Below are 288,358 nucleotides of genomic sequence, written 5' to 3'. Positions count from 1 at the left end.
ATATAAGCTAAGCCTGAAAATTTGTCGACAACGTCGTTTTTCTCGGCTAAAACTCGCGGGTTTACTTTGCTTCACAGTAGGATATGATTGTGATGTAAATTGTATTTGGTTTCGTAGTCTCCGAATGTATTAAATACAGTCGTCGAAAGCATACGGAGAAACGACGATCGAGCATTACAATGGACGAACTTGAGTGTAAAATTTTTCAAAAATCTCCAAGAGTCCTCTCGTTTCATCCAGGTAATAAGTAGATTTTACACCACTTATGTATTTACACACGTTACAACAAGCTGCATGTGTCAGAAACCACAGATTCGTGGTACCGTTCAACGTACTATCGTAAGCGCCGATTGAAGAGAGCAAAGAGAAGTCGAGACGAACGATGCGAGGTATATTACAGCCAGCGATGACGGTGTAAAAAGTGTAAGAATAACCGCGCAGGCGAGAGCAAAAAAATTGAAGACAAAAAATCAAGAATATCAATGAGAAATAACCCGTAGAAATAGAGAAGAAGAAGATGAGGAAGAAAGTTCGTGAGAAAGGGCTACCAATCACCTGTGAATTACCTGGGAATAATAATCCCCAGAATCTCGAAGAAGTCAGGGTGTGTCTTTGACGATGAGCGTTGATAATAATGCATACGCATTGACTATTATACAAGCAAGCTGGCAGTCGGTTTCGTGTCATGCTTAGATATCCAGATATTAATTGGTCATTTGTAGTAACTAATGGACAATTTCTACGGATAAAGGTCTATAAACCAAATAGACCCGACGAGGCCCTCACTATACAGTCCTAACTTTGACACCGATTTAATGCCCTCCACTATCCTTACCTCACAGCACCCGGCGCTAAAATATTCCTCAAATTATCTAACAGCCGTCATTCAATCGCCGCAAGGTGTCACGATCACGAATACAATTTTGTTAGTTGCGACTGTAAATTAGGTCCAAGATTCAGCTTTTCGCGGTCTGCTACTGATAGTTTCATTTCCACATATCCTTTGGTGAAATTCTTCCTGCATGGAACCAATGAAATACCTACGTTCCCACACTCTCACATCAAACACCGAGTTCCCGGTGTCTCGATAAATTGGACAGTTTTGATTCATTTCCATACTTCATAACAATGAGAACTCTGGTCTATATTTTGAAACTATCAGGACATGATGTGTAAGATGTCGACGATTGAGGATGTAAAACGAAGATCGCACAGTGAAGACTGGAAAATTGAAAATGGAAAAAAATGGATAGATGACAAGACAGACACTTCATGCCCTTGGGGTTAGAAAATAGTACAATCACCATGTTGGACCCGATGGTATAGGTGGCATGTCACCTGTCCTGCACCGGACTTTCCACTTCGGTCACAACCTTGACTAGAAAGCAAGGTGCCGCCGAGTGGCGTTAGAGTGGCCGGGCATCGAGGGAGACATTCACGCTAGTTAATATACGGTCTATTCGGGCGCGTGGCGGACTAGGAGCTTGATCGAAGAGCGAGTATCCATCACCGCGTGGTTATCATTCAGTGGAAGATGAAACCAAGGACAGAAGGGGTTATAATACGTATGTCAGGATTTGTGAAAATCGAAAACCTTTTTTAAAGGCACTCCCGGAGATCGACTGCAGCAGCTTTAAAATTCATTACGTTTGCAAATAAAAAAAAAACAGAATGAAGTTTAATGCTACTCCAATATGTACATGAATTTTTATATTAATAAATTGAAGTATGTCGTCGTGAAAAATCCTTAGAAAATTCCTTTTTGCGGCCTCCTGGCTAGGCATAACCCCACGGATTAATTAAGGGAGAAGGATAAATGAATAACGGCTGTCTCATACGTAGGCACATCCGTTCGTTTCCGGTTCGCCTTCGTCATAAATTTGACGTGAGACATCACGGAGTGTACCTTCATACACACGATGCAGCTCTGCCACGTATTATACGCAGAAGGTATAATCGTTTTACAATTGTAAATATTTCGTCGACCATATTATGTATATATACGAGTTGCAGGTTGTTGGTTTACCTCCGTCGAAACTCATCGACTGGATCCCGCTGAGTTCTGGACGGGATCGATACAAAAATGAAAATAAAGAAATATCAAGAGCTGTGTATGTATATATGTGTAACCCGTAATTAAACTTGCGGGGAAAAAGCTCGGGGCGCCATCAGGCGATTAAAAAATATTCTCCGCATCGCCTTGAATACTGTGAAGAACTGGCACCGTTTTCGTTACTCGTTCTCTGACATTACCCGCACAATTATCGAAACAACGACCACTTTGTCCCAGTAACTTGGACAATTCCGCCTCTACAATGTCAGTTGTTTCAGCAATAACAAACAAGATCGTACCAACTACGATTATGAAAATATTTCTTCAAGTGTATGATCACCGACATTAGTCACGGTCACTCAATATTCGACTGAATTTAGCCGACGGAACTTGACCCTAGTGATTACGTCAGTTCAGAATTCGCGACCCAACAGAATGATTGGAGGAGTAGTTTCGTCGGAAAAGGTCATTGGACCATTCAATGACCTTCTCCGACGAAACTCCTCCTGAAAACTTAGTGATTATGCTGACCATTGACCATGAATGTATATTAACGTCTGAATGTGTATACCAACGATGGTAAGTTAAACGCCATATCATACTCCGTGTCGACGAAACGATAGAACATTGGTACATGCTTCGACGAGGAAAGAGTCAAATGAAACTAACGGATCTCTCTTGAATCTATCATCAACGCGAGCATTATTCTCTAACCAGTAATAAACAGAGAGGTGGGAAGAATCAACCATCGTAATAGACGAGACCCAGTAACCTTGCGAAAGGTCCTTCAGGGTTGGGCATGTAATCTTGGATGGCCTCTGTGAGCGCGTCATAAGGCAAGGAGTAGAAGAAGAAGAAGAAGAAGAAGAAGAAGAAGAATAAGATGAGTAGCAGGAGAAGGAGAGGAAACTGGCTCGGCAGTGGCCGGTGGCCGGTTCGCTCTGCTCGCGTGTTGCCTGCAGCTACCTCAGAGGCAGCTGCAGCCTCCTCTTCGCTCCTTGCCTCGTGGGCTCCTCCGACTCCTTTCGATTCCTCACGGCCTGGGTGCCCCAGGCGCTGCGCTATCCGTGGCCCCAGCCACCCTTCTACCTGACACGGTGCTTCGCCAGTAAGGAAAACTATTGACCCGCACGCCACTGTTTGATTTGTGATCACAGCTCCGAGCCAGCCAGGTTCCTCTCCCAGCACCGCTACTCAATGGCTAAAATACCGGATGAATGAAAAGAATTGTTCGTGAAAATTATATACGTGTTTCCTGTGATATTCGAAATAGTTTTCTTTCATTCGGTTCATCTGAAACGGTTCGGTTGAATTTCATAACTTGGTCGTCTTGATATTCTTCTTCCTCTACAGATTCCAGTTATTCTCGGTTTAATTAACCAGGGCGATGTAATGGAGAGGGTATCGCGTTCACTCGTTGCAGCTGCACGGGCTTCCTGGATGAGAGATCCTGGGGTCACGGAGTCGGAGCAGCGTATATAATAACCTTTCGAAAGAAGCAAGTATGAGCTTATAATCGACGAGATGGTTAGAGGGCGAGCTATAATAAATCCCGTATGGCACGCTGAAAGAAGAACAGGAAGAAGAAGAAGAAGAAGAAGAGCGGTAGCGGTCAAAATCATCGCGACTGACTCGATCGTCCGGTGTATACCGGGATACCGGTTGCCCGAGGTGCACGACTTTTTAAAATTAAATTCCCCAAGTCAAAGGTCGCCGGCCCGCGCGCACTTCACCGCGCGATCGTGGCCCAAGGCTTATACGCCGCGGCGTATCCTTCAAACGTGCAGCATCTCAGCTAGTATCACATGCATCCGATCCATAGACCAGGTACGGCCGCATCCACACGCTCCGGCTGTCTAGGCGCGATGTGCCGCGGCAGGCATTCCGCCAATTCTCAAGTCCGTAAAAAGTAAACGAATTTCTATACGTTTTTCGAAAATTTATAAGTACGGTTGGATACGTTTACTTGAAGAGGCTACACGCCTGGTATCTCTGAAGCGAAACCTTGAGGTCTTCCGGTCATGCGTTTCATCAAGATTCACATTCCAAAACGTCTGCAAGACTTATATTTCTTTCTAGTTCCTCAAGGAGAGGGGAGAGGGGGGTTACAGCTTGGCCGTTCTAGAATCGTACCTATATTTGGGAGTTTGTTTTTACAGAAAATGAAAACACTCAGAGAAATTTGAGTTTGAGGGCTCTATTTTTTATAGTTTTAAGAACAATTTCGAATTTTTTCATTGAAATAAATAACAAAATGGCGATATGGCGCGTACAAGTAGCGAACGACCACGTTTTCAATCCTGTGACGCAGATTCCTCGGTCAATTTTTATCCGATCGACTTGACATTTTGACACAATCTTTAAGACTTGTTCATCGATTCGTGATGATGGATAGATTTTTGAATTTCTACTTATATGCACCATGCCACCTTTTTGTTATTAATTTCAAAGAAGCAATTCCAAAATATTCTTGAAACTATTAATAATAAAGCCCTTAACCTCAAATTGTTCCAAGTGTTTTTATTTTCTTCAGAAAAAAACTCTCAAAAACAGGTATGATTTTAGACCGTCCAATCTGTACCCCCCCCCCTTAATGCCGAATATACTACATCCTATAACCTGTAAAAGCACAACATTAAAATCGAATACTCGACGTACCTACGGATATGGACTAGAGAGCATAGGACTATAGGCCGTTTCAATACGGCTATCTGTATCTACTGTTGGGCACGCGGCATTTCTTGGCGTTAAACGTGCAGTGCCACATCTGTGTACAGTATGTAGATTCGAATAATAAGTTGAGGTAGGTAGGTAGCTATCCCTATCCGTATACCTTGGTTATTTCGCTCTCTTGTACTTTATAAGTGCTGCGCACCTCTCCTCGCGTGCACGTTGACCAGCTGGCGGCTGCATCGCTCTCGGTTATAGGCATGATAATATATACTCGTACACGTACACGCGCGTTATTCCCTTACGAACCTGCACATTTTTCCCATTCGCTAAACGTTTCTAATTCATTCCTTCACTTTTCACGATTTGGTCTCTGTGTGTGTTTTTTATTTTTGTTAAGTTTTTGTTCTTCTGTATACATGTCTTAATTCGACATTCGTTATCATCGAATCGTATTCCCTTTCATAATTATCATAATAATTCATTTCGCGGGTGATTGAAAATTAGAAAAAATCGAACGTTGGCATTTGAAAATCAGTCAAGAGATCGACTGCGTAACGCATAATATCACGTGTCAGTCACATGCGACTCTATTTTATAATGTTCGTAGAAGGATGTCGGTGGTGCCCACAAGTTTGTACGTCTACCTACCTCATGAATTATACCTTAGCGTCATTCCACTGGAGAACCGCAGCGTTAAACATCTGGCAATCCTCGCATGCGGCGCGGCGGCAGCAGCACCAGAGGCAACTTGTAACGACCCGGCGGGTCGCGAAAGGTCCCTGATTATTATTTACACACATATACCTGCATTGATTCAAGATCTCATATACGTACAAGTAGACGCGCCGCTAGTACCGTGTAATCCCTGAAAGAAGCGGAGAAGCATCGACGCTCTTTCGTTTTCGAATTCACCGCGATATTTATAGAAATATTTATTTATCTTCAGGGTAGTAGAATGATTCATAGTCATGTGCAATGTATCCTCCAAATGTTTCGTGGTTGTAAGATGATTTTTTTGCGACACTGTTCCAACAACAGACGTTCAAAGTTCCGATTTTCACTCCGGGTGAAATTCGAATGTCGAAACTCTTGAGGTTTGGTGATCCAGCGCAAACAGATCCCCAGACACGCGACGCCGGCGTATAAGAGAAGAAGCGAAACAAGAAGTCTGAAGTAAGGACCAAGAAGATGTTGGGATATATCTAGGGCGTGCGGACGAGAGAGCGGCGTCAAGAGGAGATCCAGTGTTCCACTCGGACGGGTTCAAGTACGCAGAACAGGATAGGTGAAGGTTTCTAGGCGCGCGTCGTTCGGCCGAGGAGTAAGAGGTGGTTAGGAGCAAAGAAATTGACAGGGAGGGCGAGGGGAGGAGAGGCGGAAGAACCGAGAGGAAGGAGCGGGAAAAGGAGAAAAAACGACGTCTCGCGTCGCCTTTGGGTTCTCTTCAATAACCTGTACAGGTACATGAGAAGAGAAGAGAGGAGAGGAGAGGAGAAGGTGATCGTTCCGATTCCTCTCTCTCTCTCTCTCTTTCTCTCTCTCTCACTCTCTCTCTCTCTCTCTCGATGCGTCGGGTGGTTCGAAGGAAGGATCGTGACGCGAGTACCCTGGCACCTATATCTCCGATCAGTAATTATTGCTGATTAATGATCCAGCCCGGTTCATATCTGGGGTTGCGAGTTATCGCGTACGATGCATAACGCGGCGAAACGACGCTACGCGACGCGACGTCGTTGACCACTCGGTGATTGGGGTACCAGATTAAGTTTTAAGCGCCACCGTTGTACGAGAGACATAGCTTGATATCTCTACCCGGACCATTGACGTCGGAACAGAAACCAGCCGACGTCAGGAATAGGAATTCTTCCTCACTTCGAGAAGCAGTTTTATTGTTAGTTTAGGGTGGCAGAGATCTGAAACGAACCTTTTAGCGCACTGTCGTTTAACCATCGTCAAGGCTGCGGCGACTGATAAGATCGTCCTGCAAACTGGAATACCTACCTACCCACCAGTTCTAAGGAATTAATTAATTGGATATTAAACGCCAGGCGATGGGCAGAAGGACTACTCGGTAGCCTCGGTAGCCCGGTCGAGATGAAGAAACTGCATGCAGCATAAGGAGGCCCAGGGCGTCGTCTCCTGGGGTCAGTGTATCGGAACCCCACCACTCGCTGATCACCGTAAGCTCTCACCATGCACACCCAGGGATTCGTCCGTCGTAAATAAACCCGTTCCTACAACATTGTGTGTCCCTACATCGACGGTAAATGTTCGCATTTATCGCCATTTCGACGGAGGTTGAAGAAATTCTCAGGTGAAAAAATCTTCTCCGAGTATGTACGACGAATACCATGAATTCGAAATGGTAATATTGATCATCCTTTCACAGGTATATTCGTTCCAAATCAAATTAGAAATCTTAAAAGTTCCGTATTTGGCTCATCGAACATACGGAACCCAAGAGTCGAGAGACTTGGGCGAGGGCAAGGCGCGGCCCTTCACCGAGGCAAAACCGAACCAGCCTGAAGACAAATAGACAAGTCGACAGCGGTGGTGGTAGCCCGGGAAAAGTGCCTCTTACATTGCCCATAGTCGTAGCATGGCTGATTGTGATTCGACACAGCTCTGCTTGATCTCAGAGGATCCATGATAGTGTTGTAGAAAATCTAGAACCTACTTAGATCGATTGAACTGATGAATGGGGATGAAATTTTGGTCACCGAATCGCCCTCGAGATCTGTTCAATGTTGTAAAAGTTGACTGTCGAGCAATTGACGCAAAACGTTTCCTCGTTTACCAACTTTCTATCCAATATGGTTGTGAGTGTAATTCATCATTCTCGTAGTCTTCACAAAAATTTCAGCTTCTGTATATTCTTCTCGTTGTTTATTTTTCTTGTAAACATAACCTGACCGCCGAACAAGACGTGAGGTATCAAGCCCATATATACGTGTATATGAACAGGCAGAGTTGTACGACTGAAATTTCACGTCATCTTCACGTTGATGGCGCGGCGTGTTTGATAGTGATTATATTGAGGACAAAAAGCAAATGAATACGCTCATTTGGTGGCTATCATAAGGTGGGCATGTACCGTAACACAAGGAACGGTATATAATAAGACTAACGCGTCAGTATCTAGTGTCTTCTAACAGTTCAGTTCTTGCTGTACGAATGTTACATAGTTTTTGAGGATCTCACATTGACCCGTACATATAATACGTACCCATTTTATACGCACGTCGTAAATTTTTTGAATTCTAACCCAACCGTGTTACCGACTCGGGTATACAACGTATGTCTGCGTATATGACAAGTCAAACAAAAATCGAGGATCATAGAAACAGGTACGATCTAACGAACACCGGGAGAAAGGTATACCAATTAAAAAAGTTGTAAAAAATTGTACCGCGATATACCGAAAGAAGATATAGAAATAATGAAATATAGAGTTTTATTCTTTTATGGAATATTATACCCAAAGAAATTTATTACTCCGAGAATTAGGCTGGAGCAACTCGCAGGTATAATATACTAGTAGGTATATCACGTGCTTGTAAAGCGGTTAGAATCTGATAATTGACTCGGTGTTAAAACACCTAAATTACCCAGCTTATAAAACTAGTGATATGAACAGTTACACACAATGCACCCACTCATTCGGTTAGGTGGTAATAAGAAAATCGGGCGAAATACTGTGAGAAAATTAATTCAGACTAAAGAGGTCATCGACAAATTCTAATGTGATATGGAATTGTTACAAGCTACAGTTATAAATAAAAGCATGTCGATTGTGTTACACGTAATGCTCGAAGTGTTTAACAGGAAGGATTGAAAGACTCTCGAGGGGTTTAAGGAGTAGGTAATTGTTGATGGAGGATAACCGTAGAAGCGTGTCAATAATTAATCGGTATAAGATGTAAGATTAATCAATTTAGTCAACACCGCAAGCCCGGCAAGTGTTGTTTCGTATTTGAACGAAGGTGTGCGCAGGTAGAAGAAAGTCGGGGTGGATGGCGTGGGCCTGCCAAGCAGTCTGCATGTTGGCGAGGTGGGTATACGAGATTCCAGTATATCTAACCGAGGTAATTAACCCTATTGAGATCGCAGTTAAGATATCATTGTTCGCGGAGCAATAATTACACATATATATACGAAGCGTCTCCCTCTCTCTCTCTCTCTCCGGCTCTCGAAATAAATAAACAAGTCTCTTTACTCCAACGTCCCCTAATTCCCTTGGCCAATAACCGTTCCACGAAGGGTATACAAACATATGATAACAAAGAAGCGAAGGTATCCTGGTAGGATATATAATATACATAAATTTTCCGATTCCAAGATCACCAAAGCAACAACGAGTCTTACCTTCCTCCACCCACACTCGTAGGTTATACCTTCAAGCACAACGCGCACCTTCGGTCAGCTCCTACACCGCCTCTCGAATTACCATTAGAAACTAGAATTCGCATTAGCATTAGCATTAACAAGATTAACCCAACCAAGGCCGGAGGTCGAGCGAATGCTATTCGGATCTGCATTTACGTTACTGTGCTCACACTGCGAGTATTAATTGCCGCTGTGTACGTAGGTGCCTTAGAATTTATATATTCTTATACACAAGCGGCACGGTTTTGCATGTTACAAAAACACTTGCGAACAAGTGGAACTTCTTCACGCCGAAAGATTCGATGTAGAAAATTTCCAAACACACGAATGTCCTGGAAACGAGTACGTAATATGCGCCCCAAAATTACAGGGTATTCGAAATTGATCTAACCACAATTTGCCGGGCTCGTGATCATGATCCGGCTGCACCAGATTCTCCAGATCAGGTTTTACACCATCGGTATAAACGAGACGGGGGCCGGCAATGGCTATTTGTCAATTACGAGGAGTAGGCATACGGACTCTGCCTACAGCAAGAGCAGAAAATACAACCGAAGAAATTAATTGTGACGGGCTAATAGCGAGATCACAGCTGTGTAAAGCGATATAAATCTTCAAGTAAACAACGAGGATGTCTCCGCGTCGTAAGATTCTTTGGAATTGGATATAAAACTGCGAGCTTTCGGAAGTTCGTGTGAGTCGGCAAACCGAAATGCATGGTAAACGTGAACATTAGTAAATTATTAATTGATAACAAAGGGGCCATTCGAGTATTAACGCTAAAATAGAAGTAGGCCATTCGGAGAAACGTTATCAATCGTTACCCGATAGCGGTAGAAATTCCAGGCAAGCGTTGGCTATCAGGAAATTCGAATGCTTGAATATGTAATGTATCTAATGCTCAATGAATAATGAATTCACGTATTAGTGAACATGCTAATGCATATCAATAATTAATGATAATTAATATGTAACAGAGTAGGTAGAAATTGATCGGGATATGATTAAAATAGTCATTTTCAGGTAATGAATCGATTTACCAATAAACTTTTTGAGAAAGCGTTAGCTAACGTTAAAAAATAATAGTCGGCAAAACAAGCAAACGTAATCAATCGTTGTCACTAGGGGGTCGGATGCAAAAGTTATCAAAAAATACATTAGCCAATATTTGAATGGCCACAAAACAGCAAACATCACGCTTGTAGCCAAAATGATCAAACCAACGCAACGGGAGGATTAGGTTATACATTACACGATCCTTGTTACGCGGCTAGAGATTCGGAACCTCGTTGACCCGGTGCAGCAGGTGATCGCAATGATTGATTTGATAAATTAAAAAAGAAGAATACAACGCTGGAGTCTAACGATGCTCAGCGAGTGTTAACCGACTGACGGTTACAAGACGTGTAAGAAACACACAATTACGCAACTTTCCAACGGGTGTTAAAAACCCGGTTCGGATCTGAAGTAGAAAAATTTTCAACAACAATACTTCACCTGCAGCCACGTTAGGTATGATGGTTACAGCGAAAAAGTCACGACTCAACTTGGATACTCTTTCAACGATGTTTCGAAACCGCTTCATTCAACTCTTGGCGGTATTGCCGAGGCGAGGCGAGGCGAGGTCACTGCCGGGTAACCAACTGATTCGTTTCTCGATATCACGGTGCTCCAGGCTCCGACTAACTCAGCATCCTCTCTCCTGACCCCAACGACCCGAACGGTGTTGTCTGCAAACCCACCTGCCGCCCACCTCAGTGCCCCGTGACCCAGGGTTTGGAGAATCGAAGACACAAGGAAATGCTCTATCCACTGATCTCTGGACTAACTGGATGGCTGATTAGCGTTCTCTACCTGAGTCGATTAGAAGCAGACAAAATCGACACCAGCGCTTCGATGGCCTCAGTGGAACTAACGAATCACCTGGTTCACTCTGCATGTCATGGCGTTGAAGTGACAGAACCATGTAATTAAAATATGTTTCTCACAGGCTATGTCAGCCACGTGACCCGTTAGTTTATAACTTTGGCTACCGCAGCGCTAGTGTCGGTTTTTGGGACTTGTAGTCATAGGAGTCAGGTATCCAGTTAGTACAGAGATCAGTCGGTTTATCCCTCGTCGTTTCCTTCAACCATCTGTTCTGATAGTGTCATTTCTTTTCTACTCTATACATACCACGAAGTGAGCTGCTAGGCTTGCATATTATGCTTGTCGTTATTCTTGAATGAGACTAACGTTATCGCGTTAGAATAAAGAAAAAATAAATAATACGAGCGTAGCGTAGGATAAGAATTATTAATAATCCCATTCACCTGGTCTTGATATCTCAATTTTACTCCTATCCGAGCCGGGCGACTTGGGTTACAACGTCTTCCTTTGTCCGTGTAAGGTTAAAGTGGACGTGTAAGAACGACGGTGAGATACTCGCCGGTCCGTGTAGGTATAGGTATGCGTTCTCCGGGGTAGAGATACCGAACGGGAACACCTGACAACAACTAATGGTAGCTACCCATCTCACCTGTGCCAGATACAGAATTCGGATACCTATAATACTCCAGCCCCAACCTTCTCTCCAACTGTCCAAGCACACCATCAGGGGATCGATTCCAGTTATAACGAGTCACAAAACAATCGCAAAACGAAGGGTGAGGGTCAAAACTTGGAAGGATCGATATTTGGAGAATGAATTCTGATCAGTGACCCTTTCAAAAGTCAAGATTTCGAACAATTCATCTTTCGTTATTTCATTTTCGCATGTTTGAAATTTCGATATATCAGCCATTCCAAATATCGATCCTTCCAAGTTTTCGACACCCCATCCAAAACGAATCCTGGGCAGAAAATTTCCGAACGACACGTCTGTGCGAAGATTCGTTTCTTAGTTTGATTCATTAATTTTCTACAATCCCATGACACAGCTTATAGGAAAACGTGCCAACTACAATAAGGTAGAAGTCACTAAGCGGATATGAGAAAAATTGTGCAGTTCTACCAGATATGGAATAGGGGGCCAAGTACAGTCACGTAGAGTAAACGACTGCGCACAGTTAGAAACGTGTGGATATTATATGAAACGTGCCCATATCTCGGACTCCGAGAAATAATATAATATGTTGTTCTCACTCATCTGGCCGTTGGTGAAAAAAAAAAGCAAAAAGAAACGCGTTCGCAGTGATTTCCGCGCTCCAAGAGTAGCGGCTTAGTATAGTATAGTATATACATTACCCGCGGCCATGTGCCCTGAGTCTCGTTAACATGTATGTGTCTGTCTGTACATACACAAGAAGCAGTAAGATCTTAGCTGCAAAGGTCTTTCCTTCAGCGGAAGGGTACTTATATTACCTACCGAGAGAGTTACAACGTCGCCTGGCTATCGACTCGCCTCGAAGAGTTCATAACTTAACTCCTGGTCTAGACTATCCGTTCCCTCTTCAACACTTCTCGGCACTGCTGCGGTAACTATTCGTTTTTGTCAAAATCGATGACTCGTTTCTTTTCTAGTTATATATTTTTGAAAAAAAACTCAAGGTCTGATTCGGTCCGAGCTCGTATCAGAAACGCGGTTTTACACAAGCCTGCGAACCCCAGCGTCTTTCCTGCCATGCACTCGAGCACGTTATAAATCAAACATCGAACGATTTACCACAATATATGTATACGGTATGTATAAAGCGTCTGCGATAGTAGACGATATGTAAGGTACTCTTTCTTACAGAGTACGTACCTACCTATCTAGATCGTAACGCAACGACAAATTGATTGTTAAACGATCTAATGCTGAAATTATGCGGTTGAACTCAATCGCCGCATTACACGCGATGCCAGGCGATCGGCATATTCATTCGATTTAATGATTATGTTCAATGATCTCCGATTATACCGATTATACCCAAGTTATATACCTGAATAGCCATCGATCCTGGCGAGCAGACGTATCGCGCGAAATGAGAAGCAGATTTGTAAAAATGACAGTAATCCGGTTCGATAAATTCCGCCGTTCGTCAGATATGAAATCTGAATCGAACACGGACTATTTGTTCGCAAGAATTATTTCACGACACTGAATTGAAAGAGGTAAAAACTTGAAGAACCAAGTTTCAAACAAGCAGCGATATAATTGTTTAAAATAGAGAATGGAATAATATTAGCGATACTTTTTTCGTCAACAGTACCTATACATGTATGTACAGTGAGCAGTGAAGTGAAAATTTTCGCAGACTTGGTTTGTAAATCAATCCGATAATCGAGCTGAGAAAAAGATAAGAAATCAGTTGCCCGTAGCGCCTGACAACGGATTATAACTATCTAGATTGATTTTATCTATTTTCATTTAGTTGCGAAAGGTATCTCTGTGCACACGAATGTTGTGCTTACATGTTGCATTATGGGTATAATAACCGTATGACGAGAAGTTACCGCGTCTACCGGCAGAGACAGTTCTCAATGATAATTAATCACAGGTTTAATAACAACGAGGGTTCTCTCACCCGTGTGTGAGTGTCCTTTCATAAAAGTCTCACTCCTATCCATGCGCACGCGATAAAACACACGTGGCATATGCATACATGTATGCGTACGATATCGCACGAACGACACCGATTGGACTCGTGTAACAGTAACGCACGTTCAAGCTTGCCGTGTCTTATGCTACTTATGTATATTCAAATTGATCCCTGCAGGCTGAACGCGTTACAACGACCGATGATGACAAGTTTCGAACGACAATATTGTCCAAATTGCCGCGCGCATTAATGATTACCACCTAAAGTCAGCTTGGACGGTCTAAAATCATACCTATTTTTACGAGTTTTTATTCATTTATTTATTTTTTTTTACACGACAATGAAAACATTTGGAGCAATTTCAGTTTGAGAGCTTTATTATTCATAGTTTCAAGAACGTTTAAGAACTATTTTCATTAAAATTAATGACAAAAAAAAAAAAAAACATCGCCCGCATCTCAGGTTTTTCTGCAAAAACTTTTGTTTCGTTTCGTCAGAAAAATAACATAGCCACCGAAGGATTTAAGGATATGTCAACATTGAAACTCTCGAAAATAGGCCTTTTTCGAAATTTTAACGTTGCCGAGGGAGTATTAAAAAAAAAAATTCCATCCCAGCCCTTTCGTGCGAGCTGATTTTTTTAGTGAAAAGGTACAATAATCGCGAAAAAGAGGGAAATAAAAAAAAAACAATAGCCTTTTTCTGACCCGCCCTAACGTATGTAAAGAAAATGTATTTTTTGAAAATTTCAATTTTGCCACGCTCCATGAGAGTAGAGTGGGAACCGCCTTGTGCGGTAGAAGAACCAAGTATAAATCATTTAACAATATCGAGGGTGACTAGATTTTGAAATGAAATAAAAACTTAACCGTCGTTTCTTTGTTTTCAAGTAAGAGTTTCAGTACACAATGTAAACAAAACTTGTAATCAATGAAATAAAACTTTGTTTTCAGAGCAACGAAATACAGTTGGACGTAATTTGTCTATCCTAATGAATTGAAAAAAGGGGAAGAAATCTAATCTGTACTCGTATAGTTGTCAAATGAACAGTCGGGTAGGTATCATACAAATTACGGTCAGTTAGCAGCTCATGTACGTATCTTTACAGTCCGCTAACTTCTTTGGTAGCAACGCAACGCGTGCAGTTTATAAGTAGGTACAAACACATCCTCTACACAGAGAATTGAGGTATCCGAGACATCGACGTATGCGTTTTCTAACCTTACTCAATCACTGCTCTTCACGCGTTATGTATATATGTATATAATGTACATTGTATATATACACAGTCTATGTAGGTACAAACACAGTAACGATGATCGTTTTGTAGGCCTCTAAAACCGAGGATCAACAGGTCAGATCCCTTTCTACATGGGATTTCTATTCCATACATTATACGTACACACGAGTATACTGACGTATATAAGTCACGTAGCGATGCTTCAGCTAGCCAGTGACCTGCGCACAAATCCACCTCGTGGTGCATATTTTATTTTCAATTTGTACAAATCCAGGCCAGTTGTTTTCTATTGGATTAGCTACGTGTAAGATATTATTCAAGATGCAATATTCGGGTGCGGAAATTTTTCGAGAAAAAAAAAAAAAAACAATTTTCATCTCTAGCCAAGTATTTGAAAATCAGGACGAACCAATTCATGTCTCGTCACGAGCCATTCTCTCTGAACTTGGTATCTTTTCGCTCTCTCGTACACGCACACAGGAAGATAAAAACGCACTCTCTCTCTATCTCTCTCTCTTTTCCCCTCACATAGTATCTTTTCCATCAGCAATACGTGCATCTCCGTTTATTTACATCTACCTGTCTTCTCGTTTCATCTCTACAACTACTCGTTAACCGGAGCACGCGAATGACGTCAAGGTAGTCAGTCACCTTCGCGAGCCACTTGAAATAGTCACCGTTTTCTTTCATTATTCTTCTTCTTCTTTTTGTTTTGTCTTTTTTTTCTTTCTCTTGTAGCCTTTCATCCGAAGTATAATATATATATGTGAGAATTTCATACGAGTGATTCGCCTTAATGAATGATTATTACCCTGTCCAACTATTTGGATTAAGCAACAATTATAATAAAGTATAGCAGGTACGAGGATTATCTACGCCGTTGATCGATTTGAATTTTAATTGCCGGATATTCTCATAGAGTGTGAGCATTATACGATCACTAAATAGTCGTGTTTGACCAAACGTTTGATTAAGAATGTTCCTTCTTTTTTTTTCCCCCCGATTTATCATTCCTTTTTTTTCTTCTGCATCTTCTACATGGGATCATCGTACACGCTCGCAGTTTTATTTTCTCGCTTTTTCATGTCAACAATTTTTTTCCCCACTCATATAACGTATACCTATAATACACACAGAAGAAACCCAGGTGAATTTTCTGTACGCTGATACATGTATACATGTATGTATATTTGTATATGTATAATGTATGTACAGATCTATAATAAATCTATCCGCGATTAGAGTTCGTACAAACTGACTCGTTGCTTTAGCTAGTCTCGAAAGCCTGCAGCCTGCTAGAAAAGAGCAATTTAACCGCGCGATTATTACCGAGTATAACATCTGACGTTAATCGGTTTGCGCTGAAGCGCGGATGTGTAATAGTTCGTGTGGGCTTGAATATAAAAATATACATCATCTAATTGGCCGTTACACTACTATGTATCTACGAGTGAATATCGATATTAATAAATATAAGCTTAAGAAATATTATCTATGGTGCGTAACATCATTGTATATTTATAACAACGGACATGGACAAATTACGTTACTACAATAGAATAAATTTCATGTACGTATGATATAGTGATTCGCTAAAGAAAAAAATTCCCCTGCAAATTCAGCGCAATCCGATAAGATTTAGAGATCCCGCTTTTGAGTTTTCCTTTTTACAGTGCAATAAAATGTTGTTAAAACTATAAACAATAAAGCCCTCATAGTGAGATTGCTTCAAGTGTTTTTTTTCTTTAAAAAAAAAACTTCCAAAAATAGATATGATATTAGGCCATCCAAGCATTGATAGAGTTGGAACGGAACGCCCCACGCATAATCCGCCCAAATGAATCAAGTAGCAGTCCAGCTGTAGCCTTTCAAAGAATGTGCCGAGCCTCAACCCGGATAATAATGCCTGCATAGCGACGCACGAATCTCAGCTTGATAGGCACTCGGTATTTGGTTCATCGAGCATCGCTAATGTGCAGAGCGTATTCGTGGGTGTATGAAATACGTAGCTACGAATGTATGGAGGTAGGAGATGAAGCGTAAGTATGTATATATATATGCATATATACGTATATATATATATATATATACACATTATATAGAAATAATCAAACGTTGGTAATAAATAATGGTTTCGCCGAGGCAGCTACCGCCGGTGTCTTATAACTCATCCGAGAGGCCCTCGACCCACGTCTCGTCCTACTGCTCCCGAAGATAGTAATAAATCCGCAAGCGCTGCTATCCGAGGCATTAATTGCATTATAAATTGTCCGTGCCCCCGTATTGAAGAAAAGGCCCCTGCAGAGCACACAATGCCCCCCAAAAAAAGACGCCCCTGATTATGCCCGTATCCACACCGTGCAGACACCAATCGACAACGCGACGGACGAATCAAACTTATTATCTACCGTGCAACGTGTCGTTTTAATTCTCGATCTTACTATTACAATTGGTTAATAATGTCCTCTTATGGCAGTGAACTGCAGGTGAAACCGCTTCTACCGTAACGTTCTCAAGCCCGTAATTATATCATAAAATCAAGTGCCGAAAGAAAATAAACTTATGCACCACGTTTCTCAATTATTAATTATATACGTGTGTGTGTAGGTAGCTTTAACGAATCTATCGCCGGGATAAACTAATCTCACAAAAAATATACGATTTCAATTATTCCAACCTAAACACCCTCAAGTAAATGTTATACATAAATCATTTCCAATCGCGTTGACTTAAAAGTTGAAAAAAAAAAAAAATCTCTTTCCAGTGAGTATCCGATGCACGCATTACCATAATTGTTTAGAAAAAATATTGTAAAATATTTATACAACGTTTCAAAAAACCCGGGTGACATTCATGATAAATATTATGAATCTATTAGGAACCGGATTTTAAATCCGAGCGTACAGTTAGAAAGTATTTTTTCGTTCAATTATATATTGATAAAATACATAAAGATATATCATTTACTAAACAAGTTGTGAAAATTTTTTCTCTCAACATTTTCTATATCTATAGGATAAATTCTGAATACAGGTATATTAAAATCAGGTTTTGAAATCCAAGCCAAATATCACTGTTAAAAATGAAACATGAATTTGTCAAAATTTTATATATTCTATTAACGTTTCTGCATTCGCTTTGTTAAATTATGGTTATAATATACAATCATACCCAAGCAAGTTACATCACGCTGAATATATATTTGCTGATTTATAGAAAGATAGTAATTGATTAAAACGGTGCTGTCAAACGAGATTTTGTAGAACGTCTGCAGAATTGCAAATAGAGGAAGTAGGATAAAAAAAAGAAAAGTTGAAACAAGCCAACCGTCAAGAATAAGATTAAAGATTCAAACCTATAAAAATCTGATTACGAATTCGCTGTTGCAGGTTTACGAAGTCTTCCTGCACTCTGATGTATGCGAGGATCATCAACGACAATATATGTATGCAGGGATACAAGTTGCATAAAATATTGTGTATAATATATGCCGTATAGACGGAGAACACAGGGTATAAAGGATAATCCGTTGCGGAGAGTCGGCGCGGCGAGAAGAGGATGAAGAAAATCAAGGAGCGGCTTGTGGGTTCGAGTTGTAACAATTTGCCGGTAGGTAAATATCCCTCGATCCGAATACATAAAATATCTAATAATATATAATAAGATAATATATAATATAAATAAGATGTATCGAGCATTGAGTAATGCAACGCGTTGGTGGCGGTCTTAAAGAGCGGAGCGGCATGCACGCGGTGCACACGTGGTGCGGGTGCGTGAGTATAAGGAGGAATAAGGCTGACGTAAGGATACATTGGCACAGGCGTAATGTGTGGAACGTACGGTTAGGTATCTATGTATAAAAGACATTACAGCAAGCTATCGAGAGTTCGCGAGGCACACGAGCTAAGCAGAATGACATCATAATGCCCGTGTAACCTCGGGGCATGAATTCAGCGAGAAGTTCGCTCGCGAACGTGTGTTCAAGAGTTCATTCGATTAGAAGTTATAGCGCGTGAAGCATACAATAAAAAAATATACGTCCTTTTGGTTTTAAATAGCTCTCTAAAGCTAAAAGGGCGGATGAGATTATATAAAAGCTCTTTTGACATTGGCGCCGCGACATATCGACGCGCAAGACATTTCTACTGATCTATGTTTGCGAGCTCAATTGAGAAGATAGATGAATCGAAAATCGATGTATCCCGAGCGGGAATTTTCACCAGACTCAGGGGGTCGATTATGTAATTTCACTTTTGACATTTCCCACCATCCAAGTAATCTGATTGGTTGACGAAGTTTTACAAACTAAGCACAATGCTTGAATGGCCGTAAATGTGAAAAGTAAAATTGTATAATCTAGACCCGTACGAGGTCATGCCTGATATTAACCTGACCAGGGCCTGATGACAACCTGACGAGGGCCTCAAAATTCACGTCTTGGTAATTGTAAGGAATGCCTGAGGCCGACCTGACCAGGACCACGTCAGGTGCGCCTTAATGAGGCACGCCTGATTCCAACTTGATCAGGACCTGATCAAATTTCTACCGGGGATACTTTTTGTTAATGTGATTACGATACGATATAAGCACATTGACTAGGTATTCACCAAATTTCGACACTCGCTCATCAGCTGTAACGGTTTTCCATATCGGAACGTTCGAAAATGTTCAAAAACCTAGGAGAAAGAACATTCGCGAGAGTAACTCAAACATACCGAGGATCAGTGATTCTCACCACATCATCATCATCATCCATCGCAAAGTATATTTTTCATGAACTGACCCACCAACCTTATCCTTAATCGATGAGGTTCTGCTCTACATGCTCAACTGACGGGAATGAGGAAGTAGAATACGAATATAAGAATAATATGGGAAGAAAAGTATCCTGTAGGTACCCAATGCTACGTGCGGAAGAGAATCGTGCGATGCGGTAGTGAGAATAAAACGTCACAGGAATATCACCGTTGGCGTTCATGCATGCGGCAGACTCTAGATTCTGCACTTACGAGATACGCTTCTGGTGCTGCACGCGTTGACCATCCAGCATATAAAGGATACGGAGGACCATCCCTCCTCCTCGTCCTCCCCGTCCTCGCCTGCTTCCAAGTCTCTTTTTCTCCATTACTCTCTTTACTTCGGGCAATATCGTCGAAGAGAAGCTTCTGAGCGACCAGTCGTCCCTCCTCCCTTCGGCTGCAGCATCGCAGACAGCGGGAACTCTGATAAGTTGCGCCATGGCACGGACAAGGATACACGACCGACAGCTCCAACTATCTGGATAAAATGATGAAGTGCTACCGGTACAAACTGCCGACGCTGCCGCATCGCAGGGGCGGCATTATCCTTCTCCACCTCGCTCTTCTTCTTCTTATTCTTCTTCGAGCCTTATTGCCGCGCCCGAAAAACGGCTGAGGAATTTCAACCTCGAGTTACAACGCTCAACGAAAAGAGAAAAACTATTCCCCGCAGATCAAGCTACGCAATAATTTCAACGGTGACGGTTAAAAAACACCTCATACAATAACAATTCCTCTACTCTTCAACACTCGCGACGACCTTCAAGTCGTTCTCTACAATATAATTTTACCTATAATTGAAGAGAAGGGTCGGAGCTCCGCGTGGAACGTAGATGAAGAACAAATGGGGCATGGTCGGATTACTACGGATTTTGACACTCACCATTTTGAAGTTTACTTTTGGATACGCGCAGGTGTTCGATTATAGATGTTAGAGGTCGACGACCGCTGCTACTTGTTCCACCCCCGCTGCTCCCAGGGGAGTCTCGCTCCGAACCGTCCGCCAGGTTGTCACGGTTCTGGAAAAGTAAAATGGAATTTCTCGTTTCATCAATGGACCATACTTCACGGACACGACTAACAACGAGGATGAAGTTAGTAACGTTATCGTAACGACGCGTACTGAGAAAAAATCGTTTCGCACTTCGCAACTTTCGGAATATCTGAAATTTAGTAAACGATGATAAACGAAATATACTCTTATTTTGAAAAACGGACTCCTTGAAAGTCATTCTAAAATTGCGCAACAATGATTTGTCCCAGATCTTTCGTTACGTTAACGTTACTAATTTCAGCCTCGTGATTCGCAAGCGTTCAATTTTCTCTGATCGCCCTGCATATGCCGAAATAATTATAATTACGAAATGAATTAATCGATCTCGAAAAGTTGTGAGTATATTTTTCAAGCTCGATATCGACCTGAAATCTTTATTGTTATTTGTATTGTTATTAACGGGTTATATATAATTAGTCAAGAGGCCGAAGAAATCGATTTTTCAAATATTTCTCATCCAGAAATTTCAATTTATTAATACAAAAATTTATGCACATATTGGGGTAACATTGAACTTCATTCTGATATTTTTTATTTGTAAGACTCATGATTTTTAAAGCGGCTATAGCCGATTTCCGCAAGCACCTCTAAAACAAGGCGTCTTATGGTGAGATATCTCTAGACTAGATCATCCGAAATGAAAAAACAAACAATATTTAGCTAATATAAGGTATTACCTAGTCTTCGATCGAAGGAATGAGCAAAATATTAATTTTTAACAAGAAACAGAGTCTTCTCAAAAAAAAAAATTCGTTTTTTCATAAAAATTTTCGCCTTAATTTGTCATCAAATGCACAATATTTACCAACGAGAAAAAACCTTCGATCAAGGACTGAAAAATATATTCATAAAGCTGGTGTGAAAGTTTGAGACCGATCGGTTCAGCCGTTTTCAAGAAATCTTGTTCACCGACTGTGAAAACATGGTTTTGAGAAAAACGCGCGCAAAGTTTCAAAAGCACTTTCAAACACTCCGAGGCGTTTTTCCAAACGTGCGCTTAACTTGGAGAATATTTTCTCGGATCGACATGAAATTTTCTGTGCATATACTCGAATCCATAATACATCCGTTACAAAAATGAAATTAAAAAAAAGTCTGTTTCAAAAAAATCCCGACTAATCGTAAGTATAATAATACCCCTAATGATCCATCGATCCTCGATATAACGTATTCGAATATACGGTCGATCCTGACGCGAAGATGAAATTGAATTTCCTGCCTAGAAGCCGATATGTACCCGTGTCACGTATACCGTAACGTTTATCCGAACACGCGGTTACACGGTCTGTCTCTAACCTAGTAGAGCATCGCTTGGCCGAGGAACCCGAAGGCCGCTGCAGCTACCCAACGCACCGCCAGCGCGTCCGCAGCTCGTATAATGCGTGCGTGGCGATAGATAATTTTCCAAGACACCTCCACGGGTAATTACAGCAAATTATACCAACCGATTATGTGCATATTTCACCCGAATAGCTGTAATAAACTTTAGGATTACGCGATTCACGGTTCAGAGGCTCAAGTGACCCGAGATATGAATACGAAATTATATGCGAATCGGCGATACGTCTACCGGGCTTTAACTACTTACCCCGCGGTACATCAATTACATAATACAAATATGTATATATATATATTTAAAATATTCTACAATTATTCAGAACTTAATTGATCGCCGATAAAACTTCTCCCTACAATAGCTAATTTTCAACTCGTTCTTTACCACGGTACAAGTCAACGGAAGCACACAAGTTACATCATCGTCAAGAAAATCGAAAGTATACGATCCCAATATTTCTTCTTCCAATTTTTTTCACCTCGTCTCCTCGACGCGAAGAATTCAATTTCACACAATACCGAAGACGGATGGCCGTGCACGTACCGCGAGATAGGTTATACGTACATGTATAACGTTAAGGTGAGTCGGACGAACGAACGGCAGATATATAATTAGAGAGTATAAATCTATACGCTGCGAGCTAGCGGTATATGTATAGTATGTACGCGAGAAGATGCACACAGAAATTGTTATTTATAAGTTTCTATTCACTGCGGGCTAAAAAACAAAACAAATTTATCAGCATACGAGATTGACAAACGGATCGTATACCTCGCCACAACCACGGCTGTCACGATAACACCGAGAACGAACTACCGACCGCAACCCCTACTGTACGTAATAATCGTCAAATGCAAGATTATTGAACGAGAGACGAATTCGTCGTGGTTACTAAACGAATTCTGCGAAGAGGAAACAACACTAGGTTTTCAATATATCGTCGAGCAAGAAAAGGTGAAAATAGAAAATAAGGTTCTTATCCAAGGGATTTGATGTACACCTGATTTCAGGATTACAAAGGTTTCAGGAATTTCAATAGATTTATAGAGATTTTAATGATTTCAGACAATTTCAAAAGATCACAAAAGACCTCGTGGGGTTTCGAAAGATTTCAAAAAATTTCAAAAGATTTCAAGAAATTTCACACGTGATTAATCCCTCGTTCTTATCTAATTAGATAATTGGATACAAGCCGATTCTGAAATTGAAGCTTATAACTTCGACAACTGTATTTTTCAGGAATTTATCAAGGTACGCTTGTCTTGACTTGAGGAATTTGTCCTGGAATTGTAACAGAATCAACGGTACGACATCGAAGACTCTCCGTATTCGCCGTGGTATAGGAGTAGGTACAACTTAACCTAACCAAACCTAAACTGACGTAAGCCAAACCGAACGAACGAACGACTCTACGAAAAAGAAAGGTGCGAATTATGGGGGGATCGGATCGATTTCCTGTAACACGTAGCGATGTCGTCCAAGGAAGCTTATCGTCTCCTTGCGAGGTCCACCAGCATTGCACTGATTACAGACTGTTATACAGCGTGATGTTAACGTTTAGAATCGTCGGGATTACAAGCACAGCACGAGTATAACGCTACATCTAATACTCGACGAGGCGGTGATCGTGGACTGCAGGATGCTGCAGACCCATACGAACGTGGGCCGCACACTGCAAGACCCCGTTAATAGAATACTTCAATCCATTTCCGAGAGGTCGTTAAGCGGCGTCATTAACGTCGATTACACGCCGCTATACGTATAGGTGACAGATTTTCAATCGAACCGCAACAAGAGTTGGTCATGTCATTGGACGGACATCCCTGCAGCACGCGGATGTCGGAACCAAGGGTTTATCGACTCTGCCGAGGTCATAGAGCTGTAATTACAAACACCATCCAAGAGCCCGTCGAGATAGGGTTCAACTCTACGAGGAACGGAGAACAAGCCAAGCGGCAAAACTGCATCTAGAAGGTATGCTGAAAAAATAACGAGAAATTTCACGTCTTTGGAAATCATTTTAATCACTCGTCTACAACAATGTCGTATCCCCTTCAAAACATTCCCGATTATGGTTATACCGGTAAGATTTCCGTCGAAATGTCGTCGAATAAGAATCTAAAAAAAACACACACAGAAATATTCTCGACAAGTGGCAGAAAGTTTGCACAAAGTTTAAACTAATTCTGAGAGCGTCAGGCTTTTGGTCAGATCAATCCGACGTGGAATACCTCATATTCCAACTTTACAGCAGCATTAGGATGTGACCAGTTGACTTGTTCAAAGTTGGTCCGTTGGGACAAATCAGTACCTAGTATGAAAAGCATGCCGAACATTTAAAAAAAATTCCAAATTCCAAAGAGTCCTGAATTGCACGCAGCAACGGTTAATGATTTCAACTTTCAACCACTTCTCCGTCTCGAATGACCATAACTAGATATCCGCGGAGTGATCTTTGACCGGTGACCGTTCACCACTGTAAGTTGCACCGCCGGGTCACGTGGAGAGTTAGCTGGGTCGAGGACATCCGGTGCTGGAGGTATAAATAAATACACACATATAATACCTACCGCAGAGCGACGCGCGAATAGAGTATAGGTTTGAAGAAACTCCATAGGCATAATAACGTGTATGTATATGTATAGCGTGATATGGTGTATATATCCTTTCATGGCGGCTGCGTATAATATACCTATGTTACACTGCGAACTAGTAGCAATTAAAATATCTGCTAATTATGACATGTGCTTACTCGGCACGGGGCAAGGTAGTTACTAATTATTTATGCGCAATTACACATGTGCATCGCGCATTTTCATTTGCGTGCGTGCATGTGTGTGTATGCGCAAAACTATTGTAACTACATTAGCATACTATAAAATGCGTACAATAAAAGCAATTTCAACCAATTTATGCAAGTGTGAATATACACGTAGTGGATTGAAATTAAACGACGCTTCACGCGTAATTATTACGTGTATACGGTAGAATTATGTACATACATATATATATATATATATATATATATATATATATATATATATATATATATATATATATATATATGTACATAATATATATATATATATATATATATATATATATATATATATATATATATATATATATATATATATATATATATATGAATATATATGAATACATGAGACAATTTTACGATGAGTAATAAATTGCGCTTTCGACACACAACGTGGCGAGCTGGTACCAATTTATTAATTAGCCGGTTGAACGATTTTTTATGTATACATTTGTGTATTGATTAATTGAACTAAACAATCTGTCGTCTGGTCGTACGAGAACAAAATAAAGAGGGAGGAAGAGATGGAACGCAATCGTTCAACGATTCTCTTTATCAAACTTTCACTCTCTTTACGTTCAGTTAATATTCACGACTGGAAAATCCAAGCATCGAGTTCCTTCGATTCGATCAAGCCGAGTACAGGAATGTGTAACGTAATATAATATAATGTAATATAATGTAATGGCGATCAGAGAGAAGAGTAGAGAAAAGCAAAGGAAGTCAGGGCTGAATGTACCATAAAAAAGAAAACAAGTCGATGGGTGAGGAAAAACGATGCCAATATCGGCGATCCGCGGTTGCTCGCGGTAATGAGACGATTGGTCACACCTGCGCAGGCACAGAGCTATGCAGGTTACTTCCCCGGTTCGTTCGCGAGTTAGCGCAAATAGGCATAAGTATTATAGATGCACGTGTGTACAACAATATCGTAAGGTGGCTACTACATGCCTAGTTTATACCGCCGCGCCTCTCACCCGACACGATCGACCCGATTCACCTGGAACTATACTATACTATGATATACTCGACGTACTTGCCTACATACAACAATATTTGTACATGCAAGTATACCGATATTCGCGATTACCGCGGCTGCACCATATAAGGGGTTATGCCTGGTCAGGAGACCGAAAATAAGCGATTTTTCAAGGAATTTTCATCAAGAGACACTCCAGTTTATTAATGTAAAAACGTATATGCGTATTGGAGTAGCATTAAACTTCATTATGATACTTTTCATTTGTAAAGATAATGATTTTTAGAGCTGCTATGGCACCTGTACAAAAAGGCGTCTTGCGGTGAGCAAGATCATCCACCACTGGATCAGTGAGAAAACAAAAAGAGTTTAGTTAATATAAGGTATTATCTGGTCTTTGATCGAAGGAATAAGTGAAATATTAATTTTCAACAAAACGACGGCGTCTCAAAAAAAAACACAATCGATTTCCCATAAAAATTTTCGCCATAGTTTAGTGATAAAATGGAAAACATTTATCAGCGAGAAACAACCTTCAATCAAGCACTGAAAAATATGTTCACAAAGCTCGTGTAAAAATTTGAGCCGATCCTTAAAAAATACCTCAATAATTTTTTTTAGATTTTTAGAACTCATTGTTTAAGCAGGATATCGCTTTTTTTGGAGCTGGGGTGAATTTCACCCCGTGTGGCCGTTACGCGATTCAACCAAAGTGTGACCAATCAGGCTTAATGATTTAACACGCGGATGCACCAAAGTTCAATCTGTCATACACCAACTGGAAGAATCGTTAAGCGATCAGTGATCGTGCCGCAACGTAAGGTGAATTTTAATTAGCAAAAATAATAATTGCGAATGATGATGCACTCGAGAAAAGCCATCCGCAATATCGACGTAAAATACAGAATTTGACGGGTATTGGCTGCACCATGTCGTCACGTATTGTTGGCACATTTCTTCTTCTTCCTCTTCTTCTTCTCCTTCCGACAAAAACACGTACCGACATACATACACGTGGCGTGGCGCATGTATGTACGTTTCAAAGAACCAGATGTCGGTAATTAACGAGAGGTACCCATTGACGGGTAAGCCTGGACGACGTCTCTGCGTGTCTGATTCTGAGTAGAAAAAGCAAGGCTCAATTACAGCTACTGTTTCTAATAAGTCTCTATTGATGCGGTTCGAGTAGGCACCGCAATATCGACGCTGCAACAACAGTTCCAGGAGCAGTGGCTACACGGTCCACGTGTTCGTTACAGTAACGGTTACGATGTTACGAGGTGAGCTCCGTGGTGTTACTGCCATGGTTACTGGCCGCCAGCGTATAATACCGGCAATTAGATCCTATTCAAAAGCGGCAAAGTCAAGGCTCTTGGCGCTTGCACAATGAAAATTTCTCCGATAAATACATCTTGGCTAGTGCGTGGCTGTATAATGGTGGTCACAAGTATGACCGACCATAATGCTTTTGATTATTACGGGCTCCTAAGTCCTGCCGCCGCAAGAGTCAGCGATATTATATTTTCTTCCGCAACGTTTTATTCACCGCTAATCGTAAGTCTCCAAACATCATCTCATTCACCGGGCCTCCTGGTTTGTTCGGCGATGATCGTGATATGATAAATTAGCTCGCGTACGGTCGTAAATTAAAACGATCTTCGGGCTTCGACAGTTTCATTTCGTTCGTGTTGATTATACCTCTGATTATGCAATATTCAACTTTCAGGTAAAAAATTCAAGATATGCTGCAGACGCTGCCACGTTAATCTCAAAATAACTCGACTACGTTCCAGACGCATCGATGACTTTCTCCTCCCAATTACGCATTCGATCATCCAGAGATATTTAAATTTTTAATTTCTGATATACATACAACGACATATGTACACAGTTATGTACAAAGTGTTTTTCGGATCAAACGTTATCTCAGCGTCATTTTCTTAAAAAAAAAAAAAAAAAACTCCTAAAAATAGGTATAATTTCAGACCCTCCAAGCTGTAACTCCTCATTAAATGAAAGGGCACAATGCACAATTAAATGGCTAGCTAAACGATACGAGGAGGCAAAGATATAAGAAAGAGAATATGGAACACGGGCCGAACGATCATATGGGAGGATAGGTTACATCTCTTAGAAATATGATGTTCCAATCAAGTTCCAGCGATGCTGAGCACTAATCACTACCACGCCAGATGCTGGTTGAAACAGTAAAGATTTGTTGATTATTATGAAATCATTAGCCGGTAGGTGGTCCAGCGATTAGTCCGAAACGTGTACGCGGCAGCGCTCTTGTGCCTCGTGTATATAATTAAGGACAGATTACTCTAATACCAAATCGACGAACACACATCCTGCACCTTGAACTTTGCATGCCGAAGAATGCCCGTTAAGTACCATTTAAAATCAGAGAGGATTTTTCTTTCCGACTCATCGAGTCTGCTGAAGCTGGTCAAGGATGCGAATAGAAAGAGGAATAAGATATCGGTGCAAAAGTTAAGAATTGTTTCTCTTACTCCTGCACAAGAACAACAGCTTGAGATAAGGCGAGGATATAACGCAACGGTTTTAGGCACGTAGAATCAACCGCGTGACTTTGCTCTACGTATAAGCATGGATAACACGTTTCATTGAATACTTTACATGAATGTCAAAATGTCAGAGCTGCACACGCTTGGCTAGTTCGCGGAAATATGCAAGTTTATCAGCGCCATACGGAGGGATAGACTCGCGGACATTCTCTCATAAATAATAACACTTTAGCTGTTTTAACCACGCATAGTATACTCATTGCCTCGAGCCTCATTCGTGCTTGAAACCATTCGGATACAGAATGCAACATGCAAGGTAAACGGATTGTTCGCGAGTAATTGACAGTTCCAAGATGGCAAAGAAATATTTCAAGAACGTTTCAAGTCCTTTAGTTCAATTCCCTTTAGCTTGCTAGTTCAATTTCTCTTCAGGAATGAAGGACAGTTTCTATTATTCCCCGATTGACCAACAATACTGAAGAATTAACTTTGCGTAAAGTGAGCTAATTTCTTGAGCTTGGTACATTTATGGTGTCCGGTAAAAAATCCGTAACTAATTCAAGGACATTTCCAGGACCTCAGGGACTTTCAGGAGCACTGGACGCCATGTAGGTACATGGTTGCCACTGAATCGGTTCAAACACCATTCTTTAAACACGATAAGTTACGTACGACCTGGTGTTACGATATAGTATACCTGCCTATCTGCCTATGTATCGTTTAATTTTTCCTCTCTCGTTTTACTCAATGGTTTCTGTTAAACAGCTGCTCCTGGATACACTCGCGCGGTTGGGTGGAAGTCATACGACTATCCGTATAGGTATGCAACGCCGGTATAAGGGTGGCGAGACCATTAACTCTCTACGGATTCTATTCACAGCCCAGCACATTAATCAAACCACTCTCCACGATCTGTACGACTTATTTGTACCTACTATTGGTGCTGCTGCTGCCGCTGACTTCCACGGCTACCGTGGTTGAGATTCACTCGTGGATACAGTGCGAAGAAAATGAACGCTTGTTTTCGAAATCCGAATATATGTACAACGTTGAAGTCATGGAGACTACACAAGGAGACCAAACTCAAGTGGGACTTCTCACAGTAATTATACACGTTAGGTTTATTTTTTATACCACCAACGTAGTTAATTTTCCTTTTGTGCCGAAGTGTCATTGGTTGCAGGGATCATCTTCCAATGAGATATTATTGGTACTCAAATTCCTAGCTCCACTGTCTTCGGTGTGTACGGAACGCTAGTGCCATCTTGTTTTAGGCAGATATTTGTTTCCATGGAGTTTGGTCTCCTAGCATGGTTAAAATGTCATAAAGTGATTGTAACTTTTGCCGGGCTTCTGTGTATGTGAATTCAGACAAGCTGTCTGCACGTTCGTGATTGGAAAATGACGCTATCCAACATTGACGAAGATAATACAATCGTCGCTAAATCGCACTGATCCAGGAAGCCAGGAAGTCGTCGATCTGCGGTGTATTTACGTAAGATCTGAGAGAAATTGATAGAAATAAAGAGAGATGATGCCGCCTAATGTCTGTTCAGCTCAAGTCCACGTGGAGAGAAGGTATATGAAAGCGGCTAAGCTTTGGTCCACATTAATTAACCCGCTCCTCCTAATTGTGCGTCTTATTTATAACATGCTGCGGCCATTTGTCGGTCAGTCCGATCTCTACCCCGAGCTACCATTTCGTATTACCTTTAATGCTGCTGCGGTTGTTTATGTTTAGCGGCTATTATCTGGTCCCGATGCCATGGACGGCGTTTTTATTTATTCCGTTGAACCGAGACGAGCGTATATCAGAAGAAGAGAGAGACTCCAGCAGGGATTCAGCTAGCTCCAGAAGTCCGGAGCATGCAACCTCCCGCCGAGTTGGCCAATCTCGGAATTCAAACCGATCCATCATATCGTCTATATACCTCTACCTGCAGCTTCATTTTCTCTTAACGCTGATCAAGCCGCGTTCGTTACCGTGCTACCGTGCACGCCTAAACTTTTTCTTTTTCAAAGCTTCGACGTGCACCTGATCGGAAAGTGCTATTAAGGGCTTATACCCAGTCGGGATTTTTATATTAATCAATTGAAATGTCTCTTCACGAAAAATCCTTGAATATCGCTTTTTTCCGGCCGCCTGACTGGGTATAACCCCTTAAAGTCTTGTACAAACCGAAACCGAAAAATCTGAATTGAATTGAATGACCAGATTTCAGCAATCGTTATACACAGTTCAACGAGACACCGCATCCTACGAATTCGTATAAATATTTCTAGAACCTGATCCGCAGATTTCTCTGTTACCACATCTCACCGTCCACCAAATCTCTATCTTCAAATGAATAGACGCTGAAACTACAGTGTCATGCAGGCGCTAAGAAAGAGGTTAAATTTTCTCACTAGTTAGCTAGAATCTCGATCCCTCAAGCATCTTGAGCGTCAAGTAACTCACAGGTACGTACCTGTAAGTTAATCCTGAATATTCCAGTGCTCGGTTGAAGAAATAAAAAAAAAAAGAAATGAGAAAAAAAAGTGACGAGCCGTATGGGAGCGAAGAGCGAGCGAAGAGGATAGATAGGATGCAGTGGGCAGGCATCAGGGTCAGCCCTGATGAACCGGCCACGTGAATTACTAATTAGACTCGGTGGCAATTAGTAATTACGGTAGCCCTCCGCTCCTTGGCCTCCCGGCCTCCCGGCACCAATCAGGTGCGCCACGGGAGGGAGGGCGGGAGGGTGGGGGGGGGAAGGCGCCTCGAGTCGAGCACGGTGTTATCATAAGTCGGGTTTTTCATTGATGGCGAGGTTTGCCCCGTCGCCGCTGAAAGAGGGGAACCGGTCTTATAACACGGGGGCTGAACATTTCTCCGTGCGGCAAGGGCAACGACGGTATAGCTGGAGGTATAAGGTGGGTACAAGTCAGGGAACGAGCCGCTACCGGTCTGCCTCGTACACGCTGCCGCGCAAGCCAATTAAAATGCTAAATATTTAATGCAAACGAGCCATTTTTTGCAATTTTATATTTTAATAAACGGCGTGTTTACAAGCGATCGAGACTGTATTGTAATACGTATATGTATATTCGGTATCTCAGGCTCCGATTTTATTATCATCGTTTTCAACGTCAACATTTTTCATTATCTTTTTCTTTCTTTTTTGTTACGCGGTGTCTAGCGTCAGTGACACGTCAGATTCCATATATATATATATACACACACATATGTGCATGTATCAATGAACACTCCAATTTTATGAAACTAACGGAAGATTAGGATCAGCCATTCTTTCGAAACATGAAGGTAAGAACATCAGTCTGAGGGTATTGACTGTTTTTAAAAAAAAAAAGTTCGAAATTTTGTCTTAGTTGTTCCGAAAATTCGAGTATAATTCCCAAGCGTGGATGATACATTTTACACGTACGTAATAATATAAAAATATATCTGCACGGTAATAACGCGGGATGCAAAACTGAATAAAAGTGATAAATAAAAATCGGGCGAAAGGACGGCAGCAAAAAAAAGGTACTAAAAAAAAATTGAAAATGAATGAAAAAAAAAAAATGAATAAATAAAAACAAACTAAAAAATGGCGGTTATTTCAGGGTGCAACAAATGGAGCGGAGGAGAAAGATAGCTCGAGGTGATGCATTGCGGTAAAAGGCGTAAATCAAGCAGCGGCGACTGATTCCAGTGGTTCCAGCCCACGCCTCGCGTTATATCAGGCGAACCGGCATATTTATTACGACCCATACTGGCTAGATTGGAACAGCTACGGAGTACAATTCCCTCTTCTGATCCGCTCTGCGGGCTCGGTTCTCTCTTCCTATACGCCGCATAACGCCGCGGTTTAATCGTAAGCCGAGGCTGCCTAGTGGACCAAGAAGTAAAGATTCCGCATCGGGCAGCATGCAGATATCACATACGATCCGTGATCCATGGCCGGATTCACGGTATACGTATGACTATAACGCATATCCCTTGCATTGATAACAGTTATTCGCCTACTACACGGCCTCTCGATACGCAGGAAGAAGAAGAAAAAGAAAAAGCAGGAGGATGATCAATCGCATCGGGAGACCCGTTTGTCGCGAAAAAAGAAAAGACATTCGCGTTTCCATCCATGGATAATTTATTAGATAAATCATCAGAAAAATCCGAACACAGAGGTAACTAAGCACAATAATTATTAGATGCTCTTTGAAAGGTGCTTAATCTAAGTGGAACGAATTTTATCTTTGTTTTATTACAGACAAGTGTGTGAATTGAATTTTAATATTAGCGATTGAAGTAAAGAAGGAAGAAAAAAGAAAATAATAATGCAAAGCATCGTTTTATTTTGCTGTCTAACTTTTTTCCATACGATGCAAAATGTCAGATGTAACGATAACATATTGTATAATATAGTATGTACACGTAATTCGTTTATTTTATACATACCAGTCTGCCTAATCGCTGAACCGTATAGACTGACACGATTCAAATTTTAAAATCGTGTATCAGCCGATATGTTATATACGTAAGGTGCGATATGCGCACGCAAACCTTGACACTTGGTTTACGTTCGTGAGTTATAATATACATATACGTAAGATTTTGATATCAATAACAATTATAGACAGAGGAAGAAGAAAAACACACACACGCACATCTGACACACAAAGCCAAATTCCAAACGATGAGGATGACTAATATCGGATTATTTCCTTACACAGTCTGTAAGAGTTTAAAATGTCGCGCAAGCTTCGAACTCGTTTCAGGGCAATTATAATCCCCGTTTGTATTATACCTACACTCGACATGTTTTACAGGTAAAAGTTTAGAACGCTTCGGGTCACTCGCACCACTCGACTCGACTTATCGGCTTTTTTGATAACTTATCAAGTATCCTCAATACACATACGTACACCAATACACGCGTCTACGGGTTAGAAATGGTGTCAAACACTCCGCAAACAAACGGGGATAAAAATTCCCGCTACCTACTCTTGCATTCTTCGATCAGTCCAAACTCGAAGTTTGTATACTTCGTATACCTGCACAATATTATACATGATATAATAACCCGATCGATCAGATCGAGAGAACTCGCAGTGAACGGCAATTATTTATTATTTATTATTATTACTTCAAGTGCACTATATCGGCAGCATTGTTTTCTTTTTCTTTCTTTCTGTCGCTTCTGGCTTTTGAGAAAGAAAAATGGGGAAGGGGGGAGATTTTCATGTTTTCGTAGCCGCGTACCGAGTGAGCTCGAACTTGTAACGCGTACACATAGACGCAGGGATCAAGGAAAAGGAAGATCTGAGGGTTTATAAGAGCGGCGCAAATGCGTATGAAGAAAAATGAGACGGATGAAACGAGAGGGCGCAGAGGGAAGGGCGAGTGAGTTGCGCAATTCGAGCCGGTGACGAGCACTGTTCGAGATAACGAATTGATTGGATGGATTTAATCGTAAAATAGAGGACATGCGAGACACGTGCGTGCAGGTATTCCGGCCTCGACGAGAAAGAAAGACAGAGAGAGAAAGAGAGAGAGAGAGGGGGGGGGGGGGGCGAGAGCCTTATAGCTCCATTGCCCGAGTAATGAGATACTCCTGGAAATAAACCCGTGCATAGATACACGTGCATAAAAAATAGTCAAAGTAGAAGAAAGACAAAAACAAAATAACAAAAAAAAAACGGATCGCTATATCGTATCTTTATAAATTGTTCGATATAAAATTTTTGGTGGATAAGATTGAATAAATGAAACTTGAGGAATACAATTCATGTACAAAAATAAGAAAGAATTTTCCCGCAAATCATTCTGGCTAAAAGTATGATTTGCAATTTTTCGAACCAATCGAATTTTCAACCTACCACTTTTTCGTGTTGTGATTAAGATTGATAGATCTAACTGTGATGATACTGATTACCGAATGATTTGTAAAACAATGTCGATTCGTAAGATAGGCTGTATGAAAATACGAATGAGAAATTCACCTATTCGATGGATCGAATTGAGTTTCTTTTTGAGTTTATTTGTAGGTTTTGACCCACAATCTTTGCTTATAACCCCAGAAGTGCTAAACCGATTTTGATTCTTGTTTTTTTATGGATAACTCCGACGCTTCACCAGGTCTTGGACTATATTTGTTTACATGAAGATCAACAGTTTTGAAAATACAACGGTATTCGTGAGCCAAGTGAGAAGGGAGTTACAAACTTTTGCTAACGCTCATAAAACTCTCGAATATAGAGATTGGGTGAAATTAGGTTAGGTTACTTTAGGTCAGGTCACATATCACGATATTCTGTATTCATCTACAACAATATTTTCGGTGAAATGATAATTATTGCAAGTACAAGTTTCAGGTTAACGCGTACTTGTAATAATTAAATACAATATCAGCTGCGCATAATATTCGTAGAGCATAGTGATTAGGAATTAAAATTTGACACCTAGAGAACCCAGACTGAGAATTCGCGTTAACTGGTGTTACATGATGATTTTTAAGATTAGGTACGCTACTCTCGAAGGGCCTGGAATTACTACGGTACGAGGGGGGGATGAAAATAGAAATCGTTAAGTGTATGAAGTGCGGGGCATGCAGACAGACAGAGAGAGAGAGAGAGAGAGAGGCGCAGCCCGCGCCGAGTCGGTAGTCCGGCGTTATTTCGGGAGAGGTCATAGGCTGGGGTCACTCAGCTATCGGCCTGGTCAGCCTCCTACGAATTCTGGCCTCCTGCCAGGGGCTCCGGCCACCACCCACGCCTCGCCGAGCCGCGACCGAATGATCCCTGATATATGCAGCCGGTCAACTATTCAGAACGGTGTGTGAGGAAAGAAATGGCGAGAATCTATCTTTCGCGAATTTGGCAATCGCCGGAAGAGAAGACATGTTTTATAACTGCGATGAACAGGAATTGAATTTCATAAGATCAACGGCTACACGCAGGTTTGCGATAAAAAAATATTTAGTCTCGGATGCATGGGATGTTTTTGGCGAATGTTATGTTTTCGAGTATGCTGAATCCAAAAATCACTTCCCAGTTTCGGTGAGTAAAAATCTATAAGAAACGGTATGAAAAAAACGTGTGCAGTTTTTTGGTTCCAGACCTGCGTTAGTGATCTGTAGAATATAAGTTTAAAAATGGGTCCAGGAGTAAGGAAAGAAGAGAGGAAAAGAAGAGATTGTGTCCTGTTCTCCAAAAGAAACGCCACCACTGATGGGTTGTAGGTATAATAATATAAGCACAGGCAGGGCGTACCTACAGAACGTGCCTTTGATCTTTGACAAGTGAGATGAATACCTACGATTCCTGTACCGCACCTACATGTATAACCTGTCTACCTTACGTACACGTGTTAGTTATTTTCGCACACTATGGGCGTTACGGTATAAGTACAGAGCGTAGTGATTAATTATTCGGTATACGTCGACTACGGTGTGGAATAAATAATGTAGAGAGAAGCCTCGGAAATGTAGGTCTGATCAAAAGTAAAAATCAATTTTTCGTCAACGTTTCGACCCTTGGTGCGAGCCCGCCTGAGAACATGTAATTATTCAAACATTTACAGCATAAGCAAAAGAAAATTTCAACGAACATTCTCAAATGGTATTATTAAACCATCAAAAATGCCGTCTCCTTTTTTATTTACTATCGTTTGCGTATTCGTTGAGATTTTCTTTTTACAAATAAATTTTGAAAGATTTCTTTCTGCACATAAGCTTCGAGGTCACGATGATTTTTACATAGGAACAAATGATGTTAGAGGTTTCAATTTTCACGAGGATGGTACAAAGTTTGTAAGATTAATGCAGCGAATAATAATAATATATATAATAATAATTATATAATATATATAATATATACAAATTTATATATATATATAATTTTTTTACAATATTACATACAATACAATACTAATATCTGTATAAATTTTGGTGTGCGAAGCGCAAAAAACTTGCTCGAGAAAATGATGATAAATTCTTCAATCTTAATTGTTCCCGTTATGAAAAATCAATATAATGTTAAACGCGGACTTGTGACCGATAATAAAAATTCACTGTGTTGAAGTTAGCGATGTTATGAGAAATCACTAGTTTCCATTTTCAAAACGACCTCGAAAGAGTCTAGTTAGTTGTATAAAGATTCTTCACAAACAAGGAAAAGAAAATGCTATACATACACACACACACACACACACAAACAATGCATCATGTATGTAACAACGTTTGGTCGAAGTTTGCGCAAAGCAAAGTCAAAGGTAGGTATCGGTGTCGCTTTGGCAAATAGCCATGCAGTGGTGGAAAAGGAGGAGGGTGCTGAGGATGAAGGCGGGAGAGGGAGAGACTAAAATGAGCTGAAGATGAAAGAGAGAGAGAGAGAGAGAGAGAGAGGGAGAGAGAGAGAGAAGCGTGGGTGACTACGAGCTGACCCGACCTCTCCTCTCTTCTCCCTTTCCGCTCAAAATAGCCCAAACGCCGCCGGAGAAGACGGTTTTCCTTTGACGTCACGATCGTATATGCTAACTATCCGCAAAAACTCCGGCATGCGGGTTAAATTGGGCATTATCATCAACGTTTTGGTAAGGTTGTCAATGCAAACAAACAAAAAAACAGATATACATATACATATAATATATATATATATGTATATTCCCTGCGTGGCAAACGAAGGGACAATTTCTCACATCCGTTACTCGATTATCTTTGATATAATTCTGCATTTGCATAATTGCGTTATAAACAAGAGGCTGAATTTAGTAATGTTATCGTAACGGAACATCGAGAAGAAAAATATCATTACTGTGGAATTTTATAACGAAGTTCTAGGAGTTGGATTTTCAAAATATGAGTACGTTTTGTTCGTTATGGCTTGACTAAATTTCGAACGATCGTAAAGATGGGAAGTGACGATTTCTTCCCTAAGCATGCATCGTGATAGTAACGTTACTAATTTCAACCTCATTCATAGATTTCAGTTTCTAATTCTTATCTTGCTAGATGAATATAAATCGATGAAAGAAAGCAACGGTTGCATCATTTCCATCAGTTGTTTCTATACACACGTTATGCATGTAGGGCATTTTGTAATTTTTTTTAAATTTTGTTTATACGAAGAATAAAAGACAGGATGTGAATTTCGATAAACCGAAACGAAAATAACCGGATATAACGTAGAATCTTCAACTTCGTCGATGTGTATTATAGGTGGAAATATACGATGGTATATGTACAAGAAAATATCGTTGACAGTGCAGGCAGCACGAGAATATCGAAAGTCCCGAGGTGCGTTGCACTTGCACTGAATAGGCGAGCATTGCAAATATAAATGGCAAACTTGGTACATGTAGGTGCATGTGTATGTGTATATATATATATATATATATATGTATTCCCATACCTAGGAAAAATGTTGAAAAGTGGAAATCTTGTCGCGTGCGGCTCTTGGGTATTTAACAACCATCGGATAGGTAATATAGGTATATAGGTATGCGGGTCCGTAAGAAGCTGACGTATTAGGAATTGACTAATTGACTCGGTCTCCTGTCGCAATACCCGCGCGTCTGTAACCTTATACAACGTAAGACATGCGTGCGCATGTACATATATGCGGTAATCCGCACTGTAACCCCGCAATACGCGTTTTAATACGGTGGGTGGAAAACTCTTTCCATTGCACAATCCGCGCGGTGTGTATAATAATTAATGTGTAATTAAAACAACACTATATTTGAAATCACCTGCGTTCGCTTTTTTTCTTCTATTTCTCTCAAGTTTTATCAAGCGTATTAAATCAGTTGGCGCAAATTGCAATAGCTGCGTGAAACTTATGAACGATTTGTTGTTAGTTTAGAACGAAATCAAGAAACAGAAGAAGAAGAAGAAGGAAAGGAAAAAGAAGAATCAACTGTCCATCGTCTTGGCAAAAATTCTAGCAGTGTCGCAAAGCTTGATAAAAAGAAAACTCGAGGCAATCGTACAGAGAGAAAGAAATAGTTTGTTTCATCGTTAGAGTAAAAATTCCAGTCTTATTTTCAAAATTCCCCAAGTCTTTTCCGCTGTAGTAAATTCCCTGAATTTTCCCGGTTTTCCAGGTTTCTCCCCGTGCGTACGAGCCTTACCGTGTAACGGATAAATTCCTGGCTCACCGGGATCCATTAGAAACGCGTCGCCTCGCTGCACGCGAAGAAGTTGAGAAGATCGAGGAGCATGAGCGGATGAAGGAAAAGGAAAAGAATAAGAAGAGGATGAGGAAAAGGAGGAAAGAGGAGAGGTCGTCGAGTCCGAGTCCCTCAAAGGCCTCGCCTCACCTATCTATCCATCCATCCATCCATCCATCCATCCATCCATCCATTCATCCATCTATCTATCCATCCGGGCAAGCTTCCTCCCGACGTCCACCAGAGGTATACCAGTAGTGCACCTTTGCACTAGGACGCTAGGCAAGTGAGCATCATTCGAACCAGTTGCGGAGTGTGCATCAGGAGTAAGGCGAGGTCGGGGTGAACGGCCAACGATTTAAAGAGAGGCGATGCGATGCGAGAGCCTCGCCCTTCTCCGCGGAGTCAGGAGTCAGGAGTCCGGACTCCTGATTGCGAGAGTAGCCACCGTCCTCCTCTCGCCCATCTTCCTCGGACTCCGCGCGTCTCGACGCATCGCGTCCACGCGCGTGCAGCACGCACGCATGTTGAACGTCGTCGCGACGTCGTCCCGGATAGATTCATGCGCGAAACTCTAGCCAAGGATGGTGCTGCGTGGAGCGTCGAGTCTTGGAGATCGAACGTTTTTCAGACGACTTGGTGCGTGCTTGAAAAGACTTGCGCGAAGAGTGAGTTGACCCTTTGAGTCAGACGTTATTGTGCTGAGGCAAATTTTGGAACGAGATGGTGGTCTGCGGTTCTTGGAATCTGAAATCGGATTTTTTTTAATTCAAGACGGCGGATTCAATACGGTGGACGAAAATTTGCAATTTTATCGAATACGGTCACAGAATGGATTCGCCGTAATGAATTTTCAACATTTGATTTCAGCTTTGTAATCAGCGACCCCGAAAACTTCTGGGCAAAGTTTTTTCTCCGGATTCGATCGAGTTGGAAATTTTTGTCCGCCGTATTGGATCCGCCATCTTGAATTTTTGAAATCCGATTTCAGATTCGTAATCAAGGACACTGTGACTCGAAGGGTTAACGATCGGCAAGTGTAATACTATTCCTTTGTGGATCTTATTACCAAACTAGCAGCTTAAGGTGATAAAATGAAAATTCTATTCGGATGAAAAAATCTCGCTTACAGTTAAGGATATTTGAATGAAGATTGACAATATCTGACCGGACCTGACCTGCCTTAATCTAATCTCTATTTGCAAGAGTTTAGTCAGCTTCCGCACAATTCTGTGATCCCGTTCCGGCTTGGCTTACAAATATCGTTATATCTCCAAAACTGACAAACGTTGTGGCTGCCCATTGGAGCAAAAGAATCAAATTCGGTTGAAAGTAATAGAGACCCATAGTTTTATACGTATGCGTAGAAAAGAAGAAATATAAGGTCGCACATTTGTCACTTGTCAAATTAATGTTAATACTCGTAAGCTGAGATTGATGAAGAATTTCACTTTGCAATTACTCATTTTATTAAAATGAATTTAAAAAGCAACACTCTTCTTCACCACGTTGATGTCATTGAATATTTAATTTTTCACTATTCCACTGATATTGATTTTTTTTGTTATCTTCCAATGAAAATGTCAATTTGACTATTGCAAGAAAAAGAACATGTTTTGGTTAAATATGTGTAAAAAAAGAAGTTTTTCCGGTAAAACAAACCATCGTGTAATAAATCAAACGCATCTGCTCCAATAATTTAGTATTTTAAAGCGATTTAGATTGAAGAATTCATACGTAAGCTCTTGACTGAGATTGCAGTATTAGTTCTTCCATATTTTTAAGAACATAATAGGAGCTTACCTAGTACGTTAATTTAATAATTAGCTCAACGTTTTACTGTCTCATAATAATTAAATCAACAAAAAGTAATCATTTTTAACTCACCAACTGCTTAAAGTAACGAGTTCTTGAAATTAAGGGTTGTTTGTTTTGATTCGCGTGCGAGAAATTTCATGAATAAATTTGATCTCGTTGAAGTGATTTTGTATAAAAATTTCGAACGATATTACAAGCTTCTCTTATTGAATATTTCAAACACTGGTTTCGAATGATTTCGTATAATGACTTGAAGTGTTATTACGATTATCTGTAACGGTGGATATTAAGATTAAATCGCGATATTACGACTGATTTCACTGAAATATTCCCATTAAAATTTTCATAACAAGGAGACTAATTTCCAAATCGATTACAGTAATTATATCACGCATACCGAAGCTGATCAACAATAAGGATCGATTGAAAAAGCTCCGCGTCAGATTTTTGTCTATGCGACGGAGTTCCTCCACTGAACTTACATTAGTCAAATCTATAACGGGAGGTATATTACATTTTACATCGGTACCTACGAACCTACCGATCGGAAATGCGATCTTTGCGCAAAGAGACAAGCGTACATCTTACGAGAAGCATGAGAAGGTGGAGAGGGAAGGTGAGACGAGGTGGAGAGAGAAGCAAGGCAAGGTTGAGAAGAGGACGAAGGAAGAAGGTGAAGAGCCTATGTTTTTTTAAAACACGTTTTAAATTCCGCAGCGAATATAATTGAGCAGGTGAACGGTGGGCGGGGAAGAAGCTGGAATTATGCAAATCACGTCAGATCAAAATCATTTCCTCGGGGCGCGCGCGTCTCCTTCTCCTTCTCCTTATCCTCCTTCCACGTCGCAAGAAGGCCGCAAAGCGAGTCGAAAATAAGAAGAAGAAGAAGAAGAAGAAGAAGAAGAAGAAGAAGAAGAAGAAGAAGAAGAAGAAGAAGAAGCCAACCGACTGCAGCCAGCAGCACATACCGATAATACACATGGGCGGATAAGTCTACCGCATACACGGAGACGCAGAAAGACGCAACAAAAAATTGCGTCAAATTTTTTTCGATACTCAGGCAAGACCCGCGATAAGTAGATGTAATAATTAAATAGGTTACGTTATACAACGAAACTGAAACTGCAGGGTGGCCAAAAATGTTTGGGGAAAAACTTTACCTAGTTTTCCCGGATATTTTACCAATTCCAGTAAATTACTGAAACCTAAATCGTTCAGCTTATTGACTCTGTATTCGTTTCAAATTCAATTCGAATTCGAAAAATAATATAATATACAAAGAAGAAACGTCAGTTTAAGCAAATTTGTTTACTCGACGAAAAAAATTTAACTTTTGCTACCTTAAAAAATCATTTCTAATTCCCCTGATAAGAAAACTGATATTTTCAGTCCTTTCCGCGACCGAATTAAAAATTCCCAGACAATTCCATTGAATGATGAATTTCCTGACATTTTCAGGTTTCCCAGGACCACCCTGCGAAGAAGAAGAGGAAAGAGGGAGGAGGGTTAACTTGTACTCTTCCTTTTCCTCCTACGCAATTGGAAGAAACGTGCGTTGATTTATACAGTGAAAATATAAGATATTCAATTTTGGGGAAAAAATGAAAGAGGTAAGTTGAATTTTGATTTTTTATATCTTAGGTTACATCGTGTGAAAGTTAATTGAATTCCTCGCTAATATGCGAAAGCGTTTGTAACGTTTTTACCTACCGACAAAAAAGAAGTAATGTCAAAAATAAAAATAAACTGAACGATCAACAGCTGTTTTGGAAAATAAGTGACGATACGTGTACTCGGTACACACAGAAATAATACAAGAACGTGAAAAATGCGAATGTCTGCAGTGTTTGAGGTGTGCGAGAGACTTGTTCGATAATGTTTTTTTAACAATTTTTTTTTTTTTTTTCTTCAAATTTCATCTTTATTTTTCCTCAAGTCGAACGACACGTCGATTATGCGTATGAGAGATAAGTTAATACGACGATACTGCGGCGACGAACGAAGAGAGAAAGAAGATATAACACATAGAATGAGTAAGGGAGCATCGGGTTATAATAACTTATGTCAGCCTAGCCGAGTTTTATCCTGTCTTGAAATATCTGTGACGAGGGCTCTTTGCGAGGATCAGGAAGTCAGAGGAGCGTGTGCCACGCGATTAATAAGACTTGCGAGAAAAGGGAATAAAAAAAAAAAAAAAAACGAGATAAAAATAAATGACCGAACTTCGAGAAAGATTCTAGTAAAAAGAAAACGAAAACGAAAAATAGTAACTGTGAAAGATAAAATGGTGAAAGAGAGGAGGAAGAACGAAAGAAAAAAAAAAAAAAAATCTCTTCGCTTGAATAATCCGCGCGCATTTTTTCAATCGCGCTTCCCTTTTCGTTACTCTTACATGACACATATATATATATACACTTCGCCGACGAGAAATTTAACCAGTGATCGTGTTGGGTTGGCTAACCTGTAATTTTTTTTTTTTTTTTTTTTCTTCACTCAAATTAAACGAAACTGTTAAATTCCACGCCGTTGTCTCATTTTCAAACGATGCTGAGATGCCGCTGCACGCAGTACTTTGCGTGCCTGCGTGCGTTCGTGCGTGCGTGCCGGAATATTTGAAACAAGATATATAGATAATCTGTGCAAAATTAGGTAAAAAAAAACTTTTGGCACGAGCCCTAGCGTGCACTTTCGACCCCTATTAGCCCAAAACGTTTTGCAGATTTTTCATTACAGGTATACGATGCAAGCTGTACACGCAAATTCGTTACGATATATGCATCGACTCTTAATACATACATATGCATATGGGGCATTCCCCACCAACGTCCGACCCTCGCCATTTTTAATGTTGTTTAAAAAATTTTCTGCATTGTCCCAGCTCTGAAATAGTATCCTGAACTTTTTCAGATTTGTTATACGACTACTCAGTTATTTATAAATGTTTAAACTGATTTTGAAAAGGACCTTTTTTAAAATTCTCAAAAAATTATCGGCAACTGTATTTTCTATTCCAAACACTTAAAGATTCAACCCATGATGAGCCAACTTTATCTCATTTTTTTTTTTTTTTTCATCACTTTCAATTTTCTTGGTCAATTGAAACATTGTTCGAACGGTATAAAAATTCCCGAAGTATTCTGAAAACTTCTAATTTTCAGTCAAAATATTTCTAGACCGGTTCCATTACGGTACGATTTTTTAGGAACTTTTTTTAAAATTTTCATACGGTTTGAGCAATGTTTTAGCTAACCAACAAAATTTAAAGTGCTAAATAACAAAAAAAAAATAACAAAAATAATTGAAAAAATAGAAAAAAACTAGGTAACGCTCTGAATTTTTCGTGAAAATGTTTCATTTCGGCAACCGGTTGTTTTCTTCTCTCGTTTATTAAAAATGAATTTGGGTGTTTTTAAGATGGGTTTAAAAAATGATAGGGTAACGACGAGTGATTGAGAAAATCTGAAAATCTTTTTGAAATCTTTTCAGGTGTTGCACTGACGTGGGATAAATCCTTCATGAAATTAAAAAATGTCACGGTCAACCGTTTACCGAATTGGCGTGGAATGCCCCATGCATACATATGTGTGTATGTATATAGGACCGAGGTACGGTCGACGGTACAGAGGTTAGAGATAAAAGGCCGCGATAAGAAGACGTAGGTGCAGACCCGTATGCCTGTGTGTATAACTCTTAGGTGGGCAGGTGAACCGAGGAGTGTGGAATCGAGTTGTTACCCGTGTTGTACTTATTATCTAATCTTTCGACAGCGCGGAGGAGGAAGGAAGGCAGCGTAGCAGTCGAGTTTGTGGTCGATATGAGCGGAGGCAACGCTGACATAAAAGCCGGATTCTCGGTACTCGATTGCCAGAGTCGTAAAATTAATGATAGTCATTAGGTACCGAATGGATTGATGGCTTATTTATTATGGTAAAAATCAATTCATTTCACCTAACCCGGGGGACGGGTGAAACGGCGCTCCACTCTTGCCAGCGAATCGTCTTTTACTTTCTTCCTGACCACCCTGACCAAAAGTTATACAGCGTTCAAATTACACACTTCCGCAGGAAACGATAATCCGTAATATTCCCTTAGCCTCCTGCGTTTAATTGTTAACAAAGTGCACGTTTTCACTTCGCCTGCGGATCAGTAATTATTACTGAGCTGTGTGACTTCATTTTGCCGTACAAATGCGTGTTCGAAATTATTTCAGCAAGTTGAACGGTAGGGTTGGATTTTATTCGGAAAATATCTAATAACCGGGTGAAAAAAAAAAAACCGCGAGACAAGCATGTAGAAAATTATTAAATATTGATCAATTGGTCAATTTACTAGATTGATTTATCGATTGATAGCTCGAAATTCTTCAATTTTCAAACGATCGATTCGTTCTCTGTATTTTATTATTATACGATGATTCGCCGCACGTGACAACATAAAACAACAGTACACGCATTGAAAATCTAATAGATCATTCTTCCTGATTAATGATATTTTTGTTTTTTTATATTCCCCGCACTAGACGAAATATCGGCAAATGAGAAGATTACACTCAAGTACATTAAATAAACACACTTGGTGGTATAATACCTAGAGGGAATAAGATTAATGATAGGAAATAAAGAGAGATTGCTATTCTTCAGTCGTCAATTTTTACCTCTCGTTCGTAGTAACGAAAAGTTTTATCGTGTTCCTGGTTTGCAATTCCGAGTGGCAGCAACAAAAAAAAATATGCGAAACTAGATTACGCGCACGTGTAACAATAATTCGACACCGTGTACCTACTTTACCGCACAAGGTGATAAGACGAAGATATCTCAAACACACGTTACACGTACATATACGGGGTAAATTGCACGATTACACATCGTCGTAAATTCATTGCTAAAGAGCGAGTGAGAACACAATACGTGGACAAGTCGTTAAAATGAAGAAGTGCGAGTTTATTTATAAGGATGAAGTTAGCGTAGGTTACCTTAACGATGCATGTTTAGGATACACCGCTAATTCGCATCTTTACAACACTCCAACTATTGGTAAACCATTCTAAACAAATTATACACTAATTCTGGAAAGCCAGTTGATCCTTGAACGTAATCCTTAAAAGTGTGCGTACTGAAGTAATAACTTTTTTCACCTGACGTACGCGTTACGTTCACGTTACTAACTTCATCCTCACGATCGTTTCGATCGAGCTTATACCTACTGAAAATATAAAAATAGTGTGAAAACTTACTTATATATGCATTCAGCGTCGAGTTCCGCTATCAGCGCCTGGCACTTCCGCTCTGAGTCGTGTGTTATCTTCCTGACCTCACCGCGACACACATCACTGAACGCGAACGAGCAACGACCAAACGAACCCGACGACTCGCTTTATTGAAAAGCACGTATATTGAAACAAAAAAAAAAAAAAACAAAAAAAAAGAAGAAGAAGCACAACACCAAAAAAGGGCACACAAAACCCTCGATAATATGATTTAATTGTTATCCCGTCGTCGCACTGATTCCTCATCCAAATCGTCGCCTGACGAGCACGGAAACAAAAAAAAACCAAAAAAAAAAGGATAAAAATAATAAATGTGAAAAAAAAAAAAAAAAACAACCACTCGCGGTTTAACCCGTCGTCGAGCTTATTCACTGCACTTTCACTGTTAGACGCATACACGCGGCGTGTGAAAAACGCGTGGGGATCGTCGCGTGGAACGAGAGAGACGGACGGATGCCTCGGAGAGAGGGAGAGAGGGTGAGACGAGACAGGTGTGAAACGGTGTGCGTTGCGTGGCTGGTGCGTGAAGATAGGCAGAGGCGAGCGACACTGCTGACCCGACGACGCGGAACGGAGCGACGCGACGCGAGTGATACGCGCTCACCCACCCACCTCTCTGCCTCACCTATGTTTACGCCCGACGACGATGCGATGCCGCTCCTGATCGCGGTGACGATCGTCTATATCCGTCCGACCGCGCACGGGGTGGTTGGAGTCCACGTGTTTCCCTCCCAGCGTCGACATGGAATTCGGCTGGAGTTGACTGAAAAAAAATTATTGCAAATTTAGTGACGCAAGAGTAAGAGTTGTCGAATTACGAAATCAGGTTGCTATTTTGCAAATTTCATCTAGCGACGCAAATTACTATGCATTTGCCTTGTGTTTCGAGTAAAATTTATAAGAAGCATATACGATACCGTTATTTGAATTTAATAAATTTTTTTTGTAAATTTGTTGTATTTGTAAATTGAATAAACAGTGAACACGCGGTGAACCGAATAAAACTTTTAATACAGCGTAGGAAGTTCCGTACAGAAATTTTTAACAATGTTGATAAAACGTTTGGTCACCACGCGTTTTCACAGAACACTTTTGATACTGCAATGTATGTACATACGCCAAAGGTTTTTAGTATCAGCGCTCGGAGGCGATTTGTTTAAACTGTATAGTTGGTAGGTAGGGTTATTAATCGGTTTATAAATAAACGCACACCAGTGTATAATATCGTACACGTTGTCCACGGGCTGAGAGATTTGAGTCGCGTTATACGTATACAATTTTGCAAACGTATATTGTATTTAATTATAGCACTCCAAGTTACAGCCACACGGTATATCCGTTCAACTGATATGCGTTGCATCCAAGGATCGTAAACATTGTTTCCTTTCCTGTTACACATTCCTATTAACGTCCCAGAGAATGAGGATATTTCTTAAATGAAATCCAGCTATATCTATATACCTACTCTGGTATCACTCGAGAATCCAAACGCACAATGTATACATATCATAAAATTCTCTACCTCAAGACTCGATTCCTAGCCGTCGAATTTTCGATCAGGTCTCAGGGTTAATGCGAACGATTAACGGACGACAACTTGTCGCGCATTTTGTATTCGGAGTGAGTAAAAAAAAATCACTGCGAATTAAGCGTTCCCGGTTCGACGCGGCGCGGCGCTGCTTAACGGCCCGAGGTTGAACTGTCACTGTTTGGGATCGCGGCGTCGATTATAACCTCACATACATATTAGGTATTTTTAGCACAGAGGCGTCGTGCGTGCCGCTCGGTGTCCGCGAAGAGAGCGAACGGCGATAGAAGCGGCAACGGAAAGAGTGAGGGAGGCGGGGGAGGCGAGAAGGGGGCTGATCCCGACGACAAATAAATTCTTCCATCGTTTTATGAGCCTTCGGAATCTAGCTCGCCGACGGAACACGTGTTGTTCCGACGTGAATTCCGGCGATGTTACACGCGCCGCGCCTGGCGAGCGGCAACCCGCGACGCGAAATTATATGGATACGAAAAAGAACATCTACTTATGGTGAAAATTATTTCTGCGATTTTGTACGAATTTTTACGAAAATCGGATCATTTCGTACAATTTTTTACAAAATTCTGAATACGCATAGTTTCTCATTAAAATTTGTAGCTTTTCAGTAAAAAATCTAGAAGATCTACCATTTTAGGATGAAAATGAACAATTCTTTACCAAAAAACTATGCATGTTTACAATTTTCTTGGAAATAGAACGAAATGTGTCAATTTCGGTAAAAATTCGGAGTGGTAGAAATTTTCGCTAGGAAATTTGCACCTGGAATTGCAATTTTTACATACCACAATTGTCGTAAGCTAAATTTAAAATGGTTAGGCCAGGCTCCGATGCACATGTCAGACACACGAGTATGAAACGTTCTATCTAATAGCCAACCTTCTACTGCCGACGGGTACCGGCGTCAATTCGAAATGGAAAAGCCTCTTATTTATTAATAAATACTATTCGTTGCAATATCAACTCCTGTGGGATTTTATTTGGGCCACACAATTTTGTTCTTCTAATCGTTGAGGAAGGGGGGGGAGTCTCTGTATCGCGGCCTAAGCTACCGCGGATTTCGATCGAAATTTTAGATTTAAACTACCAATAATCCCCCTCAACGATTATACAAACAAAATTGCGGCAACGAAGATTGTCAACTTCAAATCTTTTACACACATACCTGCAATCTGAACGGACTGTATTGTCGAACGGGTCTTACTCGAGGTGAAAACGCGGAAATCTTGACACGATCAAGATGGCGGAGAAAAAACAATTGAATCGGAGGTGCCACGTGATCGCGCAGCCATTTTGGATTGCAATTGTTTCTTCGTCCGTTGACCTAATTGTATGACACAGAGTCGAAAAGCGTATTTCAAATTCGACCCCGTACCGGAAATCCAATGCCTTTCGTAACCTCCGGTTTCAGTGATTCTGCACTACACGTTTACTCTGCGGAAATCAAATAGAGACAATCGAAGAAGAACAACGATCACGTTAAGAGAAATTTTGACTAATATGCCTTAGCCGGAGCATAATTTCTTGCACTGCTAAAATTTACATGTAAATATACGTAAAACAAATACATATATACACAGGAAAGGATGATTTAGCAAACAGGTATAAACATGCATGCGACACGCGTACGTATATGTATTGTAAGCATGATATGACACGAGTTTACGGTCGAGTTGTATATATAATAAAAATCACCGCCTACAACCAAGACTTAATTACAAATTAATTCCACCTGATAGATACGCTCCATTAGAGTTAATTCGACGGTACGGGAACTGTCACCATTCGTTAGCGGACACGCGGCAGCCGGCACACCCCGATCTCTGCTTGCTGCCGGGTTCTTTATCTCTCTTTCTCCTACTCAATCTCGTTTTCTTTTCTCAGAGTACTCTTTTATTTCTTTTTTCACCCCAGGAGGAAAAATAAGGAATATAAATCTGTGCGGCAGGTTGTCGAAAAAAAGAAGGTTGAAAATCCTCAAGAAGCGATCCAAAAACTAAGAAAAGAAACACGGCGCGGTGGGGAGGAAGGGGATTGCAAAAAATAACTAGACATCCTTGCTCGACGACTAGCAAACTAGGGAATTGTTTTTTGCAGCGTTTTAAATGTCGTTACGATTTCCCCCCTTCAAGTCCCGGCCCCTCTGGCAAGTAGTAATGGCATAGCCACGGCCAGCCAAGCGTAATGCGCAAAGCGACGAAGACTTGCAGCTTTTTGAAGCTAATTCGCTGCACAATGTCGGAATTGTAATAGTTGTAAATCGCCCCCTGTCTCCCCATTTTTTGTACTCCCAGGCTCGCTCTCTCGGATATTATCGAACACGGACACCGGGTATTTATGCCCATACAGGTCGATGCCGATACGTGGTTTGTACCGCATACGTGCAATCGCCCCTGGCTTTCTGTAGGCCAAGTGCCGAGATAACGATGATAGCGCAATCCGACCGCGGCGAAGATTGTACTCGATGTTCCATGCGTACATGTGCAACAGGGTGTTCCAAAAAACGAAAAAAAAACCTTGTTTTTCTTACAAACGCGCGTCAAATATGAGCTCTTAATATTGATATTAAAAGATACCTATTTTATTTTTTTCCAATTTCCATTTAAACAACATGTAACACAATATGGGAAAATTTTGGACTCTTTTTCTCTCGGTAACGGCTTGACTATCAACTAGCAACGTGTATGACAAAACATTCTCAAATTTTCAGTTTTTTTTTTTTTTGTTTTTTTACGTGTTATTTATATGAATAGTGGAAATAAATAATACAAGCTCCCCTAAATACGGGTGCAGGGTGAATTTGCTCGAAATAAATTCAATGGCTGTTTCATTCGTGTTTTGAAAATCAGAGGATCGCCTGAAGCCATGCGGTATTAAATTAGAGCACCCGAAGAAGCAAATGCAAAGACAAGAATAAGGATTCGAAAACAAAAGTAAAAATTAGCTCCTTGGCCAAATTTATGTTTGTCTATATTCTGACAGTTGAGATTCTTCGGATAAATTAATTTCAATTTCTCTAATTTCCACACACGTGTGTGACCGGTATAGTGTTCGTTTCATTGAAAATACTTCATCCGCACGTTTATGGTACGTATAACCTCGCAAGCTGAACGGGTACGAGGAGTCGTAGCTGCACAGGGTCGAGTTCTTAATCAAAATGACATGGGAAAGTGTTTGCCTACGGTCACAAGATCACCGTGGGACGTGAGCGATCGATTCATTAACGTCCTGTGGATTGGTTCATATATGATAATTTGTTTAACCGTATACAGACCGGGCCCCATGCCTGTACCTACGTACCCGCAGGTACCTTTAATATGGGTACGTATAACGATAATATGCGGGGTCCTCGAAACGCTGCAACCAACGAGCCGAGCTGCGCTTCGGAAATCACGAAATATCCGTAATCAAGCAAAAGCGTGTATCGAGTTTTCTTTCCAAATCAAAGTAAAAAATAATTTTCCAAATAACGACAAAAAAAAAAAATGCTTTCAAAGTTTGAGCTCTTAATATTAACGTTAAGAGGTAAATTATCGCGATTTTCTATTTTCCATTTAAATAACATGGTAAAGTTTTTTTTTTCCATCTTTGGAAAAATACATAAAAAATACGCAATATTTTTTACTTGAATATTGAAAAAAAAGTATACAAATTTTTTTAATACGGTCCAGTGCGTAGGCCGGAAAGTTTAATAAATATGCAAACTATGCAGCAAGTATGAAAAGCAGAGCGTACGAGAGACCTTTTCCAAATACAAATATCAATGAACGTAAGCCTTCCGAGGTTCATAATTTATTTACCCGCACGTTGCATTATATTTTTATAATATGCAGCAAGAGCAATTATTTATGCAATGAATACTTATAAACGGTGCGAGGATTAATACGTCTGCATAATGCGAGCATTTCTTAAAACCCGTATTAGGCAATTGGAATAATATTAGTTTTCGAAAATTGATCTTACGTATCCGAGCTATATGCCTGTAACAAATTAAGAGAAATAATATTCCTATAATTCATTGATTTTTCATTTGTATGCACATACCTAATTGGGATGGGATTACGAGAAAACCTCATTCCGTTGGACTTGAACGATTATTTTCAGGCTTAATTGTCGTTTTTATTAACGTTGTCGGTTTAACGAAGATTTTGAAACTCGTACAACGATTGCTCAAAAAGCTGCGAGCTGATCGGATGATTCCGTATTTTTTCACCGAATAACTCTGTGAAATAATAAACTTTCGAAAACTTGTTCCCCGATATTTATAATCCCTTCTCTTTAGTTTACCTTTCAATTATATCAAAAATAACGGATATTTCTCGTCGGTTCTTTTCACCGGCTAATTGCGGCACGTTGACACACGAATGTAGAATTATTTACCACGGAGTTATTAAGATACCCAATTATCAATTGATTCACGAAGCAGATATAAACACACTGTGTATATATATCATACGTCACTGGACGTATACATTATCTGATCGTAACACCTTATATGCGTTGCCGAATCCGCGTTGTGCGAGATTGTAAATTCACCGGGAGGCTGTGCCCACATGGCTACAAATACAACTTGTCAACCGTGTCATATTTAATTTCTTCAAATTAATCGGTTCATCGAGCCGATATAAAAAAATGGACTTCATCACGAGTGCGTGTGATTTGTATAGGTATAAAATTACTGCGGTGCATCGGAAAATTCAAGCCATAATTCCTGACAGAGCCGAAATTTTCTGATAGATTTTAAAGCATCGAATTCTCGCATTTGCGGACTAATTTTGATGACAAGAAAATCGCAAAATATATTCACAATAGTGTAAGATATAAACGATGAAAATTTAGGGTAATTCCTGCGTATCATATTTACAATTGGAAAATAAAATCGTCTCAAATGTTTTCGTTTCTTGCATTGAATACAGAAATAATTAGCACGTGTTTTTTTATTTCGCCATGCAAAATAAGAAAAAAAAAAAAAAACAACGTGTCAATTATATCTGTATTCAATGTAAGAAACAAAAATATTTAAGTCGATTTTTCTGCGATGTAAGTATATTTACTCGTACAATCAAAACGTTCACTCTCATTAATTCCGTTTCCCGTAATAAAAGCCTCGAACTTGGAGAAAATGATCCGAAATGCATGCGTTCGTTACGTCATATATTTACGCTTGCTCGCTGACCGAAAGGTCGCTTGTACGATTGATGTCGAAATAGCAGCAGGTGGATAAAAGGTGCTCATGGCTTTTCTCGGAAACCGAGGCATCCTGTGGAATGGATACGTGAGTGAGTATTTTTCGTACGAGCATCAAGCGGAGGGACGGACGAGCCGAGAGGAGGTCCTGTGTTGTCAAACAGGTTATTCGAAGTGCTTTGGCTGCATATATAAATAAATAATAACCAACGCAGTTGGCCCGATGGAGATGTGAAGATATCGGCTTATCTCAATGTCAATGCTCCTAAGCCTGCTCTGGTTACAGTCATTAGGGTCATTAACATCTGATAGGCGTGGGAGCGGATTCCGGGCCCCTTCGTGGTCCTCCTGCTCTCCTCTCCGCCCCTCTCGGGATCCTACTTCACACAGATTTATCTCTAGGGAGGCGTTCGCCCCCGTGGCTAAGCGGCCGGTATAACTGATCGGGTTCCAAACGTGCGGGAAGTAGTAAAAAAAAAACAAAAAGTAAAAATACAACCCCGGACAACATATTCAAGGATAATTTCCGTACTCGGCGTTCAGGAGGAATGATGCAGTTACGTGGAAAAATTTTCATACCGTTTGAATCGGAACCAAATTGAAACTCGACGGATCTGCAGGTTTGGTACATCATTTTAAGGGGTTTTAAGTTTATACCTTGTCAGAAGGCCGAGAGAATCGATTTTTCAAGGATTTTTCATCAAGAAACAATTCAATTTATGAATATAAAAATTTGTTATACGTATAACTCAACGTTGAACTTTATTCTGGTATTTTTTATTTCTATATAATAATGATTTTTAAAACCGCAATAACCGATCTCCGGGAGCACCCCGAAAAAAAGGCGTCTTGCAGTGAGCGAGATATCTCTAGACTGGATGATACGAAAAAAGTTTGAAAAGCACTTTCAAAATCTCCGGGGCGTCTTTGCAAATGTGCGCGTAACTTCGAGAATATTTGTCGGATCGACGTGAAATTTTCTGTGTATATACTTGAATGTAATGTGTACAGTACAAAAATGTAATCAAAACAAAATTGATCCTTGAAAAATCCTGACAAGTATAACCCAGTAAGAAATCAACCAATCTCAACGATTTACGAAATTCACTGTTTACATCGCACAACAGATAAAGAATTTACATACACACGGAATGAAACGAATTGAGATGAAAAGTTCTGACCACAGCGCCGGGTTTTCGAACAACTTGAACGTAATGGTGAGAGGCTAAATAAGATAATTAACAGATATAAGTATATACTCAACACCTGAGGTATAAAGTGTAATATTTTAATGCAATAACACCGCAATGAATATCGGTCAGCGATGATTTTTATTAACATACAGATACGATTATTACAGACGTTTATCTATGAACTCACGTTCCGTGTTCTCAGCCATATCGTATTTCACCTCATCGAAAATAATTCGTATATATATATATATATATATATATATATATACATATTCAGCGTAACAACGTAAGATATTTTTGATATCTATATGCATATTCAGTGAGATATCGACAGCTTTATAAACCCAATCGCGTCGCGTTAATTAGAAGAAATGAACGCGGCATGAGACGATTTCACGCATCTCTTATACCCAGATATAATACAAGGCAATACTTTTCGGTTCGATGACCGTGAGTTGAATTTTTCTAACTCTTTCAGATCCTTGGTATTACCGATTAATTATGAGCGAAAGATTACGCGATCAATAACGACTGTTGGACGATCCTAGTTCCGAAAAGAACTTCAATAATTGGCTTCAACTGCTCCGGCACAGGTTTTCAGACGCGTTCGAATCTACGCTGCGATTGCGGAGAGTGTCGAGCTGATCGCGCCAGCTGCTATCGGGTGCGTATAAAAGCGCGAACGCAATTATCAGGATCGTAAATTTCGACGCACCGGAACAGGTTCGGATCACCTTCCAGAGCCGGTGGACTCCTCGATCATCGGCGGGTCCAGCGACCCCTGGAAGAGCGCTCACCGGCTATCGGTGAGATGTGCAAAAACGGGGTTTTCATCGCAAAACCCATTGACGCGTTAATAATATTCGTTTCACGCCGTTAACTTTTACCAATAAAACCGCGCTCATAAATTTCCATTTTATCTTCACGTATATCCGGTACTTGTTACAGTAGTATGTATGTATTCCGTTTACAACACATGAATCCTCTGCACCGTTCTCCGTTTTATACTTGCGATGCAAGAAACTGTTCCGCGTCGTTAGGCTATTGGTCGGTTTTTCAAAAGTCTGCCGATAAATTTATGATTGTGTGTCAAAAAAATATCGACGAAGAAAGATTCGTTGCATAAACATAATTTATGCTTGATTAGGTACACCGGTAAACGTGAATTTTCAGTCTTGGTTCTAGAGGTCAAATTTTGATATCTTCCACGTAACTAATAAGTGAAAAAATAGTTGTATTAGATAAAGTTTGTTTTCGTAGAAACTAGAACGGTATTTCAGATTTTAAGAACAGTTACCTATTTTCTCAAACATTTATTGTAAATAACAATTGAACAAACTTCAGTTTTGCATTTAAATCAATGTTATTCAAAAATAATAATTGATAATAGACGACGAATGTAAAGGAATTGATGGACAAAGTTGAAAAATTAATGTTTTTCGTACTTATTCTATATTCGTACGGAATTTCTCGTATCAAACTCGAAACCTAATCTTCCATCACGCTCTCATTAAACCGCCCCTGGAAACGTTAATAGCGACAAAGTCCATCACATCTTGGTGAAAACGTTTTCCTTTTTCTTCCGAATAAGCACCCATACTAGCTATCAACCAAAAACTTCAAGACTTGTTTATCAACGTAAAAAAGACAAAAACAAACTTTATAAGTAACAAATAAAAGTTTTGCTCATTATTCGATGTGTAGAATCAAAATACAAGAAAAATTTTGTTTTTTTGACCCGTGTTACATATCAAATTGTACAATATTTCCCAGCTGAGGAATCGGATTCCATTATCTTTTAATCCGCAAGCTATCGGATCAATTTTTCAACGCAGTTCAGAAAACTTCCCATCTCGCAATAATAATTGGGATCGTGTCAAGATTGATTTATCACGATCGAGCGAATAGATCGGCAGCGAGTGCGAATTTGACGCGTGCGAATCGGTAAGTCGCGTTACAACGGCAGCTGTTGAGGTCGTGAAGAGTTTAGCGTTTTGCGATACGCATTTCGCATCTCTCGGTTATAGGTGTAACGACTACCAGGCGGTAGCAGGTGCAGCAGTGATTCTTTGCTGCGAGGGAATCCAGCACAGCGGCTGTCAGAATTACGCAAATTGCCGTACAAGAATTCCCGCAGCATTGCAGCGTTGCGGCATTGCAGTGCGTTACAACGGGGGCCGGAGCTTGCAAGCTGCAGCGCCTAAGTGCACCTCGCGCAATTTCAACCTGCCAATATAAGCTGTGCGCAGAGACTGTGGGAGGGGGAGGGGGACGGGCGAGAGGCGGTTGAGCTTCTTGAATCGCTACCGTTTGACGACGCGGTTACGTGATCGCGAAGGCAGGAAGCTGTTGCGGCGCTGCGCCGGCGAACCTGACTGCGGAAAGCATGGAGGCACGGCACGAAGGCCTTCCGCCTACGTTTTCTTACCACTCCGTGACCGGCGGGGGTCTCGGACTAGTAAACACGGGGAAAGAAAAATATTGTAGATTTTACATAGGTCGCGGTCGATGTATGGACAGCACTTTTTTAGAGATAAATCTTGTATCCACAGCAATTTTGGCAAGATTTACAAATACAATAATAAGACTTACGAAATCAATAGTAAGTGTCAGAGTGTATGCAACAGGGTGGTTCATTTTGTAACCTTTTATTTTTTTTTAAGGTGCCACTCGAATAATTTGTGACAAATACTGGGAAAAAAAATTGTCATAAAACCTGGAGGGAGTAGGAAAATATTTAGAGGTCGCTACCCTATTATTGGAATATTTTTTATTTATTTTCACGCGTACACCTTATGGACTTACATTATATACATTAGTTTATTTATATTTTTTATTATCGTATCTTGGTGCAAGGTGTCCACATAAAAATACATGAAAAATATTTCAGTAATCGGGAGCGTACTCTAAATATTTTCCTACCTCCTTCAGGTTTTACGACAATTTATTTTTCAGTATTTGTCACAAACTTTTCGAGTAGCAGCTTAACAAAAAAAAAAAATTAAAAAATGAGTCACCCTAATGTTTGGTTGAATCTACCACAATTGATGTAGATTTTACTCAGAAAAATTGCTGTACATATATTCACCACAACCGAAGTAGAATCTACATTACATTTTTTTCCGTGCACTTCCGGTTTGCACCTATGTCCACGTCGCTCGTAGGCAGGTACCTCGTATCTACCATGATCGTCACCTCGATTTTCAGTTCACAAAGCCTGAAACCGCATGCGTTTTACTACGTGATGATGATTACGGTAGAGTCGAGGTAATTCGAATCTTGGGGAAAGGTCAACTCACCTAGAACAGGCGCGGCGGAACGTATATTTTCGAGGTATGGAGCTGAATGTGTGTCTGTGTGTGAATGGGGGTTAATTTGGACTAGCATAAATAACACCGTTAAACTTTCTGTCTTGTCCATACAAATTACACTTTCACTTCACTTTGATATGCCGAAAGTTGCATTTTCGCAGCTGTTAAGGTTGATGAATTCGTTCATCAGAAGGTCAAGATCTAATTCAACTACATATTGGTGAATAATATGGATTATAGATACATCGTCCAAGTGATCTTGCAGCATCGCGTTAATAATCAAGTAATTGAAGCAAACTTTAATTTTTCGAAACTGAAAATATGCATGAGATGTGGAATTTTGCACCTACTAAATTTCGAGCACTCCACACCTACCATAGTGATTTTTCCGCGTCCGACGTCGTTGAACAGAAAACGGCCATCTGATAGAGTTATTTAAAGAAAAAAGTCATTCATCTACCAACGCGTCAAAGTATCAGATAAAACTTGTTACAGGAGACGCGGATGAAGTGCTTTCAGGTCATAAATTGTTATGGTTGTCAATAATTCTGTGCTGTACACACACACGTGCGAAGTGTGGGGATTGTTAACGGTAACCTTATACGTCCATTATACGTGGTCACAAGTTATTGTCGGTTTGTAATACGTTCGTTAGGTACAGAGGTCCACGTGAAGAATGAAGCGGCTCCCTGGCGTGGTTTACTAATTCACGAACCGATGCCTTAATAGAGTTCGTGCCGTGAAAAATTTAGATCGTTATGCGTTAGTGTTATACCGAACCGAGAAACAGGCGTATCATCCTTTTCAGAATAGAATTACCTACCCTCATTTGCGAATATCGTCACTTGAACGGATCTGGATCACACCAAGTTCGGGAGAAACAGGGAGTAACAACTACTGACAATCGGTCCAACGTGGTTGAGATTACAACTGATTCTGGAGGAAGTACAATTGCCCTGTGGTGTACGACTGACGGTGTCCAGTGGTCCTGAAAATATCCTTGAATTTTGCTTGTCCTTCAAGAGTCCTGAAAACTATCCTGGATTTTTTTTTGTCTCCTGGGAACATTCTCTTTTTAACGTCCTTGAATAACCTGAAAATGTTTTGAAAATGTCTTTGAGTTTTTTACTGTAAGCTGGGAAGATTAGAATTGTTAAGTCCGAAGAGAGTGCCTTCAAGGTTTCGAGCAAACCAAAGGTGGTGAACAGACTTACAAATTGGTCAAGAAACTTGATAAATTGGTGAAATTCACGCTCGTCGATGACGAAGGAACGAAGGAGCGATCGAGTGGAGGATGGAAGTGGCTGCGGGTAGGTGTTGAAGAGCGGCGTATGTCACTCGCGGAGTAACTCATGCACCGGCGGACCCCGAGCGTGAGTGCGAGTGTGAGCGAATATCGGGTTATGGGTAGAGTCGGTCGGTGTGTTGGTGGCTCTTCGAATGCGAGATCAGCAAATCTAAGATCGTGCAACCGGTGTCCAGTGGCGCGTCCAGGTTCAGGTTGGCGGGGGTACGAGCCACGCCACGCCACGACGACCAAGTGCTGGACCGCGCCGGGTCCAGCGAGTGAAGGATGCTGGGAGGCAGGGGGAAGCGAAAGGTGGAATGCGCGGGTCTCGAAGGAGGAGCTGTCGGCGGTGAAAAATCACACACCGGGGCCACCACTGCCAGCATCTGCTCTACATACGCGGGTTCTCATCCCAAGAAACCCCGAAGACGTGATCTCGAGCACTAGACGCTCCAGAATTCGCATCTCGAACCATTTTCCGTATCTCCTTGATCTCCCCGTTACACGGTTGTGTGTACTGTAAAAAATGACGGTGTTAAAATTGACCAAAAGTGGCTGGTGTGGACCACTATATGTAGAATAATTTGTAGTCAATTCAAAATTTCAATGTCAGGTAGTGTCGGGTTGATATCAAATAGTCTTGGATCGACACAAAAAAATTTTCTATACAAGTCCACACCGCATTTTTTTCTACCGTGTGAATGAAGAGCAGACCAATCGAGGCCAAACAAAAGCTCTTTAAGGGGATGCTCCAACTCGGACCGGACTCGAAAGGTCAGATGAAAAGCTTCTGCCCTCACGTGGACGAATTAAAGACGGCGAAGAGCCAGCTGAAGTACAAGATTGTACATGCAGAGGTGCAGGAGGATTGAGAACCTCGAAGAATCGGAGTATGGAGAAGCAGAGCAAGATATATACGTATTCCGGCGGGGCTACCGGTCGGCCTGCAGGTCGGGTCGGTGTTCCCCTGTGTTTCATCTCTACTTTTTATTCGTTTTTGCTGTACCACCGTTTCCTTCCTCCTTTAGCCACTGGCTATTCTCGCGTCCGGCCGATTCGCCTCTCGCTCCCTCGGCTTCGGAGTTGTTGTTCGATTGTTTTATTACTTTTATAAACGACGCCGCCTCGCTCCTCCGACCCGACGCCGCCTCTGCTGAGCAGGCGCTTCCTTTGTTGGCCTGGCCATTGTTGCTCTCGTGGAAAGATGCGAATTTTAATTTGATATTGTCTAATATTATTTATGTATGCACACTAAGGACGGCAGCTTCAAAAGACCCCCTCCTTAAACAGACACACACACACATATCTTTTCGTACACCAAAGGTCCTTCCAAATACTTCTTTACCACCCTTACGGCTGCCCCCGTAATGTCTCAACACTCCCAACGGGTTGCTGGGTACTCAAGACCCATACAGCAACCAAATCTCCCTCTGGCCGAAATAGCTAAGTTTTTTTAATTCATCTGGCATTTATCAATTATCCATCAAATCGTCAAACTGTGAATTCCAATTATATGCAAAAACGGTTATCCATTTTCAACGTTCATTATTGAACCTGATCTTATGGTATATTGTGCTCATTCGCTACTCGGATTCAACTCAATCGCACCGTTTTCAATCAGTGGATCGAGTTACTGTTCGTATACCAAGTCAATATCGATCGGTGACAAAACGACGACCATGCATTATCGCCATCGGTGAGGTCACTTTATCGAATTTGAATACTCGACTATCAACGCGTCGAAAGAAATATAATACATGTTCGGAAGATTGGGCGTGCGCAGTAGTGGTCTTCGGGGAATCAATATCAGCCCACATTGCCGAGGAGACCCGCCTCGGCCAGCTGCAGAGTTTGAGGAATAGACGCAACAGTTGTGTTTGAACAACGATGGAAAAGGTGATCGGTGTATTTCGAACAAACGTATCGCGGGCATAAAACGAGCTCGTCTCGCGAAATTGCCGTTCCAGTTTAGTAACAGCGGCTATAACGAGAGCACAACCGTTCGCAGTAACGGCTCGTCCATCTCAACAGTGCGATAAAGTCAAGTAAAATTATCCGAAGTGCGCGACTGATGAGGATATTTCGCGAGTGTGTACCTGCGTGATATGTAAAATGGAGGGCTGATTAATCACCGGTACCTATTTCGCGATCATTCGGCTAAAGATGATCAGCCGTGTGTCGCTTGGCATAAACGTCGGCATACTCTTAACGCTCTTGATACTTGGCGCGCTGTTTTCACTGCCGCTGAAGCTGCTGCTTGATACGAATCGCGAAACGGATGGATTTGACGAGCAGGAACGAGGGAGATCCGCTGATGAACTACCGCAAGCGGATTACCGAAGGATGAAGCTCTGCGGGAACCCCGACTACAAATCCCTAGCGAAGTTGGTACACCTCAGCAACTACGATGGAAACTGCACCAAACCAAAGCGTCCTGATGGCGAGAAATCGAGGGGACGATTCGCCGCTGAAAGATACGCCAAAAGATTCGCAGAAGACACGAGCGATCAGCAAAACGTGAGCACTCATCAGAAGAATTCCATCTCCATAGCGGGTCATATCCTCGCTGTCTTGCTGGTCGGTTCGGCGGTTGCTGCGCTGGTCGAAGTTCTGCGAGTTCGTCTTTTTGCGGCAGTCAAGGTGCGCCGGCTGATTTGTCATTATAATTACGATGCAGATCAAAGCAGAGTAAAGAGTAGCAGCAAGTCACGCGACATGTGGCATCCATCCTCACCGTTTTCTTAAATTCCATAACCAGCGTTCCGACGGCGGCGTCGCGACTGTAGCGAGGAGATCATCCCTCGTCGATTTAGCCCAGAGACGAGCCGTTCGCAAGGAGACGGTTCAGGCCCAGAAGTCCTTCGAAATCCAGGGTATGATGCACCGATCCCCGCTTCGTTTGCTCGGTAAATCGCAAGTATAATATAACGACTATTGCATTAGATATAGTCAACATCCAGTTTCAACCCACTTGTTGCAGAGCGCAGGATAAGCTCCGGACGTGCTGAAATATAACTCTCCGAGAAATGAGATTCTGAAACATATTCCGTATCTTCTTATAAACAGTTTGCATAATTGATCAGCAAAAGCTACAGTGGAAAAATAAGAGACATTGACAATCATGTGTTCACTGTTTTTCTAAAACGTGATCCTTCCCGTTTGACCCCAACAAGAGTAAAAAATCTACCGACGTGTATATAATTACGGCAATGTATTCAACGAATCTTTGACCTCCTTTTGCAATGTGCGGAATATAATATCGTATAGGTGTCATAAATCAGCCACAGTGTATCATTTCGATAGTAATTAAACAAAAAACCAATCGCTTTAACTCCTCGTTCAAGCAGCTCGCCGTTGTATAAATACTTGCGGTGGCATTGAGCAAAGACTGGAATAATACTTCCAGGATTAAAGATATCTTACAGAAAATCGCACCACGTCGTTTTCGTTGGACCAGCGTGACAAAATATCGAACCGATTTACCTGTGCAAACAGCGAAACTCTAGGAACCATAATGTCCCTTTTTCAGCTGCCCGGCCACCCCCACTGCTTCGTCGGTCGTCATTTCCAGCTCAGTGCCTGGGTAAGAAGGATCAGGTCCCGATTTCGACAACCGTGAACACGGGCCGGCTGTCTAGAAGACCGTCGATCGTCATCGACTCGGAAGAGGACGTAACCGTTTTGACGGACACTTCGCGACGTCGTTGTCGTCTGATTAGGCGTCATTGAATTTTTCCGACGTGACGCAGGAAGTCTTCTGTGTGCGTGAGGCCATTGCTGGAGACTATACGCCTTATCGATTGTAATTAATCAGTTCACTTTGCTTACTCGAGAGGTTTTGCTATGTAAACAATGTCCGGTTTGATTCTAAAAGTATGTATACAACGGGGTTTCTGCATACAGATTTCGAAACCTGCATTTTACAAACATTTTAACCGTTTTATAGCTCAGACACCATTTTCAAACTCCCGTTTCTCTGTTTTCAGAGAGAAAAGAAAATTATGGTAATCACCGCGAAAATGAAAAATTTAGAAGGGCTTGTGTCTGAGCTATAAAGCGGCTGAAATGTCGGCAATATTCCGGTGTTGGAATTTTTACGCAGAATCCCCCTTGTATACCTACTCAGGAAGAAAAAATTGTTCCGTTCAGGATTCCAGCAGACCTTGTTTAGAAGCCTGTATGTACCTACACATCGAGCAAACTACGAGAATTTCAACGCCTGCTTTCTCATCTTGCGCTGGTAAGTGAGCAAGGATTTAAACGCCTTTTAAACGGTTCACCGTCATTTACGCTTGTACTAACCTCGTCGAGTTTCAGGTGACTAACCACGATTCCCTACATCAAAGACACGCATCATTTACGGACGAAAAACGTTGCTCACGCACAATCAGCCAAGCGGTTGACTCGGAACGATTTCAGGTGAATTATCATGAACGACGAAACAGCTACGGAATCGATTTGTAATTGTCGCTCGTTGGACACGATTTTATCAGTGCTTGTGGTTTAAGTGCTTTTTTTCTTTTCAGAGGATTTACATTATTTTTAAATTGTAACAAACTATCATTTCTGGCATAATGTAAACTGGATTATGCTATAATCTATTATTTTCAACTAGATGAGAATAGGGAATTAGTGATCTGTTTTTTATACATTGTTGACTCATAGCAACGAATTATCCGTTATCTCTGAATTTGGACGAAGATATGAGCATTGAGGAATCTCGCCAAATTTCGATCCCCGTGTCATAATTTTCACCATAATTATTCTCGATGTATAAGTGTCTAATATTTGTGTGATACTGCATTGATAGGCAATTACCAAAGTCCACACAAGTCTAGCAAGAATTAAAACAACAGAGGATACTAAAAGAAAAATAGCTGAAAGTACACATTCTGATCGCATTGCGGTTCAATAAACGAGTGCCAATATCCATTAAAAATATGCATACGAATTTTGCGAGATCAATCTAGAAATATTCGTGATATATATGTATGCATAAGTTCTTTTGTGACGCATTTGAATCAACGACTGTACAAACACCGAATAATCTGAAAATTCGTGGTGCTGTTAAAATATACCTTACACAAGTTATACCCATACTTGAACGCGAATGTAGATATAATCAAGGTATTTTCTGACGTAAAATGTTTGTAGCAATTAATGCATCGAACGGAAAGTTCGCTTGCCTTTAAAGCGAACTATCCACAAATAAGTTTATTACTCACTCGACTGTAGGAGTTGGCAGCTGATACGGGAATGGTATACTCGTATTATAGCGAAGATGGTCAGTCCCAAGAGATTTTGAATACGAACAGGCCTGTGTTCGAAATCCGGATGAAAAGAGGATCTCGCAAAGAGTGATACTGATGAGGTCCAGATACAGATGGAGAGAGTGACCAAATCTCGAATCTGTAATGAGTAATGTAGTATACATTATATCGATGTGAAAATGTATTTTATGAGTACTCTAAGTTTCCAACACTCGATATTTACTGTATAATATAAAAATATCTGTAGACATATTATATTTCTACATAGAAGTATACTCTAACTCGACGTATGTACGAAGCTATTTCACGATTATAACGATGATGAATTTCACCAATGCAGGTACTAGTAACGATTCTTCTGCACATGCAAATGTCCAAAACGCTTTTTACGCAACCTGCGACACTATGCTCTAACCATTGTGCGTACGTATATTGTTGTAATCACAACGAAAAGTCAATGTGATACAGTCCGAATGCCCTGGTGACTACAGCCAGCAAATATTACGAGGTTGAAGTTAGTAATGTTATCGTAACAAAACATTAGGGAAGCATCACAATTTTCCTTATTTTAGAGTTATTTTGAAGGAACTAAGATGTCGAAATTTGAGAATGATTTGTTTTATTACGGTTCTATGAATTGCAGACAACTTCAATATCGCTAAATAACCGTTTTTTCTCATCATGAACCCATACGATAACGTTACCAACTTCAATATGATCAAATGTTTCCAACTGTAATTTTCTTAAATGTATACATGCTCGTAAACGAATAATATATTACATGAATGCATTTTATCAAGCACGGAATTAAAGAAGACTCTAATTATCCAATAATCGTGAAATGCAAGATAACAATTGTTTGTATTGAGCTGTATAGATACATGTTTTTTTTTCATTCCCGAAAGCAACTGGTGGTACCCGTTCTAAAAGACAAGATTTTCCTTAAATACAAACAATCACCTTACGATTTATTCTACTCACATCGAAACGAGATTTTTCGGTTTCCATTGTTGATCTAACGGCGACTAGTCAAGACCATTTATGAGTGTGTGTTTTGACGAAATAACGACAGCGATTTCATGCATCAGCTTGAAACAAAACAAGGCCTCCTTCTGTACAACCTGACGTTAGGCGCTACACGTTTTTGCTCGCGTTGCAGATGTTTAGGAGCAAAGAAACGCTTAAGAAGCAAAGCTACGTGAAATAAGTACGTGGGCCTGCTTATAACAGACGATGAGAATCGTACGAGGAAGTACGCGTAATATATTTTCGCGTAAGATCTACTTTCTGTTATTTACCTATCGTCCCGTGGCTACATATGAAAGTAAATATTGTCCCTCGACGCGTGCTGAACAAACATCGACAACTTGAAGCACCGAAGTAAATAAGAAATCCAACCGACGCAGGCGCAGTTCGATCGCGCGTGAGTCGAGAAGTCGAAGCTAGGTGACGCCACGTACAAGGCTGAACTGCCTGAAGTCGGTTGGCGTTGCCGTTGGTGTTTCTGTAGGTGAAATGAAGGCGCAGAAAAGGTGTTTGTAGCGATGAAGCTGAACGAGAAGAACCAACGGTGAAGAGGGAAACAAACGTCGCGCGTAAAGTGGTCCGAAGTAGGAGAAAAGAGATTGTTAAATAAATGAGAGTGACGTGCGCTAACGAGGTCAAAAACAAACGAAAGATGTGCAATGTCGTGGATAAACTGTAAGCAAGACCATGATCAGTACCGTATTTTAACTATTCTCGTTTAGAAATTATTACCGGAAGTAGGTCGCTCGTTTGTTGCACAGTTGCCAAGGCGACTGACCACCGATGGTGGTCTATTGAATAAATTTAAGTGCGTGCACCGTCAACACCGAAATGTGCTACTGATTCGTTAGCCATTGCGACGAACACGCTTGCCAAACGGGGAGATATCCCCATGATAGAACCTAGAACGCGGCCGAACCGAGGATCGCTATAATGGACTATTCGGTTCTTGGCCACTACGATCCTTCCGTTGAGGTCGTGGCGGGCGACCAGGAGCTGATCTGTGAGTTACGCGCCAATGACGCGGTGTTTTGACAGACGTAGATCCGCACGCACGATTCCAACGACAACATCCACTCTCCGCTTCCCCGATTTCTATCACCCAATTAGCCTCAGCATGCCGCTCTCCGTTACATCCACTCCACTCCACAAATTAGAGACAAGATACCAAATTTTTCTACATTTATACCGAGGTTGAAATTTTCCTCACTCGACGAAGCGATGACAGCGGTCACCTGATCAGCTATTCATTTGTTTTATTCGCTAACTTCACTCAGCTTTGACTGTGTCACGTACGCGCTCCGGCTTTCTTTTCTAACCGTTTTCTTTTTTCTACCCCCGGATGTTCGACCATCTGACCATCTCAGTATCTCACAATAACCTCAAAATGCAGTCTAGCTGGAGCAATTATGTCAATGAATAAACTGTACCTTTAATTCTTAGAGTAAATTGCGTTTTCTCTTGCTCCCATCTTATTGGTGCAATCATATTTCGAAAATTTGGTTTTGGACCGTTTGATTTCGAAATTTGAATCTGTAACGTATCTTTTCATCAGACTGAAGTTTGTAACGGTATTGTAATTATGCATCTTCAGAAAACCTTGTTATTTTTCAACTTTAGAGGATTAGAAATTCAGGTAACTGTTAATAAAGCATGAACAAACTCAGATTTCGTAAATTCAACTTCTACAGTCATTCTAAAGGTACAAAACAGTTATTTTTTGTTTCAACTTTCCGATACAGTAACGTTACTAACTTCAGCCTTGGAACTTTTCACTGTTATTCATTATTTTATTCGATGTTAAGATCTAGCGCTTAATTGACCAGCTTGTACAACTTACATTTGAGAGACATTTCTCGGTTTAGATACTGTATTGTAATAGGCCCTGGTATTGACTGTTATAAATTTCAATTAATTGCATGCATATAATATACACGTATTACAAGGATAACAATTCCCTTATTGTAACAAGTATCGTAGACGTAAAAGCGTACTGCACGATATCTCTTCCGTTCAATTTCTGTATTTTTTATTCTTTGTTCTTTTGTGAGAGTGATTTATGTAAATTACTGCATGCCGTTTTACAGTGTGTTTTTTTCCATTAAAGAGAAAGGATTTTTTGATCGTTAGTAAGTTAAAAATGACAATACCATTCGCTTTGAAGTTCACTTATCTTTACAGGATAATTCTTACCACAACATTAAACCACAGATAAAGAATTTCACTGATGGCTAGAATTATTGTTAACAAACAATGATGAATCAGATTCATTACTTTCATTTAGAATCATCTTGTTACTTAATAAAATTTAGAAGAATTTCCTCTATTTTGATCTTTGCCAATAACTGTAAACTGAAATTGCAGGGGAAGAATCAAACTATGACTTATCAAGCGAGGGGTTTGTGCCTGCGGCGGAACAGTTTGGCGAGGAATTTGCAGGTGCGGAATTCCAAGAGACTAGAACCTTATTGGCCGATGGAGGTGATAGATTCGGTGTTTCCACCCTCACCTTTGACAATGCCGAAGAACTCATGTGGATGGGAAATCAAGGGGTACAAATCAGTCTGAACCAATCTATTCTGCCGCAATAAAACGCAGATCTTACACCAATATCCGATTGAATTTCCATGAAGAGAAAAATAATATTAACATGTATTTTCAATTACTTATCAAGGGTCACGTGACGTCTTACTATGGGCCTGGCCTCCAGAAATACACGTCGTTTCAAGTGCATGCCTCACAAGAAGTCCGACATATCCATCCGATTGACGAAGGAATCCTTGTGCTCACGCAAAGTATGCTTCGTTGTCAGCTACGGCGTGGCATACCGATATTTACTCACACGTACGTTTACTTTACTACAATCCTTTGAGCAGCATTTCGGCATTCTTCAGTCTGATCACATTTTTCATTCGAAATGTAATCGTATAACAGGTCCTCAAACATGATAGACATGCAATGCATGCTTCAAACATCACCTGCGAGACTACTTATGGGAGGTCATCAAAAAAAAATTATTGATTTCAATCTCACCAGAGGGAAAGAAACTGGCCTGGTAAGGAAATTTTTGTCAGACGTTTAATAGGCATAGTGGCTTTATACTCGACAAGTATGCATTTACGTAGCGTGTGAAGCTTTAAAACTATCCGATATTGACTATGTCTCTTACTTCGGTAGAAAAATTGAATAACGCGAAACTACACTTTGGTTTTTAGGTACACGTCGGCGATCACGGTTGTGCAATATTGAGACAGCACAGCCGTCTTATATGCGCAGGCAATCCTGCTGGGAGAATAGACCTTCGGGATCCAAATACTCTGTCGATAGAACACACTTTAGACACCCACAGTGGCTCCCTGAGCGACTTTGATGTACAAGGAAATTATCTAGTTACTTGTGGATTTAGCAATAGGTGAGCCTTTTATTTTCGGAGTAAAGAATCAGTGAAATGTAATTGCATTTCTGTAAGAAGTTAGCTACATAAAAAAAAATACGCATTTTACTTCAAGACTAAATACCCCCTTGCATTTCACCAAAGTTGATTCAGAATTTTCACCCACAAATTAATTTTACATTCAATATTTAGCCGCCAGGGTCTCTCGGTAGATAGATTTCTGATGGCTTACGACTTGAGACAAATGCGAGCACTTACTCCCTGCACAACTCTTGTCTATCCTCTCTTACTCAAGTTTCTTCCGAGCTACTCGAGTCGGATTGCTGTTGTGTCGCCCTTGGGACAGATGCAGCTTCTGGATACAATCTACGCCAATGTTCAACCATCCATGACTTGTTTGTACCAAGTAAGTGGGCTAATCGATAGCAACGAATTGTAAAGAAAGAGGCTTAAGGTATTGCAGTTTTATGTGCAAAATATTGCCATGACTGCTAAAAAATGCTTTTTTTTTTAGTAGAGAAAAACCCTAAAATTCTATTTCGTGTTTTCAGGTGGCCACTGCCGGTGCTATGGCACTGTCCTTTGACGTGTCATCTACGTCACAATGTCTTTGCTTCGGTGATTCAGCTGGATCGATTCATTTCCTAGCCACCAACACACCTGAACCACAATTCAACACTTTCTCCAGGTGCGTTTGTCACAAATTTATGTGAGATTGAACAATCTGTTGTTCATAACTGTGGTACATCCTGCTTAGTTGCTGCATTTTCATCTCTGCCCATACAGACCCACCGAGTTTGCTGACCCAGTCGAAACGCTGCAGCCTATTGCATTTGACGATAATGTTACGCCTCTCAGTACGATACCTATGGTGTACTCTGGACAACCTTTGCTAAGCGATTGGTCCGAAGAATATCTCAAAAAAGTTTACAGGTCAGCGTTTAATTATTCTTATAAAAAAAATTGTTTCAGTATCAATTGCCAATTTTTTTATCTTTGCCCTAATAAGGCAACAAATTTGCAAAAATTGTTAACGAGCCTCGTTTTATTTTTTATTTTTCAGAAAAACACCGCCTGTCGACCCAGAAATTTTACGCACAATGAAAATGCAAGGGACTATAGGATACGCGCCGAATCCTCAGGCCTTCCGCAGAAACCAAGTGAGGAAACAATATTCTCCCACACTTCTAAAATATTCTCCTCCATCCGTTATGAAATTTTCATAAACAAATTCTGACTCCGTAGTTTATATTCTAGACGTCTGTCAATTAAGTTAAAGTTCGCAACTTTCATTAAAGTGATCTCTAATTCCAAAAAATCACTCCAGCACAAATGCGAATGGAAAAAAATACAAGATCGATGAATCACCCTACTGTTCCGAATATAAGCCGAGGTTTTTTGATTGTTGACAGCAGGCGCCAGAATCGTCCTCGTCTTATACGCGGACTCGTCTTATGTGCGAGTAACTAATAAAGACACCCTGAAATACCGTCTCCGAAATGGGGGTCGTCTTATACGTTGAACAATGCAGTATATTGTCGATATTGTGAGGCTGTCGACGTTTTGCTTAGAAAACAAGATTAGTCGGTTTGCTAATGGTCTGGATAGATATTTCCACATTAAAGGAAACTGCAGCCTAAACATTCGGTTTGGTAAACTTGAAAGTAGTTAGCCGCTTTTTGCTGAGACAAATGATGAGTATAGGCGATATGAGTGATTTAAACTTTAAGGCTTTATGTATCAGAATCAATGGTTAGTAGAAATGCTCAAAATCAATACTACTATAAAAATTGAGTAAGACTGATAAGAGTTCGTGATAATTATTATAATAGTTGAGAGCGTGTATTAAAATAGAAACGTGATATTATATTTTCATAAGCTAGTCGATTGCGTTCCACTGACATCAATTCAGTATAAAATTTAATAATAAAATGTAACGATTTATACGCAAAGAGTGAATTTCAAATCACTTTCGATCTCTTGGCAAATCTTGTATTTTTTGTACAATTGCCTTCGATATAATGTAATTATTAACTGACTTTCTCCTTCACACGTCAATACTTATTTACTAATTGTGTGTGACGATTGTGATATTTTTTGTTTCTTTATTGCCTCAGTTGAATTAACATTTTTTTCCCCTTTCTGCACCATGACGTGTACCATGTGTCCAAAGACCATCAATTATTGTTGGTACTCTGCATATAATGCATGATAATTTTCGAATAAATGGGAAAGTTACTTTCCTTGCCAAACGAGAAAAAATGTGAATTACGACAATCATTTATCTTCTCGCATAAGAAACATGAAAAAAAAAAATTGGCATTTAACATGAATGTTCCATACGTATCTCGTTCCCAGTAATAAATATCTAATTACAAATTACAATACGATCATCCTATAAATTTATAATATATATTCCATATGTATATATAATGTATATTCAAAGTTGTATTTAATTGAAATAAAGGTTGTATGAGAAACTCATAAAGCCTGATATTAGTAATCTGTCATTGTTAAATTGTTCCCACGTTGTTTTAAAATAAGCGTTATTTATTCTGCATGTAAGGAAAAAATATTGGAAAGAATACATTTCAAAAAGAGATGACAAATTTTGCAACTTTTAGTATACAAAATAACCACGGAGTAATTTCCGTAGACATGAAAGATATATTTTGTTATTGTTAACAAAAGCGAATGGCACTTTGAAAGTAGATAATACCTTTTATTCCAGATCCCCTACAATTTGGAAAAACGACGTGGCGTAGCTAGTAAACTATTCGCAGGGGATTCTCGCGCCAAGGCGGAAGCAGATGGCACGTTTATTGCCATACCTAAACGTTATCGTAAAATTGAAGTGAAATACTCTAGGCTTGGATACGACGAGTTTGATTTTGACCAGTACAATCGCACCAGCTTTTGCGGCTTGGAAGCAACCCTACCAAATAGTTATTGCAATGCTATGCTCCAGGTAAGAGGCTGAAGAATACAAAACAAATTCTTCTGTTTTCTGCTCGTAAATGTTGAAAATATGTAAGATTTATTGAACAATAGATTTGAAGAATATTATTTGTCTCGATTGCAGCTCCTTTACTTCAGCGAACCGGTGAGAATAGCTCTTCTATCGCACTCTTGTCAAAGAGAGTTCTGCCTCTCGTGCGAACTGGGCTTTCTCTTTCACATGTTGGATACGTCTCAGGGCTTTCCTTGTCAGGCTGCAAATTTTCTTAGAGCTTTTAGAACGGTTCCCGAGGCTTCGGCGCTTGGATTGATACTCAGCGATCTGCATCCGGAAGCTAAGAGAAAAACAAGTCTGATACGGCTTATTCAGGTGAGCAGAAAGAACTAAGCACAAATGGCTTGGAAACGGTATACAATTGCCAAAGTCTTCGTGTTTTATAATTTCTTCAATTTTCATCTAGAGCTGGAACAGGTTCATTCTACATCAAATGCACTACGAAATTCTGGAGACACGGAAACGCGTTCAGGAAGAAGAGGAGGCTGCCCGTCTCAAAGCTGGACCTAAAAATCCACCATTTGTTTATAATGAACAGGATTTTCCCAGCATTCTTCAAGATCTGGGTTCTCGATACAGGAGTCATGACGAGGATAGGAAAAAGAGAAGGAAGCAAGAGGAGGATGGTAAATATATGTGGATTACATCGAAAGGTAAACACACAGCTTATGTGTAAACTTTGTCTTTGCACTGGGTAATTTTTGTGTTTATTTTTCTATTATTTCTTCATTTATTGATTTGAATTTTAATTTATTTTTCTCGAGAATCAAGAATGAGGGAATGTGAGCAATTTAGTTGTATGTAAAAAATACTCTTTTCTAGTCGTGTGTCCATTTATACTAAATTCAGTGCTACCTTCGAATTATACATTGTTATAATTCGAAAATGGAATTGATACTTCTATTATTTGCTACTAATTGGTTTCGTCAATCTCATATTTCCTGCATTAATTGTTCATCACATGTAGCATATTTCAAAGATGAATCAAAATTGAACAGAGAATAAAAACGGCGTATTCATTTTTTTTTATTTTCAAGGTAATTGGACGTGATTATTGCGGTGCTTTAGCAATGTGAGAATCCTCTCATAACTGCGTAATTACACATATGTTTACTTCTGTTTTCATAATTTTTTCCCTTTGAATGTTAAACTGCTTGTAGTAAACTGATTTCAATTATTTGTACGACAAAATTCACACTCGAGTCAGCTTTTAGATCGTTGTAAAATAATTGCTGAAAGAAATCCCAACTATCCAAGTAAACTTGAATCAGATTTAATTTTCAAATGAGTAAAAACCAATCGATTGTTACTTGGAGGTAAGTAAGTTTGCATGCTGTAAAATATATCTGTATGAATACCTGAAACCAAAGTGAGCATATCCTATCTTCAATGCGCTAAAATCAGAACGGTACGAGGTGCAGTGACTAAAATAATTTGTACTCAAACTGTCTATCTCTTATATCCAGTTTTCGATATCTTCTTGAACACGACTATTTTTCAGCTGCACTTTTCTTCTCATTTTCAAGTACCACATCTGCGAAATCTGTATTTTGTAGCATATTTTATTCTAAATGGTTTCAGAACCTACCTGAGTCACTCTCGATCTACAGTTTCCGAATCAATTTCATTGCGTACGGCTAAATTAGTTAAAACCTTTGCGCACAGATACAACGAATTGCAGAAAACCAACAGAAGAAACGGAAATTCGAAACGAAGAAACTGAAATCAGCCAACTATTTGGTTCCGAGCAAATTCATATTCATCGATGCCTAAAGTGTGGACGGGAGGCATCGAAGCGCTCGATCATGCTGTTGTGCAACTTGACTTATCCAGAAATCATAAATCCTCGTAGGTATCTATACTTTACTGGAAAACCCACGTACTGTTCGTTCAGTTATAATATTGCGGTCTTTTCATATCATTGTCATCAATTTTATTGCAGCAGAGGAGATTCCATTCACATCAGTTTTAGGAAGTAGCTTGAGACCGGAGAAAATTACTCCAGCTTGGTGTGACAACTGTCAAAAGTTTACGCCGACGCTGCAAACTAGACAATTGACAAAACTGCCCCAAATTCTGGCTCTTAATTGCGGTTTGGACAGTCAACAGGTGCCTAAATGTTAACATTATAATTTCCCTTTGTACATTGAATTCTGAATTGGAATTACTCGTAGGTGATTTGAAAAATCTAAACTCTGTTGATCTAAAAATTTGAATCAACTCTTTTAATACTATCAAATACTAAATATATACTATAAATAAAATACCAAATAATTTCAGGATAAAGCCTTTTGGCAGAACCAAATGGATCTTGTTGTACAGAGAGTCATTAATGGGAAAGATGCTAGCCCAGCTCGCAGTCCGATATCTGTAACCATAAAGCCGTGTCGTTACGGTGCAAACTGTACGAGAATTGGTTGTCGATTCAAACACGCAGGAAAAGATTCAGGTATGTAAAGCAAGATTGAGCAGCATTGACGACTCTCTTATTTATGTCAAAACTTCTATTTGTAAATTACTCTTTCCACGGCAAAAAACTAATAACGCTTTCCATGTTCTGACTGTGCAGATGCTGTACCACCGCCAGCGACACCACCAACAGCGACAACGCCTGTACCAACGCCACCGAGCCACCTATATTATTCTCACTCATGGGTTCCTCACCACATTGAAATAGCGCTAACTTCAAACGGAGAACTGTCAATAAATAAGCTCGACAAAATAACTACCACTGAACCCAGCCTGACCACCATTAATACTCCTGTACAAAAGTTAGCTGAAAACGGCCAGGGTGACAATGAAGTTGAGACGAGTATACCTGTTTTTGAGAAAACAGTGGAGAGCATGGCAAGCGAGAACCACAAAGCCGAGCTTGAAGGCACCCCGGCTCTCAGCAATAAGTTGGAACCTTCAGCTGTCAGCGGTGTTAAAAAAATACAGTACAGTCTCAGTGCTGTAGTCTGTCACATAGATGACAAAAACGACGAAGACCGAAGAAACATCGTTGCTCTAATACGCGTTGCTCCAAGCTACCACAAACGATCGACTGGCAGTGCAGTGTCTCAGTGGTACATCTTTAATGATTTCTGGTAAGTTGGAGTTATGAATGTTGTATTGTTCGATGAAAGCTTTTTTTCCACAACTCGCGATCTTGATATGAAATGAACCGCTACTTTCCACGCACCTCGTGGCTAATGAATTTGAAGATATTGCATTCACAGCCGCAGCAACTTTCCTACTACTTTTCAGCATATCTGCAGTGACGCCTCAGGAAGCTGTCTGGTTCAATCTCGATTGGAAAGTACCTTGCGTTCTCCATTACACCACAGAGCCGTTCCCAGAAGTAGCGCCCTTTATCAGTCCGCTTACGTCAGACGTGTTTGGTGAGGACAAGTGCATTGCTCGTAGCGGAGGAACGAGGGGTATTACTTTCACACCGTTAACGTCAGATGAGATGCCAAAGAAAGGTATGAAGCAGTTGATCCAACAACTACTACCTTTAGTTATAACGGACCGAAAATTCTACCCTACTTACGATTTTAATATGTCATGGTTTCGTTCAGGAGAATTGGTGGCGATAGACGCTGAATTCGTAACTCTAAATCAGGAAGAATCTGAGCTGAGAAGCGACGGGAAAATGTCGACAATCAAACCGAGTCATATGTCCGTTGCACGAATAACTTGTATACGCGGGTACGAACTTATTTTATCTCGATTTTTTCGACTGTTTATGATACTGTTTGGTGCTCCATGATTTTGTAGTTAAACTTTATTAATCGTTGTTTTTTTTTTTTTTCTAGTCAAGGACCATTGGAGGGGACCCCGTTCATAGATGACTACATTAGCACTCAAGAACAAGTAGTTGATTATTTGACAAAGTTCAGTGGAATACAACCGGGAGATTTGGACGCTAATTTCAGCAGTAAGCACTTGACCACGCTGAAATCAACCTATCAAAAATTGCGATTTTTAGTAGACAATGGAATAATATTCGTCGGTCATGGGTTGAAGAACGATTTCAGGTGAGCTGTTGATTTCTAAAATACTTCGAGTTTTATTACAGGTATTGAACGTTCCTGACGAATTAAATAAATACTTTCTACAGGGTAATAAACCTGGTCGTGCCACCGGAACAAGTAATCGACACCGTATTGCTCTTTCATTTACCTCACCATCGTATGGTGTCCCTGCGGTTTCTTACCTGGCATTTCCTTGGTAAGAAAATACAATCGGAAACGCACGATTCAACGGAGGATGCACGCGCTGCCCTAGAGTTGCATCGAAAATATAAAGAGCTTGAGGCACAGGGAAACCTGACGGAAACTCTGAAAGAATTATACAGCGTTGGCACCAAGCTACAATGGAAGGTGAGTTGATCAAATGTATTGATTATTTGCCTCATCTCTCCGATCGGATAATGAACTTGATCGCTGCACAGGTTCCAGATAGCTGATACAGGGATGACGCGATAGACGGGACATGTGAAATCAGACCAAGCAGTGCTCATATCTTTTAACAGTGCGAGACTTTAGGAAAGTCATAAGAAAAAGGGGGAAAAAATATTGTAATTTGGCAAATGCCGAGGTCGTGAATTTTACGTCATTCATTTGTATCCGTTTACTTTTTTTTTTAAAAAAGAGAGTATTTTATTCATAGCCTTGTGCAATTCGGCAATTATTTGTACCAACAATTTTTTTTTTACGGAGATATAAGGTGAGTTTTGAACGAAGTTAAACTTTGTTATTGGTTTTTTTTTAGGCATATTGATAATTGACAAATTTTTGAATAGTTTCAATTATACGGGTATTTGATGGTAGTTGCGAACGAGATTGGTTTGCAAAAATGTTCAAACGTAAGTGAATATCCAGGTGTCCATTATTTTTATAACGTATGTGTAGGTATGTAAACAATTTGAACGGAATGAGATTAAAAATTCACGGGAAAACTGCCGTTATTAACAAATTACATAGTCGATACTTCAACTCATCGCTCCTACAGTAAAAAGAGAAAAGAAATACATACGATTGTTGTTTAATAATTGGAAGTGAAATAAGTAGTCAAGAAATTCTTGTCAATCATGGTTGCAAAACATTTCTATTTCTATAACTGTTAGTTTACTTACCAAATAATACGTGTAATATATTGTCCAATAGCGCCCCAATTTTATTTTGATTTTTTTCAAGAGAAACGCAGTAACATCGTAAAACTGCATTTTAGTACATATATTAAATATTTATTTTTGCTTTTGTAATAATGATAATAACTGTTTCGGTTTCAAAACAGTAACGATTAGTAAAATTCCGAAATAGGATTGCAGTAATTGTAAATATATACTTATTACACTGTTTACCAGTTTATTAAAAATACCTAGATCATTTTTTTAATCATAAATTATGTTCCCTAATAGTAAAAATGTTATCGTGAAAACTTCTCTTTTGTTTATCTTTTTCTTTTTTTCAGTTAATTTCGCTCCCTTTAAATTAACCGAATTTTACGTAAACTGTTGTTTATACGCATCTTTATTTCTGGAGTTCAATAATTCGCTCGCTATCCTGTTGAATGTAAAATTACAAGAGCCTGTTTTCTTCGATTGAACAAAGATAAAAACAAGACCAATCAACCGTATCTACAAAAAATAAAAAATGCACATGGTAACGGAATAACATGTATATTTTACAAACTAATGGTATACAAATTGTAGATTACTTTTATATGAATTTTGACAATGAAAAAGAAAAAACAAAAAATTGGTCAAAGCGTACCTACCATAAAAAACAAAAATACTATACAGTATATTTTCGGATATTTGGATAAATTTACTTATTATTCTTATTCTTATTGTTATTACTATTACGATTTTTACTACCATCATTATTATCATTATTTACCGCTGTGGAACTTACCAATTGTGACAAGTGTGTCACACGTACACTGTGAAGCGACATTTAGAAAGAAAAAAAAAAACCTGTTAATACGTAATGTTAGCGGTAATCGTGCATTTATTTGTTATCGGTATGTCATTATGATTTTCAATAAACAAAAAATCACATTACATAGTGTAATAGATATATATGTATATACCTATATCTTAAAATTATCCGCGTTCTTCCATTTTTTTCGTCAATTGTGGACGAAAACATTGAACGTACAGTATTAAAAGTAAAAATATATAAATAGAGCGAGTTCTGTTGTTCGAACCAACATTTTTGCAACAATTTTCTTCCCATTCGAATAATCGGTTTGTCAATTCATCAAATATTCATCAAAAAATTGGTGGGTGAAAGGTAATGAAACGTGTATTTTTTTTTTTTTGTATTATTAATTATTGTTTTAATAATAACGCTTATTCTGTATTTACATGTATATCTACGGTTCTTTATCGCCAAGAACAAAAACATTTATATTCACTATTATGTGTATATATATATATGTATAAGCTATTATTATTGCGTGTAAGTCTAATCATTCCTAATTTTAGTAATGAATTAATAATTTACATACATACACGAGGCGTGTGCCTCTACAGGGTGTCACGTAACTCGCGTATAGAAAGCCCGTAGCAGCGTTTTCCATGAACAATAAGGATAGTAAACTATCAGCGTTCTCAAATAGAGTTTAGCTTAAGCCAAGTAATTTCTTTTCCATTTTTGAACGTCATGTTGGAGTCGTCTTTTTGATTTCCCCAATTGCATAATCAGCAACGTTAAAAACTACCAACTTTCACATTTTGATTTAATCGGAGGTGAGGAAAAAACGAGTTTTGTTGTATCGTAGAAATTTCAATCAAACTTTACTGTTTTCATTTTTCGTTTAAAACACCGCGACGGGATTACAATACGCGAGTTATACGAGGCACCCTGTACATCTCACAGTAAGTATATCATCATTCGATCATTCGCTATACAAATACGTAATTTTAATAAATTATTATATTATGTTTTATACTCCCCCCAGCTTCTGAGCAAAGGGACTGTGATGCTTTATCAGCAAGACACAATATGTGTGTTCTTATATTTTTAATTTTATTGTTAAGACTTACGAGTATGAGATGCAAAAATAGTGAAATGTTCTTGCCGGTAAATGATACTTAAATTAATACGCGTGCAGAGCGAAATGTCTACAAAATAACAATAATAATAGTAAGTATATACATGTATATTCGATTTCTAAACGTATTTTGATGTTATCTTTTTTCTTTTTAAAGATTTTTAGTTCAATATCCGAGACTACAGCCTGTTTAATAATTACCGAATAATAAAAAAAACGTTTCTGACTAGAAACTCATATAATATTACATGTAATGAAAAGAGAGCTACAGGAGCTGGAGGGAGTTTCATTGGCAGTACAATAAGTGATTATAAATTGCTAGTGAAATTCTCTTTCTCTCATTCTCATCATAGAATTCAAAATTATTTTCGTTCGAATATCAAGGCACTCGTTTCGATTATTGTAAATATCAAAATATATTATTGTAATGTATAAAACAGTCGTTCGTTCGATTAGAGTTGATTGTTTAAAAAAAATAAAATAAGTAAAAAGAACACGATTCACGATAATTAAATAATAATTTGCAGTGATCAATAGCGGGTGAAATATTCCCTGTGACATTTCATCGTAGTAAAGTGAAACAGTGCGGTATTCAGATCTAGTTCAAAGGCTCGTCGTACGCGTCGACATTAAGTAAAATGACTTCTGAATTGTGTATCCCAGTATTCTAAATTTCGACTCAAGACGGTTCCGAACTCTGCTAAAATTTGAAAATCGACGAATGCGCCATCTCGGAGCTTTGGGTTGGCGATCAAATCCGTCAGTGACCAGTGTTGCTCCGACCGGCACGAAGTGACGAACCGTGTTTTTACGTATAATGCGTATTTGCGAAAGCTACGGAATTAAAACTACGGGTAAAGGCAAGTGGTGACTGTGGTATAGTGTGTCAAGTGTCGCGGTGCCAATGGAAGAATGCTTCTCAAAACACGAGTGTAAGATGGGTTGTGTACTCTGAATACCAAGAAGATGCGAGCGTTTGTTTATCCGTAAGAATCGGATTGTTCGCGATTTCTGTTTTGGCCGATCGATCGCGTATTAGTTCACATATTTTACGTGAACTTGAACGGGAACATTCTCCACTTCGCAAGGATGCAAGTGTCGGCGTCACGCGCCGTGTTCCTTGGAAGGCCAAGGACACATATCATCGCAGTTTGGAAAACCATCTTTGGAGGAGTGCTTCGATTAGCGGCGGAGTAAACAATCATTGCTGCGCAGTTTATTGGTCGTAGTTACCGTTTCGCAACGGCTGCCTCTCGGCTGCGTCGGTCGGCCGGTTTCTCTTGAAGAAGCCACACTGGAAATACACAAATCATAGGTAAGCTCTCATTGCAATAATTATCACGACGATTCTATGTATTTACATAACTGAACTCGGTGTTTCTGCATGCAACTGCAATTTTACTGTACCTAGTTTCGTTATTTATAAACCTTTCAAGATTTCGGGTAGCGAGAAAAACTATAAAATATTTCTTACAGTTCACACTACACCCAATTTGAATAGTTTTTAATAGCAATTGTTAAGTTGACGTAGAAAACAAAAAAAAAAAAAAAACGTTTTCACGATTCTTTACTCTGATTACACGATCGAATTAGCTGTTCGAAACGTGACGAGAACGGATTTCGTTGTCATATTCTCACCTTGTAGAGTAGGAAGATGAGTAGCAAGAGAATAATTGCGCCGGCACAAGCCGACAGGACGACAATCCATAATGGTATAACGTCAGGTGCGCTGGGAGAAGCGCTCGGATATACGGTGGTGAATATTTCGTAGCTTTTGTCGATCGGTTTAGCAAGGTCGCCGATGAAGGGTTGACGCGTGACGCGGGCAACGAGCTGAGTGGAGAGTTCGACTTTGTCGTTGAACGCAATTTCCTTGAGCGTTTTAGCCTTGATCCTCGACCGCATGGCGATCCAAACTTCCTCGTTCTTGAGCAACGGCCCAATCGTGCATCGAAGGTTAACGCACTTTGCGGTTTTGCACATCTGAACCCGCCCCTCCTCGATATTCTCAGCTTTGAGCTCAGGCTCGTCGGCCCTGCGATTTCTGCCGGTCCTACGGTGTTCGAATTTCCTGAACTCGGCGATATTCAGGTCGTCAGTCTCCCTCGGGTATCGGCTCCTGATACGTTCGTCGGTTCTGGTGGCGGGGACGTTGTCACCGCTGAATTCACCCTGGTCCTCAAAACCAACTCTCCGCGTTCCGCTAACCACCTTCCGTCCCGAGTCGTAAGTTGACTCGTACGATGACTCCTGTCGCCAGGCGTTACCCTCGGCACCGAAACCTCCACCGTTCCCTGCGGATTCTCCAGTGTGGGTAATCTGCCTCCCGTATGCCCAGTTTCCGGAAACTGATTCCTGCGGGACTCCGCCGCCGATGGTGATGGTCTCCTTTCGCTGGTACGTGTAAGTTCCTGGAATACGGAACTTGCGGCCGTCCGCAAGCACGACGTAGACGAGACCGTCCGTGCCACCTTCCAAGCGACCTTCGCGACTTTGCCACCGGCTATCTTGTTCCTGACTCGAGGTATAACTCGGGCTTCCACGGCTGTCTAGGAGCTCGAAAAATTCGCCGTTTTTGAACTGGATGTAAGCCTTGCCGTTGGCCACCCTGAACCGACTCTCAAGCTGGACATAATCCATCCCGTTTCTTGTGTTTGTCGCTATAGCCGTGGACTCACGGTTTATGTCCGAGAAAAACTTTTCCAGTTCCTGGGAAGCCGCGACGTTTGGGATCCTGGAACTTCCCCACTGGCGCTGTTCGCCGTTTTCCGTAATCACTCGTTCCGATGCTCCGGAGAAGTTTTCACGTTCCGAGTTTTCACCGCCCCTTGAATGCTCGCTTCGGTCTTTGTAGGTCGGTGAATATTCCTGTCTGTTGTTCAGATTGATTGTCTCCTCCGTCTCAATCTGTCCTCTGTTTCCACTGTCGTAAATTCCCGTTCTGAAATATCCGTCGCGATTCACGTTTGTCCCGCTAACTTTCTCCTCCGTACCTCGCATGTCGTTCCATCCGTGCTGAAATCCTCCGGAATGGTTGCGCCTAGTGCTGTGATGAGTCTCTGCGTAGGTGATGTCGCCGAATTGATTCCTGTTTTCCATCCCTGGTTCAACAGGGTCCTTGAATCTAGTGTCCTGAATTTGAGTAGCCCCTCCGTTCGACCCCGTGAAAATTTCCATCGACTGACTTCCGCCGCCGGTGACAGAATCGCCTCCAATTGCGAAATTCTTATTGTTACCACTTCCACGAGTTTCCGAGTAAGTAGTTTCGCTCTTGTACTTCTGACCTCTTTCCATTCCCGGTTCCATCGGTTCCTCGAATCTAGTGCCGTGGATCTGAGTCGAACCCTCATTCGACCCCGTGAACACTCCCGTCGACTGACTTCCGCCGCCGTTGAAAGAACGATCTTCAACCGCGAAATTGTTCTGGCCACCGCTTTCGACTTTGTAGTTTTCGGATGCCGTATGGCTCTTCGAGTATCCACCGCTGGTCTGCGTCTTCGAATTCTTCACGACCAGAAGATCGTCGTTAGTCTGACCTTCGTTCTGTTGCCAGCGTCTTTCATCCACCGTAACCTGATTGGTTCTGTCGAAGCTTCCACCGCTCGAGTATCCTCCGACCATACCTGCATACGACTGTCTTCTGCGCTTGTCGTCGAGCTGTGAAGATCGAATTAAAAGCATTACAATCACCTTCGATTTAGGGACGTATAAAAACGTAAAAAGCTTATCCTGTTAACCCTTTCATGCATACATTTTTCCTTGATTGCGATTCACTTGAAAGTTTTCATACATGGGCTTTTGGGGTCGTTGATTACGAATCCGAACTCGAAATTTGAAAATTCAAAATAGCGCATCTAATATGGCGGACAAAGAAAAACAACAAGAAGAACAATTTTTTGGTGTGTATTAAGTTTGCGTAAAAATTAGCATTCGGATTTTAATGGTGGATTAGCAGAAAATGCATTTTCTTTTTTTTTTTTTTTTTGTTTACATGTGCTATTTCTTCAGTAAATAAATGAACAAATTTTATATTTTTTGGTGGACTTGGAAATATTTCAGGTACCATGTGGAACGAAAAAAGTAGTCTAATAAATAAAAAGCTGCAAAGAAAAATGTGGCACGTTGAGCGTAATTTAAAGCGTGATTCGAAGGGTTAACCAAACTCCGCAACCCGGCTTACTTCGGTATAATAAGCGAAAGGACACTTACCGTCAGACTGAGGTAATTAGCGTTTGCAGTCGCGCACTCGATCCTTCCAGATGTCTCGGGCTGCTCGAGCAAGTATATGAGTTCTTCACCGGCGAGGGTCTGCGCTGGCCATATCAGGAAGGCCTCCCCCTCGAGAATTTGGGACGGACCGTCGTTTCGTATGGTATAATTGTGCGTAAGAAGCGGTCCGAATTCCAATTCGGTAGTGATGTTTTCCGACGTGTAATTCTCGAAGTTGAAGTACAGGTCCTTGGGCTTGCTCTTACCTTCGATGAAGAGCTCGGTCTGTACCCAAATCGGCATTGTCAAACGGACGGTGTTGTCCGCCCGAGTCCCATCTTCTTCGGGGTTCGTCGTGTTGACGGTCATGTCAAGGTCGTAGCTCAGTTTCATATCCTGAGTGGTTATCGGCTGAAGTATAACTTTGAAGTGGACCAGCTTTTCACTCGGCATTGGGTTACCGATCTCACATTTCAGCGTGTTGTTGTTCTTCAAGTTCGGGGCCGAGCATAGTACCAGTATCTCGTTCTTGTCGATCTGCTCAACTTTTATGTAGTCGATAGCTTTGGGCAACTGCAGATAGTAGGTAGCCTCGAACGCGTCCTCTCCCGTGTTCTGTACCACGATATCGAGTTCGAACCTGTTTCCGGAACCCAGGAGATACTTCTCGACGCTCTTTGTCGCGTACAACTCGAGATTCGGTATGCAGACGTTGTCCTGGCCGCAGCTCTTCATTATCGAGATTGAGTCGGGCTGCGAAGTCGACGCACCGAGCACCGGTCTCAGCTCGGCCAATGGGTTTCGCCTTTCCTCGGCGAAGGTTTGCTGCTCGACTAGGCTGATCCGCATCTCGGCGTCTATCGACGTCAGCTTGTCCCTGATATTCGGAGATACGTAGACGCTGAAATTCTTGCATAACAAATTGTTGCTGCTCAGTTCAAACGACTGATTGATCGAACTCCTCGATTCGTGCTCGATGAAGAAGAGCCGAGGGTTATTCGGCTTCTTCGTGTCTAGGACGTACTCGACGTTGAAACGGAATATCGGTGCCACCCCCCGGCCAGTGTACTTTAGGCAAGCACTTAGCATAAGACAAGACACGGTAGTTCTGTCACTCAGGGTGCATTCTCGATTCTCGAGCGACACGGACTTGGACTGAGAAATGAACTCCACGTAGGCTTCTATCTTAATTACCGGTCGCGAACGGAAAAAGGCTGCGCTGCTGGATTCGTAAGCACCGATGACGATGTCCGGGTAATAGTTGTCGTCCAGGTCCTTACCGCCGGCGATAGAAAACCCGAAGGTCGAGACCGGTCGCTCCATTACCGAGGCGTATATCGCCTGGGAGTACTTCTCCAAAACACCGGTCTTCGAACCGTGATAGATGTAGACCGCACCCCGGCCGTCCGGACCACCGTAAGGAGCGCCAACCGCGAAGTCTTGATAACCGTCGAGATCAATGTCCTTCAGCGAAGCCAGGGATAGTCCGAATCTGCCTCTGTTCTCCACGCCGTCTCTGCGAATTGAGTGAAAATGTTACCGTGCGGTGACAACTGTAGCTGAGGCTGCGCCGTGACTCAAACTTAGACTCGAATAACTTTCAATTCGCGAGGGATTATCTTCTTCTTACCTGGTTTCCGACTCGCTGAACTTCTGAACAGGATCCTCTACCATCCCTTGGTAAAATATGTGAACCCTCCCGGTTTCATAGGTCATCTTCGGGTCGTCTTCTATCGTAAACATAGGCGCTCCGACAACCAGATCGTCCAGGCCGTCTCCGTTTACGTCGCAGGCAATAACCGAGTATCCAAAGTAAGCGCCCATCTGGTCGCCGGTCAAGTTAGCGTGCCAGGTCGTCATGTCCGATCTTAGTAGTACAACCTGTGCGCGAAAATCGATTTTAGTCGAAAGATTATTTGAAAGTTTCAATCGGCACGGATCAAGCTGCGGTACCGAGTGTAAAGAAGAACGTCTGAAAATCAACCGTGTATTATACCTTTCCATGTAGATTGTAGCTTCTGGGCATACCAACGGCTGCTCCTTGTTCTCCGTTGCCTTCGAAATCACCCGAAGCGACCGAGTAGCCGAGGTAAGAGTCGTCATCTTCGGGTCCGCTTTCCTTCGTGAATGACACCGGCGGTTCACCTCCCGATCCACTTGAAAATACTTGACCTGGGCAACGATTGTTTCACAGTTATTTTTACATCGGATCACCGTGCTTTTACAGAGTTATTCGCTTTCGTTCGTTGCATAGCCAAGGCAAGCTGACACGAGGCTGAAACTAGCAGTCATAATTATCAGCCAAACGTTCTAACGTTCATTCAAATAAGGTAGTGAAGTCCAACAATCAAAATTTTGTCAAATACCTTGAACCTCCGATACTTTAATAGAATTATCAAGGATAAAAGTGAAGCGAATTTTTCTGTTTCCGAACAGCTTAACCCGTTTGGCTGCTAGCTTCAGCTTCGTCGAGCTGACTGCATCTTCGATCGTTTCGCACGTGTTATGTGGCGATTATACCGATCGACGTTGCAGCCTCCAAATTACTGGATAATGTACAAGTGCTCATTCTCATCTAGCATTCCAGCACACTGCACTGCGATTGTATTATAAGCTATATTATGCTCTATAGCTTTTTTAGCCTTCCACGTTTCGCAGCCTCCGAATTCCATTCCACCGCAATCCTTCGTTCCATTTTACTCGAATAGTATATATAGGTCTAAATGTTGTTGTAGTCGTAATACTACATCGCTCTATGTATATCGGTCAATTTTTAATCGACGGGTGTATTTAATTTCGGAGACTGCGATTTGTCGTCACAACGAGGCAGCCTCTCGTTGCTGTTACAGCCGTACTGATCAGATCACGCTGGAAGCTGTAAAAGCAGCCCGCACCTGTGGGATTGTTATATTTGAACACCCTCGACTCACCTGGCAGTTGTTAAAGAAACAGCGTTTAATAATCTGGTTGAATCGTTAATGAAGTATTAAAAGAACAAAAACTCATTGGGTGGTTAAGAATTAATTTTTTTCAAGTATCCCCCCATCAGCAGGCTTTTCGTTGTTAATATTATATAATAGGCGTGAGTGCGTTATCAATCAATCCCAAATGAAATTTTCGTTATTTCGGTTTTAATAATTATACAATATCTATCGACTTGAGTACTTTGTATTAATTAATCCAAATCACTGCCAAGCAAGTGTCACGGGGATACGTGTTTCGATTGTATCAACATCGTCATAGTTGAGACCGCACTCGGAATAGTTTCGTGTTACTTTCATTTGTTTATACTATTCAAAATTCATCGAGTGTTCATAAGTATGCACAGCTCGTGCAGCGGTCTCCGTTTTGAAGATTTACTGATGCATCGATTCAAGCTGTATAACACGGGTTAATTCGGTTTCAGTATAATTAATATGGCAACTGATTAGGGGCATTGGTGGTAATGCGATTGGGTGGCAGGGCGGCTGGAAGTTCATGGTACCTGCAGATCCGAAGAATCCGCGTCCGGGGGGTAAATATTCAAATTCAGCTTCGCTGGCGATTGAGTACACCTGACCTGAAAATTTTACGTGAAAACATTCTTCAACAATACAATCTGCGCCAGACAATTGCACAAGAATGACACAACATGACAATCAATAGGCAATAATCCCTTCATCTCGATCACAAAAGCCACCGTTATAATGACGATCACCCTTGATACGATTTAAAACGAAATCAAAAAAAAAAAAAACATATTCAGTATGTATCGAGGTGTATGTGTAACATGACCCAACATTCGTGAACACAATTGTTGACAAATCGTATTTACCTTGCCAGTAGTAGCTACCAGGGGCACCAATGAACGCTCTTTTACCATCCTGAAACAGAAGTGAAAAGGACCTCATAAGCTCTGGAATATTACACGCCGATAAACAACTTCCAATTTTTATAGTTTACTAGAATTTTTTTACTGGCCATAATGTTTTGCCCCCCCTTTTCCTTCAACCGTTTCCAAGCTTCTTATCGTAGAAAGATTTATACTGATTGGATGAGATTTTCAGCTCTGAGGGTCCCCGGTTCACGAGAGATTACGAGAAGACGTGAGGTTACAACGAGGGTGGAGGGGGCCAATCGGGTCGAGGGAAGGAAAGATATTGAAAACCGTTCACCCGTAACAATTTCATTACCAAAGGTTAGTTACTCGAATCCTATGACCAAACTATTTTACATCGTTTCGCATTCGGCGTGAAAGAAACACAGTAGACGAGAGTATAGGTATAATTACAAGGCTGTGGGGCGATAAGCAGTTTATTTTCTTGAGCATTCGCCTATCATTTGTTAAATTTTATTTTCGTTTTTTCTTTTTTCCTTTGTTTTTTCTTCATTTCTATCGTTGTCTTATTAAATCACGAACGAATCGCTGCGTTCGTTGATGGCCGCCGGTAATGGATCAGTAACGACGCAGTTTCGTCGTTTAGGAAAAATTATCCATTTGTAATGGGCAACAGCTGCCCAAAATTAACCGATAAGTAAACCATTTACTACGCCCTCTTAGTCTTATCGGTAGGCGGCTGAACGATTTAGAAGAAACGAGCCTAGAGTTTCATTTTAAAGGAACATTTCACTTCAAATGATCAAGGGTGCGTCATGAACGTACTTTTTTTTTCCAACCGATCAGTCAAAGACTTCTAAATGGTCGATTTAATTGACAAAAAATAAATAAAAAAACAAATAATAAACTGCAGTACGCATCTGATACGTACACTCTCGTTTTACATTTTACACACGAATCGTGACAATCATGAGACCCGTTCAGCGTAATAAAATAATATACGTGAAGAATTTATTGGTCACGCGTCTGGACACAATCGGGCGAATAGTTCTCAGGCTTATTCGGAGCGTAATTCGTATGTGTGTCTAAATACTTAACACAGCCGTGTCTTCGTATACTAGGACGTAAGTCAAGGCGCCGGGCGACGTATGAGGGCTTAAATTTATCAGTGTGAGAAAGCGTTCCAAGTGGTGCTAGAAACGGCTGACACGCAGGACAGACCGCAACCCTTTTGCGTTTTTGTCCTCATCGTCGGCGCGGCGGTTTACTAACGTAATTAAACACTGGAATAAGTGTTGCATATACGCGTCGCATGTTGTGCACTGTGTCTATCTCGTCATTGCACGACGTGTGTGCACGTATAGAACGGAGAACACGCAGGTCTGCTACCAAAAAATTGCACAGGTTTTTTTTTACACCGTTTCTTATAGATTTTTACTCACTGAAACCGGGAAATATACTCAAAAAATTCCATCGCGTTAGGTTTTTTCCTTGAACTCGTGTTTTTAGTTTCGTTTAGCGTGAAACTCCCGTTTAACTCGAAATCTGGTATCCTATTCTCGATTCTAAAAATTCTACGCAAAACCGATTTCTTACTTTCATTTAATACATGTATCAGAGTGAGACTCGAGAATAAATACAAACAGGGAAACGGAAAATGGAAAGAACGGAGAAGTATCAAAGAAAAGCAGAAAACGTTTCGTAGGCAAAGAGAACGAACACGAAATGTTGAGTTCACTTCACGAAGAAATTGTTTGTCTAATTTTGTAAGAACTATTGTTTAGTTCATGGTATTGAAACGGTTGTTTATTAATTATTGTTATGCTTTTATACAGTACGCGATGGAGGGAAATGGAAATGATTTTTGGACTCAGCACACTCGAATACATAATTTTTTATCCAAAAGATCCCACGCAGCTAAAATAGAATATTTATTTGCAGACCCGTGAAATTAATCGGACCACGTGTACTTCCAGCATAAGATTGATCGCGATTTTCGCTATACAGATGAGAAAGGAAAAAAAACATTATTGCACTCTAGTCGCGGTAGCTCTCGTGGTCTCATGCCCTCGCATCGCTCCTGTCAAACCCTATTCACCGCAAATGTTTCGCGTAGTTTTGTACACGGAAAGGTAGAAGACGCCGTCGTCGCCGTAGGTTGTTGATACCCCACTTGAAGCGAAACAATGAAACGTGGACGCAGGCATAAATTTAGCATGCGCAGCGGCAACAGCCACCAGCAGTCTCTCGAGTATACATATTTGGCTCTGTTATATTTCAATCTGAGTCCCCTTTTTCTCAGATCGGCGCCAGAGTACAACTCACGTGCATGGGTTCGTGCATCTTGTGTATCGCGTACCTTCCACTACTTCTTGCCCACGTATCGTGTATCGTGTATATCGTGTTCCGCGTCTCCTGTTGCTCCGAAGCGCTCACCGAAGACTGGAGCAGACCCGGTGACCGCTATTGTTCCAGTTGCAAATTTTTCTCGTGTAAGCAAGAGGCCCGCAACTCGCCTCCGCGGGGGGTGCAGGTCTTCCCACTCTCGTCCCTCTTCTCCGAGAGTCTACCGTGGCCGCAACGCGTCCCTCTTCAAGTCCGTCGTCCTGATCTCGCCGTTATTCGGACGTCGAAAATATTTTATCTGCGAACGCATTCGAGTCTGCTTCATGATTTCAGGAAACCATCGTCAGCTCTGGGATCCTGCTCCAGTTCCCCTGGATTCCTCCGCTTCGTCCTCTTCTTCTTCTTCTACTTCTCGGTAAGGCCTGGGGTGGATGCATATGCTAAGCGGCGATACCCGAGAAAGAAGAGAATCGGCGCAGCATGAGACGGTTTCATGGCGCCATTTAAGGAGAGGACATTTCGTTCTGTCACCGTTTCGTGTTCCGCTGTGGAGAGACCACCTACGCGCCTCCCGTTTCAGCGTTACGTTCGCCATCTCCAACGGAGGAGACCTTTGTCTCGGTAAGACTGTCCCTCTTTTATCCCTCCTTGTTTCCCTCGGAAACAAAGCGACAATCCAAGCGTCCCGAGGAACCCTTCCTTCCTTCCTTCCCTTACCAGGATGCAACGGAACCAGCTCCTCGGGGTGCACATCGCTGCGATTCGTCACCGGGGTTCGAGGCGAACCTGACGGCGGTCCTCGGCGCGACGTGGCGCAGCAGACACTTTCCAAACGTGCGGCACAAGCTTTGGCGCATATGGCGATGCACCGTGAAAGAACACTTCCGTTATGCCGTGCGGAGAGACGGGTGGCTGGCTGCCTTCCTTATACCCATTACTACGTGGGACTTGGCAAGGGCTTCGGGCTCGTAAATTCCAGTAAATACGACGAGGAGTCTCCGCCTGTATCCCGCAATTTCTCCCCGCGGTAGGTATAATGCTTTTCCCTTGCCGTTTCAACTCTCCAATGCGATGTGCATCCGATTGTCTGTATACGTAGGTACACCGACTGCAGTCTCCGACCGTGGTATCACCCATTTGTCGCGAGGCCACGGCGCTGCCATGGATTTCTCGTAAATTCAACCGCCCCCCCGTAACTTTTAAAACCTTGTCGCCGTCCGTACTAGCTGCGCCGGTGCATCTTTATTACCCTGCTTACCGTCACTGAAATTCTACCACGACAATGGTCTCGGCTGATCTCTCCTCGCGGACGTGCCAATCGACTAGTTTCACGTCGGTAGAGGGATTCGCACATCGTGATAAATTATGACTCGATTGCTCGATGCTCTCTCGACGTGACAACCGCGGTAGGTGGGTGTTGGAAAAATTTTCGGGAAATTCATTTGCAGAGGAACTGTTACTCGTGTCTCATGTTTGACATACTGCCCTGCCAGAAGAAACGATCGAATGGAGTTGGACGTAGTAAGAGAGTCGAATGCTCCTATTAACATTGAATAAGTGTATAGGCCACTGTGTGACTCAGGTGGACGACTTGCCGGACATGCATTAAACATCCCCACTACAACGGACTACTGCAATTCTGAATTATACATCCTCTGTGAGAGATCGCCGGTCCAGGACTCCATTCCTCCCTACGGATTGCTCCACAACGCAGCTACCGATGGCTTCTTTGGCGGCGGAGATTCTTCGGCAAACGGTCATGGTTACCTCGCCAGGTGCTTGAGCATCCACCACCATCAAATTCGAATTTTAAGGTACTTGGCGACATTTTTTTAGTCAAGGTACTATAACTCTGTACGTGGTGAGAATGACAAGGAAGGTATACCGGTTCGATTTCTCCGATTTGATTTCTTAAAAGCACTTTGAGAGGGTGAAACCACCCTTCAGAGTAAGGCGTGTCAAGGGTTTTGATTTGGCAGCCTCACCCACAAGAACATGATATGTTTTCAACCAACGCAACGGGACAAGTTTTCTCATAACGAGAAATGAAAAATCGACCCGGGATAACTTCCTTGTGAGTTCAGAAATAAGGAAATTTACGTTGCGAGGAATGAAATTTTGCCGGTTTAATGCCCACGATTTTCTCCACTGCATCTTTGCGCAACACTTCCCAGTGCATGCATCCAACGGATATGAGAATGAAATCGCCGTATCGATCGCGCGGATCGAATCGATCCCGCCGTATAGATCTGTACGGAGATAACCATCCTATCTCTAGCTGCATCGGTAAGCTGCGCACCCTCCAGCTGTAACGCGCTTATGTAAGAGAAGCGAATGAAAAAGTTGATTCCTAGCATATACACTGCAGTACCTACCATGTCTGATCGTTTCACTCGTTTCTCATTTTTTACTCCGTATCATGCGGTTGCAGCAATCCTCGATTAACCATCGAGTCCTTCTAGATCGTTTTCAAAGCCGAACAGATTTAGCGCTGAATTTCACGGACCTGCATCCTACACGCGCAAAGGAACTGGAATTCCGTTTGCCACTTTTTTTTTTTCCCCCAAAAATGGAAGAAAAACAAAACCGTTTCGTCAATGTTCGCGATCGAGAAAGAGTGCAGGAAAGTCCCTCGGTCAAAGCCGAGGAGAGTGATAAATTGATGCGTTTAACCGACCAATTAATTGTCCCCTGTCAAACTTGACGTTCTAAACTCGTAGCGACCGTCTTATCGGTTAACAAGGCATTCCCTGATTGATCAAGCGGCGTGTCTAGCCGCTCTAACCCCGCTTCGTCGCGTATTTAACTCGATCGATTTTACCGATCCCCGATCTATGAGGCGATCGTCGAGCGTGTCGCTTCACGTCGTATCCTTACCTTTGAGAGGGCGGCGCCCAATCCAGCTTGACAAGATCCCTGCCTGTGGTAGCCCGTGAGTCCTGTAACGGAAACGGATAATTATTGCATATTATTCCATTAACCGAATTAAGACACGCGCGCACTGAATGCCAGAGTCGGTATTTCACTCCCACGCAATACTGCCTGTGCAGGCGATGTCCTTATCTGACAATGAGAAAAATTTCCCATTTATGAATGATTTTTATTACGTTATAATATTACACCGTTGCCAGTTCGTCGAAATTCACATTCATTAAATTAATTAATCGCTTTCTCTTATTATTCTTGAAAAAAAATTACACAACGTGTAAGTTTTTTCCTGCTGAATGTTTCTTCCTTGATTATAGAACGTAAAGTCGAAGGGATTCGAGACGATGGTCTAACTGGTTTTTCTACCGACGTTGCAAACAGGAAGTGGTTTTCCATCCCGAGAAACCTCAAATTTTGCAATTACTCATTGTCAGTACGGACTTAGCTGCTCGAACGGAAGTCGTGAATTTATTTCCTTTTTCAGTCGACGCACAAGTTATATTTATATTGTAGATATTTATAACAGTACGTTAATGAGGATCGCGATTCCTTTAGATTTCACTTCACGATTCGCGATTAATTGCCGTTAATTATTAATTACCATTAATACTGCAAGGGTCGAACGTGCCCGAGAATATTACACCTGTAGGGTGTCGTAACTAATATCCCGACATGCAACGTGAGTTATTTAAGCGTTTCAGCGGATTAATACAGAACATACGATAAGGTGAAAAAATAATTACCCAAATGATTAATTACCGTAATTAGGTAGGTGTATATTTACTTGTGGTATACGGGGTATATTATTACATATACGTATCATACCTCACATACTAAATCCAATGTACGAAACGTGCCCTAACATCTACCTCCAGTTCTTTACATATATGTTTATATATATACCTACTTTTATCTAGGATCTATATTATAAATAGTTCTCGTCTTCCGAAGTGCGCGCTACGGTTTGAAAACAAAATTAATAACCCCTCGAAGCGTGGTCCGAAATACTCGAATTACACAACATTAGGCCAGACAAATTTGATCCTCGATTTTTATCCTCCCCGAAAATTCAAATCATTCAGGCGTTACACCCAGTCAGAAAGCCGAAAAACTGAATTATATAAGAATTTTTCACGAAGAGACGTTATAATTTATTAACATAAAAATTTATATACATATTGGGATAACATTATATGTACCTGGACATATATGTACATTATGAAAACGCAATTAAAGAGACAAGAATCGAAGTTTGAAAAATCCGGCAATGGTACGCGTTGTAAATAAATCAAAGTAAAAATTGTAACGTACAAGCGCGTATAACAGAAGCTCCGATCGTGTCACGGACGCCTGAGCAGCTTACAGTGTGCAAGCGTACACGTACGTAAATGCATCCGCGTATTAGGAACCCTCATATGTGTTATAAACGCGATAGCGTATCCGGTAAGACTGGCCTTTCCGAGCGTGCATAATATGCATTATACACGAGATAAAATATATTTTACACAGCCGCTAACGGATGACCGTGCAGACAGACGTAAAGACGAACGAGCACTCGCAACTCAATACCGACTCTCTCTGCCTACGGTGCAGTAATATCAATCAGAGTGCAGCGCGGAGCTCGCTTAATTATTACAAATGTATTAAAAGTCGTGTTTATACTCTAATGCTTCGCCATTGACGCGTCGTGTCTATTATACGGTATAAGAAACGATTGACGTTTATTTTTAGCAATTAGTATGCGTTCCAACGCGTGCATTGATCTTTCTTCGCTTCGATCAATCCCGTTTTCCCTGAGTGAATAATTGATCAGTGTATGTCTGTATATGTATAGCTGGTTTACGGATCGTCCAATGTTTAAAATCTATACTATACAACGATAGAAACGATCTTGGATGGCATATTTGTATGCGTTGAAACGTTTGGTCGGCTGATGATTTTGTCGTATTTAAAACAGATATTGAAAACCTCTCGTCGATTCAATTTCCTTGCTTTTATTTCTGTGTTTAAGTCTTTGAGTCTCCGAAACGGATACACACTTTGATTCCGAGGGAGAAGTTTGAACGCGCAATTTATATAAATCGTTTTATCCCCTTTATATCCGTGGAGCAGCGATTAAACGGTACAGTGTTATTTATAAAAATGTATCTCGTTGCGCCGGGGATAGAATTTCTCGGTGAGAGAAAGAGCTATTCTTGAATTAACGGGACGACAGTAAGGCGATTCCGATTCTGGAACCGGGACGATTCCGTTCCCTCGGGATAAATTTGTTAAACCCCGCGTCTGCAGCAGCCTCGCTCGTAAAACGCGGTCGAAGTCAGATCAAAGAGTGAGATGGAACTTGCCGTGCAACTCGGAAGTTGCAACTTGACGTTGACCAGAGATTAGCAGGGGGTGAATTACTGCCGCGGCATGCACCTTGCATTACGGCTCGTTTGAGAGATATATCAATCGCGGAAGAAGCGCGTGATCCCGAGGGAATGCGAATTATTCACTCAACGCGCGTTTGCTTCGCGATTCGCTATATTCGCGTACAGAGAATAAGAAAGCGGAATGAATGAACTCTCTGATAATTATACGCAGAGGTTCGCGGAGACGACGCGTTAAGTAAAGTTGACTGCGTGAAACGCGAATAAAATTTTCAGGATCGAGATGCTCGCGTGTTATTGTATAATATATAAGTATATGCGTCAATAATATTAATCACTCGAGACGTAGAGTTGCGAAAACGTTGCGTAAGCGGTACAAGTTAACGGGAGTGCGGGACGAGCTGTGAATTGGTAACCAACACTGATGAATTGTAATTAAAGTACAGGAGCTTGCGCGGTTTTACACTCGCGCGAAAGCTCTGGGTTGAGCCGTTTCAATCGTAATTTTTAAGCGAGATCAAGTGTCTCTGAATGCGACTCCGTAATTAACGCTGTCAACTGTAAAGCGAGAGCTGTCGATCCGACCGCAAGCTCTCGTATTAATTACACGGGCCTGCGAAATGTAACTTTCAATTTCTCCCTTAAATTAATAACGATATTTCTTCAGGTATTTAGGTTTTCTTTTTTTCTTTACACGGTACACGGAGATTTATTTTTACGCAAGATATGCATATTTACAGATTTTTTTTTTACAACAATTTTTATGAAGAAATAAAATACGATGAATATAAAACTGAATGTTTAGGTCAGGAAGTGAACAGCATTAGTTTTAAACAAGACTTAAGAGACTAGATAAATCAAAAAGAGTTTACGATATCTTTTTTTACTTTCTTCGAAACTCCTGTTCAATCTTTTTTTCTTGTATTTTCTATACAAATTAGAAATACAATATTATATTTGAAATATCCTCAACGCGATATGAATTTTTCTTCCGCTTTCACCGTTTTCACACTCATTCGGTTTATTCGTAGAAATTTAGTAATCGTAACGACGAATAACTCTCTAAAAATGGCTCTCGTCAGATCACTCGGCGGATATTTTTCTCTAGCGATATGTTCGAAGCAAAGCCGTGATTTTGACTCGTGCCTCGAGATCAACGCGATATTAATTTTTCGCGACGAAGTAGCGGAAACCGATACCTACGGTGCCTGTATGTAAATAACTCGGAAACTTGTACGGGCTATGAAAGGACAGAAGTGGCGTTACTTTTTTAAATTCATATATAACACGGGCGTAAATCACTGCACACGTGGCATAACGTTGAATTCTACGACCGCGCAAGTCTAGCTTTACCGGATACCGAAGGGATAAAACCAAAGACCGGAAACACGGTTTGCGAACCGTAGTCAAAGGGTGAAAAAAAAATTGCACGACTCTGCAGCTTGATCGAAGAAAAAATTGAAAAAATCCTTCTTCCGGACCTCGATGGTTGGAACTTGCGCGAAAAATCTCCGCATCGACGGTGTGCCGATACAGAGACTCGATGCGATGGGTATTCTCCGATTTCCGATTCTCTCTATCGATAGCGATCGAGCCGGATACGCTCGAAGAAAGACGCCAATGCCTATCAATAAGACACACGCATTGAACCGGCGCGTATAATCGTCCGTTCGACCGCACGCAGCGACGCTGAAGGGATCGAGATATTCTTAGTTCTGCAGCATCTTCATCTCCCCATTGTTCCTCGATCCTGGCATCGTTGCGTTATACGTAAACTCTCGGGGGCCGAGTTTAAGTTTCGAAATTGGAAAGTTCCGAAAGCGTCTAATTCCGAATTATTTGATATAGGGAAATATGAAGTGAAGGAATCAAATTTTTACGGAGCAACGAAGTTTCGATTGGTCGGAAAGCCGACGGATCAAAGTTCCGGAATGCAAGATTTCGAAAATTCAAGTTTCAATAGAGAAATATTGCGAAAAATAAAGTTTCGATAGAATAAAATTCCGATTATTAAAGTATACCCAGACAGCGTAGTTTACTCAAAGAGTGGGCGTAAAAAATCAGGATCGCCAGGATTCCGAACGTAAACGTATCGAAAATCCGAACCAAAGAAAAATCAAAGTGGTGAATATTTCACCAAGCCAGAAATTCACCGAACTGAACATCTTTGATCATTCGGAATTTCGATGTTTCAGATTTTCAAACTTTCTCATTCTCGCACTTTCGGCTAATTCGAAACTTTGATATTTGGTCGCTTCCACGTTTCGCGACAAAAAAAAATTCGGAATTTGCCAATTTCGAAATTTCAACCCCGTACCTAAAACCGCGATCAAAAGCTCCGTATATCGTACGAGGTATCTGGACCATTTCGAGAAGTGACAACGTACCGTGCGTCGTCCGACCCTTCCCAACAAAGAAAACATCCTCCTTCCGCAGCTAGTCCCGAGACTGTTAGAAACAGTCGGCGGTATTAACTCCGGTGTTTTCTGAAGCAGGGTGAAAATTGTGAGGGGGCGGGACGAGGTCGAGTTTCCCGTGACGGTCCCGCGACCTGGGGGGTCCGCGTGGGCCCTGCGTGCAGGGTGAAAGGGCCCGAACGGCTTCCGCGGGGCTGCCGACAGCTGCGGGGCCGCGATCAAAGCCGGAACGGAGTGCCGGGTCCCGATAAGCCGGCGGTCCAGCCTCGTCATCGAAGTGTTTTGACTTCTCTATCGGCGAGCGTGCAGATAGGAAACTATACGGCTCAAATTGTCTGGGGGATCGGAGGGCGGAAAAAGCGTCGTCGCTCAGGCGGTTGGGGAGCCCGATTTTAAGTGGCCCGTACCCTCGAACATGCGGGAAAAAATATCCTCCATCTCTGTTACTCCTTACGCAGCGAGGCTCGGGGCTCTCGAGTACCTTGAAAAGTGCGACGCCGTTCCGTCGCATGGCAGGAAATATTTCGTTACGGTTAACGTTTACGGCATCTTGCTGCGGGGTGCGTCAAACGAGGGTGCCGAATATGCCACATGTCTCGTTTATCCGGAAATTTGAAATTTGGGAAACAGAGTCGAGACCCGTGAACCGTTTGCCTCTTATGAGAAGTATCGTTGGACGGATGTTACCGACCGAAAGTGAGTCTCGGTGAGAATATTGAACGCTTCGCGATGAGATGAAAATTTGAAAGAAATCTATCGCTAACGTCTTGATAAGATAATTCGTTTTCAATAAAAATAATGCCGAAAAGTTGTTAACAAATTGTTTAAACAAAAATTTGTGCAACACATCTCTCGTTCACCGAAATTCCCCCTCCAAATTTCATCGACTTGAAACCCACGGTACCGTGTACAGCGTATTTCAATTTTCCTCCTTCCCTTCCACATTTTAAATACACGCCTTGCGTTAGAAAAAACCTCATATAAAGCTTCTGCCCTGCGTTTTCTCAGGGACGATAAACGGAGTGGTAAGAAAAAGAAATGAAGAAGTAAATAGAGAAAGAGAGAAAGAAAAAAAGATTGTTTAGGCGCACCGTGCATCATGTTGGGCTGCTGCACCGGTAGCTAACAGACATATTTACCCGGCAAGGTCAGGGTGAGTATATCCAGACAGAAAATGTTTCTAGTTTGTCTGTCAGCGACGATATAGTTGCTCCTGGTACCTTGTATATAATAAGCTTTATTTTACCTCGGCTAAAACAGGCACGGAATATTTCGTCCTGCGGTTCTCGACGCGCCGGAACCATAATAATCTAACCGTCGGTTTAGCGACTGCACCGGACGTTTCCTTATCTTGAAACGTGGAAACCCTCAAACTGGTTGCAAATTCGTACCCCCAACTTGAAGATTAATTCCTAAAAACTAAATTCCCATGAAAAAACAAAAAAAAAAAATGGGAGTTTTTTTTCGTTAGGTTTGGTTTTGCGTAAAAGACTTTGTAACACCTCTTCTATTACGATTGTGACCTATTTTTTCACCCTCCGTACGCTAACCCGGTTTGTGATCCGCGGTAAATCGATGTTTGACAAAACGAAGAAAAACAAACAAATAAAAATCGTGCTTGCCGAATGTAAATTATGTCCTAAATACCGAAACGTCGTTATTAAAGCGTCCAAGATTTCACATGTAATTATATCAGAAGCAATATTCTCATTCTGTTCTTTTCTTCTTTTGTTTCTTCCTATTTACCTTTCTCGTGCGAAAAGAAGCTGCTGTGAATACTGTAATTCACCTGAAATTATTGGCAATTTAACTTGATACTCACTCGTTCTGCAGGGTGAGAATTCTTTCGAACCGCTAAAACTGTGGCTGGTAATGTAGCAAGTGCCGACCGGTTCTCGTGCCGCGAAGGAACTGGTGAACCATAAGTACCTCGGTGCACAGGCCTAAAAAATAAATCAAACAAATCTATTATTAACTATTAAGAAACAGTAATAAATTTATCAGCGTTTCGGTATACTAATAACATTTCATACCGTTTCTGATACATTTTTACTCACTGAAACCGGGGAAAATACTCAAAAATTAACACGAAATGTTGAATACATTTCGTAAAGAAATTGTTTGTCTAATTTTATAAGAAATACCGTTTAGTTCATCGTAATGAGATGGTGGTTTTTTCTTTACCGTTATGCTTTTTCTTTATGCAAACGCCTTGTATTTTGCAAAAATATTGTACACGTGACGGAGGTAAATGGAAGTGATTTTTGAATTCAACACACTCGAAAACATAATATTATAAAATATTTTGTTGCAGACCTGTGTGATTCACAGTGATTCGATCGGCAGAAAAAAATATCAACCGCAGGCTTATACCGATTTTCACCGTGCGGTAAAAAAAAAAATATGAAAAAGAAGAGCAACAAAATCGTGTTCAAAGTCGAGCCTCCGGTTTGACCGTGACTCCGAAAAGATGAGAGAGCCAGGCTTTTCGGGTTCAATTACATTACATTGAAACGAGTTTATACGAGGACCGGCAAGGCTGCTGCGACACTGTGCGATAACTTTTACAACATACACAGTCGAAGCCTAGCGTCGATCCGAGCCAAACACATCACAGGATATATCACTGCCGCATTTAGAACATGCGTTATTAACGTTGACGTAGTCGACCGTGTGTAAATGTATATATATATATTTGAATGTGCGCGGGTACGCGATGCCCACACGTATTGTAATAACGCTTGGTTTCTTCAAACGATCGGCTGGACGGGACCCCGAAACCGGGGTTATCGCATTATCCGAATCAGTGTAGCCTGACCGGATCTGAAACCTCCTCGAAGCTCCGTATTAAAGAAGAATTCTCATGCATAGGTGACTATTACCGAGCAGTCCCAACCGCGTCGTTACGATCTGTAATACGACGGCTCAAGAGTTTCGATTTTCGGACCTCTTCTTCCTTCTCCTCCGGGTCAGACGATATTAAATTTGAAGAGCCGAAATTACGACCTACGCAAGCCGAGCTGGTAGTTTATTTTTTTTTCTTTTTTTTTTTTTATCTCCACCGAGGCTTACGACACACTCGAAGTTGAACGAAAGCTCAGCATGTGCCGCTACTTGTTGTTGCCAGTTATAAATACGAACGACACCGTATGTTTGCCCGAAAATCTTGAGACTTGAACAACTCGAGGACGATTCTAATCTTTTTTTTTTTTCCTACTTAACCGGGTCCTGTTTTCAAGCCTCTTCGTCATACGGATGGCAACGTGAAACCCGAAAGGATCTTCGAACCCTCACAATCAGTGCTACCGCAGAATTTTCGAAAAGTTTGCAAGTCCTGAAAAACTCTGTCGCTGGAAATTGATCACGGCTTATAAGAGTCTCTATAAACGATGACGATGGCGATGATGATGATGATGATGATAATGGAATGGTCGAGCTGTAAAATGTTTTATTTTCATGCGATAAAACGTTCGGCCGGGAGTGAGAACTTTGCTCCGTAGATAAAAATAGCTTAAAAAGTCGAGATGACGCGAGTTAAACTTCGTGCAACGTACAGCGTGCAAGGAGCCAAATATCGTAGAACGTTACCCGATTGTCCTCCGACTTTATCGCACTCCGAAATCACGTCGTCGTCGTTGCGTCGAAGCCACTTTCACTCCACGCGTGCAATTAGTCTTTGTGCACCATTACACAGAGACCCGCATCCCGGGCAGAAGTCTCTTATCTATCGATAACGCGTCCGTCTTGTCCGTCCGGCTGCTCCTGCCACGAAATCATGTAGCTCAGCTTTTCAACCCACACAGTGAGATACGATTACTCGATGCTGGACACTGGACGTCGCAGTCGGACTGACAATGAAAGAGTTCTGGAAATGCAACGGCGTTTTACGCTTCCGACGCCGTTCCGAACGGCGATAATGTTTTCGGAAGCTCTCGGAACTTTTCAAATTTGGAACCTCGACCCGGCCCCGATATTTGAATAACGAGAGTCGTACGCAGCTGCGGCTTCATAGACAGGGACTCCCAAGTCCCCGTTCCGTGAGGTCGCGCGTCTAATTCTGCAGACAATCAGATAAATTGGCTCAAACGACGACGGACCCGGAGAGCCTCGTTACAATTTATTCCGGCGACGCGGTCCAACCCCGAAGCGAGAGGGAGAGCAAAAACGAGACGAAGAAAGCTGAGAGAGAAAAGTCTGACGAGGATTTAAAGAAGGACAAAGAAGAACCGCAATTTATCCATCGCGCTCGTCTAAGCTCCCAAGAACCAGAAACGGGTGCGGCTCTGCCAGTCGAACTCCTACCGCAATGAATCATCTCTGTTATACCGTGCCGTATGCCGTTAAATGAGTTTTCGATGCTCTTATTATTATTACTATCATCCTCGTTGTATTAACGTCGTTATTATCTCCGTTGTTCTATGCGAGTCGTTGTGGTCCGTTTGTCGTTCTAGTCGCGTGGTGCTTCTCTTCTCGGTCGGCACTGATTAATTAATAAACCAAGAAACTCCGAGTGCCTGGTATCACGTTACACGCAAAGTCCTCGTACTTGCGTCAAATACTTATCTGCTGCGCTACGCGTAGAACCTGCTCGCTCAACTTTAGTCTGGATGAAGCAGCTGGATTTTCTTCAAAAAAAAAAAAAAAAAAGCGAGTAGAAATAAGAGAGGATTGTGCGAAAGAAAAAACGGAAAATCAAACTCACACGGTGCGATCCGGTTTCAATTACGGCGATGATGATTGTAATAATATGATCATCCAAATATATCTGATCGATGTAATATGAAATAACTTCAAGAACTTTCGTGCTTTGATAGTTTCACAACTCTGAACGCCTTGAGGAAAGATTGTTTCTTGAAGCTGGGCATTATTTTGCGGGCTAAAATAAGCCGAATAGAGAGAAGGGATGCGGTAAGACAAAAAGGAGAATTTCAGTCCGTCCAAACCAGAGCCAGAACCAACAAATAAGCCTCGTTATTTATTGACGGCTATGCGAAGAAGAATTTCGGATAATCTGTCGAAGGAAGAAGAAGAAGAAAAAAAAAGATCTCGTACCAATTTTAGTATCGGTTATTATCAGGTTTGTTTGATATTTTGTTTTCCGATTTTTATGATTTCTTTCCGTCTCTCCTTCTTCTTATTCTTCTTCTTATTTCGGATTTTACGCCACTCGGTTCGAGAGAATAAAATGAATAAACAACGGTGACCCGACGAGAGGAACCACTGAGATGAAGCGCGATGTACCAAAAGGAAGCGAAAGTTATTTCGGTCCGTGAATGAGGTCATCGGTGTCGACTGCACCCATGAGCTTAGGCGTCTTGACTACTAGGTAGCAGGGTTCGATGTTTGAAAATCAACAGAGTTGGCCGTGGGTGTGGGTGGAGCGTACCTTTATTACACCGACGGGGCTATTTCGACCCGTTTCGTTATAAAACACATACGAAGGTTGGCCGTAGCCGCGGCTGCAGGACGATCGATTCGAGAGGTCCTGACACCTCTTCCACGGGGAAAGAAACTAACTTCGACGCGAAAAATGTTCGTCTCTCGGGACTCCGGAGTCCCTTGACGCGTTTTTAACCCCGTCTCTCTTTTTCTCCCTCTCTCTTTTCCTCTCTCACCTGAAAATGGGCTGGTAATGACCGATCGTAAAACGAGTCTCATGCGGCTCAGTTATACCGACTTTACTGACTTACCAGGTGCCCTTTTACGGAAGAGAAGTTCGCGTTATTGTTCCATTTCGCAAATAATCGTTGCGTAACAATAGCCGAGATAATTTAACGCCCCGCGCACGGCTCGGAAATTAACCTCGCCTTGTAATTACCGTTATTACACTGGCGAATGATCTTCTCCCAGTTTAGCAATATCTCACGTGTAGGTAGGCGTCGGTTTCTTTTCCTTTTTTATTTCCTCTTGCTTCTCCGCGGCATGAAATTAATAATACATTCGTCACGTGCTCGAGCAGCTCGACGTCGCTGCGAGTGTAAAAAACGAATGATCCTTGTGCCTGACTTCCGGTCGATGGGAATTCCTGACTCACCTGTCACACGGGAATTCCGCTTTTAGCTTCACGAAATCAGGGGCAGCGCGACCCTCGGCCGATAACACAAATCAGGAGGAGTAAAAAGGAAAGAAATTCCGAGTTTCTATTGAAATAAATAAACTTCGATTCTATACATCGAGTGATAACCGAAATCTTTATTTATTACTTATAATTTGTATTATCGATTCTTTTACTTTTATAGTTTGTTGTTAATTATTAGTTTTGAATAAAGCTAATTTGACTGCAGAACTGAAGTTTGTTTAGTTGTTATTTACAATAAATGTTTGAGAAAATAGGTAATTTTTCTTGAAATCCGAAATATCGTTTTGGTTTCTAAAAAAGCAAATTTTACCTGATAAAACTATTCTTCGACTTATCAGTTACGTGGAAGAAATCAAAATTTGACATCTAGAAACCCAAACTGAAAACTCGTGTTCATCGGTGTAACCGATCTAACCTCTCGAAGGTTCTTTTTATCTAATTTCCAAAATTTTCCGCCTCACCATCGGCGATATTGTGTTACACCTGTCGCCGTGCCAATTGCCGAAAGTCGAAAGTAAAACGCATCCGTGGTAATTTTCGTATTAGTCCAAGTTTCAAAGTTGAGTCGTTCGCGGTTGAGTCACTCGGCTTCGTCGCGCCGAGAACGGCGGACTCTGAGTCAGGCATTATTTATACCGTAGTTATTCTTCGCGATGTCGGGGTATCAAAAACTCTTTCGCAAAACGGCGCCCTCTATTTCCTCTTTTTCCGATTTTTGCCGCAATTACGACGTTTCGCAAGTAGGTACATTGCTCGTGAACCACTGCAACCAGCAACCACCTCTTACCGAACCGCAAATTGTTCCTCGTCACGACGATTCCGCAGTCTCCGGTACCGCAATGAAGGAGCACCGACGCCGATCGGGGGAGAAAAACCGACCGTTTAGCGGGCGTCGCAATTTGTCCAGCGAGGACAAAACACGCGGAGGGAATGCCCATTGTCTCGGGACGCCAAATTAGCTGCCCGCTGAAATATACAAACATACACGAGCGGCCGATTCGCCGATTCGACAACGTTTTTCGCCAAACCGCAGACTCGCATTGTATGTTTCAAGCAATACGCGTAGACGCTCAGCGGTGCGAATTATTGGGCGTAATCTTTGGCGGGAAGATACAAGGAGAGGGAAGATAAAAGGGGAAGGGAAGGGTTCCGGGTTACAAGACTCTGCTCTCAGAGAGGGTCGCCGGGGTCGCAACGCCGGCGCCGATTGTATCCTTCTATTTTTCACCGCGTTCTTTAATCGATGCGTTTTTGCCGCGCGATAATCCCGGCATACGTCCCTCTTCACCCTCACGGATGTTGGTATCTCCCTGGTCCCGAGGCAGGTATAAGCTTTGCCGCGAACAATTTTATCGCCTGCAAACTTCAGGCTGCCCGCTCCGCGATCCTTGGTTATACATGTATCCTCCCGACGATTGTTCGCCCTTTGAACGCTTCTTCTTATTCGAGCGAAGAGGAGGAGAGGACGACCGTTTTTGTACCGGGGGCCGGTATTCAAGATCGTCCAGAGAGCTCTGCCTGCGACCATGCAGCGATTGTCTCCGCGCTTTCGACCATCCTTGGAATCGATTCCCGATTTCCTCTTTCGTACTTTATCCCCTTGTAACAAACTCCGCCGAACAAAGATTCATCCGATAGCGCGTCAAGGTAGATTCTCTCTCAATTTTTTTTACACCGCACCGATAATTCAGTCTTGGTGCTCAAGAAGATCCGTGGATCGGGTATAACAAATTAAAAAAAAAATAAGAAAAAAAAAAGAAAAAATGCTCCCGTCTTCTCGAAAGTCCAAAATTCTTCTCTGCTCTCCGCGTTGTCCTGTTCCTCTTACATGCGTTACCGCAAAAGAAATAGAGTGATTGTGAATTAACCCTCGCCAGTGGTGACAGTCGGGTTAGCGTACGGCGAGCAAGAACTCGTACGTAGAAAGACTGTAAGCAGCACGCTGCAGCTGCGCTGCTCGAGGGTTTCGAAGGCGCGAGAAGAGTGGCCGGCTTATCAAAGGCGATGAAAAAGCACTCCGAGCAGAGCTTGGATTGATAAATTGATAAATTACGAGTGCGATATTATTACACCGTGGCACTGCGGCGGAGGATTAAATGGAAATGAGCGGATAATGGAAGTAGTAATAAAAAAGTAGCAAGTAAAATAATAAACCAGACTGAAAATTTGTGTTGACCGGTGTAATTGAAATGAAAAGAAAAAAAAAAAAAAAAAACGTAAAAATAATAAAAAGTCTCAGAACTCGGCGTGCCTGATATGAAATAAATTTTTGAGACAACCTTGCAGAAGCAACGAGTATACATCTACGTATACTTAATATTTAGAAGGCCTAACGCATCCTGACGGCAATGACTCTTCGACACGTGATGCGAATAGCTTCTTTCACGTTCGTTTCACATCGCGCGTCCGCCACGACGATTCGTTGAAAAACTTACCGATCGATCAGTTGGTTTTTTTTTTTTTTTTCTTCAATTTATTTTTTTCCTTTCTTGTTTCTACAATTTCGTGGAGCTCGAAACGTGAAGCGAAATTAATCACTCAATTATATTATATTATACGCGCATATTTTTCATCGTTAATAAAACACGGCTACAGTGCGATTGCAATTGATACGGTAGCAGGCTGTAATATATCCGCGGTGCGAGTGTGAGTTTTGCATTTTTTAATTGCACACATCGCACACGCGGGACACGGAGATCTGAATTGCTTGGGAAGATTGCGCCTTATACACACGGAGAAGAATGCCTCGGCACATTCTGATCTAAGTAGATAATTCTAACATTAACCGGGGAATGTTATACTGGTAAACCTGTCAACGGGTCTTACACGGAAAATCAACCGCGAGTCGAGAGAGACTGGAAATAGTGCGAACAAGGTGGTGTGCGCATCGCGCGAATGTCAACGGTGTGGTTAACCCATTCGTTTTTTTTTTTTTTTTTTTACACCATAGCGTACAATCTTGATTTTCGTTTTTTATACGATTTTAATTATGGTAAAAAATAATTGTCAAGTACGCGAAACAGGGCTAAGTTTTTCTGACGAATCGATTGCCGCTATTTATTTATTTATTATACATTATTGTCATATTGCGAGAAAAGCGGAAATTTTGGAGAAGACAACAAAATCCATTTCTGAAACACCTTCAGAACATCTCAACATCGTCGAAAAAGTGTTTCTTTACCTAAATAAAGGCATTCCGAGTCAATATTTCCGTTTCAAAGTAAACGGGTTAATATCTCATGCGTGTAAAAGTTTGTGAGGCTATAATTCCTACGTCGTAGTTTCCGTCACATAATTATCTGTGAATTACACAAAGTTATACGAAAACATTTGTTGAATCAAAAACCGCTTAAAAAACGACTCTCGACTGATCCCGAACCAATGTTATTACACCCGAAAACTTCAAACATACATTTCGAGGATCACAGACGTTGACGACGCTCGTTCCAAACCATCAAAATTGAAACCACTTAACGTCGCTTGGAAAGAAGATACAAATCGACACTCAACCATATAACGTCATGCGTATGTCCATGGCTTTTTTTTTTTTTTTGTGGTAATTTATCGAGTGCTGACGATTTATTTTCATCGTCTAGCCGCGCAACCAGTCTCTCATCCGCGTTGTAACACGTCCTCCGCGATATCAAGAAGGTTATTTCCACCACGTGTGACGAAATTTTTACCCTGCGTTGAGCAGGTTGCAGCTTCTTCCCGATGCATTAATCTTTATCGAATCTTGATACTGAAACGGCGTGAAACGGTTCCAATATTTAACGAAGTGAAAGGCGCTTTCTTACGCGAGGAATTGATCCAGGAAACGTCTCGTGATTGATGCAAGTTCGCCGCTTGCGGACTGTGGTGCTGTGGAACTGTTTTTTTACGCGCGTGACGGGAGTTGTAGGTATAATGTAAATGTTGAACCGCGAAGGGATCATCACGTTGTTGCACATGTGCACGTGCCGACGAACGGATAAGGGCGGTGCTGTTCACATCAGAGGGACCGCTAAGTCTGTCGGTGGAACACGAGCCGAAGGCTAAAAGATCTTCGCGGTGGATTGGTACCGAGGCAGGACGCTAATGAGAAGTATTAGGCGGCTCATCACGGTTACGCGTGTCCATCCTTGCGTGGATTCCGCATTGCGATATTGCGGGAATACCCAGAACAAGATACGGTTCAGATTTGCCGCTGGTCCAGCCAGCCGTGCGAAAGACCAGCGCAGAGTTAGAGGACTCTTTCACGTTTTGCGTAGTCAGGTCCGTAACGATAAGATCTGCGAAAAATGAGGTAATGCAGAAATTGAACCTCAATTTTGAACGCAGGTTCTGGTACAATATTTTTCCGAAAACAAAAGCCTCGGGATTCCGGTAGTTGTGCGAAACGTGAAATCGCAAGCAGTGCATGAACGCCCTGAGCCAAGCCACCGTTTCGACCGTGACGGAAAGCGAAGCACCGGTTGTTTTCGAATCTAGAAATAGAAACCCGCCAAGAAGCGAGAGAGCTCATACTGACCAGGGTTCAGCGGGCTTTAGAATTTCATCATACGGTCATAAAACACACACTCGATCGCGTAAATCCCGTTCAAGCTTTCAGAAAATTGGATAACAGACAGCTGCAGGACTCTCAAAGAAATCGCGTAGATTTCGATGATCAAAATTCTCTATGATAAAAGCACAATTGGGTGAAGAATATTTGAGAGAAATAGATTCGTAAACCGTGAAATAGAAACGTCTCGCAAGCCAGCGGACCGTTAAAGAACCGGTGAACTAAACCTGGACAGGGAGTGAAATAGCGGTTGGAGCCGAGACAAATTATAGTCGGTACCTACCGGCAGACACGGCATCGTCTGTAACCGAGGCCTGATGGTTATTTAGATTACTGATCATTTATTTTTCTTCCTAGTTGGTGCATGAACAGAAGCTCCAGACCACGTAGCGCGGGGGTATCATCGTTATATCCTACACTCTGCCGTGGCTCACGCATGCAACATTTTTGTTTTCACACGCGGATGCTTCTCCCTCCGTTACTGTCGTCCGCACTCGCGTAGTACGATTGCGCGGAGAAGAGTAAAAAGTAATCTCTTTAACGAAACGGTAGCGCGACGGGTCGCCTCAGCTTTGACGTTGCCTGCGCATCCATCTACTCGAGGACCGAAATACCTCTGAAGTTTGTCAGTTTCCTAAACGATTTTTTATAATTGACACTGATGCACTTACCAGTATGGGTCCGTCCACCTCGTCCGTCGTTGAAACTGTCGCTCCGAACCATTGGGCCGTTTTGTTGTCCACTTGGTAGGCCGCCCCTATTTTCGCGTTCCACATGTTCCCTGCAATTATATTAGAATCATCGCATCAGTTGCGCGTACTATCCGATACGACGGGGATAAGTGGATTAAAAACGGTCGAAACAATCGCGATTTCGAAGTAGGTACGAGACTGCCAGGTGCAATATCTGGTTCGGAATTGAGTCTTACTGCACACTCGCTGGTTTCCGCAGGGGAGGCGGTATATCCAGTTGGCAGGGTCGACTCCGCTTCTTCGCGGAGAGTAACCTAATACGTCAATGAACAGGACGAGGCTCTGCTGGTGTAATACCGTATAACCGAGAAAGACGCTATATAAGTATGTATAACGAGACAGGCAACTCTGCGAGAACATTGCCGGCGAGTTCCCTTAACAGACGCTTATTGCGTATACCAGTACCAGGTGCAGCACCGAGTTACGTATCCTTCAAGTTTCAATCCAATTCCGAACCCGAGCCAGTTGCCGCCGCTTCATTCAAGAGAATCCAATGCTGTTTCTGTCTCCCGTTACGCAGAGTACTTGACTCTGCCTACTTTCCTTTTTTGATTCGACAAAGATGTGACTTTAGGTTATACGCCTCCGATGGCCATTCTACACATCCCGCATGACAAACTTTTGCCTTTTTGAACCTTTGTTTACCGAAAATCTACGGTTTAAGCGAAGCGCGATGTGCTTCCAGTAACGTGCAACAAACCGCGATCAAAAACGGATATCCGGAACACCTGTCCGGAACGAATGGAAACGTCAGATTTTTTCCAAATATAGTTCTTCCAAGAGACTCGGACTCGGACTCGGGTTAAAAGTACGCAGCCGGCGATTTCTTCGGCCTTCGTGTACCTCTGCGGTGAACCCGTTACCCGTATGGGTCATTCGATTTCCGTATAAAGAGAAACGGTGGCTGCGCAGTCGAGCTGGGAACACCAGCTGCGGAGACGGTCAACCACGTCCAGAGCCAACACGTTCTCGGCTGTATTAGGCGGTGCTGGTTCTTGCGCCGCGTTTCATGCTTCTCCGTATCTCATCCACTTCATCGTCAGGGTGCAGCATCGCGACGACGAACACCGACGCGGTGGTATCATCGTCACCGAGTGACGCGGCGTAGCCGTATGGGAAGTTAGTGACCTCCGAGGTCATTCTTCGTCGACTCCCATTCGTGGACATCCACGTTGCGCTGCGGGATTTTTTCACCATGGTTTGCCTCGTAGCGAACGAAAGGAAATCAGTGGATCCGGATCAGGGTTACACGGACTGATGTCAGGGTTTATTTTCGAAGATGACTCGGCAAGCCGAGGCTGGTGGGTACTATTTTGAATCTAGACCAGTTTCAACCGGCGCCTCGTAATTAGCCATCGCGGGAATAATCATCGGTCGTTATTACGGGGTTAACTGACTTGACAAAAAGGGTTTTAAGTGGCACGTTAACGTTCTGTAATCCAACAATTTCACGCGCAATTTGTTTGACGGATTCACTTTGACACATTGAAAATACCCCCAAGGTCCAGACACGCGCGATGTTCTTTAATGATTTTGGTATTCGGATGGTATTTAATTGGACAAGAATCGTTGTTTGTCGAACAACAGGAGGTGGCTAATTATCCTCGGATATATCGACCCACCGTACACAGTCTCTGCTACATACCCATATATACACGTGTCGCGCGTGCAGGACTAAGTTTGCGAGAGGCAGAAACACACGGCGTATTCTGTACCTACTACCGAATGAGAAAGTTGTAGAAGCCAAGTCGATATACTAATTGGCTCTACACGGATAACAACATAGCCGAACCCGGCGGTGATCGAATCGTTGATCGGTAGCCGCTGCTACTGGTTTCTGCAACGACGATATGCCGCTGCTGGCCATGCATTACAGGTATACCCATCCCGCAGTCTCAATCCCTGGGATACCCGGATCAATCTTCACTTACGATCAGAAAATTAAAGATTTTTTAATGGCTACATTTCGCTGCTTGGTTTCGTGTCAATTTCCGGTACGATTCAATTACCAGAAACGGTCGAAGATCGAGTTAAATGTTTGGGTTAACAACTTGGTATCCATCGAGCACAACGCTGTTCTCCGCAAACGTGTCCACATCTGTTATAATATGGTCTCATGTGAACGCCCACGCAGGGTTCACCAGAGCTTTCTTTCTAGGGTCAGGGAGAATGTAGGTCATGCGTTAGATGAAAAGAACACTCCCGAGTCGTGGCATTCTAGTTAGCGGTGCTAAAAGTTTCTCGATTGCATACACTCGAGTCGCGTGTATCGTAGCCAGTGTGGAGGGCTAAAATACCAACATGTGACATGTGTATTCGAATTTGCAACAGACTTTCACAGTCTCAACACACTCTTTAATCTCATCGCTCGATTGTTAATGAATTTGTTTCTATGATTTTACGAGCCTCTTTGAACCCTGTGATATTATATACCGGGTGTGGCTAAAGAAGCTGGACGGTAAGCGTTTTAAATAAATTAAACGAAATTCTTTGTACTAAAAATTTCTTGCAACATAACGCGGCTCGCAATTCGTTACAGTCAATGTTGATACAGACTTAAAAATACTGCGATGACGGAGTTTTGTTATTAAATTATACGTCTAGGTACGAGTATTCTGAAATTGTACAGTATGTTTCCTGCCACCAGATGGCGTTTCTTTTGTCAGCTCACGAGTTAAGCCCACTTCCTTTACATTGTACAGTGATACATAACGCATATTTTCTCTCCCTCTCTCTCTCTCTCTTTTTGTTTTGTTTTTATATAGAAGTCGCGTCGACACGTAATAAGCCCGTATACTCATGCCCATACAACCTTGCAGAGAGTCGGAGGTAGTTATTTTCGGTCCATGACGGAGCTGTATAGTCGGAAAAAATATGCTGTATGCACTCGGATTTACACGTAGGTACAAGCGTGGAAAACATACATCGAGACAGTTATTTATCGCAAGGTGACGATCAAACGACGTTAAATACTCGAGCGTGTTCCATGGAATGTATGATTTCACCTCGAGCTTCGTTGATGACCGTTAAACTTGGACAGTCATTTTTTCGGTTATCTAGATACAGCGTTAAATACCTCGCCGGACCTTCAGACCTCGTTAAATATTTTCCGTCATTCCTGCCTTATCAATAACTTGCATTCTGTTGGATGCGTGTTGAGTCCTTGTCGCACTTCAACTTAAACTGTCACAGTAACTTGCGCGGTTATCAGGTAAACGTTTTCTGTAGTCAGTTGCTTGCGTCGGTATGTTTTTTTTCTTGCTTTATGAAAATTTCACTTCATCTCAATTTCACGCTCAGAGTCCATGCGTCCATCCGCAGGTGGGAAACGGAATTCAAGGCGAATTAGCCGGGAATCGACGACCTTGTCCGGACATCTTCGTAATCAATACGAGAAGTTGTTTGCTGTATAAAGACGCGTGTCCAGAACCGGTTGATCCCAGGAATCGATTCTGCTGTATTTTTACTACCTACTTGCCTTCCGATCATGATTCTTACGAGATAGCTGTGCAGCTCTTATACCGTTCAAATTATTATACCGCAACTGAACTCTGACGAGGATTTTGCTTTTTCTCGGCAGTCCTTTGATCCTTATCTTCGAGGAACGATGCTAAGTACTCAATTTTCCGTCACTTTTACGTATAATCTTTTTGGGTGGGGGTGAAAACATAGACGAGTCAAAAAATTCAAAGGGCACAATATCGAATTTTTAACGAGGCGAAAACTTGGTTTATAGAATTTAAAAATATTGAAAGTAGGAGGATGGAGGAGTAAAAAAATAGAATCCTCAGAACTCCTTTCGATAATATAGAATCGTGTACAAATTCCCGATTTTACCGTTCTATGTTTTGACCTTTCTACATTTTATCGATCCGTATTGCGACTTTCTATATTTGCACTTGCCACGTTATTATATTGATATTCTGGTCCTTCTATCAATCGACAATTCTAGTTCTTAATCCCCACCCATCTTTTTCCTTCGTCGCTTGGCTCCGAAATCCTTCGAAATCTACTAGGACTACTGTTGTCTGAAATTAGCACAAGTCAGAACAACTTACCCTCTGGGTCGAAGTTGATCTGCGAACAGTTGTTGTCAGTAGCGAAATGACAGGTGTATACTGCACCTCCTTTTTCCACGCCCTCTTGCCTAGTTTGGGCAGCTGGCGCACCGACTATAACCCTGAAGCACAAAACAGACATACATTAATTAAATATTACTTTATACCAGCTGGATGGTTTAATATCGGCAATTTTATATCTGCTTACGTATTGCATACGTTTCATAAATGTGCGGTATTCAAGACCGTGTACCTGCGATGGTTGCCCAATCAGATCATTCAACTTTGACATTTAAGCCCCTCCAGAGGCACTCTGGCATTACCTTACCATAAAAGAGCGAACTACTTCCTGAGCTGTGCGAAAAATGTGAATTTCGAAACCTTTCACCGTTGGAAATAAGTCATTTTCGTTAATATAACGATGCATGTTTTGCACACGCTTCGAAAGTCGAGTCGGAACGTTTCGTATGTTGATTATTGCAATTTTCTGACAAACAGCCCTGAAGAATTTCATCTCTCTTTCGTGATAAATGGCACATGAATAGGTTGTTGGTGAAAAAAACAAATGTTGGAATTAACGTATAACTTATATCTCACGCCGCAGCGGAAAACAATTCTGAACGAGACATGATTGTGTTATATCCATAAATTCCCAGTCAACAGAAGACCCTCCATCAATAGTTCACGTCATCCGTTTGACTCACCGATTACACGGAACTTTGTTCATCGTATGTCCTGTACTAGTGAAATCGCGCAACAGCTATATATACTCATCATTGCGGTATGTAATTAATGTTGATTTAGTTGTTAAGCCCGATAAAAAATCAGGCAACACTCAAAACCGCGCTCGGTTACAAACATCCTGACGAAAATAATTACATCGCAGTCTCCAACGCCTCGGATTAAGTGTACTTTGAACCATATTTCCTCCCCGACTTTCGCAGTGATCGACGAAATTATCAACCGCTGTGGATTACGCAAATACAGGTCAGCAGCGGTCATCGGCGTGCCGAAGATTCGCGTTAATTCAGCGTGTGACGTGATCGCGAATTAGTAGACTAATTCGTCATTTCGATACCAGGAACATAAAACACGCGCTGCTCGAGAATAATAATTTGTTTGGACTAGGGCTGAATACGAAGTCAGACCGCGGTGTATAAAATGTGCTGTATTGAGAATTTCTCAATTATAGTACGTATAAAGTTACTTGCGACAAGAGCTGCTTATGCATTGCGTGGATGACTGATTACGGTTGGCAAGAAAACCGCGGGAGTCTCGTCGTCATTTGCAGTTCTGATATCTTGCATCTAAAACACACCGGTGCATCATACCTTTACATGGGCACGCATAAACGAGCCTGGGTAAAAGATCGCGTACCATTATGATCAGATTCTTTAAGGGAAGGTGTACATCTTGGACGGTCTAAAATCATACCTCTTGTTAGGAGTATTTTGATTTTTTTTTTAAAGAAAATGATAACACTTGGAGCAATTTCAGTTTGAGGGCTTTATTATTTATAATTTCAAGAACATTTTAGATTTTTTTCATTCAAATTAATAACGAAATAGCGACATGGCGCTTACAAGTAACGAGCGACCACGTTTTCCTTTACTTTAAAAAAAGTGGTTTCATTTAATTAAAAAAAAAAAACTCCTAACAATAGGTATGATTTTAGACCATCCAGGCTGTACCCCACCCCCTAAAAACTCAGCGTCCAATTTACCACAAAAAAAATTGCCCATTATCTTCATCGGTTCGATAGCCAAGGTTCGCCTCGCGCTCGGCTTTTCATGCAACTCACAACGCCTCGACGCAGATGCTTATGGATCTGGTCTATTACCGAGATTGGATTGATGGACGAGGTGCATCGGCCTGTGTAGTCAGCTGATTTATTACGCGCAGGCTGCACGTGAAAGAATAACATACACGTCCAGCCCACTCTGGTGCACTACGTGAACGCCGCGTTGTTTGTGGACGCAAAATTGGGCTAACACATGCACACCTCTCAGTCCATTATCGGCGGTGCAATTATTACCAGGGAGCGCCCGCCGCGTACCTTATTCCGGAAGTGAGAAAATTGTAGGTGACTACAGCTCCGAGTGAAGCATGGGGTATCATGGTTTTGACAACTAATTGCAAGTGTATTTTTATCGTTACGGTCGGCTTTGCCAGGTTGTAGCGCTTTTTATTTACCGCCACAATTATACCCCGTGCTACGAAACCATCCGTACGTGATTCAACGTTCAATAATACATTTTTACCATTCACCGAACGACAATGTTCAACGATGAAACAACCGTCCTGATGCGATTATCGAGAATCGCGCTGCGAGATCATTTCTTAATTTGGAAGCATATGTACGGTACCGAGTACGGCATTGAACATTCATAAACGCAATTTAAAAGGAAGTGCAGGTCTTGGTCGGCACCAGTCGAAGAAACGCGATTAGTCATACTCGGCCTTTTTGTATTCCTGCCAAGGTTTACCGGGAAGAGTTTGAACGATTCGCGGGGACATCCGCCCCTCTCGAATCCAACGACTCTTCGTGTAATCCCCTCACGAAAATGTCAGCTCGCCTGGCATCTTAAGGACACATTTTAATTGCCTGCCCGTCACTTGCACAGCGGCAGGATCTCGGGGCTTCGCGTTTATTTATTATTATCTACCCCGGGCAGTAGAATTCATGAGGATTAATCCTGCGGAGGCACCGAATTATCGCCCGTCTTCGAAAACCGTCTGAATAAATTTAACCGATATGCGTTACAATTTTAAGAGGGCGTAACAATTCGTTCCCTGGCTTAATTCCGGAGCAACGAAATAAGTCATTATCTCGTCACGGGAATGAGCCGTCGAAACGTTGATTCTTCGGTGGCCCTCGGGTGGAAAAAGAATAACTGCCACGCGTTTCGGTAAAACAAACTTAAGGAAGGTTTTAACGGCGTTACGCAGCTAGTCAAAATTCGGTTGCGTTGCGTGTCTGACTAGCCTAACAGGTTTTTGAGAATTTGGCTTTCTCGTCCGTTTCTCCATAAGAACACGTGTGGAATAAGAGAAGACATATTTGCTTACATCTCATAAACAATCCCGTGAATCGGTACAAAATTTTTATCTGGCGATTGAATCACATAAATCTATTGAATTGCCAAATTTTATCGAAAACCGAATGTTAATTCTGGTATGGTTAGAAATCCCTTAAGTGCAAAGCCCATCGAAATTGGGCCCGCGTAGCTGAAAGCGTAGCTGAAACCCCCTGCCGTTTTATCGGTCATCCTTAATCGTTTTCGGATATTGCTTTCGCTCCGCATGTGTGTTGTTACGATATAAAGAAAATTTCTGACTGACATTGACAAATGAAGTTTCTCGTTCGTAGGATAATTTCCGCCATGTAAGTTATAATTTTTCTTGGAGCCGCTCCTGGATAAATTGTCGATAAGAGTCGCCTTTTTACCATCACGGTGAGGATATCGACGTCGTCGAAACGAGAGACGATTCCCCGAGACCCGTGAACGTGAACTCGTGAGATTTGCCTAGTAAAGACTCTCCGCAAGGCCTTGACACACTGCCGTTACGTATACGACTTGATAGACGTCGTGGTGGTCTGTGCACGTTACTATAGAACACCGCATAATCGCCCTGAACGAACACCGGGTATAACTCTAAGGTAAAATGCAAAGTATCAGTCTTACTCCGATTGAGTGTGTTAATATGCAAGTACGTGCGCGCGTGTGTATTTATGAGCACGAGTAAAACGCCATAAGCGACTTACGCAATCAGGGCAATTCATTCGGCTTAACGCGTGCTTACATCAGCGGAGAATGATCGCAGACCCTGACACACACGCATGGTCTTTTATACTTATCAAGTGCCCGTTGTCGTTTCATCTGATGTTGCGAACGTCGACTGGCTGATTCTTTTTTCGCCTCGATATCTTTTTCTTCCTTGCAAATGTTTGGCTTTCACATTTTTTACACAAACACTGCGCTTCAACTGGATGCGAAATTTCATTACCGATGAGAATTTTCATCTTCCAGATGAACGTTCGATTTTGAAAGCTCGTGTAGCGAAATTCTAGACGAGTCATCGCTTAAAATGTCTATTTGCTGTTGGATGATCCTCGAACATAGTGCAAAGTCTACTCTAACACCTCGTGAGTAAATTACAGTGTACAGGCGTGTTGTTGCTTCAAAAGTGTCAATCGTCAACTCACATGCCATGCATATACTTATACTGTACCACGTATACTATTCCATATGCACGAATACATGCGCAATAATGCATCGTTTAAAAATGGAATTGAATCGTCGTCGGTACCATAATAGGCTGGTTTATTTTTTGCCTGTTTTTTTCAAGGCGCCACTCGAAAAATGAAAAAAAAAAAGTTAAAAAATGAACCTCTCTAATGCGATAATCACCTCTGTAAGCACGCTGATTACTGCGAATCTCGTCTTTAGAATACGTATTGTTTTTCACTTTTATCTGGCAAGCGAATGGCGTTATCTTATTCCCAAGAACATTGCGATTACCGTTATCATCTCGCGAGTTCAGTCGCATGTCGAGTTATCATTCGTTGCGTGGGACGGGATGGTTTCGCATCCGCAGGCCGCTCCTCAATCTTTGCTCTACTCGTTTCTGCCCGTCTTTCATTCTCTTCGCATCGAAGTGGATGTCGTAGAATTTTACTCTGGCCACCGTTATTTGCCGGTGAATCAAACAAACCAACGACTATCGCGTAGCTGCAATTCTTTTACGCGCCGATCAGATACAGCGGTTCAAATATAGGCATACGATGCCACATAATTCAATTTAGCAATGGTTCCTTTGCACCGTCGAAACTTACGCCAACGCAATCGCGTTTCAGAATCTACCCACGTGCAATCGTTTCATTCATATACTCGGCCATTGGATAGCATGAATATCTTTCTAATTGCAGCGGATTCAATTCTGCACCATATGTCTACCGTTGTTTCGGAAAATTGCGGCTTCGTAGCCGGCCAATTTAATTTATTTCGCACTTATTGAACGGTAGCTCAAGTCTCGGAGCGCGACTTATAATCATCTGTCACAACAGCTATGTATGAAAAGAAGAAAACAGGACGACGATGCGTGTAGCAATAAAATAGGTCTGCAACCAAAAAACTGCACAGATTATTTCATAAACTTTTACTCACCGAAACTGGGAAATATACTCAAAAATTTTCATAGCGCCAGGTTTTTTCCTCGAACTCGTGTTTGTAGTTTCGTTTAGAGTGAAACTCTCGTTTAACTCGAAATCTGCTATCCTATTCTTGATTCTAAAGATCCAATGCAAAAGTGATTTCTTACTTTCATTTAACATGTATCTGACAACGACTGAGACTCGAGAATAAACGGAAAATGGAAAGCGGATGTGTATCAAAGAGAAGAAGATATTTCATAGGGAAGAAGAACGAACACGAAATGTTAAGTACATTTCATGAAGAAATTGGTTGTCTAATTTTATAAGAAATATCGTTAAGTTCATTGTAACGAAGGCGGTGGTTTATTCATTATTTTTATGCCTGTATTCTGCAAAAATATTGTATACAGCACACTCGAAAGCATAATATTTACCAACAACATCCCACGCATGGGAGTTGAAATAAAATATTTTTGTTGCAGTCCCGTGCAATTTGACTGATCTGCCTCACTTTCAGAGGCCATTGTAGTTCCTTACGACCTTAAGTGGCAATTGAAACGTCTCGCATCATTAATTGCGCAATAACACCGCGAGTTCCTGACCTCGTTCTTTTTCGGTATGCGTCGCCTTCTTATCTCTTCGGTTATAATGCAAATTTGCAAGAATCTATCGTTATCATATATATATATATATATATATATCTGAGTTAATAAGTGGGTTACATCAAAGGATGTATAAGAATAGCCACTCAAGTCGAACAACAATTACGAAATCGAGGAGAACGCCTGTCTGAACCATCCAACGAACATCGTGTACGGATTGTTTTCTGCATTATCATGCGGTTCTTGCAAACATACATCGCTGTATATTCGCTGAAGCGAACGCATCGCGGTACCAGAATATATTCGAGAAACCGCCGCCGCATTGACTTATTACACAATGACACAATGCCGGATAGCTAAACTCGTTTATATTCCCATATTTGGGAAAATCGGACGCCTCGATCTGTCGACGCCGTGGAGGGATAACCCGAGCCAGAGTCACCTCGGCGGCGGATTGCTCAATGCCGGTGCTGCTGATCTATGAGAAATCCCGCGTTCCGCGGCTTCGTCGAGCTTCGGTGTCCAATCTCTCGTTCTAATCTCCAATTCTCAACCCATTTGCCTGGCTTCTCCGAACACGCGGCAGCTCTCTAAGGACACGAGGTACGAACGGTTCTACCGCCTCCGTGACAAATTCCTTCGCCGTCAGCCATCCTCGTTTCTCTCCATCTTCGCGCGCATACATCGGATTCAAACTCGCGCCAAAACGACGACCCACGTCACTGATCTCTGATTTCGATCCTTGATCTTCTCACGACTTTACGATCTTTTCTTTACCTCCTCGTCGTCCTTTCGGCTTCACCATTTTCACAAACAAGACGATGCGTGTGAAATTTCACATCGACAGTCGTAACGCCTTTAAGTAGTAACAGTGCTGTAAGGTTTTGGAAAATTCGATTTTTTTTTTATATACTTTTCTCGTCATTAAATAATATTTTAGGGTCATAGAAACAATATCCAGTTGGTCCTATGGTGAGAAAAATTTTGCTCGTAAAACTTTAAACGCATTTTTCTCGCAACCACTTTTTTCGAAGCGAGAGGACAGATTGCTCGAACACCGTTGCATGAATCGATTTGAAATCTTGACTGTAGCTTGGCAATTTCATTCTCTATGGAAGTCCGTATATACGCCGTTTTTTTATTTAGCGTAAACTTTCCTTTTTTTTTTATCTTCAACAACTTACTGTTTTTTTTTTTTTTTTCTTGGCCAAAAGTCGAATAATTTTTTCAAAAGTGCACCATTTCTACAAAATGTGATTTAAAAAACAACCTCTACGTACTTCCATAGGCAATAGTATATTGATTATGAAATTTTTTCGTTTTTTGTTCCAGGTACTACCTATACTTTACGAAGAATCCGTCCTCCCGTGTAGGAATTTGAAAAAAAACACGTCGGTTCCAAAGATTAGCTTCATCTTCGCCAGTTTGCATCAAAATGATGATACCTATACGACTTGTACGATATTCTTCGAGGTATGTAGATCGTCTTTTTAGATCGCCCGAAATCATGCCTGCTAATCGGATCGGCACACGCCTAGTGTGTGACATTGTTCAACGTACGTGTATGCGTGCAAAGAACCGCGTGCTGACGTAAGACGCAACGGCGGAGCGCCACGACGCTACTTATAAGGAGCACCGTGCGAACGTCACCTTGACGCCTTCGCGTCTTTCCGCCCATATCGATTCGCCCCCCCCCCCTTACCTTTAATACTTTTACACTTACGCCGTTATAGGTAATTTTTCTCGTTTCCGTAACCGCGGGTCGCACCAACTCCACAACTTTCAAGAACTCTTGCGAGTTCTGGAATTTCACGAGAGGCCAAAATACCGCTGCGCAAATTCCGAAAACAACATTTCTTCGGATCGTCCGGTACATTCTCAATTTTCGAAGAGGCGCGTGATCGGTCCAACGATTCATTGTCGTTTCTTTGGTCCCCCAAGATTCAGGTAATTATTTCAGGTATGGATTTCATTGCAGAAGTGGAAACGGAACGGGGTTGTTCATTTACTCTATCGCAGTTACGTGGTATTATTTATTGACGTTATATCTTTGCACTTTCGAAATATACTCATCGTTTATACATAATTTTACAATGAAACCGCAAGTAGCTTCCAATCAAACATTTCACTTATTCATGACGAAGCCTCCGTTGATTTATGTTACCATTTTTACCCGAATGTACACGATCGCTCTGAGAATCAGTCTAGATACGATTATTAATCTGAGATATGAGTTTTCGACCTCTGTAAAGTGAAAAAATCTCCATACGCTGCAGCGCAAGACAACTCTAGGATGAATGGAATAATCCTCAAAAAAAAAAAAGATAATAATTTTGGACGCAATACAAATGCGTAAAGTATTTTATAGATATAGAGACGCGGAAAATTCGAGGCGATGCAGCTACTCACTAAATACCCAATGATCTTTGAAATTTTTTCATCTCATTCCATTCTAGTCTTCGCCTGCCAATAACGTCCAATCCGTAGATGCGTTTCGCTACTTTTCTCAGGTATGGAAACTCCATTAACGATTAACGACCTGCGGATAGTTTCAGCCAGGGACGTTTCATGTTTGCCAAGCAATTTGAGGGTACTCGCGGTTATCAGAGGCTGGTGTGGGCATGAGCAGCAGCTGGTCCGTCGGCAGAGCGAGCTCGGCTCTCTCCAAAATAAAAGGTGGGGCCTGCATTCGTGAGTGACGGGTAAGTTTCTTACCGAATCGGAGAAACGGTTTTTGTCCAGGTTCACGTACGTGCCTGACTACCTAAGCGTCCGCACCACATGTAAGTACTCAAGCTTGATTCTCCCGGCTTTCGCAAGGTCTGGTGCCCACGTTGTGCAACGCCTTCGTTGCACCCCGAGTTGAAAAGACACGAAGTGCAGGCTCAAATCTCGACGTGCAACGGTTATGGGAAAGATGGAAACCATCCGTTCGCTGAAACTCTGCCATAGAACGATTCCATGGACGAGAAACCGCGGTGAAGAAGCTGTCGAGGATCGTCAGAAAAACGAGAGTGGATCGATTGTAACATCTTTTGTAAGCTGTAGTTACAAAATCTCGATCGAGAATCCCGGAAACACGAATCCGGTAAACGGTGAAGAAATTTATACGAACAACTCTCGATTTTGCTGAGAAAACGGGTGGAAAAATATCGCGGTTAAAGTTCAATCCGACATTGATCGTCGGTTAATTCGCTTCGAGCGGTAATCGAGGTTGAGTTCATCCGAAATCTCTGCCAGTCTAAGCATCAGAATAGATCGTTGTGAATACTCGATGAACACATCTGCGGTGATCAATTGAAAACGTATCGAGCGCCTTATCAACTAACAAGCTCGATAAATCTCAATCGAATTATATATATCGTACGTGCATACGTACGCACGTTGTCCCAGTTTTTATCACGCATTGTACGACGCGATGCTACATATAGCGTTTTATCGAACTGTAATCAGTTGTGCGCAGCGCTGCGATATTCTCTTGCGGCTAATAAACTTAGCCTGTCATATCTCTGCAACGCTACAGCAGTCCGTGTACCGTAACTACGTACGATATGAATTATTTATCGAATTGTTTCCAGATTCTAATCAGATATCGTTGATCCGTGAATCGGTGTGGGACGAAAGAATTCTATTCTCAATGTATCGAACGGTCGTGGAGGGAATGCGAGGATCGTATTGAATCGAAAATACAATTGAGCCTTCGACTTTATAATCTAATGAGACGTACCTAACCATCTGCAACTCATTCGATATATCAAAACGTGATTCCCAAACGGGTTTGTGTACACATACCTAATTGACTTGGAAACAATCCGACTTGTATCTATAGGTAAGCGCATAAGCCGACTGGCAAACAAATATCTATTAAGTAATATGTGCGGGTTCCTTTCTACCCACGCCTCATCTCGGCTCGGCGAGGTGGGTTGCCACACATTTTTTCATCACGTTTACGGGGCACCAAGACGAAGCGGCGAACCTCTCGTCCTATGCGTGCCCACATCGACCAGCCAATAAACTTTGCGCCGATACACGAAGGTTTAAACGCCTGCGGCCAAGACAGCGGCAGCAGACTTTGACGGTGGTAAATAAGGAAAACACGTGCTCGACGAGGCGGGGCCCCGGATACTACCTACGTCACCGTCCACCGTCCATCTCGTATTCTCGGCTTTGTTACCGATGGGCATGCACCCACCAAATGACACGGAAATTAGCCAGTCACTCCGCTCGAGACGATCTGCTAACCAGATGTTCGCCTCGTTGTCCTTCTACTTCCTGCATCCTTCGGTATTGGTAGAAGAATTATCACCGCAGCTTGGAAGATTTTTCAGTCATTCCAAGATACGGTCTAGCGCTATTGTTCTTTCAACTATTCAGCAGTCTTCGGTACCGAGCAGACTCCTGGAATTGGTAATTTATTCCGTAATTGAGCCTCTCGCTCGGCGACCAATGTTTTGAGTTAACCCTCCGAACGTTTAATCGGTCAGAATTAAGATTTAACGCCGCGATAACGAATGCTGAGAATTGTACGACAACGATCTGTAATTCCATTACACGTGTATGGTTTTGAGAAAAGAAAAGAAAAAAAAAAAAAAACTGTTGCATTCTTTCGCCGCAAATTTTATAATTGCTCTTATCGCACATACTGAAATTCGAAACGTTTAACCGCACGGACTTGACGGTGAGTTCGTTTCGAGTCAGCTTGTCTCTGTGAAATCGAACACCGTCAATGAATTCCACGGAGTCGAATGACCGAGGAAATTGCCTATGCGACTTATGGTGTGGAACGCAACGCGAAAACGGCGTTTCTTCTTCCCCATATTCGAAAGAACGCAACCACCGGGGTAGTGAACGACCACTTTAGACCTCACGTCGCTGGGAGTGAAGAGAGGACCGGGTAGCACTTGGAGATAACGAGGAAAGAGTTTCTGGCCGTAGGCCCCGCAGCCTCGTAACTTGTTTTCTGTCATTGCCAGTGGGCATCTTGGCTTATGGGACCACGTTCTAGCGTTTCGTCGTCAGGACTTGGGCCGCTCCACCGCGTCTAATTATAATGCTCGTTACAATCCGCGCCGGTCAAAACTATACCGAGTGTAAACCTCCAGCTTACGCCGAAACCACCGCGGGTGAGTTGTAATTGGTGTGAAAATATTGTCGGATGGAAATATTTTACTCGCATATTCATTTAAACGGACGTTTAAGTCCATGGTTTCCTTGTTTTGCCATCGCGGTAAGAATGGCGATAAACTTTCACCCATGCATACATACATATTCAAGATAGTATGTCCTTTACAGGAGTACCAGAAAAGCCGCTTAACGTTTCTTAGAATTATATTATTGTCGTTTGCCTATATCTCGGAAAGAAAACCCAACGACGGACGCTTGAAGAAACCTGCGATAGATTTTGCGAAATAATTACGTACAATAATTGTTTGTGGAAAACTTATCGAAGGAGGATAGGATGATTGGAAGCGATCGTAAAACTCGAATCGCTGAAGAGTAATTAATTCGTAAGCAGCTGAAATCAACACGCTCAGCATTCTTAGGCACGCCGTGAATTCGAAATGACAGCGATATTTCTTTATCATTGCACAGCGGGCCGGAAATGTGTGAACAAATTCAGGTCGCATCGGCATACAAACAGTCTGCAAAAATTCATATTCGTATCTGGGTAAGAAAATTTGGATGAAAATAATTCGGCCGGAATGAATGGGGTAAAGCTAATGTGTTAGCCGGCAGAAAACAAGATTCTTGATATTTCCCACGCAAGATTAGAACTAGACCAGGCACCGCAAGGCTGGTGCAACTGACATTTCCGACAATTTATGCATCTCCGATGCAACGACGATTCCTTGTAAGGAGTTTGTGTGAAAAGCCTGATTGTAACGACCATTTTTGTCGTGCGGTTTACCATACATATTGTTGCGCAGTCGCCTTAAAAGGCAAGTTGAAGAAAAAAATACGGCATCGCGGTGAGAATCACTTCTCAGAAATTGCTTGATAAATGATTGTACACAGTGAAGCAGTGAAACAGCAAAACAACTTGTATGTTACTCGTTGTCAAAAATATCGGTAAACTGATCCAGTTTCGAAGAACACATGAAGAAAAAGCAGTTTTGAAACTAACCGTGACGACTGAAAACGTTGTGAGTAAATTGCCAGAAGCGATAGGAATGCGTGAAGGCACTTCAAAAGAATTTCAACACTCATACTTACACCGATAGTCGTTAATTGCGGGAATAACGATATGGAAACTCCGTCTATTACACATTTTCCTTGATTCGATACATATTCTCAGAGACGTGACGAATCGATCTTTATCCTCTGCAGATATTCCACGCTATCATAAATATAGATTGTCATTCATAATTCATTGCAGCCAAGGAACTTGTCACCGTGCGCATAGCGTTTCACACTTTATACACATACTTACTTTTACTTTGGGTGGGAAAACCTGGTTAGAACGTTTTACGATAGCGGTTAACGGTGACGCCTACGTCGCTGACGCTGGGAGTTTGCAGGAAATGATCGGAATTAGTCGTCTTAATCATCACGAGGATTAGAGAATTTCTATTTTCATCTACGATCGTGGTGGTGGTCAGAAAAATTGACTCATATAATTATCATGAACTCTACGCAATAACAGCGTTCGGGATAATCGAAAAAATTTTGAGCCACTGATAAGATTCGGGGTGTCGTTCAACGAGTCATAAATTCCAGGACAATTCCTTTAAGACCTTTCTCCAAAATCGCTACGGACCATACCTACTCCATAAAATTTTATCTCTCTGCATCTTACTTCGTCTCACACTTGCGAAGAGTGGCAAATCGACCGCACTTGGGCGGCGGATGATGGGATAAAAAAAAAGGAAGGAAGGAACGAACGAAGTGCTGCCTTTCATTCATGAAGCTTGGACGCGACATAGCGTGCGTAAGGATTTTAAGAAGTAATGACTCGATCTTACAAAGTGGAGGATCGCCTAGGCAGCCCACGTCACACGCTGCTGGTCCCGGCGATGACCTAATCTCTTGAATCAAGAAAGAGCCGCTTCCATCACGCGCGCAAATATACACGAAAGGCTGCGTCAGTTGAAAAACGGCGATGTCTCACCAATGCAGGTGATACGAGAAAAAAATGTACATGAATCGAAGGAGTGGAAGGATATTTGTACTATCGCGTTACATTCGTCGGTGATTTGACTTTTGATAGGACAACCGCGTATTCATCACGCGTATGTATTTTTGCACGTACTCTCTTCATATCCAAGTTTCGTGATGGTTCACGACGACGACGACGGGACTAATCGTGAAAAGTCTTTCATCGAGGCGCAGCTCATTTGTATATACCCGGTATTATGCGGAGCGAGGGCAGACCTTAGCTAACTGCTGGAAATGAAAGTTTATTTGTGGAAACGCGGACGTACCAAATGACGTGAGTCACGTAGAAAGAAGAGACGCTTTTGGTTTCTCTAGACTCCCTCTGAGTCCGTACCTAAAAACGATCGGTGATGTGATGACTTTTATACACTCCTACCAAAAGATTTACACGTTCAATCGTTGTGTATATACTCTAACAACACTGCACGGTGTTCCCGTTTGTTCTTACTACATGTCTACAGAAGCGATAAGAATTCACTCCTGGTACGGTACGGTCATTTAATTACCGCTCTTCGAATTCACCGGCATCGGCACAAGCTTGGACAGTCATTGATTTTTACAGCTGAACGTGATGTTCCGTGTGAAAAAGTTTATGATCTCGCTATGAAACCCAATTCTTGGAAGATACCGTTTCATCCATATTAACCTTCGACGACCGTTTTGCATAAAACATCAATTTCAGGCTCGATGACGAACTCCGTCATCTACTACCTCTGGATTACTCAAGTATAAATCAGCTGACTACGTCATCGTTCCAAGTCACGTTACTCTTTGCGCTGAAACCATTTAGACCCCCATATGTGCTGGTGTAACCAGACACTCTGCGGAAAATGTGCAAGGAAGATATAGTCGCGTGTAATTTTAGACAAAGTTACGGCGGATTATGATACTTATGGTACGAAGACGGTATGTGCATCGAGTGATGCATTTTACTGTTAAAAATTCAGTATAAAGTATGATTTTCAAACCCTCACCATCCACGATTATATCTATCCACTTGTTCGGAAACTGCAAATCCGAACATGGAATTTTCGGCCCAATTGTAAATTGTGCAGTGTTTAGTCTCAACGTTGAACCCATTAGTCCACGGTATTGTGATGCTTGTAAAAGCGCAAAAAAGCATCACTACGTGGATCTGCATTTTGAACCGTATCACCGCACACTTATTTATATAAATCACTGATCATCGGTTTTTGTAATTCCACTCAAACTAAGAAAACGAAAGCCGGATAGAAGATTAACCGAGTTAGGTATAAAAATACACTAGAAACAAAAATAGCCAAATATATTGAAATATTGCGACACTATATTTCCATGGTACTGAACTTCGAGAACGGAAAGAAGAAGACTTGTAATTTTAGTAAAGCATCAAACGAAATTAGAATTGTCCTTTACTCTCGGTGCTACCGGCTGCACGTGGTAGCTAACTTTGGCAGTTACTGTCTACGTTGACGAACTCCGCTTGACGGACGATCGCGGACGCACTGAACTCGCAGGCGGTATTCTTTATACTCTCCCTCAACTGCGGACACACTCAACTCTGCGCGCCATGAGCTCTGGCGGCTCCGAAGCTTTGCAGCCCCACCACATCCTGTAAGATCAGTGCATGTATCTCGTGGCTCCGCCTGAGTACAGGCAACCCACGATACACAAATGAAATCATAGTGCCGAGGCTGCGGCGTCGTTGTAGCGATCGTTGGCTGAAGAATTCATACGCACATGCAGTCAACGGCACAGGCCCGTTTTATATTACTGTGTGATAGGTGAAAAGCAGTAAACATAACCAAACATTAGGTGGAGATTGGGAATAATACTATTTCCTAAAATTCATTGCTTAAAAAAGACGAACAGTTATTGAGAGTTGCGTTATGGCTGTTACGACGAGTTTATTTGAGGGTTTGGAGGCGGAATCAGGAGCGTTGTTGCCCGAGAATGACGAAAGTGAGGTTAAGATGACCGGCACAACGTCGCCGTCAGGACAAGGTGAAGGCATGGATTACTCTGAAGGTATATCGGAGGCGAAATCTCCGGTGGAAGGAGACAATCTAGTACTGTCATCGATGACGATCGAATCTGAAATTGTCTCCGAAATAAATTTTAGGCTAAACGAATGCGACCTTGCCGATGATCGGAGCAAAATGTCACCCGATACATCGTCTTTGGAAGTAATGACAGAATCACATGACATTGATCAAAGCTTCGACGTTTCACCTTCTGCAATGGTGAGGAGATTTTGTAAACGAACCAACTGTTATAGATTTGATGGAAATTATTTTTCAACGCCAAACTCTTATTATGCAAATAATTTTTTATCAAGCAGTACTTTGCCTCTTTCGTTGACTACTTGCGTGTATTTAATACCGATTCATTTTTAGTTCGCAGAATCGGCAGTCAAGGAGCTATCGGTAGCTGACGAAAATACCGAACAAGTTCCCAACTGTAATTCGGACCTAAGCTATAAGTGGACAGAAGCTGTTCCTATGCTTCTCTGTAGTGCTACAGAAGAGTACAAGCCTACACCAATATGCGAAAATTTCACAAAAGGGTGCCATTGGTCCCCTGATGGAACTTGTCTCCTTGTACCTGGGGAGGACTTTAGACTTAGGATCTATGAACTCCCTCGAGAATTGTATTCTGGGAAGGTTTCATCCCGTTTGATTTCACACCCACTCAAGGCTGCGCTGACCGTTAAGGAGGGAGGGGTCGTTTACGATAGCTGCTGGTTCCCTATGATGAACTCCTGGGATCCCTCGAGCTGCTGTTTTGCAAGCACAACCAAAGAGAGCCCCGTCCATTTATGGGATGCTTTCACCGGCGAACTTAGAGCAACTTATAGAGCCTACAATCAGTAAATACATGACATTTGTTACCGTTAATTGATTATACTTATTGCAAATCATTCGATTCTCTGTCTAATAATTTTTTCCAATCTTTGTAGAGTCGACGAGGTTGAGGCAGCCATCAGTGTGCAGTTTGTAAATTCAGGTACAGAAGTATGGTGTGGTTTTAAAGGTGCCTTGCACACGTTTGATACTAGCCGCCCTGGACGGCAGGTAAACACAATCTACCTGAAAAAAGACATTCCTAACATAACCGGGATTGTTTCCTGCATTCGGGAAAATCCAACTATGCCTGGCCTAGTGGCATTTGGTACCTACTCCAAGACCATAGGTATTCTTCCTTTCATACAAGTCCTTCTGTTTCCAAATTTCTTGAATCAATAACACACGTTGAACAGATTACTCGATAAGGTATCTGAAATGTTATACTCAACCTTCATATTTGATTGAAAAAGTTGACCCTGTTGCGTATTGTTGAATCAAGTAGGTAACTATGACAATTTTTTCATGAAGGCAGGTTTATACAAAGATGGTCCGCTGTGTGCGCTTAAGACTGCAAGCGGAGTGACACAAATTGAGTTCAGCCCCTGCGGGATGAAACTTTACTCAGCCGTAAGACGTAGCAATGAAATGCTGTGCTGGGATCTTAGAAATCCAGGCGTAGTTCTGTATTCCATTCAAGGACGACAAGCGGACACAAATCAAAGAATACAATTCTCCATATCTCCCGATGGAAATGTGCTTGTTTCAGGTAGGTCAATCAGTTTCAGCTGATTTGCCGTTTACTTTTCTATTACTACTAAGAGCTCTTGATACAGGTGGTACAGATGGGGCTGTAAATATATGGGAACAGGATCCAAACATGGTCAATGGGGAACAATTGGACATAAAACAGACGATAAAGTTATCGAACGATTGTGTCAACGGTGTTAGCTTGCACAGATATTTGCCAATAATGGCCACAAGTACTGGTCAACGAATTTGCGATGAAGAATTAGAGCGATGCAGAGATAACAGTGTCCGATTTTGGTGGTGCGGATCCACAGATTGAAACTATCTGTCGATGAGCGATATAATTTGTAATGTTAAATATAACCAGTTGTTTGAAAATATCTATTGAATGGCGTTTTTCTTGTAGAATCTGCTCCAGATCTTTCTTAGTTGCTGGAATTAGAGATGTCTGGTACCGAAAATTCAAATTAGTTCCGCTCTTACAATTAAATATATCTATGTGGGACTTTTCATGGATAGTGAACGGTAGAGATATCAATCCAAAACTCCCTGTGTTTTTATTTATTGTACTTAATAATTACTTTCTTGTTCCAACGATTCGACAAAAAAAATCTTACGAATGACTTGATTCATGATAAATTGCTTGCAAATCAAGCCTCAAATTATAATTAATAAATTTTCATGTTCCTTAACTGGTCCAATTTTTCCGCAACTTCATTTATTCACAAGATTAACTTAGTCCTTTTCAAATAAAGAACCCAATTTCAAGATTACATTCGTATTTTTCTTCCGTTCAACAAAATGCTTGCAGTCTTCAAATTCTGCGCCAGCTATTCTCGAGTCTCACAAAAAGCCAGTTTGAAGAGAGTATGTTTGAACGTTTTGGATTGGTATCCCTACCATTGACTACTATGGGCAGTTTTCGTCTTTCGACCGCGTGTCTTGTAAGCCTTAACCTTCAATTTTGTGAAGACAGTGTTACGGAGTAGTGCACCATTTATCTGCAGCGTAAGCGTTATAATAATAAAAAAGCACAAAATGAAGGAAGCATTAAATAAGAAGCGCAAGGTGTCTAAAAAGACAAAAAAATCATGGAGGAAACACGTCGACACGAAAGACGTGGATAACTTCTTGGACGAAAAGAGGTTAGAGGAACGCCTTGGTGCACCGTTTTCGGAAAGATCAGACGGTGAATTGTTCGCCGTTGATAAATCGCCGGAAAAAAAGTCTGAGCTTACTTCTAAACAGCAGCGTAGACTCGCGCTGAAATCTAAGGAACCGGTATGTTTTGCCATACTGAAACCCCATACAGCTATTCCAGATCCAATAGCGAAAAGGAACAGAGTAAAGACTCCGGAGGAACGTAAAAATCCTATAACAAGACGAATTCAGGCGATGAAAAGATTAAACGGGCAGTTGAAGCTCAAGGAGATTGATGCAAACAAGAATAAAGCACTCGCTGAAAAGAAGCGAGTGAACAAACCAAAGCTCGGTGAATTTGACAAAGATATATGGATGGAGAAAAAAAAGGTTCACATGGATGTACAGAGCGAGTGGCTCACCTCCGACACAGTTCGTCATACTCTAGCCAACACTGGGCAAAAACAGAAGAGAGTTCCTTTATCCCTTAGCAATAAACCCTCCGTAGTTCCAGCTGTACAAGCACCTCATCCCGGTACCTCTTACAATCCGTCTTACACCGACCATCAGGAGCTGCTGGCAGTAGTTGCGAAAAAGGAAATGGAGCTTATGAAGCAAGAGGCACACCTGGACAGGGTTACTACAAAGATGTTTAAAAAAGTAAATCAGTTGTATATTTTACATAAATTTGGGGTAAAGACCTGATCTGCTTTGGAAAGATACTGAGTTTAAAAATTGCTGTAATTAGCATAGTGTTTTATTATTTTTTTTATCTGCTATACGAGATGTCGTTTATTCAGTTTTTGTAATTTGTTTCTCCAAGGTGTCTGCAGACAAGAAAAACGATAGCTGGATGCAAGAAATGTCCGAAGGATTGCCAACAAAATCTAAAACGCCGGATGAAACTTCTGACACCGAGGACCATGATCCAAATGTAAAGTCAGTAAATCCACCATCAAAGAATGAAAAGAAACCACTTGTTAAAAGGCGAAAGCAAAAGGAACAAAGGCAACTTGAGTTGGAGAGGAAACAGGCTAAAGTTGAAAAGAAAAAAGTGGCAGATATTTATAAGATTAAAAAAATCGCCACACAAATTTCTGCTAAAGAAAAGAAGGAGGAATTTTTGAGAAGAATACGAGCCCAAACCAAGGAAAGAAAAATTGCTGAACCCAAGACTCTTAGCAAAGTCAAATTTGAAGCTCCAGAGCCTGATTTTGAACTCGCTGAAGAACTCGTTGGCAACCTCAGAAACTCTAAGACCGTAGGAAACTTGCTTAGGGATCGATACAAGTCTCTTCAACAGAGGAACATTCTTGCACCAGGCACCCGAATGCTGTATGTTCATTTTTGTATTGTTATTAGATCATACTTTGCTCTTTTGTTAAACTAGTCCAGTATAAAGCAGAATAAAATGATCATATAATTTAATTTAGTTGTAATAATAAAATACGATTCTTTATTTTACAGAAAACTCAACAAGGCTAAAGTTAAGAAATTTGAAAAAGCAAGTCACAAAATGGGCTGGGAAGACACCTTTAAATAGTTGAGCGACCGAGTTTACTTTCACCACTAAAACCCGTAAGTTGCAGCAATTAAGCGAAATTTGGTAAATTAGGTATACATAATATGAATAAAAGATCATTTTCGAATTAATAATAACGTTTGTATATTTTGATTTAGGAGTTTCCGATACCTTATAATACTTTTTCTTGATTTGGTACAGAATCAGATTAGCACATGTGTTTGACCTATGATGTTTGAAGTTTACAAGTTTTGCAAGGAAAGAAGAGCTCAAATGCGTGATAAGAATTTGATTTGAAACGTTACATGGTACATGCAAATAAACAGATCATCGTCACTCCGGCACATCTATTTGATCCGAGGATGCCTCACCAGTTACCGCAATAGCAATTGTTGATTCACTTTTTTCGGTCTTCACTACTACTTCTTGATTTTTAGCAAGTTCATCTTGTTTCACATTATCATTCTCGAGTAACTGCTCTTCTGGTTCTAATTTTATTTCTTCTTCTAACTCTGGTTCATCTTCTCGTTCAACTTCCGTTTCTTCATCATCAACAGCCTCCAATGCAATAAGTTTTTGCTCTAAATCTTCTTCTTGGCTGCCGAGAGATATGCTCGATTGTTTGCTGCTTTTATCTACCTTTTCATTGGTCGAATTTTCTGACTCTTCAACCTGATCCGAATTTTCTAAATCCTCCTACGTGATAAATAAAATATTTCTCGTCACCAATAAATAATATTGACTCAATATCATCACTCAAAACACACAATTCAGAGGATTTGAGTCAGGAAAAATTGATATTATATGACTTTAAACATACATGTATTATTTTGCTCTTTGTAGAGCTAGTCCTAGACAATTTGACTCCAAGGGATGCCAGTATTTTAAATGTACTGAGCCTTGAAGATTTTCTTTGCCTTGACATTCTAGCTTTACGCAGTTCGATGTGCGACACTTGAATGCCCAGATCACCAATTTTATAAGCTTCTTGAGGGAAATGCACAGTAGCAGATCTGAAATAATAATTGCTTGAGGCTGTTAGGAAACTTGAACAAATTTTGATTATGGTACCACAGAAAATATAAAGCATAAAATGTAATGTGACTCATGCGTTACGGAGGTGTTTATATGACAATACGAATTGGCACGTACGAAGGTGTCCTATTTTTCCATCGTTCGGTGACAGCTTTGTTGAGTATATCAAACAAATAAAGCATCAACTGACGGTCCCCCATCTCTAAAATGTCCTTTCCAGTATCATTCATCTATTACGGGACGCAGGGTAGTTTGTTAGTGTCGTCCAATTAATCGTTTAACCATAAGAACAAGCTAAGATTAAACAGGAGTTTATTTGAAATCATATAAACATTATATCAGAAAGATAATCACTTTACATACTCTCAGCGCGCAAGCTACGACATATTTGGTGTCGTAGAAAATATTGGTACACCTTTGTAGTTCAATTTCAGATTTATCTCTGAGATGCCTGAAAATTTTCAGTTGGGTCTCTTGTCGATGAAGACCGGCTTCTAATGCACTAATTCTATACAACATTTCATCTGTTTGGGCTTTTGTTATCCCATAAGTATCATCTACCATTTTCACGTCACTCGCTGTCTGTCTGAATTTCTCGACAAAATCTTTGACTCTTCTGTGTTCCTTTTTTACTGTATTCAAGAGATGCCCTTGAATCTTTGATTTGATGAGGTATTCTACTGTACTCTTCCTCGATACTGCACAATCTCGCGTCTTTGTTTCATCCGTCTGACTGCACAATGTAAAAATAGTCAGCCGATACCACAACTAGAGCTTTGTATATCTATCAGCTAATATTGATGACAAAGACGATAGTTGTGATTGAAAAATTTTAGTAATCCTAATAGTACTGAGATCGTCGTATGTACTTATTTTCCTTCATCTTTTCTTTTTTCAGTACAGATTCTCTGACAACGTCTAACAGTTCGTTTTTAAGGAAAACGTTTTCACGCATCAATCGATGAATTGGTTCAGCTATAGATGTAGCAACTTCTATTTGAAACGTTCCAGCTAATCCTCGGAGGCGCGCGTACATTTCATTCTTCAGTCTATAAAATTATCAAATTACAAAAGTAAGATGTGCCGCTTCAATCAGTAAGGTATATATCAAACGTGATAAGTGAACTAATAAAATATTATTATATTCACTTTTCTCTGCCAATTTTAAATTTTCGGTCTATCTGCTCACAGCGTTGTTCAACATCCTTCTCTCTCTGAGCAATGAGATTATTGCCGGCAATCAATTTGTTACGCAAATCGGTTTTCGCCTCTTTGTACTCCTCCAGGGTATTGATTTTAGAGTCTTAAATAATTTGGTTTTGTGATGAAATTTGCAACAGAATTCACAATATAAATATATTACTCAAGACATTGATTTTTGTTGTAATTTCCAGTCGTGTCCTCTCATATTTTTCATTTGCATATTCCACATTTTTAAGATGTGCCTCCTTTTCTTCGACTATCCAATCCTGAATCATTCGGATCCGTTTTTTCTGTTCTGTTAATTTTTCCACTTCACTATAGATTTGTCGGTTCAGTTCAGCTATCTGATTTGCTGTATTAATATCAACTTGTGACCGATAAAGTTTCTCTGCGATGCAGGAATCCTCAATCTCTGTATTTCGGTTTTGAAGCCTAAATAGAATTAACTTTGTGTAACTTACCTTACATGTAATCGTCTTTATAAAGAAATATAGTCGAATTGCTATATACCTTTGAATTCGTTTTAAAATATCTGCAATACGTATTTGGTAAAATGCTGTTTGCATATTTAAGATCATGACTTCTTTTGAGTCATCGGTTTCTTCATCATGGACTTCGGGTGATTGAAGTCTCGGAGGTAATGAAATATTGCCTTTATCTGCACCGTAAAGATCCACCATTGTGATTGATACTTGTATATTACCTACTCAAAAGACAATATTAAAGAGCGATAACATATTTTCTAAATCACATACAACTTTTTTTCTATGATTTTAAACATCAGAAATAATTATCATTTATTATCAAAACAGTTGAATTTGGCCAGCTATGATTACTCTCAAATAAATGATCAGATTGATCCGAGCAACAGTCTATATTTGATTGATACATGAACGTGTATGCTTTTACATTCGACAAAATTAAAACTTTGCGTCGTTCACACAATATTACAGAATTTGAAAAATTACACATCGATATCAGGTTCATGCGATGAAAGTTCCGACGGAGTTTCTTGTGGGCTTGAAACGTTTGAAATTTGAGAATCTGACGTGAGCAGACAAGACGGTATCTTCCTAGGCTCTTCAGTATCGCTCTCTGCCACCGCTTCCTCCTCTACTTCAACTTTATCCTCCAGCCCAGTCGCGATGTTCTCTTCGTCTGCTTTCTCTGACTCATTATCCCCTTCACCGATTTTCTCTTCCTCCGACGATACTTGCTCATTTACAATTTGTCTACTTGGAACAAGGCCCAAGTCGCCAAGTGTATATTGACTATTTTTGATGTGAGTACTCTGTAAAAGTGTAATATACAATGAGTAACTCGTTCAAAAATCAACGGCACAATATTTCCATCACTTATCTCCAATTGTCCCAATGTCAAATGACTGAAATGACTTTACATACTCGCATAGGAGACTGTGACCCTTCCTCGGATGCAGCCAATTCATTGCTCAGAATTTCAAGAAGACTACATAATAGTCTCTCCTTTATATCCGGGTAGCAAGCCGTGCAAATATTCTCATCAGAAGTTGCTGCTTGAATCTAGACATTTGCAAATTTGTCAGTAAAATATAGAATACATATCATTGAAATATACGCCTGAAAAAAGATGCGTAAAAAGTTTCGATTTGATTATGCGAGGAAAGTACCTTCAACGCCTCAGTAACGCATTTTCTTGCATCGTACAAAATCTTGTTGAGCCTATTAATTTCATCGCAGTTGGCAGATAATTCCTTCATAACTTGAGCCTCGTTGTTCTTCGCTTGTTGCGTATGCTGTTCAAGGATTTTAACTTTGTCTTCTACATATTGGCACTTGTCTTTGTACTCTTGAGTGAGCTGCTCAATGCGATGTACCTTAGCCTCGGTTCTCTGTAACTTTCCGCATTCAAGCGTCATCTTGTAGTGTTCTTTAGCAAGCTTCTCAATGGTTCGATTTTGTTTTAGAGTTTTGTTTAGGGCCATCTTTGCCTCATTTTCATAGAGCGAAGCTTGCAGCTTCAGCGTTCGATTCTTCTCTTTGCATTCTTTCGTTTTCCAATCCAAATCCTTGCAAACTTGAAGCATCGCGTCTAACTCCTTATTTAATGCAATATTTTCCCTGATCGCACGATGCGTTGCATCAGCTATTCGAATATTTGTCGCATCACGAAAGTTTTGAGCCAGCTCCATCAGTCTTTCTTCCATTTCCGTTTTCATTCTAACACGAAACAACTATTTAATTATCCTTTGTTGTGCTACTATCTTACCAATAATTTATTTAAAAAATTCATAATACTCTATTTACATGTAGATTCAGTTGTCTGTGTTACACGAGTGCAAAGCTTACTACCTGGCTTTGTTAATTATCAGCTCTTTCTCAGCTTCGTAGAGAAGTCGCTTGTGACGTTCTTCCTGTTCGGTCATCTGCTCCTCCTGTATCTCAAACTTTCGCAAGAGATCAATTCTTGCAGTGCGCCAGTCCTCCAAAGCATTCAATTTTCCAGCTAATGAGAATGTGAATTTATCACAAAGAATCGTTATGTGAAATTTAATTCAAATCCATTTACCTATTTGATGGTTTGATTATTACCAGCTAACTTCACCTCTGCAGATAAAGTATTCTCCATGTTACGATATTCCAGTTCTAAAGCAGCTTCTCGTTTCTTAAATGCTGCCTGTTCCTCTTTACGCAATTCCTCAAGTGCCGCTAGTCGTTCGCTAAGCTCATTTGCCTCCTCTACTTTCTGGCGCAATACTAGTTCCAGATGTGCGACGACATCTGCTCGATCTTCTTCGAGCTGGCGTACCTCTTGCTTTAATACTTCAATCTCGCTTTCCAATTCTTCATTTCGTGTGCGCACCCTGCAATCATTCTTCGTCCACTATTAATGCATATTGCATGTGTGAATTATTATGTTATTGTCTTGAGTCAAATGGTCTTAATTTGAAAAAATAATTCTACATTCATACTATTAAAACGTCAAAAACTTTCGACTAAATTTGACATTCCATATACCGTGATAACTGCCTGTTGTTGTCAAGAATTTGTTGTTCATAGAAAACCGTATCTTTTTCATTGAGCACATTTTTTTTCTTTTCCTTTTTCTCCTTCTTGTCTTTCTTATCCTTTTTATCTTTCTTTGGCATTCCGAGATGCCACCATCAAATTTTCAAATTAAATTTCTTCACTATAAAATTTTTGGATGTATTTCGTCTCTTGTTATGGCAATTTATTTAAAGTAATATGATTCTTTTATGTGAATTGTTTTATTCGAATTGAACTATTCCACTCTTTTGTACTCTTTTGTATGACACTCGCCATAAATTCTACTATCCTGTTCAAGCTGTTGTTAATCAATAATCAGTGTTGTCATGGTTATTTGGTGAGAAATTACGCTAGATCAAATTTTATAATCACACAGGTAGAATCATTATAATTTACATGTCATAATTTATAATTATCGTTACAATATATTAATTTGTAATTTATTTTTATTCAAGTTCACGTATTCACAGACTATTTCTATATATAAGACAACGTCTTCAAAAGTTTTCAATGTTTTTCAAACACACTGTTTTACATGGTTTAAAGCGTCTTAGTTTGTCCGACTTTCCACTGTGACTCTTAAAGAAAGATTGAATTCGAGTCGCTTGCCGAATTGAACACTTCGCTTTCATTATAATTTTTAATTACATTCCATTAATTTTCTGTTAAATGTAATAACGACGCATTGCATCCAACCAAGCACACAGTCATACTAAATATGAAATTCGTATGAATACGACAAGTAGTACACAGATATAATAAAATATACATCTTAGAGTCCCTCTCCAGTTATTGTAACAATTAATCACAATAAAAGATTCATTCATTTCCAATCAATTCAATTTTTATAATTTAGAGAAAATACGTTCTGAATATATCGACTTCACCTACGGGAATTCTAGGGAATTATTATCGCAGCAGATTTTTCAAATGACGCACTTTTAAACTGCGCCCCACGGCTCTCAATGGTTGAACCATACATTTGTAAATAGTTGATAAAATTTTTATATCCGTTATTTCATATTTAAAATAATACAAAACATCTCGATCGTGTTACTTCACAACTCAATGAACGACCCTGCGCTTGGTGATGATAATTTGTGGTGTTCCAGTGTTCGTATGAGTAAAATAAGACTAGTTAACAGGGGGTGCGGGTCGCGGTGGCGGCGGTTGAGGTCGACGAAAGTAAATGACCAAGCTGAGCATCCCGGTGAGCAATCCGATGAGATATAAGTCCCAATTTTGCCCAAGGAACTGATCCCATTGGTCCCAATACTCCATAACGCTCAATTCTTCAATGTAGTCAAGTCCGAATAAAAAAGACAGCTTGAGGAGAGCTAGGGCTACCGGTATACGGGCGTCTGCGTTGGCCTCAGCCGCTAAATCGTAACAGCGTTTCGCCAAGTGTCGGTCTTTCGCGAGGCCAAGACCGCGCTCGTGCATGTAGCCCAGGTTGAACATTGCTTGAGCATTCTGTTGCTGATCTGAGGCAGACCGATAGTGACTTGCTGCAACTTCATAGTCGACCCGTGTACCTTTGCCATAGTAATGAGCGTCGCCCAGTTTCACCTGTAAGTATTTCGACGAATTATGATCTCTGTGGCAAAGAAAAATATGACTATCTCGAAATGGTGATCACTGTTGAGATAATTAGGCTTAGTTTGTATTTTCCAAACTTTACCTGAGCGGGAGAATACCCTTGAGCAGCGGCACGTGCCCAAAGAGACAAAGCTCTGACAAGCCCCTCTTCTTCCGACAAAATGGTTGTCTCTGCTCTGTCCAGAATGAAGCCTGCGTTGCTCTGAGCAACCTCGTAACCCATCTCCGCCAGAACTGCATAGGTGACGAATGCTTCGTCTACTCTTCCCTCCCGATACTCGTTGTGAGCCATCATGAGCTGATCGCTCCACTTTCCTCTCTCGGCAACATTTTTTAAGAGCTCTACAGCCGTTGGACAACTTCGCATCATTCCAGTTCCTGTCGCATGCATCTGTGCCAAATTGTACAGTGCCAGTACATGGCCAGATTGACTTGCAAGGTTGAAGTATTTGTTAGCCAGCTTGTAGTCGCGTCTTACACCTGTTCCGCCTGAAAAAATATTGTGACTTTAAATATGGTAGATCGAGGGATAAACACGAGTGTCTGATCGTGAAATTTGAATGTAGGTGATGTTTCTCCTCACTCAGATCAGCAGTAATGTCTGATAATACTTACTGAAGTACATATTTCCTAACTGTAGCTGTCCATCAACCCAGCCTTGATCCGCTGCTTGACTAAAATACTTCAAGGCTTTGGTCGTGTCTCGCTCAACGCCTCTGCCGTACAAGTACATAAGTCCCAAGCCACTCTGGCCAACGGGATTGCCAAGCTCTGCAGCCTTTTTAAAATATTTATAGGCTGTATCATTGTCCTGTTTAACTATGTCACTGCCCTCGAGATAAATCTGCAATATATTTATATTTACACATAAGCTTTTACAAAGTTTTAGGATAGGAAAACGAATAATTACAGGACTAGGGTAAAGGTAGAAGAATATTAAACACCTAATATGTAAATTCATACATACAATAATATTAGTTCTTTGTCTACTTTGCGTGGGTTCTTGGATTGTCGATTATCACAATGATACTGCAGATGCATATTTTATAGATACATGTAAAAGACAAGTAAGTGAAAAATTCAATTCAATATGTTACCCGATAAAACCTATGACGTTACATTTTAAACGAAGTGGCATCATTTTATTTTTTGTTATGTTACCAATGTCAGAAACAGTATTTAAACAAAACTTCCAACTGCTTGAATGAAAAAAATCTGATTAGGGTCACAACTCATTCTAATGGCTTAGTTAAAATTACTACAGATCTACAAGCGTTCAAGTCATAGGGTACAGAAACTTTATATACCTGAATTAAGCAAAGTCTTTAGTACCTCAGCCTCCATGATGAATTTTCAACATCCCATCCGCCAAGCTAGAACCCTAAGTACCAGTCGGTATATTTTTTAAGATCCATATTTTCAATTCGAATGATTCATCTTTTTTCATGGTTCATTTGCATAATCTGGTATTTCAAATCATGACTCACAGATTACATTAGGCTAATTTATACCTTTATGACAAAAGATGAAGGACCTGAGTGTTCGAAATGCTGTATTAACAGAAACTTTCTAATGACCGACAATCCGAAGAACTCGCTGCAAGTAATTTGAACGATATTGATCTGATATGTTGCTCTACTAGCAGGTGATTGTCATTACCTTTCCCAGAAAGGCCATAGCCAATGAATTGCCAGCATCAGCCGCATGCTGGAAGTAGTGGAGTGCCTTTTGGTGATCCAAAGGGACGCCTCTCCCGCCTTGATAATGAAGTTGTCCAAGTCCAACCTGGGCCTGAATGTCTCCTTTCTCTGCTAGCAATTGATAATACTCGATCAAATCCTGGTCCAGTATACTGGAAGTATACCCTGGATTTTCGTACTCGTCCAAGAGTCTGACTCGTTGAATGACTGGACCCCCACTCAAGGATACTTCTTCGGCAACCTTGTTGGCTACCTTGCGATAAAAGTCCAACGCCTTCTCGCAAGACGCCGCCGTTGTAACACCAGCCCAGTAGCGATATCCCAGAGACATTTGTGCCCGCGTATCTCCGCCTAGAGCCGCTACCGTGTAATGTAACAATGCCTTTCCTTGTGACGCATTCAATCCCCCCAAGCCCGTGGCGTAAAGGAAACCTAGACCCTAAATGAATAGGAATTTTGAAAATGTTAGCAAAAAGCTTGAAAAAAATAATATTACTCACTATATATTTAATTGTAAGTGAAATGTATATTGTCAGATAAATTTGATGAGTACCATGTGAGCAGAAGGTAATCCAGTCTCAGCAAGTTCCTTGAAAGTCTGTAATGCGGAGGAAATATCCTGCAAGGAAGAACCGGATGATGACGAACTTAGGTGTGTTCCTAGAAGCTGAGCCCAAGCAAGCATCGAACGAGCCTCTCTGTGTCCCAAAGTAGCGGCTGCTGTCAGGAGCTTTTGTGCCTCGGCCTTATTGGAGTGAGTAGCATTCAGAATGGCTTGAGCCTTTTTGAATAATTCCTCGGCTGATAAATTTCAAAATAAATACTGGATGACTGGAGGTGGAACAATTTATACAGCTATCTGCTAAATAAAACTATTTATGCATTTAAGATTATGCAGCGTTTAGTCGAAACTGGTTATGTTACATAAGCATCATAACGGTGAACCAAAGGATGTGAATTTACTCGAGGAAGCCTAAGCAAAAGGATCGCTACAATATACGTCTGCTGCATTTTTCTACACAGTTGCTGCTTTGAGGTGATTGATAAAGGAGTTCTGAAATTACCGAACCTTCTTGTTGTTCAGGAGTCAATGGTACGATAATTTCTTCGTCTGGAACATCGGCGATAGATACATCGTTTTCTTCCAAAGAATCAATGCCGATATCATCGTCCAAGTTCCTGTCACGACTTTCTTGTTCTCTTCTTTTTCTTTCTCTTTTCTTTTCAAGTTTCCACTGTTTGGCGTAAGCTATCATTTCTTCCATCCGAATTATTTCCGGATCTTTTGAACCGGATCTAACGACTGTGTAAGACGCTACGTCATCATCGTCATCTTCGTCCTGATCTTGGGAGTCACCCTTGCGTTGTTTATCAACAACATCCCTTAAAAAGGGATTGGATGCTGGTACCAGCTTCAAAATAGTGTCACGCAAAGCTTTGATTTCGCGAAGCTGTTCGAAAGCGTTCTCCATCTCTTCCTCGACGATTTCCTCATCGTGATCATCGCTAGTGCCAGATTTCTTACTACCCCCGATATCTTCACGTTTTTTCAACCCCTCGTCGAGCTCTGCCTCGGAAAACATAACCAAGAGAAGCAACAAAACTAAAAGTCCTTTTCCGAGCTCCATAGTCACAGTGAATTTTCATTCGCCCGAGTTATATGAAAATTATTCAATTAATTAACGCATCGAATTCAGTCGATGAAGATCGAGAAAAATGCTCGGTTATTTATTTTTATATATCAATCGTAAATAAAGATCGGGACATACGCGTACATTGCGGCAAGTAGTGGCCACGACTGCTACCCTCTCCGCCTCCCTCCCAGCAGACGACACTCTCTACGTCATTAGGACACGTCAATGTTCACACAGCGCGGTATTCGACGATTTTTTTCGTGATAAACAGTTAAATGACACGACACGAGAGCGTTACCTGCTTGAAAGATAATTATTAATCATAGACGGATTAATAACAATTGTCGTAATTAGAATACTGCCTTATACGAGATCAGCTGACGCATATACAATTCATGAAAGTAATACACAACGGAACGCAGAGATCGTCTAGGGACGTTTTAACTCCCTAGAAATTTTCGGTGCACCTGGTTGTCAAAAAGTTGTCAATCCTGGCACCAACACACGCTTCGAGACACACGGATGACGGAGTGTCGTTGGAGCCCAGAAGTTGTTCATCGTGCATACAAAAAAAATTGATCAGGATATTCGAAGTAGAGGGTAGTTGTTGTGTTTACCAAATACCCGTGGAAATGAGTGACGATGACCGTGATATCGATATCGAGAGCGATGTGAGTGTGATACGTAAATTAAGTTCCAAGTTCGTGTAGCGTAGATACGCAATAAGGTTGGTTAAAGCATTGTTTATATCCCTCCCCAGGAAGGTGATGACTCTGACTCCAGGCAAAGGCACTCTAACAATACCCAGTACTACTCGCAGGTATCGATAAACGCGTTTAAAAATGCCTCGATTTTCGCTCTCAGATAGATTCTATGAACCAGCACAGCACAATGTCGCGCACACAGACACCCATTAGCTAACTTTCAATTCCATATATGCTAATCATTTTATTGTATATACCTTGATCGCTGCACACTTCCAAACAGTTTATTTAATTCAGTGATTATCAAGGTTCGTTTGTGTTTCTCATTTAGGCCGAGAAACGAGCCCATCACAATGCACTGGAGAGAAAACGACGGGATCACATAAAGGATAGCTTCTCGAGTCTTCGAGACTCGGTGCCAGCTTTACAAGGAGAGAAAGTTGCCAGTAGAGCCCAGATACTGAAGAAAGCCGCAGAGTACATACAGTTTATGAGGCGTAAAAACACATCGCATCAACAGGACATCGACGACTTGAAACGCCAGAACACTCTGCTGGAATCTCAGAGTTTGTGTCTTCGCAATTGTAACTAATAATTAATTTTATAGTGAAAATTTCTGAAAGCATATTGAATAACTTTCAAAATTACGTTTCGTTTACAGTTCGAACATTGGAAAAGGCTAAAATAACTGGAAATTATGCCGCCGAGTCTTGCGATGTCTCGAAATCTGATTCTGTTGGAATTGGATCTTACAATGATTCGGAATCCGAATCCTCCGACAGTGAAACTGGTAGGACTATCCGTAATCATAAGAAGCTAAAAGTGGGGGGGATGCATCACTGACGGAAGTCTTAAGATATACAATAAGAAACAAAAAAGGGAAAAAAACTTGAAGAATTAAAATTTTTCCTCCATTATTACCGATTATCAATATTATTTAATACTTTTATTTTGATAAAAACGAACTTTCTGTAAAGTATACGTGTATATACATATATATAGATATATATCTATATACATATATACATAAACATATAGATATATGTAAATGTATTATGTAAACAATTGTAAGGTAGGTACTTATTTAAATAAATCTTAGTCCTGTTTAGCTGTTTTGTATTTATCTGCGATTATTTGCAGAATTATGCAACCTGCAGACACAAGTGGTGCATGTATGACACAAGTGGTCCCGTGATGTTTTGACAGCTTCTCTGAATAGAAATTTTTGCTCGACTTCTAGTTGCATTTCTGCGTGTCCTGGGTCATTTCAGGATCTAAACAAGACCATACGGCGAAAATATTTATGGGAAATCATGTGGTCCAAGGTGTAGTCATATCAATAAAGAAAAGGAGATTATGATCACGGTCTTCTACACAGATCTGGGCACTCCGTCTCTAAAACCGTGACCTAGCAGGGGGAGGCTTTTATTTATTCCTCTTTGTCGCACACCTCGGCCTCCGAGATTGCAACGCGCTATGGTTAGGCTGCGTACCATCGGTGCGTTCCGAAATATACATGCAGTACTGCCGAACGTGACGTCACGCAGCCGACTGCTTTACTTCAGTGTTTACACCACGACATTACTTATGATGTGAAGGGTAATATATTACTTATGATGTATTGAAGGATATGGTAACCCTCCAAATTGACCACAAGTACGATAAAACACTTTTACAGAGTGGTCGAACGATACGACACGTGTATTTGCCATTGAATTGCATAGCATTTAATTCAAAAGTATAGCCATAGCGCTCGTCGCGCACTCCAGTGATGGCCCGCAAAACTATATAGCCTGGCCGCAGATTTGCGAAACAAATTACTGTATTGGGGAAGCTGTCCCTCCATACCTATATATATTATACCACTAGTGCCGCTAGTAGTTGTCTGGCAAGCTTGCGCGTGGTCAGCAAGGGCAGCGAGCGTTTCAGAAGTCTACTAGCCCCACGTAGAGGAACTAAAAACGGGGACAAAACGCGTACAATTTTTTACACCCGCATTCATAGTCCTTCCTTGAGGAACAAGGATTCCTTGTTCATGAAACGTGAAATGAGAACAAGGAATCCTTGTTCCTCAAGGAAGGACTATGAATACGGGTGTTAGTATACGAGCAGCGGTGAGTGTCAGGGGGCTGACGTTGGCACATGAGCGTTCATTGGCAATAGACCGGAAGGTGCTCTCACGCGCCGATAGGCTTACGGTTGAACTCACTGAAATGTGTACCAGACGTCGAGCAGGGAAAAAAACGGCGAATTCGATTTGAAAAAGCGCGGACTGCGCGCAATCAGGGGGAATTACCGGAATACCGTGCGGCTCGCCCTCTTCATTACAATACAGTCGATGTATCATCGCGGGCGCGTGGTTTGCGCCGCCGTGATAGAATAGCGTGGGAGAGGAGGACGATTTCCGTGGTGATTTTGCTCAGGTTCGCGGAACGTTGCCACTTGCCAGTAGTAGCTGCCAGTAGCGTAGAGAAGGTTCGTCACTCGAACCGCGGAACGTGCGTGGTTCGTCGGGTAGTTTTAGTCGCGTGTCGCGTGATAGCTGGGCGGAGATGTCTGCGTGTCAAAGGCAGCCCCAGGACACCGTCGTCCCGCCTCAGAACGGGGAGGGCAACGGGAACGTGGTGTCCCCGAGGAAAAAACAGAGAACATCGATACCCGGAGCCACGTCGAAGGTTACCGTCGTCTTGGGAGCGCAATGGGGCGACGAGGGCAAGGGAAAAGTCGTCGACATGCTGGCGACCGACGCCGACGTTGTCTGCAGGTGTCAGGTGCATATTCATAATAATTCATGAGTTAGAGCGCGCTGCCGGAGTCCGGAATTTTCAAACTCTGCTTCTCCTCGGATTGTTTTGAACATTAAAATGGTCCGAAACCCAGCCTTTAGGTACTGTTGGAATAGCGTTGCCTCGGATTTCATTTCTCTCCCTCCCCCGAAGGTCAGGGCTACTAATTTTGGTGACCCGGTATGAGATCACATTGTAATCGACACGGTCCCATTATTTTTATGAATAAAAATAACCTTGCCACGAGGACAAAGCCGCGGTTGAGTTCTCCGCTATTTCTTCGTTTCCCCACGTTTTCACGCCATTACTCGCTTTACTGTATCTATGTGCACTCAACTATATTATAACCGCTTGCCAGTCGGTCTTATGATGCCGTGATGTAATAGGCATAAACCTCATCGGAGTATATTTATTTATCAACACCGGCAGTGCTGGATTGAGGATCTTAGAGGCCCCCGGCCGTAAAATAGACTTTTTAGAAAACCTTCCCGCCAATGAAAATGCGCGTAACTTTTAATTTGTCAAGGTCAAGTGGAAGGTGATTGAGGAGATTCGATTGAAAATTAAGCTATCCAAATTAAATGTGAGAGTCATCTGCTGTTCAAATTCGTACTGGAGTATTATAAATTACAACAAGTGTTGAAAATTGTAGAAATATTTTTTTGCTCAATTTTTGTATTATGAATTTCAATTATTTTTACGAAATTTTGATTCCTGGGGGTAATTTTTGTGGCCTATCAGCATTTTCACGTTTTGCAATTTGAAAATCAATTGAGGAAGAAATTTTCAAAATTTCAGCCTTTGAAGAATAAATGCTTTGTGCGGCATAATTGCTTACTAAGTTTAGAGCATCTCCTATGGCTGCAGAGCCGATACTTTATTTGATCAGAGTTCTGGGGCCTAAGAAATAAGCTTTCTGCACCTGTGCTTGATTTGTCCTTGAACACCAGCCACCCACTATTTTTGGCAGGAAGCTTATGCTGTGGTTATGCCAAACAGAATCAAGTCAATCTTGCCCTTGGAATAAAGATTCTGAAATTTCTCTGCTACATTATTTTAGGGAGGTGGGCAATACAGTTAATTACTATTACTTTGAACTAAAATCAAGCACATAAATACAATTGAATAAATAGTGACTATCGTAGTTATCTAATCGACTATCTGGTAATGATTAATTAATTATTAATAAATTAACAAACTTTGTTGATTTTTCAGGGAGGAAACAACGCTGGTCACACTGTGGTCATAGAAGGTGCAGAATATGATTTTCATTTGCTGCCAAGTGGAATCATCAATCCAAAATGCAAATCCGTTATCGGTACTAAAATTATACTTATAATAATAATTTCCTCAAGATGTTGATCTTATACATCCGATAATTTCTTGCTGCAAAACAGTGCAGAGACTTTTTCCTGCTTTCAACTTGCCCTATCGGCTCAAAATTTCTGGTATTTGTAGTTGATAGTTAAGCTAGATAGCTCGAGTCAGCATTACGAGCCACTTTTATATGCTATCTTGGCATATTTATTACGATCGAGTTTTAGAGCTGGTAATATGACCCTGGACATAAACCACAATTTGCATAAAGTTTTCACATCATCACATTTAAATGTAGTTATTGATTTAATAAATATCTAACTGGTACGGCTTGTCACCGGATTTCCAGCTGACACTAAATTACGTAGAATGAACCTAGTATCTAATTATGTTGGCTACACATTTTTTGATCGTCGATGTGCAGGAGTAACAGTCATGCAATTTACAAATTCCCTCTACATTAGGTATTATTAGAATTCATTGATTTTACTACATTGGACTCTTGTATCTTATCTTATCTTTACCACAGGAAATGGAGTGGTCATTCATCTTCCGGGATTGTTTGAGGAATTGGAAAAGAACGAAGCTAAAGGTTTGACCGACTGGAAAGAAAGACTCGTAATATCGGATCGAGCGCATATAGTATTTGACTTTCATCAGCAAGTCGATGGATTGCAAGAATTAGAAAAAGGAAAGCAGTCATTGGGGACAACAAAGAAAGGAATCGGCCCAACTTATTCCAGTAAAGCGACAAGAAATGGGCTTCGCGTCGGTGATCTGCTCGGAGACTTTGAAAAGTTCTCCGACAAATTTCACACGCTTGTTCATTGCTATCAGAGAATGTTTCCTTCCCTTGAAGTGGACATTAAGGCAGAACTGGAACGCTATAAAGGGTACAAAATATCAATCAAATCTATTTTACTATTACTATTTTCGCTATTATTTATTTTCAAGTGAATTCGTTTATTCAGGTTCGCCGAGCACATTCGGCCACTTGTAAAAGAGACTGTATATTTCTTGCACAAAGCCTTGGAGAACGGTGATAAGGTGCTCGTCGAAGGGGCAAATGCCGCGATGCTGGACATTGATTTTGGTACTTATCCCTACGTTACGAGTTCCAACTGCAGTATAGGAGGAGTGTGCACCGGTTTGGGGCTGCCGCCGAGCACTATTGGAGAAGTGATAGGAGTCGTCAAGGCCTATACTACCAGAGTTGGCGATGGACCCTTTCCTACCGAGTTGCTGAATGAAACCGGTGAATTATTGCAGAGCAGAGGCCATGAAATTGGAGTTACAACTAAGCGCAAAAGACGTTGCGGCTGGCTTGACTTGGCGCTGCTGAAGTTCACGGGAATGGTCAATGGGTTAGTTGATATTTGTCAGTAGTTATTAGAGACCGAATATAGCTAGTCAATGATACAATAATGCTCCGTAAATTTCTATTGCCAGCCTGTGTAAATTATTTTCGCAGCTTTAAATCAAATACTCAAAATCCAAACTTATTTACTCCGGGGAAAAAAAAATTCGTTCGACTCATTTTATCTAACGAACGATCCTTGACAGATATACGTCCATATGCTTGACCAAACTGGACATATTGGATACTCTGGAGGAGATCAAGGTCTGTGTTGGGTATCGCTTAAACGGAAAGGACATAGATTACTTCCCAAGTAGCGCGTCTGAGCTGGGCCGTGTTGAAGTAGTCTACGAAACAGTGAAGGGATGGGAGACGATAACTGAAGGTGTACGTTCCTTGGAAAACTTACCGCCTAACGCTCGTAAATATGTGCGGCTAATAGAAGAACGTTTGAACGTGCCAGGTAAGTTTTCGCCATTGTAAAAAGTTTTTTACGCATAATTCAGTGAAAAAATAAGATTCAGAAGTAGCGCATTCAGTGCATGGTACGGTGGTTTATATATTCGTAATGGAATAAAGATTGACGCAAAGTGCCGTTGTTGCCAAGAAAAATTGTGAAAACAAATAAAGAACCCGCTTATTTTTTTTTTTTCTCGCTATTTTAACATTGTCGTTTTGGCATTTCAGTCAAGTGGATTGGCGTGGGAGCGGGCAGGGAGAGTATAATTGCTCTTTGACCAGCTGGTGCTAACCAAGGTTCGTTAGGAGGCAAGTCTTTTCGTGCGTTTGTTCAAGTAATTTTAACGCAGATTTCAAGTGTACTGTTTATAATTGCCAGCTGACACGCACAATAGATGGTGATATAATAATCGGGAAAAATATGCATTCGACGTTAGGCTTGGTTAACAAAACAGCGTAGTAAAGATATCTGCCTATTTATTAAAACTATGTAATAAGCGAGTTAATGAAATTTCCAGTTAAATTAATAATAAATTGTTCAAATAATACGTGCACTCAATTCAATGACAAGTATCGCAGACTATGGATGTATTACAAATCGTCTATCTTTGAATAGTGAGTGTGTAATTCACTATTATATATAGAATAGTTGATATTGAAAAACTGCGGTAGGAACGAATTGTTATAGTCAAATAGCTGCAACGTCGCAAACGCAAGGTCATATTTACAGTTGAACGCAACGGGAACAGTATTTAATTTACGTTACTGGCGGGTTTTTCGTCCTCCATTATTTCTGTATAAGTACTTTTCGTATCAAAATCCGTTACTCGGCTCGTTCTCCTTCAAATTTCAATGAGATCCTTTAAGCACAGAAAAGACGAAAATAATTTGCTGAATATGTATCTATAAATAAAAATTGAATTCAAGGGGCAGAAGGCACAAGCTTTGCTTATCCGAAATTGAGAACCAATGAACAATCATGTTGTTGGTTCATGCTACGTTTTATTCGCTATCTCTTCGTAATTCAATTAGTATTGAAGCATCATTTTATTATAAACAATATTAATTGAATTGTAACTATACAAATATTTAATAATTATTAAGATTAATATTACCAATGTAATATAATTGCGTCGAGTTTATTTATTTTTTCTCTCATATCCACTCCAATCCGCTATTTCCTAAAGATACAGTAATTGAATGATATAAGCTATCTTCAAGCTAATAATAAATATTAATGATACTACAATAAAGTTTACGGGTTCAGCGTATTATTTTCTTTTTTTTTTCCGATCGAGTTAGTGTTACCTCAAAATTTGCGTTCGGTTTTGCTTTCCTTATTTTTAAAAAATTTGATTCTTTAGATTTGAACGTTACTCGGACTCTTAGCGGACTTCGGAACGTCGTTCCTCGATTGCAATGATTCTCGTCGTTCTCGTGCACGTCGATTTTGAAACCAAATTTTTACCTGCAAGTAACACAGAATTTAATGCATATTCTACTGGGACGTTGTACGCTACTTTTTAAGAGGTGACGTGCTCTTTTTCTACCTGTAACTAGTTACGCAACGACCAGAAATTCATACTGATAGCAACTCCAATCCCGGTAAAAATTTTCGCTCATTGTGAGCTAGTTGGAACTTACGTAATGCATGAAGTGCCGTCGCGTCGAGTAGTTGAGGTTGTTATTTTAACGAATATCGTCGAGCATTTCAATTTGCATTAATTTTACGCGAAGGAAAAAAAGTGAGGATCCATTGATTGTTTACAAATTAACCCGATCACACTAATATATTCGCTTTTCACGCACGATTAGGTCCCCGGATCCAATTTTTTCTACCCACTTCAACTTCAGAGCCTTCAGGCTGTACTTACTCTACTCTGAGGAAGCCTGAGTACCGTGGAAAGTTGTAGAACGTCTCTTCTGGCGAGGTACGCGCCCTTGCTGTACTTGTCTTCGAGAATTTGTAGTTGGAAGGCGGTGAAAGGTATCCTTGGATGTTTCCCGGGTCGTCTCTTGGACGTTTTCCCGGCCGTCGACCTCTTCGGTAGCCTGGGTGGTCGGTATCTGGTGCAGTGGAGCCAGGGCAGGTCGTTCCTCTCCGAATTATCCTGAGCAACGGCGCCGGCGTTCGTTCCGGAATCTGATGGCCGAGGCGGCGACGGGCATTCCGCACCGGTTTCCCTCTGCTCGGGAACGGCGACGACGAAGGGTGCGGAAAGCGGGGTTGGACAGCAGGGGCAACTACTCGGCAACTGTGGGACGCGGCTACCCCCGGAAGAAGACGACGTCGAGGAGGTGGAGCAGGGTTCGTCGGCGGCGAGGATCCGGGCAATGCTGAAGTCCGTCGACAGCCTCTGGGAACGGCGGGCTTCACTCATCTTCGAAACGCAAGAAACTAAATCGCCTCACGAGTCCATCCCTCGTTTTATAGACCCCGGCGCTTCCGCCCCGTCGTTCCTGGTTGGTCCTGGGTTCCAGGGTCCTCCAGGATCGGTCTGAATGCGGTATCCATTACCAGAGCGGGCGAATTAGACGCCTAGACGCACACTTGATGGCTATCGCATGAACCGCGAGGGGTCCGACAAAACCAGCGCGTCTTTGGCAAGCGCCGTGTAAATAAAATACCTGCGACCGCGTACCGAGCTCTCATTGTGCATGCTCTTATACCAGTGCATTATCTACGGGCAAATCTCTCCTAGGCCAATAACAACAATGTAATTGATACCACTGCGGGCCCCACAGAGCGGCGGACCGTTTCTATGGGGTGACGGGCAGATGGGGCAGGGCCCAGTGGGCCGTGCTTAATCAAAAAGCCACGGGGGTTGCCACGGGGGTAAATCGGGGCTAGTTTTGGTAATGCCGGCTAATCCGGTAATATACCCATGATGGCTCGATCCTCGATCCTTCCCCCAGAGCTCACTGGCTACAGTGTGGTGATCGCAGGTTTTCTTTTTTGTCTAACTATGTGTATGTACATACATTCTATATACATAATAACATGTTATACAGTATAAGCACAGACTGACTTGCGTGTGCGTTGATCTCCGTCAGAGATATCGGGTGCACGGGGATGACGTGCGGTTGTCATCGGTGTATAATACTCGAGCCGAAGAAAAAAAGATTGACAATAAAATGCTCCGAAAGTAGCGGAGTGTTTCAAACGGCCAAACCGTTGGCCAGCCGACGGGAGTATTAGACTTTGCTAGCTGACGTTCTAATACCGAAACTTATGAAACTTAACAATATAATGTATTATCGAGAAGCCTTAACGCTGCTTGATATAACAATTCATCTTATCGTCGAACTTTGACTCACTCTTTGTATACCTATAATATTTCTTAACAGCGATCGGCCTTAATTGCAATATATATGAAAGTATTGCGATGCTGCAAGTCACGATGCCGCAAATGTAATTGAAATCTGCATGTGACACAGGAAACAGAGAGTTCTTGTTTCAAATGCTTCGGCAAAATGCTCCGCCGCGTTTCGCATAAATATAATCCACGCACATCGTACGCATATGAACTTATAGTTATACTTTCCAATAATGCGTGGGCCAACGATTCACCCTAGAAATTTATACACGCACCGAGATTACCTATAAATAATGTACTTGACGAAATAATTTTCTTACGACATGATTTCACCGTTTTGTAAATACGTGCGTGCCTGTGACAAAAAGATGGGAGTCAAGCTTAATTTTTTATTAGTCAATCAAACAAAGGCGACAGTCACCATCTCACGGGACGACGAACTGACCGACGTGATCGTCGGCATCGAGGAATGGAAATCTCCAGAGAACGACGATGGAGAGGAGCGACTTGGAGAGGGGAGACAGCGAGTGATAGGATGGCTTGAAAGCACCCTTAAGTCAGTCGGTGGTTACGGCCGTTGGGTGTCGTCGCGGTTCCGGAAAAGAGTAATTACTGAGAATATCGAGAGGAATCGGAAAACAATTATAAACGCCAATCGCGACTTATGTTTTCGGAGTAGGGTCACGGATACAAAGAATTAAAGGAGTGAACTACTTTTAAACGGGTTATCATTAATCTTGCTCAGCTTGCACGTAAAGTTACAGTGTATTATCACGAATATTCCCGCTTTTTCATTCGGCAGGAATTTACTGATATTCGTTCAATTTCCAACGGTAAGTAATTGTTAATCTTGCATTCTTGGAACAAAAGCGCGTTCTCGCTCTTTTCATCGCTACAGCAAGTCCCTCATTCAATGAATCAACTGAATTCATTGTTAATTTGAATTCGGTTATTGACGGCGATTGGAAAATTTTTAGTAAACTTCATCAAAAACTTTGGAAGAACCTCGAATAGTTTTTTAGACAAATTTTTTAGTTTTTTTTTTTTTTTTTACTAACAAGATGTTTTTGCTAGCAGGGATTGTTTTTTTTCTTTCTTTTTTTTATCAATGATGTTGAAAACAATTCAAAGATCGAAATGAATATTCAATTTCAATGAGATTAGACAGTAGTATACGTTATTGGATTATTTAGGACGCGAATACTTAATTGTTTTATACCGTAGCATAATATCAGCCACAAGATCTACGGAGTATGTTTGTTTTATTCAAATGGTGTTACGCAAGCGACTTCTTTACGTAAGGTGATGGCGGTCGTAAATGCACGCGTTATGTAGGGTGTTCTAAAAATATGTTGATAAAACTCGTGAGTTTTCGAGTCGGTATAAAACATGTTAAATAATTATTACGGAAGGATCACAAGGTTAGTCAATAAATTGACCTGTAACCATCCACGAATTAGTCGCACATTGAACCGAGAGTATTATTATAAAATAAAAATCTGTCTCATCGGTCATCCCCATACTTGTAAAGTATCCAGACCACAATGTGTCAGCGTTTGTCTCGAGCGACCGGGAATATTTGTACAGCGATAATGAAAAAACAGTGTATACTCGGAAAATAATGTAAACATTACAAACAATGAGAACGAAATTGACTAACTCGGGTTCTAATCTTTTTTTCCAGAGGCATCACGCGCAGTTCACCATGATTAAAATCTGGATACTCGTGTTTCGCGAACATTAACGATAAGTCGCATCCTGAGTCTATGTTGTTTACAGTCCGTACGTGACTCAGTTTGACGAGTTACGGTGTACAAATTTTTTTCTCCGTTAGTCAATAACATGGCAGTCGATGCCATTTTTCGAGCTGACGAGGCTGGCACATCGAGACAATGATACTTTGCACGATTAGTATCGAAGAATTTCAGTACTTGGCAGTCACAGCGGGTCCTCAAGCCGACTCCGCCCTTAAATTTTTCCGAAATTAACTCGAAAGTGAGAAAAATCGATTAAACCAAGATCAGGAAATTGGGCTTGAACTCTTCGCACCGTTGTCTGAAGGACAATTAAGAGAGGAGAAGCATCCAGAATGACCGCCACCGAGGAATCGGAACCGCTCATTCCCTCGGCTAATCCACCGGTGGCTACAACCAGCACAGGGAAATACAGGGTCTCCTACCAGTCTTTGAACAATGTAAGTATTGCTCTGTAAAGTTTATGTAAGACGTGAATTGATGCGATTCCGCCGAATTTGGGATAGTTGGAAAATGAGAGTGAAATTTCAAATTGAATATTGCTGATAGTCATAAATGGTAGTTCAAGGGCTAGTCCGGTCTACTTATTTCCCCAGGAGATGAAAGAATGACAGGGTCGCTGCCTGTTCTAGTCATGGAAGCCCCAACATCGAGCTGGGTCCGCGTTTATATCAGCACGGCTTCCTTCCGGAGCATATGCAGCGTGTATTAATTACGGCTGAATAATTCCACTTTAGTCCAAGCTGTTCAGTACGTGTGTAATTTTATTTCAACAGCGATTGTACGAATGCGGTTCAAGCTCGCATTGGCTTGGTACCATGAATTATTTCGGTAAAATGTAGTCAGCTTAAGAGATCTTCTTGCAAAACCAGTAGAACCGATCCTAACGTGTCGATCTTGATTGATAAAGTATTAACGTGTCCTAGGACGTACATTCCCAACCAAAAGTGAGTCTCGGTGAGAATATTCAACACTTCGCGATGAGATGAATATTTGAAAAAAATCAATTTAGTTGATAATATCCGTCCAATACGACCTTAAACAAATATCAATAGATGCGTCGAATCAATTGCGCAGCTACTTTGCCCTTATAAAAAAACTTTGTGACGGGGCAGATTTGATATTCAGCAACTGGGCCACTAGACCATATCGAAACTCGACGCTTGTTCGCATTCCGTTGACACCAACGAAACGTATAAGCCGTAGCATAGCGCCAAGCTAAAATTGCGAACATGTTTACAGCAGAAAAATGGCTCATCCGGAACCGAGCGAAATGGATCCGAGAGTCCTGTGGCTGCGGTGCGCTTCGAAAAAATGGGCTCAGGGCCGAGCGCCAACCGTTCATTGGAGAGAATTACCTTCACATGGAGCGACGTGAACGTCTATGTCACCGCAAAGAAGCAGCGACTGTGGGAGCGAATATCTAAGGGGAGAAGGCCCGTCGAGCTGAAGCACATCCTGAAGGACGGTAATACCGGATCCGTAATTTTTGGATGATGAATTTTTTTCGACACCATTTCTAACGATTAATGATTCGATGTTTCAGTCTCCGGCGTCGCTTATCCCGGTGAACTCTTAGTCATCATGGGCTCTTCGGGAGCGGGGAAGACCACGCTTTTGAACACCTTGACCTTCCGCACCGGCCACGGAATAACCGTATCCGGAATAAGGGCGGCCAATGGTCGTCGCTTAACTCCGACCGTTCTCACCTCCAGGTCGGCATACGTCCAGCAGAGCGACCTCTTCATCGGCGTATTGACCGTCAAGGAGCATCTCATATTTCAGGCCCTGGTCCGCATGGATAGACACATTCCGTATTCGCAGCGGATGCAAAGGGTCGAAGAGGTCATAGCCGAGGTAAATTATAAGAATCTGTAAAACGACGAAGTCGTTGGGTTCACTCTCAGGTTTAACGATATTCTTTCCAAATATATAAATAACATATATATATATATATCACAGGTCTTTGTTGCAACTTTGCAAGCGTTTCATTATCCGAGAAAAAAATTGAACTCGACGTGTTTTTTCGCTTTTCCGTTCCAGCTGGCGCTTACAAAGTGTAAAAACACGGTGATTGGGGTACCCGGAAGAGTGAACGGGATTTCAGGTGGCGAGATGAAGAGACTGTCATTTGCCTCAGAGTATCTTACGAATCCTCCGCTGATGTTTTGCGACGAGCCAACTTCCGGGCTGGATTCTTTCATGGCGCATCAGGTCGTCACAGTTCTGAAGAACTTGACAGGTTTGTGGAATGGTACCGTGACTCGGTAAGTCTCTGCGAGCCTAATTCTGAGGAATGAGCATGCTTTCAGCGAAGGGCAAGACCATCGTTGCTACCCTGCATCAGCCGTCCTCGGAATTGTTCGCAATGTTCGACAGAATTCTCCTGATGGCCGAGGGAAGAGTCGCCTTCATGGGAAGCCCGGATCAAGCTTGCGCTTTCTTTAAAAGGTGTCGTTGTCCTTCGCTTACCGATATAACTTTACGAGCAGGCTCGGATATCGAACTGCAAACGACGTAGAAAATATTAAAACGGGACTTTCCTCACCGTCGTAGCGTCGGCGCCGCCTGTCCAAGCAACTACAACCCAGCCGACCACTTCATCCAAGTCTTGGCGGTGGTTCCGGGTCGGGAGGCGGAATGTCGTCAGGCCATAAACAACGTTTGCGAAAATTTCCAGAAGAGCGAAATTGGAATGAAAATGGCCCTGGAATCTGTCACCGTGGACGGTGAATTCGGGGACTCGGTGGTGGACGCGAACACGGTCGCCAGACGATCTCCCTACAAGGCATCGTCGTGCGAGCAGTTCAGAGCCGTGCTATGGCGGTCGTGGATATCAGTGATCAAGGAACCGATGCTGATAAAAGTCCGCTTGCTACAAACGATCGTACGTTATCAATTTGTGGATGAATTACGTGGTCCTTTCATGGGTCTACATCCCCACTCTCTTAACGTCTCGCAGTGAATATTTCGCTCGAAGCGTTTCGAGTGGAAAAGTTCACTCTTGAATAGTGAATATTCACTCCATCGCATCGTTCTAGTTGCGCATTTTTTGATCTAACGAAATTTAGAGAGTATGTGACCAACTAACGACGATGCCTCATTTTTTTGCGAATTGTAGATGGTGGCGGTGCTGATCGGGGTCATTTATTACGGACAGAAGCTGGATCAGAACGGTGTGATGAACATAAACGGAGCTCTCTTCATTTTCATCACAAACATGACGTTCCAGAACGTGTTCGCGGTGATTTATGTCAGTATGCGATGAGGGACGGTGGCAAATTTTTGGTCGTGTAACATCGTTAACTTACGTTGCAGGTATTTTCTATGGAATTGCCGATATTCCTGCGAGAGCATCGTAACGGAATGTACAGAACCGACGTCTACTTCATCTGCAAGACATTGGCGGAGGCGCCAGTCTTCATCGCAATTCCGTTCATCTACACCGCGATCGTCTATCCGATGATCGGAATGTACCCTGGACCGGAGCACTTTTTTATAACGGCTGGAATAGTCACGCTAGTTGCCAACGTGGCGACCTCATTCGGTAGGCAGAAGTCAGAAATCTACGTCACGATGATATATATGGGGAGAGAAAATTCGGCGAGTCAAACATATGAAAAAAGTATGCGTTCCATCTCCATGATGGTCGATCGGAGTGCACTTCTATGGTCATAAATCACCGTCTAATTTTCGGGCATAGGTATTGATTATCCGGTCGCGATGTCGATGTGACACGTAATAAACGTCACGTGCCGTTAATTCGTTCTTAGTTTGTCCAGATCAAGTGTCTCTGTGTAACCGAATCCGCACCGCGACAAAGCGCTGACTTCGAAATTCGAAGTTAGAGTCTAGTTGAGTGACGTGAACGGGAATCGTAGCCTGAACTCTGTAAGATTTCGGTCAATGTCCTGCGTACACTGTATAAAAAAATATCGACTATTTTTTTTTTTTTTCACAAAACTCAAGTCGAAAATATTGTGCGAAATTGTGAAAAAAGAATGCTGTCCAAGCTTGAGCTTTTAATATTAATATTTAGAGGTACGTTATCGCGATTTTCTATTTCCGATTTAAATAACATGGAAAATTATCACCTGGTGACAAATCTACTCTTTCAAAAGTTATTTAAGGTCGTTTGTTGACCTTCGACCTTCTAGTTTCGACTTTGAATTTCGAAAAAGAAACAGTCGTTTTTTTTATACAGACCGGGTCCTACCCACGAAAAATCAAGTCGTGAGCCTATTCTTAAGTTATGTAAAGAACGACTCGAATCAAGTTTAAAGTGCGAACGGAAAATTTATATGAATTGTTATCAGTGAACTGTTTCGCTGCAGTACAGATGTAGGCGTATTTCTTGTGCTAGGAAGTATATATACGTATATACTTATAGAAGCCAAATACGTTATGCAAGCTGAATAATCCTCGACTAAGAAGGTATCGATATTTTTCTCACATAATTATTTACTCGCACGTGATAGAATTACCAAGCACCGATCGTGTGACACTTCTTAGGCCAGACTACATCACAGAAATTATACCCAATCCATCCGACATGTAATACATGATACGAATGTTCATATGCAACTCATATGTACATCGAGAGTTTGGATGTTGTAGAAGATTATTTTATTTCTCGCACGTGTCTTGACCGGGTTCGATACTGTTTGAAAAAAAAAAAATCGAAAAAAAAAATAACTTGTATTATATCGCGTCGACAGGATTTCTATCGTACCGAAATTCTCATCCATATACTGAAGCGTGTTTTTGAGGGACGGAGTTTAATTCCTCCCCGTTTTTGAAATTCCAGTTCAGAATATAATGTATTCCAAAACCATTGTCATTCCACCGTAAAATTTTTCTCCATCTTTTCCCAATTTCGTCTCCTCAACTTTCCGCAACGAGTCGTGGTGTCCATGAGCTACAACTAAATTCTAATTCACAGGGTATCTCATCTCCTGCGTGAGCTCAAGCGTATCGATGGCTTCAGCGATAGCGCCGCCGTTGATAATTCCTTTCCTGTTATTCGGAGGATTCTTTCTAAACAAAGCGTCAGTCTCACGTTTTTTCCAAATTGAGTTTAATTCCTCCCCGTTTTTGAAATTCCAGTTCAGAATATAATGTATTCCAAAACCATTGTCATTCCACCGTAAAATTTTTCTCCATCTTTTCCCAATTTCGTCTCCTCAACTTTCCGCAACGAGTCGTGGTGTCCATGAGCTACAACTAAATTCTAATTCACAGGGTATCTCATCTCCTGCGTGAGCTCAAGCGTATCGATGGCTTCAGCGATAGCGCCGCCGTTGATAATTCCTTTCCTGTTATTCGGAGGATTCTTTCTAAACAAAGCGTCAGTCTCACGTTTTTTCCAAATCTTTACACACGTCAGACGTCTGATTAAATTTCCTCCTATAATTATCGTGAAAATTTTCTATACTATACAGATCCGTCCCGTTTTACTTCGTCTGGTTCTCGTATCTGTCCTGGTTCCGTTACGGAAACGAAGCCTTGCTCGTGAACCAGTGGAGCGAAGTCGACTACATCAGCTGCACCCGGAGCAACGAAACCTGCCCGAAAAACGGCCGCGTCGTTCTCCAGACCCTGAACTTCAGTGAGGTAGGCTTAATAAGTGATAAGTTCAAATTCCAAGTTACCATATCAACCGAGCATTTGTACTAATGGACGCTTTTATCGAACGCAGGACAACTTTTTGATGGACATCGTTTGTCTGTTTGCCCTGATCGTTGTCTTCAGGTTGTCCGCCTTCTTTGCCATCCTCTTCAGGGCTTATCGGACGAAATAATGGTCGTACCACCCCGGTTTCTTGACCTGCACATTTTACGAACTCGCACCGAAGACGAGGTCAGAGGTACGATCAACCGACGTTGTAGATTTGCACTGGAAGCGTGCAGAAATGCGGTATTGCGAGCATATTTATGTAAAAATCAACAACAGTACTACTCCGTCCGGTCCGAAGAAGCAATTAAACAAATAAACGAGCAAAAGTCATGCTCGTAATATATTTTAACGAATAAATATAATTTCCTTCAAATACCTGTAAATATACCGGATATATCTGTAATTTTACATACGCATGCAACATAATCAATATATAATACGAGATGTTAAGTTATAAGATATCTATTGAATACAAATGACGGACAATTTTGTTGATAAGGCCGGTACATGGAATAATTATTCAAGTCTGATCTTGACCCACGACTCTCGCACGCAAAATTACACCGAATTATTCCTGCGAAATTCCTGTTCTAAGGTCAACTAATTACACAGGCCTGCAAAATACAACCTTCAATTTCCCCCTTAAGTAACAATGCTTTTTTTCGGTATTTGGGCATGTTGAATTAAAATGTAGCTCTAGTTTTTTTTACAGCTCACCGAGATTCACTTTTATGCAAGACACGCAGATTTACAGATTTCTGGACAAATCTTGTGACAAAAACGAATATACTGAATATAAAACTGTTTGCTTAGGTTTAAAATGAACGGCTTTAGTTTTAAACAAGACTTAAGAGACTAGATAAATAAAAAAGACTTGCGATACCATTTTCTACTTTCTTCAAGACTCCTGTTCAATCTTTTTCTCTTGTATTTACTTACGTAGCTCTAAATACCTTAAGATCACCATAATCTAAGCTGAGAAGACAGACAAGAAAAAAATTCTCAGGAAATTTACATAACAGAATTTTTTAAATATCTTTTTCATATATTCATACCATACCTACCGAAATTACTGCTCAATTTTGTCAGGGGTAAAAGCATCGCAGGCCAATGTTATTACTAAAATTCATTCCATGATCCGTGACGAGTATTTTGCTCCTACAGATCCAGGGACCGGGGGGTGGTTTTTATTGCATGAAACCAGTTGCCCGAGCTGTGTTGCGTTGCAACTCGTGGGAAAAATAAGAAAAGCAAAAAGTATGACACTGCCCCGAGAAGCCGCAACCGATCAAATGATTCTCTCGAGTATAATCTTGCAGCGACATCGCGTGCGATGTATCGAGATCCACTGCAACAAATTATGCACAAATATAAAGGTGTAAAAAGATTGGCGTAAGCTGGAAAGAATGAAAAAGAAAGCAAAAGCAAACACGAGGTAAATGAAATTTCTTAAAAAAATGTTTCCCCTTTTAAATTTGACTTCTTTTTATCACCAGATGACGTTCTACGACATTTTTTACATGCAGTTTTTTCCACGCCTTCTCGCCAGCCAGGCAGGTACGTGTAAGTTACAGAATTTACACATGGCTTGGAGCTATGGTACCGTAAGAGTACCGTGCATGAGGAACGCGGGGCCCGCAAATCTAGGGTTTCAGTCTTCGATTACAATAATCCGATACCCAGAGACACGAACCTAACTGCCAGAAGGAAAACACGTTTGTGTTAACATCGTACGTGTTTTACACGCTTCTCGGTTCGCACAGTGAATGCCGTCATCGATGATTAACATTAACGCGAGTTTCCGCCGAGGAAGACGTAACAGTCAAGAATTTGGATATATTTTCCTTGGAATTATTCATCGCGACCTTCGACTCCATTTGAGCACGTGATAAGGTAAGTGTGCCAGTTACGAACCCTTTTGTTTTTCATAATTATAAATTTATGTCGCAAATTGTGAATATTTCTCGACGATTAAGACCAATCGCTGGATTACAGTTAGACACGGGAAATTTATTTTTTCGTTATTTCAGTAACCAACGATCAAACAAATATAACAAAAAAAAAAAAAAAAGGTCAATAACCGGTACACTTTGTTATACATTATCAGAAAATTCAAAAGTCTACGTAAATTCGGGAAATGTCAGGGAAACAAAACTGTCAAAAGCTAATTTCCGATCTTCCGAATGTCTTTTGATGATAAAAAAAAAAAAAAAAAGTCGCCTGAGAAACACTTCCATCCTCGTCAAATCGACGACTGACACGTCGGTCGATCGATTTGACGACCCTAATCCCACCGCTGTATGGTTTCTTTCTCTTTATCATTTTTTTTTTTTTTTTTTCTAGTCACACGAGGAGCCTTCGGCGGTATCGGAGGGTCCGAAATATGGAGGGCATATCGGGGTCCGTCGATTCGGATCACGTAGTTTGAAGAGGCTGAAGACTTTTCCTAGAACCGATCGTAAGGCTAAAGTGTGTAACACGAGTCCGGAGGATTGATTTTGTCATGCGGAGGACATTCGAGAGCTCCTCGACCATTCGCTAACCGCGACTCGTTCAAACCTTTCGAGTCATGTCCCACCAAGAGTGAGGAAGAGAATTTTATTCTTCCCAGTCGAGTGAAGCGCACGTGGCCTGCAGTCGATCGGTGGATCTGCAGAGATAAACGTCACCGATTTCAGTCTCCGGTAAAATGTAAGAACTGTGAAGAACCGCCTCCTATATGGTACTTTGTTTTCGAATTCGTGAAGTGGAATTTGTCTATCACACGGTCTGCATTGACCAATTACACCGGTGAACGCGAATTTTGGGTCTGGGTTCCGGATGTCAAATTTTGATTTCTTTTACGTAACTTGTAAATGAAAAAACAGTTTTTTTAGATAAAGTTTGTTTTTTGTAGAAACCGGAACGATGTTTCGGATTTTAAGAAATATTACTTATTTTCTCAATCATTTATTGTAAATAATGATTAAACAAACTTCAGTTTTGCATTCAAATCACTATTATTGAAAAATAATAATTGGTAATAGACTACAAATGCAAAAGAATTGATGAACAAAATTTAAAAATTAATATTCTTTGTACTTCTTTTATTTTCGGACGGACTTTCTCGTATCGAAGCACAAACGTAGTCTTCCATCGTGGTTTCATTGTACTACCCCTGATAACGTTGTTAACGATAAAGTCCATCGCATCTTGGTGAAAACGTTTTGCTTGTTCTTCCGAACAGGCAACCATATTAGCTATCAACGTCAAAAATACAAAAACAAACTTTATAAGTAACAAATAAAGGTTTTTCTTATTATCCGATGCATAGAATCGAAATTTATTTATCTGAATAGAAACTCGAAATAAAAATAATTCTTTTTTTTCTTAACCTGTGTTATTTTTCACCTCTCGAATCATCGACAGATGGTCCTCACCTCGAGGGGCTTTTTAGCCCCCAGAAACGAGGATGCAACCCAGTGTGAAAAAGGCGTTACCGTATCCTGGCGCGATTTATCAGTCTACGCAACCACCAAGGACAACAGGATTTGCAAACAGCTGATAAACAACGGTAACTGTATCGAGTTCTTACATATAAGTATACCTATATCCATTGGTGTAAATATATAAAAACTTTTCAACGTCTTTCTTCTTACTAATTAGTGCGTGGCGCCGTAAAGTCGGGAACACTCGTTGCGATAATGGGAGGAAGGTGAGTAGATTACGCGAGGCTCTAAATCCTCGACATTATCTAAGTCGCTTTATTTACCAGCTGATGAAAAGCAACAAAGCAAATGATTAAGCGTAATAATTCCTCTCTAGCGGTGCTGGAAAGAGTTCACTGATGACAGCCCTCGCATATCGCTCCCCGCGTGAGTTAATGTTATTTGAATACCGAATACGTCGGCTCCAGTCAGACAAGATCATTCCAAAAATTACACATACGAATTGACCCTTTCAGTCACAGAAGTCACTTAAAGTGGAACTCTTTTTTTTTCTTTATTTTTGTCAATTAAAAAAATACCTAAACCTTGAAGTGATGGAGATTTTTCATGAGATGATACTTGTTTACAATTGTCACAAGTAAATATGTGTAAAGAAAAAAAAAAAAGCAACGTATTTTCGTGAACGTAATTAGTCAGCGGAGACATTTGATAACAAACGCGCGCTTAAAACGTTTGGAATTCATTGGTTGACAAAAATCCATTTTAGGGATTGTTTTTAGTATTACTAAATTTTTGACACTAGATTCGCATTCAGCGTCGAAATGTACTTAGGTAACGTATAATTGCACTTGCGTGCAAAAAAAAGAAAAAAAAACAAAAAAATAATACACGAATTGCTTGACTAAAAGGGTTAAAAGAGTTGATTGTACAAAGTACAAAGTACGTTTATGGAATTTCCTCATTTATCCAGCCGGCGTCATCGTCCATGGCGACATATTGGTGCAGGGACATCCTGTCAGTCCGTCCTACATGCGGCTTCATACCGGATTCATGCATCAGGAAGATCTTTTCGTTGGTTCGATGACGGTGATGGAGCATCTGATGTTCATGGTACGGCGTTTTGATCCGCAAACTTTTTATACCTGCATGTTATACCTTGCACGTTCTCTAGAACCATTCTATCCATTTGATTAAATTATTGAATGATTTTTACTACGAATCTACGACGCAGGCCAGGATGAAGCTGGACCGGAGAACGGAACTTCGGCAGATCAGGATTAGGATAAATCGTCTTCTTCAGGAAATCGGACTGGCCCATAGGTCTGGGACCCAGATTGGGACCAGCGGTGAGAAGGTTCTCTCTGGCGGTGAGAAAAAGCGACTCGCATTTGCCACCGAAGTAAGTACAGGTTTTTATAACTTTTTTTTTTCTCCTTATTTTCGATTTTTATTTCTTGTGCTTTATCTTTGGGGACAGTAATTCTTCTATACTTCCGACTAGTTAAATTTATTTTCCCTGCCAGCTGATATCCGATCCGAAGATCCTTTTTCTTGACGAACCGACGACAGGACTCGACGCCCATTCGGCCGGAGTTTTGATCGCTCATCTGAAAGCCGTCGCTTCTCAAGGTCGCACCGTACTCTGTACGATCCATCAACCGAGCTCGTCGATATTCAACGCCTTTCAGCAGATCATCCTGATCGCCGAGGGTAGAATCGCGTTTATCGGCACCGGCGTGCAGGCGGTCCAGTTTTTCGCCAGGTAATAAGAACAACTCAATTCCCTGGTGAAAATTCCTACTACTCTACGAATTTTGACGGAAATTGAAACGTTTCGTATTAATTCTTACAAAATTTTAAACACGCGTATAGTTTTTTCGTAAAGAATTGTTAATTTGATTTAAAAATTTTCGTATCTCGTAGATCTTTTGCCGATAAGACGGAATATTTCATAAAAATCTACGTATATTTTGTAAAAAAACAATTTCTTGCACTAAAATCATTTTCATGAGGGAAACTACGATTCTGCAACAGGGTTTGTAATTCTTGCGTTTCAGCGAAGGTCACCACTGTCCTCCCGCCTACAACCCGGCCGATTTCCTTATAGCAACCCTTGCTACAGCACCGCGGGACGAAGACGCCAGCAGGCGAAACGCTCAGAGAATATGCGACGCCTTTCTCGTCAGCGACGCCAGTAAGGAGAACGACCTGATCACACAGCTGGAGCTTCACATTTCAAATTCTTACAACGTGAGGAAATTCCTTAACGTCTTAACGAAACTAAGCTTTACGTTGAGGTACGTTAGGGTGGTCCTTGTTCAGTGTATTGATGACTTTTTTCCGCCCCGCCCCCCAAATCAATTTCAAATATTTCGAAACCATTTGGCGAATTTTTTCAATTTTTTACGTCAACTCTAAGACAGTCCAAGATAAAGATCTGAAAAATTAAGAAATTGTCAATACCGTAAATAAGGATCACCCTGAGGTACATGTTTCATCAGGTTGTCATCCAACTTTATTTTTCTTTATTCGTTTCAGTGGACGGGAGAAACTGAAGAGACTTACAAATTGTAAGTCATGCACCCATCTATATGTATATTAAGTAATCGAACATCCAGATTTATAATCGAAAGCAATTACATTAGGAATTATCGGTTTTACTGCGAAATTATTCAGCAATATAAATAAATGCACAACATCTCTGCAATCACAGCAAGGAGCCTTGGTGGTGGACGAAACTTTACTTGTTGATCAATCGCGGTACGATTCAAGTGATCAGGGATCCAAATGTCCAACTTCTACGCATCCTCTTGAAACTGGTAGACGGAAATTAATTGCATCGGATCCTACGAAGCTTATTTAAAAAGTGTATTAATCGATGATTTCTTCCAGTGTCTCGCCATCCTGGTGTCCCTTTGCTTCTTCGGAGCGATAAAGTTGGATCAGCTCGGTATCCAGGCGGTTCAAGGAGTTCTATTCATCTTGGTAACCGAGAATACATTTTTACCAATGTACGCCACCCTGGCGACTCTTCCGCAGGAGATGCCGCTGTTCCTGAGAGAGCATCGGGCTGGACTTTACACGCCCCATTTGTACTACTTGGCGAGGGTTATTTCATTGGTGAGGATAACGAATGGATAGAAAAAATTTTCCTGTCACGGTAGAATAATTCACCGTCTCTCTTTATTTATCACGAGGTAAGAGAAAAGGAGTATATCAGGAGTAATGGGTTATTAGGAAAAACGCGAAATGATTAGGTGTCCGAAACCAAACCAGAAATAGCGCCCAGTCTTACGGGAAACGATTTATACCAGACATCTTGCAGATTCCCGGTCTGATCATCGAGCCAATTATATTCGTGATGATCGTCTACTGGGTCGTTGGACTCAGAAATAGCATCGAGGCCTTCACTCTGAGCGTGATCGTCGTCATCTTCACCATGAACGTTTCCACCGCGTGCGGTAGGTTTAATGAAAGTTAGGGAAATGAAAAGGATTTCCAATTTTACTCCTTCTTATTTCTTAACTCGGTAACATTCCTGACAGATAAAAAGTAATGAAAGTCTGCGAGGGATTCGGAACGCGAAAGAATACATAATTCCATCACATATCTTCCCAAAGCAACAAAACAGCACTTTATCGACGTGTACGTGTTTCATTAATTTCACAGGCTGCTTCTTCGCCGCTGCTTTTGACTCCGTGCCCCTCGCAATGGCGTATTTGGTCCCCTTCGACTACATACTGATGGTAACCATGGGCCCCTTCATCAAGCTCGGGTATACCAAGCACGGAGATTTACTTTGGCGCATGCCTAGATGTACTTACCAGCCTAGAGTGAACGAATGGGTGGCATCTTACTGTTTATACGAAACACATTCCTTAACTAGATCTAATCTTTTCAGTACCCTGCCGGCTTACGTGCAGTGGGTAAAATACATCTCGTGGCTTCTTCATTCCACCGAGGCGTTAACCATCGTTCAGTGGGACGGAGTGCACAACATTTGTAAGCACGGTTATATTTCTTTTACGATAGTCTGGTAGAATGTAATGTAATCATTGATGAAAAACCATATAAATCGTGACGAAGGGAAAAATGACCTGCGCAATGTTGGCGGACCAAAACGTTATCTGTGAAAGGCGATGAAAGGAAATTGTCGAAATAAGTAAATCGAGCAGATGTCATATTTGTAGTCAAATGAAAATATAACATATTCTTAATGCGTGACTGCATATGTTTTCGAAGATAAGGCTGACCAAGGAAGTGACGATTCTCCGTCAGTTGAATATTGTAAGTCTTCTATTATCGGCTGCAGTAATTCTTCTTCGTAATTCCTTTCAGCTTGTGAAGTTGAAGATCCGGAACTACCCTGCATGACGGATGGGTCGGAGGTTTTGGACAGGTACGATTTTGACGCTGATAATTACTGGACAGACATTTCTTTCATGGCTGTATCGTACGTGGTGTTTCATTGCATGGGATACGCTTGTCTCTGGAATCGAGCTAGATACAAATAAAGATTTAGTCTTATCGATCTTTGGATTCAGCAGCTTCGAACAATCGACGACATAATTCGCTAACCGTGTACAAGACAACAACAACAATAATAATAATAATACGAAGAAAAACACGTATTTTTTCACTCGTTGTCAGCAGTTAAATTGTTGTATCGAGTATTATCGGAATAAAATGTAGTGTTTTTACTTTTGTATTTCGCGTAATTGAGACCCTATTCCTTTTGTTCTCAAGGCAATCTGAATTATATTTTCATCAGATTCTACCGTGTATTTGAATAAGATTTCTAAACTAGGTTTTCAATTTTTCATGCGAAAAAGTATTCAACAAACTTGCAATTTATTATAGTTTAGTAATGAATCCCAATCGCAAATGAATTTTACCTACTGAATATTTAGAAATGAGAAAGTATTTTTCAAATATTTTGTGAAAAAATCATCCTTCTAGGACAGCTAAGAACATTCCACCTGAAATAAGCCGTTTGAAAATTGTCGAATTCGCGGGAATTGAAAAAAAACAATTGAGGCCTCGAAACAATTGACAGACGGATTCGATTGCTGACGTACAATCAAAATGGCCGCGGTTGAACGCGCTTGTGAGTTGTAATTTCGTTTCGGCTCTGCGGTAATTTGCTGCGTTTATCAATAACCATCAATGTTCAACGTTAATCAGAAATAGTCCCGAGGAGTCGAACAAAGATTTTGCTTTGAAAGCTGAGATTAATGCAGTCGGCAAAACGACATTGTAAGCATGTGAATGCAATCACGTCGCAAGGTAAATTAAAATTTGCAGTTTTCCCCGATGCTACTATTTTCCTTCTGATCATTGGTCACAGTGCAATGTAAATCTAGAATTTTGATGCAAATTCCAATTTCAGTGTGAATTTCTTCAAGTCAAATAGCTCGCCCATTTTCAACTTTTGCAAGCATTTCATTCCTTTTGCTTCTTACAAAAATGCTTCTTGTGGACCATAAATTGAAAGAATGCCATAATCACCGTTGAGTAAAATACTTCAATAGATTCATTTAAAATGCAAATTGTCATTTACATTTTAAATGCCCATTTTAAGTGAAAACATTTTAAATATTACCCAGCAGTGCCCGTAATTACATAAGGCCGTTACAGCGAAATACCGTATGTAAAGAGAGGCCGTATAGAGAGATACAGGTGTAAGAGAATGAGAGTTGGAAATAACGCCTGACGCCTCTCTACTCGACATGCGTCGTCGCGTCGCGAGGTGAGAGACACAGACGAGTGCGTATTTCGACCGCAAGATGGCACCGGCGCTGAAACCACCGTGAACCGTGTTTCTCGAGGATTATCGGTAGATGGCGAGTCGATCGTCGATTATTTTTTGCCCGCCGTCAGTCGGGCAGCCGCCATGTTACCGCGCAGCGAGTAGGACGTGTCGTCGCGCGATGATCGCTGTTGGCCGTGCGTCGAGTAAGTTTTCAGCCGAGTTCGGTTCGCGGCATTATGTGTAGTAACGAGCCGGTGCGCAACGATAACTGTGGCCGGAAATTATGCTACGAGTGTCGCTACTGCGAAGCAGTGATAAGGTGAAGTGCGTCGATATCGCGGAGAGACAGCGATAGCCGAGAAGCCCCGCGGACCAGCTGAGAGACGAGAAAGGGAGAGAGAGGGAGACAAAGATATACACACGCAGAGAGAGAGAGGAAGCGAAAGAGAAAAGCCCGCCGAGGTGAGTCACGTTGTTGTAGAAATTCTGTGTCTCGTTCCTTGGCGCTCTCCTCGTGCGCTCGAGGAATGCGTTTCGTCTCCTGCGGCTCGACTCCTCGTCTCCTCCCCCCAGGAAGCATCGGAAGCTGGATGGAGCAGCGACGGCGTCTCGGGCACGATTCGAATTTCGAGATCGTCGATTGTTCTCTTCGGCCTCGGATGGCTTCAGTTGCGATGCTCGGTTGTTCGGCACGCGACGCGTCTTTGTTTGTAAATAATGAACGTCGCCGAGTCCGGCGATACGTAACATAAATACGTATCACGTATGTATGCAACGTATACGGTATGTACTTGGGCTCTCGTGTTTCATCATTACGATCGAAAGAACAACGATGTTTGTCGCGTTGATTAAACCGCGTGAGCGCGACGCGATGCGACGCTGCACGCGACACGCTCTTCTCGAATCAAAATGATCAGGCTGAAGTTAGTAACGTTGAAACTAAAATTACTATTTTTGTGTCGAAGAAGTCGAATTTTCAATATATTTATTTGCATTAACGGTTTACTAGATTTCAACTGATCCTAAAGTTGCTAAGTAACTATTTTTTTCCAAAAATGCATCCTATACAATACCGTTGCAAACTTCAGCCTGATAGATCACGACGTCGAAGTTAGTAACGATTCGTGCCGAGGAAAAACCGTTAGGAACAGTTTGAAATTCAGTACTAAACCGTGATGAAACAAAACATACTCATTATTAAGCAATCTTACAATTAGTTCCTTAAAAATCATTTGTTTGTTGATATTAAAAAAATAGTGATTTTCTTCCCAGCGTGTCGTTGCGAAAACGTTACTAACTTCAATCCCGTCTTCTCAGACTCCTCGTCGCGTGCTTCGTTTCAAATCGTAACGGCTGCATGCCTCCTGTGTCAATCAGGATCCCCGAGGACGTTCATCGGACCACCTCTCGTCTCTCGTGAAGCGCGTACTCACCGCGTATAATATGTGTAAGATGCATCTACGTATGTACGAGGCATTCTGGTTCGTTAGCCTTGCCAAGGACGTTCGGTCTCACGTTTTCTCTCCCCCTTCTTATCCCCCTCTTCCACCTCTCTTCCCTTTTCTTTTTCTTCTTCTTCTTCTCCTCCTTCTTCTTCCTCCACCTTCGGTCGTTACGAATCGTAGATGCGATCTCGCTTCTCTTCCGCCTCCTTGCCTTCTTTTTCCTCTTCTTCTTCTTCTTCTTCTTCTTCTTGATATACGGGTTCCATTTCCTCTCGCAAACGACAATCTTCCTCTTTCCTCTCGGTCAGATAAGAAGACCTTTGTTGGAGATTATCGAGGAATCGTTCCTTTTTCGAATATACCTACGCATACAGGTACGTGTAACATCAAACGTTCGTTATTTCGTTACGTTGTTATTTATCGAAGATTTGTTCCTTGTGCCGAGGAAGAAAGGGTCTTAAACGACGCGATGACAACATCGTTTCGGTGGGAAAAATATTTTTACCTACACGCCGTCGAAGTTGGGAGTGAAAAACAAGTAATGAAAACCTTCACGGTGAAAAAAATAAACCTGTTACTTCACACGCCTCACTAATTTCAATCATTATCATCCCGTGTCTGATGGAACAAATTAATCTTCCGGTAAATGGTTGCTTGCAGTCGTCGATTTTATGTATGAATCTTCGTCAGCGTCTCGTTACACTTTCTTAACCCACTCGCGAGCTTAACGAAGAAAAACGACAAACATTTTCGTGCCGATTTCTCTTCTTTGAGTTCTTCTACCCTTAATCGTACAAGTCTGGATAAATTTTATCTCATGCGTAAACGATGTTACGTTACCGTATCTCGGAATCAAATATACGTTAAAAAAATCTCTCGTTTCTTACTTTACGTTTCTTCTCTTATTCCGGTATCACACGACGATGTGATACATTTGTAAAGAGATTGGAAAAACTCGACGCCGTGCTTCTCGAGTTAAATTTTCACTCTTGTTCACCCATCATGCGTGCACTTAAATTCCTGTGCATGGGGCTGACCAACAGGGTTAATAAAACAATTTATTCTCCACTCCGCTCTGCACTCGTTTTATTCAACGCCGCAATTTCCAACCCACATAGACGTATGCATACATGTATAAAATATGTTGCTATAAAGCTGTTACACAATTTTACAACGCTTTATACTTACGTTTTCATTCTGCCGTTTCAAAGCGTCATCGTCGTTGTTGCGTCACGCGCCGTTGTGTGCGGTATTACATACGTATTGTTACACATATCTACATCTATATGCGATAAGGTGTGCATTGTACGATAGACGTACTCGTTGAACGCGAAGCAGCGTAAATCTAACGGCTGATCAGCGATCGGTGAAAACCGTTGTTCTTTTTCTCTGCCTGCGTTGTCGTTTTTCGCACGTAATCTTTTTATCCTCTTTCATTTTCTACTTTTTCGCTTGTAACTTCTTCTTCTTCGTCGTCAGTCAATATATATAAAAACACGAAATGCGTTGGGTGGCGTGATGCAGCAATCTCTCTATTCGGACCTGCTTCGCACACTGCAGCAGGTAAAAAAGGGCCCCAACAGCCGTTGGAGGTTCTTCGTTTCGTTTAGTTTCACTTTGGGTCGGGTCGAGTTACCCGGCTACTTTTCACCCGATCCGCGACGTTCAAAGTAGTCCCAAAAAGTACTTAAAAAAAAAAAAAAAATAATAAATAAATAAACGAACAACGAATCCGATGATAAATACGTGCGGCGTAGCGAATAGGTGAAGACCAATTCAACGGGAGGAAGCAGAAAATTAAGAGAATATTTGATTGTATTCAAAAACTGATGACTGTTTCAAATTTGAAACGTTTTTGAAAATTTATACCTTCTTCGTCAATCCCCCCCCCCCCCCCCCACACGACTATAATTGAGTTAGGTTTACTCAAAGAGGTACAAAAATTGCATCGTGCGCATGATTTTTTTTTTTTCTTCGCTACACGTTTTGTTTCAACGTTTGCGATACGCATATTTCGAGAGAATATTTGTTTTCAAATTCAACAAATACATGGAAATTTCCTCGATAAGAATCGGGTTCTATTATATCTTGGGTAGCATAGTTTTAACCGAGAAAACTACTCTGCTCACAAGCTGCTGCACTGCGGGGTTAAATACGGCAATTAACGCTTCTCTGCTGCTGCTGCTTCTTCTTCTCTCACACGCGTTCTATATGCAGACGTATACAATGTTGGTATATGTACAACGCTGCAAGAGTAACGCAATTGCTGCCTCGAACAGAAGTCAGTTCTCAACGTCATTGCTGCCTGACCGGCAGCAGCACGGCGTGCTTCTGAACCTTTAAGACGAGTGTTTGGAACTGGTTTGTAACCCAGAGGTTCAGACGAGGATGATGATCGCGAACCGCAAATACCGTTCACAGGATCCGCGCGATTCCGTTCCGTTCGTTGATTTTCGTAGGGATCGATCGTATCGATTCATTTACTCCCGATCTATTGCAGATTGATGCATACGTAATCTCGTTATTATGTTGTTACGTAAATTTTTGTTTAAACAATTCGTCAACAACTTTCCGGCATTATTATTATTCAAAACGAACCATGAAACTTTAATTTCAAACATTTTTCTCTCAAACGCGTCGTTCACAAGATATTTTGCTGTGTCAACTCAAGTAATACACCCCGTATTACATTATACACGCAACAAGATTCGCGCGCGAGTGTGAATTCGGCCTTTTGCATCTTGGTTCAGTTCGTGTTCACCGGTTCTTCTTTTCTTCTTCTCGACATCTCGCGGGAATAAGAATAAGAAGAAGAATAAGAATAAGAATAAGAAACAGAACGGTTGCAGCCAGTCAGGTAGAATGGAATATTTACTGTTATTCGCGCGGTTGAACGTGACTTCTTCTTCTTCCTCTTCTTATTCTTTTCAGTCGTCGCTTATGCTGTCGGATCGGCCAGCGGTCGAAACGCGATTTAAGGTCTCGTCGAGTGTAACGCGTAAGATACAACAACAATAATAACAGTTTGAACAAAGAAAATCCACACAAATTTAAGACCCAAGTTGCATGTTGTGCCCTGATTTACAATCACGTGATATCGAAGTGTAGAAACTTGTCTGGATTTCAACATATGTCAGAAATTTTTACTTCCGAACAGAAAAAAGAAAACATCAGCGTATTATTCAAAATTCATTTCAAACAATTTTAGAGGAGAGACGGAAAAACTCTGTTGATTGAATAGAATTTTAACCTCTGATCGATGTTTATTAAAATGGATATTCTATACGATTTCTGGTGTTGAAAGAAAAAAAAATACGGAACGATAACGGATATGGATACTTTTCAACACTATCAAAAACTGGACCTCTTTGTTCGTCATTTGACTGATTTTTTTATTGGATCGTAATTTAAGTACGGAATCAATTTTTGCTTCTATAAAATTGAATTCAAATTTTCGGTTGTTATACATAATACACTTTTTAAACCGTAATTACATCGTTTTCTTTTTATTTAATTACTGTTTTTTTTCCGGACAAACATCTCTCAATATTTGAATAAACTCGGTGCAGCTTTCGAAAAACCTTGTCAGTCGGAAAATTTTCTTCTTGCAATTCAATTGCAACTGGTGCGTGCAGAAAACTTTTCCCAATGGTTGCGTGCACATTTTATTTAAATATAAATATATATATATATGGATATATATATATATATGGATATATATATATATATGGATATATATATATATATTAAAAAAAAAAGAAAAGAATGAATCAATTATTGTTTATTAATTCAACAATAAATATCGTATTTTACGTACCTCGGATGTACCATTTTCTTTCGATGCTGCGGATCGACTGTCGACAGTCACAGAGTGCAAGACAGCGATAATGGCGATGCCCGCTGTTGCGTATAAGCTGCTTCTTATCGTCGATGTATAAATGGAATATTTGGTCTGCAGATACAGCTTACGCGTCATGTATACGAATTGCTAAAGAAACGAAATATACACGTTCATTCGTACTACTCGGCAGAAAAAAACTTGGAGCTTTTCTTTTTTTTCTTTTTTCTTTGCCAATTCGATTAACTCCTCAAAGAACTTTAAAAAAAAATTATATCCGTGTTTCTTTTTTACGTCAATGCAACTTGGGTCACAAATTATATGTTTATAATTAATTGTGCAGAATTTTTCAACCGTAATTTTTAGAAAAAGTTCTCCTTTCTTCAAATATTCTGCTTTCAGTAATAATAATTCTGATTATCCGTCTTTTCAATTTCGGAACGTTAAAACAAATGTCTCAGTATTTTCGACATTGTGAAAAGGGAAAGGACGAGTTGATTTCTCAGGTTTGGAAAAACATTTAATAATAAATTTCGATTTAAAATCGAGGCGTCGCGTCGAGACAAATGAATTTTATGCATCCCTCGTATTATAAATGTTAACCGATTCGGTACGGAATGCCTTATTCGTCCTATAGCGATATTGATAAGATTTTGATTATTTAGTATTTTCCAATAATATTTTGTAATTATATTCTTATAACCGAGCGCGATTAGCCTTTATTATCGCGTCTCATTTTCTTATGTATAATATTTACGTGCACGTGGCCACTGCAATTGTGCAAGAGTAATTAAAAGAAAAAAAAAATTATATAATTCGATGATCTCGTCTTCGTTTTTTTTTTTTTTGTTTCATCCCCAATTTTGTACGATTATATCAAAATTCATGGCCAAATCGCTCTATTCCCATGCTCTAAAAATAATTCTTAAATATGCTTCTCGCGTGAATTCATCGTTCTTTATTTTCATCAGGTCTTATCTTTACGATTTAACATTTTACACGATTAATCTACCCCAATTATTATTTATCTTGCGTGTGCAGCTTGCATCTTGCAACGCGATGATGAAAAAATTGTAATTATTGCGTTACACAATTTCTTATTTATTTAATCTTATAATTATAAGCATTCCGATCGCTTAGTCATGCTCAAACGAACTCACAGAACGTTGTACAAACAATTGTGTCGAAGGAAAATTTTATGCTCCCTTCATGCATATGTAATATGTATCAATGTAATCGTTCCAATGAACTCTTTCCACAGTGAGTTTCACAATTAATATCGCCTTGACCCGCCTCCACGTCGTCTCAGATAGGCGTCTGGTGTTTATTGTAAAAAAGCATTATGTAGTTACAGTGTGGAAATTTTTATATGCGACGATAAACGAGCCTGAAGATCCGAACTTAATTCGATCGAACTAATTAACTAATTTTCTGATCAACACCGCTCAGCAAAAATTTCTTTTTATTTCCGTGCCTGGGTTGAGTTGATTATTTTTTTATTTCTCACGCATCAAAACAATGAAAAAATATGTACGTACACCACCGTTAAAGTTTGCTTTTGTAGCCTCGGGAGAAATAACAACTATTTATTAATTTCGCTAAGCACAAGTCTGCAGAGATTTTGTGCCTGGGATTTGTGTACGTGATTGTTACATGCTGAATGATATTAGAGACGTAAAAAATACTGTTTTGCGAAAAAAGTTTGATTTTTCAGTCAGGAAAGTGTTGTTTTAAAATGGAAGAAAATCTATGATTTCAATTATTCAGCTGATAAAAAAAACCGAAACAATATTATTTTTTAACAAAAGCGATTTAAATGCAATACTGCAGTTTGTTTAATTGTTAACTGCAGTAAATGTTTGAAAAATAGGTAATTTTACTTAAAATCCGAAACATTGTTCCGGTTTCTAAAACAGCAAACTTTATCCAATGAAACTATTTTTATTTATTTTTTTTTCTTGTAACAATTACGCGGAAGAAAGAAAAATTTCACACCTAGAGAACCCGGACTGAAAATTCGCGTTGACCTGTGAAAATTTACCAACGAATACCGACTATCAAAAATTTATTAACGCCAATACAAATTTCTAAAAAAAAGAAAGTTATCTCTGAATTCGACGTAGTTTATCATATATTTTTGCTGAAATTAACGTACATACGCAGGTTGGACAAACAAAATAATTGGGGCGACGCGACGATGCCTGATAGATTTCTCGATTCGTCTGTCGTTTCTTTTTTCAAATATTATCATATCCATGAAACGAATGAAATTTAACGAAGTGAGACGATAACCCCTTGGGATCAACTCTGGGCGATACGACGGTGGCTAACAAACAACACGCGAGTGCTTGCATAATGATAATCTCGGTATAAATGCCGGCCATCCGAGCCTCTGTCGGTATAACTAAACTTGCTCGCATCTCTGAAGCAGCAGCAGCAGCAGCGCGTTATTTTGTTAAACCAGGTAATAAGAGAGGAGTTATATACGTATATATTATCATTCAACATGAAGATTATCGCCTACGTCTTATTCGCCGTGTTGGTCATCTGCCAACTCTACACTTTCGTCCAGGCTCAGCAGCACCGTAAGTGTTTTTACCCATATATGGTGTAATGTATACATATAGTTATAATTATGGAAAATTTGTTTCTTCTTCGTTGGATGTTATAATTTTTTCACCGCATTTACTCCGTTTTTATTTTTTATTCATTTATTTATTTATTTTCTTTTTTTTTTCAAATTATTTTCATCGATATTAGATTCATTTGAAACTCACTTCCGTTCGCTTGTCGCTTAGAATAATTTGACATCTCAACGATTATTTTATAATTTTTCCATGAAACTGACGAGTTTTGGTAATTTGGTAATATATCGTATTTTAACGTAACGTTTTGTTCAACCGTTTCGGGTTGACGATATTTACATTTATTCATTGCTTTATTTAAACTAGACTTTGATAAAAAAAAAAAGTGTTGAATTTCATTCAAACCATTTTCTCATACGTCGCGAGCGCGCGTGTTTTTTTTTTTTTCTTGTTTTTATTTTCATTCAAACTAACGCGTCATTTTTTCCGTAACTCGAATTAATTTCATCGCGATTCTATTTTCGTAAAATTTCACACCCACAATTTTATAGAGAATTATTTTCCCTCGACTAAAATGCGATGTGAATTAATTATTCGACCGTTGAAATCTCCTGTTTTTTTTTTTTTTTTTTTTTCCTTCTCTTTGTTTTTAAATTTTCTACCCTCGTACCAATTTATTCAACCTTTCGACCAATTTTCCAGCCAACGAAGATCACCACCACGGGCACGATGACCACTCCCACGATCACGCGGGTCACGCGGGTCACGCGGGTCACGCGGGTCACCAAAATCACGCGGGTCACCATCACTAATCTTTTATTTCGACAATCTGCGATGTGAAAAGTAATAAAGTTAGAGGCTTTGCCTTTTTATAGTTTTGTCTCTGTCGTGTTTTTTCTTCCCTTTTCTATTCCGAACTTTCAACTTCCTTCGATACAATTTACAACTTTGTTACCTGTACTCGCAACGTATAATTTACTTGATAAACTTTACTGCAATTTACGATATTACGTCACGTCCACTTCGGTATCTCCATCAGGTACAATATACATATAATATTATATATACAAATTTTTTTAACTTTGGAATTCTGAAGCGTGTTGCAGTCCGCATAATAATAAACAACGGACAATTAACCGTAGCTGCAGCATATTAATTGTAATTTTATATAACAATGCACGTGCGTAACGCGCAACGATTATAACAATTCAAGGACTACTTGGCGGCCATGGTGTTCACGTTTCTAATGCATTATCACGCCTTTCGTAGCCAACTTCACTTTCGTTACATTTACGCAAACAATCACTTATAATATTGTTATCGCAATGCAAATAGTTGAGAGGGAATTTATTGATAATCTTTCGGAAATCATCGCGTTAAAATAAAACTTGATCTCTTTTTCCATTCTCCGTTCCTTTTTCTTTCCTCCGTCTATACCTATATTATTCTCTTTCCTCCAAGTTTCCACGCTATAATATTATATCCAAAGGAATTTTAAACATACATATCTTGGGGTGGTTTTTCGTTTTTTACCCATCCGACCACCGGATTGATTATAAATAAATGGCAAAAATATAAAATTTGTACAAAATTTGACCCTCCCAGATTAAATCGGAGGGGTCCCCGTAAATACGAAACCTTTTTTCCACGTGTTTGAGTAACGTGAGGTTTTGTCATACGTTCAGTCATTATTTTTCTGCAAGTGTAATTAACGCCTAAACAATCGATGATTCTCTTGATCTGATCCATATTGTTCCTGCCATTTGTGACAAAATTCACAGACATTCAACGACATTTTGCTTATACTTCTGTGGATCGATGAAGTTGGAGCAAAGTTTGTTGTTTTTTTTTCTTCTCTTCTTTGAATATATTGCATTTTATTAACCAATTTGGGTTGAAACTTACTCGCGGTTGTGAGCGATTATTTTTTTTCCCCTTATTTTTCATGCGCTTCGTAAGAATGAAAAAAAAAAAAACGAGTCGGATTTATGTATGCATGTATGTGCATGCATGGTCAGATACGTTTTAAATTCATCATTAGGGATGAAGGACGTCTCCTTGTCTCCCGTATTTTCTGCAATCTCCGCCAATCTTTCCGAGGGTCGAATTGGCGCGGTATAAAATTTGCATCAAGGTCACAACTACCGTTTTTTCTTTTATTTATTTATTTTTCTTTTTACCCCCCCCCCCCCCCCCCCCCCTTCCTTTATTTCTCTTTTCTCTCCGCTCTGCAGCTCCGAGGATAATTAGAGATACGCTTAACGCGACTTTCTGCATCGAATTCTGGAATTCCTGCTATTTCGACGTTATTATTTATCACCGGCACGACGTTTCGTCGATAATTTATTATTATTATGCTACATAGCATTGGTAAGAGAGAAAGGAGAAGAGAAATTTGAGAAGTTGAACCCATTACGTTGGATTATGGTACTCGACGCTCGGGAATAAATCAATCGCTGAGGCTTGATCAAGATTTATCGATCTTTATTACATCTGTAATCTGTTGAACGCGGCAGCCTGCCGTCGTGGTGGCTTGATATTTATTAGAGACGCTTCCGTAATCGCACGACTAATGGGATTAATTGACGTCTAAATCTCGGAGCGAAAAAAAAAAAAAACCAAATTACCGTCGTTTGTCTCGCGTCTCGAACCAACGATCGACGTGAATTATAAACAATAATTTACACGGATAATTAATCAACCACCGTCTTAGAGATGAAGAAAAGGAACAAGTTTCGTTGTTCATTAATTTTCGGTCGGTTCTACGACCTTTTAAACAATTTCTGTATTTCGTGCAACCGGCTCACATCTGTATTTATTGAATATATATGTGTATTGGTACACCGGGTTGATACTGTTTCCGGTTTTGTTTGTTATACCTTTTATATTCGTTACACAGCCGGTGCGGTATTGAAAAGTTTGAACGTGAATTAATATTTGGTCAAAGAAGTTACGCAAGTATATTTGTAATCGTTTATCAATGTTTAACGAGTTTCGTTGAATGAGAAACGGCGTGTCTATAATGTATTTATTTTACACAATATTTTGCACGTTTGTTTAATAATCGTTGAATTATAGTTTGTATTACTTTTTTCATTCGTCATTCGAGCTTGATTTCATTCATATCTTTAGTTTTATTTTTTTGTTTATTTATTTTTGCGTGGTTCTCAGTTACTGATTATTGTATTTCGTAACAATCGTGATGTTCCTCCGTTTTACATTAATACAAATCCATTTTCTCTTCTCAACTTTAACGCGACTCTGAGCTCATCATTCACGAGTTGTCTTGAATCTGAAATGTTTTTTTTTTTTTTTTTTTTTTTTTTTACTCAAATAAATTCCCGCGGTGATGAAGAAGAATTGGATAGTTTTTCGATTCTTGAAAAAACGCGCTCGTGCGACGGTAGCAGCGATAAAAATGATTTATTAGCGTTATGTATAATATCACGCGCAATGAATGAAGAAGATGAAATTTGGCCATAAAATAAAACCTGATAATGGGAAAATATTATTTATCCAATATAATATATAATATATATATATATATTTGTAATATTAGATGGTGATAAATGCACGAGATTAAATATAGATAATTTTAAACTTTTTCTCTTTCGTTCCTTTGAGTTAGTTATTGAAGTTGGATTTTTTAATCGTTAGCATACCAATCCTACGCACAGGTTGTTGTACCTTCCTGCAGGTTTTTTAGATTCGTAATTTTTTTGCTGGCAAACTGTTAAATAAATAAACAAATTATTATTATTATTATAAATGATTTTTCGTATCTCGAAATCTCGGTAAAATTCTTATTATATTACAGAGTGTATAATCTGTAGAATGTTCGATATCATCAGAACAGATCTTTGCTCGTTCGCGAATCGAACCTTGAAATTGATGTCTGACCTAATTCGGTCATTCGCGAGTCAATTGCAGTTTATGGAATATCGATTGACACCGATTTAACACGTGCGACGATAATCATATAGTACGTCAGGATACGTTGTAGAAAAGTGGAAAATTTTTTGCAAAAGAAAAAAAAAAAAAAAATGATCCACGATTCAATAATATTATATATTTATTACTCCTCTTATTTGTTACATATATATATATATATATATATATATATATATATATATATATTCAAATTGTTGTGTGCGAGTAAAATTAATTAATAACTTACGCGGTATCATTATTACCGACGTAGGTACGTATTTCGTTGCGTTGCAGCCAACGAGTTTCGTGGTTGAAAGAATTTTCATGGTTATTAGGAAATTTGCCAGGAGATTTACATTTAGTAGCGATAATGATAACGATAATGATAATTAAACTGCATTACGTGCATTGTCATCTTATGCCAAGAATTGCCTGAATGTCTGCGAATTTGCTTCCTCTTCTACATCCTCTTCTTCTTGTTCTTATTATTGTTATTGTTATTACACGCGCACAATTGATTATTTTACTACAAATTGTTATGTTATTATAATCATTTTGTGATCCGGACACGAATTGGTCTTCGGTAAAAAAATAATTGAATCGTTTTTTACCCATTGAACGTTGAAGAAAATATTACACGTTTTTTTTTTTTTATTCTTCCAAATATTGCATTGAATGCAAAATTCTGCGCGTTTAGGGGAATAAAGGGAGGATATTTTTTTCCAGTTATTGCACGATGTTCTTGGTATGATGATATAAAATTCAAAAACCGCGTAAATGTTTGTAAAAGGCTGGAAAAAAAAATAAAAAATATTTAGAAAACGGAGAAATTGCGTTGGCCTTTTTCCAAAATCGTTGGCACCGATCACCCGCTTCACGTCGCGACGAATTCTCAACTCGTAATCGTTCAATCATGTGCAGAACGCTTCAAGCTGACGGAGAAAAATTGATTTTCGTTTAGGCAATATAACCGAGAAGTGGTTGCCTCGCTTTTATTTATTTTTTTACTCTCGATCAACGAAATTATTAATGATTATATATCGTCGATCGGTTTCACGTGACCATTTCAATTTGTCGGATCGATGAATAGCTATTATTTATATACGTGTGTGATTCAAGTGATTTAGTACTAAGGCTAGATAACGATAAAATATAGATTTATATTGTATTGTTATAATGTGTATATAATTTATGGGGCAGGGTTGAAGTTCCGAATTTAACAAATTCCGAAAGCGCCTAATTCCGAATTATTTGATGGCGAAAGATGAAGTTATGAAATTAATCCTTGAAGAAACAACAAATTTTTTTCAAATTAAAAATTTTCCTATTTTCACACTTTCGGAATTTTGAGCAACGGGTTTCGGCCAATTCGAAGTTTTCATTTCTTCAAGTTTCGTAACTTTTGAAATTCGAAATTCCAACCCCGCCCCTGACGTGTGATGAAAGTAAGTCATTTATTTAAAAATTCCGCGCCCGAATTCCGGCGTCAATCGCTTTTCCCGGCCGTTCTTACATTTGTATATTTATTTTTTCTCCATCCTCAAATACTCTAATTATCTTTCTCCACCTCCGCGTGCTTTGCGGTTTATAAATAATCGAATGACTAACAGCTCGTCTCTGTCAGTTGACCCGGAGCAGCTCAAGGAGCGTTAATTTTAACTGTTTTTCTTCTGTGAAAATATTTCATTTCGGTTTTTTCCATTTTCTTTTCATCTATCTCAAAGTCTTTAACATTGTATCTATTATTATTTTTCTTCTTCCTTTTTCAAAACATTTTTTCGACACTTTCACGAAGAAATTTGTACATTTCGTAGCGTGATTAATCATTTGGCTTGCGATCATTCGGCTGAGAAAATAAACTCCATAAATTCTTGTCGCACGATTCGAATTTCAATATCATCGCGGTTTTAATTGCAAATTGCTAATCTGCTTAATCTTACTTATAAAGTCGAATCAAATTATTTTTCAGGTCTTTCTTCGTTAATGCATGTATACAATTGTTGTCCTAGCCGTTTTCTTTGCAATGTTAATTTGTGCTCTTTCGTGCCAAATTTCACGAACAAGTTGTCAATTTGGTTCGGCGCCAGGTTCGATTTATCCTCGCAGAAAAAAAAAGAAAAAAATTTACGCTCTGCGATTCCTCAAAAAATTATCCAAAATTTTACTTCTATTTTTTTTTTTTTTTTTTTTCCTATTTCTTATTTTCTATCTATATATATGAAACTATAATAAATACGTAATGATTTTAAATCGTTATTTAAATTTCAATTACGTTATTATATATTCTAAGCATAAAATTAAGAAAAAAAAATAAACTCTTCGTTCGCTGCTGCTGTTCAAATTTTCTGACGGCGGAAGCTAACAGATTGAAATGTGATAACGAGACGCTAAGAAGAAGAAGAAGAAGAAAAAGAAGAAGACGAGGATGAGGATGTGGGAGAAAAAGTTGATAGATGATCTCGACTGTGTAGGATAGTCGTTAACTTCAGGAAACTGCAAGGAAACCCGTTTGCGATTCTAATACGATAATTATAATTAGACCTCGTCGTCGTCTCTTATACGAACAATATTCCTTACCACTAATTCCTAGATTTTGGTAACGATTCGCAGCTCGTCCACGCATTCAAAGTCCCGCATATCTGTATGCATAGAAAACTTTTCCTCCTAGACGCTGGTCTATTTTAGGTTTCATTCAAGTATTTCGAAGAGACGCTTCATTTTCATTTTCTTTCTTTTTCTTTTTTCGTCTGTTTTTTTCCCCCTTTCGTATCTCGTATTATAGGTATCTGTAACACTTTCGTGCTTGTTCTCTTCTGTTTTTCATTCTTTTACAAATTCCTTGGATCCCTAGCACGCTTCTACATTTTTTCTTTCTTCTAATCTTGGTTCTTTTTTTTTACTCACTCCGAAGGGTTATATACGTGTCCGCGTTGTATAATTTATAGCTGGGTATCGATGCGTTTTTCTGTACAATTATACCGAAATTGTTGAATCGGAAATAAATATGGACAGTAGTAAATGGCTTGAGGGGGATAGAATTTTACCAAAATATATTCCACCGCGTGTAAAGTGAGGAAAACATTTTTTTTCTTCGTCGGGTTGAAGTTCGTAACGATTATGATCTCACGATGCAGACTTTTCCAAATGTCTGGGTTCTCCTTCAGAAATCTTCGTCCGTACGATGTTTCTCTTACTTTGTGTTGGGGGGAAAGAAAAAGAGATTGAAATTAATAAATCGTTATTTTATAATTTCAGGATTGTCCGTGATAACGTTTTGCAAATTCGCAACCTTGAAAATTATTCCAAAGTTGTATAATGGTAATTTTTTTCAACAGTGTTCGTTTTCCTCACACAACTACCTTCGCTTCTTCTTCTTTTTGTCTATAACGAAACATCCCCTATACCTATTAACAGATCTTCTCTTTCACCGGTTTCCGACGAACGTTCAGCGCCTGGTGTAATTTTCACCACCCAGATTCTCTCCCATTCGGTATCACGTCGGATCGATGATTTTGCCTGAAAATTACATTTTCTAATCTTTTCAAGTAAAAGCCTGTTCCTTTCAACATATGTATTATGTATACATATACATAAAACTTCGACGCACGCACCACGTGGCGATTCGCTTTTTCTTACAATCTTCTTACCCGCTCTCATTTTTTTTTTCTCGAGGCGACGAAGATTAATGTAATATTTAGAAGGGTGAGAAAAATCTGTGTAGTAAGGGTTGTGAAAGAAAAAAAAATAGCAAAAAAAAAAATTCACGGACCGACGACCAAATCTGGAACAGCAAACGAACCGCCGCTTTGCCTTATACATAAATATATTACGGATCCAACAAAATATTGATACAGCATGGTATATTATACATGTAAAATATATTTCACGCGAGAAAAACTTATACGATGTAAATCTGGTACGAAACGTAGGCCGAATGATGATGTTGAAAAACAACGCGCCGTGCAAATATTTCTTGATTACACTCGTGTGGCTTTTCACCTCTCATCGTCTCTGCCCGAGCCAGCTATCCACTCTACACTTTTATTTTCCATCATACGTGTATTCGTATAATGTATGTACATGTGCATTTATATAATTTAAGGTGTGAAATAATCTCACACGGTGCGTTTAAATATTTATTATATTCAGCCTTCCGTGCGTTTGAAACATTTTATAATTGATTGTCGAAATTTTCGTCGACGTTTCTCTCGCGCTCAGCAGCTGGTACACGTCGTTGTACATAATATGTATGAATTAATTCTTTACTTGCAATGATTCCTTTATTTTTTAATTTTACAGTAATCCATGTTTTTCGTATCTAGCTGGCATTATATGTGTGTGTATGTCTGTGCGCGTGTGTGTATCCCGAGTTTGAAGTCGGTGACGTTAACGTAACGAGACGTTGAGGCCAAAAAAAATGGCCAAGTTACAATTTTTAAAATAAATATACGGGCTTTGAGTTCGGACTTTGCGAAATATGAAAATGTATTGTTTTATTACGGTTTACGAAATTTTGGACAATGTTCAAATTGCGAAACTAAATTTTTTTCTAAGAATGGATCGTTACTTCACAACCTTACGAATTTCAAACTCATCATACATCGTTCTCCTGTATCCTCATTCAATCATCTCTCTCCGTCTCTTTTTCTCATTCGTAATAATTTGTAAAATTACATCAATCCGGGAAGCGAAGCGTCGTGATAATAAACTTTGCTACATAAATTTTTCCTAGAAATTTTGTCCAACGGTCAAAACTTATCTCACATGTAGCTTTGCATAATTTACTCATACCCATATCTTATCGCAAGGAAACCGTCGAGTTGGTTTAATGCGATGGGTCAACTGGCTCTGGACACGATCCTTTAATGACGTGTGTTTTCTGCGAATAAGCCAATGTTTTGCCTAGGTTTGTGTGCAAGCGCCCAATACCGGGGCATAAAAGTGGTGTAAAAGGTGTAAAAGATGTTTGTATGCAGAAATACTCCGACGAGGAGATAAGACGACATTGTACACGTATCGTAACCCGTCATGCCTCGAGCTGACGGTGGTGAATCATTTTACTTACATACACGATTCCCAACGCAGGGCAGGCGAGGAGGAATCTTGTCGAGAATTTGCGAAAACGCACTCGAATCGTCGATTAGCGCGATTCTCGTTGCTCTGACGCATCCATCGGTTTCTCTAATAATGTCCTGCACGTACACCATTGTAGGTGTACATATATATATATATATATACATATATATATATATATATATACATACATGCGGCAGGAATGCGAATGAAACTATCCGAGAACGTTAAAAAATGGTACGACTTAATCAGCGTCACTCTATCGAATGGTTTTCTTGCAATTTTGGGAGATACTTTTGAACGAAAAGCAATCGTGCAATTGGAAATGCATCGGAAAATTGAAGGAATAATTCATTTCCGAGAAAGTTAAACCTCTACACGTATACATGTTTTAGGTAAATTACAAGTTTTTTGGTTTGCCAATTACGAATCCGAAATCAGATTTTGAAAATTCAGCACGGCGAATCCAATCGGAGACCCCGAAAATCCCTGCATAGAGTTTTTTCACCGTATTCGATCAAATTTGAAATTTTCCTCCCGCCATATCGGATCCGCTATCTTGAATTTTTGAAATCTGATTTCAGATTCGTAATCAGCGATTCCGAAAACTACAGAGAAGGAAAATCGTACGAATTGACAAAATTTTCGTACTGTTTCTACCCAGGAGTTTGCTTATCATCGCCGTATTGAGGGAGGGTGGGAGGGTTGGATTTAGTTCTTCCATAGGCGTCGTTTCCGTTATTCCGCAAACTTACAATTAGTCACACTCCGCAGTCGACTTCAATCTCTCGGCCAGACGTAAGTCACGAAAAATTTTCAAGAGCAAATCTAGATCGATCAGAGTTGAAAAAAAAGTTTTCTCAAACGATTACAAGTGAGACTGTTCGGCGAATCATTATTTTAATTCAAACACCGACTGAGTCCAAAAGAGTGAAAATTATTTATTTTTGTACAAGTTCTTTTTTGAAAAATTACGGAGATTGGTGAGAAAAATCTGTTTTTTCCCCAAATACTTTGATCACTTGCGATCGGTCAGTGAATATAAATAACACAGTCTTTACGCGGTTGTAAAATCCACCTAATGTTAATAAAATAAAGTGAGATCGAGGTGAGAAATTCAGAGAAGAAGATAACTATCGTTAATTATAGTTTTTTTATTTTTAATTTTAGTTTATTATAATTATATGTCAATTGAAATCTACGAAATTCCGTCACTTTTTTTTCTTTTCTTTTTTTTTTTTAATGATTATTATTTTTCTACTTCGCGATAGAAAATTTTTGTAAAATCACCAACCGAAAATACATCGGTCAAATGTGTGTTCGATACGCACGTACCTGTGCAATATGTTGCGTAATACGTACACACGTAACGCGTTGAATTAGGTTTTAAGATTATACTCGCGAATCGAAGAGCGAACTCGTGCGTAGCAAAAATCTGTGTTAAAACGATCGATCACAATACGGTTAAACTTGCGTAACCTGTAACCTATTATCGTATATACCTCTAGGTGTACGAATAATTACTGTACATAATTCGAAAAACTCGTTTCGTAATAATTGCGTTATTTCGGAGGGCCTAAGGTGGTCCTTTTCTTGAGTGACAGGCGGCGGTACCTTGATACGTTAACAGTTTTAATACAAGGCCTCGTCAGATCTATGGTAGGATGCGATGCTGTTATATACACACATATATATAATATATATATATATATATAGAGAGAGTAAGCGAGTCAAGTGGTTTGCGGGATAAACTAGGCCGTGCTGTACGATGCAGAAACGGCCAACGATTGATTCGAAATTCTGATCCCATACGATCAGTGCTTTGTACCTCATCATCTCTCCCCCTAAATTTAAAGGCGATTATTTTCCCTTGTTATTTATTTATTTATTTATTTTTTCCATTCTCTCTATCTCTCCATTTATTATACAACTTAACGGGATAAACTGCACGTACAATGTTGAGATAGTAAATAATAACAAAGAAACAAACATGTTTATACATATTTTGAAGAGTCAACTTCTTTTAAAATTGCACAATAACTGTTTTGCTAACGTTACGATGCCGATGTAAAGGATAAAAAAATTGCGTTGCTTAGTTTTAGTCCGCTATAACGTGTTAAAAAAAGAAATCAAGTCCGAGATATCGATCCGGGCTCTCGTACCTTCCTCGTTTCGAAAACCTTCGGATCGCTTTCGCTAATTTCGTTTCGTCGAAGCGTTTTTTCTTCCTCTTCGGCAAGCAGGTTCGTCTCCTCGTCGCCTCGTCTTTTCGCCTTTTCGTCTTGACGCAGCTACCTTTATAGAATCACAGCTTCGCGCCGCCACCCCGGGTCGTTGACTTCCGTCCGATCCGTCTATTTCATCTCTCTTTATCACCTCCGCCTCCCTTCTTCGGTCTCACACGCCAACTAGCTAAGGGTCAAGTCGTTGAGACTGAGCGATCATCGTCTCTTAATTCTAAAAAAGAATCGGGAATTGAAAATAATAAAAGAATGTAAAGAACGTTCCCTCCTTTCACCGGATATCATAAATTTCTATTTACTTTTACCTAGTTTTCTTTTTTAAACTATCTATTTAGTATAATCTATGTATGAAAAATATGGATTTTCGTTATTCAACCATTTTACGATTTATGCTATTCAACGAATAATAATGCGACGTCGATTTATTATTTACATTTTATAATATAGGTACGTACGTAGGTGCGGAATTTGAACAAATTTTTTTTAATCTTGTATAATATTTATACGATAAATCTTTACGTGTATATGTATATGTATATATTGGGCTGTTAAAAAAAAAAAAAAAAAATTCCAAAAGTACCATTTAGGTATAAAAATACGTCTGTTATAATTTGAACTTTTAATACTTACATTAAGAGGTTGCGCATCGCAATTTTTTATTTATCGTGATAATAACATGCGAAAAATAGGTTTTGTTCCTTCTGATTTTTATAACTGGCTAACGATGCGTCGGACAGAAAATTGACAGACATATTTGTTGAGAGAATTGAACGTTCTTAAGGTTCTTAAATAGCTTTTGAATTTTTTTTTTTTTTTTGCTACAAAGAGGAAAAAAGCATTCTACGCGATTATTTATCATAGAACGATACGATATGACATCGATTATCAATTATCAGCGCATTTTATTTTCGCCATTCGTTTCTCGACGATTTTCAACCTGTCGAGTTCGTAACGAGAGGAAAATTTTTGTTTCTCTTATTTTTCCACCGCTGGTTTTTTTCTGTAAAACATACCTATACGTCCGGCGTTACATTGTACGCGGGTGTGTATAATAATACCGAAGTATACAGGGATACTTTGATTTTATCGCGGTACTGATTTACTACTCAGCAGCGCGGCGAAGCGGCAGAAATTCCCGCGAAACAGCTGTCACGATATTCTTACGCGTGGAATTTCTCTCTTCTTTTTCCTTTTCATTTTCATTTTCATTTTCCTTCTCATTCTCCTTTTTGCCCCCCAACACTCCACAGCCAGCCAGGAATGTTTCTGGTGGGTTTAGAATTTCGCGCCAAAAATATCTCGCACCTATAACACTGCGCGTATACATTTTATTTATCAGTATTTCATACAAATATACATAGGTATGATGTGTTGACGAATTTTCGGAAAGAAATTGGTGCATTTTTTGGGGCAGCCGCGGTGGAAAGCCGTAAATTATTTTTTTCCGAAATACCCTGATCCATCTTATTGTACAAACGCGCGCACGCACACATGTGTAAATAAATACTTGCTGTCCCGCAGGATTAATTATTTATACGCATCATTTTTTTTTTTTTTTTTCAACGCAGCTTTACATCCGCCGTGTTCGTTTATTGATTAAAAATGATTACGAGTGAATTATTAATGCCTAAAGTTTATAATACTTGGAAGGAAGGGTGATTATAAATAACGTACAAATCGACACGGCTTATTTATAACGTATAATAATATACGACGTAATTTAAGAGACAGAAGTTTGCAAAGTTCGTCGCGGACCGGCTGTGGCTGAAAATTTTTGGCCACTTACCAATAACGTATATAACATCGTTATAGACGTAGGTACATCCGTACGTGCATACGTAAGTATGGATTATTGCACAATAATTCACACATAGGTTATTACAGGTCTAACAACGTACGCGAAACGTGAATACATTCACTTTCCTGACATCCAAAAAAGTTTTCTACCCTTGCTAATTCTTGTTCAAAAATTATTTTTTTTCTCCACAACGGTAATTCGTTACAATATGTATCTAGTACGTACAGACTCGACTCAGCGAGTGCGTATTTTTTACTGCAGTTGACCAAGATTTTTCAAAAATACTTGTGTTTACCGTAGTTATAATCCGTCTGCGTAAAACTCAAAACGTAAAGACACGCGGTCATCAGACGCGTATAATTCGCGCATACCGGTTTAACAGGGAATCAGGCGGATTTTCACAACATTGCGGTCATCTGCCAACAGCGGTTAACCGCTCGATCCACTCTCAACGTCTGACTCTCTGACGTATCGGTGGATTTATTATAAACCGAAAAAAAAGGGTATATCGTTGTGTTTCGAAGGAAAGAGAACTCGACTTTTCTACGCACGGTTTGAACGAATTTATAAATCTTTCTCAAGTACAAATTGGGTGTCTTGGATATCGTATGTTGAAATTTTCACACGACGATACTTGCCGTGAATGTTCGTTGACGAAAATTCCGTAAGTCGCAACGAGACTACTTGGCAAAGTATGATTCGGAAACTGTGAACAAAGAAAAAAGTATACCGATACAGTCGTACAACAATTAGTCGAATCGAAATTCTAATATCGGGTTACTTCTTGTTATTATCTATTATCGTATTTATTACATAAATTATTATTGCATATAAATTGAGCGATACGGTGTGATCGTGATTGAAAAATTCACCAGCAGGTCAACGTTTCTCCCGGTCAATTACACGAAAATGCAAGATCTGAAATGCGTAAAACACGCATGAGTAAATAAATATCGCGAATTATTATAAACGGAGGGAGACGATAAATCCTCCTCCCTATTCAATTTATATAATGTCAGAGCGCCGCGGTGGCGAATCGGGTGGTGAAAATGTCACGAAGGCGAGTTCGACCTTTCGTAATACGATATACGTACAGAGAAGGTCCGAAACCGCCCACGTAATCCGTGACGTCATGCCCCGGTAACGTACGTATTAATACGCGTAACGTCGACGAATACAGGGTGAAAATTATGCGTAGGGTGTATTCCACGAAAAATTAGCGGTCCACGCGTACCTCACCATTTTCGATTTTCATCATCATTCGGTACGTGCGTTGTTACCGATTCAAAAAAAGGGTCTCGGAATTTTTTTACAAACTTTTTTCTCAGCTACCGGTGAAATTTGGGAACAAAATCGAAAAATCGATTCCGAAAACGCCGTGTTTTAAAATGTGAAACAAATTCGCACAGATTCCATCATTTGAAATGTGATTTTCTAAGCGCCACGCGATAATGAGATCTCAATATTTAGCAATTTTTTTTTTTTCGCAAGCTTTTATTTTTCCATGTCAGACTGGATTTTTTTTTTTTTTTTTTTTCTACAAACATCATTTCTATTTATATGTGTATTTCATACATATTGCGTATACATAACTTGTGTCTTAATTAATTACCATTGTTATACATTAATCAATTGCAACAAGGATTGTTTTGATAATATTTGTATTTATTCTTATTTTCACAGATCGAGGTACAATGGCGGACAGTCCGAACGCTTCTCCGCAGGTGCACGTGGTGAGTGAAAATAATAACAATAACAATAACAATAATAATAATAATAATGCAAAGAAAATAAAAACTTTAACCAAAAGCTGAAAAAAAAACAACAGCGATGTATAATCTGTCATGTGGAAAAAAGTGCAAGCGTGTGTAACAGGACGCGAATGAATAATGACTTGTAATTATTTCGCACAAGCGTTAAACGTTAATTTAATACGGTAACAAAATTTTAAATAATCATCCCCCCCCCCCTCCCCGCGGTAAGGGAGAGATAATGGGAAGGCGGGAAATTTATATAATCGTCGTTAAATTCGTGGGGGATTTATCGTACATGTAGTGTAGTATACGTGTACTTGGTTATTTATAAGGCGTGTGTGTCTCTCTCTCTCTTCTCCGTTCCATCGGACAGATATAAACGTAATTATCCGTTAGTTCCCACCTACTTGCTACTTACCTACTTCTTCTTCTTCGCTTTGCCGTCTCTCTATATTATACCTATAAATATACGTATGCAGACACGACGTTGTTATACATCTCGACACTCACTTTATTATATCAAACCGTTTTACACGACGTGCGTCGTTTGATCCGCACCTCGTTATAATTCTCGTTATATTTCCACATCGTCTATTACATTACATGCATTATACGTATACGTTTACGTTATATATAGTCTATCGTAATAAAAAATTATAAAAATCGAAGGGGGCGAGGTGCATGGGTTGCAAATTTCACGTGGAATGCCCCATATACGTATATACGTATATGTGTATGTATATAAATTATACGCTCTCTGCAAACTGGCGAAAGTTGTAAATGATTCGACTTTTACTTCGACTGCGATTATATGCGAGCAATTATTGTACGATCTATATTATTTGAAACTAGTCGATTGCGTTTCCGTTTCAGGTTTATCGTAGACGATCGGTACGTCATCGTGTAACGAAAAACAAAACCAAACGAGATGGAAATCGTGTGAAATACGATATATTTACTATTTAACTTGGTAAACGTTTGATTGTATCGTTTTTATAGAAAAGGTCAAAGTCTTGGTTTGTTTTTCAAACTAATTGGAAACTCGGTAACTCGGGAATGAAAAAATACCTAACGAGAACATCTCGGCTTCATCGACTCTTTGTTATCAAACGCAAGATATTCCCCAAGATATTCTTCGATTTGGTAGATCTAATTAGGGAAAAAGAAAAAGAAACAAATGAAGTAAAAAATCATTCGCGATAATCTCTCGAGGCGGAAACGTGCGATTTCCAATTACTGACGTCAGAGTTGAATCGTGGAAGGGTTGGAGGGGTGAAAAAATTCGTCAGAATTGCCCTATAAGCGATAGTTTCGGTTAGTCGAGTCGAAGGTGCGTTACTTCGTCGCCTAGACGAGACGAGGTGATAAAAACTCGTTGGAAAGTTGCGAGCAAGGGAAAGTTTGCACACGTATAAATTCAATCATGTTACATTATGGTGGTTCACGTATACAGGCATGACAATGAAATGATAACTTGGCGATGATATTGTCAGATTTAATTCCGGTGTAAGGGAAATGAATGATCGTATCGTTGAAGTAGTTGCGGGTTATTGCGAAAGTCAATGTTTTAATAAATAATCGTCGTTTTGCTATTTTGGGATTATCGAAGATGAAGTAAAACCTGACGAAGCAAAACGTTGTATTTCGTCACGATACAACACGGATCAGCAAAAAAATATTTTATTTCAGCTGCACGGGATGTTTTTGGTAAATATTTATGTTTCCGTCTAAAATGACTTACAATTCCCTACATCACGTACGGTCTTTTGCAGAACACGAGGTGTTTGTGTGAAAAAAAGCATAACACAATGAAAAAACCATCAATTCGTTACAACGAATTAAACAGCAGTTCTTATAAAATCAGACCAATAGTATCTTCACGAAATGTACTTCACTCTTCTTCTTCTCTTTGATCAAGAATAGGATAACCAGATTTCGAGTCAAAAACGGGGGCTTCACTCCAAATGAAACTACGAACACGAGTTTGAGAAAAAAACCTGGCGCGATGAAAATCGTTGAGTATATTTCCCAGTTTCGGTGAGTAAAAGTTCGTGAAATAATCTCTGCAGTTTTTTTGGTTGCAGACCTATGTAACAAGCAATTCGTTGCAAGAGTCAAGCTCGGGATAAATTGATCGACGTCAGAGTTGTTTTTTTCTTTTTACTTTACACCGATCAATTCTCTTGGATCTTTAAATCCTCCTCAAGATAAATCTGCGAAGGGCACTTGAACTCGAGATGCTGCTGCTGCTGTTGCTGCTGTTGCCGCTGCACTGAGATGCTTGAGACGTGCATCAGAGATGACGCGACGCGACGCCGCCCGGATCGATAAAACTAGTGCAGCAGACTTGCTGCAGCCGCCGTTGCAGCATCGTCTTGAAATCCGTTTACGTATGTGCCGATAACTGCTCGAGCAAAAATTAAAGTCGAAAAAATTGGCAAAAATTCGCATTTCAGTTTCTGTATATATATATATATATATATGTATATTTTAATGATTATTTATCGCGAGACTTATGTTAGAAACGTTATATTAAAGAAATATTCGGAAAAAGATTAACAATTTACCGATTTTTGGATTACTTGAAAGGAACTAAACTTTTGAACTATAAGAAATATCTTGTTTTGCTTTACGGTTTGATGAATTTCATAAAATTAAAAATTTTTGCGATATTACGATTTTTCGCTTAACAAATATCGTTGTGATAACGTTACTAACGACAGAGGGAAAGCAATTCTCGAACCGAAGAAATAGGTTTTTTTGAAGTCCATCTAACTTCAATCTGGTATCCCTTATTGGTTCCAAATACGATAAATTCAATTCACCAATTTCGAATTAGACAGTCTGTCAAAATGATTTACAATTAGTCTAACGAATTATTTCGCGATCGAGTCAAGCATCGATTAGAGCGAACTTTTTCATCTAATTCCGAAATTTGGTTAGCTGAATATCATTTCATTAAAGTTTATGCGTTGAACCTCCATGTCGCAGGTTCGTTGACAGAAACGATTAGGTACTTCGATTAAAACGAATCTAGCCAACGAAACGTTCACATCGATCGAATGCCGTACTTTGTTGATCTGACCGGAGCTTCTTTGACGTAAATAATTATTTCCTGAGGTGAACCTGAGGTTCTAGTGAGCGTTAGTGCTACTATCTGAGAAAAAATTCACATCGTCATACCAGGTAGGTGATACAGACAATTGCATTTCTTAGAAATAAAAAGAAAAGGTCAAATTTCTAGGGTGTGCGATTCGTCGAGATTGGTTGGTACGATGTGAATTTTTTCTCAGACAGTAGCGCCAATACTCACTGAATCTTCGCAGTTACAGATGGATTCGAACATCGTCACGCTTGCAATAAAATATATGCTGAGAGTGTGTCCGAAACTCGTGTATTTTAAATGGTGATATCCATCCATTCACAGGCACGGGTTAGAATTGATATAAAAATCTGAAAGAATCAGGAAATTGTTTTTTAATTATTTATAGTTGATTTGGGGGGTGGTCTGAAAAAAAATCATCAACACTCACCCCAATATACACGCATATAATATAAGAGCTTTGAAGAGGCGAAGACGGAAGGAGGAAAACGAATCTGGGCGATCCTCGCGTCTGACGAGACGCACTCGACAAGCAGCAGCAACGTCGCAAGAAGAATAATAAGAAAAAGAAAAATACGCGACTGATCTAACCCTAAAGCCAGCGAACCCAACCTCGGTGGTCCGACCCGACAACCGATCGCGGCAAGTCTGACGGTTCTCCGGAATTTATCACCGTAGAGTTCGCCGCTTCTTCTATATTTCCCCGACTCTACGGTTACGACCGACCGCATCACTCCGACTGCTGTTATGCATCACCCAGCCTCGTATAACGGGCTTTACGTACGTACGTACCGTACCTACGTTACGTTACGTTACGTGTCTAGATCTATATATATATATATATCACTTATCGCGTCTGCATTTCTCCGCTGCCAACTACCGCCAACTCGTATGTACGCGTATGAAACAAGAATTACCGAAAATAATAATCTATTTTTGAATAATTCGATTATTCTTTCCCGATTAATTGAGTGTAATCGATTGTTTTTCAAATTCGACTTTATTCGACTATTATCACTCTCTTAGGTACTGAATAACTATTTGATATAAAAGTAAAAGATTGATGAATATTTTTACCTGAAATTGAAATATATTTTTAATGAAACTATCAATTATAAACAAACTTTTCCACCATTAAGATTGCGTACTCAAATTTATGATATTTTGATTTCAAATGCACAGTTTCGCAAAAATACAAAATAATCTATTAATCGATTCATTTTTATCGATTCAATCGAGTCGTGTTAGTTTATTTTTTCTTGACTCGATCAATCGATGCATCGATTATTTTTAGTTTAGTGGCCATCGTTAGTATGAAATTTGCGTGTGCAGGACTTGAGAATTTTTTTTTTTTTTATCTCATTACTTGTTAAATGAAAAATTAAACGAATCCAAATAGAACAATTGAAACGGTCAATTTTTCGCTTTATTTTATTTCAAATATTGTCGCGGTGAAGCTTTAATTGTCGAAATAAATTATAATAATTACGACTATACGAACATGGCGTTGTTGACCCATTTGCATACTTATTTAAAAATTGAAAATGGCAGAGCAAACTTGACTTTTTTGCGATTTTTATACAGTATACCACGTAACGTAATTTTCTACAGTATTTCAGAACTTTTTTTTGCTCTCTTTTATCTGCGGAAATTGCGTATTATATTATTTTACGATCAACGTAGTCTGCACGTTCCATTTGTGTATTTTTGTATTACATGAAATTTTAAACTCGATTTCGAAATTACATTTGTGCCATTGAACAGTATGCAGGAGTTGCTTCGAGCCTGCAAGTATTTCTACTTTTTTTTTTTTGTTTTAAAGCGGTTTATCTTGCCTCATTTCCGTCTTTACAACTTGTGTAATAAATGCTCGCGGTACGCGGTGTTGCGGAAATCTTCTTGCGTCTTTTTTTTTTGTTTTATTTTTTTTTTTTATGCAGGAAACGAGTTTTTTTTTCGCCTTCGCTGATTCTGGAATCAGGACCGCTTTTTATCGCCTCTCGCCGCTTTGTTCTTCGTTTCTTTCAGCTCTTGCGCGCGGCTGTTCGTTAAAACACGACGTATTATCATTATTATTATTTGTATAAATAATGATTTTAAGTTTTTATAGGGGGAGTAGAACGACTTGGAAAAAAAAATGGATTTTCGACAATACAGAATTTCCGCGTCATTGGATACCGAGAATTTTTACCGTTCGGCGAGTTTGTTATTAATAAGAAATCTTTCATCGTCGATAAATATTTGAAATTTGACTTGCTTCATCTGTCTCATCGTCATCTACTCTATCATTGTCGGTGACATTTTTTTTATCTTCGATTTTTCGCCCTCTTCTCCTACCTCTATCGAATTTATACCCATTATCATCGTATACGCACAATAATTTAAGTTACCTTGTTTTCATTTATAAAATGTATTATATTTAATTCTTTTTCGTACAGTCGATTTCTGTGAAAAGATACGCTTGTCGCGCATTAGGCGGGACATTTTTATGATATATATGTATACATATGTATATTTGCCGGGTCGTTTGGAGCATTGAAATTCTTGGCTCAATTTAAAGTTATTGCTTTATACACCACGACCACCATCACCGCCGGCTCTACTTCTGCGGGTTTGTTACGGTCGAATTCCGTCAATCACGCGTGTAAATCATACCGACTCTAAATATCCAATTTATTTCTAAGTCAAACTCCAATTGTACGACGACCGTCAAAATACGTCGCCATTTCTCACACAGTGTCGTGTGTAATTCAATCTCTGTCACAATTTACGGGCATTAAAAAAGTACCACGATTTTAAATGGACTCGACACGACTTTCTTATTTTTTTTATCATCATTTAGGTATCTTATCATTCGGTTCTTTCTGCGATAGAGACAAAAAATTCTCGATTCGTCTTTGTTCTCGTCTAAAAGCCAAGCGCCTGGCATCGGGCAACCTCTGTTGCAGCGCCGTAAAATCGGTTGCCATCGAGCAGGCGGTCGTCGAAACATTTCAATGTTGGTATTGAAGAAATCTTATTTATCTATAAATCTTCTCGCCGATTGGATGTCTCCCACAAATTCATTACACTTACGTACAATTTCTATTCATCGTCAGGGTTTCGGCGAAATATAGATCTCGATAGGTGATTAATGCTCGTATAAATGCGAATGGACATTTTCTTTCATTTCAATTCTTAATCGTAAAACAAGCTTGCCGAATATTTTCTGTAAGTATAATGATAAATTGTTTGCATTTGTCGCGATTCTTTTTACTAGATTTTGTTTCCTTCTTTCTTCTCCTTTTTTTTTTTAAACTATTATGTTATAAATAATACAGAATGATTGAATGAGAAAAAACTGGTGTTGCAGTTCTTTTATTTTCTTTCCTTCTTTCTTTGCTTAATTTTTTTTCTCAGTCACTAACCGCGAGTTGGTTATAATTTTCGCTAACTGCAGGATGTTTCCTCGAGTAGGCTTGCGGTGATTTTTCGCAAACAAAAGTCGCGAGCTTGCACTCAAGCTCGATGGAAATGTATAATGCGGTTTACCGCAAGTTAAGAAGAAAATTACGCCTTTAGCACGAATCATTTCATTCGTGTACGATGCGTACGTATGTGTGTACATTAGGATGTTCCAAAGAAAAAAAATATATTTTTTTATCTTCCAAACGCGCATCAAATTTTTGTTAGAGCTTCTCAAACAGAATATCTCAACCAAATATGAGCTCTCAATATTGATATTCAGAGGTATCTATTTTATTTTTTTTCATTTTTCATTTAAATAACACACGACAAAAGATGGGAAAATTTTTGATTTTCTTCTTTTCGTAAACGGTTTGACTTGTAAACTATCTATGAATACAGATTCTTTTAGCAAACTTCACGCAATATAAAATAATACTGAGACAGAGAATTTTCCTAACTCCAACCGATTAAGCTATATTTAAGAGGACTCGATATTTGTAGACGAATATCTCTAAATCGCTTATAGTTGGGAAAATCCTATCTCACTACTATTTTATAAGGCGTGAAATTTCCTGTAAGACTTTGTATTCAGATAGTTTATAAGTCATGCCGTTTACGATCAGAATAAAAAATTCAATATCTTTCCGTTTCTTTTTCCACGTATTATTTGAATGAAAGATTGATAAAATAAAACAGATACCGTTGCGTATCAATATCAAGAGCTTATATTTTGACGAGATAATACATTTGAGAAGCTCTAGCGGAATTTTTATGCGCGTAGGAAGAATAAAAGTAATTTTTTTTTCATGCAAAGTATGCCGATGCCTGCTGCTGGCTTTTCGCTTCGCCCTAGTTGAAATGATTCGGAAACTCGTGCGATGCATGATGTATATTGTACAAGTACCTAACTCGTACACCCGCCATTCCACCCCGAATACATACGTTGGTCGTATTATAAATAGATACGGCTTGGCAAGCCCCGCGGTATTTTACCCGTCGTTAAAACCCGGAAATAAGTTGTTTAATTCAAACAAACATTTATTATATTTGTATGCACAGTGTTACGTATTATAGGTTCATGCATATTTTCTCAGCGTCGGCGGACAGTTTATTACACTCCGATATGCGATGATGATGAGGATGATCCTGATGATTTATCGGGGAATATAATATCTCTGACATGTTGTTGAAATTTTTCATTTAAAACATTTATCATTTGTCGGAATGACTAATGTGATTTTTTACGCTTGCGCGTATTACGGCGTATACAATATTGGGAATAGGAAAGAAAGATATCGTGTTGTGAATTTCGCAAAACATCAGGCCGAAGTTTGTAAGGTTGTCGTATAGGATGCATCTTTTGAAAAAGTCGTCATTTTGCAACATTGGGATTACTTGAAATTTACAAACTCAGATTTAGTAAATTCAACTTTTATCAGGTATTCTAAAGTTGAAAGATAGTCATTTTTGTTGAAACGTTTCGAATACGTTAACGTTACTAACTTCAGCACCGTCATAAAACACCATATCCGTGTTGCTGTACGTGCGTAATGTTCTTAAAATTCAATCATTACATATCTGAACTTACATAAACTTCTGTAAACCAACATTATACACATAATATATCCAGCACATGATACAAACTTGTGTAATTCATTAAGGTTTATTATTTTGATAAGAAAATAAACAACTACGTAATATTTATATTTTAAACGAACAGATTATTATGTTACACATTCATTTTAAATACTAGCGAAAAGGTTTTCAATCTGTCGAATAAAATTAGTTTGTATCGTATTTTATTCCTTTTTTCGATCCGATTAAAAAAATAATACCGTTCTATGGGATATTCGGTGCGGTATGAAATCGTCGTCGCGTTTTCTTCCTGCAGCAGCTGCATCGGTGATATTTACTTTCGTACAAGATTGAACGTTTTGTCGTAATGACGGATGATGCATCGGTGTGTGATGCACGTATATACACGTATATGCGTATATACGTAACGTGTAAAGGTAAACGAATGAAACGGCTCTGTTAACACAGTGTTCAAGGCTGCTCGACGACTCGACGGGGAAAATAAACGAGGTATAGGTCAAGGAATCCCATCACGTTGTTGCAAACGCTTGTGTACATATATACATACACATACATACGTCTATGGTAAAAATGTAATTCGCTTCCGGCGGTTTTCTCATTATACATATGTATGCCTGATATCCTATTTTTCTTCTATTTCGTCAAGCATCAACGTGTCTGTACGAAACCTTTTATTTCGCATGCAGTGTATCAATATCGATCGCATTATGTACTACGATTCTCGTTCCATACGTCGATCAGCATGGAAAACCTGAAAAACCAGTAAATGTCAGGGTATATTTAAAAGGGGTCATGGAAAACTTGGAATTTTTTATTTGGTCGTGGGAAAAAATTGAAAATATCAGTTTTCTATCATGGGAATTAGAGATGATTTTTAGCGCTAGGAAAAGTTTACTCTCTTTTTTTTTTTAACTCGCTTTTTTTTTTTTGTACATTATTTTTATTGATACATAAAAATATTAATACCATTTTATGTAACGATCGTTATTTTTTTCTTCTGTTTCAGGTAAGTGATGATCGTGCATATTCTATCTTGTTCCACATCCACGCTTCTATGCTTACGGTCAGATATGATTACGATAATTTGAATATATGTTTTACGCAACGATCTATGGAGAATTTACACGTTTCACGTAAAAATAACAATGTCGAAAGGTGAAGAATAGCGGATTCCCCTTTCTACGTCTCTCTGAATTCTTATCGATTCTACCATTTTGCGAGCGGAAGCGAGTCTGACAACGAGACCGACCATGCGCTTGCTATATGCACGAGTTTTCTTCTTCCCTTGAGGGTTCTATCGGTAAGGTGCGGTACAGGGTGTGCATACGAGACTGGATTACGTCGACGTCGACGCGAGTGAGTCACGATCGAGAAACGTCGCGGCGCGGGCGTCGCTTTGGGACGACGAGCTGATTCACCCGGTGACAACCCTCAGGCTCTAAAGGGGAGACCCTGAACCCTACTTCGTATAACGAATTTATTTTTCGACCTGGGTATCTTGTCTCTCCTCCGTAACGTACCAGATATATTGAAATTACAGCGCGTGCCTCGCGATTCTTGGACGATGTTGTCTGTTATCCACGTTCCGCTGCATACCGTATATGTATCTTAGGGTGATCCTTACTTAGGGTGTTGATGATTTTTTTTTCACACCACCCCCCAAATCGACTATAAATAATTAAAAAACAATTTCCTGATTCCTTCGGATTTTTATATCAATTCTAACCCGTGCCTGTAAATGGATGGATATCACCATTTAAAATACACGAGTTTCGGACACACTCTCAGCATATATTTTATTGCAAGCGTGACGATGTTCGAATCCATCTGTAACTGCGAAGATTCAGTGAGTATTGGCGCTACTGTCTGAGAAAAAATTCACATCGTACCAACCAATCTCGACGAATCGCACACCCTAGAAATTTGACCTTTTCTTTTTATTTCTAAGAAATGCAATTGTCTGTATCACCTACCTGGTATGACGATGTGAATTTTTTCTCAGATAGTAGCACCCATGCTCACTAGAACCTCACGTTCATGGATTTTTTCGAACATTATCGCTCTTACAGTAAAATATATACTAAGAACGTGTCCGAAACTCGTGTATTTTAAATTGGGAAATCCTTCCTCTTACAGGCACGGGTTACGGTTGATATAAAAATCTGAAAAAAATTGTGAATTGTTTTTCAATTATTTACAGTTGATTTGGTGGGGTGATCCGGAATAAATTCGTCATCGTTCTAAACGAGGACCACCCTAATATATGTGTATGTATGCGACATTATAATTATCGCGCAGTTATTTGATACTCTACGGAAGAAGGCGAAGAACGTGCAAGGAACGATAATGTCTCGAAAATTGTAAAAATCAGACCGACCGTTGGAATAAAAAGAAACGCTCTATGTTATATACATATCAACGTAAATTCAAGATTCAAAAGTGCAGGATTGGTTTAAACTTTTGAGACGCACGTTACTGTGCTGAGTCAATTTTTATAACAATGTATTCTATGGATTTTTGGCTCGGTGATTACGAATCTGAAGTTAGATTTAAAAAATTCAAGACGACGATGACAACACGACCGACGAAAATTTTAAACTCCGTCAAATATGGTCGAAAAATTCTAAGCACGAGTTTTCAGGGTCGCTGATTCGTTTCGCTATCCTGAATATTGACAATCTGATTTCAGATTCGTAATCAGCGACGCCAAAAACTCATAATTGACGTAAAACATGCAACTTTCTCGGAAACGAATAATTCCTTCAATTTTCACGCTGTTTTTCAATCAATTTGTTTCTAAAAATACGTAATATAAATTATATCGCAACGAGTCACTCTCGATTTTTGCAAATCTATCAGTATACCACCAGCGATAGCAAAAGAAAGAAGAAAGGGCAAAATATTTGACTGAGTGACAATGAGAGCCAGTATAAGTTTGCGTCAAGACCATTCCGTAAGGCACGGCAGCTGGTCTGCCGTAAACCCGTAAAGAAATCACGAACCGTGGTTCCGGCGTGTCTGTATCCTTCTCTTCTTTCTCCCTTTAATTTCCCTCTTGCCTGCAATACGTGCGTGCCTGAAAGTATACTTTTATATCACCGTCGAGTAAAAGGGAACTACGCTCGCTACTCGGTGAGTTGAATGTGTCATGCTTTTAATACAGCGCGATTCGACGAGTAATTAATAGCGGATAATTAAATTCTTTTCCGTTGGAAGTGCGAGTTGCGTTTATTTTTAAATCGTTGGAAATTAGTCTGAGGAATGAGTTTCTTTATTTTTATTTTTATTTTTCTTTTCAAAATGTTCGAAATGTTTGTCACCGATGTTGAACCGAGATTTTACAGCATATAAGCGATTTCGGAAAAATTATAACTCGGAAGTCTTGAGACCGCAGCTGGGAATTCCTGCTAACAATAAAACCGAATAAAGGCTGGAAGTGATCGTTAAAGTTGGCCGAAGAACCGCGGGCGAAACTCGGAAGTGCGTTTTACGTTCGCCCAACATATACGTAGTACGTAGTACACGTAAGCCTTGGTTAACGAGTTTATATTCCTGCGGGGAAGCCGATCCTTCCTTTCTCCTTAATTCGTTTCATTTCAGTCGTTGTTGTTATAATAATATAATACGACTTTAAGTAATTCTTATACGTACCTACGGTAGGTTGGTTTTATTTTTTAACCGGTTGTTTTTTTTTTTTTTTGTCGTGTCGCGGTCGAATTAATCGTTCACCAATCAACAGAAAACTGCGACTAACAATTCCGCGGTTTTACGCGGAAGATTAATCCTCTCGGAGAAATTTAAATTTTTCAAATTCGCTACAGATTGAGGGAAAAATATTGGCGCAACTTCTCTTTTTCTCGAAATGAATTCTTCTGAAATTAGATAACGTGTTTGTCGATTTTTCGTTCCTTCTTTATTCCGGTTATTCGTCATGTTCATCTTCATATTTACACTCCTCCGTATAGCTAGCCTCCGGATTAAATAATGTCTCTAACAGTCTCAAGCTTTAGACGTCCCGCTTCTTCGCCTAACGTGAAGTTTAACCGAACCAACAAACAGATCATTGTGTAAACGACGGACACGGAAATATCTTCTCGCCGTTCGTTTTACTCTGTTTTATTTATTATATCACGACTCGAGACAAAACCGCCCTACGATTCTTCTTTTAGTGTGTCTGTGTGTGTCTGTGTGTGTGTGTGTGACGCGTCAGAGAAACATTGATGTCACTGGCAAAATCAGGAGATGAAAGGTTATACGGCGATGCGGTCACTGCGTGCGATATAACTGATATAGCAAATAATTATAATCGTTATTCACTCTAAGATATTTATGTGTTATGTTAATTAATATTCATTTTATACACGGAATACATCTTGTATCGATTTGGACGGGCATTCCGTTTGCTTGGATTAGAACATATTTTACCTGTCGTATGTACGTTATAATTTAATTATAATTGAGATACATCGGCATTTTCCGTCACGTAATAACATCGCGACGTCAAACCTCTCACAGCGTATCGTATTTCCATAGGGTGAATGACCCGCCACGTTTCGACCCCACGAATTTCCACATTGACTGATCTCCCTCCCTTTCATTCGCTGTGCCATGCACCCTGCTTTTCGCCTCGGGATCATCGGTCGACGTTGGTTAAATAATCCGCACGCGGGACGATGGGGAGAATGTGATAAATTTATTGGAAATTGACAGATTGTTAAGAAATTCAAGTTTGGTTCAGATCACTTTTTTTCTTTTTTTTTCCTCGCAAGAAGGTGGCGAAAGTTGGATTTTGATTATTACATCGGGATTTTTATTTATTATGGGTAGAGATTAAGTTACATTTTTTGAAAATAATTTTATTCGATGACCGTTGAAATGTTACAGAATATTCCGCCTCGTCTCTGTCTGTTTCCTCGACGAAAATCTTGCCGAATATTTTTATACAGTTGAATTATTTGACAGTATCCAAGATACAAATGAACAACTACGAGAGAATTGTACATGTTACACGGTTAGAAAAAAAAAGTGTGCCAGCAGGTTCAGTAAAATTTTTGGACTGATTTAACCATCGAAAATTTTTTTTTTTTTTTTTTTTGATTTATTGTCAAGTGAAAGAAAAATGTCCGAAGTACAAATTAAACGTCGATATGACGGTTCAAATGATAAAAATTACGATAACTTGTGTCATATTTATCATCAAAATTGTAACAAACAATTCAAACATAAAGTGGATCTGCCGGGACATTATTGTTATATGTATTTCACGATTTTGTTGTACAAATTTTAATCATCTAGTAATAATCCAGCGATTGCACGCACGGACAGTTTGTTGCGTAAATCTTCGCAACTCCCCCCAAAGCTCGTCGAATTGTAAAAGCAAAAAGAGGTACGAGATGAAAGACCGAAAAAAAGAAAAACAGTAAAAAAATAAACATAAAACGGGAATACTCTGTACGCTTCTACCCCTGGAGGAGCTCCGCAAAATCAACCCTTCGTCATGCTAAGTTATGTTTTATTTATCGTCGGTATTCCACCCTTATGTACCGGTACTTGCAGCTATGTATTTCCCAAAGGGAGACATTGTATTATGCCTATGTGCATCGCGGTACGTATATATGTATGCATATAATGTATAGATCATCGCGTATTAGCGACGGAATGAACCTGACAACGTGGTTTACTCGTTCAGCTTGCAAAACTTTAATAATAATCGGTTATACGTGTACACGAGTTTTACAATATGAATATTAAATCCCCTGTTAAGTTTCACGTGTTTAAGTATGTAAAACATTTATAGAGCTTTTGCCCAATTAAATAAGCCTTTATAATTATTTGTAACACACTTGCTGTTGTTTCTTTTTTCTTTTATTCTTTTTTTTCTTCCTCTTTTGTAACAAGCACCTTAATTGTTACAGCAACGCCGTATCTTACAAATTGTAATATGCGACGAGAAGTCTGACTCTCACAATGTCTTGAAGAGAAAATACGCTTTTAGAAATTTGTTTTTGAGAATACTCTTTCAGAGTTGAGACAATTGCAGAAATTTTTTTTAAGAAAATCAAAAATGGATCAGGCGTTGGCTGGATTCGCATGGAATTCCCCATATATTTAGTATTCCTCCACGCACGCACATTGCCTCTGTATTACGATGAGGCGCGTCCAAAGGTGGCGGTGGTGGTGGTGGTCGCCTGGAGGGATCGAGGGTGCGCCGCCCCTTGTTTTAATATTACACCGTCGTATATATACATATTACATAATTGAAGGAACGCTAATTGGGGACGGCTTAGCGTATAAGTTCCCGGTCGAGAGGGAGAGAAGCTCCGAGACAAAGCTTTTAATTGTTCTCTCTCCCGATGCCTTTCCTCCCTCCTTCCCCTTCTTCGTCAATTTTTCTTTTTCCTACCTTCCACCTTCCGGCGATTGTATCTCCCGCTCAATTTTCCATCCAATGCGGACATCAAAGCCAGCTAGCGTAACACTTTTCTCGCAATTTGTTGAACCCATAAATTTATACACCATTATACACCCGGCATACCATTTTTATTTTTTCGCTTGCGGAATTTTTTTTTTTTTATATTCTCTTTCTTTCCGCTTCTCTTGTAACTTGTTAGGTTGGGAAATCTGAACCGTCGAGTTATGGGATTTCTTTTAATATATATTCTCGGTTATATTTCCTAAAAATTTATTTCAATGCAAGGCAAAGTTTTGACGATATTCATATCACGGTTGTATGTATCGCACGTGGAGTGTAAAGCTATCGGAGAAGAGAGGAGCAGCAAGGAGATATTTCATGGTAAAATAAACGATTTTCTTTTTTTAAATGTGGCGCACTCAGCCGCGTCGGAACGCGTTCGATGTATGTTTTTACATGCAATGATAAAGCAAACTGTAAACATACAACATGGTACGTGCATACAACTGATTCTTTAGGTGTGAAAAATGCATTTCTATATCCTGTGAGATTATTTGTCTATCTTGTGAATCGGATTCTCAAACAGTTGTCGGATCGATATCAAATTTTTTGTGCATATACTTGAATCTATATGTACGTTACGATAATGAAATGAATAAAAAAACATCGATTTTCGAAAAATCCTGACCAGGTATAACCCCATAATACAGAGATGAGACAGCTGTCGTTTTAACTGCCATGTAATTACAGATAGAAATTTGGAAGAAAACAAAGAATATCATCCGTCTATAATATATAATACGTGTGCTGGCAATAAATAATAATCGAACGGAAAGCCGGTTAGCCAGTCAGTCGGTCAGTTAGTCAGTTAGTTAAGTTTTACATTCGCCGGCGAAGCGGTGGATTTATTGGGCCCAATGAATTGTTTTATCGCCGCTTTAGCGGGGATTGACTTTGATAATAAATAGAAACTAAACGCTGCAGCGGCGTTGGCAGTGAACCGATCATGCCCGAGGCGATTTCCGGTGATTGTTGAATATGATTGCGATAAATAAATTCTGAAGCCGTGCAGAACGTTGGGTGCTTTATCGTGTTTTTATATATATGCAGGAATTATAATAATTGCAGTTTAGCAATGACGGATTCGACTTTGTTATCGTTCTTGTTGTTAATATTTCAATACAACGTGTTTCTAATCGTAATCCGCTGATCAAACACCACCGTTTTCCCACAATCTATGGTGTATGCCGTACCATAATTACTGTGCAATATCTTTCAGGCACATACCGGGAGAATCTCTTGAAAATTGTATTCGAACCGCGCATGCGCGAGTTTTGTCGGATGTTCGCGCAGGCTGGCCATCCCGAGTTTCAGTTGTCAAACTGTTTCTGTCGGCGATGTGGTCGATACGAGTTTTCAAGGTTAGAATCTCAAATAATCGAGGCAGCGACTCGGAAAGGTTTGGGAAGCGTTTGTTATCGGGTGGGAAAGTTGATTCTTCGAAGAACGGTCGGAATTCAATGCTTGCGCTCTTTGAAGATTCAAACGCAGATATTTCGCGTAGGTTGGCTCGCCTGCATCGCGGACAAGAATATCGCTCGCGGAAGATTTCGCCGACCAATGAGATTTAATTATTTGGCGCATGCGTATACCGGGTATAATATCGCAGGTGTGACGTCGTATAAACTAGCCGTGAACCGCAAAACGGTGCCTTGCGTTTCCGCTCTAGAAAACAATGATATAGCGGTTATATTCCAAAGCGAAACGGAGCAAGAAGTTGGGAACGGATGAAAAACTTGATGGATCTATCGCTTGGCTGAATCTCCGGACGCGGATCCTGGGATATTTTGCGGGACGAGGTGGAGCCGATGCCGAATGTCGTTTGTTTTTTCAGGTGTGTAAGTGTAAACTTCACAGTGTTGGACGCGAGGCCGCGGTGTCTATAACTAAATACCCATGATACCCTGCGCGCATCGTCACCGCCGTTGTGATTTATCAAGTGATTTATCACGTGTTCACGACGTCGACGACAGCGTCAAATACCGGATTACGCAACTACGCGTATACCTTTTCTTTCACGCGTCAGCTGGCTTCCGATAAATAGGTGGATCGAGTTAAACGGCGTATTGATCAACGACGTCGTGACGGAGAGAAGAATCGGTGACGTTTTAACCAAACGATATTACAAAATATATTTTTTTTCGAGAGACCGATTGCGCGCGTACGGTATATGTATAGGTCACCTTCTACGTGCAGCGGGGAATTATTTTGATCGATCGTCAATTTCGTATAAACAAAATTGTTTATCGCTGATCGTGATCTCCGTAAAACGAGGCAAAAAAAGAAAAAAGAGAGAGAGCGTACCTACGTAATAGAGGAAAAGAAAATGAAAATTCTCGATCTCCGCTTTTGTTCGATTATTATTATCATCATCGAAGTTTCTTCCGATGCGAAATTATTAACAGCAATTTGTACCGTAGGTAAATATATATATGTGTATGCATACGTGTATACACCGATGCAGTTTGAAGAGTCGAGAGAGAAAACGGTGGTTCAATTCCGATAACGGATTTTTTTTTTTTCTTTTTGCTCCAGGTGTTCTTTTCTTTACGGTTAGACGGCGAACCGTGCGCATGCTATACGCGGTCGGTTTCTACGTCGACTTCCGCTTCCGGGATAGAGACGAAAACAAGAAACAAAAAAATAAAAAAGTACAAAAAAAAAAAAAAACGACACGTTTGTAGCGAACTTAATTTTATGCCTGAAAAAGATTTAACAAAATGTCGACCCGATGAACCCGTCAATAAATTTACCGCTGTTCGAAAAGATGAAATAATTCACTTCTTAGTGATTTTCTTTTTTTAACCTTTAGGGGGCGGGCATTTTTTACTTGAAACTCGATATTTCTTTTTTTTTTTTTTTTAGAGTTATTATTTATGTATGTAAATAGTCAAAACGTCCGGTGGAGTTTCCGAGTTATTTTCTGACTACTAAAAAAAGCAGGCCGGGCGGCACTCTGAAGGTTAAAACAGTTCAAAGTTCCATACCGCTGTTGTATCATATACGATGAGGTTAATTAAAAAAGATTCTAAGCGCCATTTTTTATTCATTTATTTTTTCAAAAAGTACGTACGCGCCGAGGCCAAAGTTTTCCGAAGCATAAAATTTGTTCGAAATAACAACGTCGACAACAAATGGCACGTACAGCCTCTTTCCATTTTTCTCCTCGTATTTTATCAACTTTATTCGATTTCCGAGAGAAACGAGATTGCTCTACGGTTTGTCAAAAAAAAAACCGTCAATCCGTGTCCGTATTGGAGTTAAAGAAAGGCATAATGTTGCCGATCTATTCAAATTCACCGCTTCAGGTGCTTCTGAATAATTCATACTTTGATCGAAACCGCGCCGACTGCGCTTGCCTGCTTGCCTGTTTGTCGTGCGGAAACTCATTCGTTCTGCCTCGAGCAAATTTGGTGCGCAAATTACACCGCCTGGTTTATACATAATATATTTACCGGTGAAAATCCGCACGGAGTTTGTGTATTTAAACGGCTTTTACGGTATCTAACCTACTCCAAGCTGCCTCGATGCGTAAAATCGGCGAAGAAATTGTTGCAAACGCTCGACGAAGGAAATTAAACTTATGTATGGCGGATTCCATGCGAACCCGACCAACGTCAGATCCTCGCAGTTTCTGATTTTGTTTAAAAAAAAGAAATTCCGCACTTTTACCAACTCGGAAAAAGTAGCTTGAATATTTCAAGATTTTTTGTACAATCTGAAAGCCGCACGTGTTGTAGCAACTGAATTTATTAACTAATCGTAAGTTTATTCGCGAACATAATTTACGTCGCTTTCTTTTTTTTTTTTTTTGTTTTTCACGCATATATTATGTATAACGTACACGCAGATTCATTTGTTAATTAACCTGTTTTACTAACGCGTTGTTGCATTTCTAATTTCGTCACAATGTGCTGAGACAAAAATTTCAAATTTTACAGAATAATAAAACAACGTCTTTTCACCTCGTATCTCTAATATCTTTGCGATTCAATTTTTGTTCCGGTATGAATTGATAATGTATGAATAAATATGCGGAGGGAGGCTTAATTGCGAATTTGCGATTCGATTGAAACGGGCGAAAAGTCGAAAAGTAAAATGTAATCCGTTTTTACGTTCATGTTCGCTCAATACACAGGGTGTCCACTTTTTCACGGTCATTCGATCGTTCGAAATACGTCCTTCTTGTTTATCGTCTTATTCTTCATTCCTCTTGTTATTGACCACTAACGTAAATAGCAAAGATTAACTCTCACGACAATATAACGTAATGCCTGATAAAGATGCGCAATCCCTGAACGCCGTTTCAGCAATTTTTAGTTGATGAGGCTGCGGCCTGTGCCTTTCAGCCATGAGAAGAGAATATAACGTTGAAGGTATACTCACGCACCTATTTTGTACGTGCAATGTAAACTTTAATCCTTCGCGAAGGACGCGCGGAATATAAACGGTACAAGAGAAGAGGAGTTTAATCTACGTATAAGCGCGAAACGAAACTGGCAAAGTTTGTACAATTCTCACAATCAGTCAGTCCGAATGCCACGATAATTAGTCGTGGGTGTAAGACTTGAAGGCGCTTACGATACACGCATGAATACAAAAAATTACGCGTTTCTTTTTCTTTTTTTTTTTTTTTTAAAGCGCGAATCGGAGATATGATAAAATAAATCGACATCAATTTTTTACCGTGACAAGTTTTTGCGCATTTTGTTGTAATACATGCAATGTGGGTATGTAATGAGATACCGGTCATCTGAAATTCAACGTATAAAAAGTATGTACAAAAAGAAGAGGAAAAAAAGATGTCGGATAAAATTGCACATGTGTTTGTTATTATAATTATGTTTGTATTATAAGACACGTGTTCATAGTCCGCGAGAAAAAGTGCCAATTGGTTTATTTTTCAAATCATCCGGGCTGCTGTGCGCGATTATTGAAATTTCGGCAAATGCAAATGTCCATACGTATATGCGATAATCGATCGTCTCGTATAATGTAGCATGCGAGATAAAGATGGACAATAAATTTTTAAATGATCAATAATGTTATAAATTTCAACGTTGTGATAATCCCGTTTTGCAACACTTGTGTAGTTGTATTTATATCACTCTTCGATCGAAACTGTACAACATTATGCTTATGAGAATTTATTCAAGTTGCATTTTACACCTTTAACATCAGCCTTTCTTTTTTCCGCCATAATATTTTCCTTGCATCACTGTCTTATTATCTTCCCTACCTACTTCCGGCAGTTACGCGTATTATTATGCATCAACAATTCCGCGATACAATTTGTATATATTGAATTACATGATAATATTATAATAATACTCCACGTCTATCTTATCACGACAATTAGCCGCGGCGTTACGCCACCTTATCGCACATCCTCTCGCTTCTGATTTGACTTCGTGTAAACATTCAAGCATTTTATCGCGCGTAATTTACAAGGCTGCAACAAATCTCGTAGAGTTGAAAAAATTGCGAGTTGATAATGTACTCGTACATATACATAACGTATGAATACTTGCACAATGATCAATGAATTTATATTTACGGGTAACGAATAATTAACCAGTCGTACAAAGCTGAAGTCTGTAGGGTAGAATATTTAGTTTATCGAAACGAAAGACTGAATAAAGAATAATTGGCAATCTATTTTTGGAGTACCTAAGGATAACGATCCGGAAGAATCGTTTTTACGTTAAAGATGATGCAGATTTTGCACAAGCACCTACTCCAGACTGCGGTGGAATAACAAGGCAAAAGCCCACGCGTTGCGGTGCCGATGCTTCCGATCCGTGGAACGTTAGCCTACTACATACATCAATTTACCCATAGAGTGTAGGTTATAGGTATAATAGGACGCGAGTCGGAGAGCAAGTTTTACCGTTTCACTCATCTTATGGGCCGGGAGAATAAGAACAGCAAGAATATTAAGAATATTAAGAATAATAAGAACAATGAGAAAATGAGAAGAAGAAAGAGAGCTAAAAGCATCGTGTAACGTATCGTACTGTCCGTTTCGGATCGGCGGCAGTGTATTCACGACTGACGATAAGGGACGAGTGGTGGGTGGACCAAGAGTTACAAGACTGAGTACAGCGAGAAGGATAGAAAGGGAGAAAGAGAGCATCGGTACGATATATACGTAGGTATACCATGCAGATCTCATTACCATACCGACAATGGTTTTCTCTCATCGGCTTGTGTGTGCGTGTGTGTGTGTGTCGGGAGTCAGGAAGTCACTGGATAAATCTTCTCATCTTCGAGAAGAGTTTATAAAGCAAGCCACAGCCAGTCGAGTGCAAGCGCGGATTCGTTGGGAACGTTCCGCGGGCAACTCGAATTAATCGTGCGGCCGATTCTCATTTTCGTCGTTAATTATTATATTCATTGTTATACGCAATATGGCATTTAGGTAGTTTATTGCTGTACCTTACTATTGAATCACGCGATAATTAAAGACGGACAGTGACGATTCACCGAAGAGGATCGTTCGTTCCCGATTTTATCGTCCTTGTCGTTTGTAATCCTTTCTCAGCCGTTTGTCGCGAAAGATATTTTTAAACTTACGAACACGGAAGGCAGTCGAAAGTTTCGTCAAAGTTTCATTTATTCACTTTACGTTTAGCGAGGGAAAAAGTTTCGGTATCTATGAAATTCGGAATTTTAACCCCGCCGCAAGCGAAACAATTACAGTAAAATTGAGATTGGTATATGCGATGTGAAATTATTCCACCTTACTCGGAGTAAAATCGTTCACGACGATCTGGCTAATCCGAGATGCAGACCTGTGCAGATCCAGATAGGTATCTACCCACATCCTAACCTAACCTGACCTGACCTGACCTATAGTATCTGGCCGCCTAGCCTCGACTTGAATGAACGAACTTTCTACCTTGTGATAAAGAGCACGGTAGTGTAATTTATTATACCTATAGCGTTGCCTCACTCACTGACTCGGTTTTACACCTAACCCTGTCGTTGTTAAACTTGTATCTTACACACTTGGCGTATACGAGTGCAATCGCTCGACCATCTTTAAGCCTGAGTATGCATGTAGAACAGCAGCGGTAAGAAAGTGTCTTCCACCTCTTGTACGTTTTATCGTCTTATCGGTAATTGTACACCCGGAAGATGCTGCGGACGGATCTTTTTTTGTAGCGTTACGTATCGATTCGGTGCAAATATAACAGAGACGTAATTTATGGTTTATTCGTTTTTCCAATCATATTTGTTTTTACGTCACGATCGTTTGAGAATGTAACGTAAATACGGGAATGAGAAGAGTAAGTACGATTGTAAAAATAATTTTAACGCGGAATGATTGAACGACTTTGATATTATGTGTACGAACAGCGAGCCGATTAGAGGCACCGCGTGTTTTTCATCTATCGTGCGTAACGCGAGAAATTTAAAAGAAAAAAAAAAAAACAACAACTTTTCGAGACAGTTTTACGCGTGTATGTAATACACATTTACTATTGTAATTGACGGTGAGACGAAATTCTCGTTTATAAATCCGACGACGCCGCGGCGTTTTAGTTTTAACGAACTAACTCGGCGTCAAGATTGTAGGTATGGGTATACAATCTATATAACTTTACGTGTGTAAATACACGCGTACGTCCGAAACGTTTTGTCAAAAATTTGCCGTCTTTTTCTTCTTTTTTCATCCTTCTTTTCACTACTTTTATATCAATCGCCGAATAAACAAATGAGGCGATGAATATAAGAGAAGAAGAAGAAGTAGATTTTGTTTGAAAAAAAAAAGAAAGAAAGAAAGAAAGAAAGAAAGAAAGAAATATAAAATAGTTAATTTGAAGAATGATTCACCATTGCTTTGAAATATTCTTTATGATGAAAGACTAAAAGTATGCTTCAAAAGATTCGTTTTTTTTTTTTGCTTTTATTTTATTTTATTATTTTTTCTCATTGTTCACTTTCACGTCCCCGTTTCTATTGTTATTACATTCAAGTCGCCGATTGTAACAATTCGATATAAAAAACAACAGTTGCGAAACGGTATTAAAAGGAAAAAGAAAAAGTAATTACAATCATTGCCAGTAGTCACGTTTACTTACTTGTGCGAAGAAGCGAAGCAAACGCAGAGAGATATGGAAAATGAAATAGAAACGTTTTTTTCTCATAATAATATCGCGTCTCGTCCCGTCAATGTTAGGCATACGTCGATCGGCTGATTTCACATTTCCATTAACAACGATAAATCATTTCATCACAGCTTACAGAGATAAAAGAAATCGATCGATTTTTTTTTTTTTTTGCGAATAAACACGTATCGTTCAGGCAATTATTTTTCCAGTGCAAAGGATAAATCGGCGGTAAACTTTGCCGAATTTCCGCTATTCTCAGATCTATCCGGGTTTCACGGTGAAAAGAAGAATAATTGAAAAATTAAGAATAACGTTCAAACACCAGCTAGTGTATCACCGACGTGTTATCGCATCGTCTTCGCGCTACGGACAGATCAATTTGTTCGCCGATGAATGAAAGACGTACGTGTAACACGTATGCACGTAACGCGTATCGTATCGCCTACCGAATGGTGGTGGTTTTTTTTTCTTTTTCTTTTTCTTTTTTTCATTTTCTTTCACAAAGACGTGCCTGCGTACGTGTTATATTTTGCTTGGGCAGACTTGAATCATCGACTGTTTCTTTTCCATATATCAGACGAAAAGAAGAAGTGCCGCTGTAACGAGTAGCGGCAACACCACCACCGGCGAAACTCTAGCTGGCTTATGTCAAAGTCGATTAGTTTACGCCTTTATTTCTCTCGTGCGTTCAGAAGCGTGCGATTGAACGTCGTTGTGTAAAATTAGATCAACCTTCGAATAATCGAGAAAGAGCGAGAGAGAAAGAGCGCAAACTCTTTGATCGAGTATTTTATTCGGCTATCCTTCTCTTTTAAGTACGCACATTACAGACTGACAACGATCAGCAAACTCCGAGTCTTTTTATACTCTATCAAAAGTATAAAAAATATCTCGTCGTCAAACAGAGGGTAGAAAATTGGAACGGTGATAAATTTGAAAAAAAAAAAAAACAACGAAAATATAATCGAAATTGAAAAACTTGTTGATTGTACGAAAATTGTTTTATTTGTTTATTTTTTTACTTTAACAGAAACCCTTTATTGCGTTGTTGTATAAGTGGTTGGAAATTTGATTTCGTTACGTTGGTTTTTTTAATAATTTATTTAAATTTAGAAATCATTTTTGAATGCTGGGAAGAATTTTTAGTTTCTTGGCTAATTTCTGTTTTTCGAACATCGGTGTTTAACTTGTCCAAACGAACGAACGAATCGTACAACTTGTGTTATAATAACAACGAGAATTGACAGCTGGATATTAACAGTACGAGTGCTGACCTCGCCTTGCGCGATACCTACTCGTATAATACGTACGATAAATATCGTAAGTAAGTAAGTATACGTATGTAGGTCCGTTCGTTGCGTCAATAATTAAGAGACCGTGTGCAGATCACGCAACGCCAAATATCATCACGCACGTTTTATTATTCTAGGTATATACATATATATATGGAGCAGTCCGTACCATTTCCAACTGGGCCTGACCCTTGACCTCTCGGATCGGGCCCGCAATTTTTCACGTAATTATTCTCACTTTGAAAGTCATTCAGTTTTTTTTTATACAGATTTTTCGGGCTCGATTTGAATTTTCGAAGAAAAAATCGAAAACCTTTCAAAGCGAGAAGAATCTTATAAAAAATCGCGGGCCAAATCCGAGAGGTCAAGGGTCAGATCCAGGTCGAAACGGTATGAACTGCAATTTTATATGCAATTATTTTTCTCCAAATTATTTCCTCGCTGTTTTCCTTTTTTATGTGGATAAGATGATGCCCACTCTCATTTTATTTCTCTTTCTCTTTCTCTCTTCTTCTTTATTTATCTTCGAATTTGCCAAACGCGCCTTTTAACCGTTTATCGGTTTATCCTTCGCTGCACTCGTGAATTATATTCCTGATCCTTGAGCGCGTTCCGCAGACGCGATACGTAAAAATATACATCAAAGGCGTTGTTTTAAGGCGAAGAACTGTAGCGAAGGTTTGCGCGAAAATTTCATCAATGATTCTCTGTTTCTCGCATTCTCGTTTCTTTCATTACACGCAGTATGCATGTAGGTAAGGTGTTTCAGAAAAATTTAATTCACCATTTTCCATCGTGGCAACCTTTAAAAAGTTCGTTTGGATTAAGAGAATGATTCTGTGATAAGATGAGCGTTCTACGTTATATGGAAGATCGCGATCATTTGATTTTGCACTTTTATTCACATTTTTTTGAATTAGTCAAGAAACACGTTGTAGCACTTTAATTATTGTTTCTTTCCTGTCATTTGTACGCAATCGAAAAATCACGATCCATAACGCAACGACAAATCAGCCGGAAATCTTATTATCCTAAATCAAAAGTTCACATTGAATTATAACTATTTTATGAGATTGAACAAATGATTAAAAAGTCGTCAGATCCACTTATCATATTACAAGTGGTGGGTCTTGTTTGTGCTGTAAATTGATATTACGATCGACGCAGGCAACGGAGAAAAAAATTCATTCGCGATACTTCGTAAATTTAAAAAATTATATAAAAATAAGAATTCAACCGAGCGCCGTTTTCCATATAACGTAGAACGCTCATCTTTTCACAGAATCTTTTTTCTATCCCGACCAAGCTTTTTCGGGGGCGTCACGGTGTAAAATCGCTGATTGTTTATTCCCGAAACACCCCAACATATTTTTCATAAGTATACTTTGCTCTTCTTTTCTTTGTAAAAATTATTTACAAAAAGCGGGTTCGATTTTTAGCCAATCTCTGCGTACGTAAGTAATTTACCGCAGCTATGTTTTACGCCTTGGGCATCACGCGGCTCTTCACCGATTTACCGATTTACCGATTTACCGACCGACCGACTGACTCATCGGAATTGCGTTACGTAGCCGAGAGTGTGTAACGACGCAACGACGATGTCGAGCCGCCTCGCTCTCAATGATTACACGATTTAGAACAATAAAATTGTGCAGATTCGCCTGGAAAATTGACCAAGGCGGAGCTCACGATTTATCCACGCGAGCCGAAAGTTGTGCGTTGAGCTTAACCCTCGGTAAGCTGACAAGGTGCGTGTAAAACTAAGAGCTTTCGCATTCGGTATTACAGAGAGAAAGAGAAACGATCGTAGAATGAAATCGTTGTAATTAAATAACGATCACTGTAAAATCTCACATATTAATAACGATGAGTTACGGTTTTAATTTTAGTCTCGTACACTCGTCGAGATTAGGATGAGAGAGAGAGAGAGAATTTGTAAAGAAGTCGAAGGAGGAATATCGCTAGGCGCGAGAAGCGAGAGGAAAAATAAGGAGGCGGCTGATCTCTCTTCTCTCGCTCGCTTCTATAGAATTTACGTCAGCGTCCAAAATTAGTCAGTACTAGTCATTGTCCGCAGGTATAGACGTAAGGCGGCTGCGGTGTCGGGTTTAGGTAATTTCGTAATAAGATACTAATTAGAAATGATAGGAAGTTGCGGCCGGCGAGTTACGGTCTGTAATGCATACGTACGTGTATATACGTACAGCGTACGAACCGCGTATAACTGTAACCGAATAACCCAAATAAACTCCCGAGTCTGGGACGTTATACTCGATTCTTTATCCTTCGGCAATTCGTTTCGTTAACACCTGAAGATGTGTGCGTACGACGTAGGTTTTTACGTAGCTACGCGTCTGTCGGATAACAATACGAATACATGTTCAAATATTGTACCGAATTTCAACCTCGAAACGAATCTCATCTCTAAACTCGATTTTTACCTCGACGATGAAACGAAAACCGTGTATTAGGATGTTTTATGCAATGGGATCAGATTTCTGGTTTTGTATTGTATTGAATATTGTATAAATAAATTCATCACGGTTTTTTTATTCGTCGATACCGCTGTATTGTAGGATTACACTGACAATCAATTTTATACGTATCTACTTTTTTTTTTTTTTTTTATTTAAGTGGATTAAAAATCCTTCACGCACACGCGTGTGTCGAAGAATAATTTCACTTGCATTGGTATATTTTTGGAAGAAAACGGATGTGTCCAGGAATCGTTGGGGTGGAGTTTGAAGTTCCGAAAGCGCCTAGTTTCGAATTATTTGACGGCGAAATTCGAAGTTGAGAGATCAAAGTTTGACGAAACAAAAAAGTTTCGAACGGTCGGAAAGTCGGCTACTCAAAGTTCCGAGATGCGAGATCTCGAAAATTCAAGTTACGATGGAGCAAAGTTGCGAAAAGTAAAGTTTCGGTGCAGAAAAATCAAGAAAGTTAAAATATACTCACACAGCGTGGTTTTTAATCAACGAGTGCGGAACTAAAAATCTTGGATCATTCGGTATTTCGATGTTTCAGATTTTTAATTTTTCTCATTTTATACTTTCGGAACTTTGAGCGTCGGTTTTCCGACCATTCGAAACTTTTTTGTTTCGTCAAAGTTTGATTTCTATACTTGAAAAGTTTCGCCAGAAGAAAAAATTTGAATTTGGCGCTTTCGCAACTTTTCAAATTCGGAACTTCAACCCCGTCCCGAATCGTTTGGTTTCGTTTCACAAAACTCGGGAGCTTTCGACGAGCTTCCGATGATCATCTGGTGCGGAGTGCTTGCAGTTCCTTGCCGATATGCCCGTAGTGGTTTATCTCTTGCAAAAATATATACCGTGCACGTAACGCGCGTCTTCCGCCAACAGATATAGAAAGACGGACGGATCGTTAGACGCTGTGACGTAGGATCGTTTCTGCGCTGCCAATCCGTGACGTATGTATGTACAAATATACGTACGAACACCTCGTGATCATTTTCTCTTTTTAACTTGGTACAGAGGTTGGTTGTTCGAAGAATTTCGTTAATCTTTTTTCTCTTTCATCACCTTTCGGGACATTTTTGCTCACGGTGCAACAACGGATGGCGTTAGTGAAAAATTTCACGAATCAAATCGTTCCATTCAGGGGTGTTGGGTTCGATTTAATTCTTGCCAAATTATTCGCACAGCTTACACTTTGTCTTATTCGTCTTCTTACACTACGGATAATATAGTCTTGACAACCGCACGAGGGAATCGATTTGTATTAAAAATTTGTTCCGCATGTGTAATATAGCGTAGAATAAGACAAGATTTGGAATCGTCGTTGAAAATTCTCCTACTCGTTTCTTCGCAATCTTGTCTTCCACGCCCAAATTGTTCGCGTCATCGATCGTTTTTGGCATTGCGTGATTCGTGTAAGCGTGCATACGTAGAAAGTGCGAAGAAGCACGCGTTTAGTTTGGACCGTGTGTGCTTGATGCTCGTCTAACAGCCGGCAGGCAGTCAAGCACGTGTATCGTCAGGCACCCCGAACTCTGAACCCTTATAGCTCTCTGACTTTTCGAGGCCGGAAAATCGATCGGTCCGTTTCCTTTTCTCGGTTTCGCAAAGTTCTTGACCATTTGAGTGACACGTTGTTGCGACGTGTAAACTTTTGTGACATGGTTTTTGGGGTTCGCCGATTACGAATCTGAAATCAGATTTGGAAAATTCAAGATGGTGGATTCAATGTTGTAGACGGAAATTTGAAATTTCATCGAGTTCGGTTGTAAAATTCTGTGCTGAGGTTTTCGGGGTCGCTGATATTGGATTCGCCATTTTGAATTTTTTAAATCTGATTTCAGATTCGTGATCAGCTACCCCGAAAAACCCCTGGACAGAGTTCTTTTTTTTTTCGTATTCGATCGAATAATCAGCGACGCGAAAAACTTATAATTTACGTAAAACACGCGTATGCGAGGAGGAGTAACCTTCTCGGAAATGAATCATTCCTTCAATTTTCACGATTTTTTTCAATCAATTTGTTTCCAACAATAATAAATTACATTATATCGCAACGATTACTCTCGAGTATTGAAAACCTGTTAGTTCTCTAAATATACAAAAAATGGATATAAAATAGGTGGTAAGAATACTCCAACCGTCATGACTCAAAGGGTTGCCCTGAAATAAAGTCAATCCGGTAGTGAACAGTCTTATAAATCGGTCTCGTTTCCCTCGTATATCTATCGATCTATCCGTCCATCCGTTCATCTATCTTCGTTTCCGAATAGTCAAACCACGCGCGTGTTTCGAAAGGTCAAAAGATTGTACATTTATACTATGTATATATATATATACTCGGTCGCTATGGAATATATATTCTCGTGAAACAGGGATCGTGGAATATCAGGTGAACGGTCACCTCGGAATAACTTGGTTATAATAGTTAACGCGTCCCAACATGCGTATATGGAATAAATTATAACAAAATTGCATCAGCTGAGGGTGAAATTTCAAACGGCAATTCAAAAATCACCGAAACTATTCGTCGACTGGACGAGAATTCAATCGGGTAAATGGGTATACGGTTTACATTTAAGAATTCGTCAAAAGTTATTCTTTATACGTACCTTATTGTATACAGTGAGAAAATAGTTTATTTATTATTAACAAACGTATTATTTGTGTGTAACGAAATAAATGTTTCTTTACGATTGTCAAATCTTTCGTCGAGCCAAAGTATGATTTGTTAACCGTTGACAAATCTCCATCGATCATTGTTTGACTCGGTTAAAATTTTATAACAATGAAAACAAAGTAATGCCCGGCGATGTTCAGAAAATAATCGATATTCGAAATTAAAAATCTACCATACGAATCGGTGCTGTTAAAAAACAAAAGGTTAAAAAAATTGACAATCGACGAATCGCCACGAAAATATAAATTTTACGTATATTTGCAAGAAAAAGTTTCTGTTTATTCTGTTAGCTCGTTAAAAAAAATTTTTTTGTTTTTGAGAAGAATTGAAATGAAAGCGTGAACGAGTATCGTTATGACTTTATTTAAACGAATTTTTTTTGTCTACAATCTCGATATTTTTTTTTTTTTTTTTAAGGATATTCTCGAGATATATCGGAAAAAGTAAATAATTGTCAAGTACGTATGAAATAGAGATAAAAATTTTCCGACAAATTGATTGACAAGTTGTTTTTTTTTTTCTTCTAATAATTATTCCCACATTGCTGGAACGACGCTAATTTTGAAAGTAGAAGGAAGAAAAGAAAAAAAAAAAAAAAACAAACTCAATTTCTGCACACATTTCCCAAGAGACATTTCAAAATCGTTGAACAATTACAATTTCTTTACTCAAATAAAGACATTTTTTAGGGGTGAATGTTTTCATTTTAAAGAAAGAGAAAAAGAAGAAGAAAAAAAATATGTACACACATACGCGGTATATACTTTTCAACGAGAACGAGACGATTTTTCAGTTTAACGGTTATAATCCAATTCATCGACGAATATATCAAAAATATGAAGATTATAGTTAGGAGGTGGAATCACAGGACACCGTAATCCTCGCAGATAACCCGAATCCTGCGGCGTATCGACTTACTCAACGGCATTTGACACCTTCTGGATGAAGGAAAGAAAGAAAAAAACAAAAAAAGAAAAAGAAAAAGAAAAAGAGACGAAGAAGCGAGGGTGGGGAAGGGATTGGAGTAGGAGGGAGGGGGGGATGTGGGTGCCGGCCGAGGAATCGACGACACACCGACTCCGGCCAGTGCCGCTTCGTCTGTCGGACCGACTCGGCGATTCTCCTCGTCGGTTTTGCGATACGTTACGTAAACGCGAATTCGAATTTTTTCACTTAACGCCGATGATTATGCCTGTGCGGTACCGTGATACGAAGTTGTTGTAACAATTGGTGCAGGTACGAAGTGAAAAGGTGCGACGATTATGGATGAATAATTTAAAGTAATAAAAATTGAACGATTTTAATGAATTTATTGATGATAATAACAATAATAACAGTGAAATAAAATTGGGTATCGAAGACGTTGGGGGTTGAATACGAAGAAAAATCAATAAACTTCTTTCACATTTTTTTTTTTTTTTTTATTCGGACAAATATTTAACCAGTTACTGGTACGTATTAATGTTGCAAGAAACATTTGCACAGGGTTGAAATCCGTAGATTCAGATTATAATGTATATATATTTATATATGTATATACTCAATTATAAACTCGCGCAATTATTATTTAATCGGATTTAATACAATTTATACACGTATGTATGTGAATCCTTCCGAGTTTGGATTTTATTTTAATTAGTGGTGTTACTGTTGCAAGGTACGGTTTTATTGTGAAAATTTCACTCTTAGACATTTTGTATATATAACAGAGGTGGAGTGCAGATTGCAGTGCGTCCAAGTTTTTGTGGTTTTCTGTAAAAGGGCAGATATATTTCTAGTTTGTCGAAGCGTGATTTGTGCCGGTTCGTTCGTTCGTTCGTTGGTTGGTTGGTTCATCCCGGCATCCGCACCTGCAAAATCTAATACGTACGACGCACGTCGCGGTAAATCATTAAATATTATTTATATATACAGTTGTGTGAGAATTTTTGGCAGCGACACTGATTTGTGTCGTCCGGCGAAGTGTCCTGAGGTATAAAATAACATACCGATGTTACACGCGAGTCACGAATCTCCATATTTTAAACAATTGTACACGCATATACCGGATTTTTCATCTAAATCCTAGAATTTACCGCGTGTGAAGGAAAAATTTGATACTCATCGACATTGTCGCTGGATTATTTAAATATTCATCTATCCGCGCAGACCTTCAAGCTTGAACACGTGATTGCTTCGAGAGGTAAATATTTATTCATATGTTTTTGGATTCGAGTAAATTGTTTGATTTTTTTTTTTTTTTTTTCCCCTACTTTGGATAATTCACTCAAATTCGAGTTTCCCTGTAAGATTATTCTCGCGTTGCAAAAACCCACGCATGAATTATTTGAGTGTGTGTGTACTTAAAGAGCGTGTCCGCTCATCGCTTTATCTGCAGATCGTGAAACACGGTCGAATACGATTAATGTTCACTCACCTTCCCGTTAGGTTCTACCCGTTTCTCGCTCTCGTGACTCTCTTTACGTTTTGTTTTTTTTTTTTTTTTTTTTTTGCCATGTTACGTATGTGTATTTCATTTACCAGTCTTTACGATATGCAATTTTTACGAACAATTTCCGAGGCACATAATAAACTCTGTAACAGCTTCATTGCGGATTGTTTAAACCTTTGAGTCGTAGTGGTATAAGAATTCTTACCACATATTTTTTAGAGAACTTTGAAAGCATATTTCTTGGTGGTTTTTTGCTACACCTGACAGTATACTGATAGATTTTCAATACCCGAGAGTAATTGTTGCGATATGATGTAAGTTATTATTGTGGGAAACAAATTGATTGATAAAAAACGTGAAAATTGACTTTAATTACATAAATTATGAATTTTCCGGATCGCTGATTACGAATCTGAAATTAGATTCTTAATATTCAGCACGGCGAATCCAATCAGCGACCCCGAAAACTCCTGAATTGGGTTTTTTGGCCATATTCGATCCGCCATCTTGAATTTTTCTAATCTGCTTCGAGATTCGTAATCACCGGGCTCAAAAACAACAGAATACTACGGCATAAGAATTGACTCGGTACAATAACGTGTGATTGAAATGGTTAAAACGTTTGTACGGTATTTGAAAATAAAATGAAGAATTTGCAAACAACGATTTTAACGTAACGTGATTGCAAATTATTACATACATCTAGCACTGATTGCACGAGGTTATTCTTATCATTCGGAGAGATTAAAACCCGTCCGAAGCTCACAGCCGAACTTGTTTTTTGGTCATTAGCCGTGCGATATCTGGTATTTTACACGTAAAGATTAATTTCCGGTAGAGACTGTACCTACCGGTTTCTACGTTACACACAATAAGATAATACGTCAATAGCTGAATCGTACTTTTGACGTAATCGATCCGGGCAAAAAAAACGAAGAAAAACAAAAAAACCAGAATGGGAACAAAAAGCATCGGAGAGAATGTGCACAGAATGACTCTGATCGTGAATGAATGGGAAGGAAACCTTACGTAACAACAACTTGGAGTTCGCCTCGTGGTGAAACACGTCGTTCGGTTTGAAGAATTTTTTTTTATACGTATATATATACATGTAATACAAGTTGGATAATTTTCGCGATTCGATCGTTGATCCGCAATTCCGCCGTTTCGACAAATCGCCGCTTGTCAGATATCATAACCATAGTACGTATATTATGCACACGTGTATTACACTGTACAACTGACGTTTGAAATTTGTGCTTAGAATTTGTTTTTTAGGTTTATTTATAAATCTACATAGGTATACGCGATTTGCATAAACGGCGATAATGTCTCATTATTCTTTTTCTTGATCTTGTTACAAATGAACGAAAGAAAAAAAATTATCCCACTCGTCGGCGTAATTAATATAATTGATACGTTATAACTTTCGATGAAATTTATTTTATCTTGTAGTCTTTTTTTTTTTTCTCTTTACTACCTTCTTCTTCTTTTTCACGAAAGATCATTTTTACATCCGATACGTTACTTATGTATCCGTTCGAGTTTTATTTCATACTATCTGCCCCCAAGCTTAGATCACAAGCGTTCGATTTTATTTTTATTTTTACGATCGATCGTTTCGTACAGTTTGCCGATATTGATCGTTGCGCCGATCAACCTGGAGCAACGCCGTCAAAATGTTCAATTCTCCGTTTTCTCCTCTTCTCTTCATCCGTAATCAAAATAATATCGTAACGCCGATATGGAACTCGCGAGAATTGGCGACGAAAGGAGAAAAAAAAATTATTTTACGCTGAAAGAAAAACAAACAATAAATAAACGATATCCAATCCTTGTGTAAAAATTACAAAAACATATCGGCGGAAAATTTGCTGCCATTCGCGGATGAAGAGGATGAACGAATTCAGGTCATTTTGTTCGCGACCGTCAAGGACGCAGATCTCGAATATATCATCCGTAATGTTGATATAATACAGCCTATCCGAAGCTCGGAAGTAATGTAAGATTTCCCCCATTGTTATACACATATATATATATTATACATTATACACAAAATATATGTATATTTCTTTTTTTTTTGCTAACCATTTTTTCAAATTCATTCCTTTTTTTTATCTGTTCGATAGATTCGTCGAATTTCGTTAATTTCGTTAAATCGCTTAAAAACGATACGTGTGTAAACACATGGAACAAACGTTCGATCGGTCAACAAACGCAAAATGAAAAAAGAACAATTATGAGGGGAAAAAAACCTAAAGGAATAAAATCCGCTGTGGAAAAAAAAGTCTTGTCGCGCTTGCTCGCTTTGCAATATCGGTGCGGCAGATTCGCATGATGATGAAAAAACTTGATGAAATGTATTAGTCAATTAGTCGTAGGGTAGGTAGGAATAATACCCGAGACAAGAATTCCTCAGTTTTATTTATTTATTTTTTTTTATCATTTTTAATCTCGTTACTTCCGCACCTGCCAATGCTGCCGATGATTCTGCTGCTGCACGTATATACACCTATAAGCTAGAAATTATTACCGCGCCGACGATTTGTGCGTCGATTAATTACAACGTCAACCCCGCTCTCATACCGCACGATTAATGAGAAATGCCTCAATGAAATTGAATTTTATAAGAAATTTAAGCATTTAATATGCAATCATTTTTTTTTTTTTTTTTTATAATTAATACACCCATCTTATGAATGAACTTTTATGAAATTGAGTACGCGTTATACAACAACAAATTTATACGGTATGTGTTCAGATATTATGCACGTGGTTCAAGAGCACGTTATATATATTTAACTGTGCATATATACGTATAATATATCGTAACAGTCGTTGTATTCTATTATCGATCACCACGTGTATGTGCATACTACATATACACGGTATGTACACATAGTATATATGTACACCTGTATTACATGCACGTATCATCCAACAGCTCATGGTGCGTGACCTGGTTCACTTCTTCTAGGCTTTCAATTTATTCCCTTCCGCTTTATTCGCCTCCGATCCACGCTGCATGCGTAATATATACAAATTATCTGAAGTGCAGACGCGTGTACATCAAAAGTTGGATATCATCTGTTTACACGTACGTATAATATGCATGTAATACCTGATGCACGTATGCTTTCTGCAGTTTTAATTTCGATCACTTTTATGATTTTTTTTTTTTTGTTTAGTTTCGCTTGTGTACGACAAAATGTTTGATATGAAACAATTACTTTTACGTTGGACAAAAATATTTAAAATAAGAAGAAAAAAACAAAATGCTTTCTGTTTACTATTTCGACGTGTGTATTTAAATGTAATCATAGCAAGAACAATAACGACGATAATGATGATGACGACGATGATTATAGGTTTAGGCGGGCATTGTTTCATCACTTGAGAAACAATGGCAACAATATGCGCACGATAAGATTGGTGAAAATTTTTGAACTTTGCTGCTGCAAATAGCGTTTCCCCCTTTTTGTATACACGTATACATGTGTACACTGGTGTACGTATTGCGCGTGTGTGTTTGCGATATATAAAAAAATCTATATAAACTGCACCGAGAATGAGAGAGAGACAGAGAGAGAGAGAGAAGAATTGTGAAAGTTTTCAGTGCCAGGTTGTTAAGGTCCAGGGGATAAATATAACGCGTTTCGAAGAGACAAAAGGAGGCGTGGAAAGTTGAGTTAAAAGAAAAAGAACACGATACAGATATGTATAAAAGTTAATCGTTATAGCAATTACGCTTGTATCTGTGCAACGTATTATACCTATATTATATGCTTCGACTAGGCGTTAATTTTTTTTACATTTTATCTATTTTTCTTCGACGATCGTTCGGACGTGAAAATCGAATGTGCGAGATTAAAAATGAAGGGGAAAAATGGAATTGAGTCGCGTGGAAATAAAAAGAGATAGGGTGCGTGAAAAAAAGGGGGGGCGAAAATACGATGTAGAAGCGAACGCAGAGGGACGTGGCAAATGTTTTACACAAGAGCGGTGTTCCGGTAGAAATGCCGGTTAAAACTACGAGTGGAGAGGAAGCAGATGTCACGCTTCGCAGAGCATTTCTGCTGCTGTTGCAGGTGCCGGGCATCCATCGCTCGTACGTACGTACCTGTACATACATCGCGTACGGCAAGGTTCGTTTGTCATTATACATATGTCCGTACGTATACAGATGTACGGGGCATTCCACGTCGACGGAGTAAACGGTCGACCGTGACATTTTCTTTTTTATTTCATCAGGGATTTTTCCTTTACGCTGGTTACTAACCCTGAAAATAATATCAATATTTTCTTCAATCGTCAGTCTTTACCCTGTGAATTTTTAATCATCTCGGAAATATCCAGAATTGATTTTTATGAGACAAGGAGAAAAAGAAACCTTTGGCTTTCGAAACAAAACATTTTAAAAAATCTTTGGGTAAAGGCGAGCGATTGAACAAAGTACAATATTTTTTTGGAACCTTTTCAGGGTTCGGAAATTACGTAGGAAAAATCCTTGGTGATATTAAAAAATGTCAGGGTGAAGCGTTTACTGAGTTGGCGTGGAATGCCCCGTATATACACGTACACTGACACTCGTGAATTTCCAGAGCTTGCGCAATTCCGTCAATTCTGCACGTTGATGTATTAGAAATACGTATAAGGTATTACAACGTACGTTAAAAACCCGTTCAAAGGTTCGGTATTTTGTTCATCCTTTTTTTTTTTTTTTAAATTCACATTTCTTATTATGCTTAGTTACAACCGTTTTCCGAACAGTGTTTGAAACAACAAAATTTTGTACGTATATGTGCACAATAATATACATGTAGGAATTTTCTGAACGATGCACCGATGAACCGTAATAAAGTAATTGGCATATCTAATCATATTTTGGATAAGCAACTCTTGAAGACATTATAAAAATCAATGTGTATTTTTTTGTTTTGCCCCTCTCAACGTTTCGTTACGTGGTTAAAAATTTATTTTACGAACTTTGAACTTTGAATTGTTACCATTGTGAAACAGGTATACACGCAGATATTGAGAAATCGAAATGTAATCGTAGTATAATAATGTCTCGGCACAAAATGAGTAATACAAATAACGAGACCAAATAGAAAATGGAAATAATATATATTTATTTGGAATCAATGGGTATTACGACGAAGGAAATTGATCCATTGTTCATGTGTAATGAAATGTAATTTATCAATTCGTGCGTTGAATTATAACAATCATCTACGTGCACGGTCTGCCGATAATATCTCGATGACGACGGGATATTTTTATTGTTTTTCTTTCATTTCGTGTGTGTGTGTGTGTATCCTTTGGAGGATTTAAATCGTGCACGCCTTCAGGTTCCCGAGGTCGCCAGGTTTTCGACGGTTCCCTCGAGCGACACGGAATCCGGTCGTTCGTTCGCCGGCTTGCGGACTTCCGGGACAATAAATCGAGCCGGTCTGCCCGCCATGCCGTGCCGAGCCAACGCACGGATTCTGCAGGGCTGCAATGCAAACCGAATTGTCGTCACGAGGCTTTACGCTCCGCTTTTTCGATTTTTTAATAAGAACTGAGAGAAAAAATAACGCTTCTTTTTTTTTTAAACTTTTTTCCTCCAAACAAATCAACGTCAAGATTAACAATCTTGCAAATCTTGGATTTCAGAGCTTTAAGCCGTCCATTCGATACTTCGTAGTTTCGTAGAAAATCTCGAATTTCTAAACTTCAAGTTTTCGAAACTTGTCAATTTTCGTCCATCAAATTTTACCGCCCGCTTCTTACACGCGTCGTCTTTCGAAACCGATTGTGAATTACACTCGCGGCTCGTCTGTTACGCCGTATTGTTTAAACAAGGTATATGAATTAAGGGCGTTTCGTGCGCCGAATATCGAGGTCGAATTACCGTCTGCACCCTTATTCCTATCGCTACGTAATATATGTTGGTAACCAACCGTCTGTCGCCGATACGTGTAGCGCCTCATTTACCGCTTCGGGTATACATAAAGCTGTATGTACCTACGCATATGTCTATGTTGTATGTATTCAAGTGTGAAAATTGGCGGTAGGCGTATGATCACGTGCGGCGCGTGCCGAGAATCGCGAAACACCTGCCCAAATTCTTGACTCCACGGATGTTTTATACTTGTCTACGTATAATTTGACCATTTTATATGAAAAAAATAAGAGGTGAGCAGTTTTTAAACGTCGGTTTAATCAGTCGCCAAATTCACGTGCTTCAATGAATAAAACAATTTTCTTCAGTCATTTACAATTAATTAACGAACGATTTATCGATGCATTTATTCACTTACTCGCGGTGTAATTGTATACCTAGAGGTATAAATATTTGTCAGAAAATGACTCTAATGCCATTGATTTCGGATTTGAAAATAAATAAACCGAAATCATTAAACGTATGCATGGCTTTTGGAAAGTTTGTTGATAATCTGGGAATGTATTATACATGTATACGTGTATTATACAGAGTGAATTTCTAACGACTGTACGGTTCGTTGTATGTTAAAATTTAACGCGCACGCGCACCGTTCTAATATCAATTGTTTGCCAGGGCGACCAACCGTCGCAAGTGTAACCTGATTGTAAAACAATTTTACGAGGTTGAAAGTTAGTGACGTTATCGCAATGAAACGTCGGGGGAAAAATCATTATTGTGCAATTTCCGAACGACTTTCAAGGTATTAACTTTTCGAAGTACACGAGTTGGTATGTTTTGTTTATCATGGTTTACTAAATTTCAGACAGCTAATCTTCGATGTAGGCGAAGTAACGCGATTTTTGCAAAAACATGCATCGTTTTACCGTAACGTTGCTAATTAACTTCACACTCGTGAAATTTTGACAGTCGAAAGTTGAGCGTAGTTGCCAATCTACAACTGTCAAAATTTGTCAGGTTACATTTACGAAGGTTGGTCACCTTGGCAGACAGTTGGTATCGGAATGTGGCGCGTGCGCGTTAAATTTCAGCAGACGACGTATCGTGCAGTCGTTAGCGATTCACTCCGTATATTTATACACACACGTATGCATATTATACATGCAACGTACGTTACACGCGACAATTAGTCAAGTACAGAGCTACTCGCAATCAGCTCGGCGCACATGAAAAATAATTCGGTACGATTCATTCGTCACAATTAAAGTCTCGTTAAGCCGAGTGACCGCGGCCAGTCAAGGCTGTGCCTAAAGAGAGCTATAAGCCTATCCTAAATGACGAGGAAAGCCGCTCGTATATACCTACCGTTACGTATGTACGTACGTACGTACATACATACATATATTTATGTAAACTACGGTGCGATCCGATATTAGCTCCCAGCGCTGTCAACAATATTTTATTCGCGAGTAGCTCTGACTCCGTTCTAGGGAGTTTTTGGCGTTGCCGACTAGTTTCGGAACGCACCCTATATTACACACACGTTTGATACGTTAAAATAGGTCCGAATTGAAAATATTCGAGATATGGCTGCATTTTTTGTCTACAGGTATTCTTGACCCTCAGAAACTTGAATCTGAAGCCATTTTTGAGCTGCATAACCGGTGTTTCGATAAAATAAAAAAAATTTGACGTTTTGTGCGTGTTCCTGAAAAACTGCTATCGGTAAGTGAAAAATGACCTGACCCAACGCTTATTGTTAGAGCGGAAAATTCTACATCGAATTATGTGAAGATATGTCGGAAACGGAATCTGATCAACAAATTGAGAATAAAGAAATTCTACTTATCGACGGTATCTGGGGAATTTTGATGAGATGATTTCTTCTCTCTTAATTTGTTAATCCGATTCCATTTCCGACATATTTTGACGTAATTCGATGTAAAATTTTTCGCTCCACACAATCGTCAAGTCATTTTCAATCTATCGACAGCAGTTTTCGAGGGAAACGCAAAAAACGTCAACTTTTGCTGTTCTCTCGGAACGCCGTCTATCCAACTCAAAAATGACTTCGGATTTGAGTTTCTGACGGTCGAAATCCCCTGTAAACAAAAACGAAGCCATGTTCCGAATATTTTTAATTCGGAACTATTTTCACCGGACTTTTTTTTTTTTTTTATTTTTTTTTTATTGCGTGACAACAGACTCGGTGCAAACGATGTTCGTGTACGTGGAGGCCTACGGTAGCACCGATGTCTGTCCGATTGTAGGCTAATTGCGGTCACTTCCGTCACGTTGCGTGTCACCTATAATGCGGTATAAATAAGGAAGGTTCGGTGCGGACAAACAAGCCAGCCAGCTCGCTCGTATCAGTGGTAGACGTATCGCGTTTATTTATGATAATATTTCTCCAAATATATTATCATTTACGAACGGCAGTCTCCTTATACCATACGTGTAATACGTCTATGGGGCATTTAGTTACAAATCTAACGGGTTTTCGTTAACTTCATTTTCATTTGGTTGGATATTCTTCAGACTATAATAAATCAGTCCTGGAATTCTCGAATTTTTATCACACAAGGTAAGTGTACCAGTTATCGACACGCTTAGACACAATTATTGACTCATTTATTTTCCAAAATTATTAATTTACGGGAGAAATTGTGGAATTTCTCGATAACTAAAACAATTGCTAGAGATTCGAGTCAGTCACTAAATATTTATTTTTTGGTTATTTTAAAACCGACGATCAAACAGATACAACTAAAAAAGGGTGAATAACTGTGGAACGGGGATTGAGTTACGGATATTCGACAATTATTAATACAAACTTTTGTCTTTTTCGAATTCTCGATCAATTGTCAGAAATTTAATTTTCTTCACCTTTATTTCTTATTTGAGAAATTTTATAATTTTAAATATTCAAAATTCAATGTTCAATCGTTTGAGAAATTTTTCAAAAAATCCAGAAATTTTCTCAGTCCTTAAGAATCACATGCTGAAATTATTTGGAAAAAATATGAAATTAATTTTGAAGAAAACTTTTCGTAAGTCGTGTTCTTTTTTTAAGAAATTTATTGAATATCGTTGGAAAAGAAACAGGCATTAGAAAATATGTTATAGTTAAATACGATCCTCTAGCGGTTCACCAAAGTTTCTTCTGATCTATTCCGTAACTTTGCTTTGCCTCGAAGCTGAAACTTTCCCTCCTTGGAATAATTCTATCTCTCTCTCTCTCTCTCTTTCTTTCTGACGCTCGATCCTTGTTCGCGAATCAAATATCCGTAATATTAATGCACGTATACCTGCATTATACATAAACGTATGTTCGACAAAAATTATTATTCCCGCGGCTAAAGCGAATCGGATCTGAGAGAGTTCCAGTTGTGTCTTGAAGCTGTCGTCTCGAATACGAGAAAAACGGGGCTTGGTTTTGACCACTGATTATTTTCGTGGTTTCTATACCTCCTCAGTTCCACAGACAGACTCGGCTACTTGGGGTTTTCCGTGTAATATTACACCTTTCCAGTTACACGTTACACACAAATAAATACACACACCTTACATAAAATTTGTCCGCGCATTTAACCACCACCACCATCATCATCGTCATCATCATCATCATCATTATACGCGGTAGATGTACGAGTCGTTCTGCTTTCCCTCGCAGAGCCTCGATCCGATGGAGATAATAATATAATAATTCCTAATCGCGTAGCTGCCTCCGGTTTCGAATAAACTTGGTAAGAAAAGTGTCGTCTTTTTTTCAGATACTTTTCGTTCAGACACCTTGTATATTATATGAAATAATTTTCTTTTTACTTACTTTCATTGTCAACGAGAAGAAAATTAGGTTTGTTTGAGGACGAGTGTTACAACAGCTACTGCATTAGTTGGATAATTCCACGTTTCTTACTCGTCAAAATTTATCGAGTCAAAGTAAGGTACGATATCATACGCTTGTTGAAAAGAACACTTGGATCGATTCAATTCAATTTCGTCGCTGTATCCACTGAAGATAATCAAATATAGCAATAAATAAAAAGGCTGCGATCAAAAGTTGAATAAAATTTTATTTAAATTCATCCTGTGGCAGGGCAATGTGTGTTAAATACGGTATAATGTAGGTAGGTATTCTCTAGTATGTATATATATAACGATTCTATTATCGAATCGTTAATGTTTATGTTTAAGGTGGCCATTTATTACATAATATATCCACACACGACGCAGGTACCGTAAAACCTTTTAATATGTATATATTCCGAATGACGCCGGTCTACGATTAAAGTTTCGCGAAGTTGGTCGAACACACAAAACGATTCGAACTTATCGCTGACCTAGGCATGACTAAACGTTACGGTATATACGCTTTAATTTATATTGTCTTTAAATTTAGAATTTGAGGTCGGCGTGATTCGCGGCTGGCGAGCAAGGAAGAGGTAAAAAAAAAAATAAAAATACAAATTCAGAGGATAAAAAAAGAAAAAGAAAGGATTGAAAAAGAAAAAAAAACGACAACAAAGAATACGACCAGAGAAAACGGCGATTCGTCGCGAAATACAAACGATGCTGTATTTATTGTCTCAGAATTGCATATATATATTATATACATATATATGTATATATGTATAGACGCGAGCGAGAAGAACGCGATAACGAAAATTAGACGATTATTTTATCGTCGCGTGGGGGTTGAGCTTCGGTTTTATCCTCTGTAATTATATATATATCGCCGCTTAATTTACACAAACGTCGATCAGTCGGGTCATATTCGACCGCAGCTGGTTTTTTTGTTTTCTTTTTTCTTTTTTTCTCTCTCTTTCAGTTCAAGCGTCGCTGCGTTTTAATGAAAATTGAAAAATGAAGACGGAAAGAAAGAGAAAAATAATTAGAATTTGAAGTGAAAACGAAGCATAACGGTTGAACTTATGGAATTATTCATACGTTATAGGTCAACGCAACTTTGCTACAACGCATGGTCATTAACGCAGTCTCGTTTGTCACGTGAATAAGAAAAGAAACAAAAATTTTATCGATCAACGGTAAAATTTAATCATCTGGCCTAGCTACATATTTGTTTTAGACTTATTATTACCGTTTCTTCCTCCTAATCGTGGGCAGTACCGGCAGATCTATTACATTATATATACATATATGTGTATGTATGTATGCATGCATGCATGTATAATACGAGGGAGTGAGTTAGCTTTTGCCACGGAGAATACATACTCGATGGATTATTTTTGGATCGATATTGCAAACGCCTCCTGGTTTTTTTTCTTTCCTTTCTTTTTTTACCATTTACATTTTTACTTTTTTTCTCTTCTCTTTATTCCGTATCGCGTGTTTGTCTCATACGCATCATTTATGTATAACAATAACAGTGTCGATTATATAACCGAACTGATTCATTCATCGTTCTGTTCGCAACCGAAGAATCGCAATCGTTATGCATGAAAAATTACTAAAGCAACGTTACTCCTCATAGGAAATATGTAATACAATATACATATATTACGATATTCTCAGTTGGTTTGATTTTTACTCTTTCTTTTTTCCTTTGCATCGCTATTCTTGTCGTACGATATTGACACGTAAGAACCGGAGACGTTCTAAAAGTGTAATAACTCGACGGGAAAACATTCCGCTTTCTAAAATTCATCTAAATCGGAAATAATTTATATTAATATCTGTATATATATATATATATATATGCACGAATTGTTTATAATCATCGATACAAGTCTTAATATAAATTATTTCCGATTTAGATGAATTTTTTACTGCGTCTTTAACGATTTGTTGAATTGCTTGTTTTATTTGATAAATTATCTCTGCGACGTATACATCGTATATACGTATATTATAAGTATGTTTATAATATGATAGTAATGATAATGTGATACAAATGCATCGGAAAGAGTGATTAATTATACTCTTTTCTTTTCTTCTTATTTATATTATTATATTTATACCACACGTCGCGGAAGAATGACGTTGGAATTCATAGCAAAAATGGTGAATAGAAAGTAAATAAAAGTAAGAGACAAGAAACGAGCCGCGGCGACTAATGAATCCGAAGACAATGGCCGACGACGACGTCACGGCTACGAGTTGCGAATATGTCATTAGTGGATATTATACGCGTATATATATATATATATATTGTGCACAACATCCCTTACATTACTATCGCAATATTTAATCACGCGTATCCGTATGTAATTAATGCATGCGGAGACGAAAGGACGAAGCGCACGTCAGCTGTGCCGAATACCAAAATGGAATTTATACGCAGTTGATTCATCGGTTGATTATTTTTAAGTTATTCATTTGTCAATTCGATTTATTCGTTCGAGCTATTACGGACGGAATGAAAATACACACGCCTAATACCGAATTATTTTCTGGCGAAACCTTCGAGTAAAGAAATTAAACTTTGAAGAAACAACAAAGTTTCGATTGGTCGGAAAGCCGACGTCTCAAAGTTCCGAAAATTCAAGTTACGACGGAGCAAAGTTACGAAGAGTAAAGTTTCGATAGGGGAAAATTTGGAAAATTAAAATATACTCGGGCAGCGTGGTTTACCGAACGAGTGGGTGGGAAAAATTAGCAACACCGAAAATCAGAGTGACCAGGATTACGAACGTAAAAATATCGAAAATCCAAAACACAGAACGATCAAAGAAGTAAAATTTCACCGAGTCAGAAATTCACGGGACTGAAAATCTTGGATCATTCGGAATTTCCATGTTTGGTACTTAGAAATTTTCTCATTCTCACACTTTCGGAACTTTGAGCGTGGGTTTTCCGACCATTCGAACCATCGTTGTTTCGTCAAAGTTTAATTTCCGAACATTTTAAAATTCGGAATTACAACCCCGCCCCAAATTAAGCGCTCAGTAGACCAATAAAATTAATATATTGTATAATCCAAGTCAGTCGGAGAAAAAATCACTTTGTTTGCAGAAGTTGTCAACAAATAATATCATGATCGTCAACAAATATTTCGTTCGCAACGTAGATGTATCGCAAATTGGGAATGTTCGGCTTACCGATAATTTTCCGTATCTTATATTACATTGCGATCGAATCGCGCTGCTGCTGAGAAAATCTCGAAGCACGAAACGTCGATCAGTTCATCTACGCCTCGAGATGCTGGTGTTGGCGCGTATGAGCGAGATAACCTTTTGCTCGAATCTTCTCATGCATGCCGCCTTGGCAGCTAGCGGGGCAGTCTGATCGAAAACAGAAGGCTTTGGATTCGATCCGTGGCAGATGCGATCATCGGAGTATAACATATGTGTGTGTGTGATGATGAATGAAAAGATGACAAGATATATATATATATCTGCGGGACGAAAACGCACCGTGATTTCCTTTTTCTTTCACGATCGAATCGTAATCGATTGGTCAAGTATTTGCCAATTTTTCTGGTCACGTTCGAGCAATTAATCCCTCGTTTTATCATCCGCCATGCGAAATAGATCATCGATCAATCGACTAATGATTGCGATTTTCTTTTCTTTGTCGCAGGGACCGAGTCCGTTATTGGTACGTTGCAACGAACGAGTATCCTGACTCATAAGTAGACACTTCTTTACACAGTATCTTGTTCGTTACGTTATTACTGTATATTCTAAAACGAAAGAATTTACTGTACCAATAACTGACAAATCTTTTATCGTTGTACATTTGGAGACTAATTTGACTATATGTACCGACGATACGTATGTTCACACACACACACACACACACACATATATATACACACACACACCTACATGTATATATATGTGCAGAGAGAGAGATAAAATTCTGCTCGGAGATGTTTACCGGCGTAATTACCACGCTGCTGACGAACGAAAACAAATTAGTCATTAGTGGTTCTGGGCAGTTTGGACTTAGGAATACTATACCACCGCTGCTAGCACCGATATGAGGTCTCGACCCTGAAATTTTGAAACGGCGAATCTTGACCTCAAAACGTTGTCTGTGTCGTTGTGTCGTACCTACCTATATAATAACGATGTAATCGCAGCCTCAAACCTAATCGCGATAAGGAGAGTGGTTAGCAGCTGAACGATGCAATAATTTATACGGCAAATCGTTGAACCGAACGATAACCGACGTCAAGGATAAACCGGAGGAAATGAATTTGAAATAGTAAAAAAGAGAACGTACGTCAGTCATTCGTTCGCAGGTGATTCAAGACGAGGTTTCAGTCTGCTGCTGCAGAGTGCGGCAATAATGAAATACCGGCGTGCAATTTGACGACGTAACTCGAAGAAGAAACAACGACGAGAGAGTATAATGGGAAAATGATACACACGCGCGGTTCGCGTTTGGAAATTTGTCAGGAAAATTGCTACTTGCAGGCATAACGCGTGATGACGGTTGTAGAGAATCCTCAACGGTAGAAGATTTTTGTCCTTTGCCACGTCTCCGTTCTTGCATATAAAACGAGTTCTGATTCGTCCGGCATGCGTAGAGTGAGTCGGTCGATGAAGGACGCAACAAAACGATCCGCGCCCAAAGAGAAAAAGGAGAAAAAGATTGACGAATTTATTACGTATATTTTTCATATCGTTGAAGAAAATAAAGAAACTTGTCTCGATAGGCAGTTTTTACAGGCGGAAAGCCTAAGTTTGCCCTAGATATTAAGAACTCGCGATCGGCACTCGAAGTCGGAACTTTACAAAGTTATCTGTACGAGTGTCGATGAACCGAAATAACCTTATTTTACTCTCCGGTGGTTATAATATAATATCACCGCGCGATGCTTTTGGTAATTTATAAACAAGCACGCGTTGCGACGCGTCTATTGTATACCGTTTTCGAATGACTCTGTAAGAATGGCGTCGTCGTGCCTTTAGCAAAATTTTGTCACGTTCTGATTTTTTCTTACTTCTTTATTTATATTTCTATTTAGAAATTACACTTCAACACCGGACTAGATGTTTGATACAAAAAAAGCATCGGTATTCAATTTTTCTTCGTTTTCTTCTTCCGTTATCTTTACTTACATACATATGTCTATACATGCAACATACCAATCCGAAATCTAGGACGTAAACATCACACCCTTTACGATCACAATGACAACAAGAACAACAATAATAATAAAAATAACAACAACAAAAAATATCTTGGGTAGGTGTAAATTGAAAATTAGACATAATTCGTTCGTTGCGTGTCGATTGTACCTATGCACGTATGTATGTACCTACCTATAACGTTGTATACATATACGTGTGACGTATAAAGTGCCAGCAATTTGTTAATCTTGCGTTATCGTTATTTATCATCGTCTTTGTCGTCGCGTTTACTTGCCGTATATATACATATGTATATACGTTCGTCGCCTCCATACCCACCGTAAACATACATGTAACACAAGCATAAGCTTATATCTAGCAACTCTCGTTCCGCGGATCGTCTCGCGGTTGTAATTCTCGCGTGTTGAACCGTTTCGTTCGCATCACGTTATACAGATGCGTGATAAAAGAAGTAAGGCGAAAAAGAAATAAAATAGATGGAAAAACTGCCGGAGAGCTAACTGGTTTTAAGACCGTCTCTTTCTCTCTTATTCTTTTTCTCGGCGTGCACCATATGTATACATATATATTCCAAGGCGTAAAGTATTTGTAAATTGCGAACTTAACTAGCACGGATCAAGGACCACGTTCACAGATCATCTCATAGGTTTCGTGAGTACGATACGCATGTATCACGTGTAGTACAATACACGTTGTACGTACAAATGGCATTTACGCACGCTTCTGCGTATCGTATGTAAGACGAGCAAACTCGAGATGATGATGATGACGATCGTGACGATATAAATTGTACTGTCATTTAGGAGAATTAAGTTAGCGATGCGACTTGTTCGCCATTCATTGGCTAGCCGGTGTTATCCAAGAGTCGAAGCATATGCCTTATTTTATTAGGTTACCCGTATCACCGGCAGCGTGTAGAGCGATACGAAAGACAATTGTAACGTATCGCTAGCTTCACCTCGTCGTGTGTGACTGATTAAAATTCGCGAGTATAATCGCGAATTATTTCTTTTTTACTTGTTTAGCTTTCGTTAACCCTGCCAGTCACAGTTAGATGCTTAGCCAGTTTTTCTTTTATAAAAAAATGAAAAAAAATCAAAAATTGAAATTTGCATTTTTTTCGACATTTGTTTAGCTCGCAAGACAAAAACTCGTGATTATCCTAGTTGTGATTTTTCAGACATCACGTAAGCATTAGGTTATATTCAATATTTCGGCTTGACAAAAGTTCACAAAGTTAGTTTGAATGTCGATAAATCTGATGTGAAAATTGTAAGAAATTTTATTTCAACGGTTTGTCTTAAAAAATAAGAAAAAATAAAAAAAAACAGCCATCAGGCTAGGCGACCACCTTAACCCGTTGTGACTTGGGTTCGATGTCGATTATCTTGTGACTCCATCGACGGCACTTCCGTTGAGGTAGGCCATAGTTATAACCGGACTGCCTCCGAAGTTTCTCGTGCAATATGTACGATACACCTCGCATGCAAATCTTGTTGCATATAATTGCAATATATCTTCCACACGGATTACCAGCAGCTGCAGCCGCTGCTATTCGATGTATCGAACCTTAAGGTACGAACTTTTACGCCTCTCGAAGATTGCGACGAAGAAGGCGGCTTTCAACTTCCCCTTAATTTTAAATAACAGATAAACAAGGGGCGATATTACGATCCGACATCGTTTTTTCTGAACAATTTTCGCACTCACGTGAATTGGATCAAATATTTCAATATAATTCGAAAAAGAATCTAAAAACTAAAAGAAGAGAAGAGAAAGGTGAAGGCGGAAAAGAAAGCTGGGCGGGTGATTTTCTTCCTCGGGTCTAAAGATACGACGAAAAGAGAGAATGAAAAATTATTTAACCAATCGCAATGTGTCACGGACCGTCGGATATAATTTCGGCACACGTGGTTTAATACACACGCGGAGTCGAGGTTTATAACAACTGCATCAACTTGACGCGCTTGTACGTGCACCACCGCTATCAGGGGATGGCCTAGAGGGGGATTCGAGGAGGCTGAAAACCGGCTTGATTACCGCGCTGGTAACACCTACGCGAATCGGTGTATGTCGGACATGCATATTCTGCATGGCCAGCCGGTGCTATATTTAGAAACAACACAACGCGCCGCCGTTGAGAAGCTCCGAGCTCTCCTTTACTTGTCCCACCGTCACTTACGTTCGTACCGCGGACTGCCGCAGGTATCGGACCATTATTTAAACATTTTTTCACCAATCGTTGCCGTAATCATCGTTTTCCGAACTTGTACCCACTTCGCTAGTGAAGCTGAAACCGTCAGCCAGACGCGTTAAATTTTTTAGAAATAGAAACACGCAGCTCAGTTTTATCCTCGTAATTGTACAAAAGTGTTGGCGGTTCGAGGTATTTCACAAAATTTGTCACGCTCGTTATTCACTGCCTTATTTGAATGAACTTTGGAATCTTTGCTGATAATTCTGGCTCTCAGCTTCAGCCTCGTCTTGCACTCCGAAAAAGCTTATACGTTAAAGTTTTGTATTCTCCTCAATTTGGTCGGATCAGTGGACAATGAACAAATACTCCGTCGTTCGTTCCAATCACATTCTTCAAAACAATGTATTATAACCCATCAATCGCGTGCCGATGAATGATGTCCGAAACCTGATGAAACCTTTTGTTCAACAACGAACGTCCGTCCGTTACGGTCAAGCACTTTGTCAAATGAAAAATACACGTCTTTGGCTTCTCTTGAATGAAAATTTTCCACACTATCCGTGGGACGGGTTCCTGGGAGTCACTGGGTTAAAAAATAGAAAAAAAAAAGAAGGAACGTATCCTGGGGACGCGTTTTTTAACACGTGACGACCGTTAACGCCGGGCAATCGAGTCGCTAATCAGCTGGCTGGTCCACCTCGTACATCGTGCACGTCGGCTTTGCGGACTGCAATTCGTTACCGTTCCGAACCCCTCGCGTTCGGTTATAGACTTGCGGATATGCGGTCGACGTATCCTGCACATGACTACCATTCTGCCGCGGTCTATAAATGACTCGTATTTTCGATCATTAATCGTACGAATGATTTTTAAAAAACCTTTCCACTTTAAAGAATGTTAAAATTGATTGGAATAATTCTGAGAATCCAATGAAAGGAATATCATAATTCGTGTATCTGGTCACGTACAAGACGATTCATCGTCGCGTCTCCGATTTTCTTTCGAAGAGATCGTCGCAGTCGTGAATCAACAATCACGTTTTTCACGTGGCATTGCGCGGACCGTTTCATCGGTACGAAGAGAAATCTTTCCGCTTGGTTTGAGATCTCCTATTTCAGCCACCTAATATACGCTTGGCGATTCTGTTATTGGTAATTAATCGTTGTTTTTCAGGTTGGCCACGCATCGCCACCTCCGCCAGCACCGAATAACGCCAACCAACGAGAAAGCTTGCCGGCTCCGTCCCGTGGACCGAGAACTCTTCTTCTTCGACGTGGTGAAAATGGCTTCGGATTCACTCTGCGACACTTCATCGTCTACCCGCCCGAGTCCTGCTACGTAAGTCGGATAAAAACAAATTTACTCGGTAACCGCGCGTTCGTCGTTTTCTACCGAAATTAAATCGTTTATCACGAACGATCGACACTGGACAGAAAAAAAATTCGAGAAAGTCGATCGAGGCTGCTGCTCAAGGGGGGGAGGGGGTTTCATTTTCTTTAAAAAAAAAGAAAAAACTATGGTTTTAGACCGTCCAAGATGTACACCTCACCCCCTTAATGGGGGTTTAAAACTGCAGTTCTCACGTCGAAAATGACTAAACGCGGTTGCTCCAGTGATATACGATTTAATTAAAGATCGTCCTTGGCTCTCCCTTATTACACTCGTGCCTGTATATCTGTATACAAGAGTTACACGTATCGGCAAGTTGAGAACCGGACGAATTGCGTATCGGTAGCCGATCGTATCGGAAGACCACGTTCTTAATTGTCAGTGGCCATCGGGCTGTGCCCGTTGTACCTCGATCCCTTGCCATCTCCTTCTACCACTGCAAGGTCTTGCAGGCTATTCGAGTACGCGCGTATAAGACGCATAAATTTTTGTCTACCTACCTCATACGTCTCTGCCTTCGTGTATTTTACTCCCCCTCTCCTTCTGCCCGCATCCTCTTCTGGTGTAATATGCCGTTCCCCATATACCTTGTGGGGAGATAATTAATACTCGAATGACCTGAAATGTTTTTCTGCACGGTACAAAGTTGCACCGAGTAGGCATACGCGCGAGTGAATACCTACACGTGTGTGTGTGTGTGTATATATATATGTATACACATGATACACCGTACCTACGCTCTTTATTTCCATTTAACGAAGGCTGCAGAAGTCTTTGGTAGCGTTTCGTGTATTCGCATCTCTCCCTATATTGTCTCGTTGTTGTTTCGAAAACATATAACGCGTAACCCGCAGGCTGCCGAGTGAAATCGAAGGACGCGTTTCGCAATCATTTCGCGAAACAAACTATTATAGGATTCGGTAACGTTGTCCTGACGGATGATGAAAAATGTGCGACAGATACGGAAATGAAAATAAAAAATTAGTAACCGTCGACTTTTTTCCAATTAATCAGCAGATGTTACCGGGACACGAGCGGGCCAGGATTGACGAGCCGATGGACACGATCTTCGTGAAACAGGTACGCGCCAATTCTCCGGCATCGGAAGCCGGGCTTCGGACAGGGGATCGAGTCGCGTCCGTCGACGGGGTGCCGACGAGGGGCGAGCAGTACGCTCGCGTGGTCCAGAGGATACAGCAGGCGGGTCCTTGGCTACGTCTAATCGTCGTTTCCAAGGACGACGACATTTTGCAACGGGTGAGAATTCCTTTTTCACGCGTTTACAATGGAGAGATCTTTCGACCTTTGATAGATTTCGGGGTAGCCACCTGGAAAACTTGGAAAACACGAAAGTGTCGGGGTATTTTTAATTTGCTCATGGAATAAACTGAAAATATCAGTTATGCAGTCGTGGGAGTTGGATATGATTTTTTTGAGGTACGGCAAGGTTACTTTTTTTTCGTTAAGAAAACACAAATTTAATTCGATTTGAATTTGAAACGAATAAGCTCAACGATTTAGGCTTTGGTGACTCACCAGAATTGGGGAAATGTCGGAGGAAACTGGGTCTTGGATCGTGGAAAAAATCTCATAATGTCGTGGAATTTTGTTCCCGAAAATTTGTGGCTATCCTGAGTTTTCTCGGCGCGGTGTAACCTACGTTAAGAAATATCTCCGGGGACTTTTTTTTCTCTTTGAACCTTCACCTCTCGATGATAACGAAATGTTTGTAATGCGTACAGAATGGTTAGGAGGGCATAATTGGATCCGGTTCGTCGCACCGTGATATTCGCAGCCTGTGTTTGATCGGCTTAGCGCTACTATTGCCGTAATGAATCCTTACGTCCGACAGACTGAGGAGAGGCAGGGTATCGATTCAATTATAGAATCCGGAGTAAATTCAATTCCCCTGCCATTGCAACAACGCGATTCGTTTTTAATTGGCTTGTACGCGGTGTTTCTGTGGGGGGAAAAAATACGAATTCGACTCGGGCGATATTTCTGTCTTCTGATGTAAAAAATTTTCTCGAGATATTACGATCAAGTGTAACGTATTTGTTTAACCGATTATTTCTTTCATCGTACAGTATTTTGGTGAAACGGCACACAATCCCGAAACGAATCAACGACCTCGACTTCGCTCGCCGGACAGAACGTCGCAGAAGCAAAGGAGATCGACGAGCATGATACCAGGTCCGACACCCAGGAGCCGACAATCCTGGGTCTGTTCTCCACCGGGTTCCGAAAACCAGGGTACAACCCTTCATCCGTACAAACAACAGAGAGAAGAAGTCTACAAGGATACTAAAATGCTAGCACCGACGCAGCGGAGGCCTCTGGAGGCTCACAATCAGGAGACGCTCTACGACCATCCGGAGCGACCGCAGAGACGGCAGAAAGAACAGCAAAATCAAATTCCCCAGCCGTTCAGACAGCCGCCGGATTCGAGATTTGACTTGTACGACAGAACGAGGCCCGAGTCGATATACTCGAGGCCGTCGAACACCGAGCAAATCTACGACAGGATAAAGGACCCGATTTACGAGAGGGTCCGACCCTCGGACGTGATCAGCAAATCGCTCGATCAGTATCCAATGTCCAGGGCTGAACCTCAGGTGCCGATTTACAGACCTGGAAGAAGGGTCGTCAGCCGGAGAGCCAGCGAAGGCAGCGGAATGGCCAGCGAACTCGAGTCTCAGGCCTACGGTAGCATGGACGCCCTCAAGTCCAGCACTCCTGGTTCCCGGCTGAGCATGGAGTCCAGGAGGGATTCGAGCCCTGCCAGCAAGGAGAGTCTCTCCTCGTACGACTCGAATTCAACCCTGACCGGCAACGAGTACTCCGACGATTCTGTTATCATGAACAGATTGAGGCGGAGCTTTGAACAGAAAGAGGAGTTTCTCAGGCGACCGAGTCAGCCGATCGGATGGCTCACACCCGAGGAGGAGTCGAAGCGTATTCAAAGGGAGTTTTACGCAAGGCCGCAAAAACTTCAACGACAAGTATGGCCTCCCAACGAACAGCAGGCCAGTAGACGGCAACATTCTCCGACGAGAAACTCCGTTGAGAGAAATACCAGGGCTCCCAAACCTACGAATCAAAGTTTGCAGAGAGTTAGAGGTGATTTGGACAGCGAAACTGAGTATTCTAATCAGCTTGACGGAGAGAACGACGACGACGTCGACGACAACGACGATGACGACGAAGATGACGGAGATCAGCCTGGCATAGAGGAGATTCAGGCGAAACGTGATCAGTTTTATTCCTCTCTTTACGACAGCAACGGTCAGTTCGTTAAAGAAAATCATTTCAAGTACGGACCGCCTGTCGCAGGAAACAATGGCAATAAGATTAACAACGACGCGCAGTTCAGATCTTCGAATACGAGGAGCGGCAACAAGGCTGCCTTTGTAACGACGCTGTCGAGGATACACGAGAATGTCACGTCGAACCAGCAGGGTGGTGGTCAGGATTTGAGGAACGGAACTTCGTCTCTTCCCTCCTCGCCCGGACCGGAAAAGAAAAATAACGATAAATTTTCCGTACCGCCTCAAGGATTACAGATTGTGTCTCGCAGGGCTAAGCAGTTTGAGTCGGGACGACTGCTCAGCGACGATGACGAGCCGACTAGTGATAGAACTAATTTGTACAAAAGTGAATTATCTAGGTTATCAAGTAAACGAAGTGTTCCTAATGTGGCTGTTAGAAAAAGAGAATTTGAATCCAAAGCTGAGGCCAGAGAACCAAGGAGAATACCAGCTCATCGAGAGAGCAAATCACTCGAGTCCGGTATGTTATAATGTTATCACATTTGTTGTTTTCTGTTATCAAAACTTTGCGATTAGCTTTCGTTTTTTCTTCTTATCTATTTGCTCAGTTTATTGTCTCCTATCGCAGGCCTTGAATTGAAGTGGCTAAAAATAATCTGGGTCAGTTTTTTTCATTCAAACACACAAGGTCACTGGAAATTACTTTTCGGGTGAAAAAATATCTCTGTGAAAAAAAAAAAAAAACAATCAAGATTTTGATAATCTGGTCGCTGATGTAATATCGTTCACTATTTTTTTTCAAACAATAGACGAGTGGAAAGCTTTGATTAACTCTTACCAGTTCGAAATGGAATTTTCACAGACAGATATTTTCAGGGTGACGCGGTTGACCGTGACAAAATTGGGTTAACCGTTATCTGTACTTTGTAATTACAGTAAATATAAAGTATTTACGTATAATATAATATATGAATAACAAAACATTGTGGTCTATATGCATATAGGGAGAGAATTGTCGGGGAATAGAGTTATTCCTGTAGGCAGCAAGTACATCCATTGCGAACCGCCGGCTGGATATAGGGAAATAAGAGGTAGATGAACGTGTCAAGTTCAGACCTGTATTGTCGATGTACTTAATAGTGTGTTTATCGTGGCAGTTTATGTAACATGTGTCCGTATCATTAACTCGTCTTTCATACTTGATGAACGTTTGACGTTCGTAAAACGTCAGGAAGACACTACGAAGCATATCATCGCAGAGCATGTCTCATCGTTCCTTTTCTCATGCTTTGTAACGTATATCTGTCTCGTCAGTTAACGTGTCAACATCGTATTCTCACAGTGATCATAAAATTTCCCATTATCGGAAATCATTCGAAACCCAGGGGTAAATCACTTTGAAAAATTAGAGAGAAAGATGGATTTCGCACGACTTCAAACGACAGACGTTAAACAGTGATTAACCCCTCGGTAAACACCATAAATCTTTACTCGAAAATTCATCCGAAATTCTATTCATCCATTTCATTAATTCTATCCACTTATCGGCAGAAGTTTTCTAGACATTTTCGCGTCTTGAACGAGCAGCAGTCATCCACGTACTTCTCTGCCTGTCAGAAACTCCTGCCTTTGAAATTAGAGTTTGTGGATTTTCTTGTAATTATGTGTAGTTGTTTCTACAATGGGTGTTATAAACTCGCTGTGTATCTCGCCTTGTAGTTATGTAATTTCAAACTCATTTAGAATCGTCGAAGTATATTATAAATTTTTCGCAGAAATGCCCGCGATGGAAACTGAATCCATGCATCTAAGGGCACGAAGTAACAGCGCGGAGTCTTGGGAGGCAGCGAATAGCACATCGCGACGAAATGCAAGGCACACTTGGCAGACGGAAGTCGAAGAGGAAGATGCGAAAAGAAACAAGGCTAAGCGTCAAGACAGTTACTTACAGGCGGTTAAAGCCCAGCTTGGTGAGTCATACTTGTAACATTTGCAAATATATTTTTGTCTGTAACCCTTATTTTTAGAGAGACACTGCACCATCATTCCCAGTATGTTTTAACTAGATCATTTCTATATACCTAAATGCCAAGATATTTGGCAGTGCGTCATTATTTATTGTTTGTAGCTAATTTTTTTCAAACCCACTTCGTGTTGTACCTAAAAATGGGTAGTTTTTGATTTAGAAAACCGGCAATTAAGTATTTTTCAAATTCTCTTCATCATCACACTTCACCGTCGCCATCCTTGATTGAAACATTTAAATTTATCTTTTATTATTGATCAACGATGGTGATTTTTATTCGAACTGATTTTTTAATCCATTTTTGGAGGGCTCAGCTATAGTTGAACCTCATTGATTTGATTTTCTGGATTTTTGTTATTTTCATCCATTTCGCATGATGATTGTTTAAGAAGTGGATAAATTTTGTTTTCTTTTCTATCCGAATTATTATTGACGAGAATAAAAGCATGAATTGATAGAAAAACGTGTGGGGTTACTGATTGTGAATGTGCAAATGAAATAACAGTCTGCGTAGTTTATTTGCACAGATAAAATATTTTGCGTACGGGTATACCGTATAAAATTTTTATTCGTTTTCCTTTTTCTTTACTTTCTTTTCTGTTTTTTTTTTTATTTTCAATCAAATTTCACGAAATTGCCCGCTTTTGAATATAACTGTAAATGTTCGAAGGAGTATGAAAATGTTGATCGAAAGAACTTGATTAAAAAAAAAAAAAAAAAACGCGACTTTTCTCCGAAGATGAATCACCTTTACTGTTTAACTTGAATATTTTTGTAATGGAATAATTTGTCACATTTGTTTCACGCTCACCACAAATATTTGTCATTTATCGTTGGTCAATTGCAAGTTGAAAAATCGTCGACCGCATCTACAAAAATGAAATTGCAAAATTACTCATTTCACGTGTATATTTTCCACATTAATTTCATCGATTGTTGGGATGTGTGTGTGTGTGCAAACGACAGAGCGAGCACCCCAGCAAAGTCTGATGCGACGTCAAGACGCGATCCGCGAGGGTAACGCCGACGTCGACGGTCAACAAGTGTCTAAAACCGAGGATCCAAACGACCCGCTATTTCCCACGCCAATATTAGACCTGAATCAGAATTCCGAGACAAATAAGACAACCCCGAATATAATCGTTAGCTCGCCTCAGCCAGTCAGGCCCAATCAACTTTCCATCTCGAATCCTCTGAGACCCTCGGAAAGCCCAGAGAACGGCTCTGGCTTCCTTACACCTGCAGATACTGACGTGGAGACCCCAGAAGGCATTTCTCAGATCCTAGGTCAGGATTTATTTTTTATCTTTTCGTTTATCGACAGTCTTTTTTCGTCTGTTCCTCAACCTTTCGTTTCTCTTTCGTTTTTATTTTATCGTCTCGTTGTTCTTGTCCACCTTTTTCTTTCGTTTTAACAATTTTAACACACGATTTTTTTTTTTTTTTTTTTTTAATTTTGGTTTTTCTTACACGTTATAATTACACTCGTAACAATCTCTCGTCAAAACGATATTTGTTTGTTACAACGCTTGCCGTATTAATCATAACAACTGCCGGTGTTACAGGGTGATAGAAGGTGAAGAGCGATTGAAGTTATGTTACATGCTTTGAATTTGTTTCAATGTTCGTTTTATGTATGAACCGAGTTAAACCTGTTACCAATTTTCCGGCACAATATAAACAAAACTAACATTCTCACCTATATTCAAATCGAATTTAAACCAAAAACTTTACATAATCGACATCGGTCAGGGCTGAGAGGAAACAGAAAGAATGTGCATGACGAAAAAAAAAAAAAATGATTTATTCGATCGTAAAATTTTTCATCGCATTGCTTGTGGTAATTTTTATCTGCTAAACGTAGTAACATTTATTAATGCTGTCGCATTTTTAATCGCATGATCAGATAACTAATAATACAATAATATTCACTTGACATTCCAATATATCTACATGCATGTGTTTGTTTCTCATTATATTGTTTAGATATAATTGTATTCTTTTTTGCGGCAAGTATATGTTTATACAGCAAATTTAAAATTAAGAAAGTGTTTGATTGGTTTTGATGTATAGGTATGCTGGTATAACGTTTAAATATTTGTAACGATAGTCTGATAACTTTTGTGCATCGATATAATCGCAAAATAATGTGAAAATCGGAGAAGGGCGTTCGAATACGTGCGCATACCATCGACTGCACAAATCACGCATACCTGGGAGATGTTGACGTCGAAGTTGATGTTAATTTTTTATTTATTTTGTTTTTTAATGTTAATAACGTTTGTTTGCGAGTGTGCGCGCTTTAACGCTGATATACACGTTTCCGCGTCCGCTTTTTACAGTTCCTGCACCAGTCCCATCGCCGACGAACGGCGTGGTTATCAGGCGACAGAAGTGCTCTAAGGCCCAGCAGAACAGTAAGTTATTAATAATACATGTGTCTAACATCGATGCAGCAATTCGAACGATTCGAGGTGACAAAGAAAAAATCAGTATTTTACATCGACTCGTGCCCATTGTCCAAGAAACAAAGCTTTTTTTGTTCTTCGGTTTGTTCGTTGCCGCTGCTGCTGCCGCTGCTGCTGTTGCTGCAATTAGTGATAATGTTTTTCTCATCGCTTTGTCATCGCAAGTCAATTCTCGTAATCGGCGAACATCACACGCACAATATTACATACAATATTATACTGTACGAATATGATGTGTCATCGTACGTTTGTTTACCCAATGACTAACTTCCCATTTCTTCACGTCGAGGTTTCGTTTCTCGTTATCGTATTCGTACCTACCTATCTTAGTCCGGCCTGCATACTTCCATTCGGTAGTTTTCCACACATACTACGGATAGAAATGTGTGGGTACGAATTGTGGCGAAAACCGGCTCGGTGTGGCAATTAGTAATTATCTTGAATTTCGTTATCCGTGAACGCGTTTATCTACGATTATGGCGGTTCGGTATGGGAAACATTGAACAGTCTCGATACAGGATATCACTTCTTTACGTATTACAGCTTGTAAGGCGCAAGAGTGCGTCGGTCGCGTTTTTACCTTCTTTCTTTCTTTCTTTCTGCCGTTGCGGAAATTCATTTTTCAACATCAAAATCTTACATATATATATATTTCTATGCATAAATTGTGAACTTTGTGGACTGCGTTTGCGGTTGTGCACGGTTTATTCTTCAGTGTTCGTTTTATTTTACTAATGTTAGTTTTGACTTTGTTCTTTATTTTTTTCTAACCAACCGTGTTAGTCAAACAAACACGTTATATCCTGTTATAACCATTGACGTTTCTTTTTTTTTTTATTATCTTCTATCTATCAGATGACGAGGATCGAGCGACCAGGAGAGTTTCCTACCTGAAAGCTACGTGGAGTGAACGCATGCACGTCGACAGTGATCTTGAGCTCTCAGACTCCGAGCCAGTTCTCGCTTTAAGAAGGTAAGAAAGAAACGGTCCTTACAGCTGTCTATATATTTTTTTTTTTCTTATGTTCATTTTATATACGATTTTTGTATCTAACCGCAGGTAAATAATGTCGCGCGATTTTCCACACCCAGAGAAATGTTTTTTTTTCTTTCTTTTTGTTGAAATTGGTTTTTTATATTTACGTAAACATACGATACTACGAAGCTCGATAATCAATGAAGGAAACGCTGATGAGATAGATTTTCTCTGGGTGTGCACACTCATAATTTTTTGCTAATTGATATACATATTGCGATTTTATGTAACGACGATGTTCTGTTTGCAAACGTGAATCTCTGCAATTATCCATGTTCAGCAGCGCCCTGTTTCTTCTTCTTCTTCTTGTGTTTTTACCACTTATATTATTATTCTTTACCCTCGCAATTAATTTGCAAATGTTTTTTTCTTCCAAACACGCACGTATACACTGCACATCCGACGTGCGTTCTTTGATCTTTGATAACTAACGGGGGATATACCGCTGAACCTCTGATTAATCAATCATGTCGCCTTTAATCGTGTTTGAAAAAAAAATCGTGTTAATCTTCGTTCGTTTTTTTTTTTTTTCCTTGTCGCTGTTTCCTGCATCTCCGAAAATCTATCGTCGTGTTTAACCCCTTGAGTCACACATTATTGTGGTGAGTCAAACTTTATAACAAGACGGTATTTGAAAATTGTTGGGGTGGCTGATTGCGAAACTGAAATCAGATTTCAAAAATTCAAAATTGCGGATCCAGTATCCTGGATCCAACATGGCGGATGAGAATTAAAAATTTGATTTGATACTGTCAAAAAACTTTCGATAATGAGACTGGGAAAGAAAGGGAGAAAAATGAAAGAAATAAACGTGAAATGAAGTGTATAAAAAAAATGAATAAACAAACGAGGAGCATGCACATGGACATGACAATGAGCCCGGTTCCAGCGCCCACAGGCGATGGCGTCCGCCCCTCTTTCCCGGGGACATAACACCCCTACGACGCATCTTCGAGGATGTAACACAGGCGGCGTCGCTCCATCGTCACTCGCATCGGTGAGACCCCGCCTGTCCACCTGTGTCTGCTTACTTCACATCCACCTGCGTATAGATGTATATATATGGGCCAGTTCGCACCATTTCGACAAGGCTTGTTTGACCATTTCGCTTTTTTTTTTTCTTTTTTTGAGATTCTCCCGACACCGTTTTTATTTTACACAACTTTTTAAAACCGTGTTGTTGTTCGACACAATTTAAAAATCTGACACAATTCCAAAGAGTCGCGTATTAGGTATCAAAATGTTTAAGCTTAGAACCGAAATGGATACTTGTTACTGTTTTCAAATTTTTCAAAAAAAAAAAAAAAAAAGAAAAACTGCAAATGTTATAATGGTTACGAAAAAATTGAAAATTTTTCAAAATATGACGTCACGTAAGAAAATATGCCAGCAGCAATCTATGGTAAAGTGACCGCCGCTTCTAATTTTTTTAACGCGGTAATTTGTTCGGGCAAAGCTTGAAAACAGCAAGAGGGAGGAAATTTTTCACTTTGGCTATAAGGCTTAAAAATTTTAATATCTGACACATGAATTTTCAGAATTTTGTCAGATCTACAAATTGTGTCTATCAATAACATGGTTTTGAAAAATTGTAGAGAATGAAAACCACGTCTAAAGAATCTTGAAAAAGAAAAACCGAGTGCCTTTCAAAGTGAGAACAATCATGTGAAAAATTGCGAGCCAAATCCGAGAAGTCAAGTCTCAGACCCAGGTTGAAATGGTACGGAATGCTCTAAATATATATTTTCATTAACTTTGACTATCTTGCAGCCTTCTATAGTAGAAACTATTCGTAAATCATATGTATAATATATATGCCTAGGAATGATCTATACGTGTGTATATATGCCTATATCGATCTCTGCACGATTGGCGATGATATAGTGTACATGTATAATAAACTATACCACAGCAAGTGTACCGTGTAACGTATATATTGTGCAATTAATGATTGAATGAATCGCTTACGAGATCAGCACTATGCATACAATTTTGAACGTGACGTATTTTACTTGTACTTATTACGTGCGAGCTACGTGCTGCGCTGTTTTACTATTCTATTATTTTTATTTTCGTTCTCTTGAAATGCCATTTCTAACATTCATCCACTTTTACGTCTGTCCGTCCGTCCATATTCGTTCGTTCGTTTCTTCGTTCGTCGTCCGTTCATCTGGCTGCTGCTGCGTGTGTGTGTCTGTACGTGTTTTTCATATGCATATATCGCATATGTTGTGTACAAAGTTTATATTCACACATTATGTAGTAGAATACATTGTTGGAAAAATTGTTTTCTCTCGTTCCCAATGTATCAGTGAGTTATTTCGATCAGATATCAGAGTCTTGATATTTTCAAAGTGTGGAAATCCAGCGACACTTGAATTTATGCAAATTTCCATGAAAGTTTACCCGAAATTTTTACATAAAACTATTTCCAACGGTGTATATATACCTACTCTGCATTATGTAATATGTATTTTACAGTAACGAGAGTAAGATTGACAATCTTCGTTATCGTGCTGGAATATAACAAGCGTAAACATTTTTGCTTTCTTAAACTTTTCTTAAATGACGGGAAAAATTGGTTCGTAATTTTCTAACAGACAAGCATAATTTCGTTCAACGAGTTCATCAATTTGAATGATTTTTTAAAAGTAATTTAAACGGTATTTTTTTTTTTTTTGGATTCTACACCAGTCAGATGGGAATCATTTTTACAATATTTCGACATTTCGATATGCGGTAGCGTGACTTTCGGATGAATGAGAGATTTCAACGACGAGACATTTTTTATCCGCGTGTGTAAACGTTGAATATGAATATGATTTTAGCCGTATTTCGAAAGTTGAAAGGATACAGTTTTGAACAGAACACGTTTTTGGATTAAACTACAAAAAACAAAAAAGAAAAGAATACTAGCGTTATACCTATAAGTATGTTTTAAGAGCTTTTGCAGTAATAAAATTGCGATGGACAACCTTGCGTATGTAACATCTACACGTACATGTACGCATATGTATATTGTAATCTGCCGCATACGTTGTGTTGTTTACAAAGTTTGTCGAATTTCCGATGTACGTAGACATAATATAACTGTGCATTATAACGCGAAGGGTGATCATATTAGAGGATAAACTAGCGCCCGCATTCAGGCAACCCAGCTTACGTCCTGACAATTATTTGACTTGGGTAAAGCCGGGCTGCCTGCCATCAGGCGCTGTTTTACTTCCCAGATAATAATCTCCCGTGTACCCAACTATTGCCTGGGTATATATAATATACTTTCATCGTACGTGTGTAGTGAAATATCTAACGTACACAGTTACACATATACATTGCCCAAACAATCATCTATACACACACTTGGAATGTCGATGGTATTTTTTATTAAAGGAAGTAATTGTTCGATCGAGGAAAATCAAGACAACAATAACCTTATGTGATTATTTCACTTTCGAAGTCGCACATCCTTCATTTATCATAATTTCGGTTCGACTTTTTGCATACAATAAATATCCGAATACAGTCTAAGAAACAATGTTGTTTATGATTGAAAAAAGGTCGTTACACATGGTCGAATAAAATGCACGAAATTATAGTGCACGAATTTCCACGAAGTCCTTACACCAGAGAATATTTATCATCTACACACACAGACACACATTCACATGGAACACATACAGTTGTACTACTGGTTTCGTCTTTGATTAAAATTGAATGATATAACGCTTTGTCGACTAGTTTGTCACGCGTTCTCGCAGAACAAATAATTCCCAAAATGTGTAAAAAATATGCACGCGTGTATTAAGCTTGCGGTGAATTTTACAGCAACAGCATCGCTGGGGGCCACAGCAACTCGAGTGGCACCGTGAGTCTGAAAGACGCTGAACCCGTCGAGAGAGAAGGACCTCTTCACGTCAAATACACCGTCCTCGAAGGAAAGGTAGGAAAGATAGGCGATCCTCCGCTATTTTTTCTATCGAACGACCTTGCCACGTACACGCGTGATCAAGGATTCCGACACGGAAGGTCATCTCAGATTGATTTCACGGATTTGATTTCTTTTGTAATAAGTTATAGCAGAATACGAACTAAGCGACACGCATTTTTTTTTCATCTGCCCATTAAACCACTTTAGGGGGGTGAAACCACCCTCCAAAGTAAGGCATGTTGAGGGGCGATTTGGCAGTTATTTTTTTTTTTTATCTTCTTTAATTGAGAAAATTATATTTTTCATTTGTCGTTACGAGAAAACTTGGATCTAGTCGGATCAGTTTACAATTATTATGTTCTTTTGGTTGAAACTGCCAAATCGCCCCTTGACATATTGCCTTACTTTGGAAGGTGGTATCACCCCCTTAAAATGTTTAATGGCAGCTGAAAACTAAAATACGTGTCGCTCAGTTTTTAGTCTACTATAACGTATTACAAAACAAATCAAATTCGAGAGATAGACTAGAATACCCAAGGTTTGAATCTGCATTGCCAACGTAACAGACTTGTTCTAAAAATTAGCCGTCTCACAATCAGAATCCGCGACGGCATGTGTACACTTTCACACTATAACCCGACAAATTTCTACGATATAATAAAAATATTTTACGATAGTTGTCGATCCTCGTATACAATATTCAACAGCGACGATGACTGCTTTACGATACGGGTAAAACGGCTTCGGGTCAACCCTCGAAACTTTCATACCGCCGATAATTTTGTGATTCTTTATCGTAAAATTTTCATCGTTATTCTCCAGTATTTTTCATCCCTTTATAGGAGTATTCAAATGTATTCAATTTCAAGCTCATCACACCTTTTAGGCTTAAATTTTCTTTATTTTCTGTTTCAGCGATCCACAGACCGTTCATGGAAACAAGTCTGGGGAGTACTGCGAGGTCCGATTCTTTACTTTTACAAGGATCGTCACAGTCAGGTTAGTTCTTTCGGCACGGTTCGGACATTGCCATCTTCTCAAATAAACCATCTCGGCGAGCGAATTTCGATAAAAAATTATTCCCGGTTAGATTCTGGATGTTTTTTTCCCCTCTACAAACCGACGACGTTGCTTTGACGGTCGATTGGTACCTTGTTCATCGACTTGTTACCTCCTCTCCGTGCATCGGAAATCGCGCTAAGGTATGCGTCAGAGTTAGCCTCGCTTACGTAGTTTATTATTTCAATTAATTCGCACCTGCAGCTCCTGCCTATCCGTTTAATTGACCGCCAAACTCATGCAATAGCAATCGCCGGACGTCGGCTTTGCACTCCGTAAAACTTGTTGCAGATAACTTGAAAGTCAAAGGCTGATTAGTATGGCGAACGACGAAGTCGCGTCGCTATATCGAGTTACAATCATATCGCAATATCCTCTTGCGGAGGCCGTCTTACATACTAATCGAAATTCGACATTTCATTCAATCTTCTCCTTACTCAGACTGTCTATGTGTGTTACTGACACGGTTATCGGAATTCCTGTATCGTTGATCCGCTTTGACCCCAGTTCCTTTTTCTTTTTTTTTTTTTTACGAATTTACACGGATCGTGAAGCGAGCAAGAAGTTAATCAAAAATTTTCAACATTCGTATGAGTAATGCTTTCAACTTGATACCGGACGCTAATTCAGCGCTTAAACTCTCAAGGACCAAAGCTGTTAATTGGACCGAGAAAATGTAGAAAGCTACGTATATAATCGGCCGGAAGTTTACACATTTTGGGACTATTGCCTTTGTTGAAATAATCACACATGCTTGGGCACGTGCGCAATAAGTTTCTCTGCAAATTGAATAGGAATACGAGGAGGTAAGATTCGAGTGTATAAAAATATACTATAACAATAATAATCGCACCGTGATCAGGTCCGAATAGAAGGCCGTTTTGGCATCAACTTCAATCGCAACGATTTTTTTTTTTTTTTTTTTCATTTTTAATCTCTTTCGTCGCTCTTACAGGTAAACATATTCAAAATATAGATTTAGCATGGATAAAAATGAGACAAGAACAACTCTGCATTGTACAATAGCATTTTTCACACGTTGAATGATTCTCATTGATGACTCACGAATTAAACCGTGATTGCATGATTACGTGTAATCAGCGCCGTTTATTTCAACTGGAATAAATTCAACGGGGCATAATTAATGCCGCGTGAATGAAAACAGGGCGATTTAAACTCGCGATACGATGACCAGGCGACGGAAACACATGTCTCTCTATGTATCGCGAGCTGGTTATTCCGACCGCAAAATGAGATAGACGAAACCAGACTGGACTCGTTTTTCTTCACGTTGCTGTAATATTCAGTTGGCATTAAGGTTCCGCAACTTGTAGCTGCGCGGTTCTGCTAATGATCGTTCACGTTCTGTTTCACCGTTTTCAACTCTCAACTACGCGGACAAGTGAACGAAATTTTCATCACGCTGTCTGTGCAGTAGTTCGTTTAAACGTTGCAGCTCTGCTGCGGAACGGGTCGCGAAAACTTTTTTCCCCGCCAGTTTGACACGAGTGAAAGGTTCGCCAGTTGTCGTCGCTTATCCCCCGTTTTCATTCGGTGCCTACTTGACGTGGTCGCCAGTCTGTCATTCGCGTCTGATGCTTCCTTGTCTCTTGGTTCACAATATACCAACTTACGCCGCGGTTATTCTCCTTGTCTCGGTTGAAACATACACTCCCTGATATGATCTCTGATTTACTCCGGTGAAACGAATCAATTGTTCGGTATCGTTTTTTTTTTTTTTTTTTGTCATCAGATTCGTGGAGTTTGTTGAGTAATATAAAGTGACAATGAGATACTACGGAAATTTAAGAAGTGCCGATATTCATTTGCGTCTGCTGTGTAGTGAAAAGAATTGTGTCTTCTGGTGTCGTTGAATGTATATGAAAAATTTGAATAAAACGTGATAAGAAATAAAGTTGGTAGAATACCGTCGGTGATAATTATTTACAAATTATACACAACTCGCGAAATGCTGGGAACAAGTGGCAGCGGTTCGCAATCTTCTATTCCGCTTCATGTCAATAGCCACGGTCTCTTTGGCAGAAGATTACTGAGACGATGGAGCATCACGGCCCCTTGGGTAAAAAATAAAATAAAATAAAATAAAATCAAAGCGCACGTCTATTTTCATCGATTTTAAATTATACGATTTGAATCGAGCCAAAATTTCGAAGACAAATATATTGTCTGAATCTTACCGAGACAACGACGATAAAATATTTCCTTAAGAATCTAACAATGGTAATCAATTTGATAATAATTAATTAAGATACAAGCGCGTAGAAGGAAGCTCGAGTGATTTTCTGATCGTATCTTTGGCATACGCGTGAATCTGTGGAGGAGAGGGAGCCTGTGCTTTAGGGACAAAGTTAAGCTCTCGAGGAGTTAATTCGGAGGCGGACGAAAAGCGTGTATATATGCTTATATGTGTACGTGTTACATCTATACGAAAGCTCCGCATGGTTACGCAATGGTTGCGGCGCGTGGTAGTAAGTTGACGTGTTAAAAATAAGTCTTTAGTTTTGTGGAGACCACGCTAAGAAAAAGGTGCTTTTTAAGTGTGTGTCTCGGTTCGCGGGCACTTTTCGTTAGCTGCGCGCTTCGGCGCCTGCCTTTTCATACAATAATTTTCCTACCCTGTTATTCGCCTTCCCACGTATCGCATTCAATATATCATACCCGAATAATCGAACAACGATAATTCGCCGTTTTTTACTACGTTTGTAGATATTATTCATTGCATAATCTACACATGTAAACAGTTGCGTCTCCCGTAACACGGGCTTATGTACGGATTTTTACAATCGGAAGGTATGAACAAGGTACGAGACGAATATTCCAAGTCCAGTTTTAATGCGCAAAATGAGAGAGAAAATCTAACAGGCGGTATAGAATCCATGGTAATTTATAATGATCGCTGCATTAACCAATACCCTGGATTATTACAGGCAGATTTAGTATATTTATTGTAATTTAATTCTTCGACGACTCGGCCATAAGAGCGATAAATATCACAGCAAATACGCCTTATAACCGCACACAGGTTGTATATTATACACATACCTCTATCCAATGACGACGAAAATAAATGCGATAGAGAGAAACTAGTGACGCAAATAATGAAACTAATATATACACATGGATATATACGTGCATACATATATACGTGGAGCGACGAGCGTGTACAGTAATGTTATAACAACAATAAGCATTATACGTGTCTAATAATCGTTTTCGTCGAATTTTCGCAGAGTCCGTCGTCGACGGGCGACGGCGATGCCGGACAAAACGTCGACGTACGATGTTCTCTGGTCGACGTTGCCGAGGATTATACAAAGAGAAAACACGTCCTCAGGGTCGCCAATCCAGCCGCCGAAGTTTTGCTTCAATCCGAGGATGCCGCCTCCATGGCTCTCTGGCTTCGCGCCCTCCACAAACACGCGGCGACCGAGAAATCATCCGTTAGTAGACGATTTTTTTTCATAGAAAAATACACATGTCACACACAATTGTACATTATATGTAACGAAAAAAATTTTATCCCGTACGTTTCGAGGTTTCATGATTTAGTTGCGACTATGCGAATCCGGCGTGAAAGGAATTTATCCTCTGATGGAATCTTTATAACTATTTTAAATACGCGAGAGAATTTTTTCCGCGCGATGATCTATCGCGTCAAGAAATCGCTTGAATTTCTCTCCTAAATTGGTATCGAATGCCACGAATTATACCCGCTGACATATTGATGAAGCTCGCGCGCTTTATAAAGGTGTCGTCGTGAATTGTACCTTGTGAATTTTAAACGGCGCATACTTGTGTATATCAACGTCGATTTTCGAATGATTAAATTCTCTGCTCACGATGATAAATAAATAAATAATAATGATGATGGGTTCTTTTGTAACAGCGCGAGATACCGGGAAACTAAGAAAAATACATGAGTTCAGTTTTCGTACATCCTGATAAAGATAACGAATGTACACTCAATAATTATCAAGTTTTGCGGTGAAAACGTAGATACACTCTTCAAGAAAATTATAACTCCTTTCGACGAATTGTTATTGCGGTAAAGAATGTTGCAAATTATCGTTTACATAACAGGACACTGCCACAAGTACGTCCAAGCAGCAAGCGGTTCCTCAAACTCCGGGACCAACGACACCAAGTGCGACGGCTCAAGGCAGTCAGCGGTCGAGTCCATTGCCAAGTCACAAGGGAATCAGGAAATTCACGTCGTTCAGGAATCGATCTCCGACTGGGCAATCTCCTGTTAATAAAACGAGGAAGCCCAGTCAAACTATGGAAAACTTACCGTCGCCAAAAAGTAAAACTTGGAAGGGCAGGGTCGCCAAACAACTTAGGCGAATGCATGGCCAGGCTGAATCTCCGTCTTCTCCGACCTCTCAGCTGCCCCCCGAAGGCGCCACATTCAAGATTCCGCTGGAGCTGTGCCGACCAGTGAGTTAAAGTTGGAAACAGTCCGTTGTAACGGTATCGTCAATTTTTCGGCCGTTTTTAACACCATACGATTTCTCGTTACAGTCCACATTCTCCGAGTATGTACCGCTGATTGTGGAAATGTGTACCAGAATAGTTGAAGAGCGAGGACTTGAGGTTATTGGAATATACAGAGTACCAGGCAACACAGCTGCTATATCCCAACTGACTGAAAGTGTGAACAAGGGATTTCAGAATATCAATTTACAGGTAATTCTGACTTTATGAGAACGGCAGCGGTATCTACGAGATATGTTGAAGTTCGTCACTTGTTATACACGATTTGTTTTTTCAGGATCCAAGGTGGAGCGACGTCAACGTGATATCATCGCTGCTGAAATCGTTTTTCCGTCAGCTTCCGGATTCTCTATTAACCGCCGATCTTTATCCAATGTTTATAGACGCGGATAAGATAGAGGATCCTCAAAGGAGGATGGCGACGATAAGAAAATTATTGCGTGATTTGCCAGAACACCATTTTGAGACATTGAAGTATTTACTGTTTCATTTAAAGAAGATCGTTGAGCACAGTGAAGTGAATAAAATGGAGGCTAAAAATTTGGCTATTGTATTCGGACCGACTTTAGTTAGGGCCAGCGGTTCCAGGGACAACATGGTCACCATGGTTACCGACATGTCCCACCAATGCCGAATTGTTGAGAGCTTGTTGAATAACGTGAGTCGTCAATGTCATCCCTACATTTCTAAACTCAGTTATTTCAATTATTATAATTACGGAACGCAATAATCCAACCAGACTTTTAACAAACAACGAACCGGAATTACACAGTCGCTCTTTTTTTGTTTTCGTCTTTAAAGGTCGATTGGTTCTTTTCTGAAGAGGATTTGGACGATCTGAGCAGATTGAGCGTCAATCTGAGCCTTCCAGCAGATGGAAGTGAAGTTGAACCGACATCCATCATAAACCACAATCTCCTCCTGAACAATATCCATAAAGTTGAAGGTAGGTATGAGGAAAGATTAAGCAAGATGAAATGTGTTGTTGATCGGCGGCAATGATCCAGGGATTTCGATTTCAAAAAATTATTGCGCAAGGCTGAAAACAATGAAAACCAAAACTTGGTTCAAATGAATCAGGATTTAGCATGCTTCGATAGTTTCTTTCTGCCTAATTTGTAATTCGTTTCAAATGATTAGAAATTAAAACCACTGACGAAGTTTACTCACTTACGTGTCTTTCTTTTCTTTTTTTTTTTTTGTTGTTCTCGCAGTAAACACCAGAAACAGCTTTCACCCTATTATTGTAAGAGTGGATTTTAATTTGCTTCCTATCGTTCAGTTTGGTTGGCACATTTGCACTCACTAACTCTAAATCATATAATGTATTTGAATCATCTGATTTCGATTTTATGTTTTCCCCGAATTACGTCACTCATGCTATTCGTTATGATTTTTTTTTTGGTTTGCCTCCTTATGTTTATTTATTTATTTTGCTTGCTCTTATTTTGCTATGACACAGGCATGCGCGAAATGGTCTCAGCTAGGGATATTGTATCCTCAATCATATCCGCAGCTAACAGGAAAATTCAGAGGAGACGAAAGGGACAGGATGAACCAGACAACGAAGAACATGACGACGATAAGGTTGGTTCAACTGTAAAAAAATAGTGATTTTTTGAAAGTATAATCATTGAGGCGTCACACCAACGAAGCGTTCGAAATCACATTCAATTTAGAGTAGAGTAGAGTTTTTTTTTTAATTATCATACGGTACTTATTCGTTCATTTTCCATTTTTATCATAGTCAAGAACGCAACAACAAGTTGAAAACTCCGCCGCATCAAGACAAAGCATGGCAATGGCCGAACGTCAATGTACAGTGAGCGAAATGGTGTCGATGCACGAGAATAAGAGTCAATCGAATCAGTTGGCAAGTTCTAGTGGCAGTAACACTAATTTTTCGGGAAATAGTAGCGCGACAAATTCTACCTTGACTCAGCCTCAGTACTCGACGAGCCAGCAAATCGGTACTACGACATCGTCCGAATCTCCCAGAATCTCAGACGACGTTAGTCAGAGTACTTTCGATACGATATCAAATATATCTAATTTTTCGAACGATACGAAGCAAAGTAACGACGAAGTTGCCATAAGAACGTACGCCGGATTGAGCGCTACTACGCAAGAAAGAATAAGGAAATTTGAACAGGAGACTAAGGCGATGTTGCAAAGGGACCAACCTCGGCAGAGACGCGAGGCGGAAAAACGTGAGGAGGAAAGAAAAAGAATTGAAATGGAATGGCAGTTGGCAAAACAAGAAATGGAGAATGACGACCTTTTGGACAATATTGTCGTTGGAGCCGTGACGCCCACTTTTTTTACCGAAAGATTGTCCAGCTCCAATACCAGACTTTCTGGTAGATCGATAGATGTCAACGATAGCTGTAACCAGTCGAGAGCTACAGCTACGGCGCGAATACTGCCGATATCAGTTGCCGTGCAACAGCAACCAACGTCACAACAAAAAGCTCAGGCAAGCAGCCAGCTTTCTAGCATATTAGGGGAGAAGATGAATAACGGGGTCGTTAAAAAATTCAAGACTGACAAGGAGGTAATGCTTGATGATATTCATTATTGCTTCAAAGAATAATAACAACGAACCGTATATCATTTGCAAATCGACTTGGACATTTTTTTTTTTCAACTCCTCCAAAGAGCCAGTAAGAACGGTTTTTTTATATGATTTTAGCCATCAATGGATTCTTTGTACCTTCCGCCGGCACGTTACGGCAGCCTCGACTCCCTGCACGAAGTTCACTCGCATACATCACTTTCGCCATCGCATCAGCATCGCGGTTTACCCGGAGACGTTTCTGACGATGGTTAGTACCGAATGATTGTTCTTATATTCCATATACTCGACAATTATACTCCATATACCCGACAATTATACTACATCGTAAAAAAAGATGTTACCGTTTCCTGTAAAGTGTTCATGTTTAAGATTGTGACAAACTAAAAACTTCTAACACTGTTCTCACGCGTTTTAAAATTTCTAATTTGATTTATCAATAAATTGGTATAGTTATTTTTTATAATTTAATTTTCTTATTCTTCAAATCTATGTTTTTCATATATTAAATGTGTACTAAATAATATATTGCTCTATTCCTTGCAATTGCATAAAAATTAGAATTTAGCTAGTAATTGGAGCATTTCCCACACGTAAACGTACATACTCTTACATTAGCACTTTACACGCTACATACATACCTATTTTAAATGTTGTATAGTTTCGTATTTCTGTTATACGTCAACAATTATCAATTTATTTTGATTCCACGATAACGGATCGCTATTAATTCATACATAGGAAAATTCTGGGGGTTATTGGTTATTTATAGAATGCTTCCTCATCGCAGATTTCATTTCAAATGTTGTTTGATAGTCGATTGTTATTGAGCGAGATACCCACCTGACCTCCAGTATTTTCCAGCATTCATTGTACATTTTACAAGTTCTATACGTGCGTTGGATTTATTTACGTTATTTTAAATAACATAATAAAATAATTTTGTCTTGTGTAACATGTGTCTACGTCGTAATTAAGATCCGCAGGGAAACACGTGTTCCGTAATTTTGCTAAATTTCATTTTTCGTATAATATATTTGAGCACAATTGGTATACGTAATTCATTATCGACATTACTATTTATTATTTATGTGTATTTTGTTTGAAAATATCCAAGTCAGTGTTTTTATAATCTAAATTATTGTAACTATGTATACGTTTCATAATGAATAGGCTAGATTTCATTCGACACTTGCGTAATATAAAATATTACGCAGGCATAAGCATATCTACTTTCTTCATTCACGCATACTAACGAATTTACTCGTACTTGTCAATATCTCTTCATTTTTTTTTTTTTTTTTTATTCATTGATTTTATCATTACTTTCTCAACACCATTTTTCTTTCGAATCAAGAACTGTATCATAAATTACGCATTTGTGAAGACTGCCAAATGTCAATTTATTCTCTCTGTGTATTTTTCTCTGTAATTTGCTTCTGATGGTCGGTGAGTGTAGCTGGATCTTGTTTCCTACACTGGACTCAGAAGATTCTCACTATTAACAAAAAGCTTTCTAGGTACTTTTTTCTACATTTCAAAACAAAAAATTACAATCATTCCTTTCTCTCACGCATAATATATTTATTACCATGGTTCTTACGTATTCGTAAATATTTTCTTTTTCGTATTCAAATTTAGTTTAAAATTGCAGAACGTCTTTTTTTCTTGTAAAATGCTGTATGCTTACTTTATTTTCCTCACCGAGCATGCAGTACCACAAATTCATTACTCTTCAATGATTATTTTTATATTGAATGATACCGCAAATAATACTCGGTATAATCGAAACGCTTCTCTAATTCAAACATACTTTGACTATACCTGTAATGTCAAGTTTAACGTTGAATTGGAGGAAACTATAAAAAAAATTGTTGTCGATCATTCTCTGTAGATAACTTTTGACCACCGACTTGCATGTTAGGCTTTTGATATTTTATATCTTTTTGTATATTTTGTATATATAACACTACTTCAAACAAAATTCAGTTCAATTGTTGATGCTGAGTGACATGAAAGAAAAAGCCTTGCTGCCAATGTGCTTCACTGGCTTGCACGCTGAATAGAATCAGGGTATTGTTAATGCGTGTAATTAATACTATTTATGCATAATTCTCGACTATAAGTTGTCACTGTGAAATATCGAATATGTGAAAAGTAGGGAGGAAGAAAAATCAGAACCGCACAATGTGAAATTTTATTACAATTTTCACACGAGATGAAATTGCGGAAAGTCTTCAACAGTATCTCCTATTTTATTTCTCGCTTGAAAACTGCTTATTTTGATTTTAGTAATTCTTGCACCATCAAGTACAATAATAGATTTTACAGTAGGACTTTAATCGGTTCATACTAATAGTGTAAAAAAATGAATCAAGTCATTGGGAATTTTAGAGAGAAGAAATCGTTGTTATTGTAAATGAATTGCCACTATGCCCACTAACATTCCTCAGCAGCTTATAAATGTGCTTCTGATATCTACGTTCAGTCTTTTAACTGGTCCTACTGTATCAGCTTCCTCTCTAAAATTACTTTCGATCGAAAAATAAGTTATAAATGCGCAAATTCTACATAGCAATAAACGTATATAATACATACTCTCAAGAAACTTTCAAGCAAATAAGCTGCGTAAATTTAAGAAATGATACTATCAACGGTTGTTGAACTTTTACTTACATTAAAATGTTGCATGTTTGAAAGTCCATTTTGAATTGAAACTGGGACGATAAATCAGCAATGTTTGAGTAGATATATTACGAACTATTCTGATTAAACATTAGAAACGTTCAAAAGCTATGTGATAGCGTGCTAAGCTTGTGATTGAAAATAAAAATGAACTCTGATCTTTTTTCCTTTGTACTATTCATATGAAATTACATAGGCATACACCAAGCCCGGGTTTTTGGTGCTACATATCGACCCATCTACACGGTGCTCCAGGGGCCAGTGGCCCCCCCTCGAAGACACCGCCCCCATCCCCAGCCCCCACAGGCCCCAATTCAGCCCCAGCATCATCAACCCCAGGGGCAGGGGCATCATCCAAGACTTTAAACAAATTCCTTAGAGGTAAATCAGACCAGAGGTGTCTGAGGAGCAGACGGCTGTCTCATCTGAATGGCTTAAATTTTTTCAATCGTTTACACACGTTTGCTCGTTGTTTTTCTTTATGCGATATAAAAAAAAAAAAGAAAAAAAAAAGGTTCATCGGATTTTTCATCATGCGATATGTATTCCTGCATTTCTCAAATTCATATATCTGTGCTCCAAATCCAGAATTCGATCGAGAATGCGAGAGTATTATATTCATACATGTGGCGGATGAAAATTCCTACTCATCATTTACTAATTAGCGTTTTATGTTTTATACTTGCAGCTCATCAGCTTTAAAAAAAAAAAAAAACAATTCATCATTCTTACATTTCATACCGCCAGGCAACTCACATTTTGACCTGTCATGTCGCACGCAAGCCATTCTTAACACGTTTGCACATCACAATTCATCTTTGTTGTTGAGAATTATGTTTGCCGATTATGTGTTATTATTCTTATTTTTATATTATTATTATCGTTATTATTATTGTTATTATCGGCATTATTGTTACTGTTATTATTTCAGGAATGTTCACTTGGCAATATCCATAGCTGCAACAACACTACCACCTGTCTACCTGTTAGCATTATTTATTATCGTCATATAATTATAATTAGTGTATTTTTTGTGCTCAAATAATAATTATTGTACGTTGTCCAAAAGAAAACATGCTTTATGTGTTAGATCATAAATGAATATGTATACGAGTTATTCATACGCTGTTGACTGTAATGAGAATATTTTCTTTTTCGTTTACAGGTAGCGATCTTTTGACTAGCCTCACGTCGACCTTTGACAGAAAATGGAAATCACTTGTGAATCCACCGAGTCAGTTGACGCCGTCCGATCCACCCCCAAACAAACGAGATAGCAGCTGCAATAATTGTTCTACGAATCATCAACCTGCGGAGGTCTATCGAGATCCCAGCCTCCACAAAACCTCTACAGGAGACAAGATACGTCCCCCACACACCAAAAATGTAAGACCTTGGACAAATTGTGACGTTGACGATTTTCTTACATGTTCTTCGCCGCGTAAGTCTTCTCTTTCATTCATATTTCTATAACTTTCATTTTTCTATCTGTATCCACCAGGATATTCCAGAAAAAGACACGGACTCCAGTGTTATTTCTGACCCGACTACGCCCGATAACGACCGAACCATTCGTAATAAATTACCGGAAACAAATATAACTGTAAATTTATTATCGGAAAATAATACGGTGATAGATGCTGCAGAAAAAGATGAAAATCCAAAGAAAAGCAACTCAAAGACTGATGTATCCGATCTGCCTTACAGTTCAAAAGTAAAACGTTTTGAATCCATAAGTAAAGTTGAAAAACCTAAAATTCAAAGCGGGAACGCCGGTTTGGCGTGCAGCAGCGATACCAAATTAGATGAAGCAAAATGTCCGGATACAGACGATGTTGATACTTCGTATTCCAACAAGTTACAGAAGTTTGAAAGCCTCAGTAAAAGCAACTCGGACACGAGATCGAGATTAAAGAGGTCAGAATCCTTGAATAAGAAATCGGACAACGTTACGTCGAAGTTGAAGCGATCGGAGAGCCTGAACAAACATTCGGATCGATTAGCTTCTCCTACCAATAGCAAATTAAAACGTTCGGAAAGCTTGAACAAACACTCTGACAGATCCGAATCGCCGAATAGCAAATTGAAGCGTTCGGAATCTCTAACTAAAACTGAGAAAACGGAATGTAATATAAGCAAGCGCAGACAGTCGGTGAGAAAAGAAGGTGCTACGAAGTTGAAGAGAAAAAACGGAATGCCTGAACGATCCATAAAGAGGAGACACACGGTTGGCGGAACCAAGGATTTCGACAAAGTTCATTGGCTAGACAATAAGCTGCAAACGGAGGCTGAAAAAGTCATAAAAAACGACAGCAAGCCAACGAAGAGTCAACTTCGGACCAGCTCACCGGATTTGAGCAGTAATCGCGTTAACGTTGCCGATACCAGCTTTTTAATCGAAGTCAGCTTCCGAGGACCCAGCAATGTTGTTTTCAATGTTACTAATGCACGCCCGCAATCGCTACCGGACGCTAATCTTGCTTCGAAAGTATTTAAGGTTCCTCTTGAGAGCCATGTTTAATAAATAAGTGACGACAGATATGTTTGCTTATAAAACTGCAAAGGTATGTGAAGCGGACAAATATTCTTTATTACTTCAAAATTCAAGAAACCATTCGAAGATTCTTTCTATGCATTTTTTGCAAATCAGGAAGACATTTATCTATTCGTACACTTTGTGCATTTAGGAATTCCTAAAGAGCCGTATCAATTTATACATTACAACCGATTTAATAACGGTCGAATACCCGATTAACTTCATATCATATAAATATATATCAGTCATTCATCTATTTTACTCTTACACCGAAATGATCTATCAAAACAATACATGGACTCGTGAAATTATACACTTCACTTGAACATACAATTATCATGAACTAAGTATTGTACATACATACATATATGCATGCATGGTGCGTATAATTGTTGTTTCGAATACATATTATTACAAAAGTGATAAAATGTACCTTTCAAATACCAGATCTTCAATAAGTCTTCCTGATTAGTCTTACTTTCGAGCTATGATATGACATACCCTTTACCCAAAATGGGTAACACACTTTCGTTTGAATTTCTTATTTTGTAAAATCGCAAACTCTTTTTAAAATTGACGTTATTCGATTGTTCAATTTATCAGTTACGAGCTAAACATGTTATTATTATTGTTAATAATATTAATATGGAAAATATGTAAAGTGTAGAGCGAGAGAGTGTGTGTGTGAGAGAGAGAGAGAGAGAGAGTGAGAGAGTATAAATTATAATGCTAAACGCTGTATGGAGGTATACCACTGCTGATAAATCTACACCGTGTCAATTATTTACACATATTAGTAAATTGTGATTGTGCAATTTGTATATACATATATATGTGTGTATGTATGAAAAAAAAAGAAACAGTTTTATTAAACTATATGCGCTAGAGAGGGTCGTGATAGTCTTGTTTAACGTACGATATCTAATTTTAAATCTATATTTTAATAATAATTCTACATTGTCTTATCGGCAAGCTTCCTTTGTAGTAGCACTAGTAGTAGTAATAGAAGTAGTTATTGGTCAATCCTTTAAAACTATTACCTGACCTTAAGCTACATGATTCATAATTATTGTTTATTTTTGAGTGTATTGAACTTTATTATTATTAATATTATTATCCTAACCAAACTAGATCGCACCCTCACGTATGCCCAACGTATTGCTGTTTATATATACAATATATCCTGATATATGCACGTATGAAAAATAATGACTTACTAATGATTAATCAGTAAAAGACAATGTCATAAAATATCACCGGTATACGCGTCACCGTTTTTATTCTAAATCATTATTCTTGCATTAATTAGCAAAGTTTTGTACATTTGTTGAATCATTCCGCTCTCTCCATTATTGTGGAGTCGGAAATTTTTATCATCATTTCACCGGAGAAGTAAAATGAAAACATAATGTAAGGAAATCTTTAGGAAATGTATATATATATATATATATATGTGCGTGTGTATGTATATATACATCTCTCTCTCTCTCCATATATATATATATATATATAGGTATATATCATGTGATAAAAATGTGTCTCTCTATATAAGGTATACAACATGTATATACAAAATCGTTATGTTTTATTGCTTAAATGCAAATCGAAAAAGGAAATGATAAAAATTTAATAAACATTGAATATCCGTGCTGAGCTGCTGCTGCTGCCAATAATATAGTGTAGTGATTGAAAACATTTAAAAATCGGGTGTATTAGTGAGCATCGCATAATAATGTTATTAACTAACGTGGCAATTTCGGTGTTATCTTTTAAATATTATCCCTCGCATACTAGAGAAGAACGATATTGCGCAGACATTGCTGTTTTAAAAAATAATTTTACAAATACATATAGTTGTACCGATCAATATCAGACCGTCGTGATTCTGCGTATAAATAGTTTTAATTTAAAAAATTAACATATACATATAGAATACATAGGTTTATGGTTGACGTCCCGGACTCGATACGACCTGAATCTACATGATATAATTTACCGTTGCATATTATCATCTTACGAATACTAGAAATTACATAATTATCTACGAATTCTACGACGCGTTTTCCATCAATACGAACGCATGTAAGATTCTGGAGATGAGATCGTGTTAAGAATATTCGCGTAAACATAGTTAAATATAATGAAGAATAGCAAAATAATGTTGAATCAGTGAAAATTAAATCGATGTATTATACGTATTAACAAGTTTGTGCGATAATAGGTGGAAAATTGTTTTCCATTCTAATGTTTGAGATATAACATTTGGCAACTTTAAAAAAATTCCGGTTTGCATACCAAAAGTTGATTCGGACTCGGTATTTAATGTTATTGTATAGACGCTCTGCTATTTGTACGAAGTCTGAGCTTTGCGTAAAGAAATTATCAATTATCTTGCCAAATGTACGATTGACGATTAATAATTATCGTAATGTTAATAAAATGGTTAATAAAAATTTGAGGGAAAACGAAGAAAAAATACGAGACAAAAAACGGATTCTTTTTGCCTATTCTGTAAATATCAACTGAAATCTTGAACGATGATAAGTATTTATTTCAAAATGATATGATAATAATATTAATATTTATTAAGTCACATGTTAAGTATATTGTTTAAGAATTCTGTAATGTACGGAAAATTGAATTTGTAAATAAATATATGATTGTAAGAAGACAGGTGAGTCATTCTGTATTCTCACGCATAAAACATGTTCAGTCGTTCAAGCGAATAGTGCAGTTAGGTCTAGCTGTAATTCCTTCTATTCAACAAGGAAGCAAGCACGTATTTCGAGATTGAGATTAGCAATCAGTTAACTAAATAATTACAATTGAGGACAATGGAAGAGAGTACAGTGAACAAAATGCCTGCGTCTTTTTCTGCCTTTATTATTTCAAAGCTTGTTTTCCTAAAAACTATTACACATACGATATGGGAGGCATTTCAATATTCTTTGAGAAATTTGTACAAAATGTATTTAAAATTGTAAAGGATTTTTCGCACTTTCGCATGTTACAATGATACCTGTAAAAGATTTATAAATGTGGATTGCATACGCACGTTGATTACGTGCTAGTATGTCAAAATGAAGTCTCTGTTCCACAGGAATCCAAAAATAATTATTTTCAATTGAAAATCAGCAACAGTTTTAGAATCTTGAAATTGTGCAAGCTCATATCGAGCCCGCAAGATCTGAATTGTATTTTCAAATATGTGAGCGTCGATTACTGGCCAATTTCTGCCTCCATTCGTTATTTCTATCAAAGGTTTTTATTTCGTAATAGCTAGAGGCGTAGATATTCTTTGCAATTTCACTTCCAGACATCAAAGCAAAAAGTCTCGCTGCGCCTCATCGGTTCAACGACCCGTGTACTCGGATTCGGTAAATACAGGTGTACTCGTGGTTACCACTGTTCGAATGCACTTTCAATTCGACGATATCGTAGTATCGCTTGGGCTTGTGCTGCGAAGAAGAAAAATGCAATTTTGTGTCACGGTGTAACGTACGTATCACGCTCTTTCTTATCTGCACTCTTTTCTTACCTGCACTTCGAAATATTGCACAGCCGATCCGCTATTATCGTACGTAAATTCGCCAAACAGAAACCCTTCCCTGTCGTCCACGTCGTGTAAGCCCTGTTAAATAAAGTTTCCCTTGATGCTTAAGCAAACGTTTCTTTTCTCGCGTTATCAGCCTGTCGCTATACCCAAACTGAAAAATCCTTCGGAGCTGTGGTTGTTTCACCTGTCGGTGATATCGATGGGGAAATGTGCTCCAAGCTGACTCCCGATACAAACACTGGCCCCAAAAGCTGGATCACTACCGAACCGCTGGTTCCCTTGAACGCCCAGCATTCGCCCGGCAGAACGCCCGACTAAATTGCAATAACTTGTAAACCTGGCGGGTATACATTTTTTCGAAAAATTCAAACGTCTTACGAGTACTTCTCCCGTTTTATCACCTGTATTACAGCACGCGGTGTATTTTGCTGCTGGCATAATGGCATTCCGAATAGAGTCAAAACCGGCGCTCCAGCTGAGTAAGTTTCCGTGTTTCTTGTGGAAAGAATCGCACCACCTGTAAAAAACAATTTACTACTTCGCGGCTCGCATCGATATCATTTCGCCATCGTAATTTTTGCAGCGAGTTGCATCTCGGTGAAATTCATGTTATGTATGTGTCATTCGAGAATTGCATTGAAACTGACCCGACGTCTCCAAAGCGTAATCTGTCATCCCAGTTTTATCAGCGTCGTATGTTTCTATTTCGCATCTTACCATGTCTCGGACATTTTCGGGGGATAAGGCTTTCAGTAATGTTTTCGTATGCAATCCCATCTCTAGAATGCGGGGAAAAATCGATGACGGTATTTTTTGTGATCATTCGACGCCTGATAGTGTTTCAATACTGCATTCGACGTAGCAGAACGAAAGAATGTACAGGTCATACCTTCCGAGACGTCGTTTCTTAGCTTCAAAATCGCTTCCGACATCTTCGGTATGACTATTCCCAGTTCTTTTAACTTGTACTTGAGATTATCACGCGTATCTATTACGCCTTTGACTTCCATCTGACGTTTATGGGAAATTATCAAGTTGATTGCCTTTAATGATTGAAGAAATACTACAATGAGGTCGAGTTACCGAAAGTGTGCTCATGTGTGATCTCAAGTTTCCTAAGTCCGCTTTGATAGCTCTGAAAGAATTACTTGCTGAGTATTTGTCGCAGAGATGAGAGACTGACATTGCTGAAAAAAGATGTAGTTTGTGGTAAATAAGTTTCGATCTGGCTCGCAGAATATCAATTTGTCATGTGATATTGTAAGTCGACGCTCGGATGAATGAAAACGTAATGAACTAAGATGACTGTGATTACATTGCGGCGTAAAATCACGAGAGTCGACTAATTGGTACGTTAGAAATACCTAGCATCGCTGTGATGATGCAAAATGCGAATGGCTTGATCAGTTTGCAGTACCAAGCGGATCGATTTCCTGATACACAACTTCCTGAATTATAACAGCAGTAGGCATTCTGAACACTCATTAGGTTATTCACATATTTGGCAACGAGACGAAAGATGAAGCACTGTTGATGGAAATAGTTTCAGTCTTCATCGTCAGAATTGAAATAACTGAATTGTTTGTCACATTCAGGTCGATGTTGAATTCACGTGACGGCTGTGACATGACAAGTCACGTCATTCTGTTTCTGTGTTCAATGCGGTGCGTACATCCACAGCGAGGGAGAATCGTCGCGTAGGAACGGGTGAACCATTTGAATTGGTAACGAAGTGATAGCCTTGAATGAAACTAGCTTCGGAATTGAACTACGCGTATGAATGCTACGAACTAAGTGATTAGTACCTGAACACATCGTATGACCGACAGCTCAAGAAATACAAGCTGAATATAGGGACCACAGAAAAGGCAAAAAAGGCATCCCGAATGCCGTGGGATCCATAGCTGGAGAAACATGGGGATATTTCTTCGTTGCTTTAATTGTGAATCATGATACGCGGCTGCTTGAAGCGATTTTAGACTGCGCACACAAAATACTCTTGGAGAATTACGTCGAAATTGTGCCACTCACAATTGTTTCCAGCTAGTTTGAAAATCACAAAAATTTTCGCCAAAAGTGCAAAGGGGTTAGCCTTACTTTTTTGCCAAATTTTCGACCGGAAATTTTTCGTCTCAGATTCGATTTGTATGACCCTTTCCTGACTAACTGGACCCCCAGGAACTCGGTAAACGCAGCAAAAGTAGCCTGGGATCAACAGCGACGAAGTTACGATGAAAAAAGCACCAGCTGGAAACTGTCGAAAACTCGGGTTCTCGTTTTTCGGCTCTAACTCTTCATACGTTCCTCGCAGCGTATTTGGACTGCGCCCAATCGATTTCTCTCGCAAAATTGCGTCGGAATAGTGCCACAATTAATTTATTCCAGCACTTTTGAAAATCGCGAAAATTTTCGCCAAAAATACAAAGGGGTTAACCTTCCTTTTTTTTTGACCAAAAAATTTTTCGTCTCAGAATTGATTCGTATGACACTTTCCCGACCAATTGGACCCCAAGGAACTCAGAAAACGCAGCAAAAGAAGCGTGGGATCAACGGGAGAGAAGATACGAGGAAAAAAGCATTTGCTGAGAAATGTCGAACAATCAGGTTTTCGTTTTTTGGCTGTAACTTTCGATGCGTTGTTCGCAGCGTATTGGGACTGCGCCCAATCGATTTCTCTCGCAAAATTACGTCGGAATAGTGCCACAATTAATTTATTCCAGCACTTTTGAAAATCGCGAAAATTTTCGCCAAAAATACAAAGGGGTTAACCTTCCTTTTTTTTTGACCAAAAAATTTTTCGTCTCAGAATCGATTCGTATGACTCTTTCCCGACCAATTGGACCCCAAGGAACTCAGAAAACGCAGCAAAAGAAGCGTGGGATCAACGGGAGAGAAGATACGAGGAAAAAAGCATTTGCTGAGAAATGTCGAACAATCAGGTTTTCGTTTTGTGGCTGTAACTTTCGATGCGTTGATCGCAGCGTATTGGGACTGCGCCCAATCGATTTCTCTCGCAAAATTACGTCGGAATAGTGCCACAATTAATTTATTCCAGCACTTTTGAAAATCGCGAAAATTTTCGCCAAAAATACAAAGGGGTTAACCTTCCTTTTTTTTTGACCAAAAAATTTTTCGTCTCAGAATCGATTCGTATGACTCTTTCCCGACCAATTGGACCCCAAGGACCTCATAAAACGCAGCAAAAGAAGCGTGGGATCAACGGGAGAGAAGATACGAGAAAAAAAGCGTTTGCTGAAAAATGTCGAACATTCAGGTTTTCGTTTTTTGGCTGTAACTTTCGATGCGTTGATCGCAGCGTATTGGAACTGCGCCCAATCGATTTCTCTCGCGAAATTACGTCGGAATAGTGCCACAATTAATTTATTCCAGCACTTTTGAAAATCGCGAAAATTTTCGCCAAAAATACAAAGGGGTTAACCTTCCTTTTTTTTTGACCTAAAAATTTTTCGTCTCAGAATTAATTCGTATGACTCTTTCCCGACCAATTGGACCCCAAGAAACTCAGAAAACGCAGCAAAAGAAGCGTGGGATCAACGGGAGAGAAGATGCGAGGAAAAAAGCATTTGCTGAAAAATGTCGAACAATCAGGTTTTCGTTTTTTGGCTGTAACTTTCGATGCGTTGATCGCAGCGTATTGGGACTGCGCCCAATCGATTTCTCTCGCAAAATTACGTCGGAATAGTGCCACAATTAATTTCTTCCAGCACTTTTGAAAATCGCGAAAATTTTCGCCAAAAATACAAAGGGGTTAACCTTCCTTTTTTTTTGACCAAAAAATTTTTCGTCTCAGAATCGATTCGTATGACTCTTTCCCGACCAATTGGACCCCAAGGAACTCAGAAAACGCAGCAAAAGAAGCGTGGGATCAACGGGAGAGAAGATACGAGAAAAAAAGCGTTTGCTGAAAAATGTCGAACATTCAGGTTTTCGTTTTTTGGCTGTAACTTTCGATGCGTTGATCGCAGCGTATTGGGACTGCGCCCAATCGATTTCTCTCGCAAAATTACGTCGGAATAGTGCCACAATTAATTTATTCCAGCACTTTTGAAAATCGCGAAAATTTTCGCCAAAAATACAAAGGGGTTAACCTTCCTTTTTTTTTGACCAAAAAATTTTTCGTCTCAGAATTGATTCGTACGACTCGTTCCCGACCAATCGGACCCCAAGGAACTCAGAAAACGCAGCAAAAGTAGCGTGGGATCAACGGGAGAGAAGATACGAGGAAAAAAGCATTTGCTGAAAGATGTCGAAAATTCAGGTTTTCGTTTTTTGGCTGTAACTTTCGATGCGTTGATCGCAGCGTATTGTGACTGCGCCCAATCGATTTCTCTCGCAAAATTACGTCGGAATAGTGCCACAATTAATTTATTCCAGCACTTTTGAAAATCGCGAAAATTTTCGCCAAAAATACAAAGGGGTTAACCTTCCTTTTTTTTTGACCAAAAAATTTTTGGTCTCAGAATTCATTCGTATGACTCTTTCCCGACCAATTGGACCCCAAGGAACCCAGAAAACGCGGCAAAAGGAGCGTGGGATCAACGGGAGAGAAGGAACGAGGAAAAAAGCACATGCTGAAAAATGTCGAAAATTCGGATTTTCGTTTTTTGGCTGTAACTTTTAATGCGTTGATCGCAGCGTATTGGGACTGCGCCCAATCGATTTCTCTCGCAAAATTACGTCGGAATAGTGCCACAATTAATTTATTCCAGCACTTTTGAAAATCGCGAAAATTTTCGCCAAAAATACAAAGGGGTTAACCTTCCTTTTTTTTTGACCAAAAAATTCTTCGTCTCAGAATTGATTCGTATGACTCTTTCCCGACCAATTGGACCCCAAGGAACTCAGAAAACGCAGCAAAAGAAGCGTGGGATCAACGGGAGAGAAGATACGAGGAAAAAAGCATTTGCTGAAAAATGTCAAACAATCAGGTTTTCGTTTTTTGGCTGTAACTTTCGATGCGTTGATCGCAGCGTATTGGGACTGCGCCCAATCGATTTTTCTCGCGAAATTACGTCGGAATAGTGCCACAATTAATTTATTCCAGCACTTTTGAAAATCGCGAAAATTTTCGCCAAAAATACAAAGGGGTTAACCTTCCTTTTTTTTTGACCAAAAAATTTTTCGTCTCAGAATTGATTCGTATGACTCTTTCCCGACCAATTGGACCCCAAGGAACTCAGAAAACGCAGCAAAAGAAGCGTGGGATCAACGGGAGAGAAGATACGAGGAAAAAAGCATTTGCTGAAAAATGTCGAACATTCAGGTTTTCGTTTTTTGGCTGTAACTTTCGATGCGTTGATCGCAGCGTATTGGGACTGCGCCCAATCGATTTCTCTCGCAAAATTACGTCGGAATAGTGCCACGATTAATTTATTCCGGCACTTTTGAGAATCGCGAAAATTTTCGCCAAAAATACAAAGGGGTTAACCTTCCTTTTTTTTTGACCAAAAAATTTTTCGTCTCAGAATTGATTCGTATGACTCTTTCCCGACCAATTGGACCCCAAGGAACTCAGAAAACGCAGCAAAAGAAGCGTGGGATCAACGGGAGAGAAGATACGAGGAAAAAAGCATTTGCTGAAAGATGTCGAAAATTCAGGTTTTCGTTTTTTGGCTGTAACTTTCGATGCGTTGTTCGCAGCGTATTGGGACTGCGCCCAATCGATTTCTCTCGCAAAATTACGTCGGAATAGTGCCACAAGTAATTTATTCCAGCACTTTCGAAAATCGCGAAAATTTTCGCCAAAAATACAAAGGGGTTAACCTTCCTTTGTTTTTGACCAAAAAATTTTTCGTCCCAGAATTAATTCGTATGACTCTTTCCCGACCAATTGGACCCCAAGGAACTCAGAAAACGCAGCAAAAGAAGCGTGGGATCAACGGGAGAGAAGATACGAGGAAAAAAGCATTTGCTGAAAAATGTCGAACAATCAGGTTTTCGTTTTTTGGCTGTAACTTTCGATGCGTTGATCGCAGCGTATTGGGACTGCGCCCAATCGATTTCTCTCGCAAAATTACGTCGGAATGGTGCCACAATTAATTTATTCCAGCACTTTTGAAAATCGCGAAAATTTTCGTTAAAAATACAAAGGGGTTAACCTTCCTTTTTTTTTGACCAAAAAATTTTTCGTCTCAGAATCGATTCGTATGACTCTTTCCCGACCAATTGGACCCCAAGGAACTTAGAAAACGCAGCAAAAGCAGCGTGGGATCAACGGGAGAGAAGATACGAGAAAAAAAGCGTTTGCTGAAAAATGTCGAACATTCAGGTTTTCGTTTTTTGGCTGTAACTTTCGATGCGTTGATCGCAGCGTATTGGGACTGCGCCCAATCGATTTCTCTCGCAAAATTACGTCGGAATAGTGCCACAATTAATTTATTCCAGCACTTTTGAAAATCGCGAAAATTTTCGCCAAAAATACAAAGGGGTTAACCTTCCTTTTTTTTTGACCAAAAAATTTTTCGTCTTAGAATCGATTCGTATGACTCTTTCCCGACCAATTGGACCCCAAGGAACTCAGAAAACGCAGCAAAAGAAGCATGGGATCAACGGGAGAGAAGATACGAGAAAAAAAGCATTTGCTGAAAAATGTCGAAAATTCAGGTTTTCGTTTTTTGGCTGTAACTTTCGATGCGTTGATCGCAGCGTATTGGAACTGCGCCCAATCGATTTCTCTCGCGAAATTACGTCGGAATAGTGCCACAATTAATTTATTTCAGCACTTTTGAAAATCGCGAAAATTTTCGCCAAAAATACAAAGGGGTTAACCTTCCTTTTTTTTTGACCAAAAAATTTTCCGTCTCAGAATTGATTCGTATGACTCTTTCCCGACCAATCAGACCCCAAGGAACTCAGAAAACGCAGCAAAAGAAGCGTGGGATCAACTAGAGAGAAGATACGAGAAAAAAAGCATTTGCTGAAAAATGTCGAAAATTCAGGTTTTTGTTTTTCGGCTGTAACTTTCGATGCGTTGATCGCAGCGTATTGAAACTGCGCCCAATCGATTTCTCTCGCGAAATTACGTCGGAATAGTGCCACAATTAATTTATTTCAGCACTTTTGAAAATCGCGAAAATTTTCGCCAAAAATACAAAGGGGTTAACCTTCCTTTTTTTTTGACCAAAAAATTTTTCGTCTCACAATTGATTCGTATGACTCTTTCCCGACCAATTGGACCCCAAGGAACTCAGAAAACGCAGCAATAGAAGCGTGGGATCAACGGGAGAGAAGATACGAGGAAAAAAGCATTTGCTGAAAAATGTCGAACATTCAGGTTTTCGTTTTTTGGCTGTAACTTTCGATGCGTTGATCGCAGCGTATTGGAACTGCGCCCAATCGATTTCTCTCGCAAAATTACGTCGGAATAGTGCTACAATTAATTTATTCCAGCACTTTTGAAAATCGCGAAAATTTTCGCCAAAAATACAAAGGGGTTAACCTTCCTTTTTTTTTTAACAAAAAATTTTTCGTCTCAGAATTGATTCGTATGACTCGTTCCCGACCAATCGGACCCCAAGGAACTCAGAAAACGCAGCAAAAGGAGCGTGGGATCAACGGAAGAGAAGATACGAGAAAAAAAGAATTTGCTGAAAAATGTCGAAAATTCAGGTTTTCGTTTTTTGGCTGTAACTTTCGACGCGTTGATCGCAGCGTATTGGAACTGCGCCTAATCGATTTTTCTCGCGAAATTACGTCGGAATAGTGCCACAATTAATTTATTTCAGCACTTTTGAATATCGCGAAAATTTTCGCCAAAAATACAAAATGGTTAACCTTCCTTTTTTTTTGACCAAAAAATTTTTCGTCTCAGAATTGATTCGTATGACTCGTTCCCGACCAATCGGACCCCAAGGACCTCAGAAAACGCGGCAAAAGAAGCATGGGATCAACGGGAGAGAAGATACGAGAAAAAAAGCATTTGCTGAAAAATGTCGAAAATTCAGGTTTTCGTTTTTCGGCTGTAACTTTCGATGCGCTGATCGCAGCGTATTGGCACTGCGCCCAATCGATTTCTCTCGCAAAATTACGTCGGAATAGTGTCACAATTAATTTATTCCAGCACTTTTGAAAATCGCGAAAATTTTCGCCAAAAATACAAAGGGGTTAACCTTCCTTTTTTTTTGACCAAAAAATTTTTCGTCTCAGAATCGATTCGTATGACTCTTTCCCGACCAATCAGACCCCAAGGAACTCAGAATACGCAGCAAAAGAAGCGTGGGATCAACGGGAGAGAAGATACGAGGAAAAAAGCATTTGCTGAAAAATGTCGAAAATTCAGGTTTTCGTTTTTTGGCTGTAACTTTCGATGCGTTGATCGCAGCGTATTGGGACTGCGCCCAATCGATTTCTCTCGCAAAATTACGTCGGAATAGTGCCACAATTAATTTATCCCAGCACTTTTGAAAATCGCGAAAATTTTCGCCAAAAATACAAAGGGGTTAACCTTCCTTTTTTTTTTAACAAAAAATTTTTCGTCTCAGAATTGATTCGTATGACTCGTTCCCGACCAATCGGACCCCAAGGAACTCAGAAAACGCAGCAAAAGGAGCGTGGGATCAACTAGAGAGAAGATACGAGAAAAAAAGCATTTGCTGAAAAATGTCGAAAATTCAGGTTTTTGTTTTTCGGCTGTAACTTTCGATGCGTTGATCGCAGCGTATTGGAACTGCGCCCAATCGATTTCTCTCGCGAAATTACGTCGGAATAGTGCCACAATTAATTTATTTCAGCACTTTTGAAAATCGCGAAAATTTTCGCCAAAAATACAAAGGGGTTAACCTTCCTTTTTTTTTGACCAAAAAATTTTTCGTCTCACAATTGATTCGTATGACTCTTTCCCGACCAATTGGACCCCAAGGAACTCAGAAAACGCAGCAAAAGAAGCGTGGGATCAACGGGAGAGAAGATACGAGGAAAAAAGCATTTGCTGAAAAATGTCGAACATTCAGGTTTTCGTTTTTTGGCTGTAACTTTCGATGCGTTGATCGCAGCGTATTGGAACTGCGCCCAATCGATTTCTCTCGCAAAATTACGTCGGAATAGTGCCACAATTAATTTATTCCAGCACTTTTGAAAATCGCGAAGATTTTCGCCAAAAATACAAAGGGGTTAACCTTCCTTTTTTTTTGACCAAAAAATTTTTCGTCTCAGAATCGATTCGTATGACTCTTTCCCGACCAATCAGACCCCAAGGAACTCAGAAAACGCAGCAAAAGAAGCGTGGGATCAACGGGAGAGAAGATACGAGGAAAAAAGCATTTGCTGAAAAATGTCGAAAATTCAGGTTTTCGTTTTTTGGCTGTAACTTTCGATGCGTTGATCGCAGCGTATTGGAACTGCGCCCAATCGATTTCTCTCGCGAAATTACGTCGGAATAGTGCCACAATTAATTTATCCCAGCACTTTTGAAAATCGCGAAAATTTTCGCCAAAAATACAAAGGGGTTAACCTTCCTTTTTTTTTTAACAAAAAATTTTTCGTCTCAGAATTGATTCGTATGACTCGTTCCCGACCAATCGGACCCCAAGGAACTCAGAAAACGCAGCAAAAGGAGCGTGGGATCAACTAGAGAGAAGATACGAGAAAAAAAGCATTCGCTGAAAAATGTCGAAAATTCAGGTTTTTGTTTTTCGGCTGTAACTTTCGATGCGTTGATCGCAGCGTATTGGAACTGCGCCCAATCGATTTCTCTCGCGAAATTACGTCGGAATAGTGCCACAATTAATTTATTTCAGCACTTTTGAAAATCGCGAAAATTTTCGCCAAAAATACAAAGGGGTTAACCTTCCTTTTTTTTTGACCAAAAAATTTTTCGTCTCACAATTGATTCGTATGACTCTTTCCCGACCAATTGGACCCCAAGGAACTCAGAAAACGCAGCAAAAGAAGCGTGGGATCAACGGGAGAGAAGATACGAGGAAAAAAGCATTTGCTGAAAAATGTCGAACATTCAGGTTTTCGTTTTTTGGCTGTAACTTTCGATGCGTTGATCGCAGCGTATTGGAACTGCGCCCAATCGATTTCTCTCGCAAAATTACGTCGGAATAGTGCCACAATTAATTTATTCCAGCACTTTTGAAAATCGCGAAAATTTTCGCCAAAAATACAAAGGGGTTAACCTTCCTTTTTTTTTGACCAAAAAATTTTTCGTCTCAGAATCGATTCGTATGACTCTTTCCCGACCAATCAGACCCCAAGGAACTCAGAAAACGCAGCAAAAGAAGCGTGGGATCAACGGGAGAGAAGATACGAGGAAAAAAGCATTTGCTGAAAAATGTCGAAAATTCTGGTTTTCGTTTTTTGGCTGTAACTTTCGATGCGTTGATCGCAGCGTATTGGGACTGCGCCCAATCGATTTCTCTCGCAAAATTACGTCGGAATAGTGCCACAATTAATTTATCCCAGCACTTTTGAAAATCGCGAAAATTTTCGCCAAAAATACAAAGGGGTTAACCTTCCTTTTTTTTTTAACAAAAAATTTTTCGTCTCAGAATTGATTCGTATGACTCGTTCCCGACCAATCGGACCCCAAGGAACTCAGAAAACGCAGCAAAAGGAGCGTGGGATCAACGGAAGAGAAGATACGAGAAAAAAAGAATTTGCTGAAAAATGTCGAAAATTCAGGTTTTCGTTTTTTGGCTGTAACTTTCGACGCGTTGATCGCAGCGTATTGGAACTGCGCCTAATCGATTTTTCTCGCGAAATTACGTCGGAATAGTGCCACAATTAATTTATTCCAGCACTTTTGAATATCGCGAAAATTTTCGCCAAAAATACAAAGGGGTAAACCTTCCTTTTTTTTTGACCAAAAAATTTTTCATCTCAGAATTGATTCGTATGACTCGTTCCCGACCAATCGGACCCCAAGGACCTCAGAAAACGCAGCAAAAGAAGCATGGGATCAACGGGAGAGAAGATACGAGAAAAAAAGCATTTGCTGAAAAATGTCGAAAATTCAGGTTTTCGTTTTTTGGCTGTAACTTTCGATGCGTTGATCGCAGCGTATTGGCACTGCGCCCAATCGATTTCTCTCGCAAAATTACGTCGGAATAGTGTCACAATTAATTTATTCCAGCACTTTTGAAAATCGCGAAAATTTTCGCCAAAAATACAAAGGGGTTAACCTTCCTTTTTTTTTGACCAAAAAATTTTCCGTCTCAGAATTAATTCGTATGACTCTTTCCCGACCAATTGGACCCCAAGGAACTCAGAAAACGCAGCAAAAGAAGCGTGGGATCAACGGGAGAGAAGATACGAGGAAAAAAGCATTTGCTGAAAAATGTCGAACATTCAGGTTTTCGTTTTTTGGCTGTAACTTTCGATGCGTTGATCGCAGCGTATTGGGACTGCGCCCAATCGATTTCTCTCGCAAAATTACGTCGGAATAGTGCCACAATTAATTTATTCCGGCACTTTTGAGAATCGCGAAAATTTTCGCCAAAAATACAAAGGGGTTAACCTTCCTTTTTTTTTGACCAAAAAATTTTTCGTCTCAGAATCGATTCGTATGACTCTTTCCCGACCAATTGGACCCCAAGGAACTCAGAAAACGCAGCAAAAGAAGCGTGGGATCAACGGGAGAGAAGATACGAGGAAAAAAGCATTTGCTGAAAGATGTCGAAAATTCAGGTTTTCGTTTTTTGGCTGTAACTTTCGATGCGTTGTTCGCAGCGTATTGGGACTGCGCCCAATCGATTTCTCTCGCAAAATTACGTCGGAATAGTGCCACAAGTAATTTATTCCAGCACTTTTGAAAATCGCGAAAATTTTCGCCAAAAATACAAAGGGGTTAACCTTCCTTTGTTTTTGACCAAAAAATTTTTCGTCCCAGAATTAATTCGTATGACTCTTTCCCGACCAATTGGACCCCAAGGAACTCAGAAAACGCAGCAAAAGAAGCGTGGGATCAACGGGAGAGAAGATACGAGGAAAAAAGCATTTGCTGAAAAATGTCGAACAATCAGGTTTTCGTTTTTTGGCTGTAACTTTCGATGCGTTGATCGCAGCGTATTGGGACTGCGCCCAATCGATTTCTCTCGCAAAATTACGTCGGAATAGTGCCACAATTAATTTATTCCAGCACTTTTGAAAATCGCGAAAATTTTCGTTAAAAATACAAAGGGGTTAACCTTCCTTTTTTTTTGACCAAAAAATTTTTCGTCTCAGAATCGATTCGTATGACTCTTTCCCGACCAATTGGACCCCAAGGAACTTAGAAAACGCAGCAAAAGCAGCGTGGGATCAACGGGAGAGAAGATACGAGAAAAAAAGCGTTTGCTGAAAAATGTCGAACATTCAGGTTTTCGTTTTTTGGCTGTAACTTTCGATGCGTTGATCGCAGCGTATTGGGACTGCGCCCAATCGATTTCTCTCGCAAAATTACGTCGGAATAGTGCCACAATTAATTTATTCCAGCACTTTTGAAAATCGCGAAAATTTTCGCCAAAAATACAAAGGGGTTAACCTTCCTTTTTTTTTGACCAAAAAATTTTTCGTCTTAGAATCGATTCGTATGACTCTTTCCCGACCAATTGGACCCCAAGGAACTCAGAAAACGCAGCAAAAGAAGCATGGGATCAACGGGAGAGAAGATACGAGAAAAAAAGCATTTGCTGAAAAATGTCGAAAATTCAGGTTTTCGTTTTTTGGCTGTAACTTTCGATGCGTTGATCGCAGCGTATTGGAACTGCGCCCAATCGATTTCTCTCGCGAAATTACGTCGGAATAGTGCCACAATTAATTTATTTCAGCACTTTTGAAAATCGCGAAAATTTTCGCCAAAAATACAAAGGGGTTAACCTTCCTTTTTTTTTGACCAAAAAATTTTTCGTCTCAGAATTGATTCGTACGACTCGTTCCCGACCAATCGGACCCCAAGGAACTCAGAAAACGCAGCAAAAGAAGCGTGGGATCAACGGGAGAGAAGATACGAGGAAAAAAGCATTTGCTGAAAGATGTCGAAAATTCAGGTTTTCGTTTTTTGGCTGTAACTTTCGATGCGTTGATCGCAGCGTATTGGAACTGCGCCCAATCGATTTCTCTCGCGAAATTACGTCGGAATAGTGCCACAATTAATTTATTCCAGCACTTTTGAAAATCGCGAAAATTTTCGCCAAAAATACAAAGGGGTTAACCTTCCTTTTTTTTTGACCAAAAAATTTTTCGTCTCAGAATCGATTCGTATGACTCTTTCCCGACCAATTGGACCCCAAGGAACTCAGAAAACGCAGCAAAAGAAGCATGGGATCAACGGGAGAGAAGATACGAGAAAAAAAGCATTTGCTGAAAAATGTCGAAAATTCAGGTTTTCGTTTTTTGGCTGTAACTTTCGATGCGTTGATCGCAGCGTATTGGCACTGCGCCCAATCGATTTCTCTCGCAAAATTACGTCGGAATAGTGTCACAATAAATTTATTCCAGCACTTTTGAAAATCGCGAAAATTTTCGCCAAAAATACAAAGGGGTTAACCTTCCTTTTTTTTTGACCAAAAAATTTTCCGTCTCAGAATTGATTCGTATGACTCTTTCCCGACCAATCAGACCCCAAGGAACTCAGAAAACGCAGCAAAAGAAGCGTGGGATCAACTAGAGAGAAGATACGAGAAAAAAAGCATTTGCTGAAAAATGTCGAAAATTCAGGTTTTTGTTTTTCGGCTGTAACTTTCGATGCGTTGATCGCAGCGTATTGAAACTGCGCCCAATCGATTTCTCTCGCGAAATTACGTCGGATCAGTGCCACAATTAATTTATTTCAGCACTTTTGAAAATCGCGAAAATTTTCGCCAAAAATACAAAGGGGTTAACCTTCCTTTTTTTTTGACCAAAAAATTTTTCGTCTCACAATTGATTCGTATGACTCTTTCCCGACCAATTGGACCCCAAGGAACTCAGAAAACGCAGCAATAGAAGCGTGGGATCAACGGGAGAGAAGATACGAGGAAAAAAGCATTTGCTGAAAAATGTCGAACATTCAGGTTTTCGTTTTTTGGCTGTAACTTTCGATGCGTTGATCGCAGCGTATTGGAACTGCGCCCAATCGATTTCTCTCGCAAAATTACGTCGGAATAGTGCTACAATTAATTTATTCCAGCACTTTTGAAAATCGCGAAAATTTTCGCCAAAAATACAAAGGGGTTAACCTTCCTTTTTTTTTTAACAAAAAATTTTTCGTCTCAGAATTGATTCGTATGACTCGTTCCCGACCAATCGGACCCCAAGGACCTCAGAAAACGCGGCAAAAGAAGCATGGGATCAACGGGAGAGAAGATACGAGAAAAAAAGCATTTGCTGAAAAATGTCGAAAATTCAGGTTTTCGTTTTTTGGCTGTAACTTTCGATGCGCTGATCGCAGCGTATTGGCACTGCGCCCAATCGATTTCTCTCGCAAAATTACGTCGGAATAGTGTCACAATTAATTTATTCCAGCACTTTTGAAAATCGCGAAAATTTTCGCCAAAAATACAAAGGGGTTAACCTTCCTTTTTTTTTGACCAAAAAATTTTCCGTCTCAGAATTAATTCGTATGACTCTTTCCCGACCAATTGGACCCCAAGGGACTCAGAAAACGCTGCAAAAGAAGCGTGGGATCAACGGGAGAGAAGATACGAGGAAAAAAGCATTTGCTGAAGAATGTCGAACATTCAGGTTTTCGTTTTTTGGCTGTAACTTTCGATGCGTTGATCGCAGCGTATTGGAACTGCGCCCAATCGATTTCTCTCCCAAAATTACGTCGGAATAGTGCCACAATTAATTTATTCCAGCACTTTTGAAAATCGCGAAAATTTTCGCCAAAAATACAAAGGGGTTAACCTTCCTTTTTTTTTGACCAAAAAATTTTTCGTCTCAGAATTGATTCGTATGACTCTTTCCCGACCAATCAGACCCCAAGGAACTCAGAAAACGCAGCAAAAGAAGCGTGGGATCAACTAGAGAGAAGATACGAGAAAAAAAGCATTTGCTGAAAAATGTCGAAAATTCAGGTTTTTGTTTTTCGGCTGTAACTTTCGATGCGTTGATCGCAGCGTATTGGTACTGCGCCCAATCGATTTCTCTCGCGAAATTACGTCGGAATAGTGCCACAATTAATTTATTTCAGCACTTTTGAAAATCGCGAAAATTTTCGCCAAAAATACAAAGGGGTTAACCTTCCTTTTTTTTTGACCAAAAAATTTTTCGTCTCACAATTGATTCGTATGACTCTTTCCCGACCAATTGGACCCCAAGGAACTCAGAAAACGCAGCAAAAGAAGCGTGGGATCAACGGGAGAGAAGATACGAGAAAAAAAGCATTTGCTGAAAAATGTCGAACATTCAGGTTTTCGTTTTTTGGCTGTAACTTTCGATGCGTTGATCGCAGCGTATTGGAACTGCGCCCAATCGATTTCTCTCGCAAAATTACGTCGGAATAGTGCCACAATTAATTTATTCCAGCACTTTTGAAAATCGCGAAAATTTTCGCCAAAAATACAAAGGGGTTAACCTTCCTTTTTTTTTGACCAAAAAATTTTTCGTCTCAGAATCGATTCGTATGACTCTTTCCCGACCAATCAGACCCCAAGGAACTCAGAATACGCAGCAAAAGAAGCGTGGGATCAACGGGAGAGAAGATACGAGGAAAAAAGCATTTGCTGAAAAATGTCGAAAATTCAGGTTTTCGTTTTTTGGCTGTAACTTTCGATGCGTTGATCGCAGCGTATTGGGACTGCGCCCAATCGATTTCTCTCGCAAAATTACGTCGGAATAGTGCCACAATTAATTTATCCCAGCACTTTTGAAAATCGCGAAAATTTTCGCCAAAAATACAAAGGGGTTAACCTTCCTTTTTTTTTTAACAAAAAATTTTTCGTCTCAGAATTGATTCGTATGACTCGTTCCCGACCAATCGGACCCCAAGGAACTCAGAAAACGCAGCAAAAGGAGCGTGGGATCAACTAGAGAGAAGATACGAGAAAAAAAGCATTTGCTGAAAAATGTCGAAAATTCAGGTTTTTGTTTTTCGGCTGTAACTTTCGATGCGTTGATCGCAGCGTATTGGAACTGCGCCCAATCGATTTCTCTCGCGAAATTACGTCGGAATAGTGCCACAATTAATTTATTTCAGCACTTTTGAAAATCGCGAAAATTTTCGCCAAAAATACAAAGGGGTTAACCTTCCTTTTTTTTTGACCAAAAAATTTTTCGTCTCACAATTGATTCGTATGACTCTTTCCCGACCAATTGGACCCCAAGGAACTCAGAAAACGCAGCAAAAGAAGCGTGGGATCAACGGGAGAGAAGATACGAGGAAAAAAGCATTTGCTGAAAAATGTCGAACATTCAGGTTTTCGTTTTTTGGCTGTAACTTTCGATGCGTTGATCGCAGCGTATTGGAACTGCGCCCAATCGATTTCTCTCGCAAAATTACGTCGGAATAGTGCCACAATTAATTTATTCCAGCACTTTTGAAAATCGCGAAAATTTTCGCCAAAAATACAAAGGGGTTAACCTTCCTTTTTTTTTGACCAAAAAATTTTTCGTCTCAGAATCGATTCGTATGACTCTTTCCCGACCAATCAGACCCCAAAGGAACTCAGAAAACGCAGCAAAAGAAGCGTGGGATCAACGGGAGAGAAGATACGAGGAAAAAAGCATTTGCTGAAAAATGTCGAAAATTCAGGTTTTCGTTTTTTGGCTGTAACTTTCGATGCGTTGATCGCAGCGTATTGGAACTGCGCCCAATCGATTTCTCTCGCGAAATTACGTCGGAATAGTGCCACAATTAATTTATCCCAGCACTTTTGAAAATCGCGAAAATTTTCGCCAAAAATACAAAGGGGTTAACCTTCCTTTTTTTTTTAACAAAAAATTTTTCGTCTCAGAATTGATTCGTATGACTCGTTCCCGACCAATCGGACCCCAAGGAACTCAGAAAACGCAGCAAAAGGAGCGTGGGATCAACTAGAGAGAAGATACGAGAAAAAAAGCATTTGCTGAAAAATGTCGAAAATTCAGGTTTTTGTTTTTCGGCTGTAACTTTCGATGCGTTGATCGCAGCGTATTGGAACTGCGCCCAATCGATTTCTCTCGCGAAATTACGTCGGAATAGTGCCACAATTAATTTATTTCAGCACTTTTGAAAATCGCGAAAATTTTCGCCAAAAATACAAAGGGGTTAACCTTCCTTTTTTTTTGACCAAAAAATTTTTCGTCTCACAATTGATTCGTATGACTCTTTCCCGACCAATTGGACCCCAAGGAACTCAGAAAACGCAGCAAAAGAAGCGTGGGATCAACGGGAGAGAAGATACGAGGAAAAAAGCATTTGCTGAAAAATGTCGAACATTCAGGTTTTCGTTTTTTGGCTGTAACTTTCGATGCGTTGATCGCAGCGTATTGGAACTGCGCCCAATCGATTTCTCTCGCAAAATTACGTCGGAATAGTGCCACAATTAATTTATTCCAGCACTTTTGAAAATCGCGAAAATTTTCGCCAAAAATACAAAGGGGTTAACCTTCCTTTTTTTTTGACCAAAAAATTTTTCGTCTCAGAATCGATTCGTATGACTCTTTCCCGACCAATCAGACCCCAAGGAACTCAGAAAACGCAGCAAAAGAAGCGTGGGATCAACGGGAGAGAAGATACGAGGAAAAAAGCATTTGCTGAAAAATGTCGAAAATTCTGGTTTTCGTTTTTTGGCTGTAACTTTCGATGCGTTGATCGCAGCGTATTGGGACTGCGCCCAATCGATTTCTCTCGCAAAATTACGTCGGAATAGTGCCACAATTAATTTATCCCAGCACTTTTGAAAATCGCGAAAATTTTCGCCAAAAATACAAAGGGGTTAACCTTCCTTTTTTTTTTAACAAAAAATTTTTCGTCTCAGAATTGATTCGTATGACTCGTTCCCGACCAATCGGACCCCAAGGAACTCAGAAAACGCAGCAAAAGGAGCGTGGGATCAACGGAAGAGAAGATACGAGAAAAAAAGAATTTGCTGAAAAATGTCGAAAATTCAGGTTTTCGTTTTTTGGCTGTAACTTTCGACGCGTTGATCGCAGCGTATTGGAACTGCGCCTAATCGATTTTTCTCGCGAAATTACGTCGGAATAGTGCCACAATTAATTTATTCCAGCACTTTTGAATATCGCGAAAATTTTCGCCAAAAATACAAAGGGGTTAACCTTCCTTTTTTTTTGACCAAAAAATTTTTCATCTCAGAATTGATTCGTATGACTCGTTCCCGACCAATCGGACCCCAAGGACCTCAGAAAACGCAGCAAAAGAAGCATGGGATCAACGGGAGAGAAGATACGAGAAAAAAAGCATTTGCTGAAAAATGTCGAAAATTCAGGTTTTCGTTTTTTGGCTGTAACTTTCGATGCGTTGATCGCAGCGTATTGGCACTGCGCCCAATCGATTTCTCTCGCAAAATTACGTCGGAATAGTGTCACAATTAATTTATTCCAGCACTTTTGAAAATCGCGAAAATTTTCGCCAAAAATACAAAGGGGTTAACCTTCCTTTTTTTTTGACCAAAAAATTTTCCGTCTCAGAATTAATTCGTATGACTCTTTCCCGACCAATTGGACCCCAAGG

The 288,358-nt window shown here is 40.0% G+C and overlaps 15 protein-coding genes and 4 long non-coding RNA genes across 47 annotated transcripts; 10 read left to right on the top strand and 9 right to left on the bottom strand.

The window, feature by feature from the left end:
• Positions 1-56,497: 56,497 nt before the first annotated feature.
• Positions 56,498-65,100, bottom strand: LOC124217995 (uncharacterized). Its single transcript, XR_006882955.2, has 7 exons — positions 64,699-65,100; positions 64,382-64,488; positions 61,614-63,539; positions 60,865-61,164; positions 58,057-58,647; positions 56,963-57,935; positions 56,498-56,660 (listed from the first exon to the last, which is right to left on the bottom strand). It is a non-coding gene; the product is annotated as an uncharacterized lncRNA (long non-coding RNA).
• LOC124217993 (uncharacterized) lies at positions 59,958-64,234 on the top strand. 5 transcript variants are annotated; one of them, XR_011176927.1, is made up of 5 exons: positions 59,958-60,770; positions 60,889-61,003; positions 61,660-61,932; positions 62,280-62,370; positions 62,448-64,234. XR_011176927.1 is itself a non-coding variant. In XM_069135341.1 (4 exons), exons 1-3 carry the CDS (start codon positions 60,294-60,296, stop codon positions 61,857-61,859), a joined length of 825 nt encoding a protein of 274 aa, XP_068991442.1. In that variant the 5' UTR covers positions 59,958-60,293; the 3' UTR covers positions 61,860-61,891; positions 62,117-62,273. The 5 variants fall into 5 exon arrangements, 2 of the variants coding, with proteins under 2 accessions (XP_068991442.1, XP_046480235.1); XR_011176926.1 differs by having other exon boundaries at positions 60,889-61,036; positions 61,660-61,891; XR_011176925.1 differs by having other exon boundaries at positions 60,889-61,036.
• PAN2 (PAN2-PAN3 deadenylation complex catalytic subunit PAN2) lies at positions 64,867-77,572 on the top strand. Of its 3 annotated transcripts, none has more exons than XM_046624262.2 (21): positions 64,867-65,101; positions 66,791-66,978; positions 67,101-67,270; positions 67,361-67,481; positions 67,642-67,838; positions 68,013-68,226; positions 68,372-68,508; positions 68,607-68,753; positions 68,884-68,980; positions 70,552-70,788; positions 70,903-71,148; positions 71,240-71,486; positions 72,499-72,681; positions 72,776-72,942; positions 73,114-73,282; positions 73,403-73,922; positions 74,083-74,300; positions 74,397-74,526; positions 74,634-74,855; positions 74,939-75,200; positions 75,272-77,572. In XM_046624262.2, the coding sequence occupies exons 1-21, from the start codon at positions 65,086-65,088 to the stop codon at positions 75,284-75,286; spliced, it is 3,903 nt and encodes a 1,300-aa protein (XP_046480218.1). In that variant the 5' UTR covers positions 64,867-65,085; the 3' UTR covers positions 75,287-77,572. The 3 variants fall into 3 exon arrangements, with proteins under 3 accessions (XP_046480218.1, XP_046480217.1, XP_046480216.1); XM_046624261.2 differs by lacking the exon at positions 64,867-65,101 and adding an exon at positions 65,229-65,429 and having other exon boundaries at positions 71,240-71,459; XM_046624260.2 differs by lacking the exon at positions 64,867-65,101 and adding an exon at positions 65,229-65,429.
• On the bottom strand, positions 75,539-125,451 carry if (inflated). 2 transcript variants are annotated; one of them, XM_046624258.2, is made up of 12 exons: positions 125,285-125,451; positions 111,399-111,520; positions 107,260-107,369; positions 97,789-97,909; positions 91,130-91,191; positions 85,904-85,952; positions 85,574-85,648; positions 84,086-84,261; positions 83,720-83,970; positions 82,090-83,605; positions 79,519-81,537; positions 75,539-79,174 (listed from the first exon to the last, which is right to left on the bottom strand). In XM_046624258.2, the coding sequence occupies exons 1-12, from the start codon at positions 125,449-125,451 to the stop codon at positions 79,097-79,099; spliced, it is 4,746 nt and encodes a 1,581-aa protein (XP_046480214.1). In that variant the 3' UTR covers positions 75,539-79,096. The 2 variants fall into 2 exon arrangements, with proteins under 2 accessions (XP_046480214.1, XP_046480215.1); XM_046624259.2 differs by lacking the exon at positions 85,574-85,648.
• On the top strand, positions 79,064-128,266 carry WDR79 (WD repeat domain 79). Of its 3 annotated transcripts, XM_069135339.1 has the most exons (10): positions 79,064-79,195; positions 86,136-86,266; positions 88,586-89,279; positions 89,835-90,066; positions 118,488-118,628; positions 118,943-119,102; positions 126,686-127,158; positions 127,249-127,481; positions 127,668-127,901; positions 127,969-128,266. In XM_069135339.1, exons 5-10 carry the CDS (start codon positions 118,591-118,593, stop codon positions 128,199-128,201), a joined length of 1,371 nt encoding a protein of 456 aa, XP_068991440.1. In that variant the 5' UTR covers positions 79,064-79,195; positions 86,136-86,266; positions 88,586-89,279; positions 89,835-90,066; positions 118,488-118,590; the 3' UTR covers positions 128,202-128,266. The 3 variants fall into 3 exon arrangements, with proteins under 3 accessions (XP_068991440.1, XP_068991439.1, XP_068991441.1); XM_069135340.1 differs by lacking the exons at positions 79,064-79,195; positions 86,136-86,266; positions 88,586-89,279; ... (1 more) ...; positions 118,488-118,628; positions 118,943-119,102 and adding exons at positions 126,179-126,317; positions 126,412-126,532; XM_069135338.1 differs by lacking the exons at positions 79,064-79,195; positions 86,136-86,266; positions 88,586-89,279; ... (1 more) ...; positions 118,488-118,628; positions 118,943-119,102 and adding an exon at positions 125,780-126,532.
• Positions 128,267-128,799: 533 nt separating this feature from the next.
• On the top strand, positions 128,800-136,353 carry LOC124217989 (ribosome biogenesis protein NOP53). Of its 2 annotated transcripts, none has more exons than XM_046624272.2 (4): positions 128,800-129,682; positions 129,846-130,357; positions 130,490-130,600; positions 132,483-136,353. In XM_046624272.2, the coding sequence occupies exons 1-3, from the start codon at positions 128,921-128,923 to the stop codon at positions 130,563-130,565; spliced, it is 1,350 nt and encodes a 449-aa protein (XP_046480228.1). In that variant the 5' UTR covers positions 128,800-128,920; the 3' UTR covers positions 130,566-130,600; positions 132,483-136,353. The 2 variants fall into 2 exon arrangements, with proteins under 2 accessions (XP_046480228.1, XP_046480226.1); XM_046624270.2 differs by having other exon boundaries at positions 132,478-136,353.
• On the bottom strand, positions 130,509-133,462 carry LOC124217992 (uncharacterized). Its single transcript, XM_046624275.2, has 6 exons — positions 133,293-133,462; positions 132,927-133,214; positions 131,934-132,628; positions 131,697-131,809; positions 131,365-131,557; positions 130,509-131,240 (listed from the first exon to the last, which is right to left on the bottom strand). Exons 1-3 carry the CDS (start codon positions 133,460-133,462, stop codon positions 132,421-132,423), a joined length of 666 nt encoding a protein of 221 aa, XP_046480231.2. The 3' UTR covers positions 130,509-131,240; positions 131,365-131,557; positions 131,697-131,809; positions 131,934-132,420.
• On the bottom strand, positions 133,747-135,909 carry LOC124217986 (cilia- and flagella-associated protein 157). Its single transcript, XM_069134994.1, has 6 exons — positions 135,826-135,909; positions 135,353-135,644; positions 135,113-135,266; positions 134,431-134,980; positions 134,186-134,323; positions 133,747-134,073 (listed from the first exon to the last, which is right to left on the bottom strand). Exons 1-6 carry the CDS (start codon positions 135,907-135,909, stop codon positions 133,747-133,749), a joined length of 1,545 nt encoding a protein of 514 aa, XP_068991095.1.
• Hrd3 (HMG-coA reductase degradation 3) lies at positions 136,237-141,128 on the bottom strand. The gene is made up of 6 exons (XM_046624264.2): positions 140,177-141,128; positions 139,661-139,908; positions 139,067-139,546; positions 138,023-138,251; positions 137,490-137,896; positions 136,237-137,377 (listed from the first exon to the last, which is right to left on the bottom strand). Exons 1-6 carry the CDS (start codon positions 140,733-140,735, stop codon positions 136,943-136,945), a joined length of 2,358 nt encoding a protein of 785 aa, XP_046480220.1. The 5' UTR covers positions 140,736-141,128; the 3' UTR covers positions 136,237-136,942.
• A 101-nt stretch (positions 141,129-141,229) lies between these two features.
• On the top strand, positions 141,230-142,553 carry Max (MYC associated factor X). 4 transcript variants are annotated; one of them, XM_046624282.2, is made up of 4 exons: positions 141,234-141,412; positions 141,502-141,561; positions 141,777-142,029; positions 142,107-142,553. In XM_046624282.2, the coding sequence occupies exons 1-4, from the start codon at positions 141,374-141,376 to the stop codon at positions 142,286-142,288; spliced, it is 534 nt and encodes a 177-aa protein (XP_046480238.1). In that variant the 5' UTR covers positions 141,234-141,373; the 3' UTR covers positions 142,289-142,553. The 4 variants fall into 4 exon arrangements, with proteins under 4 accessions (XP_046480241.1, XP_046480242.1, XP_046480238.1 ...); XM_046624284.2 differs by having other exon boundaries at positions 141,236-141,412; positions 141,777-142,011; XM_046624285.2 differs by lacking the exon at positions 141,502-141,561 and having other exon boundaries at positions 141,230-141,412.
• A 1,231-nt stretch (positions 142,554-143,784) lies between these two features.
• On the top strand, positions 143,785-147,912 carry Adss (adenylosuccinate synthetase). The gene is made up of 6 exons (XM_046624268.2): positions 143,785-144,216; positions 145,447-145,549; positions 146,078-146,441; positions 146,520-146,912; positions 147,112-147,368; positions 147,593-147,912. Exons 1-6 carry the CDS (start codon positions 143,998-144,000, stop codon positions 147,640-147,642), a joined length of 1,386 nt encoding a protein of 461 aa, XP_046480224.1. The 5' UTR covers positions 143,785-143,997; the 3' UTR covers positions 147,643-147,912.
• A 271-nt stretch (positions 147,913-148,183) lies between these two features.
• Positions 148,184-149,745, bottom strand: LOC124217232 (segmentation polarity homeobox protein engrailed). Its single transcript, XM_046622629.2, has 2 exons — positions 149,239-149,745; positions 148,184-148,832 (listed from the first exon to the last, which is right to left on the bottom strand). Exons 1-2 carry the CDS (start codon positions 149,743-149,745, stop codon positions 148,725-148,727), a joined length of 615 nt encoding a protein of 204 aa, XP_046478585.1. The 3' UTR covers positions 148,184-148,724.
• Positions 149,021-159,013, top strand: LOC138190894 (protein white). Its single transcript, XM_069135545.1, has 13 exons — positions 149,021-149,109; positions 149,180-151,514; positions 152,366-152,875; positions 153,678-153,903; positions 153,982-154,292; positions 154,479-154,677; positions 154,748-154,886; positions 154,992-155,322; positions 155,557-155,688; positions 155,754-155,982; positions 157,378-157,483; positions 157,877-158,048; positions 158,134-159,013. Exons 3-13 carry the CDS (start codon positions 152,771-152,773, stop codon positions 158,233-158,235), a joined length of 2,052 nt encoding a protein of 683 aa, XP_068991646.1. The 5' UTR covers positions 149,021-149,109; positions 149,180-151,514; positions 152,366-152,770; the 3' UTR covers positions 158,236-159,013.
• A 789-nt stretch (positions 159,014-159,802) lies between these two features.
• Positions 159,803-166,239, top strand: LOC124217233 (protein scarlet-like). Of its 5 annotated transcripts, none has more exons than XM_069135548.1 (16): positions 159,805-160,004; positions 160,455-160,833; positions 161,520-161,664; positions 161,757-161,805; positions 161,916-161,965; positions 162,510-162,649; positions 162,771-162,938; positions 163,063-163,301; positions 163,597-163,789; positions 164,078-164,109; positions 164,253-164,358; positions 164,432-164,659; positions 164,865-165,000; positions 165,209-165,380; positions 165,441-165,541; positions 165,878-166,239. In XM_069135548.1, exons 2-16 carry the CDS (start codon positions 160,831-160,833, stop codon positions 166,051-166,053), a joined length of 1,938 nt encoding a protein of 645 aa, XP_068991649.1. In that variant the 5' UTR covers positions 159,805-160,004; positions 160,455-160,830; the 3' UTR covers positions 166,054-166,239. The 5 variants fall into 5 exon arrangements, 4 of the variants coding, with proteins under 4 accessions (XP_068991647.1, XP_068991649.1, XP_068991648.1 ...); XM_069135549.1 differs by having other exon boundaries at positions 159,806-160,004; positions 165,209-165,314; XR_011176977.1 differs by lacking the exon at positions 165,209-165,380 and having other exon boundaries at positions 159,803-160,004; positions 165,878-166,068.
• Positions 163,099-172,715, bottom strand: LOC138190895 (uncharacterized). Its single transcript, XR_011176978.1, has 2 exons — positions 172,554-172,715; positions 163,099-166,039 (listed from the first exon to the last, which is right to left on the bottom strand). It is a non-coding gene; the product is annotated as an uncharacterized lncRNA (long non-coding RNA).
• RhoGAP19D (Rho GTPase activating protein at 19D) lies at positions 167,433-268,876 on the top strand. 12 transcript variants are annotated; one of them, XM_069135535.1, is made up of 23 exons: positions 167,433-167,753; positions 189,887-189,936; positions 239,895-240,059; positions 241,128-241,367; positions 242,198-243,899; positions 244,384-244,470; positions 245,155-245,349; positions 246,372-246,692; positions 247,748-247,822; positions 248,729-248,846; positions 249,799-249,906; positions 252,735-252,849; positions 253,753-253,836; positions 257,148-257,357; positions 257,998-258,354; positions 258,439-258,603; positions 258,689-259,069; positions 259,213-259,357; positions 259,874-259,998; positions 260,159-260,965; positions 261,104-261,236; positions 264,837-265,057; positions 265,173-268,876. In XM_069135535.1, the coding sequence occupies exons 2-23, from the start codon at positions 189,898-189,900 to the stop codon at positions 266,190-266,192; spliced, it is 6,813 nt and encodes a 2,270-aa protein (XP_068991636.1). In that variant the 5' UTR covers positions 167,433-167,753; positions 189,887-189,897; the 3' UTR covers positions 266,193-268,876. The 12 variants fall into 12 exon arrangements, with proteins under 12 accessions (XP_068991636.1, XP_068991637.1, XP_046480202.1 ...); XM_069135536.1 differs by having other exon boundaries at positions 241,125-241,367; positions 259,928-259,998; XM_046624246.2 differs by having other exon boundaries at positions 241,125-241,367.
• LOC138190829 (uncharacterized) lies at positions 174,443-176,041 on the top strand. The gene is made up of 2 exons (XR_011176929.1): positions 174,443-175,159; positions 175,862-176,041. It is a non-coding gene; the product is annotated as an uncharacterized lncRNA (long non-coding RNA).
• On the bottom strand, positions 186,243-193,754 carry LOC124217996 (uncharacterized). The gene is made up of 3 exons (XR_006882956.2): positions 193,491-193,754; positions 193,271-193,410; positions 186,243-186,619 (listed from the first exon to the last, which is right to left on the bottom strand). It is a non-coding gene; the product is annotated as an uncharacterized lncRNA (long non-coding RNA).
• A 410-nt stretch (positions 268,877-269,286) lies between the features above and the next one.
• On the bottom strand, positions 269,287-271,253 carry LOC124217991 (klaroid protein-like). Its single transcript, XM_046624274.2, has 8 exons — positions 271,128-271,253; positions 270,847-270,950; positions 270,653-270,773; positions 270,411-270,542; positions 270,165-270,280; positions 269,910-270,077; positions 269,746-269,838; positions 269,287-269,665 (listed from the first exon to the last, which is right to left on the bottom strand). The coding sequence occupies exons 1-8, from the start codon at positions 271,246-271,248 to the stop codon at positions 269,552-269,554; spliced, it is 969 nt and encodes a 322-aa protein (XP_046480230.1). The 5' UTR covers positions 271,249-271,253; the 3' UTR covers positions 269,287-269,551.
• Positions 271,254-288,358: the final 17,105 nt, after the last annotated feature.

This window comes from Neodiprion pinetum, chromosome 4 (genome assembly GCF_021155775.2).
Source record: "Neodiprion pinetum isolate iyNeoPine1 chromosome 4, iyNeoPine1.2, whole genome shotgun sequence".
NCBI classification, from domain to species: domain Eukaryota; kingdom Metazoa; phylum Arthropoda; class Insecta; order Hymenoptera; family Diprionidae; genus Neodiprion; species Neodiprion pinetum.
Note: the sequence above shows the minus strand (reverse complement) of the source record. Positions and strands in the feature narration are given on the sequence as shown.

Coding starts and splice junctions, on each gene's coding strand:
- LOC124217993 (XM_069135341.1), top strand. CDS start 60,294: ATGATCAGCCGTGTGTCGCTTGGCATAAACGTCGGCATACTCTTAACG. Junction 60,771..60,888: donor GTCTTTTTGCGGCAGTCAAG/GTGCGCCGGCTG, acceptor TTCCATAACCAG/CGTTCCGACGGCGGCGTCGC. Junction 61,037..61,659: donor ATCCCCGCTTCGTTTGCTCG/GTAAATCGCAAG, acceptor TCCCTTTTTCAG/CTGCCCGGCCACCCCCACTG.
- PAN2 (XM_046624260.2), top strand. CDS start 65,360: ATGGACTATTCGGTTCTTGGCCACTACGATCCTTCCGTTGAGGTCGTG. Junction 73,283..73,402: donor ACACGCAGGAAAAGATTCAG/GTATGTAAAGCA, acceptor CTGACTGTGCAG/ATGCTGTACCACCGCCAGCG. Junction 73,923..74,082: donor TACATCTTTAATGATTTCTG/GTAAGTTGGAGT, acceptor ACTACTTTTCAG/CATATCTGCAGTGACGCCTC.
- if (XM_046624258.2), bottom strand. CDS start 125,451: ATGCAGATCCACGTAGTGATGCTTTTTTGCGCTTTTACAAGCATCACA. Junction 97,910..107,259: donor AGGTGGACGGACCCATACTG/GTAAGTGCATCA, acceptor TTTATTTTTTAG/GCCTGTGCACCGAGGTACTT. Junction 83,606..83,719: donor TTCAGCGAGTCGGAAACCAG/GTAAGAAGAAGA, acceptor CTCAATTCGCAG/AGACGGCGTGGAGAACAGAG.
- WDR79 (XM_069135338.1), top strand. CDS start 126,179: ATGGCTGTTACGACGAGTTTATTTGAGGGTTTGGAGGCGGAATCAGGA. Junction 126,533..126,685: donor ACGTTTCACCTTCTGCAATG/GTGAGGAGATTT, acceptor ATTCATTTTTAG/TTCGCAGAATCGGCAGTCAA. Junction 127,902..127,968: donor TGGAAATGTGCTTGTTTCAG/GTAGGTCAATCA, acceptor CTCTTGATACAG/GTGGTACAGATGGGGCTGTA.
- LOC124217989 (XM_046624272.2), top strand. CDS start 128,921: ATGAAGGAAGCATTAAATAAGAAGCGCAAGGTGTCTAAAAAGACAAAA. Junction 129,683..129,845: donor CTACAAAGATGTTTAAAAAA/GTAAATCAGTTG, acceptor TGTTTCTCCAAG/GTGTCTGCAGACAAGAAAAA. Junction 130,358..130,489: donor GCACCAGGCACCCGAATGCT/GTATGTTCATTT, acceptor TTTATTTTACAG/AAAACTCAACAAGGCTAAAG.
- LOC124217992 (XM_046624275.2), bottom strand. CDS start 133,462: ATGGTGGATCTTTACGGTGCAGATAAAGGCAATATTTCATTACCTCCG. Junction 133,215..133,292: donor ATTTTAAAACGAATTCAAAG/GTATATAGCAAT, acceptor AATTCTATTTAG/GCTTCAAAACCGAAATACAG. Junction 132,629..132,926: donor TTGAGTAATATATTTATATT/GTGAATTCTGTT, acceptor ATAATTTTATAG/ACTGAAGAATGAAATGTACG.
- LOC124217986 (XM_069134994.1), bottom strand. CDS start 135,909: ATGCCAAAGAAAGATAAAAAGGATAAGAAAGACAAGAAGGAGAAAAAG. Junction 135,645..135,825: donor TGCTCAATGAAAAAGATACG/GTTTTCTATGAA, acceptor ATGCATTAATAG/TGGACGAAGAATGATTGCAG. Junction 134,074..134,185: donor GGTCACAGTCTCCTATGCGA/GTATGTAAAGTC, acceptor ACACTTTTACAG/AGTACTCACATCAAAAATAG.
- Hrd3 (XM_046624264.2), bottom strand. CDS start 140,735: ATGGAGCTCGGAAAAGGACTTTTAGTTTTGTTGCTTCTCTTGGTTATG. Junction 139,909..140,176: donor GACTCCTGAACAACAAGAAG/GTTCGGTAATTT, acceptor GAAATTTATCAG/CCGAGGAATTATTCAAAAAG. Junction 138,252..139,066: donor CTATGGCCTTTCTGGGAAAG/GTAATGACAATC, acceptor AATATATTGCAG/ATTTATCTCGAGGGCAGTGA.
- Max (XM_046624282.2), top strand. CDS start 141,374: ATGAGTGACGATGACCGTGATATCGATATCGAGAGCGAT. Junction 141,413..141,501: donor ATATCGATATCGAGAGCGAT/GTGAGTGTGATA, acceptor ATCCCTCCCCAG/GAAGGTGATGACTCTGACTC. Junction 141,562..141,776: donor ATACCCAGTACTACTCGCAG/GTATCGATAAAC, acceptor TTTCTCATTTAG/GCCGAGAAACGAGCCCATCA.
- Adss (XM_046624268.2), top strand. CDS start 143,998: ATGTCTGCGTGTCAAAGGCAGCCCCAGGACACCGTCGTCCCGCCTCAG. Junction 145,550..146,077: donor AAAATGCAAATCCGTTATCG/GTACTAAAATTA, acceptor TCTTTACCACAG/GAAATGGAGTGGTCATTCAT. Junction 147,369..147,592: donor AGAACGTTTGAACGTGCCAG/GTAAGTTTTCGC, acceptor TTGGCATTTCAG/TCAAGTGGATTGGCGTGGGA.
- LOC124217232 (XM_046622629.2), bottom strand. CDS start 149,745: ATGAGTGAAGCCCGCCGTTCCCAGAGGCTGTCGACGGACTTCAGCATT. Junction 148,833..149,238: donor TCAGGCTTCCTCAGAGTAGA/GTAAGTACAGCC, acceptor TGTTACTTGCAG/GTAAAAATTTGGTTTCAAAA.
- LOC138190894 (XM_069135545.1), top strand. CDS start 152,771: ATGACCGCCACCGAGGAATCGGAACCGCTCATTCCCTCGGCTAATCCA. Junction 153,904..153,981: donor GAAGCACATCCTGAAGGACG/GTAATACCGGAT, acceptor TCGATGTTTCAG/TCTCCGGCGTCGCTTATCCC. Junction 157,484..157,876: donor GGATTCTTTCTAAACAAAGC/GTCAGTCTCACG, acceptor TATACTATACAG/ATCCGTCCCGTTTTACTTCG.
- LOC124217233 (XM_069135546.1), top strand. Junction 162,650..162,770: donor TGGAGCATCTGATGTTCATG/GTACGGCGTTTT, acceptor TCTACGACGCAG/GCCAGGATGAAGCTGGACCG. Junction 163,302..163,596: donor GCGGTCCAGTTTTTCGCCAG/GTAATAAGAACA, acceptor CTTGCGTTTCAG/CGAAGGTCACCACTGTCCTC.
- RhoGAP19D (XM_046624246.2), top strand. CDS start 189,898: ATGGCGGACAGTCCGAACGCTTCTCCGCAGGTGCACGTG. Junction 189,937..239,894: donor CTTCTCCGCAGGTGCACGTG/GTGAGTGAAAAT, acceptor GTTGTTTTTCAG/GTTGGCCACGCATCGCCACC. Junction 244,471..245,154: donor TGGATATAGGGAAATAAGAG/GTAGATGAACGT, acceptor AATTTTTCGCAG/AAATGCCCGCGATGGAAACT.
- LOC124217991 (XM_046624274.2), bottom strand. CDS start 271,248: ATGAGTGTTCAGAATGCCTACTGCTGTTATAATTCAGGAAGTTGTGTA. Junction 270,951..271,127: donor CATCATCACAGCGATGCTAG/GTATTTCTAACG, acceptor ATCTTTTTTCAG/CAATGTCAGTCTCTCATCTC. Junction 270,543..270,652: donor AAGAAACGACGTCTCGGAAG/GTATGACCTGTA, acceptor CCCGCATTCTAG/AGATGGGATTGCATACGAAA.